The sequence below is a fragment of the Balaenoptera physalus genome (genome assembly GCF_965194825.1).
Source record: "Balaenoptera physalus genome assembly, chromosome: 4".
Lineage (NCBI taxonomy): Eukaryota > Metazoa > Chordata > Mammalia > Artiodactyla > Balaenopteridae > Balaenoptera > Balaenoptera physalus.
The window spans coordinates 58487363-58761343 of record NC_138891.1 but is presented as its reverse complement, the minus strand read 5'-3'; the positions used below and the strand labels follow the sequence as shown (position 1 = coordinate 58761343).

Here is a 273981-nt window from a genome sequence, read left to right as displayed (position 1 = left end):
ATTCTTTGAAGAGTGGTAGAGAGTTATAAAGTCCTGTTTATTCTAGCTTAAACAGCATTTGTCTAATGATGTTAGAGAACCATTTTTCTAAGCTATAAACAAGAAATTTAGATCAGAATTTTGTATTCTCAAACTTCAGTCATTCATGTTTCACCTGCTCAATTTTTTCCATGTCCATGTATTATTATTTACTTCATGTTTTTCCTTAACTGTTTGCTTTAAAAAAAAAAAAGTTCTGTCCTAAGTAAAAATATTCATGAATCAGATTTGATGTTACATCTTACAACATAAAATTTACAACCATGAAAATAAAACTATGTACTATATATAATTATTTTTATATGTTGTGCGCTTTATGAGTCTGGATTAGATGATTTGAGGTTCCTCTTAAACTAACATTCTGTCATTTTGTGTTAGTTTCTCTACTTCAGCAATTTAGTTGTTCACTAAAGAACACTGGATCAGTGCCACAAGGCACTTAACCGTAATCTTGTAACCATAAAGAAAGAAGTGCCATGAGGGAATTTCCTGGTGGTCCAGTGGTTAGGACTTGGTGCTTTTACTCCGTGGCCTGTGCTCCATCCCTGGTTGGGGAACTAAGATTCTGCAAGAGCTGTGCAGCCTCCTCCCTGCCCGCCCACCCCCCCCCAAAAAGTGCCATGATATTCTGCTTTTTAAAAATCCAAAATAGACACATTAAAATTTCTAAATTCAGCACTGCTGTTAGACAGGAATTTATAAAATATTTACAGGGTATAGAAGCGAGTGATGTGGTGGGTATATGGTATGAAAGGATTAAGTTATTTTAAACACAGTTTGGAGAATACAGAGAAGGAAGAATTAAAGAAAACAAATCCACTCTCACCTTGCTAATTGGGAAAATTTTAATCTTTTGAGACTTTCTGAAAATCCAAATGAGGTGAGGAAGAGTTGCACAGAGGAGGGTAATCAGTCATAGAATATAGTTCGAGCAACGTTTTTTTAAAAAACATAATGCTATAGCAGAGAAGTGGTAACCCTAAATAAAACGTGCAGGGTAGGCAAGAAAAGAGAATTCAATAATCTCAGATTTCAGCCAACTAAAATCCAAAACGTCACGGTAAATGGTCTTTAGGCAGAGGATCAAAAAACAAACAAAAAGGGGCTTCCCTGGTGGCGCAGTGGTTGAGAATCTGCCTGCCAATGCAGGGGACACGGGTTCACACCGTGATCTGGAAAGATCCCACATGCCGCGGAGCGGCTAGGCCCGTGAGCCACAACTACTGAGCCTGCGCGTCTGGAGCCTGTGCTCCGCAACAAGAGAGGCCGCGATAGTGAGAGGCCCGCGCACCGCGATGAAGACTGGCCCCCGATTGCCGCAACTAGAGAAAGCCCTAGCACAGAAAAGAAGACCCAACATAGCAATCAATCAATCAATCAATCTTTAAACAAAACAAAAACAAAAACAAACAAACAAAAAAAACCCACTACCCACCAGAAATTCCATTTCTGTGTTACTTTGGTATGATTCCAATTCCTAATCTCAGTTTATTCTGAAGAATAAGGGCAGAAGTGTCAATGATTTCAACTGTAATGTTTTTCAGTAGTGGACACTATCTGGATAAGATATTTAAAAACTAGAAAACATTGAGTTTTTATTCAAAACATACTTTTCATTAAATTTTTCAATGTGTAATTCATTCAGCTCAATATTTTTAGCAAGCAAAAAATTATCCAGGTTATATTCGTTTGCCTATTTAAAACTCAAAATAAACAACAACAAACTTAAAGGTTTTGACAACAAAAATTACCCTAAAAAAGTATCTAAATAGTCATCCCTTTTAAAGTGTGGGATTAAGACTAGTAGATGACACAATATTCCTATTAAGCAATGTGAGAAAATTGTTTCTTCCTACAATGAAGAAATTACTTTTCATAAATGTGATTTATTTTGGGTTCAGGTAGTTACCAGTTTAATACCAAGGTTACCAAGGAGAATGAACTTAATAAGGAAGTTGTGGTGATGCTTTAATATGGAAAAATCTTTATATAGAAAATTATTTTTCAAATCACTAGTATGAAGTAGACTCCAAGCAACTAATAGACTATTAATATTTTTAGTTTTTTAAACGTACAAATTGAGCATATAACTTCATGTAATAAACATGTAAATTACATGTGACAACTTTTAGCTTTGTGAATTTATATTTTACACCATAAATGTACATGCACATTTCTTCCTCTTAGATTTGACTGTTGTCTTAAGAGCTTAATTTATGGAAAGCTAAACCAATATATTTGTAAATCCATAAACTCAATGCCATGAATAATTCTTGTAGATACTCTATCTTCAGTCATCAGAACTTGAGTTACAAAGGAATATATATTCAAAAGTTCATTTTTAATTTATAGGAATGAGACTGTTAAATTGTAGGGTAAAACTGACTAGCCAGATTTGCTTCTCTGTTGGGATTTACAGTTAGTTAAACTATTTATTTTCAATTAAATAAAAAGTATTGATTTTTTTAAGTCAATCTGCTTCTCAAGAGGATTGTGGCTATTTGATATTTATTTTTTTTCTTTTGGCTGTGCCGCACGTCTTGGGGCGTCTTTGTTCCCAGACCAGGGATCTCACTCATGCCCCCTGCCGTGGAAGCATGGAGTCTTAACGATTGGACCGCCAGGGAATTCCCATGGCTATTTGATTTTTATTAGCTTTTTCAAATTTATGTCACTTACAGTGCTTTAAAGTCATGAAAATTCCATCAAAAATTAATCACAGTAGTTTGGGGAATATATTAACCAGCTTGCAAAAGGTAAGACTGGGAAAACAAGCTGAGTAAGATTAACTGTAAATTGCCAGGAATTAAGTAATTCAATGCTTTGAAAATCAGATTTAAAGACTAGGAATAGTGTTAGTTTATTGGGGAAAAACGAAACACTACTGGCTACACCTGCCAATAATTCAGCAATCACCTAACAGGCTACAGACCCTGTGAAACAGAGAAACTGGTTAATATGTGATGATACACACTCAGAGGAATAAGAAAGGTGATTTAAAATGGTAAAACTGGCAAATTCACGAGCAGGAAATTTACAAATTTACAAGCTTTTGAGTACCACACAATCATTTTCAAATAACATGAACTGCAAAGTGAAGATTAAAAAAAGAGATCCATCACTATTGTTCACTACTGCCAAGAATTCTATTGTAGTGCTAATAAACATCACCATCTGTTATGTATGCTCGAGTCACAAAAGAGTACAGTGGAAATGTCTGTCTTTGCGCAGAAAAAATCTAGAAGCAATTAGAAAATTTTCTTTTTAGGTAGGTTTGTTTTTCCAAAGAAGTTCATTTAGCTAAAAATATAGACTTGCTACCTCAGCAATTTATGGACACCCATAGGCTTATTTGAAAGCTGAGTCAAAGCAAAAAGGTTTTATTGGACAAACTGTCAGTGAGATGTGGCCTCAAGCTGCAGATTCAGCAAAAAAGCCCTAAATTATATGGTTCTAAAACTTGGATTTAATACCTCTGGAGTAGTTGCATTACAATCTCTAATTTGATTACTAACACCTGATCAAAAGTAAAGCTGTAAAATACACAATTAAAAAAAAACCCAGGCATTACTTATTTAAGGCTTGTTTTTCTGAAAATCAAATTCCTGAAGCTGGATGTATATTAAAAAAGTATAAAGACAGAATTACCAATAAAGTAGTTGAATGGCTAGGTTACATAGTTATGAAAAACATCCCAAGGACAAACCTTAGATTTTTATGTAACATGGTGTAATGGAAACATAACTACACTGGAAGCCAAATAACTTGGATTCCACTCCTGTCTGCTATAACTGGTTTTGGGACCCTGGCCTAATAATAACCTAAGTTTCTGTTTCTATAAGAAACTTAAGAAAACTAGAGGGTGTAGACCAGATGGTTTCTAATGTTTTCTTCCAATTTCATTATAATTTTAAATCTTCTAAGAAACATTTACATCAGACAGCTCTACCCAGAATGTGATAAGCAGATGGAATGGTAGTTTCTAGGAATACAGGTATGCACATATAACAACATGGTGGAAATAAAAATGATTGGTTTTGAAAAACTTGTTGCTGCCACCATTCTCAAAACAGACTGAACTCCCATGGGTCTTGAAGTAAAAAAAAACACTGTGGGTCATAAATCAGTCTTTTCAACTCTATCAGTATTTCTGAATGACAATATAGTTTGTCAGCAGCAGTGTTTATTATATTTGAGGTCAATGATGCACAAAATGCTATCTCCTTGATACTATAAAAAGCTGTTACTGAACTGTAGTTGTTGTGCCTCTCCCTCACTCACCTCAGTTCATATGTTGAAGTCCTGGGCCCCAGTACATCAAAATATGAACTTATTTGGGTATAGTGTCTTTATCAAGTTAAAATGAGGTTATCAGGGTGGGCCCTAATCCAATGACTGGTTGGTTCCTTGTAAAAGGGGCAAAGTTGGAAACAGACTTGCACTCAGGGAGAAGACCATGTGAACATGAAGACAGCCACGTACAAGCCAAGGAGAGTAGTGGGGAAGAGATCCTTCTCTCACAGCTCTCAGAAGCAATCAACTATGCTAATATTTCAATTTTGAATTTCTAGCCTCTAGAACTGTGAGGTAATAAATTTCTATTGTTTAAGCTACTCAGTTTGTGAAAATTTGTTATGGTAGCCACAGGAAACTAATATAGAAGATTGATTTACCACTATCGTAAGTAATCTATACATTTTCATACAGCAACCCCTATCTCCCACATCTTCCTATTTCTATTTTAATACTTCAGTGGGTTTTCTCAGAAAATGATTTGATATCATAAGTTCAGGCATGACTTTGCAGTTGCATAACTGAAAATGAAATGTGAACAGATTATAACTTGTTTATTCATTTATAAATGAGTTATGAAATGTTACTTTATTGTCGAACCCCTTACCAGTTCCTCCCCCTTTAAAATTATTTAGCACATAGATGGGGTTAAAGTAGAATAAGAATTAAAAAAAGACTGCCAAGAAAACCATATCTCTCCTTACCATAACACTGGCCTCCTAGTGTCACTGAAAGAATCACACAGATGGGGAGTTCATTGATTGTCTTGGGGATAATAATTGTTGGGGAATGCAAAAGGAGGGTCTGGATCTTATTAATGGGAGTATCAGTGGACTTAAGTGCGTATTATGTTGCACTTTAGTTCTGATAGTACAGTACTTCAATGACTTCATACATGAAAAACTGATTTTGTTTTTTTGAGTTTAAAGAAGAAAAAGTTTACAGCACCTATGTTTACGGAAGGAAAACTATAGTCTAATTTCTTCAGTACATCTGTTTCTTATCAATTTATGAAATCAGAGAACATGCAAGAAACATGATAGTCACCAAAAGTGGTTAAAACTACCAACTACAATACATTGAAAATACCACATTTAGGATACAATTATATACTGAAAAAGATAGCAATGCCAAGAAAAAAAATTTAAAAAGATCTTGTTAAAAACAGTTCTCATAAGTTGAGTTTAAAATCATCCATTTTAACATCTGCAAAAAAGTCAAATTTATTATTTTACATCAACATTATGGAAATTAAAGAGAACAATCAAGTTGTCTCATGGACCGGAAGGTGACTTATTAATTCCCTTTCATTTCCAAACCTCATTAAGCAATCACTACATTTATGAGGTAAATCAGCCGAATGCTTGAAATCTAGATGAATTTTAAGATCTTCAATCTGTCCTGTTGAATATTCACAATATTGACATAAATAAATCCCTTCAGATAAATGTGAATTTAAATGTTTGCAATATTCTAGCATACTTGAAAAGCCTTTCCCACAGTCATCACAAACATGAGGAAAAATTTTAGTATGTTCAATAGCAACATGCCTGTTAACATTTGTATGAAGTCTACTCCGAAACCCACATACTTGACATACAAAGAAGTTTTTACATTTGTCAAATGTAATTTTGCTTAAGAGGCTGTACTGTCCATGTTCTCCATTGTTATACTTATCACTTAACTCTATTAATTTACATGCATGCTCATTTACCACATGGCTATGCAAGTCTTCTGGATCATTCGTTTCATGTTCACAGAACTGACACAAGTACTGTTCATCACAGCTGTGCTCCTGGAAATGTAGGTAGAGTTCACTGCTTGAGGAGAACTGTACGTCACACTGCTCACACCAATAAAGGTGATCACTAAAATGGGTGTCTGCAATGTGCTGGCTGAGGTTCTCAAAAATTACTGTCTTATAATCACAGTATTTACAAATGTAGGGATCCTCCTCATGCAGTTTGGCATGTTCGATCAGGAGCATGTTGGTAGAGAAACTTTCTTTGCATACTCGACAGACATTTGAATCAGTACGCTTATGCTTCAAGATCATATGCTGCTTTAAATCAGAAAAATATTTGCTGTTGAACTCACAAAGTTCACATTTATAGAGGCCACTGCTATTAGCTCTCAGTAAAGGCCATTTCTGCTGGGCAGTCACATTAAAAGCTTGGCTCTTGTCAAGAATTTTGCAAAGTTTAGCTGGTGGCTCTTCATCAGTTTGGTCTTGGAGACTCTCAGAGGAATTGTTTTCTGTCTCTATATCATAATCTTCAGAAATTGCATGCACTTCCGCAGCAATTGGAACATCTTCAGCAGTGTGAACTTCTATAGGGCTCTCCTCTTGAGTTTGCTGGTTGACTGATTCAGGGGAGTCGCACTCTTCATCACAAATTTCAATATCAGTAGATTTTTCTAAAAAGTAAAACAAGCCTATTATTATTATTATTACTAAATAAGACCTACTAAATAAGTCATTGGCAAAAACAAATTTATTTTACTTATTATTTTTTCACTGATCTATATAAAATGTGCAAATTCTATTAATTACTTTCCCTTACCTGTAGAAAAGGCAGTGTGGTCTAGAATTCTAAGTACAGGACTGGGAACCAGGTAGTTTTGATTTCTGTTTCTGGCCTTGATTCCATCTGTAAATTTTGGCAAGTCATTTGATGTCTCTGTATCAGAATCATCATCTGTGAAAAGGGATTTGGAAAAATATTTATTATTTATATCAAAGCATTAAACATTATTATAAAACAAAGTACCAATGTTTTAAAATATAATTTAGAATTCCAACAGAACTAAGGACCTAGATTTAGCTATGAAAAGCTTTGTTATCTGTGTACCACAGATACATAGAAAATCTGTCCTAACAAGCAACTACTTTTGCTTCCATACCCTATTTGGACTAGAATACACTTTTTAAAGTTACTTGGGAATTTTAACTTGAAATTACTGAGTTTGAGTCAGTCTTTATTCCCTCAGCTCAGCCCCAATGTTTTATTTATTTATTTTTTAACATTTTTATTGGAGTACAATTGCTTTACAATGGTGTGTTAGTTTCTGCTTTATAACAAAGTGAATCAGTTATACATATACATATGTTCCCATATCTCTTCCCTCTTGCGCCTCCCTCCCTCCCACCCTCCCTATCCCACCCCTCTAGGTGGTCACAAAGCACCGAGCTGATCTCCCTGTGCTATGCAGCTGCTTCCCACTAGCTATATATTTTACATTTGGTAGTGTATATATGTCCATGCCACTCTCTTTGTCACAGCTTCCCCTTCCCCATATCCTCAAGTCCATTCTCTAGTAGGTCTGTGTCTTTATTCCCATCTTGCCCCTAGGTTCTTCATGACCATTTTTTTTTTCTTTTTAGATTCCATATATATCTGTTAGCATACGGTTTCATTTTTCTCTTTCTGACTTACTTCACTGTGTATTACAGACTCTTGGTCCATCCACCTCACTACAAATAACTCAACTTCGTTTCTTTTTATGGCTGAGTAATATTTCATTGTATGTATGTGCTGCATCTTCTTTATCCATTCATCTGTCGATGGACACTTAGGTTGCTTCCATGTCCTGGCTATTGTAAATAGAGCTGCAATGAACATTTTGGTACATGACTCTTTTTTTTTTAAATTTTATTTATTTATTTATTTGTTTATGGCTGTGTTGGGTTTTCGTTTCTGTGCGAGGGCTTTCTCTAGTTGCGGCAAGCGGGGGCCACTCTTCATCGCAGTGCGCGGGCCTCTCACTATCGCGGCCTCTCCTGTTGTGGAGCACAGGCTCCAGACGCGCAGGCTCAGTAGTTGTGGCTCACGGACCCAGCTGCTCCGCGGCATGTGGGATCTTCCCAGACCAGGGCTCAAACCCGTGTTCCCTGCATTGGCAGGCAGATTCTCAACCACTGTGCCACCAGGGAAGCCCCGTGACTCTTTTTGAATTATGGTTTTCTCAGGGTATATGCCCAGTAGTGGGACTGCTGGGTTGTATGATACTTCTATTTTTAGTTTTTTAAGGAACCTCCATACTGTTCTCCATAGTGCTTGTATCAATTTACATTCCCACCAACAGTGCAAGAGGGTTCCCTTTCCTCCACATCCTCTCCAGCATTTATTGTTTGTACATTTTTTGATGATGGCCATTCTGACCGGTGTGAGATGATATCACATTGTAGTTTTGATTTGCATTTCTCTAATGATTAATGATGTTGAACATTCTTTCATGTGTTTGTTGGCAATCTGTATATCTTCTTTGGAGAAATGTCTATTTAGGTCTTCTGCCCATTTTTGGATTGGGTTTTTTTTTGATATTGAGCTGCATGAGCTGCTTTTAAATTTTGGAGATTAATCCTTTGTCAGTTGTTTCATTTGCAAATATTTTCTCCCATTCTGAGGGTTGTCTTTTCAGCTTGTTTATGGTTTCCATTGCTGTGCAAAAACTTTTAAGTTTTATTAGGTCTCATTTGTTTATTTTTGTTTTTATTTCCATTTCTCTAGGAGGTGGGTCAAAAAGGATCTTGCTGTGATTTATGTCATAGTGTTCTGCCTATGTTTTCCTCTAAGAGTTTGACAGTGTCTGGCCTTACATTTAGGTCTTTAATCCATTTTGAGTTTATTTTTGTGTATGGTGTTAGGGAGTGTTCTAATTTCATTCTCTTACATGTAGCTGTCCAGTTTTCCCAGCACCACTTATTGAAGAGGCTGTCTTTTCTCCATTGTGTATTCTTGCCTCCTTTATCAAAGATACGGTGACCATATGTGCATGGGTTTATCTCTGGGCTTTCTATCCTGTTCCATTGATCTATATTTCTGTTTTGTGTACCATACTGTCTTGATTACTGTAGCTTGGTAGTATAGTCTGAAGTCTGGGAGCCTGATTCCTCCAGCTCTGTTTTTCTTTCTCAAGATTGCTTTGGCTATTCAGGGTCTTTTGTGTTTCCATACAAATTGTGAACTTTTTTGTTCTAGTTCTGTGAAAAATGCCATTGGTAGTTTGATAGGGATTGCATTGAATCTGTAGATTGCTTTGGGTAGTAGAGTCATTTTCACAATGTTGATTCTTCCAATCCAAGAATATGGTATCTCTCTCCACCTATTTGTATCATCTTTAATTTCTTTCATCAGTGTCTTATAATTTTCTGCATACAGGTCTTTTGTCTCCTTAGGTAGGTTTATTCCTAGGTATTTTATTCTATTTGTTGTAATGGTAAATGGAAGTGTTTTCTTAATTTCACTTTCAGATTTTTCATCATTAGTGTATAGGAATGCAAGAGATTTCTGTGCATTAATTTTGTATCCTGCTACTTCACCAAATTCATTGATTAGCTCTAGCAGTTTTCTGGTAGCATCTTTAGGATTCTCTATGTATAGTATGTCATCTGCAAACAGTGACAGCTTTACTTCTTTTTTTCCGATTTGGATTCCTTTTATTTCTTTTTCTTCTCTGATTGCTGTGGCTAAAACTTCCAAAACTATGTTGAATAATAGTGGTGAGAGTGGGCAGCCTTGTCTTGTTCCTGATCTTAGTGGAAATGGTTTCAGTTTTTCACCATTGAGGACGATGTTGGCTGTGGGTTTGTCATATATGGCCTTTATTATGTTGAGGAAAGTTCCCTCTATGCCTACTTTCTGGAGGGTTTTTATCATACATGGGTGTTGAATTTTGTCGAAAGCTTTCTCTGCATCTATTGAGATGATGATATGATTTTTCTCTTTCAATTTGTTAACGCCCCAATGTTTTAAAGTTAACATGGACAAGCTGAAATGCCAGTCAATAGAGAAAACTGCACTTCAACATCAGGTCTTTCTTAAACAGACTTTATGTTTTAGAAGTTTCAGATTTACAGAAAAAAAAAAAAAGACAGTACAGAGAATTCCCATATATCCTGCATTCAGTTTCTCCACTATTAACATCTTACATTAACATTTGTTACAATTAATGACCAATACTGGTAAGTTGTTATTAACTAAAGTCCATACTTCATCCAGATATCCTTGGTTTTTACATAACCTCCTTTTTCTGTTCCAGGCTCCCAACCAGGATACATACCATTTAGTTGTCATGTCTCTACGCTACTGTTAACTGTGGTAGTTTCTCAGACTTCCCTTGTTTTCGAAGACCATGACAATTTTGAGGAGACTGGTAAGGTATTTTGCAGGATGTCCCACTAATGAACTTTGTTTTTTTTTCATGATTAGACTGTGATTATGGATCATTGGGAAGGAAACACAGAGGCAAACTATAATTTTTATCGCATCATATCAAGAGTACATACTGTTAACGTGGTTTATCACTGCTGACGTTGAACTTGATAACTGGGGTATTTATCAGGTTTCTCCACTGTAAAGTCACTTTTTTACTTTCCATACTCTATGCTTGGAATTAAGTCACTAAGTGCAGTCCATACTTAAGGAGTGGAAAGTTATGCTCCACCTCCTTGAGTGAGGAGTATCTACATAAATAATTTGGAATTCTTCTGTACAGATTTGTTTCCTCTCCCTTAAATCAGCCATTTCTCCAAGAAGCCCTCGTTCCTTTTATTGGAAAATGGTATTAGAAACCAAGATCTGGGCACTGGATGTGCTCATTGTTACTGGGCTGTCATTTCTGTTAGGCCCCCTCAGCTAACAAAGCAAAAAATATGTGCATGTACACTACCATGTATATATAGATATACCCATAAATGTTTCTGTATGTAACCATTTGTGTGTATATTAAGCCAAACATGAGTTCATACTGATGTCTCTGACTCTGCATGTTCTTTTTTTAAAATTTATTTTTAAAAAGTATTTATTTATTTATTTATTTGGCTGCACTGGGTCTTAGTTGCAGTACGTGGGATCTTTTAGTTGCAGCATGCAGCCTCTTAGTTGTAGCATGTGGGATCTAGTTTCCTGACCAGGGATTGAACCCGGGCCCCCTGCACTGGGAGCACGGAGTCTTAACCACTAGAGCACCAGGGAAATCTCTGCATGTTCTTTAAATAATTTATGTTTCTGTGCCTATAATAGGAGCTCACGGGAACTGGGGGTTTTGATTATTTCAGAGGAAGAAGAGAGCAAATGCAAGTTACTATTCATCTAATGCTCTAGAAAAGAGGAGTCAATAGAAGATACAAGATTGAAAATGACCAAATCCTTCACCCTCTGTTCTTTCCTTCCATTAGCTCTCCAGACTGAAAGGTATAGCTGAGTGGAAGAACTGTGTGTAACAGTATTCTTCACCTTTCATCATAAATGGTCCAAACTCTGGGTCATTCCTGCTTTGCCACTGATTCCTAGCTGATTAAAATTGATTTAGGAGGACCTGTTTTTGATTTATATCTCTGAAATAATGTTAAAAATTAAAATTCACTTTCTTACACAAAACTCTTTTGTCTTCTTAAGTTTAAACACTTGCCCATTTTGAAATCATCACTTTCACCCACATTTTCAAAAAAGAAATGAAAAATTATAAAAGCAACTTAATGAAAAATATTTTGGAAAATTTAGATATACCTTTGTTGTCAAAATATTTTAAGTCTGGTTGTCTCATAGAACAAACACTGTAACAATGATCAGAAAAAATGCCATTGAATCCATCTGCAATTCTGCTTATTCCAGAGGAATCTGAAAACAAAATTTTAAAAATTTCAAGCATACTGAACATATATACATTTAATGACACCCATCTCTTTATCCAACATATATAAAATTTCATAGTATTTGTAACAAAGTATTAACATTTCCCTCAATTCTCAAGGCTTTTATAATTCAGATCTGACACTGACTTTGAGCTTTGAAAGAACCATAAATTATACAATTTAAAATATATACTTTGAAGAACACAAAGATACATTTGCCTTGGTCAGAATCCCACAAAATATAAATATGCAATATACGTGTTAATTGCAAAAAAAAAAAAAAAAAAAAAACCCAAAAAAACCCCAAAAAACAAAACAAACAAAAAAAATTACAAAAAAAAATCCCAAAAATAACAAACCAAAAAAAACATTGAATTAACTACCAAGAAGATCTGCCATGTACTGTAGGAAAAGCATAACACATAGGAGAAAGTTTGAGGACCAGTTAGGGCCCTGAATACAGTCATTTCAACTCTTGCCTGGGAAGTGCCAGTAAGCAGTAAACCAGGCTTAATTTCCTCAGATATGAAAAATGTGTAAGTTGGGTTGGTTAACAGGTATACCTGAGACTGCCCCAAGTATATGCATGTGGGTTGCATTTGTTACAGATGGCCAAAGACATCTTATTTGCTAAGACAGCAGAGCCAACCTCAAAGAAAGGATATAAAATTACACAATCAAAATGAAATTCATATTTCTGAAAATAATGTACAAGATAAAGTATTTTCCCAATGATGCAAAATATCTTCCACCAAGATTATTGCTGTGCCTTAAGCACAAGCTTGGGAATCACACAGGCAAATATCAATTATGCTGTATAAGTATGTAACCTCAGATACCTAATTTTAAATATCTATAAACCACGAAGTTGTGAGGATTAAACAATGTCTGCAAAGTTCTGATGTGTGCCTAGCACATGGCAGACATTGAGAAATATATTTTCAGACAATTTATTTAAAGTTTACTCTTACCTAAAAGTTGACCCAGATATTTAACTCTTATCAGATCATTTATGAGAAAATGATGGAAACACAACTGCATGGGAATACACGGCCTAACTTTTAAATAATTTAATCACACACTGACCTGAATAACGAGAAGGGTGTAAAGTCTTCCTTTTTCTTTTTTTAGGATATTCATTCATATCTTTTTAATCTAAAAATGGAAAAATTTAACAAATATATCACAACTGTTAATATTGTTGTAAAATTTTCTTCTAACCAAATAATTTATTGGCAATAGGAAGTATGAAAATCCACTTCATAAGAGAAATGTTAAACAATCCTTCTGCTTACATTTTGGATTTATTTTTCTGATCAAGTTTAAATGCAGGACACCAAGTTCTGTTTTCTTTCTTACTGAGGTCGAGAACTCCTTTTCAAATATGGATGCAATTGTAAAAACTGGATAATAACATAAGCCTTATGCTTAAATTATTTTTTATAGAAGACAAATTGTGCCTATGGCACCAAATTAAGAGTTTTACAGGTACATTTCTTACAGTTGGGAATATTTTGACACAGTTTTGAAGCCACAGGTAGATACATTCCCTCAAAAAAATACTGTCACAAATCTGTATTGATGCCCTGGCTTCAGGAAAAAAACCAAAAAAACACAAAACTCATTGTATAGAAGCTCAGAATATAATTTTCAAGAAAAAAATCCTTTTCTGACTTATGAGGTCACATTCAACATTCTGTCGAGAACAAAAGAGTATGGCAGCCACTGAATGATTAAATTCCAACAGACTGTTATAGAATTGACTAATTAGTTTTACTACATCCCACTTACTTGATATAATTCTTAATACTGGAGTGAGGAAAAATGAATTACAGGAAGTTTTCACAGATGGTAAAAAAAATGCCTGTAGAAAAAAACATGACAAAAGTCATAAGAGCAAAAATGTAGTTCATTTCTGAGACTCAAGAATACAATGGTGGACTTCCCTGGTGGCGCAGTGGTTAAGAATCTGCCTGCCAATGCAGGGCACATGGGTTTGAGCCCAGGTCCGGGAAGATCCCACATGCTGTGGAGCGACTAAGCCCATGTGCCACAACTACTGAGCCTGCGCTTAGAGCCCTTGAGCCACAACTACTGAGCCAGCGTGCCACAACGACTGAAGCCTGTGCGCCTAGAGCCCATGCTCCACAACAAGAGAAGCCACTGCAGTGAGAAGCCCGCACACTGCAACGAAGAGTAGCCCCCGCTCGCTGCAACTAGAGAAAGCCTGTGTGCAACAGCAAAGACCAAACGCAGCCTAAATAAATAAATAAATAAAATTAGTTAAAAAAAAAAAAAAGAATACAATGGTACCAGATCTTAGTCAACTAGAAAGCTATACAGAATTAACTCAAGTACAATATTCTTTTGAACATACTGTATTAAGTACTAAAACTTGTATAAATCCATAAATATGTGACTATATGTAAATATGTGTCACATTTTGTTGAAATGAATTTACCTTCTAAAGCTATAGTTGTATCTTAACACCAAAATAGGAATATAAATCTCATTAATTTATTCAGCCACAGTGAAAGCCAATATAATGCAGGCCAACTCCAAATTAGACTTTAAACTGTTTAAATCCTTATAGATTATTTAATAAAGAATAATAATCATTTGAGCACCAATTATGTACCATGCTGTGTACATTATTTTATTTAACCCTATGACTTGCAAAATCCACAACACTCTCAAAATCGCTATTCTTTACCCTTTGTTACTGATGAGGAAACTGAGGCATAAATTTAAGTCAGTGGAATACTTAATAAGTGACAGGGCTGGGATTTGAACAAAGATCTGATTTTGAAGACCATGCTTTCAATCCCTTTATTTTAGTTGTGGAAACAAATAGGGAGATAAAGTGATCACCCCAATTCAAGTAATAGATTAGTGTCAGAATCAGAACTGCCTACTCCATTTCAGATTAGTGTTCTTCCCACTGTAGCAGTGGGAAAGTAAGGAATGTCAAGAAAAAAAATGCATTGTGAAGTCTTCTCTACCAGCTTATAAACTGCTTTTCTTATCACCACAGTGATATACTATATAGCAGGTAGAACTTGGCATCATTACTAAGACCATCTCATTTCTAGTGGTAAGGAACTTGAGGTGAACATACTGTTTTTGCTGCTTCACTAAGTTCTGGGTATATCAGCACTACACGTGCTGTGATACTACACTTATAGTGCTGTTGAGTTTATTGCAAATTTTCCTTATTTTATTTGATCTTCACAACAATCCTGTGAAGTACATAGAAGGGCTACTGTCAAATCCACTCCAATTTTACTGATGAGGAAACAAACTCAGGGAAAGTCAAGTCAACAAAGTAGCAGAACCAGAGATGAAAAAGCATGTCTTCTGACTTCTGGGTTTTGAACAACTAACTGTGTGAGTAAATCGTCATTTCTAATCACTGCTACCAGAGAGTTACGTCTTGCTTCCAGTTCTTACTCAGCCACCAACTGGGAGGAGGGGAAGGGAATCACCCAAAGAAACTGACAACCATGATTTACAGAAATGGTATCAATATATATAATGCCTCACCTAACAACACAAATAGCATTCCTTGAGCCCACCCCCATCAAGTGCATTAAAAAAGAAAAAAAAGAAAAGCTGTTTTCATATTTATGTAATAAACTAAAATCTCAAGACTTATTCCTAATACCTTTTGTACACTTCCAGAATTTACACAGCTAAAACCTTTATACTTCATGTTCTAAATGTTCTACAAGTATCAGATAGAACACTGAACACTGTCAGCCGAGCATGTTAAATACTTCAAATTCTTTCAAAAAAGCAAGAAAAGGAAACGAAGCATGGCATTAGAATTAATGTTGCAAGCTGGCCTGGATTCAGACTGTCAGGTGGAAGGAATAAGATTACCTTGATCAGCAATTGTTTGACTCCTACTTAGGGCGAAACAATATCCAAATGCTCACCAGACCTCCTTTAAGCCAAGATGGTAAAATGCCCACTCAAGACCAAAAATGCTAACCATCCTTCATTTCAACAAATGTTTTTAAGTGTCTTTTGCATGTATAACTGCCCTGATGAAGAAGTTTGGCTTTTTTACTTAGGTATGTCACATACACATTTGCTCACCAGTCCTCCTTTCATTGGGAAGATTCTGAACATGCACCTTTTAACTCAACTCCCCTTCCTCACTTAAAAACAAACTACAGATGTAATATACGTCACTGCAGCAAAATTAGAAAAAAATTAAAATGAATTGAATCACTTAGAATCTAGTCATCCAGAAAAACCACTGTTAACATTTTGGTGCATACACACCTAGACATTTTTCTCCTGCTAAGGTATTCACAAATATTTTACGTTTACAAAAAGAAAATCACGCCATCCAAAACATATTTTTTTAAAAAGCAACTTACAAGACACTCGTCAGCATCTTTCCACCTGTCATTTTTTTTCAACAATAAAAACGTCTAAGTACAAAACACACTACAGATAATAGGCAGTCAGCACTTACATCAAAGGTTTCAACCTTTCTAAGGCCTTTCATGCAATGTAAAATATTCTCTTTCTAATTGGTATAAACGTAAGACAAGCATTTACAATAAAAAGCTACAGTTTTCTTCTAAAGAGTTTTAAAAGCACGTTCTTTTCCACCTTCATTTTGAAACAAGTATATATTTTCCAGATTTTAAAAGAAATGAAACACAAAAATGCCACAGGAAAACTTGAACTAGAACCCACACTGTATGTCCAATTTAGTGTCAGTCTTTGCTTTATCTCTTTGCTAAGAGATAAACTGCCTCAAATCACTCGTGTCCCTTGGTTGTACTGAAAAAAAGACCGAAAGGAGTTATAAGCACCCTAACAAGTGGCTTACGCTATACTGGCTGGAGACTTACAGCCGGGACCGAGGCTTGAAGGTTGAGGCTAGAGGCGCGGTCAAGGAACGCGCCGCCGGAGGGTCAAGATGTCACCCGCAGGGTCTGAGGGCCAGCGTGGCACCGACGGGTGTCCCGGGCCCAGACGCCCGGAGGAGCCCCGCAGGAGCCACCGGGACCCAGCCGCCCCCACCCCGGCGCCACGCACCGGCCCCACCCGGGCCCGGCGACTAGCGGAAACTCCCAAGCCCCGACCCCAGAGGCACCTTTCGGAAAAAAACAGCGGGGGGCCGAGGCGAGCCAGGGTGGAAGCGTCCTCCACAGGGGATGGAACTGCCTTCGGGATGGGGGAGGGGAGCGCCATCCTGCCTGAAAACGAAGGCAGGATTTCAGTTTAAAAGACGCCATCCGGTCTTCCCTGCCCTCTCCCGCAGGAAGCTGCGCCCGCACGCCCGCGGCCCCTGCAGCAGTGCAGCGCCCAGCCCGCTCCGCCCTCACACTCACCAGTCCTCGGGCCCCGCCCGGCCAGCCCAGGCGCAGCTCCGAGGCGGCGGACGAGGCACCCGAGCACGTTCGGAGGGGCCGCGCAGCCCTGCCCTCGGGCGCACGGCGGCGGGCGGCGCCGCTCTAGCCCTCACGCTCCCGGGGGCTCCGACGGGCCAGCCCCACTCCCTCCCCGCGCGCCCTATGCCCTGCCTGCCAGGCCCCCGGCCCAGGCTCGGCGGCCGCACTCACCGCTTCGCGCCGCGCCTGCGCCGCACGCCTCAGGGGCCCGCCGAGAGGGCGGGGAGGGGACTAGGTGAGAGTGGGGGCAGGGGAACGGGTGGCTTGGCCTCACAGCACACCCAGCCTGGGAGGGACCACCGGCCTCAAGCGCCGGGGGTGGCCCGGCGGCCCGCCCCCACCCCGGCAGGCACCTCCGCGCGGCGGCGGGTCCCTTCCGGGCGGGGGACCGCCCTTCCCGAAACGAGCGGGCGATTCCACCCTCTAGAATTGCTCCCGGCGAGGCTGCCGAGGGAACTTTCCCCCGCCCGCCCCCGGCCCTCCCTCCCGCACGGAAGAAGTGGGAGAAGCGACGCGCGCCAGGCGGCCTTTTCCCACTAAGCTCCGCCTGGGGACGTGCCAGAATGGTCTTGCTTGGGGTAGGCAAGGCATGTGGCGTTTCAAACCCCAAAGAGGGGCCGCAGCCTATTGGGGACGAAAAGGGCAGCTGTCCACAGGGCAGGAGCGTTAAGCTCTTAAAAGGTCGTGAATCATTGTTAGGCTTTAGCCGGATTCCCTGACTCAAAAAATCTTGGTGGAATGAGTGTGAAATTATAGCGGATTGGATTAGATGATTTAACTCCTTTTCCGACCTTGAGTTTCTAGGAGCAGAGGTAGAGAGGATTAAATTAAGCGTAAATAAACTTGTGAACAGGGTGTGGTCACATGTTTAATCTTTTTGACAAAGAGTTAAGGTTGTTAGTCCCAGTTTACAAATTAGTCAAGTGAGCTTGTGAGGGTCTAGAGACTAGGTTTTATTCATTTTTGTAGCCTCAGCACCCGGTCCAAATGGATGATGAAGCCCATATGGATCATGATGTGCCCAAGGTCACTCTAAAAGTCAGGACTGCAATCTGTCTTTTTATCCATACGTCTACTGTGCTTTTCTTGCTTACCACATACTAACCAACCAACCAACCACCGGATAGTTATCATAGACTTTACTCTGACCCCTTCAACTATCTCCCAGGAGATAAAGTCATATTTGAAAGAGACACTAGTGTGTGTCTCGATTTTTTACGATTTCATAACTTTTATGTGTGTGTTAAGCCCAAATAAACGACTATTTATGAATGCTGGCATGGCCTGAATAAAGTATGAAGAGATTTAGAGGCACCTTTTAATCCTAGTATAGTAAGTTATGGCACGGAATAGGGAATTGACACAGGTTTGTGAAATTTGTAAAGGACAGTATGTTTCATTCCCTCCTCTTGGGTAGTTGGGCTGTTTCTTGACCTGATGCGGTGGAAGCCACTAGGGGGTGTTATGGAACCATTCTGAAGGCTTCTCTTTGCCAGCAGTGGTGAAACCGTGCAGCGGGCCCGGGAAGGAGATCATTTTGACCGCCAGCGCCGGCGCCTTCATTCCACTAGCGTTGTGCCCTGACAGCGAGGAACTTTTGATTTGCGCTGGCAGCTGGACATCAGCTCTCTGTTGACTAAGACGACTCTTCTGAGAGCCAACTTATAGAAAAGGTACACCTCAACTAAATTTGGACTTTATTTCTTACACCTCCCGTCTGCCTGGAACGGTAGTGTAATTAATCTATCTTCGGTTTGGAGTATGTTATTTCTTTATTGGCTTGTTAAGCATCAGGTGATGCTGATGCTGCTGTCCCAGGATCACACTTTGCGAACCACTAGCCTAAGGCTTTCCCCACCCAACCTGACATTGGGTAAATAGTACAATGCTTCTCACTATTCCACAGATAGGCTCCAGCTCTTTCTCATCTGTGTGTTTCGGTATGTTTCTTCCACCTGCAATTCCTTTCCTTTGTTTCTGTCTGTAAGATCAAGCTCACAATTTATCTCTTCTGTGAAGTCTTTGATTTCCCCTAGCGGAGATCTCTGATCACTCTTCAGAGATTTTATAGTATTTGGTGCATTAGTCCACTTATCATCAAAGATGCATTTACTGTGGAGATAATGAAGCTTTAAGCTTCAAGTCCCCGCAAGTGCATGAACCTCTTCTAGGATAAGGTACTTAATTTTGCATTTATAATGTTATTTTTCTTAAATTGGTGCCCTCAGTTGGCATAAGCTTCTGTTCTCACAAAATTTGGCTCCACCCCTGTTTATCATATTGTCTGTCCACAGACTTTGAATTCTAGTTTTATTATATTCCAGTCTGTTCCATCTCCCTGCTTAGCACAGGCATAGAGCCTCAATACAATAGTCATTGCATATCTATCTTATGTCCAGCACTGTATTCGGTACTGGGGGTACAGTATGAGCAAGATGGACATGTTCCTTGCCATGCTGGTCCTTATAGTAGAGAAGATAGGCAATGAAACAGCACTGGAATGTAATGACTAAACATATATAAGGTAAGTAAAGAGTGTATGGGAGCTCATGACAGGTGCCTAGCTTGGTCTAAGGAGGATGGGGCAGGTAAAGAGTCTAGGGATTCAGCTTGTTGAATGAATTGATAAACTCTATCCAGGTTACCTAGCCTGATGACACTAGTGTAGACCTAACTGGGCGCCATAGTCCTGACTCAAACATGAGGCAACGGCATGCCGTAGTCTTGCATCAGGGACCTCACATTCCCAACAGAGAAAACTGGACTCCGTAATTCTGAGCCATTTACACGGCAGAGGTCTTCCAAGCAGCCAGCCTAGTGCATTCAAAACCAGCAAGCCCACATCTAGCCAGCCAGTCAGTCCACTCACTTTGCTTCCTTAAAGTAGGCAGAGATAGTCTTTTGGCTCTAAAAGTCTTACTCCATTTCTTCTTCTCTGAACCTCATCTCTGGGAGTCTACCTAGACTCTGTACTAGGTCAAGTTCTCTTCTTGGCAATAAAACTTTTTCACTCAGCGCTCAATTTTCAATTGCTATTAGTCTTTATTGTTTCTTTAACTGGATGAATCAATGAATGGATGCATAAAATCAGACTAGACTTCTTTTTTAATAAATTTTTATTTATTTATTTTTGGCTGTGTTGGGTCCTCGCTTCTGTGCGAGGGCTTTCTCCAGCCGCGGCGAGCAGGGGCCACTCTTCATCGCGGTGCACGGGCCTCTCACCGTCGCAGCCTCTCCCGTTGCGGAGCACAGGCTCCAGATGCGCAGGCTCAGCAGCTGTGGCTCACGGGCTTGGCCGCTCCGCGGCATGTGGGATCCTCCCAGACCAGGGCTCGAACCTGTGTCCCCTGCACCGGCAGGCAGACTCTCAACCACTGCGCCACCAGGGAAGCGCTAGACTTATTTATTAGAATATTAATTATACCTTCCACAGTGTTTGTGTGACACTTTTCATTTTCTAGAGTATTGACTTTATTTATAGCATCTGGGAAGGAAGGTCAAGTGTTGTATCCATTTGATAAATTTGAACTCAGACACTCATACCTGTGAGGATCTGAAGGCTAAACCATGTCAAGGGAAACTGAGGTTAATAGATGATGAAAAGAAATAAATAGGTATATTTGATATCCCTAGGAAGTAAATAGGTATATTTGATATCCCTAGGAAGTAAATAGGTATATTTGATATCCCTAGGAAGTAAATAGGTATATTTGATATCCCTAGGAAGTAAATAGGTATATTTGATATCCCTGGGAAGTAAATAGGTATATTTGATATCCCTAGGAAGTAAATAGGTATATTTGATATCCCTAGGAAGTAAATACATATGTTTGATATCCCTAGGAAGAAAACTCATTGACTGGTTAGGTCTGTGGTAGGCTTTACTACTGTTAAACAGTATCCAGTTTCTGGTGCTCTCTACTCTCAGCCATACAGGTGATTTTACTCCCTGTCCTGTTTGAAGTTGGGTAGAGCCACATGACTTGCTTTGGTCATTGAAATGTCAATAGAAGTGCTATGTGTCACTCTTAGGTGGAGGCAATTCATTCCGGTGCTTGCTTCTCTAGCCCTCCCTTCCTCTGTCTGGAGAGCTATCAGGACACAAAGCAGACATGACATGAGCAAGAAACACTTTTGTTGTGTTAAATTGATAAGCTTTTGGGATTGTTTGTTATTGAAGAATCACTCTCTGGGAGTTCCCTGGTGGCCTAGTGGTTAGGATTCGGTGCTTTCACCTGCGGAGGACCAGGTTGGGGGAACCATCTCACATGCTACTCGGCGCAGCCAAAATAAATAAAATAAATAAATAAATGAAACATAAAAAAAAAAAACCCCACTGTGATTAAAAAAAATCACTTTCCATCACTGACTAAGACAAAGGCTAAATTTATACATTCCTTCATCCAGGGTGTGAGGCTAAAGAACAGAGTCTATTAAAATCTATATTCCATTAGTGTGTCTTTGGATTTTAAATTCAATTATTTATTCATTTAACGAGCATTTATTAAAGCTTACTAGTTGCAAGATAACTGTGGTAGCCACTATGGAGGGGACAATACAAAAATATGTTTTTAGTTGCTTGTATAGCAGCCTTATCAGGCCACGCTGAAAATCTATGTAAATCTCTTAGAACTCTGATTTTCTTGGAGTATTTTCATGTAGCAGTTCTCATGTCTTATACCAAGTGGTGCCCCGTAGTAAATGGTAACAGGAGCTGCTTTTGATGATCAGGAATATCCAGAGTTTACCTGTTCCGAACTTTGACTAGTCTAAACTGAGTAGCATTGCTTTTCCTGTTGGCAGTCAAAAACCCGAAAGACATAATTATTTATAATGATCACTAATCACAGTGAAACACCACCTCCTGGAGGCAGTGGATGGGGACTCTCGGGGTCTCCCAAGTAGACTGCTTTGAGAAGGTAAGAAATCAGTCTGTCTTGCTGACTGCTAATCCCCAAAGCTTACCTAGCACAGTGCTGACAGAGTGACCACCTAATATTTATTGTATGAATGAAGCACAAAATGAAAGGATGCATGAAATCCTTACCACAGTGTAAATATTCGTACAAGGTTTAGTCCGTTTTGTGTGTTCAAAGTATGTTTAATGGCAAAAATTTACTTAGTAGGCATTCCTCTCATATTCAATTTTCCCCCCAAATATGTTTTGAAATATTAAATCTGTTTTGAAATAGGAAAATTGATATGGAGTCTTAAGGGGAAGGGTAACATCAGAACAGGCTTAGCTTGGGACTTCCCTGGTTGTCCGGTGGTTAAGACTCTGAGGTCCCAGTGCAGGGGGCATGGGTTCGATCCCTGGTTAGGGAACTAGATCCCACATGCCGCAACTAAGAGATCCCGCATGCTGCAACCAAAGATCCTGCATGCTGCAACTAAAACCTGATGCAGCCAAATAAATAAAATAAATATCAAAACAAAACAAAACAAAAAACCAAAAAAACAAGCTTAGCTTAGTTACCCTTAAAAAGCTACAAGATTTTCAGGTTCTTTGAAGCCATTAAGAAAAGAAAAAAGATTTGAGGAGGAACATCAAAAAGAATGTCGGTCATGATTTTATTGCCCTTCACAGGTGTAAAATCCTTTTAAGAATTTTTAAATGGATTATGTATCATTGATTTACTCATAAAAATGATGAGGTCCGGCATATTCAAAGGGTAGTTTACTTGGACAATAATCTCACTAAATTTATCATTTTCATTTTTAACCTGCGTGCGTTTTGGATATTTTCATGACTTTTATAAACTTTCCAAATGTATATAAGAATAGAGAGAATAATAAATGTACCCTCATATACCCATCATCCCATTTTCAATAATTACCAAACCATACTTGCCTTTTGTTTTTTTCCTTTTGCTCTCCCGCCTTCCCTCCCTCCTTCCTTTTCTTCTTTTTTCTCTTTTTCAAGCATTTTGAGAAAATCCCAGGTCATTTCACTCTTACACAATTCTCTATAAAATATGGATATTTTCTTACATAAACACACATAATTTTCATACCTAACAAAAAGAACATTAATTCCTTAATATCATCAAAGACACAAATTTCTCTGTCTTACACATGTCCTTTTTTCAGTTGATTTGTTTCAAAACAAGATCCAAGCAAGGTCTATAGTCAAACCTACTTGTTATGTTTCTTTAGTTGCAATTAAGCTGGCAAAACCCCCTTCCCACTTTTTTCATGTCATTGATTGTGGAAGATGAATTTACATTTTTTTACTTTCAATGTTTTAAATTTTATTACAAACAGAACTCTAAAGATTTGCACTTTAAGGAATTTTGCTTCTCTTAGTCTTTGCTAGCTTACAAAAAGAAGGCAGAAGTACAAAACAAAATAGCCAGGCTTCTGGGGTGGGGGAGAGAAATTACTCTGTTTTTGTTAATTTATTTGGCTCTGTTAATATTAAACAGATTCAGAGGTCTCATTTTCTGAGGAGAAACAAAACATTATTGAGTACAGCTAAATAATTCAGTCACATTTTCCAAGCTTATAACACTTCTTGCTTCTTTGGCTGTTTCATTTTTATTTCTGTAAGGACCTCTGAAAATTAAAGGTTAAAATCAAAATCATTGAGACTGAGACTTCCAGTTCTCTATCTCTATATATCTTCCTTATGAACAAAATCCTTACTTGAGACTGAAATGTGTCCAACTTAAAAACTGTGTTTTCCAGCCTCCCTTGAAGATAGAGGTGGTATTAAGACGCAGGTCTAACCAATGAGATGTAGGCAGAGGTAGTTGTGAGGGAACATGTGGAAAGCTTCTTTTTAAAAATGGAGACAAAACAGTTCACAGAGAAAGAAATAGAAGTGGCCCTTAAACATATGAAAAAAATACTCAAATTAATTCTTATTAATATAAATACAAATTAAAACTACCCTGGGACTTCCCTGATGCTCCAATGGTTAAGACTCCATGCTTCCACTGCAAGGGGTGCATGTTCGATCCCTGGTCAGGGAACTAAGCTTCCACATGCCACACAGCCCTGAGCTATCATTTCTAACTATCTGATTGGTGTAAATCCCAAAATTTGGCAACAAACTCTTGGAGAAGTTGCAGGGAAACCAGCGATTTCATGAATGCAAAATGGTACAACCCCTGAGGAAGATTTTGACAATATTAGCGAAATTACAGGTAAATTTACCATTCAATTGATAAATCCTACATCTAGAAATTTATGCTTAAAATACACCAGCGCAAATATGAAGTCACATTTGCACAAGCTTTGTGTGTATGTTTTAGCCTTTTCCTGAGTTTCTTTTTATAAATTTATTTATTTTATTTTATTTATTTTTGGCTTCATTGGGTCTTCGTTGCTGCACACGGGTTTTCTGTAGTTGCGGCGAGCGGGGGCTACTCTTCGTTGCGGTGCGCGGGCCTCTCATTGCGGTGGCTTCCCTTGTTGCAGAGCACGGGCTCTAGGCGCGCAGGCTTCGGTAGTTGTGGCACACGGGCTTAGTTGCTGCATGGCATATGGGATTCTCCCAGACCAGGGCTCAAACCCGTGTCCCCTGCATTGGCAGGTGGATTCCCAACCACTGCGCCACCAGGGAAGACCTCCTGAGTTTCTTAAATCATATTTGATTGTTGAAGCAAAAATTATAACATTATATAATGTGCTCATTGTATATAGAGGAAATGCATGAGATTATTATGTTTAAAAAGTGGAGGGGGTAAAGGGACCTAAGTAAAGTTAGGCTTCTACATTTCCCTTGAAGTGGTAAAACATTCATACCAGTAGGCTATGGTAAATTGCATTTGTGTATTCTAATAAGTAGAGCAAATACTAGGAAAACTATACAATGCAATGTACTAAAAAACACTTCAAATAAATAAAAATGGAATCCTAAGTGTCCAAAAATCCACAAGAAGGTAGGAAAAGAGAAGCATAGGAATGAGAAACAGGAAACAAACAGAAAACAAATAACAAAATGACCTACTTAAGCCCTAACTTATCAATACTTACTTTAAATGTAAGTGGTCTAAATACATCATTAAAAGACGGAGATTGGCAGTGTTGATTAAAAAATATTTGATCCAATGATAGCTGCTTACAAGAAACTTCAAATTCAATGGCATAGGTAGGTTGAAAATGAAAGAAGAAGTAAAATAGCCAAAATTGATATCTATTTGATTTCTTTGTAAGCGTTTACTAACATTTTTTATAGTGAGCAACATTTCTTACCAAATTTCTATGGAGAGCATAATTTCAAAATTATTTTTATTTTCTGCCGAAGCTCTTGATCCACTTTAAAAAGCTTTTATTTATTTATTTATTTCAGCTTTATTGAGATATAATTGACATATAACATTGTGTAAGCTTAAGGTGTACAATGTGGTGATTTGACATACACATATATCACAAAATGATTACCACAATAAGGTTAGTTAACACATATTGTTAACTATAGTCACCATGCTGTACATTAGATCCCCAGATTTATTCATCTTATAAATGGTAGTTTGTACCCTTTGACCACCTTCACCCATTTCCCTTACCAGTTCCCCACTGGCTCCTGGAAACCATCAATCTATTCTCTGTTTCTGTGAGTTCATTTTTTTTTAGATTCCACGTATAAGTGAGATCATACAGTATTTGTCTTTCTCTGACTTAATTTCACTTAGCATAACACACTCAAAATTCATCCATGTTATTGCAAATTGCAGGAGTTCTTTCTTTTTTAATGACTGAAATATATGCATATATATATATCACAAATATAAATATATATATATATTTATCACAATTTCTTTATCCATTTATCCATGGATGGACATTTAAGTTGTTTCCATGTCTTGACTATTGCAAATAATGCTGCAGTAAACATAGAGGTGCAGATATCTTTGATATAGTGATTTTACTTCTTTTGGATATATACCTAGAAGTGGAATTACTGGATCATATGGTAGTTTTATTTTTAATTTTTTTGAGGACCCTCCATACTGTTATCCAGAATGGCTGTAACAATTTACATTCCCACCAACTTTTCTCCACATCCTGGCCAGCACTTGTTATCTCTTATCTTTTTGATAATAACCATTCTAACAGATGTGAGGTGATATCTCATTGTAGTTTTGATTTACATTTCCCTAGTGATTAGTGATGTTGAGCATGTTTTCATGTACCTGTTAGCCATTTGTATATCTTATTTGGAAAAATACTTATTCAGGTCCTTTGCCCATTTAAAATTAGATTATTTGTTTCTTGCCATGAGATGTAGGAGTTCCTTATATATTTTGGATATTAACCCCTTTTTAGATAGATGGTTTGCACATATTTTCTCCCATTCCATAGATTGCCTTTTCACTTTGTTGATCATTTCTTTTGCTGCACAGAAGCTTTTTAGTTTGATGTAGTCCCGCTTGTTTATTTAAGCTTTTCTTGATTGTGCTTTTGGTGTCAGAGCTAAAAAAATCACTGCCAAGATCAATATCAAGGAGCTTTCCCTGTTTTCTTCTAGGGGTTTTATGACTTCAGGCCTTACATTTAAGTTTCAATCCATTTTAAGGTAGTTTTTCCAACTGTTGTAAGATAGGGGTCCAGTTTCATTCTTTTGAATGTAAATATCCAGTTTTCCCAACACCATTTAATGAAGAGACTATCTCTTCCCTAGTGAGTATTCTTCACTACCTGGTCAAATATAGGTTGGCTGTAAATGCATTGGTTTATTTCTGGGCTCTCAAGTATGTTCCATTGGTCTGTGTGTCTGTTTTTTGTTTGTTTATACTAGGTACTAAAAAATCTTTATTTAGTATTCAGAGCAAGTCCATAGGTGATTTTGCTTTCCTCATACTACAGATTAGGAAACTATGTGTCTGTTTTTATGCTGGTACCATACTGTTTTGATTACTATAGCTTTGTAATATACTTTGAAATAAGGAAGTGTAATGCCTCCAGCTTTGTTCTTCTCTCTGAAGATTGCTTTGGCTATTCTTTTGTGGTTCCATACAAATTTTAGGGTTTTTTTTTTCCATTTCTGTAAAAAAAAAAATGCCATTGGAATTTTGATAGGGATTGCATCGAATCTATAGATGGCTTTGGGCAGAATAGACATTTAACAGTATTAATTCTTCTTATCCATGAACATGGAGTATCTTTCCATTTATTTGTGTCTTCTTCAATTCCTTTAATCAATGCCTTAGCGTTTTCAGTGTACAGATCTTTCAAATTGGTTAAATTTATTCCTAAGTAGTTTATTATTTTTGATGCTATTGTAAATGGGATTGTTTTCTTTCTTTATTTTTTTTAGGTAGTTCATTGTTAGTATGTAGTCTAGTTAAAGGTTTGTCAATTTTGTTAATCTTTCCAAAGAATCAACTGTTAGTTTTGTTCATCTTTTGCATTGCTTTCCTATTCTCTATTTCATTTATTTCTGCTCTAATGTTTATTATTTCCTTCTGCTAAATTTAGGCTTAGTTTGTTCTTCTTCTTCTAGTTCCATGAGGTGTACTGTTCAGTTGTTCATTTGAGATCTTTCTTTTTTTCTTAAGGTAGGCATTAATAACTATAAACATTCCTCTTAGAACTGCTTTTGTTGCATCCCATAAGTTTTGATACATTGTGTTTCTATTTTGTTTGTCTCATGATTTTTTAAAATTTCTCATTTGATTTCTTCTTTAATCCATTGGTTGTTCAGGAATGTGTTGTTTAATTTCCATGTATTTGTGAATTTTTCAGATTTCCTTGTGTTATTGATTTCTAGTTTCATACCATTATGGTTGGAAAAGATACTTGATATAATTTCTATCTTGAATTTGTTGATACTTGTTTTGTGGCTTAACATATGATCTTATCCTAGAAAATGTTCCATGTGCACTTGGGAAGAATGTGTATTCTGCTGTTGTATGGAAAGTTCTGTATCTGTATATATTTTCTCTACAGTGTTGTTCAAACCTGCTGTTTCTTCATTGATTCTCTGTCAGGATTATCCACTGCTGAGAGTTAGGTATTAGAGTCCCCAACTATTACTGTATTGCTGTTTATTTCTATTTTAGTTCCGTTAGTATTTGCTTTATACATTTAGGTGCTCTGATGTTGGGTGCATAAATATTTAATATCGCTGTATCTCCTTGATGAATTGACCCTTTTATCTTTATATAATAACCATCTTTGTCTCTTTTGACCATTTTTAGCTTACAGCCTATTTTATCTAAAGTCTGTCCCTGCTTTTTTTTGGTTACCATTTGTTTAGAATATCTTTTTCTATCTCTTCACTCTTAGCCTATGTGTGTCCTTAAAGCTAAAGTGAAACTCTTGTGGCTCACGGGATCTCAGTTCCCCTACCAGGGATTGAACCTGGGCCACAGCAGTGAAAGCCTGGAATCCTAACCACTAGGCCACAAGGGAACTCCCATTCCATGTCTTTTGATTGGAGAATTTAATCCACTTATGTTGAAAGTAATTACTGATAGGTAAGAACTTACCATTTCCATTTTGTTAATTGTTTTCCGACTCTTTTGTAGATCCTTTGTTCCTTGAGCCCTCTCTTGCTGTCTTACATTGTGATTTGATAAATATTTATGGCAGTATGCTTTGACTCCTTTATCATAATCTTCTGTGTATCTACTACAGGTTTTTCCTTTCTGGTTACCATGAGGCTTATATAAAATATCATATAGTTATAACATCCTATTTTAAGTGATAACAATTATCTATAGGATGCATATTATGTGCCTGTGTTTATGCTACTCACTGGGAAATACAAAGTAGAATAAAAGAAAGCCCTTACCCATGAGAACCTGATAGTCTTCTGGGTTAAACAAATGTTACCTAAGCTGGGGAGTGCAGGGTAGGCAGGGCTTCTTGGAAGATAAGTAGGAATCAGCCATGTGACAAAGAAGGAGAAGTTTGTTGGCCAGAGGGATATACAAAGGAGATGAGAAACAACACGTTTGGTATTTCTGGAATAAAGCGTTAAATTTGAAGTTGAATGTGTTTTTAGACTAGAAAAATGGCAGGGACCAGATCTGGGAGGGTTTTGTTTATCTTGATAAGGAGCTTAGACTTTATCCTGCAGCCAGTAGGAAGCCACTGATAAGTGGTAGCATAAACATCAGATTTGCATTTTAATGGTGACTTCTAGCAACAACAGTATGGAATAAGGGTTGCTTCCCAGGAGGTAGAGAAAAGAGTTAGAAGCTGTATTATTCTAGGTGGCAGATGATAAAGACTTTGAAACAGGGCAGTAGTGTTAAGGACAGAGGAACTGGACAAATTCAAGAAGTATTCAGGAGGTGAATTTGTCAGAACCTGGTGATAATAGGATGTTTGGAGATGAAGAAAAGGAAATATTATAATATAATATAGAATGAATTTCTAGTGTCTGATTAAATGGTAGATTAACTGGCATAGGGAATGCAGGAGTGGGAGCAAGTGTGGTGGCAAAGGAGGATGAATTAGGTTTTGATATTGCTGAATTTGACAATACAGATGGAGTTTGGTAGGCAGATTAATGCTTTGTAGAAGGACTTGGTCTGGAGATACACTTATATGCTCAGGACTCAATGTTGTGGCTTGCATGCGTAGGGTGGGAGATGTTATCTCAGATTTATTCATTTGAGGATTTTCTGCCATTAACACTCTCAGGAACTTGCTGCAACTGATAGAAATCTAATTTAAACAATTTTAGGCACTAGGGTGTTGGCTCACAGCAAGCGGAAAAGGGGGATCCAACTTATGGCTGCCTCAGAGAGAGAGCACAACAATATTTAGAACCTGGAAATTAGATACACAAGACTTAACTAACTTAGCAGACCACAGAAAGCTGAATTCTGTCAATGTTCACCCACCAGAGATCATCAGGAACACACCTGGAGTTAAAGTTATGTTTGTTTAGTTTTCTGCAGCAAGGGAGAACACACCCCAGAGGAAAATTGGAGGCATCTCAGGAAGGGAGAATTGGGAAAGAATTCTTATAGGGTAGGGTTTTTGCTGCATGATTCTAAAGAGGGATTAGGGAAGTGAGGTGCCATCTTTGGATGGGATATGGTTGAGAAATGTGGGCCTTTCATCAATTGGATATCTCAGAAATCTTTTTTTCAGGAAACTGAAAGAAAAAAGCCAGACCAGGGATGTCATTGGTAACAATGCAGCAACCACTTAGAAGAAAAGATTGTTAGTCATTTTTGCAGCTGTGGTATCGCCTTGTATAGAAATGCTGTTTATGTGACCTTCTTCATGTCCCTTGGAAACATTGTTTAAGTTCTGGAGGAATATCACTGTCTGATTGCCAGCAGGGCTGTTTTTCATTTTCTCAAATCTAACTGCCTATAAGAGGGTAATTCCAAGGAGCAGGCCAGTTTTCACAGCAGTATCCTGGAAAGGCTCAAAATATACACAACAGGTATGGGTATGAGTGGGACTGAAAATATGAGAAAGTCTATATGAACATGAAAGTCTACATAAGAAAGCGGTTAAGGCCTTGTTATGAACTGAACATTTGTGTCCCTCACAAATTCATATGTTAAAATCCAAACCCCCAATATGATATTATGAGGAGGTGGGGGCTTGGGGAAGTGATTCGGTCATGAGGGTGGAGCCTTCATGTTTGGGGTTAGTGCCCAAAGGGAGCTCCCTTGTCTCTTCCACCATGTGAGGGCAGAGAAGACATAACCTATGAACCAGGAAGTAGGCTCTCACCAGACACCAAATCTGCTGGCATCTTTTCTTTCTTTTTTTTTTTTTTTTTTAAGGAGAACCACTTTATTTTGAGTAGTAAACAAAACTTCGTTTATAACATAATAAACAAACCTTCCATCAGTTTTTTAACAGTTAGTCCAAAGAACAAAACCTCTGACTTAGTTAGAATTTACATTTAACCTTAAATATTCTAAAATGCATCCATGTCAACTTCGGTATTTTAATTTTGCCTGATACTGTGAAATAGGGCAAACCTTTATCATGGTCAAATTCCTAATTTTTGCTGTTCAGCCGCTTTTCTTGATCTTGCTCTCTGATTCCGTACATTCCAGAGTGTTCAATGGATTTGTAATAAACTTCCAAGATGAAGGGGAATTTCTTCCTCATTGTTTGCCTGAAATCTTGGCTTGTGTTTATCTTTTTAAACAAAATATATGCTCCAAAAATGTCCACAAGTTCAGCTACTAAACCTCCTTTAAAGATCTTCTTTGCCAGTGGATCCATAGTGCCTCCATCCTGAGGTGTGTACTTGCAAGGGTCAGCTGGCATCTAGATCTTAGACTTCCCAGCCTCCAGAAATGTGAGAAATAAGGACTTCCTTGGTGGCGCAGTGGTTAAGAATACGCCTGCCATTGCAAGGGACACGGGATCAAGCCCTGGTCTGGGATAGATCCCACATGCCGTGGAGCAACTAAGCCCGTGCACCACAACTACTGAGCCTGAGCTCTAGAGCCCACGAGCCACAACTACTGAGCCCACGTGCCACAACTACTGAAGCCCACACGCCTAGAGCCCGTGCTCCTCAACAAAGACAAGCCACTCCTTGAGAAGCCCGCACACTGCAACGAAGAGTAGCCCCCACTCGCCGCAACTAGAGAAAGCCCATGTGCATCAACGAAGACCCAACGCAGCCAAAAATGAATAAATAAATAAATTAAAGAAAAAAAAAGAAATGTGAGAAATAAATGTTTGTTGTTTAAAGCGTTCAGTTTAGGGTATCTTTGTTATAGCAGCCTGAGTGGACTAAGACAAGCCTCTAGGATTGAAAGTTTACTCTTTAGAGAGGTTGACTCAGAGACTGGATTTGGAAATATGAGAAACAGCAAAGGGAAGGGAGGTCCAACTGAACTGAGAGTGGGAGCTGAGGGAAAGTTTGCAGAGTTAATGGTTAGACTCCAGCCTCTTTCCCTCACACAGCTGTCAGAAGACTGATTTTCAGGCTTAGAAATGGGATGGTTCTTCTCTTGGGAAACCAGTTAATCCAAGGAAAAAAACTTACAGATATTGGCAGTAGGGAAGGTGGGCACCCAGGGAAGCACCTGTGTCCCAGCCTGATCACAAGCCCACGCTTAGCTTCCAACTATCTTTTTCATGCCTTACGCTTAAATATGGACAGCACCCAAGGATCATGAGAGATTTGGGAAAAGCATTTAACATGAAAGAGAAAATAAAACAAACATTAAAAAAATTTACAAGAAAAGAGATAATCCAAGGAGCAAAAGATGATATTGAGTCTATGAAATGAGAAAAAAAATGCTCTAAAAATAAATATTCAGCAGTCAAGGAAGAGTTTTTGGAAATTAAAAAGGTATTAGTTAAACTAAAAATTAAATTTTTTATTGAAGTATAGTTGATTTACAATATTATTTTTAGAAGTACAACATAGTGATTCAATATTTTTATACGACTTTTTTTTTTTTTTTTTTTGGCTGCGCCATGCAGCATGTAGGATCTTAGTTCCCCAACCAGGGATCGAACCTGTGCCCCCTGCATTGGAGTCTTAACCACTGGACTGCCAGGGAAGTCCCCAATATTTTTATAGATTATGCTCCATTTAAAGTTATTATAAAATAATGGCTATATTTCCCTGTGCTGTACAAAAAAATAAATTAATAGAAGCTTTGGGAGATAAAGTTGAAGACATCATCAAAGTAGAAAAAAAGAGAACTGAATAAGAAGAGAAAACATAGAATCATTTGAGCAGGTCCAATATTCAAATAAAGGAGGTCCAAAAAGAACAGAAAAGAGAGGAAATAATCAAGGGAAAAAAAATAAAGATTTCTCAGAAGAGAAGTTCATGAGTCTCCAGATTGAAAGGGTTCATTGAGTGCCTAGTGAAATGAATGAAACAAACAAACAAAAAGCATTGTGAGGTTTTAGAATATTATCGTTAAAGAGAAGATTCTAAAACTCTAGGGTTGGGGAGGGGGAACAGATCACATTCAAAGGAGAGGAAAGCTGGAAATTTTGAAAGCAACGCCTTCAGAATTCCAAGGAAAACTGAAATCCAGTCTAGAATTCTATAGCTACCATACTACCAATCAAATGTGAGGGTAGAAGACAAGAAAGACTTCAGAATCCTTATGCCAATGTGCTCTTCTTCAGAAAGCTCTGGAGAATGTACTCCATTAAAATAAGGGAGTGAATCAAAGAAGGAATTTAAGGGCCTCAGTAAATAGGGAACACAACATAAGAGAAAGGTGTGAATTCCCAGGATGATGGGAAAAATAATTCCCAGAACACAGTATTGTAGCAGGCCTAGAATAAAAATAACCCAGATTAGAGCAGGAAAGTGGAGGATCCCAGACATGTCTACATTTAAAAATTAAGTAAGTAGGGACTTCCCTGGTGGCTCAGTGGTTAAGCATCCGCCTGCCAATGCAGGGGACATGGGTTCAATCCCTGATCCGGGAAGATCCCACATGCCGAGGAGCAACTAAGCCCTCAAACCACAACTACTGAGCTCACGCGGCACAACTCCTGAAGCCCTCACGCCTAGAGCCCATGCTCCTCAACAAGAGAAGTCACTGCAATGAGAAGCCCGCACACCGCAACGAAGAGTAGCCCCCGCTCGCCGCAACTAGAGAAAGCCTGTGTGCAGCAACGAAGACCCAGCACAGCCAAAAATCCATTTAAAATAAATTAATTAATTAAAAAAAATTAAGTAAGTAAATAGTTAATCCAGTAGAGTACCTGCTATTTTTTTAAAAGCAGTTATGGTATAGAACTTGAAAGGAATTAGAAAATTAAGCCAAAGAAAGCACTTATTAACTCCAGGGAAAATTAAAAGTGCATTGAGAAAGGAAATGGCTCAGGTGAGAGTAATAGTTATTTACGAAGTTGTTATATAAATACTAAATACTTGTTTAACCAAAAAAAACCCCAAAAAACAAAAACTGTGTAGGGAGGGAGTGTGTGTGTGTGTGTGTGTGTGTGTGTGTGTGTGTGTGTGTGTATGTGTGTGGTGGAGGGAAGTTGTTCCCTGGAAATAGATGGAGGTACAAGACATCTAGACACTTTTGATCAAGAGTAGAATGCCAATAAAAGATAACTGAATTTGAAAAATGAGGTTTCCCTATAATCATGCTGTTTAGAAATACATAGAAAACAAAAAAGAAGCTATAAAAAAGTAACTAGGAAAGCATCAGGACCAAAAGAGTTGGATTGCCTTGGGGGCCAGAAACTGGGTATGTGGAGGGCTAAAGCAAGAAGACTGCTGTTGTGTATGAGAAGCCTAATAAAACAATTCAACTTAAAAAAAAGTACATATATTACTTTCATCTAAGTAAAACATTATTTTAAAAATCATGATAACTGAGACAGGAAGATGGATAGGTGGAAATGACTAGAACAATTACACAATTTCTCAATTTCTCTCCCTCCTGTTTCTCTCTGTGCATCTGACTCATTTCCCTCACTGTGGATCAGAGTTATGGGTGTGGAGTGAGGGGCAGGGGAATGGAGCGATTAGGGAGGGGTGTGGCTACTAGCAGACACATGTTAGCTAGAGACAGCTCCTAGCAGTTCTCATTATTCTCATAGCTTGGCTGATTTAGAGCAAAGGATTCTTCCTCCCACCTCCCGTTAGTATAAGGATGACTTACACTTTTCTCTCCATGGCTCCCTTCTGTGTCTCTGAAGGCTAGTTTAGTGTCTTTAGGACCCTTCCTCCCAGTGCAGATATACTTGGGGATTATGGAAATACTTGTAAAAGATTTTATTTGCTTGTATTTGCAAATGTATTTCATTTTTCAGAACAACTTGGAACCTCATAATGCTTTCCAATGGTAGTTGCTATTACTATTTTGGTGAGGAGATAAAAGAAAACAAGTAGATTAATGACGAGTTTTCTTATACATATTAACAAAAGCATCTGCTTATGTGGTACTACATCATTTCAGTGTAGCGGTGCTCCCTTCTTGACAGTAGTTGTTCTTTGCTACTCACCTGACATCGTGTTATAAATGCAGAATCTCAGGCCCCAGAATCTGACAATCATTGTGTCAGAATCTAATTTAGTTAGTTTGGAGCCTGGGCTTTAAAAAAAAAAAAAATTAGCTCCCCAGGTGACTAGATTGTTAACTAACAATTTGAGCAAATCATAATTCTATTCCCCTTCATTTAATATTTCTGACTGAGTTAGCAAAAAGGGTTAGTATTTCCAAAAATGTGTATGCATATAAATCACCTGGAGGTCTTATTTTTTTAAAACTATTTTGAAATACAGATTCACAGGAAAGTTGCAAACATAGTATAGAGAGGTCCTGTGTACCCTTTACTCAGTATCTCCCAGTGGTTACATTTTTGGTTAAATTTAGTACAATATCCAAATCAGGAAATTGATACAATGTGTTTGTATAGCCCTATGACATTTTATCACCAATGGACATTCCTACCACCATAACTGCAATCAAAATACAGAACTATTCCATAACCATAAAGATCCCCCATATGCTACCTTCCTAAAATCACATGTACCCCTTTCCCCCCCCCCCACTTAACATTTAGCCTCTGAAAACCACTAGTCTGTGTTGCATCTCTATATTTTTGTCATTTTGAGAATTTAAAAATTATTTATTTATTTATTTATTTGGTTCTGCCGGGTCTTAGTTGCAGTTCTAGGGCTCCTTAGTTGCGGCATGCAGATTCCTTAGTTGTGGCCTGTGAACTCTTAGTTGCAGCATGCATGTGTGATCTAGTTCCCTGACCAGGGATTGAACGTGGGCCCCCTGCATTGGGAGCACAGAGTCTTAACCACTGTGCCACCAGGGAAGTCCCTTGAGAATTTTATATACATGGACTCATACAATATGTGGTCTTTGAGATTGTTTTCCTCATTCTGCATAATGCCCTTAAGATCTATCCAAGTTGTTGCGTGCAAAAGAGTTTTTGGTTTTTTTTACTTCTTATTTTGAAATAGTTATAAATTCACAGGATATGGCAAAAGCAGTACAGAGAAACCCTGTGTACCTTTCACCCTGTTTTCCCCATGGTACCATCTTAGATAATTATAGTATAATATCAAAAGGTGCTATCCACAGACCTTATTCAGATTTTGTCAGTTTTATTTACACTCCTTTGTGCATGCTTGTGCCTGTGTGTAGTTCTATGCAATATTTTTCCCTCTTGAAATTTTATTTTATTTTTTAAGGTTATACTCCATTTGAATTTATTATAAAGTATTGGCTATATTCCCTGTGCTATACAATATATCCTTGTAGCTTGTACATAATAGTTTGTGTCTCTTAATCCCCTGCCCCAATAATGCCTCTTCCCCCTTCCCTCTTTCCACTGATAACTGCTAGTTTGTTTTGAGTCTATTTGTTTTGTTATATTCATTCGTTTTATTTTTTTAGATTCTACATATAAGTGATATCATACAGTATTTGTCTTTCTCTGTCTGACTTATTTCACTAAGCATAATACCCTCCAGGTCCATCCATGTTGTTGCAAATGGCAAAATTTCATTCTTTTTTATGGCTGAGTAATATTCCATTATATACATATATATATATATGTATATATATCACATTTTCATTATCCATTCATCTGTTGGTAGACACTTAGGTCCATATCTTGGCAAATGTAAACAATGCTGCTGTGACACTGGGGTGTGTGTATCTTTTCAAATTAGTGTTTTTGTTTTCTTCGGCTATGTACCCAGGAGTGGAATTGCTGGATCATGTGGTAGTTCTATTTTAGTTTTTTGAGGAACCTCCATACTGTTTTCCACAGTTACTGCACCAATTTACATTCCCACCAACAGTGTACAAGAGTTCCCTTTTTTCCACACCTTCTCCAGCATATATTGTTTGTAGACTTTTTGATGGTAGCCATTCTGACTGGTGTGAGGTGATACCTCCTTGTGGTTTTGATTTGCATTTCTCTAATAATTAGTGATGTTGAGCATCTTTTCATGTGCCTGTTGGTCATCTGTGTGTCATCTTTGGAGAAATGTCTATTTAGGTCTTCTGCCCATTTTTTGATTGGGTGGTTGTTTTTTTGTTATTGAGTTGTATGAATTTTTTGTATATTTTGGGTATTAACCCCTTATCAGTCACATCATTTGCAAATATTGTCTCCCATTCCATAGGTTGTTTTTTGTTTTGTTGATGGTTTCCTTTGCTGTGCGAAAGCTTTTAAGTTTGATTAGGTTTCATTTGTTTATTTTTACTTCTTTTGCTTTGGGAGACTGATCTAAGAAGATATTGCTAAGATTTATGTCAAAGAATGTTTTGCCTATATTTTATTCTAGGAGTTTTATGGTGTCATGTCTTCCACTTTGGTCTTTAATCCATTCTGAGCTTATTTTTGTATGTGGTGTGAGAAAATGTTCTACTTTCATTCCTTTACATGTAGCTGTCCAGGCTTCTCAACGCCACTTGTTGAAGAGATTGTCTTTTCTCCATTGTATATTCTTGTGTCCTTTGTCGTAGATTGACTGTAGGTGTGTGGGTTTATTTTTGGACTCTTTATTCTGTTCCATTGATTTATATGTCTGTATGCCAATACCACAGTGTTTTGATTACTGTCACTTTGTAGTATAGTCTGAAGTTTGGAAGGGTTATACCTCCAGCTTTGTTCTTTTTTCTCAGGATTGCTTTGGCAATTCTGGGTCTTTTGTGGTTCCATATAAATTTTAGGATTATTTGTTCTAGTTCTCTGAAAAATGTCACGGGTATTTTGATATGGATTGCACTAAATCTGTAGATTACCTTGGGGAGTACTGTATAGTTATTTTGAGTAGTATAGTAACCTTCTGAGATTGGCTTTGTTTCACTCAGCATAATGTTCTTGAGGTCCATTCAAGTTGCTGCATGTTAACAGTAGATTGTTCCTTTTTATTGCTGAGTGGTGTTCCATGTTATGGAGATACCACAGTTTGTGTAACCACTCATGCATTGCTAGTTGCTTGTTTCCAGTTTTGGCTATCAGAAAGGAATCTACTGTGAATAATCATGTGCATAAATTGGGTAAAAATTTTTAAAAAGGCCCAGGCTCCAGACTAAGTAAATCGATCTCCAGGGTGAAGCCCAGGCATCAACAACTTTTAAAAGTTTCCCAGATAATTCTCATGTACATCAAGGATTTCTAAAATTGCAAATTCTGGGACTTCCCTGGTGGTCCAGTAGTTAAGACTCCATGTTCCCAATGCAGGGGGCATGGGTTCAATCCCTGGTCAGGGAGCTAAGATCCCACATGCTGCACGGTGCAGCCTAAAAATAAATAAATAAATAAATAAATAAATAAATAAAATAGAATTGCAAATTCTGCAAAAATCATTTATTTTTAACAGTTATCATTATTATGCACCTACCAAATGCTAGACATTGTACTCTTCTAAGCCTCTTAATAACCCTGTGAGATATATATTATTATTCTCTCTTTACATATGAGAAGATTGAAGGGTGGGTGGAATAGTAAAGGTGGTAAAAAGGTATAAATTTCATGTTATAAAAGAAATAAGTCCTGGGGACTTAAATGACTATAGTTAATAATACTGTACTGTATATTTGAAAGTTGCTAAGAGAGTAGATCTTTTTTTTTTTTTTTGGCTGCATTGGGTGTTCGTTGCTGGGTGTGGGCTTTCTCTAGTTGCAGCGAGCAGGGGCCACTCTTTGTTGCGGTGCATGGGCTTTTCATTGTGGTGGCTTCTCTTGTTGTGGAGCACGGGCTCTAGGTGCTCGGGCTTCAGTAGTTGCAGCACGTGATCTCAGTAGTTGTGGCACATGGGCTCTAGAGCGCACAGGCTTCAGTAGTTGTGGCTTACGGGCTCTAGAGCGCAGGCTCAGTAGTTGTGGCTCACGGGCTTAGTTGCTCCACGGCATGTGGGATCTTCCCGGACCAGGGATCAAACCCGTGTCCCCTGCATTGGCAGGCAGATTCTTAACCACTGAGCTGCCAGGGAAGTCCCACGAAGAGGGTAGATCTTAAAAGTTTCTATCATAAGAAAAAATTTGTCGCTATGTCTTGTGATGGATTTTTTTGTTTTTTTTTTGGCGCACCGTGCAGCATGTGGGATCTTAGTTCCCTGACCAGGGATCAAACCTGTGCCCCCTGCCGTGGAAGCACAGAGTCTTAACTGCTGGACCACCAGGGAAGTCCCGTGATGGATTTTAACTAGACTTATTGTGGTAATCATTTTGCAATATTTACATATTTTGAATCATTATGTGTACACCTGAAACTAATATAGAATTATTATATGTCAATTTTATCTCAGTAAAAAATCTTTTCCTTAGAGATATTGTTAAACATTTTGTATCTTAAATTGTGTCTCAAGAGAGAAAATTGTATTTGAAGTTTTTCTTTTTTTTTTTTAACTCAAGAAAGCATTTTAGGATAAGAGTCTTACAGGGAAAAAATCCCACAACTCATGGATTGTAAAGAAAAAAGAGTTTTGTCTTTAAAACAGTATCTTATGCAATTGGGAGCCAAGGGAACCATGTGAATAATTCAGAGAGGCAAATTAACTGCAACAGGAAAATTTTCGGTCTATTGTGGCCCTCTCTATCCATGCAACTCAAATCATATGTGAAAAAGAAAATCTCTGTCTGGGGACAGCCATATTCACTGACCAAGCTACCTTACTAAAGTCTGTGGCCCAGAAGAAACTGAGGGAGATAGACTCAGAAATCTTTGAGTAGATTTTCTGAGGAGGTTGTTCCTGTGCTTGACAATATCGGATGGTAGGGAGTATGGAATGTCCATGGACTGACTTGATTATTGGCCCATTGTCAGATGGCTTGAGAAAGAGAGAGGGGACTTCCTTGGCCGTCCAGCTGTTAAGACTCTGTGCTTCCACTGCAGGGGGCGCAGGTTTGATCCCTGGTCAGGGAAAATAAGATCCCGCATGCCACATGGTGTGGCCAAAAAATTAAAAAAGTAAATAAAATTAAAAGAAAGAGAGAGAACATAATGCCTTCACTTGTGTCTATGAAGTTCGAAGTGTGAGCCTGCCAGTTCTTCCCTTCCTGACTGCCTGTCCCATGGATTTTGGACTTGCTTAGGCAGCCTTCATAGTCAAATAAGCTAATTCCTTGTCATAAATCACACACACACGTACATACTGAAATGGAAAGGATTAGTGGGAGCAACAATTTGGGGAGGGCAAATCAGGAGTTCTCTTTTGGACGTGTTCAGTTTGAGATAGTTTAGACCTCCAAATGGAGAGGTCAGGTAGGCACTTAGCTAATAGACACAAGGGCTAGAGATGTAAATTTTGGGAGTCATGACTACAGAGATGCTTATGTTAAATCATAGATCTCATGAAATTGGATGGGATTGCCAAGGGAGAGAGTGTATATAGAGAAAACAAGGGGAACCATGACCGAGCCCTGGATGGTCCAACATTTAAAGCCCCAACAGTGCGGGGGAAACCAGAAAACAACATGGAAGAGGAGCAGTCCCTGAGGTGAGAGAACCAGGGGAGTGTCATGTCAGAGAAGCCATGAGAAGACAGTGTTTCAAAAAGGGAGAGGCCAAATGAGTCTAACACTGGTAAACTGTTGAGTAAAATAAGGTGACCATTGAATTTGATAATAACAATAACTCATTGTTTATATGACACATTTTTGGAGCACTTTTTAAAAAAAAAATTTATTTGGCTGTGCTGGGTCTTAGTTGCGGCACGTGGAATCTTCTTGGCATTGCGCGAGATCTTTAGTTGCGGCATGCAGGATCTTTAGTTGCAGCATGAGGACTTTTAGTTGTGGCATGTGGGATCTAGTTCCTGACCAGGGATCAAACCTGGGCCCCCTGCACTGGGAGCTCAGAGTCTTAGCCCCTGGACCACCAGGGAAGTCCCTGGAGCACTTTTATAAAATTTGGAATGTCAGGTTTTTTTCTCTACATGAGATATTGGGAGGTAGTTATAGTCATTACTATCCCCCTTTTCTTACCGAGGAACAGAGGCTCAGGTAGATTTCAGGAAATTGCTCAAGATTAAAGTAGCAAGTTATGGCAGACCTGGTTAGGAGCAGATTTCTTCATTCCGACTCAAGTCTCTGATTCTAAATCCTAGTTGGCATAGGAATCACTTATCATGCTTTCTAAAAGTACAAACATGTGCCCCACCTCAAATATGTTTCATCAAAGAATTCTCAGATAAGGGCTAGGGAATGAGCATTTAAAATAAAATAAACCATTGACATGGAATGGATAAAGAAGATGTGATACATATATACAATGAAATATTACTCAGCCATAAAAAGGAACGAAATAGTGCCATTTGCAGAGACATGGGTGGACCTAGAGATTGTCATACAGAGTGAAGTAAGTCAGAAAGAGAAAAACAAATATCTTATAATATTGCTTATATGTGGAATTTGGAAACATGGTACAGATGAACGTAATGGCAAAGCAGAAATAGAGACACAGACGTAGAGAACAAACTTACGGTTACCAAGGGGGGAAGGAGGGGGATGGGACAAATTGGGAGATTGGGATTGACATATACACACTACTATGTATAAAACAGATAACTAATGAGAACCTACTGTTTAGCACGGGGAGCCCTCCTCAGTGATCTGTGGTGACCTAAATGGGAAGGAAATCTAAAAAAGAGTGGATATATGTATACATATAACTGATTCACTTTGCTGTACAGCAGAAACTAACACAACATTGTAAAGCAACTATACTCCAATAAAATTAATTTAAAAAATAATAAAATAAAATAAATACATACAACTCAACAAATAGTTCTAAATGAGAGACCAGGGTTCAGGGTCACTCAATTAGTCTACAATGTATTCTAAGCAACCTTTAAATTAGACTTTGTAGGATTAAAGTCTATGCAGAGTTGGTTAACCAAGTTTGCAAAGGTCAGCTGAAACTACTTTGAGCTTCCTCAGGGTGGAAATGCTAATTTACCCAATATGTTAATGCCTCAGTTTAATCTGCTAAAGTGTTTTCTTACAATTAGTTTCCTGTTTCTGAATGGAGAAAGCATTTCCCAAAAGACAGTTCTTTCCTTTGTGACTGAACTTCCTAATCAAACTTCATCATCTCATCAGGTGAATTTCCATGACTAGTTCCCCCAAGTTGAAAACCACTTAGTGTAGTGAGAGAAGCATCTGATGGGAATGTGTGGCGATAGTCAGCTGCTTGTTTATGAAATAAGGATGATGTCCAACGCATGAGCGCTTCTCACCTATTACAAAAGAGAAAATTGTGCTTTACAGGTAATTTAAAGCAGGGACTCAACTTTATTAAAGTCTGAGGTGCTTTTTCTAAAATTTCAGCAGAGTATGCTCACTCACTGATGGGCATTTCCAGCCCTTCTCTAAGAGGTCCTGCTGCACCTCTTCTTTTCCCAGGAGTGTAGTCGGTCCAGACCAGAGTGACCCCAGGACTAACCTTGCTTAGACACAGCCACTTAGAAGGACCCTCGTGCACTTGTCTATCATTCATTGTTCTCCAATATATTTTCCTACCTCTTCCTTTAAGAGCTGACTGCTCATCTGTGAGCTTTAAAAAAAAAAAATTGATGCTTAGGCCCCTACTTCAGGTCTTTAATTTATGCTGCTTTTATTACCATGTATTTGGACTTCTCCAGTAGCCTCCCCACCTTTAGTCTCCTACCAAACTAATCCATTCTACATATTCCTGACAGGTTGCTCTGTCTAAAACCCATCTTGATGAATTTAAAAGATTAAAGATAAAAAATGACCTGCCTCTTCATACCATGAGCAAAAATTAACTCAAAATGGATCAAAGATGGGAATTCCCTGGCGGTCCAGTGGTTAGGACTCTGTGCTTTCACTACTGAGAGGGAGGGTTCAATCCCTGGTTGGGGAATTAAGATCCCGGAAGTCGTGCAGCGCAGCCAAAAAAAAAGAAAGATCAAAGACTTACATGTAAGAGCTAAAACTATAAAGTTCTTAGAGGAAAACATAGGTGTAAACTTTGTGACTTTGGATTAGACAATGGTTTCTTAGATAAAAGTACAAGAAATAAAAGAAGAACTAGATAAATTGGGCATCATTAAAGTTAAAAACTTTTGTGCCTCGAAGACATCCCGTTTATCACAGATTGGAAGAAAACTTTTTCAAATATACAACTGATAAGAGACTAGTATCTAGAATATAAAAAGAGCTATTACAACTTAATAAGAAAAAGACAAATAGCCCAGTTTAAAACAGGCAAAGAAGAGGCATTTCTCCAAAGGAGATACACCATACTCAATAAGCACATGAAAAGATGCTCAACATCATTAGTCGTCAGGGAAACGCAAATCAAAACCACAATGAAATATCACTTTATACCTACTAGGATGGTTATAATAATAATAAAAAGATAAGTGTTGGTGAGGATATGGAGAAACTGGAACCCTTATACATTGTTGGTGGGAATGTAAAATAGTGAAATAGCTTTGGGACATGTTCTGGCAGTTTCTCAAAAAGAAACATGGAGCTATATGACCCAGCAATTCTACTCCTAGGTATACATACTCAAGAGAATTGAAAAACTGCACCTACACAAAAACTTGTATCCCAGTGTTCAGAGCAGCATTATTCACAATAGCCAAAATGTGGAAACAATCCAAATGTCCATCAACTGATGAATGGATAAATAGAATTTGGTGTATGCACACAATGGAGTGTTATTCATCAATAAAAAGAAATGACGTACTGATACATGCTACAACATGGATGAACTTTGAAAACATTGTGCTAAGTGAAAGAAGACAGTTCCAAATGACCATATATTGTATGATTCCGTTTATATGAAATGTTCAAAATAGGCAAATCTGTAGTCAGACAGTAGATTAGTGGTCATCTAAGGCTGGAGGGGGAAGGAGTATTGAGGAGGTAATGGTTAGGGATGTGGGTTTCTTTTTAGGGTAATGAAAATGTTCTAAAATTAATTGTTGTTATGGATGCCCAACTTTGTAAATGTACTAAAAGCCACTAGATTGTGCACTTCTAAAAAATGACTTTCTGAGTTCTTTTGAGTGCCTTAGGCTGGTTTTCAGTATCTACCATTAGGGCTCCTCCTCTGTTCAGACTTTAGTTTTATTTCCGTTTATTCTCCCCCCTGTACTAGGTCACAGCCAAACTGGACTTTTCAAGGTTTCTCAAACAGGCCTTGTACTTTCCTTTCTTGTTGTAATGCCCCCATGCCCCCTCCTGCCTGCCATGCCCAGTCTTCAAAAGTCCAAGTGAAACGCCTCGTCCTTCCATCTCTACCTCCTCAATTCCCATAATATTTTTGCTCAATCTTCTAAGTGCTCAATTATGATAGAATATGGGGAAGACCTTGCCTCTCCTCCCCCCATCTTCTTATTTTTCAGGTTGCCTCCTTTTAATTGTTTTCACCCTCTCTTCTTAATTACTGAAAAATATGTGCGAAATATAGTCAAAATGACTTTTTTTTGGTGGGGGAAAGAGTTGAGAGAACACTTGTATGTTTTGTTTTACTTAAGCTGTTTGTGGGAATGTTCGTATGTTGGATAGTGTGCTTCTAGAATCTGACCATCAAGGTCAGGCTGGACCAACGAGACATGGCGAGAGAAAGCCAGGGGTGAGTGGACAAGATTCTAGATGTCAGCTGTACAAGCTCCCCTTTTTTGGAGTGATTGGGACAGCAGGCACACAGAGACCGTTCCTGGGCCGTGAGTCCTCCCACACTGTCAGCTGCCAGCCTCAGGCTGTGCCACTTGCGCCTGGTGGGAGGAGGCTGCGGGTCCCTCCCGGACCAGAGAGAGGTCCGGACTGCCAAGTCCAAGGTGGCAGGAGGACTGCCCCTTGGATTGCGTGGCCTAGAGTCTCCTTTTCCTTCACGCAGGCTTCAAGGGCACTTTGCAGGTGGTGGTAATAAAGCAAAAGAGGGACCTAATTATTTGTCCTTAATCACATGTGTTAGTTTTAATTTTTTTTTTTTAAGAATTTTTTTTTTTAACGCATTGTTTACTTTGTTTATTTATTTATTTTTGGCTGTGTTGGGTCTTCGTTTCTGTTCGAGGGCTTTCTCTAGTTGTGGCAAGAGGGGGCCACTCTTCATCGCGGTGCACGGGCCTCTCACTATCGCGGCCTCTCTTGTTGTGGAGCACAGGCTCCAGACGCGCAGGCTCAGTAATTGTGGCTCTTGGGCCTAGTTGCTCCGTGGCATGTGGGATCTTCCCAGACCAGGGCTCGAACCCGTGTCCCCTGCATTGGCAGGCAGATTCTCAACCACTGCGCCACCAGGGAAGCCCCACATGTGTTAGTTTTAAAATTTGAGAACTCCAACAGGGGAAGCAGGAATACAAAACCCTACTCAGGAATCAGAAAGAAAATTTGAAGTATGTCAAGTGTGCAATTTTTAAAAAATTGAAGTATAGTTAATTTACAATGTTGTGTTAGTTTCTGGTGTACAGCAAAGTGATTCAGTTATATATAAATATACATGCATTCTTTTTCATATTCTTTTTCATTGTAGGTTATTACAAGATATCGAGTATAGTTCCCTGTGCTATATACAGTAGGATCTTGTCGTTTATCTATTTTATATATAGTAGTTTGTATCTGCTAATCCCAAACTGCTAATTTATCCCCCTTTCCGCCCCTGTTTGCCTCTTTGGTAACCATTTATTTGTTTTCTACGTCTGTGAGTCTGTTTCTGTTTTGTAAATAAGTTCACTTGTATCATTTTTCTAGATTCCATGTATAAGTGATATATGGTATTAGTCTTTCTCTGTTTGACTTACTTCACTTAGTGTGATGATAATCTCTTGGTGAGAGTGTGCAATCGTAGCATCCCAAATTTTATCTTTTACAAAAACTTGACGATTCAAGAATTGTTTTATTTGAATTTATCTCCCCACTATAAATGTTCCTAAATTAAGATTTTGGAAAATTATGTCTCAGGTTAAGGTAGTCAAAACTGAAGTTGGACCGATGTCCCAAAGCATTACAATTTTTTTTCATTAAAAATTACTTAAGTAATACATGCTGTAGTAACAAATTTCAGCACTGAGGAAGCAAATATCCTTCAATATCTGGTTTGTATGTTACAGCATTTAGCTTCTTCTCTCTTGTGTTCTGTATGGAGAAGCAGTATACCCTGTGTAGTGCATGAGCTTTGGGGTCGGATAGACAAGCCCAGATTCTAGCCTACAGGGTGTTTTCCCTGGGGTAAATTTATTAATTTCTCTGTGTCTGTTTCCACATCTGCAATACTCATGAAAGAACTGATATGAGGATTAAATGAGATAACAATGATTTGGCATTTAGTGTTTGGCACTTGGTTAAGTTTCAACAGTTGAGAGCTAAGTAGAGAAGTGTGTGCAGATGTTCTCTTCTGTACTCAATTATAAGCCCTTTCAGAACAGCAGCCTTGTCTAACTCAGTTCCCACAATGCCTAACAGTAGCAGAGGCTCAATAAATGTTATTAAATGAATGAACGAATGAATGAATGAGTGATGGTTTATTTGAGTCCCTGATATAAATGAGTAATACATTTTTTGACAGTGACAAAGACATTTTGTGTCTTTTTTTTCTATATAGTTTCCTTTTTTTGTGAAGTCATTTTGTTTTCAGACAAGATTTGAATGAAGCTGTACATGCTCTGGATGCCTTACTTGCATGTGTTCCCTCCCCACCTAGGTGAGGTAAGGCAGTTACTTATCTTCCCTTATGGCCAGTGATGGAGACTCAGAGAACATAAGTATGTATTACGTCATAGACTTTGCAGTGAAATGAGCATTAGAATGTTTAGGCTGCACAATAATAGAATTAATTCTTTTTTTTATTCTGCTAAGCTCTCTTTCTTTCTGCTTTCCTCTAAATGTATAGGAAATCTATTAGATAAAAATCACTTCTAAAGTTCTTATTTCTTGTCAAAGACAGCACTCCCCAGATAAGAAATGGTATTCTAAGTAATAAACATCAAAATAAATAAACGATCCGGGTGGGAAGTTGAGGGAGACGATCAGTGGTGTTATTTAGCTTGCCACTCCTCCCAACCTTTTAAAACAGTTTTATTTTTATTTTTTTTATTTTTAAGTTTTTTTATAAATTTATTTATTTTTGGCTCCATTGGGTCTTCGTTGCTGTGGGCGGGCTTTCTCTAGTTACGGCGAGAGGGCGTTACCCTTCGTTGAGGTGCGCAGGCTTCTCATTTCAGTGGCTTCTCTTGTTGCAGAGCATGGGCTCTAGGTGCACAGGCTTCAGTAGTTGTGGCACACGGACTTAGTTGCTCCACGGTATGTGGGATCTTCCCGGACCAGGGCTTGGACCCGTGTCCCCTGCATTGGCAGGCAGATTCTTAACCACTGCACCACCAGGGAAGTCCCTAAAACAGTATTATTGTAAAAGATAGCACATTTTTTCAGAAATATACATCAGCTTATTGGCACAGTTTAACAAGTATTTACTATAAAGCAAATACCCATGTAACTGGTACTAAGGTTAAGAAATTAAACATCATGAGCACTTCATCCCAATCCGTGTATCAATTTCTGATCCCAGCTCCTCTCCTCTCCCAAAACGTAACTGTTACCTTTCTTTTACTTTTCTTTTTGTTTTCTTGCTTTTCTTTATAGCTATACCATATATGTGTGCGGTATCTTTAAACAACGTTGTGTTGTGTTTGCCTGTTTTAGAACTTTATATAAATCAGACTGTATATATTCTTTTGTATCTTGCTTTTTTCTTTTTTATTCAACATTACATTGTAAGTCAATCATATTATTGCATGTAGTTGAAATTCATTAATTTTGTTGTTGAGTGATATTCCTGTATGAATATACACTGTACTTTTATCCATTCTATTGAAAATAGATTGCTTCCTATGGACATTTTCATATACATATTCTGGTTTGTATGTATACACATTTCTCTAGGATATATGTCCAGGAATATAATTGCTACATCACTGGGTATGTATATCTTCAACTTTACTAGATACTATCAAGTTGTTTTCCAAAGCGGTTATACTGATTTACAACTTCACGAGCAGTGTATGAGCATTCCAGTTGTTCTGCATCTCTGTCAACATTTGGTATTTTCTTTCTCCTTTTTCCTTTCTTTTCTTTTCCTTTCCTTTCCTTCCTCCTCCCTCCCTCCCTTCCTTCTTTCCTTTCTATTCCAGTACCAGTATAGTATATATCCTTGTGGTTGAAATTTGCACTTTCATGATGACTAAAGAGATTTAGTACTTTTTCATTGGCAATTAGGATTTCCTGTTTTGTGAAGCAACTACTGAAGTCTTTTTTTTTTTTTGAATTGAATTGTGTGCCTTTTTCTCAATAGATTTGGCTTGTCTTTCCTTTCATGAGTAATATAGGTGGATGTTGATAGAGAGTGGAGTTACGTGGTCATATCCTACCTTTTAGAAAACTGCCAAATGGAGTTTAAGTTATTGTGTGTGTGTGTGTGTGTGTGCGTGCATACGCAGGAGGTTTATTGAGTCAGTTCTTCTTTTCAGATGTTACCTCCAGGCATTTCGTGAGTTTTCTGCCCTGGAGTCTGGGCAAGAGATGCTTGGTAAGATTTGAGTAAGCGCCATCAAGGGAGGGCACAGGAATACGCCCTACCCCCCACCCCAATCAGGAGATCACTTAATAGAGGACATCAGAGGATGTCCATTGCTTGGGGAAGGTCTCCAGTTAATCATTACCTAGAAGTAGAGAGCAGAACATGGTCTGGTCAATCCCCTGAACTGGTCAGTCCCCTTTAATCAGTGCTTTGAAGACCTTTAAATTCCTGTTAGGCCCATTAGTTCATCTGGAAACTAATGTTTACTTGGAAATGAGACAAATAAGAAGGGGATTCTCTGAAACAATCCTCTAGAGGAATGTGTCTTCACTACCCTTAAGTAAAGATAAAGTGAAGAAAGTAGGAGAAAGTTACTTGCAACTTCTGATAAATAAGCTGCTGGAGCATTGCTGCATGTCTTTAAACATAATTTTTTTTTAATTTAATTTTATTTATTTTTTTATACAGCAGGTTCTTATTAGTCATCCATTATATACACATCAGTGTATACATGTCAATCCCAATCTCCCAATTCATCACACCACCACCACCACCTGCCGCTGCTTTCCCCCCTTGGTGTCCATACATTTGTTCTCTACATCTGTGTCTCAATTCTGCCCTGCAAACTGGTTCATCTGTACCATTTTTCTAGGTTCCACATATATGCGTTAATATGCGATATTTGTTTTTCTCTTTCTGACTTACTTCACTCTGTATGATGGTCTCTAGATTCATCCACGTCTCTACAAATGACCCAATTTCGTTACTTGTTATGGCTGAGTAATATTCCATTGTATATATGTACCACAACTTCTTTATCCATTCGTCTGTTGATGGGCATTTAGGTTGCTTCCATGACCTGGCTATTGAAAATAGTGCTGCAATGAACATTGGGATGCATGAGTCTTTTTGAATTATGGTTTTCTCTGGGTATATGCCCAGTAGTGGGATTGCTGGGTCATATGGTAATTCTATTTTTAGTTTTTTAAGGAACCTCCATACTGTTCTCCATAGTGGCCGTATCAATTTACATTCCCACCAACAGTGCAAGAGGGTTCCCTTTTCTCCACACCATCTCCAGCGTTTGTTGTTTGTAGATTTTCTGATGATGCCCATTCTAACTGGTGTGAGGTGATACCTCATTGTAGTTTTGATTTGCATTTCTCTAATAATTAGTGATGTTGAGCAGCTTTTCATGTGCTTCTTGGCCATCTGTCCTCTTTGGAGAAATGTCTGTTCAGGTCTTCTGCCCATTTTTGGATTGGGTTGTTTGTTTTTTTAATATTGAGCCACATGAGCTGTTTATATATTTTGGAGATTAATCCTTTGTCCGTTGATTCGTTCGCAAATATTTTTTCCCATTCTGAAGGTTGTCTTTTCGTCTTCTTTGTAGTTTCCTTTGCTTTGCAAAAGCTTTTAAGTTTCATTAGGTCCCATTTGTTTATTTTTGTTTTTATTTCCATTACTCTAGGAGGTGGATCAAAAAAGATCTTGCTGTGATTTATGTCAAAGAGTGTTCTTCCTGTGTTTTCCTCTAAGAGTTTTATGGTGTCTGGTCTTAACATTTAGGTCTCTAATCCATTTTGAGTTCATTTTTGTGTATGGTGTTAGGGAGTGTTCTGATTTCATTCTTTTACATGTAGCTGTCCAGTTTTCCCAGCACCACTTATTGAAGAGACTGTCTTTTCTCCATTGTATATCCTTGCCTCCTTTGTCACGGATTAGTTGACCATAGGTGCGTGGGTTTATCTCTGGGCGTTCTATCCTGTTTCATTGATCTATATTTCTGTTTTTGTGTCAGTACCATATTGTCTTGATTACTGTAGCTTTGTAGTATAGTCTAAAGTCCAGGCGCATGATTCCTCCAGCTCCATTTTTTCCCTCAAGACTGCTTTGGCTATTCGGGGTCTTTTGTGTTTCCACACAAATTTTAAGATTTTTTTGTTCTAGTTGTGTAAAAAATGCCATTGGTAATTTGATAGGGATTGCATTGAATCTGTAGATTGCTTTGGGTAGTATAGTCATTTTCACAATATTGATTCTTCCAATCCAAGAACATGGTATATCTCTCCATCTGTTGGTATCATCTTTAATTTCTTTCAACAGTGTCTTATAGTTTTCTGCATACAGGTCTTTTGTCTCCCTAGGTAGGTTTATTCCTAGGTATTTCATTCTTTTTGTTGCAATGGTAAATGAGTGTTTCCTTAATTTCTCTTTCAGATTTTTCATCATTAGTGTATAGAAATGCAAGAGATTTCTGTGCATTAATTTTGTATCCTGCTACTTTACCAAATTCATTGATTAGCTCTCGTAGTTTTCTGGTGGCATCTTTAGGATTCTCTATGTATACTATCATGTCATCTGCAAACAGTGACAGTTTTACTTCTTCTTTTCCAATTTGTATTCCTTTTATTCTTTTTCTTCTCTGACTGCCGTGGCTAGGACTTCCAAAACTATGTTGAATAATAGTGGTGAGAGTGGACATGCTTGTCTTGTTCCTGATCTTAGAGGAAATGCTTTCAGTTTTTCACCATTGAGAATGATGTTTGCTGTGGCTTTGTCATATATGGCCTTTATTATGTTGAGGTAAGTTCCCTCTATGCCCACTTTCTGGAGAGTTTTTGTCATAAATGGGTGTTGAATTTTGTCAAAAGCTTTTTCTGCATCTATTGAGATGATCATATGGTTTTTCTTCTTCAATTTGTTAATATGGTGTATCACATTGATTGATTTGCATATATTGAAGAATCCTTGCATCCCTGGAATAAATCCCACTTGATCATGGTGTATGATCCTTTTAATGTGTTGTTGGATTCTGTCTGCTAGTATTTTGTTGAGGATTTTTGCATCTATATTCAGTGATATTGGTCTGCAATTTTCTTTTTTTGTAGTATCTTTGTCTGGTTTTGGTATCAGGGTAATGGTGGCCTCATAGAATGAGTTTGGGAGTGTTCCTTCCTCTGCAATTTTTTGGAAGAGTTTGAGAAGGATGGGTGTTAGTTCTTCTCTAAATATTTGATAGAATTCATCTGTGAAGCCATCTGGTCCTGGGCTTTTGTTTCTTGGAAGTTTTTTAATCACAGTTTCAATTTCATTACTTGTGATTGGTCTGTTCATATTTTCTGTTTCTTCCTGATTCAGTCTTGAAAGGTTATACCTTTCTATGAATTTGTCCATTTCTTCCAGGTTGTCCATTTTATTGGCATAGAGTTGCTTGTAGTAGTCTCTTAGGATGCTTTGTATTTCTGCGGTGTCTGTTGTAACTTCTTTTCATTTTTAATTTTATTGATTTGAGTCCTCTCCCTCTTTTTCGTGATGAGTCTGGCTAATGGTTTATCAATTTTGTTTATCTTCTCAAAGAACCAGCTTTTAGTTTTATTGATCTTTGTTATTGTTTTCTTTGTTTCTATTTCATTTATTTCTGCTCTGATCTTTATGATTTCTTTCCTTCTGCTAACTTTGGGTTTTGTTTGTTCTTCTTTCTCTAGTTCCTTTAGGTGTAAAGGTGTTGTTTATTTGACATTTTTCTTGTTTCTTGAGGTAGGCTTGTATAGCTATAAACTTCCCTCTTAGAACTGCTTTTGCTGCATCCCATAGGTTTGGATCGTCGTGTTTTCATTATCATTTGTCTCTAGGTATTTTTTGATTTTCTCTTTGATTTCTTCAGTGGTCTCTTGGTTATTTAGTAACGTATTGTTTAGCCTCCTTGTGTTTGTGTTTTTTTAATGTTTTTTTCCCTGTAATTGATTTCTAATCTTATAGCATTGTGGTCAGAAAAGATGCTTGGTATGATTTCAATTTTCTAAAATTTACTGAAGCTTGATTTGTGACCCAAGATGTGATCTATCCTGGAGAATGTTCCGTGTGCACTTGAGAAGAAAGTGTAATCTGCTGTTTTTGGATGGAATGCCCTATAAATATCAATTAAATCTATCTGGTCTGTTGTGTCATTTAAAGCGTGTGTTTCCGTATTAATTTTTTGTTTGGATGATCTGTCCATTGGTGTAAGTGAAGTGTCAAAGTCCCCCACTATTATTGTGATTTCCTCTTTTATAGCTGTTAGCAGTTGCCTTATGTATTGAGGTGCTCCTATGTTGGGTGCATATATATTTATAATTGTTATATCTTCTTCTTGGATTGATCCCTTGATCATTATGTAGAGTCCTTCCTTTTCTCTTGTAACATTCTTTATTTTAAAGTCTATTTTATCTGATATGAGTATTGCTACTCCAGCTTTCTTTTGATTTCCATTTGCATGGAATATCTTTTTCCATCCCCTCACTTTCAGTCTGAATGTGTCCCTAGGTCTGAAGTGGCTCTCTTGTAGACAGCATATATATGGGTCTTGTTTTTGTATCCATTCAGCGAGCCTGTGTCTTTTGGTTGGAGCATTTAATCCATTCACGTTTAAGGTAATTATCAATATGTATGTTCCTATTACCATTTTCTTAATTGTTTTGGGTTTGTTTTTGTAGGCCCTTTTCTTCTCTTGTGTTTCCCACTTAGAGAAGTTCCTTTAGCATTTGTTGTAGAGCTGGTTTGGTGGTGCTGAATTCTCTTAGCTTTTGCTTGTCTGTAAAGCTTTTGATTTCTCCATCGAATCTGAATGATCCTTGCCACGTAGAGTAATTTGGCTGTAGTCTTCCCTTTCATCACTTTAAATATATCATGGCACTCCCTTCTGGCTTGTAGAGTGTCTGCTGAGAAATCAGCTGTTAACCTTATGGGAGTTCCCTTGTATGTTATTTGTCGTTTTTCCCTTGCTGCTTTCAATAATTTTTCTTTGTGTTTAATATTTGCCAATTTGATTACTATGTGTCTCAGCATGTTTCCCCTGCGTTTATCCTGTATGGGACTCTCCGCACTTCCTGGACTTGGGTGGCTATTTCCTTTCCCATGTTAGGGAAGTTTTCGACTATAATCTCTTCAAATATTTTTTCGGGTTCTTTCTCCCACTGTTCTCCTTCTGGGACCCCTATAATGTGAATGTTGTTGCGTTTACTGTTGTCCCGGAGGTCTCTTAGGCTGTCATCATTTCTTTTCATTCTTTTTTTGTTTATTCTGTACCGCAGCAGTGAATTCCACCATTCTGTCTTCCAGGTCACTTATCCATTCTTCTGCCTCAGTTATTCTGCTATTGATTCCTTCTAGTGTATTTTTCATTTCAGTTATTGTATTGTTCATCTCTGTTTGTTTGTTCTTTAATTCTTCTAGATCTTTGTTAAACATTTCTTGCATCTTCTCGATCTTTGCCTCCATTGTTTTTCCGAGGTCCTGGATCATCTTCACTATCATTATTCTGAATTCTTTTTCTGGAAGGTTTTCTATCTCCACTTCCTTTAGTTGTTTTTCTGGGGTTTTATCTTGTTTCTTCATCTGGTACATAGCCCTCTGCCTTTTCATCTTGTCTATCTTTCTGTGAATGTGGTTTTTGTTCCACAGGCTGCAGGATTGTAGTTCTTCTTGCTTCTGCTGTCTGCCCTCTAAACGTAATTTTAATAGAGCTGATGCACTGTCCCTGCAATATAATGACTGATAATTTCTACATTTGAACATTTTTCCTACCCAGAGGATTAACTTATTGAGAATTTTATTAAAATAATACTTGGGCTGGTTGTAATTTTGCAAGGCATTATTTCTTAAATATAAAATGTAATTGTAGCTTTTGCTAAGCTCCACAGGGGCAGAGATTTGGGTCTGTTGTATTCACCATTGTTTTTTCCAGAGGCTAAAGCAGTGCCTGTTACATGGCAGGCCCTCAAATATTCATTGAATAAATGGATGAATAGGTGATGGATGTTGAAAGCTGATAGCCTAATAACAGAAGGAAACAAAGATGATGCTTATTATTATGTGAACACACTCACTACTTTAGTTTGACTATATTTATGACTTTACAGGGAAAAAGATGCAAAATTTCTGCCCTTTGGAAGATAATGCATATAAATAACTAACGAGCATGAGAATAGTCGTAAAACACAACCAATAAACTTAAAGGTAAGGTCTTAGTTTTTGAGGGCAAAAACTGTTTTTCTCCTCTTTTATTTCTTAAGGATCTTCTGACTTAGAAATGCCTAATATAGGCTCTGTACACAGAAGGTTCTCAAATAAGTATGCAAAGGGTAAATATTGTTTCAACACAGTTTACCTGGAATTAGAATTTAATTCATTGCAAATCAACACATTCTTTGCAGCATTTTTGCTTGTTGGAAATAAGCTCTGAATCAGGAAGTGTATGGGTGGGGCAGCAGCATATTTGTCTTGGTGTTCTCAGTGCATGTCACCTGGGATAGGACTTGGTCATGTTGCATGAATAAATCCTGTGAAGAAGAGTTGAGGGCATTAAGAATGACTAACTTGGAGATGGAGAAGTCTTTGGGGAGCTGGCAAGATTGCTGTCTTTGGATATTGGAAGGCCTAACCTGTAGCAGAAGGAGAGCCAAATGAATACACTATGTGGGTGCTTCCAATAGGCAGATTTTTATTTGTCACATGTCAGCAGAGGAACAACACCATCTTAAAACCAAAACCTGGAAGAGAAAAAAGTTGCATTCCTTTTCTGGTTTTATTTTTTTCCAGGGCATCTTTATGGTATACCTCCTTCCCCCCTATTATTTATTCCCTTATTTTCTCCAAGGTTCACTGTATGAGTTCCCTGATTCAGCAGGATCAGAAAACTCCAGGTTTCTATCAGCATATCTACTTTCTGGGGAATGATGATTCTCTCTGGGCCATTACATGCATAATTCAAGGCTTAGGATTCCATGGCTGCAGTCAGTTAAGAGCAATATGTGGTTCTACCTTTGCCCATAAAAATGAGATCTAAGACCTGAGGTAAAGCATAAATCAATTTTGGGACTACCTAAACCTCCACAGCATTGCTCCTGATGAGTGTCATATTGCTAAGGACTCCTCACAAATCAGCATGAAAAATTAGTCTCTATAGACAGTGCTGTGTCTGTTGCCCTTGGTATTATTTGTGTATTACCTTATTGTTAACATGCATGGTATCTTGGATTAAATATATTAGTTTTACCTGGATTTTTGTTTGGATGATAAAATCTCAGTTATTGGGCTATTACACATCAATCTTTTCTCTTTTAAATTTAGACCTCATCCCTTGTTTGGAAAATGCAAGTAGTTTAAGAGAAGTGTTATGACTTAGAGAGACAGACCCAGAACAGGAATAGAAAGTGTCCCAACCTGAAGTCTGCTTCAGAATCCTTATATAATCTTAGGTAAATTGCCCAACTTCTTAGTATCTCATTTTTCTACCCATAAAATAATGTTAACAAGGGAAATTTACCATATTCTTCCTGTTGAAGAATGAGGTATGCTTAAAGATTCTTGGCATGTAAATATTAAATTGTCCCTGAAAAGAAATAGTGTAAAGGTGACTAACTTTGAGTCACTGTCATATTGTTTTTCATTTTTGTTTTAAATCTTTATTCATACTTCTAGCTTTCTTTACAAATAGGGCTGTGTGGGACCTGGCTTTGGGGCACTCAGTGGCTGATGTTTACAGAGTGAATCATGGTGAGGAAGCAGGAGTCACCATGGTGAACTTGTCCAAGAAGGGAGAGAGCTGGGATGGACATGTGTTAGTTTGAGGGGTGACCCCCCAAAATGCCAGCAAATCAGCTACAGCAGCCCATCAGTTCAACAGTGCCTCACTACCTTGGTGTGGTAGAAAGGTCAGTGTTGAGAAGCTTGGGTTCATTCTGGCTCAACTACTAACTGGCAATAACCCTGAACAAGTCACTTACCCTTTCTGAGCTTCAGTTTCTTTGTAAGTCCAGGGGGATTGGGCTAGATCTATACTGTCCAAAAACAGTAGCTGACAGCCACATGGGGCTATTGAGCACTTGAAATGTGGCTAATGCAATTGATGAGGAGCTGACATTTTAATTTAATTTAAATGAATTTGAATTTAAATTTAAAAACGGGAGCAGTGTAAAATATTTTTCTCTTAAACACAACATTATAACTTTGGTAGGACTGCATTTCACTTAAATGGTTGAAAATGTAGCGTCCTTACTGGGATATGATGCAAATGTAAACTACATCATATTTCAAAGACAATATGAAAAAGAGTGTAAAATATCTCATGAATAGTTTTCTGTATTGGTTACATGCTGAAATGATAATATTTTTAATATATTAGGTTAAATAAAATATCTTACTTTAAAAATTTCACCTGTCTCTTTTTTACTTTTTATAATGTGACTACTAGAAAACTTTGAATTACATATAAAGCTCACTTTTGGACAGCTAGATGATCTCAATTACATCTTCCAACAATAAAGCCTATTGTTCTAGGTAGCTATTGTGAAATTTCAGCTCTGAGGGGCTTTGAGCACGAATTTTAAAGTAGAGAGTGTGAATTATAAGGCCACTTGATAGCTGTGTGATTTTGGACAAGTTATTTAACCTCATTGGGCCTCAGTTTCTTCATCTGAGGAACAGAGATAAACACATCTACCTCACAGAGTTGATGAAAGGGTTAAATGAAATAGTCTATGCAAGGTGCCAGGCAAAATGCCTGTGACCATGTTGAAATAAATTCTCTCTGATCTTGTCTCTTTGATTGTAATTTTTAATACCCATGAGGACCAAAAGAGGAAACCAGGAAATTGACTCAGAGAAGTTAGAAAAATTTCCAATAATACACAGTGGTATCAGGACTAACATTCAAATCCAGGTTTTTTCTGACCCCAGAGCTTATTCTCCTCATCACTATGAATGATCAATAATCAAACTAAAACTTGTGATGAATAAATATTGATCAAATAAAACTATTGTATGCCATACATTTGTATCCTTGACACTTGGGATTGCCCCATTTCCTAAAGCAAGTTTTCTATAGACCTTGCCCTTTTTATGTTTCATCGTCCTGTCTGGGGACCTTTCTTGGGAGTTAGGGTGATGGGGTGGATATGAGGAGCCCATACCAAGTAAGACAACATTGACACCTGCTACGAAGTGTTTTTTCTCACCTGCGTCCTAGAAACGTCCATGGTCCACAGTGATACCCAGGAAGGGAGGGGGACATGTCTTCTTTCCCAAACAGTCTGAATTATGTCTTCCAACATACCTACTTCCTGAGAGCAGGAAGCTTCAAAAGCCGGGAATATATCTAATTAGAAAGACTGTGAGGGCAGAAGGGGAAGAGAAAAATGAGACATAAGCATGTCTGGCTAGAAAGTGGGACAGTGGATCACATCAAGGATCAGACCTGAACATGGCTGATTCATGGTAACAAAGCTACATGTTTCCCATGACCGCCTAGACCTCTGCTCACTTTGGGTCTTAATAAGACTGGTGCTTGTGCTAAAACCCTCATGTCCCGGTTTCCTCTTTTGGTCCTCATGGGTATTAAAAGTTACAATCAAAGAGACAAGAAGATCGGAGAGAATTTATTTCAACGTGGTCACAGGCACTTTGCCTGGCACCTTGCATAGACTATTTCATTTAACCCTTTCATCAACTCTGTGAGGTAGATGTGTTTATCTCTGTTCCTCAGATGAGGAAACTGAGGCCCAATGAGGTTAAATAACTTGTCCAAAATCACACAGCTATCAAGTGGCCTTATAATTCACACTCTCTACTTTAAAATTCGTGCTCAAAGCCCCTCAGAGCTGAAATTTCACAATAGCTACCTAGAACAATAGGCTTTATTGTTGGAAGATGTAATTGAGATCATCTAGCCAAGCACTATCCAAAAGTGAGCTTTATATGTAATTCAAAGTTTTCTAGTAGTCACATTATAAAAAGTAAAAAAGAGACAGGTGAAATTTTTAAAGTAAGATATTTTATTTAACCTAATATATTAAAAATATTATCATTTCAGCATGTAACCAATACAGAAAACCATTCATGAGATATTTTACACTCTTTTTCATATTGTCTTTGAAATATGATGTAGTTTACATTTGCATCATATCCCAGTAAGGATGCTACATTTTCAACCATTTAAGTGAAATGTAGTCCTACCAAAGTTAGGTGGATAGAGCCACCTCATTACTTGGCCAGGTTCCCATGGCCCCTCGCCCCTACCTTTATTCCTGCACCTGTCACACATAGTTATTCCTTTATAGCACTGTCACTGATGGGAATATGAATGCCTCTGGCAGAGTGGTAAACTCCCAGGGACCCCATTCACACAGTAGCTGGTGTGAATGGCACTGCCTAGAGGTGTGCCACATCTAGCCTGAGCAGCCCCTCCGTAGCGCAGGGGCTCTGCCTGGGGATGGGGTGGAGTGGGTAGTTAGCAAATTGGCCCTGTACATTTCTTTCCTGGCATCTGGTACATGGTAGGTACTCAACAAATATTTTTTGAATGAATGACACTGGTCTTACAATTTATTTTAAGTTGAGTTGATCCATTTTCCTAATACGTGGATCTTTTCATCTAGACAATTATCTTATTATTATGAGATTCCTGCCCCCTCCGTCTAGGAAAATGCTTCAGCTTTAAAGGATTGATGTTATTGATGTTTCTTGTGCATCCAGCAGAACTTCTAGAGAGGTGAGCTCACTGTGGAGGAGCTGGGTGTGTTCAGGCTGCTTGGTGCCGCTGGGGTCTTGACTGCTGGGGTGACTGGGCCTGCAGGGCCCATTTGGTCCATGCTCCACCCACTTTCAATGCTGAGGAACAACTCAGTGACCTTCTGGCCTCATTTTCAATGTCACAGATATGGCTCTGGAGAAGAAACTGAGTTTATATTTTCAGCATATAATAGCATTGAGTTTGGGTCACAGCTGCAGCAAAATCAACCAGAAACAGATAAACAATACGTAAACAAAGTGGGGATGAATTTGATCCATTTTCCTAATTTGGAGTGTGGAGCTGGTTGGCGGGGGTGGGGGGTGCGGAGATTGTGGGTGGATTATCTGTCTTGGATTCTTCTGATTGCTTGAATTCATACTTCAGTGAGGAGACATTTAGCCCAGAATGCTAACAGTACCAGGATGGAAAAGCCTCTCCAGTTCAGGTGGATAAACAGTCACGGGGCACTCACTGTGTGTCAGGCCTGGGGTGGCCGGGACAGTTACTTCCCCCCAGGTCCTTTCATTGCGCACTGCCAGCATCGTATCCTAGGGGAGAAGAAAACATATCCTTTTTATGGTTTTGAAGAAACGGAGCTGCCCAGACCTGAGTTCACCTGATTTGCTTCTTCTTTTTTTAAAAATACATTTATTTATTTTTGGCTGCATTGGGTCTTCGGTGCTGCACACGGGCTTTCTCTAGTTGCGGCGAGCAGGGGCTACTCTTCGTTGCAGTGCACAGGCTTCTCATTGTGGTGGCTTCTCTTGTTGCAGAGCACAGGCTCTAGGCACACGGGCTTCAGTAGTTGTGGCATGCGGGTTCAGTAGTTGTGGCTCACGGGCTCTAGAGAGCAGGCTCAGTAGTTGTGGCGCACAGGCTTAGTTGCTCTGCGGCATGTGGGATCTTCCCAGACTAGGGCTCAAACCCGTGTCCCCTGCATTGGCCGGCAGATTCTTAACCACTGCACCACCAGGGAAGTCCCTGATCTACTTCTTGATTGTTAAAAAGGAACATAAAGACATGTAGGAAACCCATTTTTCCTGACCAAGCCTGCTTTTCAAAATCTGTTGTGCTGCTGCAGACCCCAAAGTCACATTTTTGGGTGTCAGGAACTGAATATGGAGTCTTCTTCTCTTGACATTCCTGCTGGTAAAATCCTATCCCCTTCTCTCTGCCCAGGTACCCCAGAGAGTTGTATGTCTCTGCCTGACTAGAGAGAAGATCACACACATGGAGATGCAAAACAGGAAAATCCATTAATACATTTTAAAAATGCTTCCTGTGATAACAGAATTCATGTTGAGACAAGAAGCTTCACAAATCCTCAGCTTCCCAGAGGACAGAAAATATTTCATGCAGAAAATGGAAAGAAACCCAGTACCAAGTGTTAGGACATGAGGATATGGTTTTCTCTCAAATTTCCCAGGCAGTTTGTGCTGTTGTCTTACATGTGACCCCTCACTCTACCCATTTCACTTACTTCCCGACAATGGAAGCATAGCAGGGCACATACCAGGTTTGTGAAATCAAGCTTCTATAATTCTCTTTGTGAGGAGCAAATGGAAATAAATCAAGCTAATTAATATAAGGGTTTGTAAGAACTGACAAGCCATGCTATAAAACACAATTTGGAAAAGGGGAAACAAATCTTTGCATTTGGTGCTTAGGATCCAGTCCAGGATTGTGACATGGGGTTTCCTCTTCAGCTTTCTTCTTTCTTCTTTTTAACTTGGCAGGGAAATGTGGCCTAGATATTTCAGCGTGGATGAACCAGATGGGGTGATCCATGGAGTTGCTGATCGTTTTTGCTCCACGTGGCTGCAAAGCCAGGCACCTAATTGTGTGCTCTGGAAATAATCATGGTGTAACACGTCCTTTTAAAAGGGAGGTTGGTTTCCTTGCTGCCAAAATGACGGATGGCTGGTAATTTAACTTTGCCAATATTGGTAGATAGTTATTGGCTTTAATTTATGATTAATAATTGGCACAAAGAGAAAATTTGATTTTCTAGCCTATTTGCTCCTTCATAGATCCTTAGGCATTTAAAGTGGGTGAGTTGATGTGTACTGCTGTCTTCATCATCTTTCCACGTTTCCACGTTTTCTATCAAGGAGAGCAGAGAATAGGAATACTTACTTTAATATTCTGGTGAAACTTTTTCCTTTTACTGAATGGCTTAGAAATTGACTCTTTTTTTTCAGAGACAGATGACAGAAACTCAACTCCATCTACCTTGAGCAAAAAAGTGAATTTATTGACTCATATAACAGGAAAATGCAGCCAGCAGTGGATTAGCTTCAGGCACAGCTAGATCTAGGGGTTCAAACATTATCATCCAGGCCACTTCCCTCTCTCTACCTTTTTGTCTGTCCTTGTCTGTTCTTTAGGCAGGTTCCCTTCATGTGGTAGGCAAGGTGGGTGACAGTAGCCCTAGGCCCATACTCTCCCGCTTAGCAACCCTGAGTGAAAATAGAACGTGTCTCTTCCATCGTCCTGACATTGCCCTCAGAGAAAGTGCTCATTTGCTGTGCTTGGGCCATGAGTTCATCTTTGAACTAGTCCTTGTGACCGGGGGTAGGTACACGTGAACTGGAGAGTCTGTCCAAGTGCTCATCCCTGTGGTGGAAATGGCAGGTCCTAACCCCAGAAAAAGTTCCTTTATGTCTAATTGGCTGTAATTCAGTCACATGGCCAACCCTGAATCACACACCTGACCAAGGGGATGTGGTGCTCTGATTGGCCAGGCCTGAGTCACCTGTGTCAACTCTGGAGACAGAGACATAGGACAAGAACTGAGAGTGAAGGGGGGAGGGGGTGCCCCAAGGAAATTGGGGCACTGGCACAGGGGGAGCAGAGGTTGGCTAGCTGAAACAAAAACTATGAAGAGACTTCAATAACAGCTTGCACTTACTGTCTAAACCTTTGGAGGTTGGATTTGTTTTTTATGTGACACTATATTGAAACCTAAGGAAACATATGTTTACCCTGGTTACAAATCCCTATATTTAGAGAGTGTTTTTGATTTTACAGAGTTCTTCCCCCAATCCTAATAACAACCCCATGGAGTTTGTAACTATTCCCATGCTACAGGTGAGGAAACTAAGGTACCGAGAAGTTAACTAACCCCACACTACACAACTAGCAACCAGAGGAGCCAGTGCTCAAACCCAGGCTGACCCTACAGCCCTTGCATTTTCCACCCTGCCCTGTGAGAGAGAAAGACAGCTCACGGAAAGCCATTCCAGTGTGAATAGGAGCAGGGCACAGATTCAACAGACAGTTCAGAGGAGCTGTTAGCAGTAGACTCTGGTGACTCACTGATGGTAGGTGGAGGCGGAGGTGGAGGTGAAGGAGAGGAGGTGACTCAGCCTGCAGCTTGGGTGGCGGGTGGGGTGATGCTGCTGCCATTAATTCAGACAGAGCTCACAGGCTGAGATGCCATTAATTCAGATAGAGCTCACAGGCTGAGATGCCATTAATTCAGATAGAGCTCACAGGCTGAGATGATCCCCAGCTTCTCAGACGCAGCCCCCCTCCCCACTTCATTTCTCGAGCCATTCCTGATGACACCCAAGAGATGACCACCTCCCTTTTCCCTATGCCCTCCCCTATCTGGTGGGGCTCCTTCTTCTAGGCCTGGGATCCAGTGGTCTGGCTAGATTTGGCTTTTACGGTGGTCTAGTGGTCTGGCCTGTATGTCTTCTCTCAGAGTTCTCCAGGACTCAGGCTCCGTTGCTGCCAAAGGGACCTTGAGAGTGAATCCTGGTGATTGGGTGGCCTGAGTTTCAGCACACAATAAGCTTCCTAAGTTTCCCCTCCTTAGTCTTAGCACTCCAGCGCTGCTTGAGGACCTGTCCAGTGGCTGAGCCTTGGTGTCCTACTCATCTCTTGCAATCCCCTTCTGTCTGATTTCCTGGCATGTTGGTTACGGCCATACCTCACATGGACAAATATCCCTCAGGGATGATCTGTCATCCTGACTCCTGAATATTGGCCACAGTGTGGATGTCCCAGAGCACTGCTCTGCTGGACTATCTACCTGGCCGGGGGCCACTGGGCTTACCTCTTCCAAGAGTCTGAGATGCTGCTTCCCCATGTTGGGGTCCCTGCCAGAGGTATTAGGTCTATTCCTGTTCCCTTTGCTGATCAGACTCTTCCCACCTTGGAGCTTTTGCCCTGGCTGCCCCACTGTCGGCAGTGCTCTGCTCCCTAGTCTGGTCAGCTTTTCCTTGCCATTCAGATTGAGCTTAAACGTCATGTTCCTATTCAATGTTGCCTGCCCTCTTCCCATCTCTTTCTAGATCCTCACGCCATTTCTTGTTCCTCATCACACTATATATTTGGAATTCTTTTATTTGGGTCTTTGCTTCTTATCTGTTTCCTCATTAGAATCAAAGCTCCTGGAAGGCAGGGATCTCCCCTCTTATGCTCACTGTTATATTGGAAGACCTGGAACAGGCCCTGTGATACAGGAGGTGCTCAAGGAACTACTTATGGAATGTTACTGAATGATTCTTGACTGCTGAGCTTATATCATGTCTGGTCTATACCAGTGGGAGAAGATGCGATGGATTTTGTGCAGGCCGAATTGGAGGACTGTCCACTTGGAGCTGTCTAATGCTCTCTGCCGGGAACTGTCCACCTGGTCTGTCAGGCAGACTCCTAGATTCAGCTTGGAATTGCCCTCTCACAAACCTTCCCTTGCCCTGACTCCCAAAGCAGCACTAGGCACCTCTTCTTCCTTGCTCTGGGAGCACCTCTTTCCAACCTTTAATTATCCACCTGTTGCACAGCATTGTATACTTGTTTGCTTAACTGTATTCCTCCCCAGTTAGACTGTGACCTTTTCGCCAGCAGGAATTCTGTGGGGTTTGTCTTTGGACCTGGTGTCTCATATAGAGTTACAATTCAATTCCACAGTTATTTGTGTGGGAATATATAAGTTGGTGAGTGGGTTAATAAACTGGATGTATGAATCTGATATGCAAGAGATAAGTCAGGGTTAGTCATGCAATAATAAAATCAAGTAATTAACAGCCATTTATCCAAAAACAATGTCACTGAAAAACCTTTGAAACTTTGGCCAGTCATGTGCAGAAGAGCTCAGGTCATCATCATTGTGTCAAATTAAGTCCATCTGAGCCATTCTCCAATCACATGCTCCTATTCATAAGCCTAGAATAGAAATTCAGAATCGTGTCCTGACCCACTGGAGGTAACTCCAGAGTCATGTCTGTGACGTTCTCAGCTCTTGAACAGCTCTATTTTCATCTAACCTGAGTTGTAGTCACTAGCTCTTGAGAGTCTCAGCCTCATTAATCATAAAAGCGTCTGTGCAGGGGAGGCGCCTACCTCATCCTGCCCACGTGTAGATTAATGACGCACAACATGAGGGTTAGCTCAGGCTCGTTCTTTTCACTTTTGATTCATTGATGGGTTTACTCCGTACTTGGCTCACTGTGTTATCACAGATTTAAGACCTAAAGACATAATTCATTTGGTAATTTTATGTAATGTCACCCCTGAGATGAAATTTTCATTGTGAAAGAAAATTAGTTGTTTATTCACCAACCATTCTTAAGTTGCGTGTTGCATTGCAGGCATTGTGCTAGGGTTTGAGGACAAGGATGAGTATGATGTGTCCTTGTCTTTGAGGAGCAGATAGTCTAAAGGGTGATGCAAGACAAGAGGGCAGATGCTTTCAGTCTCATTTGGTGAGGGCCACGGTAGGGTAAAGTCTTGGGGGATGAGTACAAGCAGGTCAGATAAAGGATAGAGAGCAGGGAGGGAATAGCAAGAACAAAAACCAGGAAAGCGTGGACTGGGAGTGGCATGAGACCAAACCAGAGCCGTCTCTGGACCCCGTAAGGCACTTGAATTTTACCCTGTAGACCAGTGTTTTTCAAAACGTATTTGAAGGAATACTTGTTCTGTGTGATGATAATTGCTCTTGCATGGTAAAAGGGTTTCCTGGTTAACCAAATTTGGGGAAAACGGATTTAAAGGACAGTATTAATACTGTTCAGTTGGTTCCTGTTTTTCTCGAGTGCTGTGCACCATCCTGTGACAGGCGAGGGGGACAGAGGGGAACAATATATGCGGTCCCGTGCTCGTGGGGCTTGTAGGCCAATGAGGAAGACAGGAATTAGGCAAATGGCTACAAATGATTTCTTACATCTATACAAGTAGGAACATCCCAGAAAGGAGTTTGTGTTATAGGATATAAGCTAAGAGGTTAATAAGAACAAGAATTAACATTCTTTTAGCCCATGCTATTAGCCAGACATTGGGCTAAGGGCTTCACAATCATTATTACGTTTAAACAAAGCTAATTGGGGCAGTATGCTGGGTGCTTTTTGCATTTCCTGATGTTGGACATAGTCATAGGGCATTTCCTAAATGGGTTTGACCACAGGACCGTTTTTTCACAGATCACTCATTCACTCGTTTTAGCGTGGGGAACCATTGAAGGGTTCTCAACTGAGGAGAGATATGGTCAAGTTTAATTTTCCAAATGGCAGGAAACGTACTTTGTCATCCTGGTGACTCAAAAATGGTCAGAAGCTTTAGAAAGAGTTTAGGGATCTTCAGCCTTACCAGTGCATAAGACTTACCTGGGCTTCCCCGGTGGTGCAGTGGTTAAGAATCTGCCTGCCAATGCAGGGGACACAGGTTCGAGCCCTGGTCCAGGAAGATCCCACATGCCACTGAGCAACTAAGCCCGTGCGCCACAACTACTGAGCCTGCGCTCTAGAGCCCGCGAGCCACAACTACTGAAGTCTGCGTGCCTAGAGCCCGTGCTTCGCAACAAGAGAAGCCATAGTAATGAGGAGCCCACGTACCGCAACAAAGAGTAGCCCCTGCTCGTCGCAACTAGAGAAAGCCCACGTGCAGCAACGAAGACCCAATGCAGCCAAAAAAAAAAAAAAGACTTACCTTTGTTTTCCAAAATACTGACCTATTAAATCTGAGTTTCCTGGAGGGCAGTCTGTAGCTCGTGGATACATAGGAAACTGGTAATATTGTCTACCTCTGGGGCGAGGTCCTGGGTGACTCTGTGACAGAGACAGGAGGAAGGCTCTTCACTGTAAAGTGGTGAACCGTGGTTACACATTACTTATTACAAAATAAATGTGGAAATTTAAAAAATCTCCATGGATGATCCAGATGTAGCAAGGATTGAGAACCACTAGTAGAGTTAATTAGTGAATTAAAAACAAAATAGTGTGAAACAAGTAATTAAGATTTTCTATTATAAATAAGATGTGCTAGAATAGATTTGAGCATTAGGAGGATATTAGCCATAAAGAAAGCAACTTTCTAGTGATGGCACAGAGAAGTCAGACCACGAAGGGTTAAGAGGACAGAAAAACGGGGAGTGGAGGCCAAAGACTAGAAGCTGTTTTCTGGGAGAACTCTGACCCCTCTACTCACTAGCTGATTAACTGTGGGACTTGGGAAAGTTTCTGAGTCCCCTGGATTCCTAACTGTAAGGCAAGAATAATATTAGCTGCCTTAGAGGTTGGTTAGGAAAATCAAATGAAACAATGAGTGAAGGTTTTACACATACACACGCATGCACACGCACACAGCACTTAGCATAGTGCCTCATGCAATGTGAGCAGATAGGGTAGATCTGAACATTTTGGTTGGGAGGGCAGAAGGCTGAAATTACAAAAGTGGAGATAGATCAAGATCCTGTAGAAAATACAAGGGGACGGGGGCAGCAAAAGCATCAGCTGAAAGTGTTTCTTGGAAAGGAGGAGGACCCCTTTCCTCTGGTGGGGAGGGGAAGGAAGGAGAGGCTGAGCCAGTATAGAGGTGATTTGGCAACAGAGACATTTTGAGAGGGAGGAGAGAAGCTGAAGGAGACAAGGGTAAGGACCCTCACTCCTCTTCTCTGCAAAGAAAGAGGCAAGGTGAGAATTGCATAAAATGTTTTAAGTGCCAACAGCATTTGATGCACAAAAGCCACATTTTTGGTTAAAATAAATTGGTACCAGTCATCCTATCTGAATAAAAAATATAGGCAGCCTCCTTACTGTGTCACCTCCCTGCTTCTCCTCTTTTTTTTTACTGCATTACCTCTGGCACAGATACTTTCAAGGGTCATTTATTCATTCAGACCTTTTATTTTGAGCCTACTGTGTGGCAGGTCCCAGACCAGGGAGGTCCTCATGCTGAGGGTGGTACGGGGCAGTGGGGGTGTGGAGGGATGAGGGAGAAAAGCACAGTTCACTTCTTCTTGTGCATGGTGTGTGAACTTAGCAACTCAGAGAAGGCTGGGTGTTTCCAGGGCAGGAATCGTGTGGGTTTCTATTTGCATGGGTGTGTTGACACCTGCTTATTTCCCCAAATGAGCTGATTGAGATGGGACTATGAATCTACCTGAGTAGACATGTCCCATTTGGCCCAAGAAAGATACTGGCACACTGTATCAAAAAGCCTGGAAAAGAATATGTTGGGGGGAAAAAAAAAAGAATATGTTGAGTCAAGTTTTAAAAAAATTCCTGAAACATAATTATCCAATTTCTTTTTTTTTTTTTTAATTAATTAAGTTATATTTTGGCTGCGTTGGGTCTTAGTTGCTGTGCGCAGGCTTTCTCCAGTTGCATCAAGCGGGGGCTACTCTTTGTTGCGGTGCGCAGACTTCTCATCGCAGTGGCTCTTGTTGCAGAGCTCGGACTCTAGGTGCACGGGCTTCCGTAGTGGCTCACGGGCTCTAGGCGTGTGGGCTCAGTAGTTGTGGATCATGGGCTCTAGAGCGCAGGCCCAGTAGTTGTGGCGCACAGGCTTAGTTGCTCCATGGCATGTGGGATCTTCCCGGACCAGAGCTTGAACCCGTGTCCCCTGCATTGGCAGGCGGATTCTTAACCACTGCACCACCAGGGAAGTCCCTCCACTTTCTTAACAAGGAGGACAGTAGTGTTCAATCCTTTCAGACCCAATGTCCTCTTCATAGCAAATATCAATACTTTACTATTCTGAAATGAGATCCATAGATGATATAACCTACCTACACATGTTTAAAAAATATACTACCCTAACTGTGTTATATAGAAGAAATAAAAGTTGAGTAAATTCCCATTTAGTATGTAATTCTCCATGCGAATTCTTAGGCATGGCCACATCAGTGGTACAGTGAAGTACACATGCTGACATTTATGTGGATAGTCACGTTGGATGTGACAGCTGAAAACATAGGCTGATTTGGGTTTTATTATATTGGTAACTCAGATACCACGTGCAGCTTTGCTGATGGTGATATACGTTTCCAAAATGGTGAAGAACTTTTGATAAAGTTCTGAACAAAACAAATACACATTTCTCTCAATTTTCACAGTGGGTGCATTTTGGAAAATTCAACAAATATTGAAAAATGCAAAAGCCAGTCAAACACAAGATATTTTGTGTTCGTATGTAAAACGGTGTTTGATTTTAGCTCAGATCATTATTAACAGACTTTTCATCTACATGAATGTCCAGCGGGAACGTGGAAAGTTCCATGGCACTCAGGGCAATTGTTTGTTGTGTGGGACTTTCCTGCAAACTGCAGGACATCTGCCACATCTGGCTGTCCACTCCAATCATGGTGACAACCAAGAAACACCCGACAGGTTTCCAAAATGTCCACCAGGGGGTGGCCCCGTCCCCTTTGAGAATCACTGCTGTGTAATATGTGACTATAATTGAACTCTACACTAAGAGAAGCTCACTAAATGCTTGTTGGATAGAATGACTAAGAATCTTGCAGATCCTCACAACCATCATTTTGAACTTTAAGTCACACCATGGAAAGGCTGTAGATATAAATGGAAGATGTAGACAGGAATAGCCAAATGCTTCAATCTTGCAAGCCTATCCCAACTGGTTGGAAGTGGTTGCCTTTAACACCATCCACAGAATAATTTCTGAGGTAGTGTCCAGCTTGTTCAGTCATTCAGGAACTATATCCCGGGCATCTGTGCTAGGCACTGTTCTAGGAGCTGGTGGTACAGTAATGAATAAAACAGACAGACTCAGACCCTCATGGAGCTAAATTTTTCAGCTCACGGGGAATGGACATTAAAGGTGTCTGCAGTGGGATCAGGAGTCCACTAGCCAAAAATTACCTGAACAAGGAGAGTGATCTGTATCTCTACTAACCTAGGAACTCTCCTGGAATTTTAAAAAATTAAGTGTCTCATATAAGTTCATTTTCATATACTTCGTTGTCTTCTCCTTGGAAAGAGAAACAGGAAACAAAACAAAACAACTTTTAGTTAATTGAGAATTCTGATTGAGTTTTTGTTAACAGAGTTATTCTATCATTTTAAAGGATGCATTAGAATTAATGACCACATATCACTTGACAAGAAATGAGGGCTTGGTCAAATCAGAAACAAGAATTTATCTAAAACTGACTAAGACACCCGGACCTATCAAAACTTATGAACATCCTGTCTCTGTGAAGACCTGGCCACCAACATTCCTGGGCAAACCTTGAGAATAAGGCACATGTCCCAAGCCACTGAGTGAGAAGGCAGACTGTTAGTAAAAGCTGGGCTTTGAATCTGATCTCTTCTGGAGTCCTGGACCTGCCCCTTCTTGCTGTGGCTTTGTGATTTGGGTCTCTGTGTCCTCATCTGCAAAATGAGTGAATGCCTACCTCCTTGGGTTATGTGACTAAGGGAAATAATGTTCCCAAGGCACTGAGCACAATACCCGGCGCAGGGTCGCTCAGGGTGCCTAAATTGTTATTACTTCTCTAGGAGAAGTAGATTGAGGGCGGTTGGTTGGGTTCCCTTTTTTCTAGGTGAGCACTGTCACTCAGCAGCTGAGGTGGGCTGTTCTTGCATTATTGTCACTCCAGGAGAGGAGATAACTTTTCCTTGCAAACTAACTTATGGTTTCATATACTTTATTGGATCTTAAAGATGGAAAGTACATTAAACATCTGTTCCAACCCCCTCATTGCATAGAGGAATAAGCTGAGTTCCAGAGAGGTCTAGTGATCTGGGACTAGAAACAGTGTTTAGGAGCCCAAGGACCAGGCCTCCAAGACCTATTAAACCCATAACATGACCCAGGGTTTTCCAATGTATGAAGGTAGGACCACCTGTATTAGGATCACATGAGGAGCTTTTCAAAATGCATGTTCCTGGGTGCTACACCCCAACTATTTGATCAGAATCTCTAAAGATGGGGCCTGGGAATCTGTATTGAATAGGTCACACTTGGAATCAAGTACCATTCAAGCAGTGGTCAGTTACCTTGACTTACGTTATTATATAATATGTCTGTGCCCAGTGCCACCTGTTGAAGACTTGGTCACAGTGGATTTCAAACGGGACCATAAATCAAGGACTCTTGAACTATCTAACAATTTCAGCTATTGTTTCTATTAGTTTCTGCTTCAATTATCCAATGAGCTTTTTCTATGCCAGGTTGGACCAGTTCTGTGGCTCCTGTGAGGTTTTGTAACTCAGTGTAGCTCTCTGCTCTTAAAAATGCCCAAGGAACAGTCAGCTCTACCCACCACCAGAGCCTCCCATCAAGCCTCTTAGATAACCTCAACCACCAGAAAGCAGACAGCAGAAGCAAGAAAAATTACAATCCTGCAGCCTGTGGAACAAAAACCACATTCACAGAAAGATAGACAAGATGAAAAGGCAGACGGCTATACACCAGATGAAGGAACAAGATAAAACCCCAGAAAAACAACTAAATGAAGTGGAGATAGGCAACCTTCCAGAAAAAGAATTCAGAATAATGATAGTGAAGATGATTCAGGACCTTGGAATAAGAATGGAGGCAAAGATCAAGAAGATGCAAGAAATGTTTAACAAAGACCTAGAAGAATTAAAGAACAAACAAACAGAGATGAACAATACAATAACTGAAATGAAAACTACACTAGAAGGCACCAATAGCAGAATAACTGAGGCAGAAGAATGGATAAGTGACCTGGAAGACAGAATGGTGGAATTCACTGCTGCAGAACAGACTAAAGACAAAAGAATGAAAAGAAATGAAGACAGCCTAAGAGACCTCTGGGACAACATTAAACCCAACAACATTCACATTATAGGGGTCCCAGAAGGAGAAGAGAGAGAGAAAGGACCGGAGAAAATATTTGAAGAGATTATAGTTGAAAACTTCCCTAACATGGGAAAGGAAATAGCCACCCAAGTCCAGGAAGCGCAGAGAGTCCCATACAGGATAAACCCAAGGAGAAACACGCCGAGACACATATTAATCAAATTGGCAAAAATTAAAGACAAAGAAAAATTATTGAAAGCAGCAAGGGAAAAACGACAAATAACATACAAGGGAACTCCCATAAGGTTAACAGCTGATTTCTCAGCAGAAACTCTACAAGCCAGAAGGGAGTGGCATGATATACTTACAGTGATGAAAGGGAAGACTCTACAGCCAAGATTACGCTACCTGGCAAGGATCTCATTCAGATTTGATGGAGAAATCAAAAGCTTTACAGACAAGCAAAAGTTAAGAGAATTCAGCACCACCAAACCAGCTCTACAACAAATGCTAAAGGAACTTCTCTAAGTGGGAAACACAAGAGAAGAAAAGGAACTACAAAAACAAACCCAAAACAATTAAGAAAATGGTAATAGGAACATACATATCGATAATTACTTAAACATGAATGGATTAAATGCTCCAACCAAAAGACACAGGCTCGCTGAATGGATACAAAAACAAGACCCATATATATGCTGTCTACAAGAGACCCACTTCAGACCGAGGGACACATTCAGACTGAAAGTGAGGGGATGGAAAAAGATATTCCATGCAAATGGAAATCAAAAGAAAGGTGGAGTAGCTATACTCATATCAGATAAAATAGACTTTAAAATAAAGAATGTTACAAGAGACAAGGAAGGACACTACATAATGATCAAGGGATCAATCCAAGAAGAAGATATAACAATTATAAATATATATGCACCCAACATAGGAGCACCTCAATACCTAAGGCAACTGCTAACAGCTATAAAAGAGGAAATTGACAGTAACACAATAATAGTGGGGGACTTTAACACCTCACTTACACGAATGGACAGGTCATCCAAAATGAAAATAAATAAGGAAACACAAGATTTAAATGACACAATAGACCAGATAGATTTAATTGATATTTATAGGGCATTCCATCCAAAAACAGCAGATTACACTTTCTTCTCAAGTGCGCATGGAACATTCTCCAGGATAGATCACATCTTGGGTCACAAATCAAGCCTCAGTAAATTTAAGAAAATTGAAATCATATCAAGCATATTTTCTGACCACAATGCTATGGGATTAGAAATGAAATACAGGGAAAAAAGCATAAAAAACACAAACACATGGAGGCTGAACAATACGTTACTAAATAACCAAGAGATCACTGAAGAAATCAAACAGGAAATCAAAAAATACCTAGAGACAAATGACAATGAAAACACGACGATCCAAAACCTATGGGATGCAGCAAAAGCAGTTCTAAGAGGGAAGTTTATAGCTATGCAAGCCTACCTCAAGAAACAAGAAAAATGTCAAATGAACAATCTAACCTTACACCTAAAGGAACTAGAGAAAGAAGAACAAACAAAACCCAAAGTTAGCAGAAGGAAAGAACTCATAAAGATCAGAGTGGAAATAAATGAAATAGAAACAAAGAAAACAATAGCAAAGATCAATAAAACTAAAAGCTGGTTCTTTGAAAAGATAAACAAAATTGATAAGCCATTAGCCAAACTCATCAAGAAAAAGAGGGAGAGGACTCAAATCAATAAAATTAGAAATGAAAAAGGAGAAGTTACAACAGACACCGCAGAAATACAAAGCATCCTAAGAGACTACTACAAGCAACTCTATGCCAATAAAATGGACAACCTGGAAGAAATGGACAAATTCTTAGAAAGGTATAACCTTCCAAGACTGAACCAGGAAGAAACAGAAAATATGAACAGACCAATCACAAGTTATGAAATTGAAACTGTGATTAAAAATCTTCCAACAAACAAAAGTCCAGGACCAGATGGCTTCACAGGTGAATTCTATCAAACATTTAGAGAAGAGCTAACACCCATCCTTCTCAAACTCTTCCAAAATATTGTAGAGGAATGAACACTCCCAAACTCATTCTATGAGGCCACCATCACCCTGATACCAAAACCAGACAAAGATACTACAAAAAAAGAAAATTACAGACCAATATCACTGATGAATATAGATGCAAAAATCCTCAACCAAATACTAACAAACAGAATCCAACAACACATTAAAAGGATCATACACCACGATCAAGTGGGATTTATCCCAGGGATGCAAGGATTCTTCAATATATGCAAATCAATCCATGTGATACACCATATTAACAAATTGAAGAATAAAAACCACATGATCATCTCAATAGATGCAGAAAAAGCTTTTGCCAAAATTCAGCACCCTTTTATGATAAAAACTCTCCAGAAGTGGGCATAGAGGGAACCTACCTCAACATAATAAAGGCCATATACGACAATCCCACAGCAAACATCATTCTCAACAGTGAAAAACTGAAAGCATTTCCTCTAAGATCAGGCACGAGACAAGGATGTCCACTCTCACCACTATTATTCAACATAGTTTTGGAAATCCTAGCCATGGCAATCAGAGAAGAAAAAGAAATAAAAGGAATACAAATTGGAAAAGAAGTTAAACTGTCACTGTTTGCAGATGACATGATACTATACATAGAGAATCGTAAAAATGACACCAGAAAACTACTAGAGCTAATCAATGAATTTGGTAAAGTTGCAGGATACAAAATTAATGCACAGAAATCTCTTGCATTTCTATACACTAATGATGAAAAATCTGAAAGAGAAATTATGGAAACACTCCCATTTACCATTGTAACAAAAAGAATAAAATACCTAAGAATAAACCTACCTAGGGAAACAAAAGACCTGTATGCAGAAAACTATAAGACACTGATGAAAGAAATTAAAGATGATACCAACAGATGGAGAGATATACCATGTTCTTGGATTGGAAGAATCAATATTGTGAAAATGACTATACTACCCAAAGCAATCTACAGATTCAATGCAATCCCTATCAAATTACTGATGGCATTTTTTATGGAACTGGAACAAATCATCTTAAAATTTGTATGGAGACACAAAAGACCCCGAATAGCCAAAGCAATCTTGAGGGAAAAAAACGGAGCTGGAGGAATCAGACTCCCTGACTTCAGACTATACTACAAAGGTACAGTAATCAAGACAATATGATACTGGCACAAAAACAAACATAGATCAATGGAACAAGATAGAAAGCCCAGAGATAAACCCATGCACCTATGGAGAAAAAAAAGGAAAGAAAAGAAAATAAAATGCCCAAGAAGTGAATTAATGCATGTAAAGCCTTAGAACCATGCCTGGCTCATAGTAAGTACTCAGTAAACGTTAGTCATTAGTATTGTCACTCATCAGAGCAGGGAGACCATCTGCAGAGAGGTGACACTGGTTTCTCTGACATGAGCCTAGGTCATATAGGGTCAGTGTCCATTTGATTAGCAAAGATGTCTGGAGTTAGTCATTATGATAAAAGAAAAGGAAGATACCATCTAAGACTCTGTAAACGTGTAGCACAAATCATACTCCCTTATTGTTTGTTTTTCCTGCAAAGAGAGTGTAAGATCACGTATTACTCTACTTTTGACAGTTTAAATTGCTGCTTGCACCAGCAAAAACTACTCATACCAGGATGATTGTTCAGTTAGAGGTTTATTTATTCTCCTACAAATAACAGAGACAGACAAAGAACATAAGCTGTTGTATACTTTTTAGGTTGTTGTATATGATTTGTTCATCTCCAAATTTGAAGAGAGATACAGTTCTCATGAACATGGAGAATTTCAGCTACCAAAGAATTCGTAGCTCTAATAAGTAGTATGTAATTGAGAGAATATGAAAATGAGTGAGGAAGTGGTTTCTCTAGCCTGGTGAAAGGGAGAGATGGTTCTTTTTTCCCTTGAGTAAAGCATCTGTTCAGTGCCAAAGAAAATGTGGAGCCAAGAATCCATGATGCCAGCATTTTACAGTAACATCCCCTTTCATCTTCAGATCTCACAACAGTTTATGGGCACTAATCACACTCACTACATCACACTCACACAACTCACACTGAATTTTATTTACTTTCTTTTTGCTAAGGAAAACCAGGGCAGGGAATGTATAAAGTGTTACCTGAAGTTACAAACCTGAGATTTGAACCCAGTACCCAAATCCTCTGGCCCAGAGAGGGAGGGGGCCCAAATGGTGGGCTTGATGGTTGACTCATGGCTTTTGTGGAGTAGGAAGTGATTTCCAGCAGCTCTGAGAGGAAAGAGTAAGCTGGGGACTCAGGGACGGTCTGAGGGACCAAGGGTGGGGATCAGAGATCCTGATGTACAGTGAAGGTCCGTGCACCTGGCGTCTCTTACCACCACACTCCTTCTGGCTTAGCTTGTGTGTTCCTGAATGGATGCATTGGGATTGCAATTCATAGCAACCACTCTAGGTTCTTCTTGAGAGGTAGGCTCTGAGCCTTGAGTGGAGTGTGTGTGTGTCGGGCACTTGTTGTTAGGGTGAGAGGGGAGTGGTCTGCTATTGGTGGTCAGAGAGGCCAGTCAGTTACCAAGTGAAGGGGCACCAGGAAGAAAATCAAAGGGTAACAGGTTAAGTTACTCCTTCCCACTTACCATGATGACCCTCTGTAAAAAGGAAGAAAAAACCAAGTGTAGACTGGGTCTGAGGTCAATCTCAGATGGCCAACTGTGCCAGCTACTTCTAAGACATACCAGACCCAGACTTGTCCAGGACCCAAAATAAATCTGTCTGGATCTATCAGAACTTTTGAATTGGGACTAAAAGTAATTTAAAATAACTCACTTTCTTTGTTCACACCTTCTTAAAATGAATTTTTAAAGATTCTGCATGACTATTTTCACTTAGGTGGAACTAGAATTATGAAATGGGAAGCCCCAGTAAAGGCGAGTGCAAATTCAAGTAGGGGGTCTTAGGGGCTCAGAAAGTACCCTGTTTCTGAGGTTGAATCAAATACATAAAAATAACAGAAAACCACTAATTTCTTCAAAGAGAGTTTACATACCAAATTGCAGGGGAATTTATTAGCACATCTAAATCTGAAAAAGAAGATTTATTATATATTTATAAGGCTGTTACAAGTAGGAAGCAGAAGGAAAAAATTCTAGTTGGTATCATTTTTTATTCCAAATTGCATCAGTTCATTAAAAACAAATAATTTACAAAGGAACTGGTCCATAACTCTAATAGAAAATTAATACAAATCATAAGTATATAAGTATATTTTTTTCGTTAAGTGATATTAATACAGCTGCAAGTAACAGTTAATAAATATGGCTGTATATATATGATGTTTATAGATGAGATTATGCTTACCTTCTTGCTAACACCAATGTTTTGGAAAATGTTAAGATAATATTACCTTTACTAAAAAACATGCAGCAAAAGTAGTCTACCTAACATTCTATCATCATTTCGGTAAGCTACAATATAATAGTAATTTATGTTCATGATTTTGTGGTATCGAAAGATCCCCCAAATGTCTTTTAGTTATCAAAGAAAGATAAAATATCATTTGATACAGTTTTTTTAAACTTTGTTAGAGTTTTAATGGTGAGTTATTTTATGATCCTTTGAGTCTTGAAAATTTGGGAGATCACATATGGTATAGAAACGAATTCTCTTTTTTAAAAAAAATTAATTAATTAATTAATTTATGGCTGTGTTGGGTCTTCGTTTCTGTGCGAGGGCTTTCTCCAGTTGCGGCAAGCGGGGGCCACTCTTCATCGTGGTGCGCGGGCCTCTCACTATTGCGGCCTCTCTTGTTGCGGAGCACAGGCTCCAGACGCACAGGCTCAGTAATTGTGGCTCACGGGCCCAGTTGCTCCGCGGCATGTGGGATCCTCCCAGACCAGGGCTCGAACCCGTGTCCCCTGCATTGGCAGGCAGATTCTCAACCACTGCGCCACCAGGGAAGCCCAGAAACGAATTCTCTTAATCAGAACATGCAATTAACCAGAAAAAATCCATCCTCTGAGCTTGCACTCTAACAGAAAATTTATGAAAAAGGAAACGTGGCCAGGGCAAAACATTTCCTCTTTTTATAAACCTTGAACTGCGTATGTCCTTCGCAAATTATACAGGGTCCCTTGGGCCTCAGAACTTTCCACAAGCGTGTAGGTCTCTATGGCGATGCACCGGCTGCTGAAGCAGAACCCAGGTGATAAGGCGGCGGCAGGCATTGGGCGACCATGGGGAGAAGGTCGGGCTGCAGAAAACCACTTAGGGCCTTGAGTCTTTTGGACGGACCGCCCTGCCAGGAATCTGCAGAACCCCCAGACAGGCCTGCCCTAACCCCCCACCTCCCCAGGAGAGTGGGCACCGCACACCACCAGGTGGCAGCTCTGGAGGCGCACGTGCTTCCGATGGCTGCCTGCGCCGGGGACTGGTGGCTCCCCTGGGACCCCACTTCTGTTGCTGTTTAAACTTCACCCTTCTGGAGCCCTCAGAGGCTATGGCTCAGGTGGGAGGAGTCCATTTTGCCCAGCCCCCTGGTCTCATGCAGCTGTTCAGCATCCCCGTGCAAATTACACTCCAGGGCGGCTGGAGACGCCAGGGGAGGTACGTCACCACCGGAATCTCTCAGCTTTCATGGGCGTCTCGCTGAACAAGTGGCTAGAAGAGCGGCCGTAAGGAGTTTGGGGGTTGAGTTTGGTCTTCATCCTCTGAGGGTGTCCACTTGTCATGCCTCCCAGGGGACCCTGGAGGCTTCCGCAGCAGCACTGCTATCCAGGGGTTGCATCCTTTCTTGTTGGCTTCCTCATCTAGGCTGCAAGGTTTTGGAGGTTAGGGATCTTTTTAAACTCCTCTCTGGCTCCCCAGCGGTAGAACATGGCCCAGCACATAGTTGGTGCTCAACCAATGTCTGTTGGTTAAATGAAATTACTACCAGCATTTGTCGCGTTGGTGAAATCTGCTTGGGTCTTGGAGTCACAGCCTGGGTTCAAATCCAGCTCCATCACTTAAATAGCTGTATGACTGTGGGCAAGTCACTTAGCCTCTCTCTGCCCCATCCCCTTGTCTGCTGATGGAGATAGTAATGGTCTCTGCATGCCTTAGCATACTCTCTATGTACTACTTTCTATACTATTCCATTTCACATTTTAGCTGTGGTTATTAACCACCAGCCTCTACTATTTAATGGGGAAGTGAGACAGGTTATCTCGAGGAGCAGGGGAATGCAAAGCAGAGGGGCTGTACTTCTGCCTGCCCCCAGGCGTGGGGCAGTGGGGCACTGAGACGTGGGCACCAACATGGAGAGAAGAGCAATGCCTGAGGGTGTTTGAAGAATGAGATATTAAAACTTGCCAGCTTACTCCTGGGAGGGTACGTTTTCACCGCTAAGTTCACTCACTCTATCTGGAAACCTGGATGGTTTGTTAGTGGCTCAAGTGGAGCTGGGAGCTGAGAAAGTGGAAACAGTAAAGATCATAATGGTCATCACATTGCCCACTCCCATTGTTCTTTAACTACACTCATGGGTCTTTATGTATTTGAGAGAAAGAATGCAGGAGAGTGAGAGGTAGGGGTTTGGATGGAGGTTGGGGCTGGAGGAGGAAGGAACAAACCGAAGAAAGAGATAGAGGCAAAAACATTTCTCTCCTACAAGTGAACTAATGCTTTTGTGAGAAGACAATCAAAGTGAGCCATTGTATGGCAGAAGATCAAATGACAAACATGCAAGGGAACACTTTTTAATGCCCCATTCGTAACATAATTAACTAGCTATCAGAGCAGTTGTGTTCTCCCCAAAGCAATACAGCATGCCATTTTCACTTCTGAAATGCACAGTTGGATCACCCATCTTACCTCTTGCTGAACTTCATGAACCATGTCGACTTTTCTCAACCTCCTTTGCTGTTTCAAAAGAAGTTGTTAAATAATTTTGTAATTAAAAAATAGAAGGGTAAAAATAATTACCCAAATACCTGCAACACAAACAAATTACAGGGAAATATTTATTTAACATACCCAGCACTTAGAAATTACATACACATGTGAAATGAATGTCAGCTGAATTATCAAGCTTTGATCAACTGCATCATCCTTCTAAGGAACACTCTGCCCAAGTTACAGTGTTGGAGGGAGAGGCTGCGGGCTTCCGCAGGGATCACACCCAGATGAACGTGTTCAAGCTCTTTGAAATTGAGTTTGCCTCATGCTAAGCCAGAAGGCACCTGTAGCGACTGCAGTAGTCAGGGCTGGTGGGAAAGTCAGTTCTGTCTGCAGGGGAGCAACAGGAAGGGGTGGGTCATGCCTCCAGGTAACACATTGGTTAGAAGTGAAGATTATTGCTGGCAAAGAGGAATGAAAGTGTTATTCACTCATCTCACTGGCTGGAGAACAAAATTAGATCACTCTTAAGCACTTTGAGGTCCTTTGATGAAAGGTGCTTGTAAATACCACAAACTTAATTACAGGACTGTTTATGGCCTCAGAAAACTGGAAAAAACCTAATATTCAACTATAAGGAAATGGTTAAGGAAATTATGGTATATCCAATTCATGGAATATTATGTAGCCAACAGAAGGGTTACAGAGAATTGCTACCAACATGGGAAAGTGGTTATTATGTTAACTGAAAAATACAAGCTTAAAAAATATATATATATATATCCAGTGTGATCTCATTCTATTTAAAACAATATAGACGAGGGGAATAACCCAGTAAGTGAATAATAATTCTCTCTGAGTGGTAGAACTGTAGGCGATTTTTATTCTCTTCTCTAGACTTACCCATATTTTCAAAGTTTCATAAAATGAGCATACAAAATAAGTTCATTACTGTTACAAATCCTTTGACATTTATTGATGCTTTCTTTATGGCTTAGTTTGTGGTTAGGTCTCAAATATTTCATGTATGTTTGAGAAGAATATATATTCTGTAGGGGACAATATTCTACCTTTATCATTTAGAAAAAGCTTGTTAATTGCTTTGCTCAAATCTATTTCCTTACTGATTTGTCTGGTTGAGCTATCAATTACTGGGGGAGTATGTAAAAATATGTCAGTCTGATAGTGGATTTTGTCTATTCCTATCGTTCTGTCAGTGAGGCAATGCTATCAGGTACATATAAATTAGTATCATTATATCTTCCAGGTGAATTGAACCTTAAATCAATGTCATTACCTTCTTTACTTCTAATAAAGCTTTTTAACCTTAACGTTCACATCACCTTGCTTTTCATTAGACTTTGCCTAACAAATTTCAACCTTTCTGTATATCAGTGTGTTTTATTTATTTTTTTAACATCTTTATTGGAGTATAATTGCTTCACATTGTTGTGTTAGTTGCTGCTGTATAACAAAGTGAATCAGCTATACATATACATATATCCCCATATCTCCTCCCTCTTGCGTCTCCCTCCCTCCCACCCTCCCTGTCCTACCCCTCTAGGTGTTCACAAAGCACCGAGCTGATCTCCCTGTGCTATGCGGCTGCTTCCCACTAGCTATATATTTTACATTTGGTAGTGTATATAAGTCCATGCCACTCTCTCACTTCCTCCCAGCTTACCCTTCCCCCACCCCTTGTCCGCAAGTCCATTCTCTATGCTCGCGTCTTTATTCCTGTCCTGCCCCTAGGTTTTTCAGAGCCATTATTTTTTTTAGATTCTATATATATGTGTTAGCATACGGTATTTGTTTTTCTCTTTCTGACTTACTTCACTCTGTATGACAGACTCTAGGTCCATCCACCTCACTACAGATAACTCAGTTTCGCTTCTTTTTATGGCTGAGTAATATTCCATTGTATATAAGCCACATCTTCTTTATCCATTCATCTGTCGATGGACACTTAGGTTGCTTCCATGTCCTGGCTATTGTAAATAGTGCTGCAATGAACATTGTGGTACGTGACTCTTTTTGAATTATGGTTTTCTCTGGGTATATGCCCAGTAGTGGGATTGCTGGGTCATATGGTAATTCTATTTTTAGTTTTTTAAGGAACCTCCATACTGTTCTCCATAGTGGCTGTATCAATTTACATTCCCACCAACAGTGCAAGAGGGTTCCCTTTTCTCCACACCCTCTCCAGCATTTGTTGTTTGTAGATTTTCTGATGATGCCCATTCTAACTGGTGTGAGGTGATACCTCATTGTAGTTTTGATTTGCATTGCTCTAATAATTAGTGATGTTGAGTATCCTTTCATGTGTGTGTTGGCAATCTGTATATCTTCTTTGGAGAAATGTCTATTTAGGTCTTCTGCCCATTTTTGGATTGGGTTGTTTGTTTTTTTTGATATTGAGCTGCATGAGCTGCTTGTATATTTTGGAGATCAATCCTTTGTCAGTTGCTTCGTTTGCAGATATTTTCTCCCATTCTGAGGGTTGTTTTTTCGTCTTCTTTATGGTTTCCTGTGCTGTGCCAAAGCTTTTAAGTTTCATTAGGTCCCATTTGTTTATTTGTGTTTTTATTTCCCTTTCTCTGGGAGGTGGGTCAAAAAGGATCTTGTTGTGATTTATGTCATAGTGTGTTCTGCCTATGTTTTCATCTAAGAGTTTGATAGTGTCTGGCCTTACATTTAGGTCTTTAATCCATTTTGAGTTTATTTTTGTATATGGTGTTAGGGAGTGTTCTGATTTCATTCTTTTACATGTAGCTGTCCAGTTTTCCCAGCACCACTTATTGAAGAGGCTGTCTTTTCTCCATCGTATATTTTTGCCTCCTTTATCAAAGATAAGGTGACCATATGTGTGTGGGTTTATCTCTGAGCTTTCTATCCTGTTCCATTGTTCTATATTTCTGTTTTTATGCCAGTACCATACTGTCTTGATTACTGTAGCTTTGTAGTATAGTCTGAAGTCTGGGAGCCTGATTCCTCCAGCTCCGTTTTTCTTTCTCAAGATTGTTTTGGTTATTTGGGGTCTTTTGTGTTTCCATACAAATTGTGAACTTTTTTGTTCTAGTTCTGTGAAAAATGTCATTGGTAGTTTGATATGGATTGCATTGAATCTGTAGATTGCTTTGGGTAGTATAGTCATTTTCACAAAGTTGATTCTTCCAATCCAAGAGTATGGTATATCTCTTCATCTGTTTGTGTCATCTTTAATTTCTTTCAACAGTGTCTTATAGTTTTCTGCATATAGATCTTCTGTCTCCTTAGGTAGGTTTATTCCTAGGTATTTTATTCTTTTTATTGCAATGGTAAATGAGAGTGTTTCCTTAATTTTTCTTTCAGATTTTTCATCATTAGTGTATAGGAATACAAGAGATTTCTGTGCATTAATTTTGTATCCTGCTACTTTACCAAATTCATTGATTAGTCCTAGTAGTTTTCTGGTGGCATCTTTAGGATTCTGTATGTATAGTATCATGTCATCTGCAAACAGTGACAGTTTTACTTCTTCTTTTCTGATTTGGATTCCTTTTATTTCTTTTTCTTCTCTGATTGCTGTGGCTAAAACTTCCAAAACTATGTTGAATAATAGTGGTGAGAGTGGGCAACCTTGTCCTGTTCCTGATCTTGGTAGAAATGGTTTCAGTTTTTCACCATTGAGAACAATGTTGGCTGTGGGTTTGTCATATATGGCCTTTATTATGTTGAGGTAAGTTCCCTCTATGCCTACTTTCTGGAGGGTTTTTATCATAAATCGGTGTTGAGTTTTGTCAAAAGCTTTGTCTGCATCTGTTGAGATTATCATATGGTTTTTATCCTCCAATTTGTTAATATGGTGTATCACATTAATTGATTTGCATATATTGAAGAATCCTTTCATTCCTGGGATAAACCCCACTTGATCATGGTGTATGATCCTTTTAATGTGTTGTTGGATTCTGTTTGCTAGTGTTTTGTTGAGGATTTTTGCATCTGTGTTCATCAGTGATATTGGCCTGTAGTTTTCTTTCTTTGTGACATGTTTGTCTGGTTTTGGTATGAGGGTGATGGTGACCTCATAGAATGAGTTTGGGAGTGTTCCTCCCTCTGCTATATTTTGGAAGATTTTGAGAAGGATAGGTGTTAGCTCTTCTCTAAATGATTGATAGTATTCGCCTGTGAAGCCATCTGGTCCTGGGCTTTTGTTTGTTGGAAGAGTTTTAATCACTGTTTCAATTTCAGTGCTTGTGATTGGTCTGTTCATATTTTCTGTTTCTTCCTGGTTCAGTCTCAGAAGATTGTGCTTTTCTAAGAATCTGTCCATTTCTTCCAGGTTGTCCATTTTATTGGGATATAATTGCTTGTAGTAATCTCTTATGATTCTTTGTATTTCTGCAGTGTCAGTTGTTACTTCTCCTTTTTCATTTCTAATTCTGTTGATTTGAGTCTTCCCCCCTTTTTTCTTAATGAGTCTGGCTACTGGTTTATCAATTTTGTTTATCTTCTCAAAGACCCAGCTTTTGGTTTTATTGATCTTTGCTATTGTTTCCTTCATTTCTTTTTCATTTATTTCTGATCTGATCTTTATGATTTCTTTCCTTCTGCTAACTTCGGGGTTTTTTTGTTCTTCTGCGGTAGTTATTTCCACTATTTTATCTTCCAGGTCACTTCTCTGTTCTTCTGTGTCAGTTATTCTGCTATTGATTCCTTCTAGAGAATTTTTAATTTCATTTATTGTGTTGTTCATCATTGTTTGTTTGCTCTTTAGTTCTTCTAGGCCCTTGTTAAACATTTCTTGGATTTTCTCCATTGTATTTCCAAGTTTTTGGATCATCTTTACTATCATTACTCTGAATTCTTTTTCAGGTAGACTGCCTATTTCCTCTTCATTTGTTTGGCCTGGTGGGTTCTTACCTTGCTCCTTCATCTGCTGTGTATTTCTGTCATCTCATTTTTTTTAACTTACTGTGTTTGGGGTCTCCTTTTCGCAGGCTGCAGGTTAGTATTTCCCGTTGTTTTTGTTGTCTGCCCCCAGTGGCTAAGGTTGGTTCAGTGGGTTGTGTAGGCTTTCTGGTGGAGGGGACTGGTGCCTGTGTTCTGGTGGATAAGGCTGGATCTTGTCTTTCTGATGGGCAGGACCGCGTCCGGTGGTGTGCTTTGGGGTGTCTTATTATGATTTTAGGCAACCTCTCTGCTAATGGGTGGAGTTGTGTTCCTGTCTTGCTAGTTGTTTGGCATGCGGTGTCCAGCACTGGAGCTTGCTGGTCGTTGTGTGGAGCTGGGTCTTAGCGTTGAGACGGAGATCTCTGGGAGAGCTTTCACTGTTTGATATTACATGGAGCCAGGAGGTCTCTGGTGGTCCAGTGTCCTGAACTCGGCTCTCCCACCTCAGAGGCTCAGGGCTGACACCCAGCAAGAGCACGAAAACCCTGTCAGCCACACATCCAGATATGTGGGGAGTTTCTTGCCTTTTGGGAAGTCTGAGGTCTTCTGCCAGTGTTCAGTAGGTATTCTGTAGGAGTTGTTCCACATGTAGATGTATTTTTGATGTATTTGTGGAGAGGAAGGTGATCTCCATGTCTTACTCCTCCGCCATCTTGAAGATCCTCCCCATCTGTGTGTTTTAGATGTAAAAACATATATTTAAATCTAGTCGGACAACCTTTATCTTTTAACTGGATCATTTAATCCATTTTGATTTATTGTAATTACTGGTGTACTTAGATTTATTTTATCATGTTTTTGTGCTTTCTATCTGTCTTGTCTTTTCCATGAGTTTTTCTTTTTCCCCTTCTTCCTTGCTTTCTTTTGGATTGATTTTTTCCCCCTTTCATTCTTTCTCGCTCTACTGGTTTGGAAGTTATATCACCTATTTGTACTCTTTTAGTGGATACTCCAGCAATTTTAGCATGCAGACTTGAACTTAAAAAGTGAAATCAATATCTTTATCATCTCCTCAAAAAATATTAGTAATTTAGAACACAGTAACACTGTCACCTCCTATAAGGTACGTGCTCTTATAATGTATTTGTCTTTTAACCCTGCAAGATGACATCATCACCATTATCATCATCATTTTAATTAAAAAAATTTAAAATTTAAATATTTAACTATTGAAGTTTTATTATTATTGTTATTTTGTAAGGTTTGTATCTTTACTTACCTATTTACTGCTGTAATTGCTCTTCATTTTTGACTAAATCTCAGCTCTTCTACCTGGATTGTTCTCCCTCTGCGTGAAGTAAATACTTGACCTTTTTCTTTAGTGAGGGTCTGTTGATGGCAAACTCAGCCTTGTGTGTGTCTGAAATGCCTTTATTTCATACTTATTCTTGAGAGGTTTTTGCTGAGTATAGAGTTCTGTTTTCTCTCAGCATATTGACAATATTCCTGTCTTCTGGCTTCTTTTCTTGTTATAGAGAAGTAAGCTTTCAGCCTAATTGTCATTCCTTTGAACTTAATCTGTCTTTTTCTCTGGCTGCTTTTAAGAATTTCTCTTGTCTTGGTGTCTGTGCAATATCTCTGTGATGTATATAGGTGTGGGTTTCATTTTATTTTATCCCACTTGGCTTCTGGAATCTGTGGACTGGGTCTTCATCAATTCTGTAATTTTATTATTTTTTTAAAAATATTGCTTGGCTTTCTTCTCTTCTTTTTCTGGAATTCTGAACAGACTTTATGTTAGACCCTTTCTATCTATCTTCCATGCTTCTTAACCTTTCTTCAATATTTTCCATTAAAGAAATCTCTGTATTATACTTTAGCTAAAGTATATTTAGCAATATACTTTATTTATTTTGCAGTTCCATCTATTTACTAATTATCTTTTCAGATGTATCTAATCTAACTGTTAAATCCGTCCATTGATTTTTTTATTGAAGTATAATTGATTTACAATGTTTTAGGTGTACAGCAAAGTGATTCACATATATATAATATATATATTATATGTATATATTCTTTTTCAAATTCTTTTCCATTATAAGTTATTACAAGATATTGAATATAGTTTCCTGTGCTCTACAGTAGGTCCTTGGTGTCCATTGAGCTTTTTATGTCAATTATTTTATTTTTTATTTCTAGAAATTCTGTTTGGTTCTTTTAAATATTGCCTTGGTCATGTTTTAGAGTCTTTTGCTCTTTCTGATATCCAATCCCTCCTTTATTTCTTCAAGCATATTGTAGATATATTTTTATATATTGTCCAATATCGGAAGTTTGTCTTTGGATCTGATTCTGTTGCTACTTTTTCTCACTCCAATGTCCTTATTGTGTGCTTTATGACTTTAGAATGAGAGTACATACTCCTTGAAACTTTATAGGATTCCTTCGAGACCTAGGTTGAAGGTGATCTCCTCCAGAGAATTTATGTCTTTGCTTCTGCTAGCTGCCCGAAGGCACTAACTACTTGAGATAAGATTAAGTGAAATTCTTAGCTTGAGGGTTTTAGATTTCCCAGGTAGTGTGAATTCTGGCTATAAACTCTCTTAAGGATCACCTTAAGGTTATGAAATCTCAGGGGAGATTATAGTTTTCCTCCTGTACTCAGTGTCAGGTTAGAGTAAGGCATTTTCCTTGCAGTCTCCTAGGGAGTTGTGTGTGGGAGGGAGGTGGCTACTTCCAATTCAGCCTTACACTGAGTACGAGGTCTTATGGGTCCCAGCTCTCGTTGAGAGCATTACCTCCCACACCTTTGATAGGCCCTGGGCATTGTCTTCTGTCCCTGTGTCTCCCCCAACCCCGAAACTGTGAGACTGAAGCTCAAGGTCACCAAGTTCTGCAGATGTCCTCAAGGTTAAAATTTGCTCCAGTCTACTTTCCCTTCTGGGTTCCTACTTTCACATAGTTTTTGTCCTTTGAGTATTTTAAACTCGTTTTTTAAGCTTTGACCAGAATTTTTATTGTTTACAGTTAAAGTGCGTATCTAGTCCATTTTGCTGGAGAAATAGAAGACTATTATTATTACAACAATGAAAGTATAGCTGTGTGGGCTTCCCTGGTGGCGCAGTGGTTAAGAATCCGCCTGCCAATGCAGGGGACATGCGTTCGATCCCTGGTCTGGGAAGATCCCACATGCCGCAGAGCAACTAAGCCCGTGCGCCACAACTACTGAGCCCGCGTGCTTAGAGCCCGTGCTCTGCATCAAGAGAAGCCACCGCAATGAGAAGCCCATGCACCGCAACGAACAGTAGCCCCTGCTCGCCGCAACTAGACTGCGTGCAGCAACGAAGACCCAACACAACCAAAAATAAATAAATAAATTTATTTTTTAAAAAAAGTAGAAATAAGCATTTTTGTGAGAAATTTCATGATTTTTAAAGTGTTAGCAACGAATCCCACATTAAAAAAAAAAACAAACCACACACACAGAAAAGGCCAAACAGAACACATCTGTGGGCTGGATACTGTCCATGGGTCACCAGTTGGCAACCTTTGTTTTGGACTTTGATCCCTGGACGCCCCCTTCTGAAAGAATTTATCACCTCCTTTGCTAGAGCAGAACAGAGAGAGGGAGAGAAGAGGCGTAGGGCCACTTGAGTGGAGCTGTATGAGGACAGAGGAGAGGTGGGCGAGGGAGACACCAGCAGCGAGGCCCTCACTGTTCTGAACGGACTGGGCCCTGGGCCAGAAAGCCATGTGGTGGATGTGCTGCCTTCTCAACAGCTGGATATGAAAGAACAAGTCAGATCCTACTTCAGGATGCTGTTAATTCCAAATGTGAGCTTGCGGAGTCATTCTTTCCATATGGAATTCATAAAAGAATGTAAAAAATATTTTCAGGGGAAATATGCAATTTCCCTGGAAGATAAGTAAGTTTATAACACTATTTACATAAAATGAATGAAAGCTACTTATAGGTAATTCTTTCCTAGTCATTGATTAAACAGATCTCTAAAGACTTAACCCAGGCAACACTCCTTAGTTTTGTTACATGAAAAAAAAAATTTATAACACATCATTTTAGCTTGTTTAGATGGACTTTTAACCATGCTCTGAATATAAGATCTCATTGTGTTGCATCAAGCCTGCTTACAACCCTCAGGTGGGCGGCAAGCGGGATCATCCCTCCATCCCCCATGGGTTGGTAAATGTTCCCATTTTTTTTTTAACATTTGTCAAAAAACGCTTTATGACTGAAATACAACAAATGGCACATATTTAAAGTGTGCCATTTGGTAAGTTTTGACATATGTGTATACCAGTGAAACCATCACACAATCAAGATAAAAAACATATCCATCACCTACTACCATGAAAGTTTCCTTTTGCATCCTCTTCCAACCCCCAGGTAACCGCTAATCTGCTTTCTGTCACTAAAGATAAGTTTGCATTTTCTAGAATTTTGTAGGAATGGAATCATACAGTGTGGCCTCTTTTGTTTGGCTTTTTTCACTCAGCATAATTATTTTGAGGTTCATCATGGGTACTGTGTTTATCAGTTCTCTTGCTGAGTATTATTCCATTGTATGAATGTAAGAGTTTATACTTGTCGATAAAAATTTGGGTTGTTTTCAGTTTTGGGCTCCTTACAAATGGGGTGCCATGAACATCGGTGTACAAGTCTTTGTATGATCATACGCTTTCATTTTGCTTGGTAAATAAATACGTAGGAATGGAACACCTGGGTCATAGGGTCCCATATATGTTTAACTTTTTTAGGAAATACCAACTGTTTTCCAAGGTGGTTATACTGTTTTATATGCCCATCAGTAGTGTAGGAGAGTTCCAGTTCCTTCACATCATCTCCAACACTTGGTATTGTCTGTCTTTTTGGTTAAACCCATTCTAGTGGGGGTGATATGGTATCTCCGTGTGGTTTTAATGTAGAAGTTACTAATGAGCCTCTTTTTATGTGCTTACTTGCTCTTTATGTAACTTCTTTGAAGTGGCTGTTGAAATCGTTAACTGGATTGTGTGGCATTACTGAGTTTGAGAGTTCTTTATGTGTTCTGGATTCAAGTCCTTTATCAGATAAATGATTTGCCAATATTTTCTTCCTGTCTGGGCTTGTTTTTCATTCTTTTAACAGTGTCTTTTGAAGAGCAGAAATTTTAAATTTTGATGAAGTCCAATTTACCAGTTTGTTCTCTTTCAGATTGTGCTTGTGTGTTGTATCTAAGAAATATTTGCCTAAACCAAGATCATAAAGGATTTGTTTTCTTCTAGAAATGTTAGAATTTAAACTTAGGCTTTTAAAAACAAATAGTTTATTTGCTTAATTTTTAAAATTGAAGTATAATTGACCTACAACACTATGCTAGTTCCAGGTGCACAACATAGTGATTCAATATTTCTATATTCTACAGAATAATCACCACTGTTCCCAATTCTTTATGAGCTTACTGAAATATCTCCTTCCCTCTTCCCACAAAGGACAGCCTTTTCTACCTCAGGGAGGAAGAGAAACATAGACCACAATGACGGAGACCCGCCAGATGTGCACAGGAAGCTGCCATCCAGTGGTGCAGAGGACCGAGCCATGCTGCTAGGGTTTGCAATGATAGGCTTCTCTGTCCTAATGTTCTTCTTGCTTGGAATAACCATTCTAAAGCCCTTCATGCTCAGGTAAGAAACAGAGAGAGACCTAGAATTTCCAGTTCAAATCAGGTGCAAGCACAGTGGTAGAGGAGGGGAGGGGAGGCTGGCTTTGGTTTCTCCAGAATCCCTGTTCCTCTCTCAGTGCTGAGTGTGGAGGAAGAGGTGGTAGGAAAGCGGAAGATACTCCTTTGCCGCTCCCCTCCTCCAATCTCAAAATTCTTTCAACAATGGTCCACATATTAGATATTTCTGTAGGTAGTAAAGTCTTTCTTTAACATGTAGATATCACAGGGAAGGGGATGAGCATGAGCTTTTGCATGAGCATAACAGAAGTTTTTTGAGTTTGATAATATCTACCTGGCACATAGTAGTTGCTCAATAAATATTAGTTTTCTTCCTTTTAAGTAGTTTCCTTAGTAAATACATGTAATAAGTTACCATTTATTAAATACATATTATATGTCAAATATATATTATATTTTATCCTATTTAAACCTATAGCAAGTCCATGATGGAAGCGTTATTTTATTACTTAACTTTCATTTTATGAATGAGAAAGCTGAGGCTCAGAAAGGCCAAGTAGAATACCCAAGGTCATATAGCCAGTAAAGAATCTGCCTATTCATTCTGATATAAGGCTGCTTGCCTCCTGATACTTAACTGAAGTTTGCTGCAGTGAGGAGGATGGGAGTGTTGATTAGGGCTGTAGAGGAGCTGTTTAATTTTGGAGACTGGCTCACACAACATGGGGTACTTTGGAGGAGGGTGGCACTGGGTAGGGGGTAAGCAAGGTATACCTCCCCTTTGGCTAGCCAAAGAGCAACAGAAGGCCCTGGGATACGGGAAGAGGGAGGCCTAGGAGTTCAGTGAAGAAAAAGGGTCATAGAAAAGGAACTGTGTGGCCTGCTTTTGTTATTCTGATATCAGATTCATCTCCCACCACTCCTGGGTTACCATTGTTAGGGCAATAATATGGAGGTTATCCTCCACTATAGCACCCAGTGCCACCATTAGAAGGATTCCAGGGAATTGTCTCTCTGATATTAGCAGCAGGAGAATCTGTTCTGCTGCTGATCAACCAGTTTGCTTTTATTCAGTGGACACCAGGAATCTTTTATCTGGTTGTGTTTCCTTCATTGCTTTGGCTGCTAGGAAGCTCAGAGCCAAATTTGTGGCCTAGCTTTTATAACTATAGGGGATCTTATGGTCTGGAGGCTACATGTTTGTACCTCACTCTTGCCTTCATTCTAGCTTTCTACCTTCCTTTTCCTGTTACTCCATTTTCCATCTATATATCTATATCTGCATTATATACATCTACATAAGTTCAGTAAATGTGTGAGTGTGTGCATGTGTGTGCAGGTCAGATTATGTTTTTTAAATGTGATATGTGATATATTTGGGAGATGGTTTGAAGTTACCTTCTGTAAGCTAGTACCAAACTGTTACTCATATTTAAAACTTACTTTTCTACGCATTTCTGGAAATAGTTTGCTGGAAGTAATTAAGGGAATGTTTAAGAGTGGTGAGTTCTCATCTCTCTTGCCTTGTGATCTTGTGCCACCAGAGAATAGTTTTGCTTCATAAAAGATGAAAGTTTTGCTTCATAAAAGTTGAGAGGCTTGGGTAGCTCATACCTATCCCCACTCCCTTATACCCTCATTTCTCAGTCAAACGATGGAATTTGTCTATTTGTAGACAAATAGACGCACAATACTATTGAAAGAACATGCTGAATGTTTCAGCCTTAAATACATTCCTGGTTCTACCTGAAAGCCTCTGGCCTGGCCCTTGTACATAGGAAAGAATATCCCACTCTCTATATTGGAGCTTCCTGAAATCTTCAAGGAAGGTTCAAATCAAACTCTGTTTGGCACTTGGTTAGGATTTAGAGAGTTTTAAGTTCTAACACAGAAAGGCAGACAGCTCTAAATACTTTAAGATGCCTGGTCTCAATAAGTAGAGAAATTAATTTTGTGAAAATCAGGTCAGTGCTAAACCTGTGAAAGGACCTTATTTTCCATTTTTGTATTTTCACTTGCGCAGTATTTTATCCTTCTAAGGCCATATCTAGTGATTTTTTTTTTATGCCCTGGGCCTTGAGATCATGTTAAAATGCACTGTGTGTCACGGGTTTGTTATGTTAATAAAGAAAAATGATTACATACAGTCCAAGATCTTAATGAGAGTGCAGTCTGAACCTAGCTAAACAATGCTTTTCAAACATTCTGGCTTTAGAATTTGCTAATCTAACTTCTTGGGTTTAAGGCACAGGGAAATAAACACAAAGACTCACCTAGATGTGAGTGTGAGGATACATGAGGGGGTGGACCTGTGCATTCAATCAGAGCCTTTCCTCTCACTCTCGTTTACTTTATCTTGGACCTGTTCTCTAACTATTTTATACACAAGTGTCCTTTCTCTTCAACACCACCGCAAAGTCTTCATGGGCAGGAATTTTGTCTACCCCGTCTCACTGCCCCTGTGACATCCTGTATATGCAGTGCACGTGCAAATTCTCAAGGAATGTTTTCCAAGTAAAATTTAATTCAGTACAACACGTATTGAGCCTCTACTGTGTGAGAGGCATTGTGCTTTATGCTTTGAGGAACATAAAGACGAATAGGATATAGTTCTTGACCTTAAGGAAATTACTAATAGTAAAAACATGGCAAGTTTTCTAATGAGAGATTCCCCATATGATTTGCATTTGCCTCTTTGGAAGTAGAGTGGAATTGTACCTTGTTACCACAGCTTTCGGAGGCTATGTTGTCTAAGAGCCCTGTGGTTGGACTCCTTCCAAAGGCACGTTTTCACCAGGACAAGCCAGTGGGTGCATCTTGAGATGATGAGGCAGGAGAGATAAGATTTCTGAGTGTGAATCTTTGTGGTTATGGTATTTAGGATAATATTGCTCAAAGTGTGGTTCTCCAAATACCTGCAACTTAAATACTATTAAATATACAGATTCCTGGGCCTCAACTTGGATCAACTGAACCCGAATCCCTGGGAGTGAAGTCATAGAACCCACGTTTTAACAAATTCTTCGTTCTAAGAAACCCACTCAGGTGATTCTGAAGTTTGAAAACCATTGATCTATAGTGAGAAATATGCAAGGAGGGTCATAATTGAGATGGAACTTGGCACTTTGCTGCTGTTTGTCCCATTGCAAGGTTCTCCATGCGCCCAAATCATTAGATGCCTTCTGTAATCATCCTACGTTGCTTTGAAATAGATGCCTTGGGTTACCACATTAGAAATATAGGACTAAATTTTCTAGGGGTGAAAATCATTTATTTTTTTCCAAATTGAAGCACCCAGAGAGAAGACTCTAACTGCACTATCATCCACACGCACATCTTGGACGACTGGATGGACTGTCTTTCACCTGTGGTGTGGACTGCCGATGTCAGGGCAAGTACCCGTGTCTGCAGGTGTTTGTGAACCTCACCCCTTCAGGTCAGAAAGTGCTCCTACATTATAATGAAGAGGCTGTCCAGATAAATTCCAAGGTAGCGTAAAGTTCATGCAATGAAACAGTTCTAATTATGGCAGCTTTTCCATGGCAGACTGTCCCTAGCAAGGTGCAGTAGCCATCTCTAGATAAATCTGTTTTCTTCCAGTGAACATTGTGACAATGACCCAATCAGGATAAATGAAGCTAAAAGCATTCTTGGAGGAAAAATGGGGTATATAGAAAAGAGAGGTCACATTGGTGTCTGGAATTTAAAGACTGGGCCAATGAACAGAGTTATTTATAATTCTTATTTTTGGAGGTCCCATTCCCCATCATATCGAAAAGGTTAAAATGTACTTACAGTCCACCTTAAACAAGTAATTTTTCTTATCAAAGAAATTAAAAGATTATCCTTTAAAGGGTACTGAACAGGTTCATATGATTTAAAGGATACATTTTCACATAACTATAAAAGTTGAGTTGTATTAGATTAGTTGACATTTTACAGTGTTGTGTTTACTTAAGCACTAATTTCAATCTGATGAGTTTGGTTTTCTATTTTGGATGCAATAATCTTTAAGGTCTCAAACAGTTTTGTGGGCCCTTGGCACAGTGTCGTGAGTGCTTAGTGGATATGGCGATAAACCTCAATGTCTTTATTCCCACATCCTGTTTAGTGCTCAGAAATGGCCATTTCACTATTTGCCCTCCTGGCAACCCTTCCCCATGAGCTATGTAATAGGTTTCGTCACCTTCTGAGATTAAAACTCCTCACAGCTTCAGTCTAAAGCGATTTCAGAATTTAAACTTTTGTTTAAGCGCTTGTTTTCGGAGACAATGCCCTCACCTTTCTCCCTCCTCCATATTCCTAGTGCTTCTGTACACCTAAGTGCTACTGGGATAGAAATGATTTGCTCGACAGTGCTGTGAACATAGAGGAATTCTTTGATCACAAAATGGGACCCCCTTTTCATGCTTCCACACTCCAGACAGCCAATCCGAAGACGTCATTCTCATAAAAAACATGACCAAATGGTTATCTTCCACTGTTTATTTTGGCCTTCATGACTGATAGATGGTGCCCTGACAGTTGGCATGGTGAGATTAACACAATACCCGTCCCTCTGATGTGAAGAATATAGCACTGTGCTCAGAGACGAGGAAAGTGACAAAGTTCCTTACATGGCACCGCATCAATTCAAACTGTGGAGTGCTGGGAGGAGCAAAGGAAGGAGCAGAGAAATCTTAAGCTGGTGGCCAAATTAAAGTCCGGGCCTTCAGATACCTGCAATTTCTGCACTTGAGGACCTAATTATTCCTGCTTGCAAACTAACCATGTAGAAGCAAGGTATGACATTTCATGTGGGAAAGACAAATCTCATTAAGAAGTCTCGTTATGTATTTATTTATTCTATAAATACATATAAATTCACCATTTTTTTTACTCCAAATCTCTCCACGTCAGCCAGGGAAGCACTCTTTCTTTCCACAGGGCAAACTGAGCTAGCGGTCACTGTGCTTCCTCTAGTATCAGCTCTAGCTAGAACTCGTCATCGTGGAAATAAACGATGAGGGTTTCTAACCTACTGAGCACTGAACAGCCAGTCTAGTTCTATGCAACATAGTTCACATTAAAACATTTCTCAAAGAAGTCTTAGTGAAGAGCAGTTCATTCACTGTAGAAAGATAATAATCTGATAATTTCAGAAAATGTGGACCTACTGTTTTACCTCACCATCCATGAGAAAGGAGGAAAGCTGCTGCCTAGGAAATTCACTAAGCTTAGCCTTATTTGTACTTAACCTTGCCGTGTACCATGTGATTTTTCTTTGAGCGACAAGTTTTTCTAATTATGCTTTCCGTAAGCGCATTTTGTTCCTCGTGTACATTCTGGAGGGAGTGGGAGAGATAGCTAGAAATGTTTTATGAAGTAGGGAGAAGCTGTACTGGATGGAATTTAACATTCACCTCAGGTAATCCGCATCACAGAAAAGTCCCACATGGATAGTCAACAATTGTCCGTACTTTAATTAATGAATCAACCATGGTTATTAAATACTGTCACAAGACTCTCCCAACAAGTGCTTTCCAGGTTAAGCTGAATATGAGTTGAAAACAGAGTTCGTTCTGAAACCAGTGTTCCTCAAAGTATCTTTACAATTTTACTAAAAAAATTGTACATCATGGACAATAGAAAGAATGACTTTTGAAACAACTTTTATACGTAGATGTAATCAAAACAGAAACTTTGACTCTAAGCCAATTTAATTCCTTTTAGCAAATAAGTGCAAGTCACACATTATTAAATAAACTGAATAATAGAGCACTATTGACTTCACCAGCAGTGAACAATTTTGGTGTTTTCTCCTCTTTCTAGTGTGGAATAGTGGAGAGAACATGTATCTCAGAGTACAATTTTTTGGCATTTGTAGGCCATAATTACAACTTTTCAGATATGTATCCTTGGGCAATTCAGCTGAACAGTTTGAGCCACTCTTATCTATAAAATGGGGATGATCTCTTCTTTCATGAGGTTATTTTTAGGGAAGAAACAAGGAAGAGTATGTAAAACACCTAGCTTAGTTTCTGGTACATAGTAGAGGTGCTCAAAAATGTTAGTAGATAACAAAACTTTTGATAAGTTTCAGTTTTCAGTCAGCCTTATCCCTCTTCTGGGTATATACCCAAAGGAAATGAAATCAGTACCTCCAAGAAATATCTGCATTCCCATGTTCACTGCAGCTCTATTCACAACAGCCAAGATATGGAAACAACCTAAGTGTCCATCAACAGATGAATAAATTGTGATATATATATATATATATATATATATATATATATATATATAATGTGTGTATAAATACATGCAATGGAATATTTTTCAGCCTTAAAAAAAAGGAGATCCTGCCATTTGCAACAACATGGATGAACCTGGAGAGCATTGTGCTAAGTAAAATAATTCAGACACAGAAAGGAAAAAACTGCATTTCACTTATATGTAGAATCTAAAAAAGTCAAATACATAGAAAGCAGAGAGCAGAATGCTGGTTACCAGGGGTGGGGAGGTGGGGGAAACTGGGGAGATGTTGGTTAAAGGGTACAAACTTTGTTACAAGGTGAATAAATCTCGAGATCTAATTTACAGCATGATGACTATAGTTAATAATACTGTATTGAATACTGGAAATTTGCTAAGAGAATAGAGTTTAGGTGCTCTCATCACACACACACACAAAAGGTAACTATGTGAGGAGATGATACGTTAATTGGCTTGACTGTAGCAATCATTTCACTATGTATACGTATATCAAATCATCATATTGTAAACCTTAAGTATACACAATTCTTGTTAAAAATAAATTCATTCGGTCTTGGTACCTTTTGTTGGACAGCTGGGTATAGGGGCTGGGGTAGGGAGCTGCAGGAAAGGATTCCTCCCCACCTTCTCTTGGCTAAATATCATATGCATTTAAGGTCCAGAACATGCTGTTTAAAAGGTCGTAATAAATTATTTTGTATGCCAAAGACTTCCCCGTAATAAAATGTATGTATGCGTACACACTTTAAATCATTCTGTAAATTGAGATTCTCTAGATTTCTTAAATTAAGGGCACATATCTATTCCATTTCTTAGTAAGTTTGACACCCATCTAACAATATGCAGTTCTTTGGATTTTTCTTCTAAAAAATTCAAAACAGTCTGAAACCTGAAGTGTATGAAAGTGTGAAACCTAAAGTGTTTCAAATACTACAATTTTCCATTTATATAGTGGCTACTTGGTTCATCTCAGGAAAGAGGGACATTATGCTTGAAGAACAAAGTCAGTTTACAACAATGTTAACTCAGTCACTCTAACCATATGGCAGATAAACAAAATTTTAGCAATTATTTGCTGTGAATTGCTTAGAAGTACTAAATATCAATGCCCATGTGCATTACTGGTCCAAGAAAAGCCCAAACTTACCTTTTGCAAGGTTTATGATAGCTGAATGCAAAACCAGTTTGCTTCTAGCCGAACTTCACTTTTAGGTTCTAGTCATCAACTGACTTGGGAAAAAGTCTGTCCACACATACAAACACATTCATACATGTATGTGTACACATATATTTCTGCTTAAAATACAAGCACATAATTCTTCATGCTTAAAGGAAGTCAGTTAATATTTAAACAGGTATTTCTCTAATATTCATCACTTTACTGGGACAGAAAAATTGGCTTTTAAGGCATAATAGTTTCAGGTTTTTAGTCAACTATACTTAGTCATTAGTGACAAGAACTCAAATTCAGCTAAATTTTGATTATTAGCAACACTGGTTTGCTGTTAAGTATTAAAAAGAAGTGGCAAAACATAATTATCACAGTTTTTTGTTTAACATATAGTACACTAAGGATTGTTTGGACACAAGTCAAAGTAATATTTTTTTTTAATAAACAGCGTGACGTTACAGACTGCAAAGTTAAAGTAAAGCAGACATTGACAGTTTCTGATGAGCACAAACAGTTAAGTGCAGTCACAGGCCAAACTTCTTGCCAGGAACAGCAAGACTGGGGAGAGGTCTTAAATTTAGTGACACTGTATTATTCTATATTCTCAGTACAATAACACATGCACTTGCTGTGCCAAATACTTTTTGGGCCATCATTAAAAGAACATTTAAAAACATTTCCCTCCTAACTAATGCAGTATACCACAGGACTCCAACTCATTGAATGACAAAATATAGTGAAATAGATTTGCTACAATAAATCGGGCTAAAGAGGGTGATGGGAACTCCTTTTTGAAGCTTCCAAAGTCAACATTTGATGTATCAGTAGTCTAATTTTGGTAGTGCCACATTCCCAAGATGTTAAAGTGTTACGTTCTAAAAGCATACATTCTTTTAGATTTTATTCAATCCAATAAAGTCTGAGGACTGAGTCACATTGAAACCATTAACTGCATTTGAAACTTTGGTTCCATAGCCAAAAACATTTCTACAAATCAGATGAAGGCCAAGCTGTCCAAAACTCTTAGGAACATAAATCTGGTAAGAGGATTTTTCTTATGAAATCAATGGATAGTGACCACATTTGGAAATTTATACTAGAATTAAGTTTAGTCTTATTAAAGATATTCTGAGAAAATAATAAAACATTGAAGGTTTTCTGCCTCCTTGCTATCCTAGAAGGATTAACAAAAGTAAGAATCACCTAAAAGTATACATGGCTCTTAGCATAACCACAAAATTATTGTAGTGAGAGATTAAATAATGTTTTAGATAGATTCATAAACTTAATTTAATGCTTACAAAATGCATTACCCTCCCCATACTTACCAACATGAGGACTGGAGTCTACTGTTGGTAGTGAAAATCAGCTACCAAACTACACTAATATGTACAGTGGACTGATTTTACTTTTTTCTTCCCTGCTAAAACTCTTAAGTGTAGTTGTGTAAAAATTAAGTCGTAAGATTTTCTTATGGCTCGTAACTATCACTTTATGCTAACTAGCATGGCTGAAATATGAACATATCTAAAACCAAGCAAAAGGAATGGTGCTGCATTGATAAAAAGTGCAAAACCTTACTCAAGTGGAGTACTTGAAGGAAATAAGCTTGTTTAAAAACTAACATCCCAACTTGGGAAACTCCTAATCAATTTTAAACTCTTCTGAATTTTAGAACCTTGATGTTTACACCTTTTATAAAAGATGCCTCTTGACTAGGGCTAGCAAGCACTGTGTATACAAATAGAAATGTCTGCAAATATACACACACCAATTTCACTAATAATAAAGAAAACAAAACTAATTTCAAATGCCGAATTCAAGAACCTAGTACCATGAACCTCCTGGCACTACTGCCTTTTCCTAATGGTTGGAGCAATGATTAAATTTTAACACAAATTTTTTCTTAATGTCTCCAATGCCATTAAAAACAAGGCATGCCAACTCTGACTTGATAAATCTAAAATACAGTGCCCTGCAAATTTCTGTCGTATCAGAGCCGGAAGTACTGGATTTTTGACTCATCTATTTTTTTTCCTTATTAACCTTCTGAGGTAGAGTTACCCATCCAATTTTATCAGGACCATAGTTATCTTGAGCTAAACACTATATTCTTTTCAGAAAGTGAAAATAACTTTTAAGAGAAAAGAAAAAAGGCTTCCCAGGCCATGGCACATAAGATACATTTACAATTTTTAATGTAATAATTAAAAAATAAAAATGGTTTGTCTTTATATTTTAAAAAACAGCCCAGCTGTATTATTCTCTGTCACCAAGAATTATTGATATTGTCTGAGGATTCTATCAGTGCTAAATTATATAGTGCAGCCTTCACAATCCCATCCTTGATGAAGAGTTAATTCCCTCATGGTATGCACAATACACTCTCGCAACTTCCAGCCATCTCTTAGTGCCCGACCTGAGCAGGATGGATATGAAGGATGTAATTCATTCAAGCAACTCCTCCCTGTCCTGCCCCCTCCCTCCACATTCCCCTCTTCTCAAAAACATCTGAAGTATGAAAGTTGTTTTTAAATAGTAGAAGCACCACAGTCCATAACACCACATACGGTCTTTAAGCTGAAGTCCTTTGGGGACGCCCTGGACATCAAAGTCAGTTTTTAAGGTGGATTTTGAATGTGTGGGTCCAGCCCAGGTCTGCAGTTTGTGCAGATATGGAAACAAAAGGAACTTACAACATTCAGAAAATGTTAACTTGCTGATTTTAAAATAATGCTGGAAATTAAATTTCTTCAAAAGTTGGCAAGCGTGAGCTATTGGTCATGATATGAATTAAATGGATTTACAAATCATTAAGAAACCCAAGTTTATGTACTGTGAAATTTCCATGGTGCCTTTAAAATAGGCTGCTCATAATTTTTTTAATAAATGCCAAATCACTCGATTTTTGATGGAAAAAAAAAATACAGATGGACTGTGTTTTACCTATTTGAAAATCACCAATCCATTTAAGATAAAATCCAAGAGGGTATATACATTCTAATCAAGTAATTGATTATTTTCCTAATTAATAAGAACTACACTTTACACAAAATACTTTATCAGCAGCTGTTTTCTTCAAAAAACCAATAGTCATAGTTTCACAGTTGAAAAAGTTACACATTAAAATATTTTACAATTCATTGTATATTCACCAGGTTCCCATTTCCTAAAGGGCTTGTAATATAAAGCAGATTAGAAGGGAAAACCTCAAAGTTGATTACTTTGACACTAAGTTTTACAGAGGACACTAAGAACCAACAAAAAGCTTAGGTTCTATCGTAAAATAGTGACCAAATTCCATTCTTCTTTAAAAAACCCAATTAGAAACATCTTTTTAAAAAACCAAATTCCACAATATGAGTAACAGACTTTAAATTAACAGCATTCTAAAAATCTTCAAAATAAATGATTTTATATAGCTGAGAATGATAAAAAGTTAAAGCATGATTTTCAAATAGTTGATTATTTCTTGCTAGAATGTGTTTAAATTAGGTTTTATTTTCTTTAAACCTGCTTTTCTTCTTTTCTCCAAAATAGTCATTGAAGGAAATATTGCTCAAGTGACCAGATGAAATTGTTGAGCCAATACTCAGTTATACCACATTCAATGACAAGGATGGTCAGCCACAGGAACTGACCAACTGGAACTGATCTCTGATACTGAAGTACCTGGAAGTAGCTATATTATCACTGACTTGAAACATATCCTAGTCACCCCCTGTAGCATTTAATTCAATTTCTGGTTCCTTGCCTTCTGAGTACTACCTACCCCTTTTCCCTTATTTTTAAGGTTGTTTACATAGACTCTGCTTGGATTTGTTTGAAATGTACTTTGCATTTAGCTAGTTCATTTAATGTATATTCTTTATAGAATTTGTCTACATTTCTTCAAATGGAATTAATTTGGTTGTAATAACTTAAAAATAAACGTAAATGATAAAATAAGTTATGTGGCTTGTGTTTTAATGGTGGAGAGGTCCTAGGGCAAGGGGGACTATCTGGACTGATGTGAAAAATGCAAAAATTGTATAAACTTTGTGCAAGGAAGCTCAAAGCTTTTTTGGCACTCAGTAAAACACAGTTCTCTGTTAAAAACTTCAGTTTCCACCATCAAAGCTTCAGATTTGTACCATTTCACTGAGTTTTCCTGTAATTAATCCCTGATATAGAAAATACTGGGATGTTAGTATGTATTAACTGAATAAATCTAAAAGACACAAATTGTTAATCATGAAATTTTAACGTTATGAAATCTATATCTGCAAAAGAATCTATCTGGTCTCCTGCTTAAAACAAAGTTTAAATTCTTCTTAACTATTCTAAGACAGTTTAGGGAAGTTCCCTAAATAAGTTCCCAAATTTATTTTTCTTGTTGGCAATATTATGTACATGCTTTAGTGAGGTACCTAAATCTCCAATAATTATGCCCTTTAAGGGTTCTAAAATAGTCAAATATTAAGAGTATTTGTATTAGAGTCCCGTTCACTATTCAAGACTTCTACTATAGGTAACTGATTTCATAAATGAATGTTTTTTAAGTGATGCTGTATAAAATGTGCACTCTTCATAAAGTTGTACTCCAATAATATGCCTAGTCTAGAAAACTGTCAGTAAATTATTGCACTTTTTCTGGTGTGGCACCTGGACATTTGCTAAAGCTATGTCCTAGGGCATTAATCATTCATTTCAATTACTGAGTAAAATATCAAATTGTAGAGTGATAACTAGCCTTAGCCCCTACATCTTGGGTTAATGTTTTTCAAAATGTTTAAGAATGTATTCTGTGCTCAAATGCAATTTAATAAAGTTGGAGAGTGAGCCCTGACAACTCGGAAATGGGACATGATCTTAAAATGGTTTAAGGCCCTAATTTTATTATGGAGATATTGAATAAATAGCCTAAAAAGGTAAAAAGTTCAGGGTTTCTATTCCCCCTATTATAAAGTATTATTCATGAACATACCTTGGTAGAGGGGTTAAGCAATCAGGAAGATAGTCTAAATTGTGTTAATTTTGGTAACCAATTTCATATGGTTGAGGCAGTCTCAACTATAAAAGAGGATGGAAGATGGGGGATTCAAGTGAAAACAGAAGAAAATAAAAGGAAAGAGGAGGAACTTTCATCTGTTTTCCTTAAGTAGTTATACACTAGTCATTGGTATAAATGGGATAGTGCCTGAGCCTCACCCACAGATCAAGAGAAAAGCTGACCATGCTGCTACAAACGATAAAAAATTTGGGGTGCAAAACAATGCATGACTATGGGACAGATCATGTAAATAAAGAATATATATTAATGATAGTTTCTATAATATAAATAGCCTTTAATAAAAAAAATAATCTTTTTAATAACATTAATACTCACTTCTATTTTCTGGAACACATGCATGAAAAATGTATTCAATTCATTGCAAAAGGAGAAAAAAAATCAATCTAAGGTGAATACTGTACAATTCTGGAGCAAGAATTATTCCTGCTCGTTCTTTCTCTATGATGATTATTTACTTTGTGGGAGCCCAGAATTTCCCTGGGAAATAAGAATCAGATTCTTGTAAATACTGTCCAGAAGAAAAACCCCAAAACACCACCTTATAACAGGTCTCATTTGTGACTGCTTCCCAAACTTTGCAGATAAGACCCCAAATCATCAAAAGGTTTGATTTATTAAAAAGGAAAAGTCTCTGATGAAATCTCAAGAGTCCCTTACACCCCAAGCATTTTTCTTCATCAAACAAGGAGTCAAAAACCCACTTCAAACTATAAGTTGAACAGCAATGGAAAAATAAAAATTTTCATTATTTTCCAATCTCAGTGTAATTTAACATCAAACTCCAGTTTACTTGGACCTAATGCAATAATAGATTTTGTTGTGTCCACATTTCAAAACATAAAACATTTGCAAGACAAAAAAAGAACATCATTCTTTTTCCTTCTCCATCATTTCTATATATTTTGGGTTTTTTTTTGTTTTGTTTTGTTTTTTAAAAAAAGATACAAACAATCTTTAAAGTTTACCTTTTTTGGACTTAAGGCATAACATGAAATTGCGCATTATTCTAAAGCTTAATTTTGAAATGAACTACTTTAGTGCTATCGAACCCTGTTTGCGTTTACATTATTTAAATTATATAGTATTTTATTTCTGTTCCTGTTGTAAATTCTAATGCTGTTCATGGATTGTGCAATTCCTATGCAATCAGTCTTTGCCTGTTGACAGTTATTAACAGTGCAGTATAGAATCCAGATACTGAGCTCTCAGTTTCTTAATCATTTCAGTTCAAAGCATGCTGCTTAATTGTGTGGAAGATCCAATCCATTTTTGTCGTCCAGCCACCATGGTGTGCATCATTCATTTGTTTCATGAAATATTCCAAAGCCTCCTGCTCAGTTTTATCTAAAGCTAGGGTCTTTCGAATGTATGCAATATCATCAAAAGATTGTAGTTCTGGCATTCCAGAGCCAAGCATCATTGAGAAAAGATTTATGAAGAGATTGGCATGCTGCCGAATAGCTAGATAAGCCTTGTAACACATCTCCTGAAACCTACAAGTAATAAGAACAGTTTGGTTAGTGTGGAGTAAATCGTGTTAATACCTTCAGGTCTCTGCTCAAATGTCACAAAGTTAGAGAGGCCTTCTTGGACAAAACTATAAAATACAGCATTCTTCTCCCTACTCCTCTTACCAACACTTTCTATTCCCTTTACCTGACACCAGAATGTGAACTCTGTGAGTCCATAAGGACTTTGTTGACTGCTCTATCACCAGCCCCTAAAAGAATGCCTGGCACATTAGCAATTTAATAAGGATTTATTAAATGTATGAACTGGTCCATACTAAAGCCTCTAGGGATTAGGTTAGGGCCAGGACTGAGTTATAGATAAAAGAGAATTTTATAAAAGGTTTTTAAAAGTACTTTAAGGTTTGAGATAGACTAATGATACCCCCTATGGTGGTAAGAAAAATTATGAATAAACATGGTATTAATGGTTGACTGAATTCCTCAGATTGTATGACTAAAAAGTGTTGTTTGAAGCACTATACATGATTTGTTAATAAAGAGAAGGTGGAATCCAATTTTTAAACGGCAGTGAATAAAAACTTTTAATGTACTATGAAGTTTAAGGATCACTTCCTTTTTAGGCCTTAACTAACTCAATAAATTAAACTGGTTTTTCTTTCCATTTCCTTCACAGCATTACACAATAAATAAATAAAAATAAACACATTAAAATATCCAGTTTATGCTACGATGTTAATAAAACATTTATTTTTAAATTGCTTGAAAAATATCGATTGCTTTGGTAGAGCAGCAAGAATTCTTTATTTTGTGCTTTTGATTTCTTGAACTTACCTCTCAAATTCTCTTGTCTTTGTGCATTCTTGGGCTCCTTTACTAATCACTATTAAGAAATCTTGTGTCAAAACAAATGGCACACGCTCTCGTTTATAACCAAATTTTTTCTTCTTGTGATCCAAAAAGTGTCCAAAATCTATATGAAACAGCTTTCAAAAATAAGAAATTATGTTATAGTTTGACAAATGCAGAAATACAATGTCCTGAATTAGTAAATTTAAGAATGTCGAGGGACTTCCCTGGTGGTCCAGTGGCTAAGATTCCATACTCCTAATGCAGGGGACCCGGGTTCGATCCCTGGTCAGGGAACTAGATCCCACATGCCACAACTAAAAGATCCCTCATGCCGCAACTAAAGATCCTGCATGCCACAACTAAAGGATCCCACATGCCGCAACTGAAGATCCTGCATGCCGCAACTAAAAGATCCCACGTGCCACAACGAAGATCCCGCATGCCACAACTAAGACCCAGTGCAGCCAAATAAATAAGTAAAAAAAAAAAAAAAATTAAAAAAAAAGAATGTTGACACATTTAAAAGAGGAAGCTATTACTTGTCCATCATCTTTAACCATGATGTTACTATTGTGACGATCTCCAATTCCCAAAATGAAGGTAGCAACACAATATCCAGCACATGAACGTGTAAATAGATCGATGGCTGCATCATATCTACAAAGAAGAAATAAACAACTTTGAGTTAGTATGGAAATACAGAATGATCCAGTCCAAACTGGAAAAAGATGGTCAAAGTCTTTTAGTAAAGTCTGTATTAAAACAATGAAAACAATCACTGACATTAGAGGGAGGAAGTAATTATGTTTGAAGATCTGAGGAACTTTGGGATTCTGAAGTGTTCAAAGGTTTCTAAGAAAATTTCTAGATATTCTCTGACCAAAGCATAATTCTTATTATAGTGAAAAAATACTTATGTCATTAAAATAAATTTTTTCTAATCATTTTAACAATGAATTAGGAGTAAAATTTTTAATTTTAATTTTTATTAATTTAACCATAACTTAAAAAAAAGAATAAGCATTAAGAAAAATACATTTTAGATTCTTAAGGTGAATGTACAGGATTTCACCAAATTATAAGCAATTCTGATCATTTAAACTCAATAATCTCAAATATTTCAAAGGTTGAACATATCTTTTTCCAAATTAAATACAGTTTTTTTTTTTTCTTTTCTGGTCTAACTCAAAGAAATATACACAACCATTAAAAATCTTGTCTATCAGATACAAACTTCTACTAGCATAGAAAGAAAAGAATAATAAACTCACATTTCTCCCTTGTTCTTGTCTTTGAGCCACTGATGTAGTGTGTGGCTGTTGAACTGCAGGGCACCTTTCAGGCCTCCTTTACACTGAATTTGCATAATAGTGTGAGAATTTCTCACCACCTCAATAAGTCCCACACAGTCACCAATGGACAGACAACCATAAGGTAACATTCTGAAAAAGGAACAAGACATCTGCAGTTAAATGATGGGATTTTAAAACAGCAAATATTTTATCTTTTATTAAATGTGAAGATCTAATTGGTTTTATTAGGAGATTCATGAATCGAGCATCATTCCATCTAGCAAGTCGAAGGGCGCTCCCTAAAATAGCAAGTATTTTAACAGGCTAATACAGGAATATTCTATTTGCAAATTTTTCATGCATGACCTTTACTCCTTTAATCTAGTTTTACTTTTATTACAACATGACAAACATACCTAGAAAAATCATCAAATTATCTGCCATCGTTTATTATAACCTTCAACTGTGAAAGCATTTAACTGTACATGAGAAAAGCATGAAGAAAATTATTGTGGCAATTCAAAGTTTATAAACATTTATGACTTTAAAAATAATGGGTGAATTTAAAGATGTTTAACTGACATCTAAACAATACCTTAGGGTAGCAGTTCTCAAGTTTTTGGTTTCAGAACTCCTTTAAACTCTTAAAAATTATCAAGGATACCAAAGAGCTTTTATTTATGTGGGTTAGATCTATTGACATTAGAAATTAAAATGGAGAAAATTTTAAAATTAAAATATTTATTAATTCATTTAAAGTAATATTAATACTCATTTATATAAAAAATACTGTCTTTTACAAAACAAAAACCCTAAAAACAAACAAACAAAAACTTAGAAGAGTGACATTGTTTCCCATTTTTTCAAATTTCTTTAATGTCTGGCTTAATAGTATGGAGCTGGCTTCTCATGAATGCTTTTGTATTCAATCTAATGCAATGTTTTGACTGAAGCATATGAAGAAAATCTGGCCTCGCACAGATATGTATTTGGAAAAGGGAGTAATAGCCTTTTCAGATAATTGTACATATTTTTCTTTCCTACTGTTCCAAAACTTGACAAGAGATAGTTTCTTAAGTTGCAATATGGAATGTGAAACCATAACAGTAAACTTTTCATACACTGTTACATGAAGACCCATTTGTTTATCTTGCCTCTGAATGGAATTTCTACCCATATATGACTTTATAATATCCTATATTGGTCATTTGGAAGATATTAGTTCACTGAGTTATGGAGATCTTCCAAATGTTGATACTTTTCATTATACCAACTAAAAAAAATCACAATTGTTAACATTATCACTGATCTCATCAGAAAAGTCTTTAATTTGGGGGAAGCTCATAGCAGTAGATACAAGGTTTTCAAAATTCTAATTTTTACTTGAAAGCTTAAATTTGATTTTTGACAACAAATAACTGTCAGTTGTTCTCCCTGAAGAGTCTCATATTGTTCATTTTCAAGAAAATGTCTACCAAATATCCATGTCTGAATAATCATAGCTTGTCTGTTAGTTATTCTTTAAGTAAAAATGATGTTCCATGATAAAAGCAGTTAGTTTAGCCCACAACTCAAATAACCCACCAATGCTTTTTCCTTGATACAACCATACTTTGGTGTGCAGTCGAAGTGCTTTATGGGTATTTCCCATTCATCACATGTAATATTAAAAAGGACATGTAGTCAAGGGTAGAGATGTGAGGATTTAAAGAGACAATGAAAAAAAAGCACCTAATACGCCCATTGGCACATAAGTACTGAAGTATGGTTTTTCTTGCTCTCTTGTTCTCATATGCTACTGTCCATTCTTTCCACCTTTCCTTTACTTCCTAAATTCCTAAAAGAGTAACAGTCTAAACTTATTTTTATTTTCTCACTTAATTCCTTGTAGCTTAATTTCTATCACTCTACTGACTCAACTCTTCTTAAAGCTAACCATGAATCATCAAATCCAAGGCCTTTTTCATAGTCCTCATGCTCTTAAACTCCTGAAGCACCTGATACTGTAAACTGTTTGTGAATCTCTCCCCTCTTCTGGGTTCTGTGAATCACTTACTCTGGTCTTCCTACCCTTTTGACCATTTTTCTTGTGGAATCTTTTCTTCTATCTGCTCTGGTAAATACAGGAATTTCTTAAGGTGGTACTCCCAAGCATTTTCTCTTAATTTTATAACTGTTGAACATGCTCATAGTTTAAAGCGTTACATAGTCCTACAGGCTTATTATTAAAAAAATTAAACTTTAAATAAAATTTTAATTTAAATTTACTTAAGTTAAAAAAGTGTAACAACTCTCCAAAGATCCAACTTACTTTCCAACGATCTAGCTCGTTTAACTTTAGATGCTTTTTTGCATAGCCACTAATTTACAATTAAATATTGTAATTACCAGAGTTACAGACAAAAGTATTTTTGAAGAGGGTGGGCTTTGCCTGAATAACTCTGAATTTGCAAAGGGACAAGTAAGAGAAGGATAAAATATTAGACAGAAAAATGACTAGGAGAAGATGTGACAGGATAGAAAACTTGGAGATGATGCTGATAACTGGGAAGGTTGGGCAGAAACCAACAAAATGGCAAAAATTTTAAGATTAGTTGCTTTCATAAATTTTGCTGAAAAATTGACTCAAGATTAGAGAATTTATAAAGTTTTAGAATTAGAAAACTTATATAATGAAAGAAACCTTCTTTTAAACTCTTAACTTGTAAATGAAAAATGGGGCCTTTTGTGTCTCGTGTCTCCTATGTCCTGTTCCTAAATACAGTTGGCCCTCTATAACTGAGGGTTCTGGATACTCGGATTCAACCAACTGTAGATGGAAAATATTTGGGGAAAAAAATCGAGAAAGTTCCAAAAAGCAAAATTTGAATTTGCTGTGCACTGGTAACTATTTACATAGGCTTTACATTGCACTAGGTATTATAAGTAACCTACAGATGACAAAGTATACAGGAGGATGTGCATAGCTTATATGCAAATACTATGCCATTTTATATAAGGGACTTCAGCATCCATGGACTCTGGTATTGGCGGGGGTCCTGGAACCAATCCCCTGCAGATACCAAAGGAAGATTGTTAGTGACCAGTTGCAGAGTCTTCACCAGCTTATTGGAGATAGCTCTTCTTACCTAGCTGAATCTCATTAGCTATTCTAAGCCAAGGAAGAAGAGGACAAATAGAAAGTACCACAGTGTAATCAACTAATGTTAATTATTACTCCATACATTTATTTATAGATATATGCCTCTATATTGTTTATAATTAATATATTTTACAATTTATATTTACTAATGGTTTACTTTTTCAGGATAACTTTCAGCATACATGTTGTCTTATTGGTTACCTACCGAAGATCAAGACCTTGATTTTGCCAGATGTTTTCCATAATGCGAATAATCTGAAGTGTTAGCATATCTTGCCGTAAATCTGAAATTCAAAGAATATGTATACCAACACTTAATGCCACAAGCACAAATTTGAGTATCACATCATCATAATGTTTTCAAACAGAAAATATACAGAACTATGTTTGCTCTTCAAAATAATCTGTAAGGCAGCAATAATCTTAGTCTTTAACCCATTTCTAAAGTATCTGCATAAACACATCTGTATAACAATGTAGGATAAGGTGGCATGTATTTCACAAAAAAATTAAATTAAAATATTTAAATTACTTATTTTTCTGAATCCTTAAACTTGAACATGTTTATATTAAAATATTTGGATTAACAGAATTCAGTGCTGAAAGGTCATTTCCTAATGAAAACCCATCAATGATACATTTGTTTAGTATATAAAAATGTATTCCCCCACAGCCTGTTCTCCAAATAAATTAGGACCTTCTTTTATGATTCCTTAGCAGACTACACTTTTCCTTTGTACCAGGGTTGTAATTTTGCTTTTGTAGTTATTTGTTTAATGTCTCTTTTCCCTGCTAGACTGTAAACTCTAAGAGGGCAGGGATTCTGTTTTGTGTACTCTTACAACTTCAGGGCCTAGCATGTCAAATATTGATGGAGTGAATGGATACACAGCTGAACAAAATGATTTTCAGGCCTTCTGACTCTAAACCTAGTACTTCTTTCCTTTTCAATAATTATAAATACATATTCTAAAGGTTAAGACATTTGCTTAATATTATATATTTTACCACATGCATATTCCTTAAATGGCTTTCAATAATCTTCATGGTTCATAAATATCCTGTGTATAAAAATATAACTAAATTCATGCATCATAAGTCCATTAATATTCTTCCTTACCATCCCCATTTTTAAAGATGATCTCATTGTTCTGAAAGAGTAATTCTGACATGATGTCTGGGTTCTCCCAATTCAACCACAGTGGCCTTTTTGCAGAGGACATAATTCGACACTCTTCAAGCCTTTAAAATAGTTGAAAAATTTACTAGGCACCTTGGCTGTTATTCTTTGTAGCCTCAATTTATTTTAAAATACATATACTGTACAACTTTTTGAAGTGTTATAACAATTTTAAACTTTCTCCTCAGTTTATTTATGAATTAATTTCTGAGGTAGTATAAAGAAAAAATACATATTAAGCTTAAAAATTTCTTATAAATGGAATATGAATTTTCCACAAATACAGGGACATCTCATTTGTTTTACAGATATTGCATTCCATTTCTTATCCAATGATACCAGAAATTCTGGCCATAAAAAGTTTTAAATTCTATTATTAAAGTAGTAAAAACTCATTCTGAATAAATGCAGCTCTGAACTTAAGAAAATTTTACTACTCTTATTTTGCAGGGTAGGAAAAGGGGAGAGAGAAGCATATATTATTGAACACAATGACATTCTGACTTTTTCAAGATTTTCTCCAGAGAAAGTACTTGTTTAAATGTATCAATAAAACTTCCAATAAAGTACCTTACCTGAGATTTCCCAGCTGATGAGCAGGGTTTAGAGGCGATAGAAAGCCCTGTAGAGCATCCATGAAATCTGGTCGCCGCATTTGCTCAACTAAAAATTTCATCTGTACCTGATAAATGAGCATAATCATGGTTAGAAGTTGATTTGATAAAGGTAAAACTAATTGCTAATCTCTTTTATACACTGGAACCTCATTACTGTGTAGTCTTTGAATCCATATCCTGGATTGGCTGCATTCTGATTAGAAGGGTTTCTATAACACAGAGCTGCACAACTCAGACAGAGATTGGCAGTACTGTGTACCTTCCTGTGAGAAAAGCTCTGCATGCTGACAGAGGCAGTGTTCTGGCTCTAGAGCAGGGCTTGGTCAACTATGGTTTGTAAGTCAGTTGCCAGTTTTTGTAAGTCAAATTGCCTTGGAATATAGTCATGCCCATTCACTTAGATATTGGTGCTTTCACACTAGAATAGTAGAGCTGAGTAGTTACAACAAACTGCATGGCCTACCAAGTCTAAAATATTTACTATCTAGCTTTTTAAGAAAAAGTTTGCTGACCTTTGTTCTAGAGGAAAAACTTTGGAGACATCACGTTAGCTTAATAACGTTACTTTTAAGCTTTTCAGAAAACACCATATTCTCTGTTCAATAAAAAAGGTCTAGTGAGTCTAAAAGAAATGGTTGGGGAAAGTCTCATACTATACTCAAGGTTCTAGTACATAAGTGGAAAGAAACATCCTTTTTTAATCACTTTTTAATCCACTGTATCACAGCCAATCTGTGATATGAAAACTTCACTTTAGAAGAAATGCTTATATTTACAAATTTAACTAATATCTAATTTATTTTTTCTTACCTTAGTTACAATAGAATAAATTTTATTATTTCAAAGCAGTCTAATTTCCTCTTGCTCACAATTCCAGCAGCAGAAACAATACCATTATTTTCTAATAACCTGTATTTGAACTTACATACCACAATTTCAATAAAATCAACTCAATCACATACTGTATGACATTTAGATTAATACAGTAACTTTCTTTTAAAGTTGTTTTTTTCTTCAAGCAATATTAATGAAAATGTTGAAAAAATGTATTCAGTACTACTAATTTACATTGTCTGTCCTTTGGGGACTCACTAATAAACTGGGATTTTCTTTTTTCATTTCACTAGAGGTGAGGAATGATCTCACTTTTTACTGTAGGGTGTGTTGGACTGAATAAAGGATAAGGAGTAGGAAAAGGTCATGAAAACCTTTACATTTCATGTTCCTCAGGTACACTAAGCAAGACTGCAGGTGACTCAAGTGTGTGATATATTTACTGTGTGACTAAGAGTCCATTTTAAACTTAGAAATACAGAAACTAATTTCTTTCCACTCATTTTCAGGGTCATTACTAAAAGAAAAGAAAAGACACAGAGTAAGGAAAAATCATTTTTAAGACTTAGGGCCGGGACTTCCCTGGTGGTGCAGTGGTTAAGAATCTGCCTGCCAATGCAAGGGACACGGATTCGAGCCCTGGTCCGGAAAGATCCCACATGCCGTGGTGCAACTAAGCCCATGTGCCACAACTACTGAGCCTGCACTCTAGAGCTCACGAGCCACAACTACTGAGCCTGCGTGCCTAAAGCCCATGCTCCGCAACAAGAGAAGCCACTGCAATGAGAAGCCCACACACCACAACGAAGAGTAGCCCCTGCTCGCCGCAACTAGAGAAAGCCCGTACGCAGCAACGAAGACCCAACACAGCCAAAAAAAAAGACTTAGAGCTAAACAAGGTCCTAATGTATAGCACGGAAACTTTATTCAATATCCTGTGATAAACCATAATGGAAAAGAATATAAAAAAAGAATGTATATATGTATATAACTGAGTCACTTTGCTATACAGCAGAGATTAGCACAATACTGTAAATCAACTATACTTCAATAAAAAAAATTTTTTTTTAAAAAGACTTAGGGCTATATAAAAGAGAAAGGAAGGGAAAGAGGAGGGAACTAACATTTGCTGGGCACCTCCTATGTTCTAGGGACTATGAGAGGTGCTTTGCATATCTTGTATGATTTAATTCTCACATCAATCCTATGAGGAAAGTTATTATTCCCATTTTACAGATGAGGAAAATGAATCTCAAGAGACTAAATAATGTGTCTAACATTACATTGCTTGGATCCAAATCTTAATCTGCCTAATTCTAAGGCCCATGATCTGCATATATACTGGGCTCTCAAATAACCCTGCCCCACTGCAATGAAGGAGTCTGAAAAACAAACTGAAGAGTCACATACCTTTTGTGTTTCATCCTTCTTCTCTTGTTTGAGAATGTCAGTTAAGTTAATGAGCTTTTCCATAGCCTCAACCTGCCTATTCAGGTGCTTCAAATACATCCCACATGCACGGCAATAGGACTCCAAAAGCAGGCCAAACCTCTGACTAACTGTTTTATTGTGCATCTCAGATCTAAAAGGTCAGTGGGAGGGAGGGAGGGAGGGAGGGAGAGAGAGAGAGAGAGAGAAAGAGAGAGAGAGAGAGGGAGATTCAAATGAGTAGTATACACATAACCTTTTTTAAGAAACCCATTTTCTAAATTCAAAAAATGTTATAATCATGTAACTAATACTAACTAATACAATCATACTAACGAATGATAGGCTTTAAATCATTTAAAACCTATCATTTAGAAGCAAAACAATTAAGAGTTTCAGGTAGTTCCTGGAAATATAAATTTAAAAAAAACTAGATTTTAGGTTTATTTCAACTACTTTTCATTTACTAATCTTAGCACAAAATACATAAACATGAAAAAAGGAAATTAGGCACAAAAATAATACAATGAATAGAGAGGGAGTGAAGAGCTCAGTGAACACTATTTGACTCTTCTGGCATACATGTCCCTTTTCTGTACTGTGTCTGAATTTAAGTTATTCTTAAATTTATTTTTTGCTACATTGGTTCTTTGTTGCTGTGCACGGGCTTTCTCTAGCTGTGGAGAGTGGGGGCTACTCTTCATTGCAGTAGGCAAGCTTCTCATTGCGGTGGCTTCTGCAGAGCATGGGCTCTAGATGCGTGGGTTTCAGTAGCTGTGGCACGAGGGCTCAGTAGTTGTGGCTCTCGGGCTCTAGAGCGCAGGCTCAATAGTTGTGGCACACGGGCTTAGTTGCTCCATGGTATGAGGGATCTTCTCAGACCAGGGATCGAACTCGTGTTCCCTGCATTGGCAGGTGGATTCTTAACCACTGTGCCACCAGGGAAGTCCCTGAATTTAAGTTATTTCAAACCTAGCTTCTAGATTCTATTTTAAATTTATTTTAACATTTAAAAAATCATGTTAATTACAAATCTGTTTCTAAATTTATAAAAAAGTGCATGGTTTATGATCTCTAACTTTGTGTATTAGATATAGCATATTCTGCAAAATATTTTTTATTCTTAATTAGCTTATTTTCTAGTAAGAAACTTGGGGTTTTGTCATTATTGTTCTGAATTCCAAGGCAAGATTTTTTGGGGGTGGGGGGATATCTTAATCCACACATACGGTGAAATCAATTGCAACATTAATCTGGACCTAGCAAATTTTACTTTGCTTAAAGTAGAATCAAAATCTTTAAAAATATTTCAGCTCTCATTCCTGTATAAAATTTAGTTTTAATTTTACTGCTTACTTAATGTTAAAGAGAAAAAGCTGAGGGAAGTTCATCACTGGTACAATATACTTTCAGTATGGAAAACTCTTCTAGACAAACAAAAACAACAGTATATAAGTAATACATATTTATACATCAACTGAGAATACAAGTAATATATATATAAAGAATTAAATGGGAAAATAATTTGACTTACTTTAAATGCCAAAAGAAAAAGTGCCCAATCCTTTGATTAGTCAATGCTTTTTTGAGTAAAAACCTCACAAGTAGGTTATCCAAATACTGTTCATATTTTAGGACCTATGTGATTAAAAACAAACAAACAAACAAAAATAAAAACAACTCTACATCAATCAAGGTCAGTTTCTGCATGGTTGGATTTAAAGAAAAATTTTTTAGGAAGAAAATAGATACTACTGGTAATAAAACTGACTTTTAAAAATGCATAAAACCAGCTAGTACAGTAGGTGTTGGAAGGTGCATGGATTTAGAATAAAACATTATTTTTCTATTTTACCTGTACTAGCTGAATTAGGTACTGAGAAAGTTTGTCATCTGTTAAATATTTTTCTAAGCATCGAACAGCAAAACCTCGAACCATAGGATCTGGGTAATTGCAGTCCAGAAGCTCCATAGCCTGTTCAGGTTTGATTGGAGGCCAGTCTTTTACCAAGCAGTACATCTGTGTATGAGGGAGATAATAGATCATATTTAAAAACCAAAGATAGTTGTGAATGAACCCTCTTAAGACATTATCTTAATTTCTTATTTCAAAATTAGACAAAAGCCCCCTTATGAATTCAGTGCTTAAAATGTTTAGTTCTAATTAATCAGTGGAAGTTATGTAAACAGTATTTTTCTCTACTATACAGATCTTCCTCGACTTACAATGGGCTTATGTCTTGATAAGCCTATCATAAGTTGAAAATATCTCAAGTCAAAAATGCACTTAATACACATAATCTACTGAACATCATAGCTTAGCCTAGACTACCTTGAACATACTCAGAACACTTACTTTAGCCCACAGCTGGGCAAAATCATTTAACACAAAGCCTATTTTATAATAAAGTGTTGAATATCTCATGCAATTTGTTGAACACTGTACTGAAAGTGAAAAGGAGAATGGCTGTATGGGTACAGAATAGCTGTAAGGATACTGTTTGTTTACCCTCACGATCATCCGGCTGACTGGGAGCTGTGGCTCGCTACTGCTGCCCAGTATCAGGAGAGACTATTTTACCACATATTGCTAGCCTGAGAAAAGATCAAAATTCGAAATGTGAAGTATAGTTTCTACCTAATGCATCTCACCTTCTCACCATTGTAAAGTAATAATATCTTAAGCTGAACCATGGTAAGTCGAGGACCATCTGTATTATCATTATTAATTAATTTAAAACATAGTCTATTTCATTTCTTATACTTATGCAGACTTTCTGAGAAAAAACAATTTGAATGACATACTAAATTTGTGCAACAGTTATTGAGTAATCTCAAACATGCATTTACCTGAGCTACTTCATCTCTAGAATTCCATTTAACAGACAGAAGCAATTTGGGTAGAATTTCAGGGATAGTTACACAATAGTGTCTGTGTGGAAAAGACAAAACAAAACAAAAAAAACATTCTTACATATTATTCAAAAGGCCTAGATGTCTAAATTTGTGACTATGCAATCTTTAAGAAGTTCCAAACACTTTTAAAACTTCTTACCATTACTAGCCTTCTTTAAAATCAAAACAAACCTGTGTTTAACACTATAGCTGCACATATATGTACATAGATACAGTTATAATGGCATGGAAGACTAAAGGAAAATCCAAATGGAGGACAGGTACTTAGGAAAAATTATGAATTTATGTTATAGCACTCTTTATATAGCTCCTATTATTCATCTACTTATTCGGCATGAACGATGAGAAGAGTTACCACTTCTACTGTGGTCACTGGACAAAATTTATGTTTAAATGAACTTGCTGCAGAAATGCACTGCAACTGCCTTATTTAAATAAACCAGGGTACACTTACTAAGTTGCAGGATAATTTCTTCAGAAGTGAAAATAAGGCATTACAGTATTACTTTAAGGAAGTGTAAGAAAAAATGAAAAATGGAAGGAACTCCTAAAAATGAAAATATCTAGACCAATTAAATCACAGCTAAACTGATCTAAAACTAAGGTTTTGTTTTTTGTTTTTGGATCTTAAATTTTATTTGAAAACAAACCAAAAAACCAAATCCTAAAAAATGTCATGTCAAGGATTCAGAATTTTAAAAAAGCCTTCAATCTGCAAGGTTATTACCAATGCAGCATGATTTTCTAGAAATACTGATCTATACCCACAGTTCAAAAAAGGATAATGTTTGTAATTTAAAATCATGTAAATTACGCTTTATTTACTCTAATAGGTAATGGCAGAAGCATGGCAAGATCAGCCAAAGTCAGTTCTTTCTTCTGAAATGGAAGGAACAGAGACTCTCTATCTTAACACTTACCTGTGGCTCCACAGAAAATCTTTCTCTTGCTCAGTGATTTCAGATAGAGGATCTCGTGTACAAATTGCTCGGAGCTGTTCTTTATCATTTTCTCTTAATTCATTATCTCTAGCTAGTCTGTTACTCTGTAAAATAAAGTAATATCTTATATAATTTTCTTTGCCATACCCCCCCCCGATTCATGACTGATCTGCAAAAAAAGAAAATTAATTTTCAATAAACTTTACATTGCTTATTAACTGTTAAAAAACAGTTTATTCTCATTGCAAGACTTTATTTTCAGGGATGGGGAGAACACACTTAAGACAGTTATTTGTGGAACAAATCCAATAATTTACTTGGTTAACATTACCACCAACCAAAGAACAGTTAAGTGCCAAAATTAGTCAGGGATAAGGCTAGATTTGGATACTAGGGGGTGGTAGTGAACAATTTACTTCTCTTCCTGATGAGGACCCTTCCTAGTATCCTATTAACTAATCTGCTAATGTTTCTGGAATAAGAGAGAAAATTAAAAAGTAAAATAATAAAATAAAAATATAAATTCTTTCATAATCCTTCCCTGAAAATATCCTTATAATCACTTGCAAGGCTTTCTAATTTTAAAAGTAAAAATAAGGGAAAAAAGGAGAAAAAAAACTCATCCACATTAAAACACTGCACAGTGAATGTTTGGAAACTAAAAAGAAAATATCATAACTTTTGGTGTAATTCCAAGATTACAAGTAATATATTTATTCCCTTTAAATACAAATATATTAACCACATAGTGAATAATTATGAACGCATATTAATGTATCATGCAAAACACACTCCCCTTAGGATGAATTACACATATTCCTATTGGCTAAAAATGAAAGCAGACATCCATGCTACTTGGTTTTTATACATTTAAATATTGTTAATTTATCCAACAGCATAAAGAAATATTACTGGCATATATTCACTCAACAAATCTTTATTAATACATGTACTGTGTACCTTGTCCTGTTCTTACTGTTGGGCTCAGAAAATAGTAAAACACCCTGTATTAACAGAGCCTCTATTACAGTGGGAAATTAAATGAACAAATAAAAATACTGGAGTAGATATAGATAAGATACTCTGGGTGCTGTGACAGAGAAGGACTGAGTGGCTACTTTAGACTGGGTGTTCAGGAATGGCCTTTGAGAAGGTAATATTAATTTGTGATCCAAATGACAAGAAAGAACCATCCACACTAAGACCAGGGAAAGACTACTGCAGATGAAGGAAACAGTGAAAGTGCCCCAAGGAAAGAATGAGTTTGGTGTGAAGGAGGAACAGGAAGAAGACCAGGGCATCTGAAGTCCAGTAGATGAGGGAGAGGAGTGACAGGAGGTCATGTTCAGATCATGTAAAATTTGCAGGTCAGGGTAAAACGTCTGGATTTTACTTTTAGCGAAAGCTGTTTAAAGGATGAATACTATTACTTGATTTATCTTTTATAAGTATTATTCTGGTTGCTTTGGGGAAAGCAGGAGACCAGTTAGGAGGCTACTGCAATAGTCCAGGTAAGAGAATACTTAACCCTCAACTCATCAGAAAAAGTAGTCATTAAAACTTATCATCTGGGTTCCAATGGACTCTGAGTTCTTTTACTTACTGATTTTTGTTTATATTTTTAATACAAAATAATTTAAAGAATAAAGTGATGGTGAAAAACAATTTTATTAGACATCTTAATAAGAATATAAACACAGTAAAACCAAATTTATAATCCAAAATGGGCAACATATGTTGAATGCAACAAACTTGCTCATCAGCTGTCATGTGTGAGCCTGAATATATCCATCTTGTGAATACTGATTCCAGATTTCAAATACATATCTAGTAAGTTCTAGTTTATCATTACTTCTGGTTTTTCTTCTCACACTTGCATTGTCAAAATACTTTTGAAAACTCTGATAACCCATAATTTTGTTGAAGAAAGGACAGCCATCTTCTTTGCTTCAGAACTGCAAAACATTTCTATTTTTTATACTTACAGATATCAATCAGAATAATCAATCCAAGGATTTAAAAAATTTCTACATCACCTTTTTCCTTCCAGTCATTTTTATACATAACTGCCTGCAGCATTTATCTACTTACTAAGTAAATTCTGATGCACAACATCATAAAAGATGGAAAGAATACTGCAAAAGATGAGGTGTGGGCTGGGTTCTTGTTAAGAAATACTGTGTGATAAAGTCATTCCTGCAGAATGACTAACTGATGTTAGTCATTTTTTGTCCTTGGAGATACACTGTTCACTCATCGTTTCCTGAGTTTGAGAAAAATTCATCTAGGATATTGTCATCTGATATTTCACTTACATGATCAATTTTAACATCATCATTCAAGCCTGGAATAGTGGTTCTCAACTGGGGTGCTTCTGCCCCTTCTAAGAGGAACCTTTGATACTGTTTGGACACATTTTTGATCGTCACAGCTTGTGGCAGTGGTGGTGCTGGCACCTAGAGGGTGGAGGCCAGGGACACTGCTAAACATCCTGTAATGCACACAACAGCCCCTACAACAAAGGAGTTTTTGGCCCAAAATGTCAGCAATGTCGAGGCTGAGAAACTTTGCTTTAAAGTGCTATTATCTGTCTCTTTGTATTCATACTCTGATTTGCTAATAATTGTGAAATATTTTCCTCTGTCAATTTTCTTCTCTTTGGCATTATCAGTGGAAAGGGAAAAATTCTGAATTATTAACAGTGTTCAATTAAAGCCTAAAAAATAACAACAACAAAACACTACAAAGATGGTGTTTGCAGACTTCCTTTATACATCTGGAAATATGATGCAAAACACTGGGCTATGCAATGAGAAGACTGAAGGATGATGTAATAGTGATGATTTATCTCACTACTGTATCATCCTTCTAGGCTATTTTATCCTTTTATATTTTTATATTATTTTAGTCTTTTTTTTTTTTTAGCATAGTTGGAATTAATTCATGAATAATGATGAAATAGTAAAATGTTTTAAGATACAGGAAAACTAAGATCCTATTATTATTTCTAAGAGTTATAAAAGTTTTCAATAGATCCAAAGGTAATTGAAAGATAGAGTCAGTTTTATTCTATTATAAAAATAAACAGGGACTTCCCTGGCGGTGCAGTGGCTATGAATCTGCCTGCCAATGCAGGGGACACGGGTTCGAGCCCTGGTCCGGGAAGATCCCACATGCTGCGGAGCAACTAAGCCCGTGTGCCCAAACTACTGAGCCCGCGCACCACATCTACTGAAGCCCACATGCCTAGAGCCCGTGCTCCACAAGAGAAGCCACCGCAATGAGAAGCCCACGCACCACAACGAAGAGTAGCCCCCGCTCACCGCAACTAGAGAAAGCCAGCACGCAGCAACAAAGACCCAACGCAGCCTAAATATAAATAAAATTAAAAAAAAAAAAAAGGATAAGGGTTCCAATTTCTCCACATCCTCACCAACACTTGTTATTAAAAAAAAAAAAAAGTTTTTTTCTTTTTGAAATAAAAAAAATTCTTCTAAGGAAGAAAAAGTCATAAAATATCAATCCTTACAGAGTTAGAACTGCTCAAAAAGGAAACTCAAAAGCTAAAATTTGCTCCAACAAGCCAATGATGTTGGATGTTTGATGGCAAACTGAGTTCAATGGCTGAATTTATGAATAAAATAGGAAATAAATGAGTTTCCAAGTATGTGACTTGACTCTTGTAATTCAGTTAGTTTAAAGGTGTAACTAATTGGATAGGGTTATGGACATTTTATGGAAATGCTCATCAGTATTTTACCCCCAATTTCAAAAGTAAGGAATTCCTGTCTAGTTAGAATGGTTAAGAGTAAAAGACTTCATACTAATTAAACAGTGACACTGGATAACTTATTTCAACTCCTTAAGCCTTTTCCTTACTGGTAAAATACGAATTATAATAGCACCTACCCTCATAGAGACTGCTTTTAAGATTAAATGAGGTAATACATGAAAAGTAATTGGTATGGCATTTGGTATATGGTAAGCACTTAATAAATGTTAGGTATATTCAAAGAACTAAACTTACAGAGTAGGGTTTTTCAAGAAAGAGAATCCCTTTTTAATGTCAAAAAAGCTAATTGTACCTTCAGTAAATGACAGAATTCAGTAATGATTTTAAATTAATTTCTACTTAACAAAATATCTTCTACATAGTTCTGCAAGTAAACAGGTAGGAAGATTATTATTACTATTATTATTATTCTGTTTACAAAAGGGATTGGTAAACTCCTTACTGAGAATACAACTAATAAAGTTAAACTAATAAAGTTCCTAAGCATAGGATTCCAGGCTACCCCAGGGTGCTAATATTACTGTTACTGGGGGTAGGCTTATCTCAGGAACCACATTCATTGAATGGTCTATCTATAACCTTCAATTAGGCCAAAGAAAATGGTGATAAATTAGAAAACTGGGGAAAGAGACAGCAAAGAACAAAATTACCCTCTTCTCTCAGTACTGACACTTTTGCCCTTGAGAAATAAGGGAGAGTTTATGATCTTATTTATTTTTTTAACATCTTTATTGGAGTAGCATTGCTTTACAATGGTGTGTTAGTTTCTGCTGTATAACAAAGTGAATCAGCTATACATAAACATATATCCCCATATCTCCTCCCTCTTGTGTCTCCCTCCCACCCTCCCTATCCCACCCCTCTAGGTGGACACAAAGCACCGAGGAGAGTTTATGATCTTTGAACGCAGTTATACTGTGGTTCAAAAGTTACAGCCAAGATCAGACAAATAGATCAATATTTAAACTCCATTTTATATATATTCTTTTCTAGCATCTCTGGACTATACTGGTATGCTATTTCCTCTGCTTCCTTGCTCAACTAACAACATACTTATATCTTGGTTTCAAGTTCAAGGTTATTATCCCAGAGAGGTCTTTCCTGAACCCAAAATACATTAGCCTTTCTCCCCAAAACCCTATGTTAGTCATTCTTGACACACTATTGTTTCCTTCATGGCACTCACCATGATTTATGATCTTATATTTCTGCTTTTACCAGTTTCAGGCCTATTTTCACCATTAGACTGTAAATCAGTGGAGGTCTCTTTAGGTCACAACTTTATTACCTGGTACCTATTGTATAATAAATATATACATATAGTCAGTATTCAATAAATATTTGTTAAATGAGGCAGGCTAAACTAAGAAGAGGCAGAGATGCAGTAAAAATATTAGCATACAGAATTTTATTATATTGCAATACTGTTCTAGAGCCTGAAGTTATCTATGCCAGTGTGACTAAAACACATGAAACCTTTTCTATACAAAGAGTAACAGTATGTAGCCAAAGGCACTGATTATGACTGATACTTAAGGAAGACTCAGTGATTTGCCTTACCAGTCCTGCATGGGAATAACTAAATCCTGCTTCTCGGGATACAGACCAATTGGCATGCTCTTCAATCACTGACATATCTGGAAACTTTACCACACTGCTGAACCAGTCAAACTCCAACTCTAAACATGGAGTTTCCTAAGAGATGGAATAAAAGTTATTATACATATTACACTTGACTGTTACACATACACAAAAGAAAAAAAATCTAATTTATGATAATAAAAAGCTTACTTTATTTGGATTTGATCCAGTAACACCAATAGGGTTCAGCAAATCTTCTAGTCCATGAGGTACTGGCCAAAGATTCAAAGCCATTTTTCCAGATACTAGAGTATCTGTGTAATCAAACAAGTTTATATTTCCCCAGGCCAATGGACAGTGTTCCTTAAAAAACAGAAAAATGTTCACTACTCTGTAGATTAAATTATAAAACGCATTTCAAAATACTGATACTTTTCTTTCCCAGAAAGGAGAAATCAACAACTGTCTTTTTCATGGTATCTATAACAAGTCACATTAATTTTTTCAAAGTATAAATAGTTTCTTTCCTTTTTCCCATTTGAAATTACATGTATTTTTAAATTATAAATAGGAAATATGAACCAAAGCAAGCAAGACAGACATTTGTATGTAGTCATTCTGCAAGTTTAAAAATTTTATCAGTATGAACTCAGGACATATTCATCATAAAATAAATTCTGGAAGCTCTACCAAGCTATTCTTCTCTAAATAAATATATTATTTTAAAATGTTTATTAAGTTATTAAACAAAGAAAAAATAATATCCATTTCTTGAAAAAATTCAATCAGCAGTATAATTAGGAGTTTTTAGAGGTAAATGATTGTTCCTTTTGAAATACTTTACCTCTTTAGCACCCTTTCGGCCTTTAACAGAACAAATAGAAAGGCAAAGTCGAGCAGCACGAGGAAGATCAGGAATGTATATATCGTAATTCAGCCATTCATTCCACCTATGAAAAGTTAAGAAAAATATAATTTACCAAAAAAGACTTTATCTAGAGTATATAAATGACTCCCATAAATCATCAAGAAAAAGATAAATCAAATGAAAACCAAGCCAGAGACTGACTGGAACAAAGAGTTCACAAGGTCATATTTAAATGGCTAATACACATGAAAAAGTAGCCAATATCAGGACCTCCCTGGTAGTCCAGTGGTAAAGAATCTGCCTTACAATGCAGGGGACGTGGGTCCGAACCTGGTCAGGGAACTAAGATCCCACATGCCGCAGGGCAACTAAGCCCGCCGCCACAACTACTGAGCTTGCGTGCCCTGGAGCCTGCGCGCCACAACTAGAGAAGAGAAAACCCTCACGACACAACTAGAGAGAAGCCTGAGCGCTACAACTAAGACCTGACGCAGCCAAAAATAAATAAATAAATCTTAAAAAAAAGAAAGTAGTCAATATCATGTCATTCAAAAAATGCAAAATAAAAGATATCACTATAAAAGAGAATGGCTAAAACTATAAAGACTGATGATACTAAGGGGTGGTAAGGAGGTACAGTAACAGGAAATCTCATACATGCTAGGGGAGGTGTAGTTTGTACAACCAATTTGGAAAGCATAATCTATTAAAACTGAACCATGACTCAGCTCCACCTCTAGGTATAAAACCACAGAAATGTATGCATTTTTGCACAGAATGTTAATAGAATTATTTACAGTATCCCCAAACTTCAAAAAATTCAAATGACCAACAGTAGAATAAATGGTAGTATATTCATATAATGGCATACTATATATCAACAGAAATGAACACCAGTTATTTACAATATGGATGAAATCTTACAAACATAATATTGAGTGTAAGAAGCTAGACACAAAAGAATATCTACTCCTTCAGTCCATTTATATAAAATTCAGGAACAACCAGAACTAACCAATAGTGTTAGAAATCAAGATAGTAGTTATCTTTGGGGAGGAGAGAAGATTAATGGATTGGGAAGGAGTGTGAGGAGGGGTTTTTGGAATGCTGGTAAATGTTCTAATTCTTGACCAGCACAGTGGCTATATAGGTATTCACCTTGTGATAATTCACTGAACTGTGCAATTATAATTCATGCATTTGTGCTATATTTCAGTAAAAATAAAAAACAAATTAGCTTACAGAAGAGGCAAAGAGAAAAGGGAAACTAAATAAGATAAAATTAGATTTCCTATTATGATTAAAATTATATTTAATTACTTTTATATATGATGTAGTTTCATTCAGAAGGGCCTATTAATTTAAATAAGTCAGTATGTAAATAAAATAAAGGATATGTAAGGAGAAAGTACGTAAATTTTAGAGTAACTAACTACTTCACAAGAGGTAATAAAACTTGACATTCATAATAAGGAAAGCATAAGAAGCTACTACAACAAGTGATGACAAAAATTATCAAATTTTTATGATAAATTCCCTTCAATTTATTGGATGTTACATGCGAAATTATGTCTATATTTGGTAAACATACTTGTAAAGAGCCAAGTATAATAAGTAGTAGTTTTTTTTTTTTAATTAAAAAACATTATAGTAATGGCTAAAAGTTTGGACTCAGAAGTCAGACTACCTGGAGTAAAATCTTGTTTCTACTATTTTACTATATGTGTAACCCTCGCTTTGTCTGTTTTTTCATCTGTGAAATGGGACTAATAATAGTACCTACTCTCAGAAAGTTGTTTTGAAGATTAAATGAGATAACATAAGTAAAGCACTTAGAACAGTAACTGGTCCATGTTAAAAGCTCAAGTGCTAGATATTAACTTTGAAAACTTTTCAAATGGCTTCTTTATAATTCTGTTCTGTTTTCTGATTATAAATAAAGCAAGACTTAATTAGCAAAACAGTATAAGAATTCTACTTTTAATTAGTCAGACTAAGGTATAAAACCATCAGTAAAATAAGTTCTATTTATTCTAGTATCTTTGCTTGAGTGTGGGCAAAGATAAAAAGAAATATATTGTCCTTTTATACAGAGAAGACTTACATTTAAAATGGGGGAACTTAGCTAGAAGGAAATCGAAAGGGAAAGGAGACAACAAATGCAGGGAAAAGAAATACTGTGAGATTTGATAAGTCCACAGTAATTCAAGAAAAATTAGAAGCTGTATCTCAAATGTACCTAGTACTGTTTACTACTCTGAAATTTTTAGAAGTGCTCATAATTAGTGAGAAATTTTCTACACACTTTCTAAGAGAACTGTGTCTTATTAATGTAGTTCAGTATTATGCTAACCGAATAAAGCATGTTCCTTTCACACACACACCCACCCATACCCAATTAAGTTCTTTATTTTGGCAATGGTTTTATATATATATTCCAAATTGATTTTGACATTGGGAAATAACTGGTAACATTTATAAGGAAATCATAAAGTATCTAATTTATTTAGCATATAGAAAGAACAGATTTAGAACAATCACTTAATCTCAGTAAGAATTTTTAAGATTCTATCTTTCTAATAACTTCATACACTTTTACCTCTGATTTTTTTTGTAAATGCAGAAAAGTTTTAAAATTTACTTAAATCTTTACACTACTACCACAGGGATTTTACCTTACAGATATTCTTAAAGGAAAGACAATAAAATATAAGTCCTTTATGAATAGCTACTTTAAGATATTAAAATTTTGACATTTTAATCTTATATTATTAAATAAATTTACCTTTTACTTTTCCAAAGCCTGTTTATTCTTGGTACTTGAAAGAACTAGGATAAATCTATCCAACATTATTTTGGGGCCTTTGCTTGGGGATTGTTGAACTCCTTAGATTGTTGGTTTTATAGTTTTCACCAAATTTGGAAAATTCTGGCTATTATTTCCTCAAATATTGTTTTTCTGCTCCTTGCACAACCACCCACCTAACCTGTGACAGATATGCTGTGTGAGTGGGAAATAAACATTTGTTGTTCTAACAAAAAATTTAGAAGATTCTGGTGTGGTCTGTTGCCACAGCATAACTTCTAACCAGAACGATGTATTGATACTTTCTGACCTATGATGGTTCAGACAGGGTGGGGAACTATTTCCCTTCCTCCTGGTAGAGAAGGCTACCATCTCTTTGAACTTTACATAGGCTCTCTCACCTCTATCAATCTAATTACAACACCAGAACTTTTTCTTGACTCTCCTAGAACTCAGTCTGAATTGATTATGAAATTTACTTCTGGAAGATCCACTAGTTAGCTCTATTGCTAGTCTAAAAAGTCCATCTTTAACATTTAATTCCAATTTGAGTTCTCTTAAAATATTACTATTAATTTCAAGAATAAACTCTTATCCCCAAATGATTCTATACAGAGAAGCAAAGAAAGGGCAGGATGTCAAGCTGTTGAATTACACTACCTTTTATTTTTTCATTTTATCTAGGCAGTAATCATTTAAAAATGTTCCCAATAACACCCCCTCCCATTAAGAAACTGGTTTGTTCCCCAAGATTCTTTATTTGAATGTCATAAATATGTATTCTTGGGAGTACTGTAAAGGAAACTGACTCAGAGTAGTCCAGCTCTAAAGTTGTTTGCCAACTCTCACTTATTAATGGAAATGCAAATGGAGATAAAAAAGGAATAAAATGCTAGGTTTATGGATCTAATGTAAGGAATCATCAGCACAAAACTATAACCACATTCTGTTCTCTCCTTGACACAATGAGAAGAGAGGATCAGAAAAACCCTTCCGATAACATTTTAGGGAGAATCAATAAAGTGATCCTGTGACTGATACTCATTAGACGGAATGTCCTCATGTTCTATATGTAAATGTCTGGTAATTATATATGACTTGTATCAAACTAATGATGTAAACTATACTACTTTTATTTATTATACTGCTAAACACTAATATGACTTTTGGAAATATAAACTCATATATACTTCCTTACCTGGGATTGGAACAAGGTACTCTTTGAGTGTTCACATTATCACATAAGGGTTCTCCTCCATGGTAGATACCTGTTCGAACATAGATCTAAGGAAAATAAAAAGTTATGTGTATACACATACATATATATATATATATACACACACACATGCACACATACATACTAGACCAGACCAATATTAAACATTATCAAAACAATGTAACTGATATGAATGACAGAATCAATTAAAGTTTCTGTTCAGATGTAGCTTTTCTGGTCTCTTTTTCTTCACATGTGTAGTAAATTAATATTGATGCAGATTCTTCACCAAAATGTACTGCTGCCTTCAGGTAGACATTACACTATTAAAAATCAAGATAGGCCCACAATCCCTTTAGGCCAGGTATGTAATTCAGAGTTTTTCATATTTTAGAAAGATAAATTGGTACATATACTAAATATTACTTAGTACTCTTAGCAGTTAAAGCAGCACTCCATAAAGAAATTAATATTTCTGCAACAAAACATATGGATATTTACACTAAATGGGATAAATAAAGACTGTAAAAAACCTCGCTTCAGGTTAGGTCAGGTTTTCCTGCCAAATGAATTCTGTAAAAGTTTGGTTTTAAGAGCTTGGAATTATGGGTATTAGAATTATTAGAACTAGGGATATTAGAATTACAGAAAATGACTGTAAGCTGAGGTAGATGTTTTCTAGCCAACTGAAAACATACTGCAGGCCAACAGATCATTATACACTTCAATAAAAAAGATTTATATAAAATAATTTATATACAATAATAAACATCAACACTTGACCTTACCTTGTCAATGTCTCGAATATTTACATTTACATAGGTTGCACAAAGAATTTTTATTCTAAGTGCACTATTTATAACCCAAAGGGATTTTGTAGATGTTTCTCCATTCATATATGGTGTAGCTGTGGAGATGCGTCTGGAATAAGATGGCATTGTAAAACAGTCCATTGGCAGTTGAGAGTAGAGGCTTTCTTTAGCCATTAGCATCAAATTGGGCATCCTCCCAAGCATTATACAGCTTCTTATATACTGTAAGAGATTAAGGTGGGAGGAGAGAAGCCATTTCTTGTAAGGTTTTTCATTTTAAAGGCAACATATAAGAGCACTATGAGAATTTACATACTAATCTGCAAAAGTAATTAAAAAATCAAACATTATAGACACATTTCTTAGCAGTTGCTATATTTATAACATTTAAAAAACTAACATTTGGGAGTTAGGCTATAGCACAGATAAAAACCAAACACATCTTGAAATATAAATTGTATAAAAGAAAAACAAAGGTCAGCTTTTTAGACTGTAGCTCTACTTTTAACTGGAAGGAAAACGAAAGAAAAGAAAAATGGAATTAAAAATAAGGATAAGAAGATACTCATTATGAAAACACTAGATATTAGAATTACAGAAAAGGACTATAAGCTGAGGTAGATGTTTTCTAGCCAAGTGAAAACATAACGCAGGTGCTTGTTAAAGGAAAAGCAACATCATTTAGAAAGCCTCTGCCATTCAATCTATTAAGTCATACTGATGTCAAATCCAAGAGTTGCTGCCCACTTGTTCTTCTGTCCCAACATTTCTTGAGAAATATTTGTTTTGTTAAAAAAAAAACAGAACAAAAACACCCAAAAGCCACAAAGAGAGGAGACTAATAAAATTATGGAATATGTTTTAAAAAATATTAAAATGCATTGGTTTGAACTCTGAAATGGTAGTTAGGATAGAGATTTTTAAGCAACTGTACACATATTACAAAAACCTATTTTCTTACCCATAAGCCCTACTATACTGTAAGCAACCTAAAAGCCAGAACCATGTCTTGCTTGGTATTGTAAATCAGTACTTGACATATGCTTGGTACAAATACAGTTGCTTCTTATAGGTATTTATTTAATGAATAGAAATAGAGAGTAGGGAAGTATTTATAGTATACCTTAATTAACTATAGATCATGGATTTTTTGAAATGTTTATTTTAATTCCTTCTAGTGCCACTGCTTGGGGGGGGATAAAAATCATTAAATACCCCATATTTGGGGATTAGTATAACTGCGAACTTTTTTTTTTTTTTTGACAAAGAACACATTTACCTTATTGCTTACACTGCCTATTCAAATGAATACAACAAACACTTTTTTAAAAAAGTAAGGCACATGAAAAGTCTTTTGGGCAAGTTCCATGTTATTTAAAATTCCTATTGGCTATAAAAGTATTCCCACTATAGAACTGGACCTATCCAGAAAAGCACACGATGCATTTTTTGCATGTAGAATACCTGAAACATTATTATATCTTACCTCATGGCACAATTAAACAGTCACCAAATCAAATGTTTGTATCTGAATAATGATATAACTATTGTTACAACTGTAAAACATTAATCAGTTTACCCATATATGTAGTCAGGTCCCCAAATATTAATTATATAAAATCTAAAAGAATAGCATCAGTTGTCTCAAATTCATCAGTCTCTCAAATTAAATATAGTGTAAAAAATAAACTTATTAATGCTATTTACTAATATTAATTATTTAATTTTGGGAATTCCCTGGCAGTCCAGCGGTTAGGACTTGGCGCTTTCACTGCTGGAGCACGGGTTCAATCCCTGATGGGGGAACTAAGATCCCGTAAGCTGTGCAGCATGGCCAAAAAAAAATTTTTTTGATTTTCAAAAACTATGTCCTAAATACAGATACCAGTTCCCAATGTGATTTACCTTTTAAATTTAAAATTAAGATCTTTGAAGTTTGTTACTCACCTTATACTGACTCAGAGGATATTTTTCTAGGAAGTATTCGTCACATCCACACACTTTTAAAATATACTTGCCCTGATATTCTAAAACACAGAGTTTTAGTTGTTCAGATGATAGCAACATACTTCGAGTTTTTTTCCTGATTGCTTCAGCAATTACTTGTTCTGGCACACAGTCATGGTTGATTTTCAGAGTATACTTCTGCTTGTCATTATTTGGAGAAACTATTACCCAAATCACCACTATTATTTGCCCTATAATAGGAAAATAATATTAGATGCAGTCACCACATATATTTCATTCTTCAAGAGACAAATTTCAAAAAGTATGCACTAACCATAATGACTTATAATCAACCTTAATTAAATACAGGTAAATATCAGGTAGAACGACCAAATCTTCAAATCTGATAGGGCTGCCAAACCATGCCCAAATCTCATGTTGTAAGGCAAGCACACAAAACTGTGACTACTGTGTGTCTCAATTACCTGAGAGCAAGCTAACTTCCATTCTAAACTACATGACATACTTCATAGATACAACCCCTGTGAAGAATGACTCATGATGGCATCAAAGGTTCAATATTCAATAGTACCCTAAGTAGAAGAGTTTCTGGGAACTGTGGGAAAGAATCATGGAGACTTAAAGAAAGATGCTGAATCAGAATGAGAGAAAAGATGGGGGAGGAAGGGGGAAAAAATAAATTTTCTATTTTTTTTCCTTTTAAGAAGAATAATTAAGCTATAAGCTGGGGGACCAAAAAAAAAAAAATAATGAAAATGAAAAGATTAAAACTATGTTAGAGTGGTGTAGGTATCCATAGTAAAATTCTTTCAAATTTTCTATATGTTGGAAATAGTTCATAAAGAGTAGTGGGGAAAAATAAAAAGAGCATTCCATTTTAAAAAGTATGCTAAAGTAGAAATGAATTTTTTAAAATTTATTTTATTTATTTATTTTTGACTGCGTTGGGTCTTTGCTCTGTGCACGGGCTTTCTCTAGTTGCAGCGAGCGGGGACCACTCTTCCTTGTGGTGCGCAGGCCTCTCACTGCAGTGGCCCCTCTCGTGGAGCACAGGCTCCAGGCACACAGGCTTCAGCACTTGCAGCACGTGGGGCTCAGCAGTTGTGGCCTGCGGGCTCCAGAGCGCAGGCTCAGCAGTTGTGGCACACGGGCCCAGCCGCTCCACAGCATGTGGGATCTTCCCGGGCCAGGGCTTGAACCCATGTCCCCTGCATTGGCAGGCGGATTCTCAACCACTGCACCACCAGGGAAGCCCAGAAATGAACTTTTAATGAAGACCTTATGCTATATAAGCATTAAACTACTTTGAAAAATATGGCTAAAATAGTAATAAGATGTCTTAATTTATTCTACTGAGTGAATATTATATTTAATAGTGTATTAAGTTAACTTATTCTATAACTTTCAATTAAAAACTTCACTTTGTTATCCTGAAAAATATAAACATTTATCTGACACAATGATATTTTCATTTCTAAAACAATTAGTTTATATATTCTCATGTACACTTAATTCTAGAAATTGATATATTATCAAAAGTCAACTTATATATTATCACTCACTATGATCAGAGTTAAATACTGCATCTAACATTAAGATTAGGAAATTTACTTTTTCGTTGTATATAGTAAGAATGTGTGACGCTTCCCCAAAATTTCATAAAATATTTCTATTTCTATTTATTTTTATTTGTAAAAAGATAATCAGCTATAATTCTGTAACAGTGAATTTCAAACTCAATGTTGTTTTTTTTTTCAGTTTTATTCTGAGATAAACAATTCACCAAGGGATCAGCACCATATGCACACATTCATTCAATCAATCACTACTTACTGCACACAAGTTGTGTACCTGGAAAAAAAGACAACCCTCAGAATGGGAGAAAATACTTGCAAACAAATCAATGGACAAAGGATTAATCTCCAAAATATACAAACAGCTCATGCAGCTCAATATCAAAAAAGCAAACAACCCAATCCAAAAATGGGCAGAAGACCTAAATAGACATTTCACCAAAGAAGACATACAGGTGGCCAAGAGGCACATGAAAAGATGCTCAACATCACTAATTATTAGAGAAATGCAAATCAAAACTACAATGAGGTATCACCTCACACTGGTTAGAATGGGCATCATCAGAAAATCAACAAACAATAAATGCTGGAGAGGGTGCAGAGAAAAGGGAATCCTCTTGCACTGTTGGTAGGAATGTAAATTGATACAGCCACTATGGAGAACAGTATGGAGGTTCCTTAAAAAACTAAAGAAAGAATTACCATATGACCCAGCAATCCCACTACTGGGCATATACCCAGAGAAAACCATAATTCAAAAAGACACACGTGCCCCAATGTTCATAGCAGCACTATTTACAATAGCCAGGTCATGGAAGCAACCTAAATGTCCATTGACAGACGAATGGATAAAGAAGATGTGGTATATATATACAATGGACTATTACTCAGCCATAAAAAGGAATGAAATTGGGTCATCTGTAGAGACCTGGATGGACCTAGAGACTGTCATACAGGGTGAAGTAAGTCAGAAAGAGAAAAACAAATATTGTATATTAACGCATATATGCAGAATCTAGAAAAATGGTACCGAAGAACCAGTTTGCAAGGCAGAAATAGAGACACAGATGTAGAGAACAAATGTATGGATGCCAAGGGGGGAAAGTGGGGGATGAGGGTGGGATGAACTGGGAGATTATGATTGACATATATACACTAATATGTATAAAATAGATAACTAATAAGAACTTGCTGTATAGCACAGGAAACTCTACTTCACTTTGCTGTACAGCAGAAACTAACACAACGTTGTAAAACAACTATACCCCAATAAAAAATAAGTAAGTAAATAAATTCAATTATAAAGAAAATACAGCACACAAAGTATTACACATTTCATGAGGACACACACAAATAAAATAATTCAAGATTTAAAAAAAAAAAGTTGTGTACTTGGCACTCAACTATATCTTGTCAGTAAAGCATTCCCTGCCTTCAAGAAGCTTATCATCTAGCTAGGATAAAAAGACTGTACAAAGATATACGCACAGATAGAAGTTTTCACTACAGCGACCAATTATGGTAGATTTACAATTTTCTTACCTTTATCCAATTTATTATATATGTGCTTTGGCAGTTCTGGTGAAGATTCTACATTTGGAGGATAGACATACATTGCTCTACTATGCGGTGAATTGAGATCCCTAAGATCCACAGCTTCTTTACAAACATTGAGAATATTTCTTCGGAAGTCCTGTACTTCTGGATCTTTAACCATATCGAATTCACACACTGGCATGCCGATAGCAAAACCTTAAAAAAATTATATAGAGAATATAACATTCTGTTAAACACACAGTAAGACCATGTTTATTGTAAATAGGGAACTTGGTAGATATGGAAGATCACAATAAAGAAGCTTCTCTTTGTTAATAAAATTTTTGATGAATACATATAGTAAGAATTGACAAGATCTCAAATATTTTTAATATATAAAATATGATCTGTTCGGCAATTTGGAGCAAAGGTAGCAAACATTATTCATATCAATTATTTTTTAAAAGACAAAACAAAACTGGGATATCACAAATATAAATCATCCCTACAAATGATACTTCTTTAAGAAAACTTTACAGAATAATACCAAGGTGTTAAAAATAGTTCTTCAGCCTAACAGTCAAAAAAACTTTAGATTTGTAATGATTTTTATTTTGAAATCTATTTATTTAAGATTACAAAGGTAATTAACCAGTTCAGACAAAATATTTTACTAATGAGAAAATAGTTAAGCTTCAAAGTTATTTGCATTTAGAATGGGATGACAAGGCCATTTCAAAATTTTATCATACCAATTTCTCGATTGAGGATCTTTTCTTCACGGTTGCCTACTGGTTCAATTACTTTTAAAAAGGGTTGAAAAAGCCGAAGGTCACAAAGTCGTCTTGTTTCATCAAAAAATTCTTCCCTTTCTGCTTCTTGGGTAACACTTACGAAAATGTAAGAAGATTCATCTTGAAGAAGTTGATGGAGAGGGTATTTTCTCGCTTCTTTAAATAGTTCATGCTTTATAGTTATTAATGTAGCCTCACGGAGGCATTCTAAAGTCACTATCATCCCATTTGGTAGTAAACATTCTACTAGGATTCTTGGGGGCATCAAGTGGATGCCCCACAGTTCACCTGATGATGGTCTTGGAGGCATTGTTCTGATCCTTTACAAGTTTTACATATAAAAGTACTTTAAGGAATTAGATGCGTGGCTGTCCCAAAGCAGAAATCTAAACCAAAGAAAGAAAACATATGTTAAAAGAGAAACAACCATCGAAGAATACATTTATGGCATTACTAAATGCAAAAATTCATTTTCTGTAGTTTGAATGATTAGGGTAAGTAATTACAATTCATCTTAGATTGTTGCTCCTAATTAGGCTAAAAGAATTGGTTCCAAAGCAGAAATTAGAAAAAAAAAAACTTGTATTTAATAAATTCATTCAATAAAAAAAGTTTTATTTGAATGGATTTTTAAAGTCAGTTCTTATCAAGACAGAGCTGGGGCTATGGAGAGAATAAATAGTAAGTTGCAACTGAAACCAAAATTCCCATAATATATCATTCTTTTCTATTTTATGGAGCAACAGAATTTGGGCTGGAAAGGCTCTTTTAGATCATGGGTCCATTGTTTTTATTTTAAAGATGAGTAAAGTAAAGGCTAGAGAAGTCAAATCCTTTTCCTTTTACACCCCTACCTCCACCCTGTGGTAACTAGAATTTACATAGCTTAGTCTTTTTTTCTTTCTTAAGAAAAGAAAGAAAAATCGTTGTAATTTCCTTTTTTGTATTGATTATTGTCTAAGTGATATCTTAGACCATATCTAAGTATTTTAAGTATAATTAAATTTACTTAAGTATAAAGCTTAAGTATAATAAGCTTTTAAGTATAATTTAGTGTCATCAATGCATTTTCCTTGAGATATGATGATGAATTTGCAATGATCCATCCCTTTTATCAAATAACCCAGTGCTAATACTTCTGATTGAAATGAACTGATCTACACATCCAATTACTCTTTTTGTCAGTATAATGTTCCAACAAACTGTGTTAAGCACTTATAATATTTTGAAAAATATTAAGTATTATTACAATCTGAAGCCCTCACTTATTTTAGATGTCAACAACCTTAGGGGTTCCTTTGGAAGATACTGTCAAAACCCACAAAGCAAAATTTTATTTCTTGCTGTTTATATTTTCTTTTATTCAGTAAGCTAAACTGTAAAGATATAAGAAAAAATAAGGTCTGAGATATTAAGAAAATAAAAAAGAAATAAAAGTTAAGCAAGAGGAATGAATCAAAAAAGAGCCCAGATAACTTACGTATTCAATTACTCTATCAGGCACTGTAGACAATAGCTATAAATAACACTTCGTTTATTCACCAAAAATGTATTGGTGTTGTCCCCAGGACCATGTTAGGTGCTGGGAATATGATGATAAGTAAGACAGGCATGGCCCTTGCCCTCACAAGACAAAGTCAAGAGTGTGAAGGTTATGTGTATATGGGTGTTGGGTAATAAATTCACAGGTACAAAACAGAAAAAAAATGTTCTCATGAAGTGCCAGGTGCTATAAAAGCACATAGAGTGGTCACCTAACTTAATGGAAGTTGGAGTGGGAAAGTTTTCCATAGGAGGTAACATATAAACTAAATTCTTTAGAGATAAGCAGAAGTTGAACAAACACAGTGAGAAAGAGGTGAGGAGCATGATATATCTAATCCAGAAACCTATCTCTGACTCCTTTATGTCATACTCGCCAACATCTAATCCATCAACAAATTCCGTTAATTCCATATCCTGAATCTCTTAGTACCTTGGGTCAGGCCACTACTATTTCTTGTCTGGACCACTGCAAAGGCCTAAATGGTCTTACTACATCTACATTTGCCCCCTACAATCCATCTTTCTCCTCACAGCCAGTGCAACCTAGAGAGAACAATAGGACCTATTTTGATCACACATTTCTGCTGTACCCATTCTCAGTTGCAAACAAGTGTTTATGGTATGCTTCAGAGTTATAACATAGTAAGGAGGTGAGGAGTAGAAATAGGAGAAATTTCAAGCCCTCTCCCTACCTCTGGAAATACAGAAATCAATTGAAAAACAATAAGGAATAAAAAGTTATTTTTTTTTTTTTTTTTTTTTTTAATATATATAAAGAAGATTTTACTTGGTCCGAGGGTCATCATCAAAGACTTCCTAGGGAACATATGTTTGAGCTAAAATATGAAGGATACATAGGGCATAAATCAACTGAAGGGAAGTGGGAGGGAGGTAGTAGTGAATTCAAAATTCCAAGCAGATGGAAAAGTACAAGGACAGTCTTAAAGAAAGCAGATATAATGGAGGGTTCTGGTAATTAAACATCAATGATCAGACTCATACATGTTTCATTTTATCAATGAAGATTATTAACTTTAAAATGAATAAGTTTACATACACCAAATATAGTGTAGATTATAGCAGAAAGTAAAAATCGGCACCTGGAGAAGCTCTCCTAACCTTCTCTATGTTGACACACCCAGATTTCAGCAGGTAAAACAAGTTAGGTTTACTGCAATCCAATGAGCTGGATTTACTCAACTCTTCCTTACAAACAAAACAGAGCTGATAATTATTTTAAATCATGATATAATTATGAAACTTAAAATATATACCTGGAGAAAACAGCCCTATAGATTTATATAGATTCAAGGATACATATAGATTCAAGATGAATATCAACATATTGGAATAGTCTTGTATAAAGTTGGAAGAGGGAATGAAGCACGAGAAGAAAGGCCTTGAAGAACTAATGAAGATGCATGCTATAAAATGATGGGCATGATTAATTCAATCTCTGCACCTGAGGTACACCAAATAAGATGACATTTAAAGTGTCATACTTAATAGAATATGGATGAATGTGACATAATTGTGAAACTTGTTTGTAACTTGGATGATTGCCCTTGAGGTATTTATATTGTCTTGTATGTGAACCTCTACTATAGAGAAAGTGTAGCACTAAAAGGAGGTCAATTTTGCTTAAATATAGATGGCAATTGTCAAGATAAAGCTGTAGATGGAGAAGAAAGTCAAATCATACAAGTTCTTAAAATTTATGTTAATGATGTTGATGTTTATTCTAAGATCCCTGAAAAAATATTACAGCACTTTAGGGAAAAGTATTTACATTTTAGTGGATGCCAGGAGAAGTGGTAGAAGGCAGTAGTTCTGCAGAGAGACGATTGTAGATTTGAAAGGGTGATGACTATGGAGAGAGAGAAATGTCAGTGGATTCCAAAAATGTTTTCAAAGTTCTTTTCACCCTTCCCTCTGATCATCAGATCTCTGCAGATAGCATATTTAGACATTAATGTTAGCAAGGAACATAGCGGTAATATATTTAACAGAATACAGCCCAGGCATAACTTCCTCATTCTAAGAACTATGGCTGGAGGCATTGAGAACATCAAGTTTTTAACGAAACTTCTAAGCTTCACTAGCATGATGTAAATTGAACACCTTGGCATTGCTATATTCTAGTGCAACATTTTTAACAGTTAGGTAAGGAAAGAATGGGAGAAATCACTTTCAGTGTAAATGATTATTACTTAATTTACAAAGAAATTAGTGCTAAGAAATCTTTAGAAGTTAATAGAATATCATTACTTGGCTAAGTCACACAGCATAAAACCTGTAATGCAGAAAGCCATGCATAAAAAGTTATTTTTTAATACTTGAAAATATTTTCTTCAAATTTATAAAAGGGACTCACTGAAGTTATAGGATTTAAAATATAATTATCCTATTTTCTATATTTTTAAAAGAAAATTCATTGGCTAGCAAAAAGACCAGATGGATCAATCTGAGTGCATAATTATAAAGTGACTTAAGCTAAGCTTTTTAAAAACATACAAAAAAATTTGAAGAATGCAAGGGAAAATGCCAAATGACTACTTTTAAATGATGATCTGCCTGCACAAAAAAGTTCAAACAAAAACAAAACCAAACCACAAACCACACTAAAACAGCAGCTGTGTTTATAGTTTTCTTTGTTGAATGGCACTAACTGATCTATGTTACGGAATCATGTAGGCAACTATTTTATATATAATAAATAACAACCCCCAGAGTCCCATATGTTTCCTAAGAATTAGCAAAAGAGAAGTCTAGTACAACAGGAGATCACTGATTCTAATCCTTATTCTACTATAGTATATTTATGGGCAATTAACAACTAGTAAATACTCAAGACATGCCCTTCTCATTAAGAGAATAAATTCAATCACAGCTATAAGACACCTGGCGATCCTGGAAGGCAGGCACTGGTCGACAATCTGGTAGTACTATACAGAAGAAAGAGGAAGCTAACTATTTGTCTTCTTCTGCCAGGCCTTATTCTGTTCAAACCATTCCCTCAGAGCTCACAAGAACAGAAGTGTAGAAGAGGCAAATGGAGCTAACACTTAGTATTTAGTATATATCTTGCACTTATGCAGGCAATAACCCTTTTGGTGTAGGTAATAACCATTTTACATATGAGAAAACCGAAGGTCAGAGAAGTAATTTGCCACCAGTAAATGTTAGATATGGATTTTGAATCCAGGTCTAGATGATTTCAAAGTGTACATTATAACCATGCTGCTATTTGGACTTCAGTTATGGCAGGAATATTCACTGGTGGTAAATAAGAGAATGGGCTCTGAAGTTATACTGGATTCACATTCTGTCTGCCTTAGTTAACAGTTGTATGGCCTTGAGCAGTTTAATTCATCTCACAGCACCTTATATCACTCCCCACCCCTGCCGCCCCCTGCCCCAATTTGTTAAGTTGGGATAATGGCATATACTTCATCAGACTGTGGTATTAGATGAGGTAATATATGAAAAACATGTAAGCAAAAAGACTGGCACACTGTAAGCACTCAAAAATGTTAAATATTATTAACAAACCTGTTAAGTATACCCATATTATCTTTTCAAGCTATTATGAATTATTCAGGACTGGCATCAGTTAGGGATGGGAAAAAGGGGCTTGGGTTCTTTTACAGAGGGAGGCAAGTAAATAAGGAGCTTCAGCTTCATAAAGCAGCGCCAGTGTCAAGTGCTGAAACGTGAAGGTAGCACTGGTATTGCAAGGCTCACAGATGAGTTCAGAATGTGGCTCAGATGCTGGTACTTTTGCAGGTGCTTCTAGTCCCCCAAACCCCTAGTATCCCTATTTAATTGGTGCAGCTATTTACGGCTTAGGTGTGAGGAATCCTCCTTTTTGGAGAAATACTTGCTTGTGCCAGGTTCTAGGTTAAGTAGTATGAAAACAATGGTAAATAGATGCTTTCTCTTTGGTTGTTGAGTTTACTGGGGAAAGACAAGACACAGGAACAAATTTAACAATGGAAAATTGTTATAAGACAGAATATGAACTTTGGAAAAGTCACAGGAAATCTCCAACTGACTGAGGAGGCTAGCTAGGTAAGGCATCACAGAGGTGAAGTCTGAGTATTACAGATTAGTAGGGATTTTGCAGAGAAGAGGTGGCTTGGACATGGGAGAGCTAGATGAGAAGGGTGTTTTAGACTGCCACAAGGGTATGTGTGCAAAGTCACAGACCATGAAAGAATGCACCTTTTACCAGCAATACAAGTTGTTTTTATTACTTGAAGTGCATGAGAATAGGTAGGATACGTGATAAAGAAGGAGGGGTGAGAGGTAGGCAGGGGCCAGAAAGGTGGGCAGACTCCATTTTAAGGAGTTTGAATTTTATGTAGTACGCTCTAAGTAAAAGGGAGTCTCTGAAGTATTTTGAACATGAGAATGACATGACATATTTTTCATGATTTTTAAATTCAGATTTCTTAAAAAATTTGTTTTTAAGTATAGGATATAATCAAATTAACATTAAACCAAGGTGTAAAAACTTAATCTTCTCAATTTCCCAAATTTGGAGGAAAATCCCTAAAGTTAAGAAATCAGAGTATATAACGTTTTAAATAAACTGCCTTTACACTATAGAAAAAATTAAATGTTGATAAAGAAGGTGGAATTATCCAAACTTAAGGGCATAACCTATTTACAAAGAAAAACTTATTTGAAAAGCAGTAGAGGGGGATAAATCACTCTAAGATTAATATTTAAAATATGAATCTATGCAATTTGGAGGTCTGAGGCGACAAAAATGTATTTGCTAAAAAGAAAACACTTTAAGAGTCAAGGAACTACTCTATTGGGCTTTTGAGTTCAGAATGCCAGGACTAAATAGTCACATACTGACAAATCACAATTATTCAGAACTGTTAGGAAATAAATTGGTTTTGCTTATCCTAATTTTTAAATATATCTAATAAGTTATTTCAACTGGGGCAGTTCTGTTTTCCTAAAAGAGTATATATAAATATATTTCACAACTTACCCTTTTCTTGATGAATTACAGTCCTCATTATAAAATGAATTGCTGTGCTATACTAAAACACAAGATAGCAAAGCTTTTCAGTATTACTGAGGAGTCTGAGGGTATTTCTGACCCCAAAACCAATGACCCCAGGTTGGAGACTGTGATTTAAAAACGCTCTCACCCCGTGGTTTTCTAGCAGTTTTCTAGTGGTCACTTCTCAGCTGTGGCCAGACTGCCTTATGAGAGTAGCCTCCTGTTCTTCTGTTATTTATTTCTAGTCAGCATGCACATTTGACCATCATTTTCTAACAGCCTATTAGCTAAAGGCCAACAGACCAAATGATATGAGAACCTCTGCTTTTATGAGGTTAGAACAAAACATGTAACAGATACCTTGCTGATCAGAGACTTCTGTTTACTTCCTTGTTCTGGTATTAAAATTACTGTCAAAAATTACTGTGCTTAGGCAGGAGGCACTGAAAGTCTTTTTTGTTCTTAGAAGGCCTGAACCTGCATTTATGTCTTGGTAGGAGTTGGGTCTGTCTGCATTAGCAGTCCATGCGGGATGGATGATATTGCTCAGCAGGAGTAAACGCACCTTTAAGGACAAAATATGCAGCAGAAATGAACAGTAGAAAATAGTCTCAGACTCTCCACTGTCACTTGACTTTTATAGTGAAAGGTTTCTTACTTCAATGGGCAATTCAGTATTTTGAACACTTAGTGTGCACTCTTTCAGCCCAAAAAGACAATGACATTTTGACAATTTGTTTTTAACTCCTAAATTGAAAGCCTTTCTCCATTTATATTAGAATGTTATTTCCCGATTTCATCATTTAAGGCAAGGGTTGTCAAACTATGGCCCACAGGCCAAATCCAACTCACCACCTGCTTTTGTAAATAAAGTTTAATTGGAACACAGCCAATAAACCGTGTTTACGTATTGTCAACGATGCTTTTGCACTACAACAGTAGAGTTGAGCAGGTGCTACAGAGACCATGTGGCCTGCAAAACCTAAAATATTTACTATCTGGCTTTTTACAGAAAAAGTTTGCTACCTCTGAAAAGGTATCAGAATTACTTGATAGCAACTGGAGAATTTTCTAAATGCACACTGGCTAATAAGTCATCCCAACCCTGCCTTTTCAACCACAACCCTATACTTTCAATCTAAGTACTCTGAAAACAAAAACAAAGACATTAATTTTAAGCCAGTGAAGTTAAAATCTTGAAATGCTCAAGTACCTCATAAGTCACTTAAATATTTTCAGTGTTAGGAGTTCACTATCTGATGTAGAAGTTTTTGTGAAGCACTTCTAAAGTTATTCCTAAAGGTTGTTATTCCTAAACTTCTTTATTCCAACAGTTCTGCCTTCTCTATCTCTTCACACATTGACAGAGATTAGAATTTTCCCTAGGTTTTTTAACCCCAATTCCTTTAACCATAATTCAGGTGAGATAGTTTGTTGTCATCTTCTTTGCCATCACTGGATGTGTTCTTTTGCTAATAATATTCATCTCAAAATGCAGCAGCCAAAATCTAGTACAATACTCTAGAGTCAATATCACCAAGGCAGAGTACAGAAAACTATTAGTTGACCGTGGATTATGAGTCTCTATAAACATAGGCTAAGACAGCAGAGTCTTTTTCTAACTTGATTACTTTAAAATATACATAAAGCATATCTTATATATTTTTAATTCAGATTTTAATTTCAGAAGTATATTATGTTTAAAATAGTTATTTGTTTCTAAAATATCAATATTACATCTGCATCAGAAAGTCATTAAAAATAAGAAAGCTATTTTTAAGTGTACACTTGCAAATTTAGGGGATATCTATACTGACTCGATTGCAGCTTAATCACCCCAAACAGCCACAATTTGCTAAAATAAGCACCTTGTATTTTCTAGATATATGTCCCACAAACATAGAAGCTGCATACATGTTTGTTGAATGACCAAAGGTTTTACAAACACCATTTTTTTATTTAACTGATATATTTAACAAACGTTATCTGATTTCACTGACACATTTACAAATGTATATATATTTAGACATATGTTGACAAGATATTTTCTACCCTCATTCTCAGATAGGTCAACAGGAAAACATTAAAGTAGTTTTGTGGCTAACTCAGTTGCCACCATTGCATCTCAGCTGCATCTATTTGCTCATTAACTAGAAAATAAACTTTTCTGTTTTTTTAAAAAATTACAAAGAATCTTTAGTTTATTTAGAACAAGAGAACAAAAACTTGCCTCTACACTTACTACAGAAATAACATGATTTAAATCTCAATAATTCTGATTAATCTCTTTAATATTTATTTCCAGAGTTCATTACTTCCTTTCTTAATGTTACCCCGCCTCTTATATGTATTTCTATAATTGTACCTCAATACGTTATTATTATATTATCTACATCCATGTTTGACTTCCTGATAGACTGTGAACTTTTCCAGGATAGGGTCTTTATTTGGGTCACTATAATCCTACAGCATAAATGAGTAAGTAAAAAAACTAATTTGTTGAAATTATCCCAGGGAAAATGTAACAAGGCCCTGAACAAAAGAGTGGTAGCAACAGTAATAAGCAAGAAAAGAGATAGACAAAGATACCTTGTAAAGGAAAATGAAAAGCACTGAGAGACCTATTGGATTTAAGGGATAAGAAACCATTTTAAACAAATTTCACTGCAGTGATTATGCATGGGAAGCAAGTGTCTTTCAGTACAATTATTCTGAGCCCCAGTTAGGGCCTCTAAAATTCTCTTCCTCTAAGAGTCACTGAGCTGTTGTTGGAGTGAGTCCAAACAGACAGCTGTAATATACACGAGCTCTGGAAGGATGCATATTATCCATTTCTTTCAAAGTGCTGTCCTTCACTAACCTTTACAAGCATATCATGAGAAAACAGATTTAACTCATTCTTTTAGTGATTCAGACAGACCTTAACAACTTCGGGTTGGAAAATCAAGTTCTCATGACCCGTATATAGAAAATTTAAATTCCTTTAGAAGGTGATGCAATTCATTTTCACTATTAAATTTGTAGTGCTATAAAAAAGGTGTTATGAAAATACATTTCAGAGATTTAATGCATTATATAATATAAGCGTTCCCTAACATGAGGTCCATAGATGGGCTTAGGAAGGGTCTTGCTAATGGATTTTTAAAATAATGACAATTAAGGTCTAGGTCAGCAATGTTTATACTGATTTTTTTAAAAAATAAATTTATTTATTTATTTATTTTTGGCTGTGTTGGGTCTTTGTTGCTCCACGTGGGCTTTCTCTAGTTGCAAAGAGCGGGGGTACTCTTTGTTGCGGTGCATGGGCTTCTCTTGTGGCGGAGCATGGGCTTTAGGCATGCGGGCTTCAGTAGTTGTGGGACACAGCCTCAGTAATTGTGGCTCTTGGGCTCAGCAGTTGTGGCACTCAGGCTCAGCAGTTGTGGCTCGCGGGCTTTAGAGTTCAGGCTCAGTAGTTGTGGCGCATGGGCTTAGTTGCTCCGCGGCATGTGGGATCTTCCCGGACCAGGGCTCAAACTCGTGTCCCCTGCATTGGCAGGCGGATTCTTAACCACTGCACCACCAGGGAAGTCCCTCTACTGACAGATTTTTGATTATCAATAAATGTGAACAAATGTGCAGCAGAATCAAATGTGGTAAACAGGGACTTCCCTAGTGGTCCAACAGTTAAGAATCCACCTTCCAATGCAGGGGACACGGGTTCGATCCCTGGTTGGGGAACTAAGATCCCACATGCCATGGGGCAACTAAGTCCGCGCTGCAACTACTGAGCCCATGCACTCTAGAGCCTGCGTGCCACAACCAGAAGAGAAGCCTGAGCGCCGCAACGAAGAGCGCACGTGCCGCAACTAAGACCCGCCGCAGCCAAATAAATGAATTAATAAAAACTAAAAAAAAAATGTGGTAAACAAACATAAGTCATTAATAAGGTGAAATATAGATGAATAAATATTTGATCTTAGATTATTAAATTATAAATTTAACTTTCATATTTTATATAGATACATAAAGAAAACATACCAAATCTCAAAATATAGTCACTAATTTTCCCAATTTGAACTTATAAAAATTCAAATTTTACTGTGTGATAGGATAAATTAAAATTTCTTAAAATTTAAGCTCAAAGGGGCCTAAATATTAATAGAGGTGAAAATTGGAAGGACAGGATTATGAAGTAAATATAGTTAATGTGGAAAATACAATAAGAGATATTTCATAGTATCACACAATTTAACAGGACAAATGATTCCACACTGACATAGTTTTCCAGAAAATATTTTTCTCATCTTTGTGAGGGAGTCAAGACAGATTATCACAGCTTCATATAAATCAGGCAGCAGGCAGTCAGAAGTAAACTGTAAATCAGGTAACTCTAGAATTCCCATTTACTTTTTCAGATCAAGATGGCAGTATTTGGTAAATTATGATTTCAAAATACAGGACTAAAAGAATGACTAATACTTCAAATAAAAAATACATTAATAGTTTGCCTTGTTTTTCTATTTGTAGAAAAGTGTAGTAAATTCCAATTCTTCGATTCCTCTGTTTTAACCAGGCCACCTTGTGACTAATAGCAAGCATTGGTAACACAGGTGGACACGGTTAAGGGTGCCTCTTTCTGCCCAAAGAAACGAACAAAGCTAACCATTCCATAAAGAGAATCTAACCAGTGACTTAAGCTTTAACATCTTAACACCTGTAACAAATGAATAACCAAGGAACCTGAAAACGTTTTAGAAACCTCTACGTTTTTTCAATTACGGTATTATTCAGTATTTAGTAGCATATATGAAAACAGTCTTATTTTAATGGCAGAGCAGAAATGGTCTAACCTGAGGGTTTTGCTTTGGTTCACATCACTGCTTGCTCCATCACCCTCAGCTCTGCTGACTCTATGAAGAACTCTGCAATTATTAAGACTTCCCCAGGAGAGGAAATTTCAGGCAGTTTCCTTATTTGCACAAAGTGAAAAAAAAAGTTACTACCTCATAGTGATGGTATAAGAATTAAATGAGATAATACATGTAAAGAAATCCTTAGTATAGTGCTTGGAGCATAAAAATTCAATAAAGGTTCCCTCTCTCTTATCTATTGGATCAATGCTATCTAGATCCACGTGTTCAGAAAGGGACAGAACTTTATTGTTTCAGGCCTATTGTAAGGAGATGAAAGATATTTTAAAAAATGATTTAAAAAATATTTCTGATGCAGAATATTTTATTGACATATTTGATATCTGTACAGATGTCTCTGTCCTCATCTTTGTATTTGTCTCTGTATTCTTACTGAAACATGAAATTCCTAAAGGATGAGGCCTGTGTCTAACTCAGCCCGTACATTCTCAGCAGAGCATAAGCATCAAGTGGTCATCTAACATATTTCAATAATGATAAAACACAAGAGACATAAGACAAAAACAGACGGAAATACAAAAATTCTTATTTTAGAATTATGCTATACATAATTTGTAAAATCTACTTCTTTAAGTTTACACATGAGATTCTATTGGTTTTTCTCATCTAAAGAAAAAGGGGGAAAATTGCAATGAATAATAGAAATAAAAATGCAAAGTCATGGTAACAAGTATTTTTGGCTCTTTGGACTGAAAAAAAAAAATAACGACCAGTGAGGAAAAGCAAGAAGTAAAGGGGAATGAAATAGACCATACTACCAACTTTCTCCTCATGTTAAAATAAATGCCTTTTAATCATATCTGGATTGACTGGAAATAAGCAGTGATGATCGATGATCTTTTTGGGCTAAAAACCAACAACATAGCTAATGTACATTTAGTAAGATACTATTTAGTTCACAGAAGCAATACTTAAAGGAAATTTGGTATAATGTAAAGGGTAATTTTTTAATGAGAAAAAAGATACTTTCCTTGAAAAATGGTTACAAAGTAGTATCTTTTATATAAAGAGAGAAACAACTCTATGATATTTAAGTTTGGCAGCTGTATTTACATTTAAGGGTCAAGAGTATACTTCAACACAACAGTGAAAACAGAAGCCTAATTATGCACCTGATTGCCTCCGTGAAAATTTAACCAATGTGAGATCAATGAAGGGAACAGCCCAGTAAGGAAGCATGGCCTACTACAAAGAAATGCAAAATATGGAGCAGTTCTTGAAATGTTACTCCAATTTCCTGCTACGCAAAAATTTTAGCTCCCATGGAAGATGAAGAGAAAAGGTCCTGAAAGCTTAATCTCTTACAAGTCAAAGTTTATAACCAAACTTATTACTGATGATAACCAAAAAATAGGGCTCACAGTCCTTTCTAATTCCCCTTTACAAATGAGACTCATGTCCCATATATTTCAGAAATAAAGTCTGTTTATTACTTGGAGTTATATAGATGATGCTAACTACACACTGTTCCTTTCTTGATTGATGGGTTCATTTTTTTTTTTTAAAGATAGTAGTCATCTTTTCTTTTTTAAATTTATTTATTTATTTTTGGCTGTGTTGGGTCTTCATTTCTGTGCGAGGGCTTTCTCTAGTTGCAGCAAGCGGGGGCCACTCTTCATCGCGGTGCACGGGCCTCTCACTATCGCGGCCTCTCTTGTTGCGGAGCACAGGCTCCAGACGCGCAGGCTCAGTAGTTGTGGCGCACGGGCTTAGTTGCTCCGCGGCATGTGGGATCTTCCCAGACCAGGGCTCGAACCCGTGTCCCCTGCCTCGGCAGGCAGATTCTCAACCACTGCGCCACCAGGGAAGCCCCAAGGTAGTCTTTTTTATGGCTGAATAATATTCCATTGTGTGTATGTATGTGTGTGTGTGTGTATGTATCTCACATTTTCTTATCCTTTCATCTGTCAACAGATACTTAGGTTGTTTCCATATCTTGATTATTGTAAATAATGCTGCAGTGAACATGGGGGTGCATATATCTTTTTGAGTTAGGGTTTTTTTTTTTTTTTAATTTATTTATTTATTATTTATGGCTGTGTTGGGTCTTCGTTTCTGTGCGAGGGCTTTCTCTAGTTGTGGCAAGCGGGGGCCACTCTTCATCGCGGTGCGCGGGCCTCTATCGCGGCCTCTCTTGTTGCGGAGCACAGGCTCCAGATGCGCAGGCTCAGTAATTGTGGCTCACGGGCCTAGTTGCTCCACGGCATGTGGGATCTTCCCAGACCAGGGCTCGAACCCGTGTCCCCTGCATTGGCAGGCGGATTCTCAACCACTGCACCACCAGGGAAGCCCGATGGGTTCATTTTAAAAAGTATAAACGGGATCTACTTTCCAACTTAAAGTCAGTATTAAAATTAATTCTCCCCTCTTTTTCTTCCAAAAGCCTGGGGGCTTCACAAAACATAACTTCACTCTTTCTTACGCTAATGAAGCTAACACCTATCTGGGACTTGGATGTACTCTTTTGAAGAGACAAAAGAGTACATCATCCAGGGCCCATCTAGATAAATTCATTAAAGAGTTTAAGAATATCTAGAGTAAACATCTTAATTAAAACATCTAGAAAAAGGTAACACTAGCAATGTGTTTTCTAGCTCACTTGACTTGATTCTTTTAAAGACCTGTAATAAGCTGAAGGCAAGACGTTTCCGAAAGTCATCAGGAATGAGAACTTCTCTTCCTGAAGTTTACAAATGGCTTTTCCTCTTTTATTTTTGTTTCTTTCTGGTTTAGCATAATGCCCTCATAAGCCTTTCCATGGCTTTGAATATCTCAACAGTCATCTTTCAAGTTCTCCTGCTACTATGGGTGAGGGCAGATGAACTTTTGGAAAACATTTGCTTCACACTGTTCTTTGTCTTTTCTTCTCTTTATCAAGAATGAACAGCCACCTTATTTCCTTATGTCATAGGATGAAGACAATTTGGTCACTATTGGGACTTCTAGTCAATTACTATTCCTTCTGGTGGTACCTCTCTAGTGTCAAGATGTATTGAAACTTGTCTGCACCCCACTGATTAACCTTATGGTCTTTCCTGACAATGAGGAAAAGATGAGTCCTGCATAACAAGTCTTATGCTATCATGATAAACAAAGTAAAACTTGTGTCAGCTACAGATTTCTCAGTAGAATGAGTTGCTCTATCCTCCTTGTACAGAACAAGTAGTTAGTATCCATAGAGAAAGGAAAAAAACAACCTAAATACCAAATAGTAAACTCTAGTTTGAGCCAATAAAGTTGGAGCTAGCAACTTTGACTAGGGGTAGTAGCAGATATAATATATTCACCTAATTGCATCCAGATATATTTCATAGAAAGTCTCTTTACTTTGGTAGTATTATTTTCATTTTTGACCAACTTAACATTCCAAATTTTATAGATTGTACTATCTGCCACAAGGCCAAACTTATCTAGGAGAGAGGATGAGGGGCCAATCATAAAGCTTCATTATGGTCTACAGTTTCCAATGGATTTCTCTACTTCCTGAGTTTTATGCAGTGTCATTAAACTTAAGCTATGGTGTCTGTAACTACTATTACATACTACCACACACAAATAATGAACAAAGCATATATTTATATATCATTGCTGTAACTGGCTGCTGCAAGGACAATATTTTCAAAATTGAATGACAAGGTCTGGAATGTGCTGCAATGATCATGGTGGTGATTCTGGGAATACTCACAGGCTAAGGAGAAAGTACAACTGGACTCCACCAATTTCCTTTATGGCAGGAAAACAGCCTGCTGGTGAGTCAAATAAAAACATTAACTTAAAAATATGGAGTACTTCTTGAATGTGTGTATCAGCCTTACATAGGGACCATGCTAGTCTGCTGTCATTCTAATTTTAGTATATTTTCTGTGGAAACAGGTACTATCCAATGAACTTTTACTAAAAATACTAGAAGGGTCTTACCTTTAGTTTCATTCATCCTAAGGCATAGTCCCCAATGGCTGTATTACAAAATTAGGCATCAGTATAATACAGTGTCATGAAAATATATTTTAGTTTTTAATTTAGATTAGACTGGGGAAATCTGGCCGAAGATGTACTGCACAACCTTGGTTATCATATCAACACATAGGTCCCTGACATTTTTGTCTAGTTATTTATCTACCCTTGCTATTATCCTTCTGTCTCAATACCACAATCTCACCCTTTTCCTTGAACTGGTTACCCTTCTTAGAGGCCATTATAGTAATCTCTTCAAGTATTCTTTCTTTTATGTCATATCTATTGATATATTACTGGCATTCTACAAATAGATACAAAGCATAGAATGCATAGGGCACTCACATTTTTCTTCATTAAATTTCACTTAAGATGATCATATAATGTCTATTTTTAATCTGCTTATTTCACATGCCAAATTTATTGGCCAAAACAAGCAGTCCCTAGTTTTACTGAACTTAATCAAATAAACCTATAGAGAGTTAATTGAAAATGTTCCATTTTCTTCAAACTATACTCTAATAAATGTAGGATACTGTATTATTTGTTCAATGAGTGCCACCCAAGTCTATCTACAGGTAACAATACAGTTCAAGAGGGATGCTACAACACTGGATGAAAGACATGAAATACAGTAGAAACTTGATTTAAAAATTTTGCTTTTTCAATGATAAAGACCAAACAGTAATATTATATTCTGATGTAACTCCTTGCCATCTGCTCCATTTTCTGGCAATAACAGAATACTTTAGTATTATACTAGTAATGGTGAAAAACTCCCCTGCAAGCAATTATTGACCAAATTTAATAGTGATTTATCATACTTCAGTATTTGATATCTGGTAAAACGGGCTACTTCACTAAAGCAAAATTTGGAGTAATACAGGATAGCTGTCTGGCAAGCAAAGGAATGCAGATCTCCCAGAAGCGCAATCACAGAGAGGGTAGCTTAACTGCAGCACAAGCACCACCTAGTCAAGATGTGAAGAGAAGCAGTCCTACGAATGATAACAACAACAATGTGGAGTCATGTAAGCATAGATATTTTTTTAAAAACTCAATTTTTTAGCCAACACAATATGGGTAATACTTTAGAATCCATTTAATGATGGAAGAGAAATATTAGTAGATGGGTTTCACTTTGCCTTTTCAAACACTTACTATTCATGTATACTTGATACAGTACAATGTACCAAGTATCTGGGAAATCATGGTTACTATACCTTAACATGAGAGAGCAATGAGAATGACAAACTGAAATGGGTGTAACTGTGTATAAACAGCAAAATAAGTGATCAGTAAGTAGAATATTTCCATTTTATCCATTGCTGCTTAATATGTCATCAGTTGACCACCTAAGGCATAAAGTTAAACAATAAATTACCTTATAATTCAATAAGTTAAAGCGCTTCTTTAATATGTATCAACTGACAAAAACTTTAAAACTGGTTATTGAATGTAAGTCATTAAATTATTATCCCAACAACTGCTTCACACATTATGATTCATTAGTTAATTTTGCTGAAATTAAAATAAATGCACAGAGGGAGCCATAAGAAAGTTTGAAAAAGGGAACTTAAAGAGCTAAAATTCTAAACCTTCACTAGGGAGTAGTATCTCAAGAAAGAGAATGATTGCAAAGATTAAAGTGAAGAGATACGGGAAAGTTCCTAGGTTGAAAAGAGACACTGTGGAGGATATTAACAGAGACTTTTGTGTATGTGCTCAATAATGGTTATTACAGGAATGGACACATTGGAGAATCCTGATGTGGTGAAAATTCAGCATGAGAGCTTCTATTATGGCACATAAAGAGCACATTAAACCTCTATTTCTTAAATTGCAAGATTAAGGTTAAACTAAAACTGGAACATAAACTTTTAAGTTATCTAGTCAATACTAATAATCTCTATTATTTGATAGTTACTTTATGGTCTATGTGATTATAATTTGATACTCTCATACCAATTTTGAGTGATATAAGAAAAAAATGCACAGAAGAAAATAAAGTATCTCTACTGTCACTACTGGAAGTCAGAAATTTACCTTCTGTCACAAAGTCTTTAAAACAATGAAGTATTTTTTTAAAAAAAGATAAAAGTATATCCTATTTTTATAGCATAATCTACAAAATCATGATAACTAGCTTATTAGTTTTTATTTTTTTTATTTTTATTTTTTATTTTTTTAAATTTTATTTATTTATTTATTTATTTTTGGCTGTGTTAGGTCCTCGCCTCTGTGCGAGGGCCCTCCCCAGCTGCGGCAAGCGGGGGCCACTCTTCATCGCAGTGCGCGGGCCCCCCACCATCGCGGCCTCTCTTGTTGTGGAGCATGGGCTCCAGACGCGCAGGCTCAGCAATTGTGGCTCACGGGCCCATTCGCTCCGCGGCATGTGGGATCTTCCCAGACCAGGGCTCGAACCCACGTCCCCTGCATTAGCAGGCAGACTCTCAACCACTGCGCCACCAGGGAAGCCCTTAGTTTTTATTTTTAATCGACTTTTACATCTCTAGGAATCAGCTAATTAAAGCCTGTGCTTGGTTCCTTTGTTACAACTGGCCTTACAATACTAGTGTTCTTACCCATCACTAGTCTACTCACAATAGTATCATTAACACTAAGATCCAAATAACAGTGCTGTATTTATGACTGCACTTTAGTTTCCACAAAAGCAAAACTCTGAGAAGAGCATGAGTCATTATCCCCAGGGTAAAAAAAAATGTTTCTTTGGTCAGAATATGAAACTTATTACTGAAACTAGTAATTTAGCCTAGAAATTCATTTTCTGAATAAAAGGAACAGAATGTTTCTTTTCTCTATTAGAACACTCCAAAACTAGCACAGCTGTCCATCTGTCTGCTTTTACCACTCTCCATATCTGCTGTGTGGTGACAGAAAAACCACCTTTACTCTAGCTATTTTCAATACTGTTCTTTTGTTCTTCTGTCCTGTCAGGATGTCATTTTCCCAGGACAAAATACAGACACATACACACATGTGTCACTCACACATTCTCTACTTCTCTCTCGCTATTTGAGCATCTATTACAAAGTCACTACAATACAGTATACATAGAGAACATTCTAAAAGTGGATATTTCTACAGTGGTAAATGTCAAAAAGTTCTCAGGTTCATATGTTATGTCTCAAGTTAAAATACCTTCAAAATTAAAAAATTAAAATTACAAAGGTAAGGAACTATTAATATTATAAATGATTTAAAGTTTTTCCCCAAAGTTTCCTCAATAAAAAGTCAAAATAATCTTTCTGTGATATTTTTCTGGCCTCCTTTAATTGCTTCTTTTGTTGGTACCTCTTACTCTGCTTACTACTCAAATGTGGGGATTTTTCATGACATCACCACTCTCTCAATCTCCAAGGTTAGAACCTTTGGAATTCTCAACTCCTCTTGCATGATGTCACTTCCACCCACTAAACTGCCCTCAAATTCATCTTTTTTTTTTTTTTGGCCATCTTCTCTATCACTATTAGGTCCCATACAATTTTTCAACTTTATCTTATTAGCATTATGTATTACCCTGAATTGATTTTTGTAAGTTAAACCAGTCTTTCATTGTTGGGATAAATCCCACATGGCCATGATGTATTATCCTTTTCACATATTGCTAGATTTAATATGCTAATATTTTGTTAAGGATTTCTGTGTCTATGTTCATGAGGAATATTCGCTGCTAGTTTTCTTTTCTTGCAATGTCTTTCTTTGGCTTTGGTATCCAGGTAATACTGGCCTCATAAAATGAGTTGTGATGTTCTCCTTACACCTGTATTTTCTGAAAATCTGGATAGGAATTATATTTTTTCTTTCTTCAGTGTTTGACAGAATTACCAATTATGCCACTGGCCTGAATTTTTTTGGAAGGTTTTTAATTACTAACTGAATTTCCTTATTCTATATAGGTCTATTTAGATTTTCTATTTCTTCTTGAGTCAGTTTTTGGTCATTTGTATTTTTCAGGGAATTTGTCCATTTCACCTAAGTTGTCAAACTGGTTGGTGTAAAGTTGTTCATAATATTCTTTTATTATCTTGTTAAGTATCTATGTATCTGTAATAACATCTCATTCCTAATACTATTAATTTACATTTTTTTCTTAATTATTCTAGTTAAAGGTTTATCAATTTTACTGATCTTGATTGAGATTTTCATCTCATTGGTTTTCTCTGTTTTCTACTTACCTGAGTTCCGCTCTGATCTTTATTATTTCCTTTCTTCTACTTACTTTGGGCTTAACTTACTATTTCTTTTCTAGCTTTTTAAGGCAGGAGCTTAGATAACTGATTTTACACCTTTCTTCTTTTCTAGTATATAAGCATTTAAAGCTATAAATTAATTTCTTAGCACTGCTTTAGCTACATACCAAATATTTTGATATGCTGTATTTTTATTTTCATTCAGCTTAAAATATTTTCTTCATTCAGTTAAAAATATTTTCTGGGCTTCCCTGGTGGCGCAGTGGTTGAAAGTCTGCCTGCTAATGCAGGGGACACGGGTTTGAGCCCTGGTCTGGGAGGATCCCACATGCCGCGGAGCAACTAGGCCCGTGAGCCACAACTACTGAGTCTGCGCGTCTGGAGCCTGTGCTCCGCAACAAGAGAGGCCGCGATAGTGAGAGGCCCGTGCACCGCGATGAGGAGTGGCCCCCGGTTGCCGCCAACTAGGGGAAGCCCTCGCACAGAAACGAAGACCCAACACAGCCAGAAATAAATAAATAAATAATTTAAAAAATTTTTTTTCTAACTTCCCCTGTGAATTCTTCTTTCACCCATAGGTTACTTAGAAACACATAATTCAATTTCCCCATATTTGGGAATTTTCCTTATTTCTTTCTGTATTGACTTTTAATTCCCTTAATTTAATTCACACTGCATAATTTCAACACACTGTAATTTCAATCCTTTCATATTTACCAACAAATTTTATGTTTGTGGGCCATTATATGGCTCATCCTGATGAATGTTTCTAATGCACTTTGAATGTGTTGGTGGGTGTGGTATTCTGTAGATGTCAGTTACGTAAAATTGGTTGATTGCCTTATTCAAGTCTTCTATATATCCTGTTTTTCTGCCTACTTAATCTACCAATTGTTGAGACAAGAGCACTGAAATCTGCAACTCTAAATGTTTAATTGCCTATTTCTATTTTTGATTCTGACAGTTTTTATTTCATGGATTTTGTGCCTCTGTTGTCAAGTGCACATATATTTAGAATTTCATATTTTTCTGCTGTGTTCATTTTATAATTTATCTCTAGTATTACTCTTTGTTTTAAAATATATTGGCTGATATTAATATAGTTACTCCAGCATTCTTATACTTATTTTCTACGAAGGGGAATCACCCAACCTCTTCACACTGTCATTACTGGAAGATACATTTATTTTGATGATGAAAATTAAAAACTTAAAAGGGGAATACAGGGCTTCCCTGGTGGGGCAGTGGTTAAGAATCCGCCTGCCAAGGCAGGGGACACGCGTTCAAGCCCTGGTCCGGGAAGATCCCACATGTGCGGAGCAACTAAGCCCATGCGCCACAACTACTGAGCCTGTGCTCTAGAGCCTGAGAGCCACAACTACTGAAGCTTGAGCATCTAGAGCCCATGCTCCGCAACAAGAGAAGCCACTGCAATGAGAAGCCCACACACCACAACGAAGAGTAGCCCTCACTCGCCGCAACTAGAGAAAGCCTGCACGCAGCGATGAAGACCCAACACAGCCTAAAATAAAATAAATAAAAATAAATAAATAAATAAAAGGGGAATACAACGACAGACTCAGAAGATATTTGAAAAAAAATGTTGATTATAATTGTATACTAATAAAACTAAAAACCTGGATTAAAAAGTATTTTACATAAATATATATTCCTATATCCCCTCCCATGTTCCCCCCTAAAATTAACCACATGTTATTAACATTGGCTACACTTTGAGGACAGGATATGACTGGGCAGTGAGGACAGACAGAAATGAATAAAGTAAAATTTGCAAATAATAATTTGTCTTCTCCTTTCATTATACTTGTTTTCTTTCCCTCATTTAACTGTACTAGTATTGTACACCAACACAAAAAAAGGTGAGAAAATAGCTGATTGTTCCTTATGTTATTCATAACATGAATGGAATGTGAATCTTTCATTATTGAGCTTGAGCAAAGCTTCTGGCTTGGGACCGCTATTATTTAATACATCAAGGAACAGCTTTCTATTACTACTTTACTAAGGTTGTGTGTGTGTGTGTGTGTGTGTGTGTGTGTGTGTGTGACAGAGAGAGAGAGAGAGAAAGAGAGAGAGGGAGGGAGAGAAAAGGAAAGAATATGTGTGTTTATAAGTGCTACAGATTTCCTAACATTAAAATGACCCCTGTATTTCTAGAATAAATGCCATTTGATTGTGGGGTGTGCGTGCATATGTACATGTATGTGTATGTTTTAACAAACTTTGAATCTGTTAGCTAATACTTTATTTAGAATAAATACTTGAAATGAGAATGGTCTGTAATTTTCTTTGTGTGTGTGTGTGGCTCCAAAACACTTTAACAAATTTTACTATAGCTTTTAATATACTGAATATTTGAAAGAAGAATAACGAGAAGAGACTAGCCTTACTAGACATCAAAGCCTCAGTAACAAAAATAGTATATATAGTATTGGCCTATGTAGACCCAAGGAACAGAACTGAGTTCAGAAATGAACCCAAGTCATTGCTGCAATTTTGTATAGGAAAGAACTCAGAATCTCTAGTTAGGGTACTAGGATGAATTACTTAATAAATGGTCCTGGTAGAAGTGACCAGCCACTTGGAAGGAAAAAAAAAGTTGAATTTTTACTGCCTTACTTTAAGATATATAAAGAAAACTTTAAAATGTTCCTGAGAAACATAAAAGACTTGAAGAAATGGAAAAAAATACCACATACTTAGTAAAGAAGACTCAAATTCATAAAGATGTCAATTGTCGCTTAAATAATCTGTACACTGAACATGATACCAATAAAGGATCAATATGATTCATATGTATACAATTAATCATGCTGACTATAATGTAAAAAAAAATAAAAATAGCAGGAAACCCAGGAAAAATTTGGGGATGGGAAAAATCAGGGGGAGAGAAGGGTCTAGCCCTACCAGACGTTAAAACATACAATAAAACTACAATAATTAAAATGGTAAGATACAGCTCATGAACAGTCAGATTAACAGAATAGAACAGAAGGGACTTCCCTGGTGGTGCACTGGTTAAGAATCCACCTGCCAATGCAGGAGACCCAGGTTCAATCCCTGGTCCAGGAAGATCCCACATGCCACAAAGCAACTAAGCCTGTGTGCCACAACTACTGAGCCTGTGCTCTAGAGCCTGAGAGCCACAACTACTGAGCCAGCACTCCACAACTACTGAAGCCTGCACGCCTAGAGCCCGTGCTCCGGCAACAAGAGAAGCCACCGCAAGGAGAAGCCCGCGCACCGCAACAAAGATTAGCCCCTGCTTGCCACAACTAGAGAAAGCCCGCGTGCAGCAACGAAGACCCAACCCAGCCAAAAATAAATAAAATTAAAAACCAAAGAACAGAAAATTTAAAAATAGACAAAGAATGTATTATATGATAAAGGTGTCACTTCAAATTAATAGGGAAAAGACAATTTGGAACAAGTATCTGGAAACTTGAAAAAAAGTAAGAGTGGGTTCCCAATTTACAACTTACATTAAATAAATTCTACTTAGAATAACAAACATAATGTAAAAATAAAACCATAAAAGTACAAGAAAATATAAGATGATCGTTTTTAATTAGTGTAAGTTTTTTCTCAGTAAAATACAGATGCCATAAAAAGAAAAGACTGATAAATACAACTATATAAGAAATAAAAATTCCTGTATGTAGGAAAAAAATATCAGAGGGAAAGACAAAAGAAAAAGTAGTAAAAACTATCTGCTATTCATATAACTGACAGAGGGAGAAATCCCTACTGTATAAATAAAAACAATTCAATATAAAATGGACAAAAGATATGAACTGAGAGTTCATAGAAAAAGAAACACAAATAGTTAATAAACTTATGAAAATTACTCATCTTTATTCATAATAAAATGCAAATTAAATGATAAAACACTGGAATTTCAAAATTAAAAAAAAACTGCTAGTACAGCGAAAAGACATACATTGAAAACAAGGGGCGGTGGGAGGGGGAAGACATGAGATGTCCAATAACCAAATACTTCTTATTTTAGAATAAGAGAAAAATGGAAGAAAGGAAATTAAAGAAATAAAAGAAAAATATTTCTGAGCTGGAGAGACTTACATATTCAGATTAAAAGGGACCACTGAGCAGAATAGGTGTAAAAAAAAAAAACTATACTGGACAATAAAAGATAAAGATAAGAGCCTAAAGGCTTTCAGAGGGGGGGAAAATAGGTAATATGGAAATGAACGATTATCTGACTGACAACTCTTCTAATCAACAACAATAGGAGTGAAAAACTAGGCAGTAATTAGAATCTGTTGGAAAGTGTTTTGACCAGGAATTTTATACCCAGCAAATTATCATATGTAAAGAAAATATAAAGTATTTCTATGGGTTTTACCTCCCATGAACCAATTCTAAGGCATGTGAGTTATTACTCAAGCCAACCAAAAATGGAGGTCAAGAAAGAGGAAGATATATGCTAGAGATGGTAGAACTGACTCAGAGGCCAAATCACATAAATAAATAAATCTTATTTATTATAAGAAAAAGCAATCCTAGGAAAAGTTTTACATCAATCATAGAAAGTAATAAGCCCAAACCAGAATGAAATCTGTGTGGCCAAAGTAAAAAGTATTCAGAAAAAAGAATACAACAGCTTCTAAGCAGCAGATAAAGGAACTGAGGAGTCACGAAGTATTAATGGCATGCTGAAGAATGTACATGCTTATTTTCACAACAGGAAAAAAAATATGCAATTTGAAACTTTAGGGGAAAAAACAACAAAAATGTATAATAAAATCATGCTCAAAATATGAAGCAAAACAGCACAATTTTCAGCAACTTGTGGAGTGTATAAAAAGAGTAACCATGTGATCTAAATGCTAAGAATATTCTCTGTGTGGTTCATGATGCTGAACATATAAAGAAATCTAATCTTAGCACTCTACATGGTCATGGAGTGAAACATTTTTAAATAATCATATTAATGTAAATACTACTAGCGTAAGCTATTAAAATCCTCCTATAGTCAAAACAGAAGAGGATTTAAGTATGGTCATACTGATAGAATAGAATGTAAAAGTTACCATTACTTGACAATATAAGTAACTGTATATATAACGTGCTGTGGAAGAGTGGGACAAAACTTGAAAGGAAAATAGGGTACTATTACCACTGTCTAACGGTGGGATATCAGGAATATTAAAAGTTGATGTGATAGAAAATGGACATTCGAGTATATTAAAAGCAGAAAGTAACAACAAAAACTAAAGAAAGAGAGAATGGAAGGATAGTGAGATGCTGATTAAACAGGTAACAAAATTAACAGTAGCAGGAAATTTTAAAAATGAAATTAAAATGCTCAAATTTACTTTAATAATCTTCATGTCCAGTGACTATTAAGAAAGGCAATTCTTCAACTTCTCAAATGCTATTATTTACTAAATGTATTGTATTTCAGCTTAATCTTGGAGGTTATTATACATTCTTCCTTTCTATAAAATGTTTTGAGACACTGAGGAACTCGGAAATCTTTATAAGATATAACCGTTTTTCAAGTGTTTAGTGTATTTCAAAGTGTGGTACCCTAATTTCCATTTTCTTGATTTCAGTTCCAGAAATATTGGCAGAAAAAGTAAAAAGCTGACAGCTGGGTGTAAGGATATTACAAGATGACTCTAATTATCTAAAATGTTTCTTTTAAAAGAACAGTTGCTACTAAATATTTCATTGCTAACATTTGGTTTAAGCCATAGCTAGATGTATTCTATGGCATACTGGATCTGAACTTTGCAGCTGGTCGTTGATTTCCATCAACACATCAAGACTGAAATCTATAGCAAGGCTAAACACAACTAAACTTTGAAAATTGAACTTTAAAAAATACAACGCAAACCCACTTGAATACTTATCTATGTATTATATATGTGTGTATGTATTTATTCATATATATAGATTTTTGTCTTAATTACTGCAGAATAAAATGCTAACTACATAAATGTCAGCTGCATTTAATTAAACAAGTATTTGTGGATACCCCATTAGGTACTATAATATGGTTTCTGAAAGGGATACAAAGCATCAAAAAGCAGAGGATAGGAGATTGGACGTGACACTGAGAGACAACAGCTTAATATCCAGTAATCAGTTCTTGCCCTAGAGGAATAGATATTATTTATAAATTGTGACATATGATGAAAAAGTTTATTAAAACGCCTTCTCCCCCTAACGTGATAAAAGATCAACTAATACATAAGCAGGAAAAAATGCTTAAAAGGCTGTGTGTGTGTGTGTGTGTGTGTGTGTGTGTGTGTGTGTGTGTGTATAATTTTACAGTGACAGTCTAACTTTCCTGTAAAGACTAAAACCAGAAAAGCAGCCAAATATCTTGGGGGCAAATCTCAAGTCTATAGTACTAACAAGCTAGGTAACTGTAAGCAAATATTTAACTTTTTAAGACCTCATTTTTCTCACTGAAAAGTGAGACTAATCAATCCTCCCCTGACTTCTTTACTGGACTGTTATTCACATGACAAACATTTATTAAGCAATTATGTACCAGGCTTATGATAGAGGTACAAGATAAATAAAACGACATCCCTTTGGGACTTCCCTGGTGGCGCAGTGGTTAAGAATCCGCCTGCCAATGCACGGGACACGGGTTCGATCCCTGGTCTGGGAAGATCCCACATGCCGCAGAGCAACTTAGCCTGTGTGCCACAATTACTGAGCCTGAGCTCTAGAGCCCACGAGCCATAACTATTGAGCCCATGCACCACAACTACTGAAGCCCATGCGCCCTAGAGCCTGAGCGCCGCAACTACTGAGCCCATGTACTGCAACTACTGAAGCCTGCATGCCTAGAGCCCGTGCTCCACAGCAAGAAAAGCCACTGCAATGAGAAGCCCGTGCACCACAACGAAGAGTAGCCCCTGCTCGCCGCAACTAGAGAAAGCCCACGCGCAGCAATGAAGACCCAATGCAGCCAAAAAAAAATGACATCTCTGACCTCAAGAGGTGCATAGTCTATTGAGGAAGACAGATATGTAAATAAATAAGCATAACTTAGTATGTGTGTGTTGCAATGAGTAGAGGCTATGGAAGTACAAAGGAGGGAGAGGTCTACTCTGCCTAGGAGTGTTGAGCCCAGGAATACTTTACACAGAAGCCGAAGAGAGTGTGCCAGGTCAACAAGTTATTGGGTAGAAGCAACCATAGCAAAAGGAGCTCTGAGCAGGAGGAACAGCATGAGCACAAGCACAGGAGTCCAGAAAGGCCTAGGTGACTCTGAGGCAGTTCCACATGGCTAGATTGCAAGATGTTCACGAGGGACAGTGTAGAAAATGTGTATGAAAAGTGGGATGGTGCCAAATTGTGAGAATTACAGTAGATGAATGAGACTGCACTTTATTTTGAGGTCAGCGTTCCTTAAAATCTTGTCTTGGGATCACATGCAGGAGGCTCAAGAGCAGAAAGGCTTGTTAAAATGCATGTTCCCAGGCCCACAGATCCACCCAATCAGAATTTCTAGGCTTTGGGTAACTCATATTTTAACAAGTTCCCCCTGGTGATTCTAATACACCTAAAGCTTGAGAAGCAGCAACGTAGGTCACAAAGATTACTAAGCTTTAAGCAGATCAATTTTGTATTTTAGGGTGATATTTTGGCAGTGTCAATCTCTCCCCTGCTTTCTTCCATAAAACCTATTTATTATAGCACATACACGAAATTCTGCTGATTATTTACATGTCTGATAATTCTGGCGGCAGTGTGGAAAGTAAAACAGAGAGGAGTAGAAAAGTGAAGAGACTTGTTGGGATACTTCAGTGACACAGGAAAGGACTAAACTAAGGCAGTGACTATGAGAACAGATAGAGATGAAATCAAGAGGCATTTCAAAGAAAAATATCCAAGATTTGGTGATCAGTTGGATTTGACAGGTCAGAGTCCAAAGTTAACAGAAATTTCTAACTTAGGCAAGTAGTGATGTTATTAACAGAAAAGGATCACATAAAATAGAACCAGGTTCCTTTTTAGAACACTTCCCACACTCTCCTTAACTTAGATGTGGATTGTATTCATATTTCTTTCAAAGTAAAAGTAACTCACGCTTATTATAGAAGTTCATTCACTTAAATACTGACTGAAGTGTCTAGTAAGAACCTGGGACTGCACTCTGTACCTACTCGAACTACAGGGGTACATGAACAAATGAGGAAAACAAAACAGTGAAAAATGTACCTAAGACAACTATTATTACCATTTTTCGATGTAGTCTCTTACAGATTTTTAATATGCATATTTTTAGTTTACTTCATTGGTTTATATAGTTGTGCTCATATGATTTTGTATCTTGCTTTTTTCACTTCAAAAAATTTCCTCAAATTTTTGTAAATTCTTCATAAACAATAGCCTTCTGACTGCCCATTTCTATGAAAGATATAGCACAGTTTACTTGTACACTTCAGCTGTTTTAAAATTTACATTACTAAGAGACCTTCAAGATGGCAGAGGAGTAAGACCTGGATATCACCTTCCTCCCCACGAATACACCAGAAATACATCTACACGTGGAACAACTCCTACAGAACACCTACTGAACGCAGGCAGAAGACCTCAGACTTCTCAAAAGGCAAGAAACTCCCCACGTACCTGGGTAGGGCAAAAGAAAAAAGGAAAAACAGAGACAAAAGAATATGCATGGGACCTGCACTTCTGGGAGGGAGCCGTGAAGGAGGAAAAGTATCCACACACTAGGAAGCCCCTTCACTGGCGGAGACAGCAGGTGGCAGGGGGGGAAAGCTCTGCAGTCACGAAGGAGAGGGCGGTAACAGGGGTACAGAGGGCAAAGCAGAGAGATGCCCCCACAGAGGATCAGGGCCGACCAGCACTAACCAGCCTGAGAGGCTTGTCTGCTCACCCGCGGGGACGGGTGGGGGCTGGGAGCTGAGGCTCTGGCTTTGGAGGTCAGATCCCAGGGAGAGGACAGGGGTTGGCTGCATGAACACAGCCTGAAGGGGGCTAGTGCACCACAGCTAGCCGGGAGGGAGTCCGGGAAAAAGTCTGGACCTGCCTAAGAAGCAAGAGACCATGGTTTAGGGGTGCACAAGGAGAGAGGATTCAGAGCACTGCCTAAACGAGTTCCAAAGATGGGCGGGAGCCACAGCTATCAGTGTGGACACCAGAGACGGGCATGAAACGCTAAGGCTGATGGTGCAGCCACCAAGAAGCCTGTGTGTGAGCACAGGTCACTATCCATACCTCCCCTCCCGGGAGGCTGTGCGGCCCGCCACCGCCAGGGTCCTGTGATCCAGGGACAACTTCCCCAGCAGAACACATGGCGCGCCTCGGGCTGTTGCAACGTCATGCCGGCCTCGGTTGCCACAGGCTCGCCCCGCATTCCGTACCCCTCGCTCCCCCCAGCCTTAGTGAGCCAGAGCCCCCTAATCAGCTGCTACTTTAACCCCATCCTGTCTGAGCGGGAACAGACACCCGCAGGCGACCTACATGCAGAGGCGGGGCCAAATCCAAAGCTGAACCCCAGGAGCTGTGCAAACAAAGAAGAGAAAGGGAAATCTCTCCCAGCAGCCTCAGGAGCAGCAGATTAAATCTAGACAATCAACTTGATGTACCCTGCATCTGTGGAATACCTGAATAGACAACGAATCATCCCAAAATTGAGGCAGGGGACATTGTGTGATTTTGTCTGTATAGCTTTGCTTTTATCATTTGTGCTATGGTTCTGTCTGTTTTCTTAGTATAGTTTTTAGCACTCGTTACCATTGGTGGATTTGTTTTTTGGTCTCGTTGCTCTCTTCTTTCTTTTTTTCTTTTTATTTTATTACTTTCTAATGTTTTTTTACTTTTAATAATATTTTAACTTCTTATCTTAGTAACTTTCTTTTCTTTTCTTTCTTTTTTTCCTTCCTTCCTTCCTTCCATTCTTTCTTCCTTTTCTTCTGAGCCGTGTGGCTGACAGTCTTGGTGCTCCGGCCAGGTGTCAGGCCTGTGCTTCTGAGGTGGGAGAGCCAAGTTCAGGACATTGGTCCACTAGGGACCTCGTGGCTCCATGTAATATCAAATGGCAAAAGTCCTCCCAGAGATCTCCATCTGAACGCTAAGAGCCAGCTCCACTCAACGACCAGCAAGCTACAGTGCTGGACACCCCATGCCAAGCAACTAGCAAGAAAAGAACACAACCCCACCCATTAGCATAGAGGCTGCCTAAAATCATAATAAGGTCACAGACACCCCAAAACACACCAGCGGACGTGGTCCTGCCCACCAGAAAGACAAGATCCAGCCTCATCCACCAGACACAGGAAACAGTCCCGTCCACCAGGAAGCCTACACAACCCCCTGAAACACACAACCTTAGCCACTGGGGGCAGACACGAAAAACAATGGGAATTACGAAACCGCAGGCTGTGAAAAGGAGACCCCAAACACAGTAAGTTAAGCAAAATGAGAAGACAGAGAAACACAGAGCAGATGAAGGAGTAAGGTAAAAACCCAACAGACCAAACAAATGAAGAGGAAATAGACAGTCTACCTGAAAAAGAATTCAGAGTAATGATACTAAAGATGATCCAAAATCGTGAAAACAGACTGGAGAAAATAGAAAAAACGTTTAACAAGAACCTTGAAGAACTAAACAGCAAACAAACAATGATGAACACCACAAAAAATGAAATTAAAAATGCTCTAGAAGGAATCAATAGCAGAATACCTGAAGCAGAAGAATGGAAGAGTAACCGGGAAGATAAAATAGTGGAAATAACTACAGCAAAGCAGAATATAGAAGAAAGAATGAAAAGAATTGAGGACAGTCTCAGAGACCTCTGGGACAACATTTAACGCACCAACATTGGAATTATAGGGGTCCCAGAAAAAGAAGAGAAAAAGAAACGGACAGAGAAAATATTTGAAGAGATTATCGTTGAAAACTTCCTTAATATGGGAAAGGAAATAGTAAATCAAGTCGAGGAAGCGCAGAGAGTCCCATACAGGAAAAAATCCAAGGAGAAACACATCAAGACAAATATTAATCAAACTATCAAAAATTAAATACAAAGAAAAAATACTAAAAGCCGCACAGGGAAAACAACAAATAACATACAAGGGAATCCCCATAAGATTAACAGCTGATCTTTCAGCAGAAACTCTGCAAGCCAGAAGGGAGTGGCAGGACATATTTAAAGTGATGAAAGTGAAAAACCTACAACCAAGATTACTCTACCCAGCAAGGATCTCATTCAGATTCGACAGAGAAATTAAAACCTTTACAGACAAGCAAAAGCTAAGATAATTCAGCACCACTAAACCAGCTTTACAACAAATGCTAAAGGAACTTCTCTAGGCAGGAAACACAAGAGAAGGAAAAGACCTACAATAACAATCCCAAAACAGTTAAGAAAATGGTAATAGGATGATACACGTCGATAACTACCTTAAATGTAAATGGATTACATGCTCCAACCAAAAGACGTACACTGGCTGAATGCATACAAAAACAAGACCCTTATATATGCTGTCTACAAGAGACCCATTTCAGACCTAGGGACACATACAGACTGAAAGTGAGGGGATGGAAAAACATATTCCATACAAATGGAATTCAAAAGAAAGCTGGAGTAGCAATTCTCCTATCAGACAAAATAGACTTTAAAATAAAGACTACTATAAGAGGCAAAGAAGGACACTACATAATGAGCAAGAGATCACTCCAAGATATAACAATTGTAAATATTTATGCACCCAACATAGGAGCACCTCAATACATAAGGCACATACTAATGACCATAAAAGGGTAGATAGACAGTAACACAGTCATAGTAGGGGACTTGAACACCCCACTTTCACCAATGGACAGATCATCCAAAATGAAAATAAATAAGGAAACACAAGCTTTAAATGACACATTCAACAAGATGGACTTAATTGATATTTATAGGACAGTCCATCCAAAAACAACAGAATGCACATTCTTCTCAAGTGCTCATGGAATATTCTCCAGGATAGATCATATCTTGGGTCATAAATCAAGCCTTGGTAAATTTAAGAAAACTGAAATCATATCAAGTATCGTTTCCGACCACAACGCTATGAGACAAGATATCAATTAAAGGAAAAAATCTGTAAAAGATACAAACACATGGAGGCTAAACAATATACTACTAAATAACCAAGAGATCACTGAAGAAATTAAAGAGGAAATCAAAAAATACCTAGAAACAAATGACAATGAAAACATGATGAACCAAAACCTATGGGATGCAGCAAAAGCAGTTCTAAGAGGGAAGTTTATAGCAATACAATCCTACCTCAAGAAACAAGAAACATCTCAAATAAACAAGCCAACCTTACACCTAAAGCAATTAGAGAAAGAAGAACAAAAAAACCCCCCAAAGTTAGCAGAAGGAAAGAAATCATGAAAATCAGACCAGAAATAAATGAAAAAGAAATGAAGGAAATGATAGCAAAAATCAATAAAAGTAAAAGCTGGCTCTTTGAGAAGATAAACAAAATTGATAAACCATTAGCCAGACTCATCAAGAAAAATAGGGAGAAGAATCAAATCAACAGAATTAGAAATGAAAAAGGAGAAGTAACAACTGACACTGCAGAAAGACAAAGGATCATGAGAGATTACTACAAGCAACTATATGCCAATAAAATGGACAACCTGGAAGAAATGGACAAATTCTTAGAAAAGAATTTGAAATAGAAAATATAAACAGACCAATCACAAGCACTGAAATTGAGACTGTGATTAAAAATCTTCCAACAAACAAAAGCCCAGGACCACATGGCTTCACAGGTGAATTCTATCAAACATTTACAGAAGACCTAACACCTATCCTTCTCAAACTCTTCCACAATATAGCAGAGGGAGGAACATTCCCAAACTTATTCTATGAGGCCACCATCACCCTGATACCAAAATCAGAAGAAGATGTCACAAAGAAGTAAAACTACAGGCCAACATAACTGATGAACATAGATGCAAAAATCCTCAACAAAATACTAGCAAACAGAATCCAAAAGCATATTAAGAAGATCATACACCATGATCAAGTGGGATTCATCCCAGGAATGCAAGGATTCTTCAATATACACAAATCAATCAATGTGATAAAACATATTAACAAACTGAAGGAGAAAAACCCTATATGATCATCTCAATAGATGCAGAAAAACCTTTTGACAAAATTCAACACCCACTGATGACAAAAACCCTCCAGAAAGTAGGCACAGAGGGAACTTACCTCACATAATAAAGGCCATATATGACAAACCAACAGACAACATTGCTCTCAATGGTGAAAGACTGAAACCATTTTCTCTAAGATCAGGAACAAGACAAGGCAGTCCACTCTTACCACTATTATTCAACATACTTCTGGAAGTTCTAGCCACAGAAATCAGAGAAGAAAAAGAAATAAAAGGAATCCAAATTGGAAAAGAAGAAGTAAAGCTGTCGCTGCAGATAATATGACACTATACATAGAGAATCCTAAAAATGCTACCAGAAAACTACTAGAGCTAATCAATGAATTTGGTAAAGTAGCAGGACACAAAATTAATGCACAAAAATTTCTTGCATTCCTATACAGAAACAACGAAAAATCTGAAAGAGAATTTAAGGAAACACTCCCATTTACCCTTGCAAGAAAAAGGATAAAATACCTAGGAATAAAACTACCTAAGTAGTCCAAAGACCTGTATGCAGAAAACTATAAGACACTGATGAAAGAAGTTAAAGATGATACAAACAGATGAAGAGATATACCATGTTCTTGGACTGGAAGAATCAACATTGTGAAAATGACTATACTACCCAAGGTAATCTTCAGATTCAATGCAATCCCTATCAAACTACCAGTGGCATTTTTCACAGAACTAAAACAAAAAATTTCACAATTTGTATGGAAACACAGAAGACCCCGAATAGCCAAAGCAATCTTGAAAAAGAAAAGTGGAGCTGGAGGAATCAGGCTCCTGGACTTCAGACTATACTACAAAGCTACAGTAATCAAGACAGTATGCTACTGGCACAAAAAACATAGAAATATAGATCAATGGAACAGGATAGAAAGCCCAGAGATAAACCCATGCACATATGGTCACCTTATTTTTGATAAAGGAGCCAAGAATATACAATGGAGAAAAACAACCTCTTCAATAAATGGTGCTGGCAAAACTGGACAGCTACATGTAAAAGAGTGAAATTAGAACACTCCCTAACACCATACACATAAATAAACTCAAAATGGATTAAAGACCTAAATGTAAGGCCAGACACCATCAAACTCTTAGAGGAAAACATAGGCAGAACACTCTATGACATAAATCACAGCAAGATCCTTTTTGACCCACCTCCTAGAGAAATGGAAATAAAACCAAATATAAACAAATGGGACCTAATGAAACTTCAAAGCTTTTGCACAGTAAAGGAAACCATAAACAAGACAAAAAGACAACCCTCAGAACGGGAGAAAATATTTGCAAATGAAGCAACTGACAAAGGATTAATCTCAAAAATACACGAGCAGCTCATGCAGCTCAATATAAAAAAATCAAACAACCCAATCCAAAAATGGGCAGAAGACCTAAATAGACATTTCTCCAAAGAAGATATACAGATTGACAACAAACACATGAAAGGATGCTCAACATCACTAATCACTAGAGAGATGCAAATCAAAGGTACAATGAGGTATCACCTCACACCAGTCAGAATGGCCATCATCAAATATCTACAAACAATAAATGCTGGAGAGGGTGTGGAGAAAAGCAAACCCTCCTGCACTGTTGGTGGGAATGTAAATTGATACAGCCACTATGGAGAACAGTATGGAGGTTCCTTAAAAAACTAAAAATAGAACTACCATACGACCCAGCAATCCCACTCCTGGGCATATAACCTGAGAAAACCATAATTCAAAAAGAGTCATGTACCACAATGTTCATTGCAGCTCTATTTACAATAGCCAGGATATGGAAGCAACCTAAGTGTCCATCGACAGATGAATGGATGAAGAAGATGTGGCTTATATATACAATGGAATATTTCTCAGCCATAAAAAGAAACGAAAGTGAGTTATTTGTAGTGAGGTGGATGGACCTAGAGTCTGTCATACAGAGTGAAGTTAAGTCAGAAAGACAAAAACAAATACTGTATGCTAACAAATATATATGGAATGTAAAAAAAAAAAAAAAAAGGTTCTGAAGAACCTAGGGGAAGGACAGGAATAAAGATGCAGACGTAGAGAATGGACTTGAGGACACGGGGAGGGGGAAGGGGAAGCTGGATGAAGTGAGAGAGTGGCATGGACATATATACACTACCAAATGTAAAATAGCTAGCTAGTGGGAAGCAGCCACATAGCACAGGGAGATCAGCTGGGTCCTTTTGACCACCTAGAGGGGTGGGATAGGGAGGGTGGGAGGGAGACACAAGAGGGAGGAGATATGGGGATATATGTATATGTATAGGTAATTCACTCTGTTATAAAGCAGAAACTAACGCACCATTGTAAAGCAATTACACTCCAATAAAGTTGTTCAAAAAAATAAATTAAAAAAATTAAAATAAAAATAAAATTTACATTATTATTTTAATGCCACAAATGGAATTAAGAGATCAAAAGGTATGTTAATTTTAATGGAAAAAAAAATCTTTGACTTGCTTTCCAGAAGGGTTGAATCAATTAAGACTGCCAATAGAAATACACAAGCAAGGACATTTCACAGCACCTTTACCAGCAACAACGTGAGAAAAAATTTCTTGCTAACTCAAAAAGTAAAAATATATCACTGTATCTTACAGTTTCACTTCTTTATCTTTCTGGGAAAAACATTTTCCCATATGCTTTTGTTTTTTCTTTAGTAAACGAACCTGTTTTTTCAAGTTCTTTGCTCATTCTTTTACATGGATCATGGTTTTTTTAGAAGTATTTGTATGAACATCTTAAAACTTAAACATCTGTATATTACATTTTTGCAAATTTATAATCCTGGTTTGCACATCTTTTAGTTTGTTCACTTGTATTGGGAAGGGGAGTAGGAGGGGAGGTGGGAGAAGTAGACAGAATGAATGCCAATGTTTTATTTGAGAGTCAAATGTAATAAACTTTCCCCTTCCAATTCTTTTATGTTTGGAAGTTATTTCCCCATCCAGACAAATATATTTCTTAAATGAGATTAGCATAAGAATATTTACTGTATTCCACTTAACTCTTCAATTTATCCAGAATTTATTTTGGTACAGAAGATGAGCTAAATATCAAATTGATTTTGTTTTTGTAACTATTTAATGCTCTCAAAAACATTTATTGAATGTCTTCCTTTTTCTACTGATTTTTCAACTCCTTTTTTATATTTAGAATGTCTGTTTCTGGGATCTCTATTCCCTTTTACCGACTTTCCTATCTATGCTTATACCAGTATCCAACTCCTTGATTTACTATAATTTTATAGTATGTTTTGATATCTGATAGGGTTAGCTCTCTGTCACTGTTCTTGATTTTTCACTTAAAAGTTATCCCATTTTACCTGTTTAGTCTCTTGGACAAAATCAAGAATTATCCTGTTAATTTCTCAAACACGTTTTTTAAAAGTTAGGACTATGTTAAATCTGTAAGTTAACTTGAGAAAAACTGGTATTTGTAATAGTTGGACTTCCCTCATAGGAACATGACATGGTCCTCATTACACCCGTACTCTGTCCATATCCTAATAGTTTTTAGGTTTCTTCACATGGGTTCACACATTTCTTATGAACATAATTTAACCTTTTTCTGTATACTGTTAAAAATGATTTCTTTTCTATTATATTTGCTAAACAATTATTGCTACCATAAAGAACTAGTGATTTTAAACTATTTGTCTTAAATCTAGTTACTCTATATTCTTATTAATTCTAGTAATTTCTCAGTTGGTTTTCCTATGAATGCAATTATGTAACACTGAAAATGGGACTGTGCATCTTCTTTTTCAGTATTTATTCCTCTTCTTTCTAATTCATGTCTTATTTTATCGGTCAGAACTTCCAGAACAATGCTATGTAATAATATAGTGATAATGGGTTTCCAAATTTTAAAAAATGGTTACTTTTTTACCATTAACCATTATTTTAGCTTTCAGCTTGATATACTTTTCAAGAAAATTCTCTTTGTTCCTGGTTTTAAAGAGACAAAAGGCAATTATTAATTTCTTTTCCATATTTACTGATATGATCTTTATTTCCCTTATTGGATTTATTGCTCTATGTACTATAAAATTTCATATTAAGCCATCTTTGCATTCTTAGAATAGTTCCTACTTGGTAATCATAAAATAGACTTAATATACTGTTGAATTACTCTTGCTCCTATTTTATTTAGAGTTGCTATTTTATTTGAATTCTACATTCTTATTTGAGTTCTACATTCTTAAAGTTTGTTTGCATAAGCTCATTTCTGGAACACAGTACCCTGGAAACATCTCTTTCAGTCACTAGCCATCCAGTATCAACTTTTCAGGCTTATAAAACATAAGTGGCTCATTCAGTGTCACGTAGTTAGCAGGCAGGTTAGATATTCTGGTTCTGATCTAGAATTATAAGCAAATGACCTGTTTCACTGCATCAAACCTTTCCTCCCCCACCACATGGCAGCTCAGCTCTTTCCAGGGACCTAGGGGAAGTTCTCTTTCCCTACACAAATCAGATGGGAATTCAAAAAATATTTGTACAAAGGGAATAAATATTACATAAGGAGGCGAGAATAACATGTAGATTTGTCACCTTATTTACATTTTCTATTCTTCAGTCTTTCCAGTTCTTTAGGTGAAAGAGCAGAAACCCATTCAGAGTTTTCATAAAATAAATTTTGCCTAGTATAATTGTATTTCCTTTAGCAAATCCATATACATATAAAAGAACAGATAGGAGAAAGGAAAGAAACATAAATAACAGTAAGTCAAGTGGTCACATTAGGACCAAATGTGAGATAGTTGTTATTTCTAATATTCTATTTTCTGCATTGTTCTAATATGACTTAAGATTAATCCATCTGGGGAATAAAGCAGATTTTTCAAAAGTGCCTTCAAAATCTGGGCTTAGAAAATGTGATCACCATATGTATATTTGTATTTAAAAAAAAATATGTAGCTGAATGATTAAACTTTTTTTGCCCATTTATTCAATAAACCTTGTGCTTGGTTACATGCTAGACTCTGGGTATATAGTGGCAAACAACACATACATAGTCTGCAGATTTACAGTCAACATTTTCCTAGAAAAAAATCTCTTAAATCCCCCCAAAATTACAATGTACATTTTTTGTATACCACCTTGTATAGGAATATATTTTGTGTAAAGATATAATATATATACAGCAATCTAGAATACAATAAATTTATATATGGAATATATAAAATATATGTGGTATTTAAAATGGTGTGGATTTATGCAGGTGCAGGTATGTACCAGAGAGAATGCACATGCATAGATTCTTGTGGGCACAACTGCAAGGCCACCTTGGAAATCACCACAATTGCTCAAACAGTCTAAAACAGCAGTTTTTCTTCCAACACTGGAACAAACTGCTGTTTCTTTAGTTCAGCACTAGAGAATTGGTATTGGAGGCCATGTTGTATGAACATTACATATGTCTGAATAACAGAATCATACTCAACACAGTGAGTTCATACTTACACACTGAGACCTGTTGAGGTGACGGCAAATTCACATCTTTAATCTCACATCTACTTTAAAGCAAATGCTCAGTAGTGGGATGTGATTGCTTGCTTGCTTGCTTGCTTGCTTGCTTGCTTGCTTGCTTGCTTTATTTATTTATTTATTTATTTATTTATTTATTTACTTATTTATTTCTGTGTTGGGTCTTCGTTTCTGTGCTAGGGCTTTCTCTAGTTGCGGCAAGCGGGGGCCACTCTTCATCGCGGTGCGCGGGCCTCTCACTATTGCGGCCTCTCTTGTTGCAGAGCACAGGCTCCAGACGCGCAAGCTCAGTAATTGTGGCTCACGGGGCCCGGCTGCTCCGCGGCATGTGGGATCTTCCCAGACCAGGGCTTGAACCCGTGTCCCCTGCATTGGCAGGCAGACTCTCAACCACTGCGCCACCAGGGAAGCCCTGATTGCAATATTTAAATGATTACTTTTGCCACGTTTTTACTTTTGGCTGGGTATATGTAACTGAATTCTTGTAAATTAAATGTGACGGGACTCCACTGTACTGAATACATGTGGAACTTCAATTTCCTAATCTGTGAGACAGAGAGGTGATGTGTATTGAAGTGTTACTGTGAAGGTTAAGGGATATAACATATACAAAGTCCGTAACATTCCCCTTTCCCAGATTCATGAGATTTAAAGTTTGGTTTGCGGTAACTCAAAAAAAAAAAAAAAATATATATACACACACACAAACACACACTAACAGGTACAGTTAGAAAATAGAGGAAATTTTCTCCCACATTCTGTCAATAAATTCTTTGTCAGTTCAAGGGCAGTCCACTGTTGTGTTGGTTTTTTTTCATTATGGATATCATCCCCCTCCCAAAAGATACAAAATTCTATACAGTTTTACATGCATAAGAAATGTTTGGGGGCTTCCCTGGTGGCGCAGTGGTTGAGAATCCGCCTGCCAATGCAGGGGACACGGGTTCGATCCCTGGTCCGGGAAGATCCCACATGCTGCAGAGCAGCTAAGTCCGTGCGCCACAACTACTGAGCCTGCACTCTAGAGTCTGCAAGCCACAACTACTGAGCCTGTGTGCCACACCTACTGAAGCCCACGTGCCCTAGAGCCCACGCTCCGCAACAAGAGAAGCCACCGCAATGAGAAGCCCGTGTACCTCAACGAAGAGTAGCCCCCGCCCTCCGCAACTAGAGAAAGCCTGCGTGCAGCAACGAAGACTCAATGCAGCCAAAAATTAAAATAATTAATTTTAAAAAATGTTTTGCCATAATTCAAAAAGAGACATGTACCGCAACGTTCACTGCAGTACTATTCATAATAACCAGGACATGAAACCAACCTAATGTCTAATGACAGATGAATGGATAAAGAAGATGTGGCACATATATACAATGGAATATTACTCAGCCATAAAAAGAAACGAAATTGAGTTATTTGTAGTGAGATGGATGGACCTAGAGTCTGTCATACAGAGTGAAGTAAGTCAGAAAGAGAAAAACAAATACCATATGCTAACACTCAGCAGCAGCATAGCACAGGGAGATCAGCTGGGTGCTTTGCGATGACCTAGAGATGTGAGATAGGGAGGGTGGGAGGGAGGCTCAAGAGGGAAGGGATATGGGGATATAGGTATGCATATGGTTGATTCACTTTGTTGTACACAGAAACTAACACAGTTTTGTGATGCAATTATACTCCGATGAAGATCTATTAACAAAAATGTTTGGGAGTATGATAACAATTCTTTAAAAGCAAGTAAAAATGAAAAATGTTGAACAATTATACCAAAAATTAGATACTTTCTAAAGCAATCTCCATGAAAATTAATTACAATAATATATGTATTTAAAAGTGTGTGGGGGAGAGGAGCTTCAAGATGCCGGAAGAGTAAGACGGGGAGATCACCTTCCTCCCCATAAATACATCAGAAATACATCTACATGTGGAACAACTCTTACAGAACACCTACTGAACACTGGCAGAAGACCTCAGACCTCCCAAAAGGCAAGAAACTCCCCACGTACCTGGCCGTATGGAGGACAGCCTCTTGGTGCTCCAGCCAGGCGTCAGGGCTGTGCCACTGAGGTGGGAGAGCCAAGGTCAGGACACTGGTGCAAAAGAGACCTCCCAGTTCCAAGTAATATCAAACGGCAAAAATCTCTGAGAGATCTCCACCTCAACACCAAGACGCAGCTGCATTCAACGATCAGCAAGCTACAGTGCAGGACACGCTATGCTAAACAACTAGCAAGACAGGAACACAACTCCATCCATTAGCACAGAGGCTGCCTGAAATCGTAAGGCCAGAGACACCCCAAAACACACCACCAGATGTGGACCTACCCACCAGAAAGACAAGATCCAGCCTCATCCACCAGAACACAGGCACTAGTCCCCTCCACCAGGAAGCCTACACAACCCACTGAACCAACCTTAGCCACTGGGGACAGACACCAAAAACAACGGAAACTACGAACCTGCAGCCTGCGAAGAGGAGACCCCAAACACAGTAAGTTAAGCAAAATGAGAAGACAGAGAAAAACACAGCAGATGAAGGAGCAAGGCAAAAACCCACCAGACCTAACAAATGAAGAGGAAATAGGCAGTCTACCTGAAAAAGAATTCAAAATGATAGTAAAAATGATCCAAAACCTTCAAAATAGAATGGAGAAAATACAAGAAATGCTTAACAAGGACCTAGAAGAACTAAAGAGCAAAAAAAAAAAAAAACAGTGATGAACAACACAATAAATGAAATTAAAAATTCTCTAGAAGGGATCAATAGCAGAATAACTGAGGCAGAAGAACGGAATAAGTGACCTGGAAGATAAAATAGCAGAAATAACTACTGCAGAGCAGAATAAAGAAAAAAGAATGAAAAGAAGTGAGGACAGTCTCACAGACCTCTGGGAGAATATTAAACGCACCAACATTCGAATTATAGGGGTCCCAGAAGAAGAAGAGAAAAAGAAAGGGACAGAGAAAATATTTGAAGAGATTATAGTTGAAAACTTCCCTAATATGGGAAAGGAAATAGTTAATCAAGTCCAGGAAGCACAGAGAGTCCCATATAGGATAAATCCAAGGAGAAACACGCCAAGACACATATTAATCAAATTATCAAAAATTAAATACATAGAACAAATATTAAAAGCAGCAAGGGAAAAACAACAAATAACATACAAAGGAATCCCCATAAGATTAACAGCTGATCTTTCAGCAGAAACTCTGCAAGCCAGAAGGGAGTGGCAGGACATATTTAAAGTGATGAAAGTGAAAAACCTACAACCAAGATAGCTCTACCCAGCAAGGATCTCATTCACATTCGACAGAGAAATTAAAACCTTTACAGACAAGCAAAAGCTAAGAGAATTCAGCACCACTAAACCAGCTTTACAACAAATGCTAAAGGAACTTCTCTAGGCAGGAAACACAAGAGAAGAAAAAGACCTACAATAACAATCCCAAAACAGTTAAGAAAATGGTAATAGGATGATACATGTTGATAACTACCTTAAATGTAAATGGATTACATGCTCCAACCAAAAGACATACACTGGCTGAATGCATACAAAAACAAGACCCTTATATATGCTGTCTACAAGAGACCCATTTCAGACCTAGGGACACATACAGACTGAAAGTGAGGGGATGGAAAAACATATTCCATACAAATGGAATTCAAAAGAAAGCTGGAGTAGCAATTCTCCTATCAGACAAAATAGACTTTAAAATAAAGACTACTACAAGAGGCAAAGAAGGACACTACATAATGAGCAAGAGATCACTCCAAGAAGAAGATATAACAATTGTAAATATTTATGCACCCAACATAGGAGCACCTCAATACATAAGGCACATACTAATGACCATAAAAGGGTAGATCGACAGTAACACAATCATAGTAGGGGACTTGAACACCCCACTTTCACCAATGGACAGATCATCCAAAATGAAAATAAATAAGGAAACACAAGCGTTAAATGACACATTCAACAAGATGGACTTAATTGATATTTATAGGACAGTCCATCCAAAAACAACAGAATGCACATTCTTCTCAAGTGCCCATGGAACATTCTCCAGGATAGATCATATCTTAGGTCACAAATCAAGCCTTGGTAAATTTAAGAAAATTGAAATCGTATCAAGTATCTTTTCTGACCACACGCTATGAGACTAGATATCAATTACAGGAAAAAATCTGTAAGAAATACAAACATATAGAGGCTAAACAATACACTACTAAATAACCAAGAGATCACTGAAGAAATCAAAGAGGAAATCAAAAAATACCTAGAAAAAAATGACAATGAAAACACAACGACCCAAAACCTATGGGATGCAGCAAAAGCAGTTCTAAGAGGGAAGTTACATAGCAATACAATCCTACCTTAAGAAACAAGAAACATCTCAAATAAACAACCTAAACTTACATCTAAAGCAATTAGAGAAAGAACAAAAAAACCCCCAAAGTTAGCAGAAGGAAAGAAATCATAAAGATCAGATCAGAAATAAACGAAAAAGAAATGAAGGAAACGACAGCAAGGATCTAAAAGCTGGTTCTTTGAGAAGATAAACAAAATTGATAAACCATTAGCCACACTTATCAAGAAAAAAAGGGAGAAAACTCAAATCAATAGAATTAGAAATGAAAAAGGAGAAGTAACAACTGACACTGCAAAAGTACAAAGGATCATGAGAGATTACTACAAGCAACTATATGCCAATAAAATGGACAACCTGGAAGAAATGAACAAATTCTTAGAAAAGCACAACCTTCTGAGACTGAACCATGAAGAAATAGAAAATATGAACAGACCAATCACAAGCACTGAAATTGAGACTGTGATCAAAAATCTTCCAACAAACAAAAGCCCAGGACCTGATGGCTTCACAGGTGAATTCTGTCAAACATTTAGAGAAGAGCTAACACCTATCCTTCTCAAACTCTTCCAAAATATAGCAGAGGGAGGAACACTCCCAAACTCATTCTACGAGGCCACCATCACTCTGATACCAAAACCAGACAAAGTTGTCACAAAGAAAGAAAACTACAGGCCAATATCACTAATGAACATAGATGCAAAGATCCTCAACAAAATACTAGCAAACAGAATCCAACAGCACATTAAAAGGATCATACACTATGATCAAGTGGGGTTTAGCCCAGGAATGCAAGGATTCTTCAATATACACAAATCAATCAACATGATACACCATATTAACAAATTGAAGGAGAAAAACCATATGATCATCTCAATAGATGCAGAGAAAGCTTTTGAAAAATTCAACACCCATTTATGATAAAAACCGTCCAGATAGTAGGCAAAGAGGGAACTTTCCTTAACATAATAAAGGCCATATATGACAAACCCACAGCCAACATTGTCCTCAATGGTGAAAAACTGAAACCATTTCCACTAAGATCAGGAACAAGACAAGGTTGCCCCCTCTCACCACTATTATTCAACATACTTTTGGAAGTTTTAGCCACAGCAGTCAGAGAAGAAAATGAAATAAAAGCAATCCAAATTAGAAAAGAAGAAGTAAAGCTGTCACTGTTTGCAGATAACATGATACTATACATAGAGAATCCTAAAGATGCTACCAGAAAACTACTAGAGCTAATCAATGAATTTGGTAAAGTAGCAGGATACAAAATTAATGCACAGAAATCTCTTGCATTCCTATACACTAATGATGAAAAATCTGAAAGTGAAATTAAGAAAATACTCCCATTTACCATTGCAACAAAAAGAATAAAATATCTAGGAATAAACCTACCTAAAGAGACAAAAGACCTGTATGCAGAAAATTATAAGACACTGATGAAAGAAATTAAAGGTGATACAAATATATGGAGAGCTATACCATGTTTTTGGATTGGAAGAATCAACATTGTGAAAATGACTCTACTCCCCAAAGCAATCTACAGATTCAATGCAATCCCTATCAAACTACCACTGGCATTTTTCACAGAAGTAGAACAAAAAATTTCACAATTTGTATGGAAACATGAAAGACACCGAATAGTCAAAACAATCTTGAGAAAGAAAAACGGAGCTGGAGGAATCAGGCTCCCTGACTTCAGACTATACTACAAAGCTACAGTAATCAAGACAGTATGCTACTGGCACAAAAACAGAAATATAGATCAATGGAACAGGATAGAAAGCCCAGAGATAAACACACGCACATATGGTCACCTTATCTTTGATAAAGGAGGCAAGCATATACAGTGGAGAAAAGACAGCCTCTTCAATAAGTGGTGCTGGGAAAACTGGACAGCTACATGTAAAAGAATAAAAGTAGAACACTCCCTAACACCATACACATAAATAAACTCAAAATGGATTAAAGACCTAAATGTAAGGCCAGACACCATCAAACTCTTAGAGGAAAACATAGGCAGAACACTCTATGACATAAATCACAGCAAGATCCTTTTTGACCCACCTCCTAGAGAAATGGAAATAAAACCAAATATAAACAAATGGGACCTAATGAAACTTCAAAGCTTTTGCACAGTAAAGGAAACCATAAACAAGACAAAAAGACAACCCTCAGAATGGGAGAAAATATTTGCAAATGAAGCAACTGACAAAGGATTAATCTCCAAAACATACAAGCAACTCATGCAGCTCAATATCAAAAAAACAAACAACCCAATGCAAAAATGGGCAGGAGACCCAAATAGACATTTCTCCAAAGAACATATACAGATTGCCAACAAACACATGAAAGGATGCTCAACATCATTAATCATTAGAGAAATGCAAATCAAAACTACAATGAGATATCATCCCACACAGGTCAGAATGGCCATCATCAAAAAATCTACAAACAATAAATGCTGGAGAGGGTGTGGAGAAAAGGGAACCGTCTTGCACTGTTGGTGGGAATGTAAATTGATACAGCCACTATGGAGAGCAGTATGGAGGTTCCTTAAAAAAACTAAAAATAGAACTACCATACGACCCAGCAATCCCACTACTGGGCATATACCCTGAGAAAACCATAATTCAAAAAGAGTCATGTACCAAAATGTTCATTGCAGCGCTATTTACAATAGCTAGGACATGGAAGCAACCTAAGTGTCCATCAACAGATGAATGAATAAAGAAGATGTGGCACATATATACAATGGACTATTCCTCAGCCACAAAAAGGAACGAAACTGAGTCATTTGTAGTGAGGTGGATGGACCTAGAGACTGTCATACAGAGTGAAGTAAGTCAGAAACAGAAAAACAAATATCGCATGCTAACCCATATATATGGAATCTAAAAAAAAAAAAGAAAAAACAATGTCAGAAGAACCTGGGGGCAAGACGCAAATAAAGATGCAGACCTACTAGAGAATGGACTTGAGGATACGGGGAGGGGGAAGGGTAAGCTGGGACTAAGTGAGAGAGTGGCATGGACATATATACACTACCAAACGTAAAATAGATAGCTAGTGGGAAGGAGCCACATAGCACAGGGAGATCAGCTCGTTGCTTTGTGACCACCTAGAGGGGTGGGATAGGGAGGGTGGGAGGGAGGGAGATGCAAGAGGGAAGAGATATGGGGAATATGTATATGTATAACTGATTCAATTTGTTTTAATGCAGAAACTAACACACCATTGTAAAGCAATTATACTCCAATAAAGATGTTAAAAAAACAAAAACAAAAGAAGTGTGTGGGGTTTATTGTTATTATTAACCTGGTACATGAGAGGTATAGACTATGGGATCATCAGCGTGAGAAAAATAAGTTACCTTGTATGACCATCAAGAGCAGTCTGGTGAAAACTGTTACAAGGTAAGAGGTAAGAAAACATAAATTCACATATAGTTACCAAAAACTTAAATATGAACTAATAGTCTCATTTATATAAGGTGCCAACCACAGTACTGAAACCAGGTACGGTAAGTCCCTTATATACAAACGAGTTCCATTGCAAGAGTAAGTCCAACAAAGTCAGCCTAGGTACCCAACTAACACAATCGGCTATATAGTATCGTACCGTATTAGGTTTATAATACTTTTCACACAAATAATATGTAAAAAACAAACAAAAAATGAAGAAAACATTTTTAATCTTACAGTACAGTACCTTGAAAAGTACAGTATAGTACCAGCTACATCACTGCTGCTTTTACGCTTGCTTCCGGAAATCCTGGGCTTGAAATAAAGATACTGTACTACTGTACTCTATACAGTACTGTAAAGTACAGAAAAGCACAACCACACGCACATGACAATGTATGCCAGACACGTGAACTAACCTATGTGATTGGACATGTGAATGCACGTTCTCACGTTTGAAAGTTTGCAACTTGAAGGTTCGTGTGTAGGGGACTTACTGTAGATGATGCCATAGAAACTTGCATCAGTGATGCCAGGTAGCATCATTAGTGATTAAGGCAAAGACTTAAGAGACTGAACTGATGAAAATATTCAGCATACATGGCTGCTTTCCTTATTTGCACCTAAATGACTTGTAAGGTTTACACAATGCCCAGTCAGTGTAAACTAGATAACAAACAGAATAATAACAAAAGAGTTAAATCTGTATTCATTAAGACTTCATAGCAAGTATAATAGAGAAGTGAAAGACAAGTAGCTTTAAAACATGACATGAGAATTCTACAAAAGCCATGTAACATAGCAACTATGTGACAATATGACACAATTACCACTTAGTGCATAGACAAAGACAGGGAAAGGAAATACCTAGTACATGAAACAAGTACTGCTTCAATGGCAGAGTGCTATTAAGACAGCTGCTGGAGGCAAACAGAAGTCCAGGACCAGAGGGCTTCACAGAGGAATTCTACCAAACATATAAAGGAGAGCTAACACCCATCCTTCTCAGACTATTCCAAAAAATTGAAGAGGACAGAAAACCCTCAAATTCATTCTATGAGGCCACCATTACCCTGATACTAAAATCAGACAAAGATACTACAAAAACGAAAATTACAGGCCAGTATCTCTGATGAATATAGATGCAAAAATCCTTGACAAAATATTAGCAAACAGAATTTATCAATATATAAAAAGGATCATATACCATGATCAAGTGGGATTTATTCCAGGGATGCAAAGATGATTCAGTATCTGCAAATCAATGTGAAACACCACATTAACAAAAGGAAGGATAAAAACTACATGATCATCTCAATAGATGCAGAAAAAGCATTTGACAAAATTTGACATCCATTCATGATAAAAACCCTCAGTAAAGCTGGTATAGAGGGAACATATCTCAACATAATAAAGGCCATTTATGACAAACCCACAGCTAATATCATACTCAATGGTGAAATGCTGAAAGCTTTTCCTCTAAAACCAGGAACAAGACAAGGATGCCCACTCTTGCCACTTCTATTTAACACAGTACTGGAAATCCTAGCCACAGAAATCAGACAAGAGAAAGAAATAAAAGGCATCCAAATTAGAAGGGAAAAAGTAAAACTGTCACTATTTGCAGATGATGTGATACTGTATATAGAAAACCCTAAAGTCTCCACACCAAAACTATTAGAACTAATAAATGAATTCAGGAAAGTTGCAGGATACAAGATTAGTTTACAGGAATCTGCTGCTTTTTTAATACACTAATAATGAACTACCAGAAAGAGAAAGTAAGAAAACAATCCCATTTAAAATCACATCAAAAAGAATAAAATACCTAGGAATACACTTAACCAAGGAGGTGAAAGACCTACACTCTGAAAACTCTAAAACACTGATGAAGAACACTGAAGATGACACAAAGAAATGGAAAGATATCTTGTGTTCATGGACTAGAAGAATTAATGTTGTTAAAATGTCCATACTACCCAAAGCAATCTACAGATTTAAGGCAATCCCTACCAAAATACCCATGACATCTTCCACAGAACTAGAACAAACAATCCTAAAATTTATATGGAACCACAAAAGACCTCGAATAGCCAAAACAATCTTGAGAAAAAAGAACAAAGCTGGAAGTATCACATTCCCTGACTTCAGACTACACTACAAAGCTACAGTTATCAAAACACTATGGCATTGGCACAAAAACAGACAGATCCTTGGACAGAATAGAGAGCCCAGAAATAAACCCTTGCGCCTATGGTCAATTATTAATCTACGACAAAGGAGGCAAGAATATACAATGGAGAAAAGACAGTCTCTTCAACAAGCGGTGCTGGGAAAACTGGACAGTTGCATGTAAAAGACTGGAATTAGAACATTTTCTCATACCGTATACAAAAATAAGCTCAAAATAAATTAAAGACCTAACTAAGACTGGAAAACATAAAACTCCTAGAAGAAAACATAGGCAGAACACTCTCTGACATAAATCTTAGCAATGTTTTTTTGGCTCTGTCTCCTAAGGCAAAGGAAACAAAAGCAAAAATAAACAAGTGAGACCTAATTAAACTTAAAAGCTTTTACAAAGCAAAGGAAACCATCAACAAAATGAAAAGACAACCTAAAGAATGGGAGAAAATATCGGCAAATGATATGACTGATAAGGAGTAATATCCAAAATATATAAAGAGGTCACACAACTCAACACCAAAAAAACAAACAACCCAATTGAGAAGTGTGCATTAGACTAAATAGACACTTTCCCAAAGAAGACATACAGAGCCAACAGGCACACAAAAAGATGCTCAAGCTTGTTAATCACCAGAGAAATGCGAATTAAAACCACAATGAGATACCACCTCACAACTGTCAGAATGGCCATCAACAAAAAGACCATAAATAACAAATGTTGGTGAGGATGTGGAGTAAAGGGAACCCCTGTACACTGTTGGTGGGAATGTTAACTGGTGCAGCCACTGTGGAAAACAGTATGGAGGTTCCTCAAAAAACTAAAAATAGAATTACCATATGATCCAGCAATTCCACTCCTAGATATATAGCCAAAGAAAATGAAAACACTAGTTCAAAAAGATACAAGCACCCTAATGTTCATAGCAGCATTATTTACAATTGCCAAGATATGGAAGCAACCTAAGTGTCCACCAACAGATAAACAGATAAAGAAGATGTGGTATATATGTATACAATGGAATATTACTCAGCCATAAAAAAGGAATGAAATTTTGCCATCTGCAACAAAATTGATGAACCTCAAGAGTCTTATGCTTAGTGAAATAAGTCAGACAGAGAAAGACAAATACCGTATGTTATCACTTACATGTGGAATCTAAAAAATAAATGAGTGAATATAACAGAACAAAAACACTCACAAATATTGAGAACAAACTAGTGGTTACCAGCGGGGAGAGGGAAGTGGAGGGAAAATATAGAGGTAGGAGATTAAGAGGTACAAATTAATAAGTATAAAATAAATAGGCTACAAGGATATGTTGTACAGCACACGGGAGATAGCCAATATTTTATAATAACTTTAAATGGAGTATAGTCTAGAAAAATACTGAATCACTAGGTTGTACACCTGAAACTAATTTAATATTATAAATCAACCATACTTCAATAAAAAAGAAAAAGAAAAAGGACATCTGCTGAGGATTCTGAGATTCCAGGAATGGACAGGGGAAAACAATCCATAGGAAGCTCAGACTAGGTGTGAAAAATGTATGTCCATTTACTTAATTCCTTTCTGTCCACTACACCTTCATTCCGATCATGCTAAATCTCTATATGCTAACTTCTCTTAAGACTAGGTATGAAATAGAATTCAAATTCCCAGAGTAAGAATGAAACTTTAAAAAGTTATAATAGAACAAAAAGCAAGCAGTAATGTCAAGAAGCTTGTTAGAAAGGAACCTTACTGTTCACTCTCCAGAGAAAGGATTCATTAGTAAATCCTCAAAATGGACAGGATTCAATTCACTACAAAATGTTAAAGCCCCCAAATAAATCGATGAATATGACATGGTTAGTGCTCTCAAGTAGCATACAGATATTTATTAAGTGCTTACAACGTACTAGGCACTGTTCTAAACGCTTTCATGTATTCGGCATTTAACCTTCATTGTAATATTATGATGTAGTATTGCTATTATCCCTTTTCTACAAATGAGAAAATACGTATTAACACAGAGAATATTTAACCCAGACAGGTTAAATAATTTGCCCTCAATTACAAAACTAGAAATTTTGACAGTCTGGCTTCGGAGCACATGCTCTTAGCCATTGTGACATATATTTAGGAAAAGAAAAATTAAAGAAGCCTACATACACTGACCATATTTTGTGGATTTTCTAAGACTGTTCTGACTTCAAATATTCTGTACCATTGTCAGATTACTTGATCCCATTTTGGCTGGGGAAAAAAATTATTTGCAGGAGGAATGTACATAACAAATTTATATATCTGATATTTAAACTCAACAAAACACCATTGCATGATACGTTTAGCTGTGCTTTAGTCGTTGTTCATTAGTAGATCATTTAGCTTGTATTAGTAGTGTCTGTGAACAACACATGGCTGCAAAAAGAGCCATTTCACTTCATAGAAATAGTCAAAATTATTCACAGTGATTCTGAGGAAATCTTAAGTCCTACAATATCACTAAGAAATCTGAAAGTTGGTCACTTCTAGTGAAAACAAACTACCAGTCTCTGAACCATAAAATCACTAATATTATAAATTGCTTTGAATTTTACTACCATTGTAATTATCAAGACTAGTACAGAAACTGCTTTGATAAAGTCATGTTCAACTTTTACAACTGGTATATAGTTAGAGAAAAAGAGTACAAATATCACTTTCATAAATACTTTAAGATGCTGCCTATCAAGGCCTCAATTGCAAATAATAGCCATTAGATTTTAAGGAAATCTTTATAGGAAAAATAACTTTAAAATGATGTTACTACTAATGTTTACAATAAATATAAAAATGACAGTGTGAAAATATAATTTTTCCTTTCTTTGCTGTCATATATGATTTGATTTCAGATTGACTTTATAGTTGTGCCTAATTTCAATCTTTTTCCCGACAAATTTTCCCATTAATGCTGCTTTACTTTTGATAACATGCCCCATAAATCTATATTCCAGAAAAGCAGCTTATTTAGCAGAAAACTCCAAGGTTTTTGTACTTGTCAAGAAGTTAACCTCCTAAGGAAAAACCCAAAACACACACACACAATTCACTTGCTTTTAGGCTAAAGGCAGCCAATTGTTTCAAAATGCAATAGTACTTTCAGGTCTAGACCTGCAGTTAGTCCATCAGAAAAGTACTTGGAAAAGCATGATCTGTCAAAGAAAAGCCACAGAAATCTGCTTAGCTTGTTGAAAAATGAGTACATACTCAAAATAACTCTAAATAATATCTCATTACCTGAACAGTTTGCTGGTTAAAAACTATTCAAAAGTTGAAGGTAATTTGAATATTCATAGAAACAACAAATCAATAGCATACACACCATTGCTTTCTGACAAGGACAATTATTTTTGTCATCTTTTCATATATTTGTCTGCACAACAGAGGATACATCTAGAAAAAAGAGGGTTACTATGCCTCTGGAATTATGTTTCTAAGATTAGAACATATTTTCTGAAAACCATCTAGTGGGATGGGTTACAAAAGGAAAGTATGGAACATATTTTCCTAGAAGTCTTTAACTAAAGTAAAGATGGTTGCCAATGGCTATTAAGGGTGCTGTGACAGGTTTTTTGGCCTTCTTAACCCTGGCAACTGGTGTGCAATGGATGATCTACTCTCAATGCCTGTCAGTCGCTTACTGGCAATGCCTTTGCCAGTAACCAAAATGGCCATGCCTGTACAACTTTGATCCTCCAAAGTCACTGAAGGTTTCAGAAAGAAAGAAAGAAAATCTTTCCAGTCCATTCTTTTCTGATGGCAGCTTTTCTCTGTCACAGAATTTCACAAAGGGCCTTCAAATATATGTGAATTTATAAAAAGGCAGAAAAAAAGATTTTTGCTTCTGAAGATACAACAAACTGAGATAGGACCATCTTCCCTCTAGGGAGTGGCTTAACTTACTCTTCCCTGAAATCAGAAATAGGCTTTAGGACTTCCCTGGTGGCACAGTGGTTAAGAATCCGCCTGCCAATGCAGGGGACACGGGCTCAATCCCTGGTCCGGGAAGATCCCACATGCCGCGGAGCACCTAAGCCCCTGTGCCACATCTACTGAGCCTGCGCTCTAGAGCCCGCGATCCACAACTACTGAGCCCTTGTGCCGCAACTACTGAAGCCTGTGCACCTAGGGCCTGTGCTCCACAACAAAAGAAGCCACTGCAATGAGAAGCCCGTGCACCGCAACGAAGAGTAGCCCCCGCTTGCCGCAACTAGAGAAAGCCCACGTGCAGCAACAAAGACCCAACACAGCCAAAAAAATAAATTAAAAAATTAAAAAAAAAAAAAGGAACAGACTTTAAAATGCTAGGAATCTCATAGAATTTTGGAATTGTAAAGAACCTTAGAAATTTTGCAGGTAAAGAAAAGTGCTAAAAGGTCAAGATCTAACGCCAAAGAGCTAGTTAATAGTTCAATATAGAACCTAGATTTTCAGACTCTTGACCCAATGTTCTTTTAGGACACAGCTCCTCCTAATCTATCAATCTTTGTTAAAAATGTCTACAAACATCAGTAGAAATATGCACTAGTTAACAACTTATAGAAATGTGTTTCCTACCTACTTCAAATCTATACTCAGTAAATGATCAACTACGACTGGCACAGCAATTTATATACTTTTCAGATAGTTTAAAATATATAGCTACTAACTGATAGAAAGATAAGAAAAGTGTTTTGATTCCCAATTATGATTCTACTGCAAAAATATCACTTACTGATCACCTACTTTTGGGTACTATGCTATGTGCTGAGGATATAAGAATGAACACAAACATGGTCTCCTCCTGTTAAAAAATTTATGCTTAAAATTATCTTCATAATATTGCTTTAAATCTCTACAGTACTTTATAAGATGTATCTCTCCACTGAATCTTACTAACTCTTGGTGAGTTTGGCAAGAGAGTTATGATCAGAACAGAATGATTCTATCCTTATGTAGCTTTTTTCACATCACAACACTGACTTCTTTGGCTTCCACTACACAAATATTTAAAATCTGAAGTGTAGCAGATAAGTATGGCCTGTAAAAATTCTTACTTTTTTTTTTTTTTTTTTAAATCCCACACTTATTTCAAATGACAATGCTGGCCCTGATACAGAGACTCCTTTGTAACAATTCCAATTATATACTAAAAGTTACTAAAACTTAACCTCTTATAAATGAGTGCAATTCAGATAAACTATCAAGCTAACTAGCAAAATGATACAGAAGAAATGAGTGTTTAATTGTCAGACCAAATATGAAACATGTTATTCTTGTACTAGGTATAAATTTAAAATAATGATTAATATGTATACATTTTCCCATGAATAATTTTATGCAATTTGGATCATTTGAATTACCTCAATTATATGAATTATTAGCAAGCAACATATTATAATTCCTATTGTATCATTGCAGAAAGAGAGGCAAAGATGTGATATAGTCTGTCTCCTCTCCCCCTTACACAAATACAAAGTAGCAGTTTGGGATTGGAATTTAGTCTTTCAGCCATCCAGACCACAGCACCATAATCCATACTAAAAACAGTTTCACTGTAAGAAATATTAAACTTGAAGAAAAAACTCTAAGCCACCACTTTTACTACAAGTTTATAAACTTTTTATTGAAGCATTTTAACTTTAAACTCCCCAAACTGTATAGCTGAGGAGAGGGATAGAGAACATCTAAAAATTCCTTAACCAGCATCAATTGATTCATGTTAATAAAGGATTAAATGTGAATAATATAAATGTCTATAAAACATTATCAATATATCTAAGGTTGAATAACCTTTCTGAATGATGGAAATCTCCAGCCGTTAAGTCAAATCCTCAGACTCCACTGTGTGTTGCCTCATGCTTCTTTTTTTACACCCTTAAAACTTCAGTTTCTCCTACCCGCTATTCTTAATTTTTATTACAGTACTTTTTCTAAAAAGATAATAAATTTCTCTTTAAACATAAACTTAAGGGAGAACTCAGACAAGTCAATTTGCTTTATACAAAAATAAGACTGGTATCCAGAAACTTCAGCAGAGATACTACTACATTGTGTGTAAGGTAACTCTCTATTACCAAATAAATGAAGGTTAAAATAACCATATAAAATTAAGATACATGGCTCCCAAATAGAGAAAGATATCAATAACTTTAGTCTGCTAACTGATCTGTAACCACATCTGATATTGAGAACAATATTCTGAAATTGGTCCTGAGCAGAGGTATACTCCCTGTATCTCCTAGAAATTACTAAATAAATGTTCCTGAATTTTAAGGTCTGGCAAACAGAGATTTCACCAAAATCTCTGGGTCTTCTTTTGTAAATCATCCTTAGTTTTAATCTGTCCATTCTTTTGGAATGGTCAAGTCTGATTTTACTTATCTTTGGAGATGGCATAAGGTCATCAGTTTAGATTCTCCCTTCCTCCATATTATGTATTATGGATGTATAGATAGCTTGACACTTGCTATCCCGTCGTGGTTCAAACTTCTAGGCATAATTCTTTCCCAAGCAGGATGACTAACACCTGGATGTTTGACAGTGGAATAAGGTTCTAAGAAAATGAAACTAAAAGCCACCGTGGTGTTTGGTCCCTAGTCACACCTGTAAAGCTAGCAGTCAGCAAAGTGGAAAACAGGATTTATTACATAAACTGTGTCTTTTTTCTTATCTCAGATAAGTCCAATCATGAGATCTAACACCTTTTAAGGGGAAAGGAAATGAACATGTATTAAACATCTGATCCAGGACAAAAACTTTCTTGGATCTATATTATCTCATTTAATTCAACAACAACAACAACAACTCTGCTGAGTAGTAATTACTCCCATTATACACATTAGGAAATCTGTCCAAAGTAATCCTGCCAGTAAGTATAGAAGCCAGGTTTTGATCCAAGCAGGTTCCGATTTTCCAAAGTCAATATTTTTAGTACTCATAGGATTTTAAGGCAAGATCACTGAGTACCATGTAGAACATTCAGTACAATTCCTCTATGTTACAGATAAGGAAACTGAGGTCCAAAAAGATTGAGACTTGCCCAAGGTCACACACTTGTGATGAGGCTGGGATTTGAATTCAGATCTCCTGATTTCCAGCACAGTTCTGTGTATAATTATTTGTGTGTGTGTGTGTGTGTTTGGGGTTGAGTATCACTCTTGATATAATTTATATTTAATTTAGAACATCTCAACTGTCTCCAAATAAAATTCATATGTGTGGCAGGTGCAGGGATGTATATTTTTAGTGACCAAAAATAATAAATGTGTTTGGCAAGAATAAAAGCTTAATTGGCATTTATAAATTATTACATGTTGTAAAGAAGCCTGTTGTCAATATATTTATTTATTCAGTGAATAACTGCCTATTATGTACTGGCTACTGTGCTTGGCAATGAGAATACAACTGTATATAAGATAGAGCCCCTATCCTTCTCATGATTTACATCTTGGTGGAGGATACCAACAAATAAATTGGCAATTACCAATGCAGTGAGTCAATGCTATGACAGAGGAGTACAAGATATTATAGGAACAGGAAGCAAGGGCACCTAACCCAGACTAGACTATTCAAAGGAGTTGATATGAAAGATGAGTAGGAGTCAGCCAGTTAAGGAAAGGGTATGAAATATGCAAATGTTTCAGGAAAAGCAAACAGCATTTGCACATCAAGCAGGAAAAGGCCAAGGGAGCCGGAGGAGGAGGAGGAAGAGATGAACCTAGAGAGAGAAGCAAGAAACAAATCATATAGGTCTTCGAAAGCAAGGGCTTTACAATCGTGTCTATTAGAATTACCTGGGGAACTTAAAAATAAATAAACAGATGTTTGGGCTCCCTCTTAGACCAATTAAATCAGAATCTCTAGGAATGAGACCCCGGCACTGATATTTTTAAAAAGCTAACTAGATGATTCTAATATGTGGCCAGGATCAAAAACCACTGTTTAAGCTATATGGGGAATTAAACATATACATTTATTACTGCAAATAAGGGAAAAGGTGATCTTAGTATCTCTGGGCCCTAGTTTCTTTACCTATTAAAAAGCAGGCTGGAGCAGGTTAGAGGTAGCATGATAAAATGAAAGGAGTCACAAAGCATTAGTTTTGTCAATGAGTTGTCACCTGACACCTGTCTGACCTTAGATTAAAATGTCATTTCTCAGAGACAGTAATACTGCCTTCTCTACAGGGCTGTTGTGTAGCTCAAGATAAATATATTTAATAAAACAGCTCAATAACTATGCTAATAAAATATAAACCATGGTTTTCCAAGATTTATGCTTCTAAAGTTGCACAATTTTAAAGATTATAAATATTTTCACCAGAGATAAAATCTTTTATGATGCTTAAGAAACACATTTCATTTAAAGAATCACCCCTACCTTGAAGTTCAAGATATTTAAATAATAAAATAGAGAACTGATCCTTTTAATACTATTTTAGTTTCTAAAGAGATCAAACGGGATTAAGTTAGCCCTTTTCAAATAAACAGATCAACAGAGCAAATGCCCTTTAAATGGTAATAGCTAATGTTAAAAATTCTTTATTCAGTAAAGGGCACTAATAAGGAAAGCTATACACAAAGTAAACTGTTTTAGGAAATGTATGATCTACCTTATCATATATGTATTTAATTTATAAATTTACTTTTTTTTTTTTTAAGGGAATACTTATTTGGGATGGAGAGGATCTTCCCCTGACAGGAAGTAAGCTCTGCCTCAAGAAGGGCTGTTCCATCCAGAGCTAGGCAAAGCCACTGCTCTTTTATAGTCTCCCTTTCACATATATCTTGCCCATGAGAATATACACTTTCATTCAGTAATTTTTGGGTGTAAGTACAGCATTTGTATTTAGTGATATCTCTTTAATGCTCTACCCAATTTACTTAAAATTGAAAACAAAAAACTTTAGACATACAAAAACACTGTTCTGCATTTATATGTGGTTCATTTCTAACTCTTCAACTGAAACTGAAAGGAATGCCTTTCAAACTTTATATTCATAGTCAATGATAAACTATTAAGTTAATAATCATTCACTTTCATTTCATGATGCTATTACTATTACGATGTGCTATCACTTCTTTCAATGACCTATTTTGTGATTTTAATAGGAAAGCACTCTATTTTACAATGATGAAAAACCCACAAGAAACTTTTGAAAAAAGTCATGGATGAAATTTAATTTTATCCAAAAACGTGAAATGAGAAAACTTAGAAAACCAAACAAAACACCAACACACACACACTTGGCCCTCTTCAGATAATTTTGGCTGATGACACTGCAGAACAGTTAATCTGATAATTAAAATTTTCCAGAACATGTGATGTTTAGATAGAGATCTATGCTGTCAACCAGAATTCAATGCTTCAGTTAAAAAATGTTGAAACTTGAATACACAGATATATTAACAAATTCTTACACTGCAATTGCTTCTGGAGTCCATTAATAAAGACGTGTTCTGATTTATACAAATTAAATTAGCAACATGGTACCTTAAGTATTTTGCAGGTCTTTCCTTAACAACACGCAATCCAGTAAATAAATTTTGTACGGTGCAATGTAAGCAAATACCTAGAGAACCCATCTTCTGATCAGGAAAACATGCGATCAGTACTGCCCACAGTGGTTCAAATGTGGCCGCAGTAACTACCGACGACTTGAGTTACCAGGAGTTCACCTACCCAAGTTTTCTAGGGGTTCTCCCAGGCCTCACAAACTACGATTCAAAACATCGTCTCGCAAACCCATGTCCTGCATGTGCACAAAGGCGCAGTGCTGGAATGAGGAAGCTTCACCAAACAAAATCACAACTCTACTTCACTAAAGAATATGTAGGTTGTTTTTACAGAGGCCCCTCTTGTTGCGCTCCCCTTACCCTTTATATAACTACGTAAACAGCTCCCCAATTACTGACATCCAAGAAAAGAGCTTTCGATTCCTAAGTCTGGTAACTAGCCACCATCACCACTATTCCTTTTGCATCCTAAAATAAACCCCTCAAGCCGCGATCAAAACACACTGTCCGAACGTCTGGTGTTTACACAGCCCAATCCTGGGCGCTACCCTACCTTTCCGAGCCACTTAGGAGCTATGAAGCAGGCACCACATAACAGAATTAGTAAAGGCACAAATCACGAGACAACGTCTCAGGTCTATGAATGAAAGATCCAATACGTTTGACTGTCTCGGTTAAGACGAAAAAAACAACTTCGAGAGGAAGGGTGGGAGGAGAACTGCGGGGTGGGGGGAGGTTTTCCTTCCAAGCCCCAGCCGGGCGATTTAAACCCAGTATGAGGAAAACGCAGGGTCGCCGGGCTGGCGGGGCCGGAGTCCTCGGGCGTGACAGCCCCTCAGGAACAGCTCGCAGCTCGGCGCCGGGATCCCTCACGCCGCGGTGCTCGCGGGCCGGGTGGATGTGCAAGGGCGCGGGGGACCGAGCCACCGCGGCCGGGGCGGCGGCCCTGGGCGCACTTCCTCAGTCCTAGCCGCCCCATCCCCAAAAATGGGAGAGGAAGGAAACGAGGAGCGAGGTGGCGGCCAGAGGGAGAAAAGAGGGAGCGGCGAACCCTCGCCTCTACATCTGGGTGAGGCCAGCAGCAGGCGGGGGAGAGGGAGCAGCGATCGCAGGCGAACTCCGATGCGGGCCGACGCTGGGAGAAACGACCGGCAGGCAGCCCCAGCCCAAGACGAGCACCCACCCGGCCCCATCCCGACCGCGCCCGCTCCCGGCCAGTCCGCGTTCTACTCACGCTTGGGGCTCCTCGAGGCTCCGCGGCTCTAACCGCATCGGGTCCCAGCCCCGCGGGCGGCGGCGGCGGCGGCGGCGGCGCCGAGGGAGAGGAGAGCGGGCGGCACAGCCCCCGCCTCCCGGCCCCTCTCCCCCGCCGCTCCGGAGCTGCCCGGCCGGGCCCGAGCCCTGCCTCGCCGGCGGCCCCAGCCCCAGCGGCCCGGCGGCAGCAGCCCGAGACCTCAGCGGCCGCAGCGGCGGCACCGGAACTGCCGCTTTCTCCTTCTCGTTGCCTCTCCTCGCTAGCCCCAGCCACACGCCCCCGCCCCCGTCTCCTTTCTCTGTCACCCCTGTTTTTTTCCTTTTGTTTCCAGAATAAACTTTATTGGTCTCTTTTTCCGCTCACATCGTGTAAACAAACAACGAACTCTTCCCCACCCCCTCGACTCCCCCCTCCTCGGGTAGAGGAGGGTAAGAGCTGAGGAGGGGCCGAGCCTACTATGCCCCGGAAGCAGATGTGCAAATGAGGGGAAGTGAAACTGCGGAGACCAGGAGTGGGAAGTGGGCAAATCGGGTAACAGTGTGTCAGTGCGCTTGCGCTTTGGTGTTGTGCCTGAAGTTGGGGTGGCGTTATGGGTGCTTTTCTGGCGCGCTGGTATTTAATGCTGTTGTCTTTTGCAGTAGTGAGGCTGTTTCGTCATCCTATGGCGGCATATGTGTCGTACATCTGTTTGTACGAGCGAGAGATACAGAAAGGAGGATTGGGAGGAAGCGGGTCCGTTCACTTTTACGCCCGTAGAGGAAATGAGATTTCCTCTCGTTTAGGGGCGAGGGAAGGGGATGTGGTGGCTAACCGCCTCTGTCAGTGGCTAACCAGAATTGGATATCAATACTAGAAACAAGGCCTTTTACAAAACGTTGCTACGCGTCCTTCTGCCAACGTAAGGTTAAGTTATAGCCCATCCGGAAAGAGGAATGCACTGCCACATCCCACCGCAATTATTTGACTCACTCGGGGAGACCTTTTGAAATGTCCTTTTTTTCAGATTTGAGTCAGCTTGTAGGATTCATTTCTGACTATTCAGAATACGTGCTTTTTTCGCGTAGTGCCCACGGAGACTTCAGAAAAACCATTTCGGTTGCAGATTAGATGCAAGGTGTTTTGGTTCTGCGTACCATAGAAACCTCTCTGAGAGTAATAGGATCTGTTGCCTTTTGAGATCACTGCTGATAAGGATGCGCTTTTCTGCGTGTTTCTCCCCCTAGTGGCCTTTCATTGTATTGAAAAGGCGTAGGAACGGTGATTAGTAGAAATCTGTGATACAAGTCCTCAAACTAGGGCTCTCCCTTGAATTTTAAGGAGCAGAGGACTTGGAAGTGACCCACTCTAGAGATGTTACAGTCCAACTTGTCATCCAGAGCAAAAAGCTAACCAATAACCAGTTTTTGCTGGAGCACACATCCATACCCAATCTTAAATAAGATCCATTCCTATATGTGGTCATAGTTTCATTTGACTGTATTTCTGTTTCTGTATTTCCTGTGCTTTCTCTCTTTTCTTAAGCTCTGGTTTTTATCTCACATTTCAGGGGTCTAAGTTTATAAATATTTTTCTTGAACCAGTGTTTTTCAGCATTTTCAGAACACTGTGTTACTCAAAAGCAGGTAATTTAAAAAAAAAAAAGCAAGCTTAAGGCAGCGTTTCCCATATTGTGTTTCCAGGCCCAGAGTTTAGTGAGATATTAATAGATAGTCCTTAGTGGGGAAAAATTATGCTAGGTATATAATTTTTCTAAAATTAATTTTAATAGAAAAATGCTAATTACACTATATGATTTTTGTTATGTGATAATCTGCCTTTAAGAAACCATGTGTCACAGCAGAAAGTGCCATAACTGGTACTTGAATGTATGATTACTCAGAGGTGCAGGATTAGCATTTACTGCCCAATTCACGACTGATGTATTTGGTTTATTTGGTGACCATTGATCTGTCATGTGTTTTATCTTGCTTCCGAAGGTGTTTGCACTGTAATTCAGTGTTTAGAATATGTTAGGCATCTGTATCAGCAGTCCCCAACCTTTTTGGCACCAGGGACGGGTTTCATGGAAGACAATTTTTCCATGGACCGGGGTGGGGGGGGGATGGTTTCAGGGTGATTCAAGCGCATAACATTTACTGTACACTTTCTTTCTATTATTATTACATTGCAATATATAATGAAATAATTATACAACTCACCATAATGCAGAATCAGTGGGAGGCCCTGAGCTTGTTTTCTTGCAACTAGATGGTCCCATCTGGGGGTGATGGGAGACAGTGACACCCGAAGTGTGTTGCTTATGTCCAGTCAACTCCATAATCTCGTTTTGGTTGCTGTCACTGCAGAAAACCCTGCTTCACAAAGATAGGATGTTGGAAATGGAAGCAGGCTTTTCAGGCAGTCTCAGGCTATTCTGCCTTGACTTTAATCCAGAAAGTATGGAAGTTTGAAGTTGTCTCAAACATACTTTTTTTTTTTTTAACATCTTTATTGGAGTATAATTGCTTTACAATGGTGTGTTAGTTTCTGCTGTATAGCAAAGTGAATCAGCTATACATATACATATACCCCAATATCCCCTCCCTCTTGTGTCTCCCTTCCACCCTCCCTATCCCACCCCTCTAGGTGGTCACAAAGCACCCAGCTGATCTCCCTGTGCTATGCGGCTGCTTCCCATTAGCTATCTGTTTTACATTTGGTAGTGTATATAAGTCCATACCACTCTCTCACTTCGTCCCAGCTTACCCTTCCCCCTCCCCGTGTCCTCAAGTGCATTCTCTATGTCTGCATCTTTATTCCTGTCCTTACCCTACGTTCTTCAGAACCTTTTTTTTTTTTTTTTTAGATTCCATATATATGGGTTAGCATACAGTATTAGTTTTTCTCTTTCTGACTTACTTCACTCTATATGACAGTCTCTGGGTCCATCCACCTCGCTACAAATAACTCAATTTCATTTCTTTTTATGGCTGAGTAATATCCCATTGTATATATGTGCTGCATCTTCTTTATCCATTCATCTGTCGTTGGACACTTAGGTTGCTTCCATGTCCTGGCTATTGTAAATAGAGCTGCAATGAACATTGTGGTGCATGACTCCTTTTGGAGGAGTCATGTACCACAATTATGGTTTTCTCAGGGTATATGCCCAGTAGTGGGATTGCTGGGTCATATGGTAGTTCTATTTTTAGTTTTTAAAGGAACCTCCATACTGTTCTCCATAGTGGCTGTATCAATTTACATTCCCACCAACAGTGCAAGAGGGTTCCCTTTTCTCCACACCCTCTCCAGCATTTGTTGTTTGTAGATTTTTTGATGATGGCCATTCTGACTGGTGTGAGGTGATACCTCATTGTAGTTTTGATTTGCATTTCTCTAATGATTAGTGATGTTGAGCATCCTTTCATGTGTTTGTTGGCAATCTGTATATCTTCTTTGGAGAAATGTCTATTTAGATCTTCTGCCCTTTTTTGGATTGGGTTTTTTTTTTTTTTTTGATATTGAACTGCATGAGCTGCTTGTATATTTTGGAGATCAATCCTTTGTCAGTTGCTTCATTTGCAAATATTTTCTCCCATTCTGAGGGTTGTCCTTTCGTCTTGTTTATAGTTTCCTTTGCTGTGCCAAAGCTTTTAAGTTTCATTAGGTCCCATTTGTTTAGTTTTGTTTTTATTTCCATTTCTCTAGGAGGTGGGTCACAAAGGATCTTGCTGTGATTTATGTCATAGAGTGTTCTGCCTATGTTTTCCTCTAAGAGTTTTATAGTGTCTGGCCTTACATTTAGGTCTTTCATCCATTTTGAGTTTATTTCTGTGTATGGTGTTTGAAATGTTCTAATTTCATTCTTTTCCATGTAGCTCTCCAGTTTTCCCAGCACCACTTATTGAAGAGGTTGTCTTTTCTCCATTGTATATTCTTGCCTCTTTTATCAAAGATAAGGTGACCATATGTGTGTGGGTTTATTTCTGGGATTTCTGTCCTGTTCCATTGATTTGTATTTCTGTTTTTATGCCAGTACTATATTGTCTTGATTGCTGTAGCTTTGTAGTATAGTCTGAAGTCAGGGAGCCTGTCCTCCAGCTCCGTTTTTCTTTCTCAGGGTTGTGTTGGCTATTTGGAGTCTTTTGTGTTTCCATAGAAATTGTGAAATTTTTTGTTCTAGGTCTGTGAAAAATGCCATTGGTAGTTTGATAGGGATTGCGTTGAATCTGAAGATTGCTTTGGGTAGTATAGTCATTTTCACAATGTTGATTCTTCCAATCCAAGAACATGGTATATCTCTCCATCTGTTGGTATCATCTTTAATTTCTTTCATCAGTGTCTTATAGTTTTCTGCATACAGATCTTTTGTCTCCTTAGGTAGGTTTATTCCTAGGTATTTTATTCTATTTGTTACAATGGTAAGTGGGAGTGTTTCCTTAATTTCTCTTTCAGATTTTTCATCGTTAGTGTATAGGAATGCAAGAGATTTCTGTGCATTAATTTTGTATCCTGCTAGTTTACCAAATTCATTGATTAGCTCTAGTAGTTTTCTGGTAGCATCTTTAGGATTCTCTATGTGTAGTATCATGGCATCTGCAAACAGTGACAGTTTTACTTCTTCTTTTCCGATTTGCATTCCTTTTATTTCTTTTTCTTCTCTGATTGCTGTGGCTAAAACTTCCAGAACTATGTTGAATAATAGGGGTGAGAGTGGACATCCTTTTCTTGTTCCTGATTTTAGAGGAAATGTTTTCAGTTTTTCACCATTGGCAATGATGTTGTCTGTGGGTTTGTCATATATGGCCTTCATTATGTTGAGGTAAGTTCCCTCTATGCCTACTTTCTGGAGAGTTTTTATCATAAATGGGTGTTGAATTTTGTCAAAAGCTTTTTCTGGTGGGAGGGAGATGCAAGAGGGAGGCGATATGGGGATATATGTATATGTATAGCTGATTCACTTTGTTATAATGCAGAAACTAACACACCATTGTAAAGCAGTTATACTCCAATAAAGATGTTTTAAAAAAAAAGCTTTTTCTGCATCTATTGAGATGATCATATGGTTTTTCTCTTTCAATTTGTTAATATGGTTTATCACATTGATTGATTTGCATATATTTAAGAATCCTTGCATTCCTGGGATAAACCCCACTTGATCATGTTTTATGATCCTTTTAATGTGCTGGTGGATTCTGTTTGCTAGTATTTTGTTGAGGATTTTTGCATCTATGTTCTTCAGTGATGTTGGTCTGTAGTTTTCTTTTTTTGTGACATCTTTGTCTGGTTTTGGTATCAGGGTGATGCTGGCCTCGTAGAATGAGTTTGGGAGTGTTCTTCCCTCTGCTATATTTTGGAAGAGTTTGAGAAGGATAGGTGTTAACTCTTCTCTAAATGTTTGATAGAATTCATGGCAGACAGATTCTTAACCACTGTGCCACCAGGGAAGTCCCAGAAAATATACTTTTAAGTTTTCAGTTGTTTTCCATTTGTTAAGGTTTATTTTGCCCCAGAATATCTTGGTAAATGTCCTATGTGCCCCTATAATAGAACATTTCATGTGTGTTATTGGGTGGAATGTTCTATGTTAATCATATCAAGTTGGTTGATAATGTTAGATCTTCTATATCCTTACTGGTTTTCTCCTGTAGTTCTATCGATTTCTGGGAGAGGAGCATTGATGTCTCCAACTATAATTGTGGACTTGTCTATATTTCCTTTCGTTCCTGTGTATTTTTGCTTTACGTATCTTGAAGCTCTCTTGTTAGCTGTAAACACATTTAGAGTTATGTGTTTTTGATGAATTGCCTCTTTTTATCATTATGTACTGTCTTTGTCCCTTGTGATATCCCTGTTCTGAAATCTATTTTTTCTAATATTAATGTAGTTACTCCACCTTTCTTTAATTAGTATTTGTATGATATATATTTTCCTATCTTTTTATTTATCTATCTATATTGTTATATTTAAAATGGGTTACTTGTAGACAATACATAGGTCTCTGTTTTTTATTTTTTTATATTTAAATGTTTATTTACTTATTTATTTATTTTTGGCTGCATCAGGTCTTAGTTGTGGCGCATAGGCTCTTCATTGCGGCATGTGGGCTTCTCTATAGTTGTGGTGTGCAGACTCAGTAGTTGCAGCACGCGGGCTCGGTTGCCCTGCTGCATGTGGGATCTTAGTTCCCCGACCAGGGATCGAACCCACGTCCCCTGCATTGGAAGGCGAATTCTTAACCACTGGACCACCAGGGAAGTCTGAGGTCTCTCTTTTTTAATCCAATATGATGTTCTCTTTTTTTAATCACTGTGTTTAGATTATTTACATTTAATGTAGTTATTGATATGATTGCCTTTAGGCCTACTATTTTATTATTTATTTTCTGTTGGTTCCTCATGTTTTTAAAAAAAATTTTTTTTGTTCCTACTTTCCTGCCTTCTTGCAGATTATTTGAGTATTTTAATATTACATTTTAATTAATTTATGTATTATCTTTTTGGTTATATCTTCATATTTTTTTATAGTTGCTCTATGGCTTACAATATATATACATAAACTTTCACAGTCTACTGAGTGTATTACATCACTTCAAGTAAAATGTGGAAAGACACCTTGCAGCCATATAGGTCCCTCTCCCTACCACTCACTGACCTTTATGGTATAGTTGGTATTTGTATTATATTGATATATATGGAAACCCCATTAGACAATTTTATAATTTTTGCTTTCAACAGTTATACAGGCATACCTTATTTTATCATGTTTCACTTTATTGCACTTTGCAGACATTTCATTTTTTTTGCAAATTGAAGGTTTGTGACAACCCTGAGTCAAACACGTATATTGGTGCCATTTTTACAACAACATTTGCTTACTTCATGTCTCTGTGTCACATTTTGGTAATTCTCATGATATTTCAAACTTTTTCAATATTATTATATTTGCTCTGTTGATCTGTGATAAGTGATCTTTCTTGTTACTACTATGACTTGTTGAAGGCTCAGATAATGGTTAGCATTTTTTAGCAATAAAGTATTTTAAAATTAAGTTATTTACATTTTTTGACATAATGCTATTGCACATTTAATAGACTACAATATAGTGTAAACATAACTTTTATATGCACTGGGAAACCAAAAAAATTATTTGACTTGCTTTATTGTGATATTTGCTTTATTGAGGTGGTCTGGAACTGAATCTGCAATATCTCTAAGGTATTCCTGTACATATTTTAGAGAACCTAAGTGGAAAAAACTAATCTTTTAAGTTTACACATCCATTTTCCATTTCCATTTGTCTTCTTTCATACCTGAAAACCCATGTTTCCTTCTGGTATCATTTCCTTTTAGCCTAAGGAATTTCAATTAGTATTTCTTTTAGAGCAAGTCTGCTGTTGACACAGTCTCTTAGTTTTCCTTCATTCGAGAATATTTTTATTTTGTTTTTATTCCTAAGGGATATATTCACTGGTCATAGAATTCTGAGTTAACAGGATTTTTCCCCTATGGCTTTAAAGATGTTGTTCTACTCTCTTCCCTATCTATGATCATTCAAATAGTTTTTTCCCTGTATGTAATTTGTCTTGAAAATTCTCTCTAGATTATTTCAAGTTTTGACATTTTTTGTTCCAATGGTTTGATTATGTGTTGAGGGTTTTTTGTTTGTTTGTTTGTTTGTTTTGTTTTTCTTTGAGTTTATTCTGTTTGGGTTTGCTGAGGGCCTGAATTTGAAAATTTATATAATTCACTAAATTTGGGAAGTTTTCAGCAGTTGTTTCTTCATGTATTTTCCTGCCCAATTTCCTTCTCCGTTTCTGGGAATCCAATGACGAGAATGTTAAGACATTTTGATATTGTCCTCCATCTCTCTAAGGCTCTGTTCATTGTTTCAGTCTTTTTTCTGTCTCTTGTTTGTATTGGATAATTTCTATTGATCTGTCTTCCAGTGCACTTACTTTTATCTTTTATATCCATTTCTGCTTTTGAGCCCACCAAGGGAATTTTAAAATTTCAGATATTGTATTTTCCAATTTTTAATTTTCTAATTGGCTCTTTTTTATGATTTCTATTTCTCTGCTAAGAACCTGTATTTTCCCATTCATTTCAAATCTTTGTCTTTACCTCAGGGAGCATAGCTACTAATATACCTTGCAGGTATTTTTATGACGTTCAATTGGGAGAAACAGCTCTTAAAGGAAAAATAATCAGTTTTACTGCATTTTAAAAAATTCAACATTGTTAAAAAATTTTTGCATGTAGACCACAAGAAAGAACAATTTTCTTATACTCAATAGCTATGGTTAAAACTAATTCTGTGGTTGCCAAATATATTTTCAGTGCCATTGTATAGTCTAAGGATTTACATACTATTTTGTTAAAATATTTCTGCCTAAGAAACAACAGGAATATTTGTGTTTGGAACCCCTTATATTAGTTAAATATCAGGGTGTTAGAAGGGTAGGGTCATGAGGTTCTAATAGAAGGGACATTTCAATGTTGGGTAAAATAAATCTTTTAATATAGCTAAGTGATTTTCAGTGCACCCTAACTCAGGGATACCTGAATGTTGAAAAATGTGCAGTTCATTTTCTTCTTCACTTTGGTGTACGATTCTCATGTGAAACAAAAATTTTACATTGTGCTGCAATAAAAACAAATTGTAGAAAGAGATTTGATTTTGTAGTAAGAGTATCCATTTCAATGACATCATCCTAATAGTTAGTGGGTGTTATATGATAATAAGGCAAAAACCACTGTTCTCATTTAAATGTTGGCAAATGTAATTTTATAAAAGCTGCTTCACTCAAAAGTTATTTTTACTCTTTAAAAATAATACATGACAATAGGACTTCCCTGGCGGTCCAGTGGTTAAGACACTGTGCTTCCACTGCAGGGGGCACGGGTTTGATCCCTGGTCTGGGAACTAAGATCCCACATGCCTGCCATGCAGCATGGTCAAAAAACAAATAAACAAACAAACAAAAATAACATTAAAGAAATGTTTAAAGGAAAAAAATTAAGTCTCCCAAAAGGTAAAAATGGTTATTTTTACTTTGGTATACATCTTCTAGTCTTTTTTCCCTGATATATATATACACAAAAATTATTTTACAAAATAGCCAAAAATTACAACTACCTTAGATGTCCTTCAATAAATGAATAGTTAAAGAAACTGGTACACCCATGACATGTAATACTACTCAGCAGTAAAAAAGAACAAACTGCTGATACACACAACTTGGATGAAGATTGAGATTCATCTTCTTTAGTAAATGACTTATTCTACCTCTTTGCCATTTTTCTAGTCTTTTCACTTACTTGAAATGCCATATTTATCATGTAATAAATTCCTGTATACCTCTGAATCTATTTCTGAACTTTACTCGGTTCCATTAATCTCTCTGACTATGCTAGCATGGCAGTATTTGAATCATGGTAGCTTTATTATTCATTTTGATATCTGATAGATCAATTTTGCTCTCATTATTCTCTTCAGAAATGTATTGGCTAGCGACTTCCCCGGTGTCACAGTGGTTAAGACTCCATGCTCCCAGTGCAGGGGGCTGGGGTTCGATCCCTGTTCAGGGAACTATATCCCACATGCATGCCCCAACTAAGGAGCCCACCTGCCGCAACTAAGACCTGGTGCAACCAAATAAATAAATAAATAATTTTTAAAAATGTATCGGCTAATCTTTTTGAGAAATTTTAAATTCAGAAAAATACAAAAAATTATATAACACCCATTTTCCTTCTACCCAGAATTAACAATTATCTAACAGTCTGTTATGTCTGAGTGAAATTTATTGTTTCACATCAAATAAATAAAATATTGCAGTAAAGCTAAGTATTATCTGACCCCATACCCAAGCTGCCTTCTAATCCTTTCTTTCCCAGAACGAACCACTATTTTTAATTTGGTATTTTTCCTTCTTAGTTTTATTCTAAAGTTCTGCATTTTCATACTTTACCTACCTATATCTAGGAACAAGAAATAGTATTATTATTATAAAATTATTTTTAAAAATAGTGTTTTGGTACATTTTTAGCCTTTTTGTACTCAACTTTATCTTTTTGAGATCTATCTATGTTGGTATATGTTGATCTAGTTTATTTATTTTAAAGGCCTGGCACACTCTTCTCTCCACTCCCAACTCCTGTATTCACTTGGCTTGCTTGCTTACTTCTTTCAAGTCTTTATTCAAATGTCAGTATGGATTTCCCTGACCATCCTTTTAAAAATCACACACACACACTCTCTCCCAGGGCTCCTGTTAGCCCTTCCCAGCTTTGTTTTTCTCCATAGCTCCTATTACCATCAAACATATTATGTACTTCTTTGTTTGTTTATTATATATCTCCTTCTACAAGAATGTAAACTACATGAAGGCAAGGATTTTTGTGTGTATTAGTAACTGCTATGTTTCCAGTTGTCAGAACAGTGCTTGGCACATAGCAGCCACTCAATAAATATTTATTGAATGAACCAATGCATTTTAGTGATATGCCAATCAATGGTCAGGTTATTTCCAATTTTTCCAAATTACAAGCAATACTGTATTGGATATCCTTGTATGGCTCATGCATGAATGTGAATTTCTAGGTAGTAGTGTGCCCATGTTTTCAATTTTGTTGAACTGCTAAATTGCTTTCCCCAGTTGCTATTCCAATTTACCATCCTACCAGTTGTGAATTCCCCCTTATCTTTTGTAGCAATTTATCATGTAAGAATTTTTAACTTTTCTAATCTGTTGAGTAAAAACTGACATTCCATTATCAATTTATTTTCTTTTAACATTATTATTCATGAGCTTCCTTTTGCTCTTTTTTTAAAAATTTTAACACAGTTAATACATGCACATAGTTAAAAAATATAATACTGAAAAGATTATATAGGAAACAGTAGTTCCCCATTCCTTCTATCCTATAATTTGTATTAAAGGTCTATTTTGCAATTTCTTGATTTAGCTCTTTTACATAGACACATATACACCCTTGCTTCCCCTCCTTTTATAGACTCAGTGTAATTATAATTTTCAGTTAAGGATCAGTATTTACATTATGACTACATTAATATTGTTAACTTCATAGCCAAGTAGTGTGTGCTTTTCTGTCTTGAAAAGCTTTTAATTTTCCTTAAGAAAATAATTGCATCATGTATCAAATGTGTATTTTTCTATGTACCTATTCTTACTATTTTTTCCAATTACATATCAATTCTGTCATGTGCCTAATACTAGTTCTCTTCATCCAATGCTCAGAAATATCAGCTAGTCTATTAATTCCACTTGTTTTTTCTCAGAGACCCTCATCCTGGAGCCCTTCATCCTCCTGTTCCAGTCCAGAATGGTTACTTCCTAGGCTCCTGCAGTCTGTCGTCTGGGACATCCCTCTGCTATTCCCTATTTTAGAGTCATTTTCTGGATCCTGTGCTTTCCTCTTCCTTGATTACCTCCTCATTTCACAGGAGTGCTCCTCCAGTAGCTTCCTGAGAAAGGGTGAATGGGAAGTAGATTCTTTGAGATCTCGTATATCTGAAAAGGTTTTCATTGTATTCTAGTGGTTTTCAACCCTGATTGCATATTGGAATTACATGGGAGAGGCTTAAAAGCAAAATCTTCTCAGACCCTGCCTCAAACCAACGAAATGAGAATTCTGATACTAGGATTTAATAGTTCTCCAGGAGATTCAAATGTGATGCTGGGGTTGAAAACCAGATTTTCGCAAACTCGAAATGAAGGTTTAGCTGGATGTGGCAGGCCAAATTCTAACATGGTCCTCAAGATTTCCTTTCCCTGATGCATAATACACTTCTATTGAGTGTGGATGGTACTAGTACATATGATGGGGTATTAGTCCATGAATAACTTACTAATAAGTTGACTCTGAGTTAATAAAAAGAGGGATTATCCTGACTGGCTCTTACGTTATTAGGTGAATCCTTAAAGAGAAGGTAAAGCATCAGAGAGATGTTCTCCTGTTGGCCTTGAAGACGAAGCAAATTGCTATGTTGGGAGAGGAGGGAGCCATATGGCAATGACATGAGGGGAAGCCATTAGCAGCTGAGAACAGTCCCAGGCTGACAGCAAGAAAACAAGGTCTTCTGTAATACAGCTTCAAGGAACTGACTTCTGCCAACAACTCAGATGAGATTGGAAGAGGACTTTAAGTTCCAGATGACAGCACATCTTTAGCTGACACTGCAGCTTTGTAAGACCCTGAACAAGAAACCCAACTACTCTGCTCAGACTTCTAACCCACAGAAACTATGAGATAATAAATGGGTGACTGAGATTACGGTAATTTGCTCTATAGCAATAGAAAACTGATAATACAGCTGAGTGTAGTATTCTGGGAGGGAAATCATGTTCCCTATGAATTTTAGGAGCATTGCTCCATTGGCTTGTAACTATGTTGCTATCATGAAATTAGATACCATTCTAATCCCCATCTTTTTGGAGCCATTTGTGAGTAAATTTCACAGAACACATCCCTTTACCATTAAATATTCAAGTGTGTATTTCATAAGAACAAAGACATTCACTTAAATAACAATAGTGAAATTATAAAAATCTGGAAATTTAACTTTGTTATAATACTTTTATCCACAGATTTTATTAAAAGTTCACCATTTATCCTAATAATGTCCTTTGTAACATTTAAAAAATGACCAGGATCCAATCCAGGGTCATGCACTGCATTCAGTTTCCAAGTTTTTATGTCTCTGTAATATTGAACAGTTCCTCAGACTTTCTTTGTCTTTTATGACATTGACGTTTTTGAAAAAAACAGGCCAGTTATTTTGTAGAATGTCCCTCAATTTGGGGTTGTCTGATGTTTTGTCATGCTTAGATTCAGGTTATACATTTTTGGCAGAAATACTGCATAAATGTTGTTGTGTTCTTTTCAGTACATTTTATCAGGAGGTACATGATGTCAATTTGCCCTATTATTTGTGATATTAACTTTTTTTATTGAAGTATAGTTGTTCTACAATGTTGTGTTAATTACTGCTGAACAGCAGTGATTCAGTTATACATACATACAGATATATATATATACACATTCTTTTTTTATATTCTTCTCCATTATGGTTTATCATAGGATATTGAGTATAGTTCTCTGTGCTATACAGTAGGACCTTGTTGTTTATCCATTCTCTATATAAAAGCTCACATCTGCTAACCCCAGCCTCCCACTCCATCCCTCCCCCAACCCCTGCTTCCCCTTGGCAACCACCATGTAATACTAACTTTGATCACTTGGTTAAAATGGTATCTGTCAAATTGCTCCACTATAACTTACTATTTTTCTTTTTATAATTAATAAATAAAGTATGTGGAAATTCTTGACTATATAATTATTCTGTTCTCAAATTACTTCACCTACCAGTTTTAGAATTTTTGTCGATTCTTGCCTGACTCAGTTGTCACCATTTTAAAATGATCTAAATTAATTGTTGCATTTACTTTTTAAAAATTAATTAATTAATTGACTTTCGGCTACGTTGGGACTTTGTTGCTGCGCGCGGGGTTTCTCCAGTTGCGGAGAGTGGGGGCTACTCTGTTGCAGTGCGCGGGCTTCTCATTGCGGTGGCTTCTCTTGTTGTGGAGCATGGGCTCTAGGCACGTGGGCTTCAGTAGTTGTGGCACATAGGCTTAGTTGCTCCACGGCATGTGGGATCTTCCCGGACCAGGGCTCGAACCCGTGTCCCCTGCATTGGCAGGCGGATTCTTAAACACTGCACCACTAGGGAAGTCCGCATTTACTTTTAAGTGATCTGTTTTTCTCTCTGAGAGTTCTAAACTCTCTATTCTAAGTGTACCATAATTTTATGATTTTTGGTACTAGGGTTTAATGATACTGGTGTAGTTTTTCTTTATTCATATTCCTAGGTACTCAGTAGATTCTTTTAATCCGGGAATTCTTGTCCTTTGGAAAAACTTATTTTGATTGTTTTCTTTCTTCCATTTTCTTCTTTTGGAATTCTTTTTAGTCATATATTTATACCTCCTGTATCATTCTTCTTTTGGTTTTTGTTAATATTATCTGCACTATAGTCTGTCTCTTTAACCTTTCCTTTGCTGTACCATCTGGAACATATCAATCTGATCCCTCTATTGAATTTTTAGTTTTTATGATTATGTTCCAAAATTTCCAGAGCTATTTCTTATTCTCTGATTGTTACTTAAAATAAAATCCTGTCCTTTAGAAAAATGTTTTCCCTGTACCCAGCCAATGAGCATAACAAAATGTCTGGATGTTTTCATTTGTATATTTTCTTGCTTCTGGATTGGGGTTCCTTCCCCCTCACTCACTCTCCCCCCCTGTTTTGTTTGTTTCAGTATTACATGTTAGAGACTTTCCTCAAATGTTTGGTGACCCAGACTGTCCATTTGTATTTTAGAATGAGGTACTAAAAAGGCTGAGTGGTAGGCTTCACGGTAGGGTGATTCAGCTGTTAGAATCCCTAGACATTAGTATTAGATGCTAGTAAGTAATTGTCCCAGAGCCGCTCAGTTTCTTTTTAAAAAAAGATCTTCTAGTCTTCTGCTTGTGAGATATGTGTCTGATCATTGGGATTCCTAGGATGAAGGAAGGATCCTGGCTCCTCACCACTCAGAATTCAGGTTTTTACAACGTACTTCTCTCCTACTCTTTGCTGTGCCTGTTTTGTCTAAGCACAGAGACTTTCTGATTTCAGTTTCTTCAGAGAGGATAGTGATTTGGCTGTGCTGAATTGAGGAGAGAACCTGTTATTCCAGTCATTCTGCATACAAACTTTTGACGAATTTCTCTGTTTTCATCCCTGCCTCTCATCCTCACAACTAGGGTTTGACTCATCCATATTTTGAGCTTGTCAGGGATTCAGTGAGGTAAATCAACATGCTTCTCTTTGATAGGCATCTTACCTTATTGCATCCTCTTCTTTTCTGTTATCATTTCTATTTGTTTTCCATCTTCCCAAAATTTGCTGATATCGTTTGCCATGGTCCTCCTTTTCTCTGGGAGTTTATTTATCTTTTTCAAGAATCCATTTAATGTCATTTTTAGGTGGGACTGGAAGAAGAGGAACTAAACATCTATGATCAATGTGCCATCCATTTCTGTCCATTTTAATGTATTTATTCTTCCTGATGAACTTACAATCAGTTTCCATGTTATACTAACTCACCTACCCGTCCACACACGGAAATTTATATAAAATTACATTGAATCTATAGGTTAATTTGAGAGGAACTGATATTTCTACAATACTGAATCTTCCATTCTCCATTTATTCAAGGGTTCTTTGATATGTTTCAGTAAATTACTCTCAGGTTCTTCTTATAAAGCTTGTATGTGTCCTGTTTCCTGTAATTGTACTGATAGATATTTCATCTTTTTGATTGCTCTGTGGGATAACCCCCTACTCCAACTACCCCCATTACATTTCTAATTGATTATAGAACAGATTTGTATCTTGTACTGATCACTTTGATGAACTGCAAGTTCTGAAAAAGTATAGTTGATATTTTTATGTAAGTGTGTATAAATGTAATTAATAAATGTGTATCATTTTATAACAAGAATATGAAATGAAAGCTGTTTTATTAAGCTTGGTAAATTTTGTTAATAATTATTACTTTTTATTTTCTTGTAGCAGTTAATCTGTGAGACTTTTTTTCTGTTTTCTTTTTATGCAAATAAGAATTATATGTTAGAAGTTCCTTTTGATGGAGACCTATTCACAAACTTTCATTTGAGAAGTATTCCATGATCAAATAAATTTGAAAATGCTGTCTTAAAATACCCACCAACACCTAGCACAGTGCCAGACACTTAGCAGTAGTTCAACAAGAACTTACTGAGTAAACAAATATATTTAATCTTCCCAACCATCTTCTTTCCTTCAGGCTTATTCTCTAAACTCAGACTGATGGGAAACATTTTCTAAAAACTCTCCAAGGTGAATATTTCATAACATCCCTAGAAACCCATGTTAGTGTTTGACAAATCTCAATGTCAGGAAACTTCCTTACCCTAAGGCTATTTTGCTGTAGTTTAAGTCATTTCCTTTTATTCTTTCTTTAATGCTATTAGAAAATAGGTTTCCATTCCTTGTGTATAAATCTGAGAAGGTTACATGGAACTAAAATTTAGTTTAAGGTGTGCTTTAGAAATTCTTTTTTCCTCTTTCCACTATGATTCTATAAAATGAGGATAATTCTGCCACCCACAAAAAGAAGTGGATTTATTTATTTTGTTTATTTATTTATTTATTTTTGGCTGCGTTGGGTCTTCGTTGCTGCGTGCGGGCTTTCTCTAGTTGCGGTGAGCGGGGCTATTCTTCATTGTGGTGCATGGGCTTCTCATTGCAGTGGTTTCTCTTGTGGAGCACAGGCTCTAGGCTTGCGGGCTTCAGTAGTTGTGGCACATGGGCTCAGTAGTTGTGGCTTACGGGCTCTAGAGTGCAGGCTCAGTAGTTGTGGTGCACGGGCTTAGTTGCTCTGCGGCATGTGGGACCTTCCCGGACCAGGGCTCAAACCCGTGTCCCCTGCATTGGCAGGTGGATTCTTAACCACTGCACCCCAAAAAAGTGGATTTATTTATAGCAGAATATTGGAAAAATATGTCCAACAATTTTAGAAAAGTGATACTTCAATATGAAAATGTTTACCTCGCTCTCCTCAGAACTCTTTAAACCAATGGTTTCCAAACCTGACTAATTTTTATTTTTTTATTTTTTATAAATTTATTTATTTTATTTATTTATTTTTGGCTGCTTTGGGTCTTCATTGCTGCATGTGGGCTTTCTCTAGTTGCGGCGAGTGGGGGCTACTGTTTGTTGCGGTGCGTGGGCTTCTCATTGCGGTGGCTTCTCTTGTTGTAGAGCATGGGCTCTAGGCACGGGGCTTCAGTAGTTGTGGCTCACGGGCTTCAGTAGTTGTGGCTCGCAGGCTCTAGAGCACAGGCTCAGTAGCTATGGTGCACAGGTTTAGTTGCCCCGTGGCATGTAGGATCTTCCTGGATCAGGGCTCAAACCCGTGTCCCCTGAATTGGCAGGCAGATTCTCAACCACTATGCCACCAGGGAAGTCCTTTGACTAATTTTTAAAAACACTTGGGGAACTAAATAGATATAAAGATTTTTGGTCCCATGCAAATGTATTGAATTTGATTACCAGAAGGGTAGTGCTTGGAAACTTGTAATTAAAAAAAAAAAATCCACTCTGGAAGCTTTTAGGATCTCCTTTTTATTTCTAGTGTTATCATGTTTTGGTTTGGGTCATTTTTCACGCTTTGTGCTAGGCAGTGGGGAAGTTCTTTTAAGAAGTTAGAGATGTGTCTTTCAATTCGGGGAAAATTTTTAATTTAATTATTCCCCCTTTTATTTTCTTTGTTTTCTCTTCCTGAAATTCCAATTATTTGGGAATTTGAGCATCTGGATTAAAACTGTGTTTTTCTTACCATTTTTCTGAGAGTAACCATCTCTGACTTTTTGTCAACTTTTCTTAACTTTACCTTTTAATGTGCCTACTAAATTTTTATTTTGATGGTCATGCTTTGATCATATTTATAATTTCCTAGAGCTATTTTTCTTCTTGTGTGGTGGGTTAAAGTATTTCCACAAATTCTTTGATGCACCCATCTAAAAGTAAAGCCTAATTATCCTCCCTTTGAGTATGAGCTAGACTTAGTGACTTGCTTCTAATGATTATAAAAAAAAGTGCAAGTGAGAGTGTGTGATTTTTGCATACCAGGTCATAAAGGGCAATGTGGCTTTCTTATTGCTCTTTCTTTGGATTACTTGCTCTGGGGGAAGCCAGTTGCCATGTTGTGAGAACACACAATAGTGTTACAGAGAGTTCCATGTAGTGAGAAACTAAGGTCTCCTGCCAACAGCTATGTAATGAGTCATGTGAAGGAAGATCTTCCAGCCCCTGTCAAGTCTTCAGAAAACTGCAGCCCCAGCTGACAGCTTGACTGAAATCTCATGAGAGACTCTGAGCCAGACCATGCTGCTAATTTCCTCCCAGATTCATGACCCACAGAAACTGTGTAAGATAGTAAATGTTTGTTGTAAGTTGCTTAGTTTGGGGATAATTTGTCATGCAGCAGTAGATAACTAACATATCTTGCCTCTGAATGTTTCTTTTTATAGCATCCTGTTCTTGTTTCAGATGCCCTATCTTCTGTCATTTCATAGGATGTTAGTAATCTTTATTTGCTTATTTTAAGTTTTCTTTTCCTTACTACATTGTCTCTAATTCCTTTGAATTTCTTTTTTTGGGATTCAGGATAGTTGACAAAAAAACCAAAGAGTTGGAAGGGGGTACAGATTCGGGACATGGGGTCACAGGAGAGGAGGCAAACAAACAGCTAACATCTGCTACAGGAATCAAGAAAAACAAAGTAAAAGGAAAAACTTAAATAGCCTGTAAGAGAAAGAGATGTATGAATGTATTTTAGAGGTGTTTGTTTGTTTTGCTCATGATATCATCAACTATCATCAGTACTCAGATTCCTTAATCCACAGCATCTTTGGCAAAGATTTCTAATATAGTGTAGGTTAGAAGTACACAGTGGTGCCTCTTTACTGTTTTGCTTGAATTGAATTCTTCTATTCCTAAAGCTGTATGATAGATAAACCAAGGTGTTATAAGGCTGTGTTAAGAAAACCTACATATTGTTTGTATAACTAGTGGATTGAGTGTTGAGTTAGTCTGATGGTAGGTTTCAGACAAAACTAAAGGTCAATGGAATCATTGTAGACTCCATCACCTACTGTCTGTCACCTTGAGTATGTTTTTCATATGTTAAGAGCCTCTTTTGTCAAATGAGAATAATAATAGACCCTACATTGGGGTATTATAAAGATTTAATGAGATAAGTTGCTTAGAAGAGCACCTGGCACCCTGTTCCCTTTTTTCCTCTTATTCTCCATCTGCTTCCCCTTCTTCTCTCCTTTCTTCTCTTCTCATTCTTTTCTTCCTTTTCTGCTTCTCTTTCTCCACCTCATATTTCTCCTTATTACAGGCATATATCATTTTATTGCACTTTGCAGACATTGCATTTTTTACAAATTGAAGGTTTGTGACAACTCTGTGTCAAGCAATTCTATTGGCGCTATTTTTCCAATAGCATTGGCTCACTCCGTGTCTCTGTGTCACATTTTGGTAATTTTCACAATATTTCAAAATTTATTATTATTATTATATTTGTTGTGGTGATCTGTGATCAGTGATCTTCGATGATACTACTGTAATTGTTTTGGGGCACCACGAACCATGCCCATATAAGACGGCAAACTTAATGGATAAATGTTGTATGTATTCTGACTGTTCCATGGACTGGCCATTCCCTAGTCTCTCTCCCTCTCCTCAGGCCTCTCTATTCCCTAAGACACAATAATATTGAAATTAGGCCAATTAATAACCCTACAATGGCCTCTAAGTGCTCAAGTGAAAGGAAGAGTTGCATGTTTCTCACTCTATATCAAAAGCTAGAAATGATTAAGCTTAGTGAGAGAGGCATGTTGATAGTCAGGATAGGCCAAAAGCTAGGCCTCTTGTGCCAGTTAGCCAAGTTGTGAAAAAGTTCTTGAAGGAAATTAAAAGTGCTACTACGGTGAACACATGCATGATAAGAAAGTAAAATAGTCTTATTGTTCATATGTGGAAAGTTTTAGCAGTCTGGATAGAAGATCAAACCAGCCACAACACTCCCTTAAGCCAAAGCTTAATCCAGAGCAAGGCCCTAACTCTCTTCAATTCTATGAAGGCTGAGAGAGGTAAGGAAGCTGCAAAGGAAAAGTTTGAATCTAGAAGAGGTTTAAGGGTCCACCTCCATAACATAAAAGTGCAAGGTGAAGCCTCAAGTGCTGATGCAGAAGCTGTAGCAAGTTATCCAGAAGATCCATGAAGGTGGCTATTCTAAACAGATTTTCAATGTAGATAAAACAGCTTTATATTGGAAGACTATGCCATTTAGGATTTTCATAGCTTGAGAGGAGAAGTCAATGCCTGGCTTCAAAGCTTCCAAGAACACAGTGATTCTCTTGTTAGAGGCTATGCAGCTGGTAACTTTAAGTTGAAGCCAGTGCTCATTTACCATTCCCCAAATCCTAGGGCCCTTAAGAATTATGATAAATATACTCTGCCTGTGCTCTATATATGGAACAACAAAGCGTGGATGACAGCACATCTGTTTACAACATGATTTACTGAATATTTTAAGACCACTGTTGTAACCTGCTCTTCAGAAAAAAAGATTTCTTTCAAAATAATACTGCTCATTGACAATGCACCTGATTACCCAAGAGCTCCAATGGAGATGTGCAACAGAGTAATGTTTCCATGTCTGATAACACAGCATCCATTCTGCAGCCCATGGATTAAGGAGTAATTTCAGCTTTTAAGTCTTATTATTATTATTGTTTTATAAATTTATGTATATATTTTTGGCTGTGTTGGATCTCCGATGCTGTGCGCGGGCTTTCTTTAGTTGCGGCCAGCAGGGGCTACTCTTTGTTGTGGTGCGCAGCTTCTCACTGCAGTGGCTTCTCTTGTTGTGGAGCATGGGCTCTAGGTGCGTGGGCTTTAGTAGTTGTGGTGTGCAGGCTTCAGTAGTTGTGGCTCGCAGGCTCTAGAGCTCAGGATCAGTAGTTGTGGTGCACGGGCTTAGTTGCTCTGCGGCATGTAGTATCTTCCCAGACCAGGGCTTGAACCCGTGTTCCCTGCATTGGCAGGCGGATTCTTAACCACTGTGCCACCAGGGAAGCGCCCAAGTCTTATTATTTAAGAAATATATTTTTCAGGGACTTCCCTGGTGACACAGTGGTTAAGAATCTGCTTGCTAATGCAGGGGACACTGGTTTGATCCCTGGTCCAGGAAGATCCCACATGTCATGAGCAACTAAGCCCGTGCACCACAACTACTGAGCCTGCACTCTAGAGCCTGCAAGCCACAACTACTGAGCCCACCCACCGCAATTACTGAAGCCCGTGGGCTCAAGGGCCCACATGCCTCAACTACTGAGCCTGTGTGCTGCAACTACTGAAACCCGCACCTAGAGCCCGTGCTCCACAATAAGAGAAGCCACCGCAATAAGAAGCCCGCGCACCGCCAATGAAGAGTAGCCCCCACTTGCCACAACTAGAGGAAGCCCGCGTGCAGAAATGAAGACCCAACACAGCCAAAAATAAATAAATAAAATAAATAATTTTTTTAAAAAAGAAATATATTTTTTAAAGGCTATAACTGCCATAGATAGTGATTCCTCTGATGAATCTGAGCAAAGTAAATAGAAAATCTTCTGGAAAGGATTTATCATTCTAGATACCATTAAGAACATTTGAGATTCATCGGAAGAGGTCAACATATCAACATTAGTAGGAGTTCGGAAGAAGTTGATTCCGATCCTTATGGACGACTTTGAGGGGTTCAATACGTTAGAGGAGGATTTAATTGCAGATGTGGTGAAAATAGTGAGAAAACTAGAATTAGAAGTGGAGCCTAATAATGTGACTGCATTGCTGCAATGTCATGATAAAACTATAAGCATGAGGAGCTGCCTTTTATGGATAAGCAAAGAAAGTGGTTTCTTGTGATGGAGTCTACTCCGGGTGAAAATACTGTGAAGATTGTTGAAATGACAACAAAGAATTTAGAATATTATGTAAATTTAGTTGATAAAGCAGTGGCAGGCTTTGAAAGGATTGTCCAATTTTGAAAGAAGCTCTACTGTGGGTAAAATGCTATCAAACAGCACTTCATGCTACAGAGAAATCATTTGTGAAAGGAAGAGTCAATAGACGTGGCACACTTCACTGTTGTCTTATTTTAAGAAATTGCCCCAGCCACCCCAAACTTCAGCGATCACCACCCTGATCAGTCAGCAGCCATCAGAACATCAAGGCAAGACCCTCCACCAGCACAAAGATCACTACTCACTGAAGGCTCAGATGATGCTTACCAATTTTTAGCAATAAAGTATTTTTAAATTAAGATATATACGCTTTTTTAGACATAATGCTATTGCACTCGTAATATAGCATTACATGTAAACTAAACTTTTATATGTACTGGGAAACCAAGAAGTTCATGTGACTCACTTTATTGTGATACTCGCTTTATTGAGATGGTCTAGAACCGAACGTGCAATATCTTGGACATGTGCCTGTATTAGTATTATGTAACAATGTGTCATCATGAACCTTGAATCTGTTTTGGAGGGAATTCTGGTCTACTGACCACTTTTACAAGTCTTATCCTTATGGTACCACAACAAATTATAAGATATTGGCACTTACATTTGTTAGTCATAAGCAGACCTCTAACACAGAAGCTTGATTTCCTGTAACACAGCTAAATCACTCAACAACATTTTACAGAAGTCCTCCTCTGTAAGAGAAGCTGTGCTGGGTGGTGACTATATAAAAATGTGACACACTGCTCATAGTCTAGTGGAGAAGACAGTCAAATATAACACAGAACTCCCCACTATTGTAGGCATTCTCAGGATGCTGTGGGAACTTAGAAGAGTGAGTTCTGATATGCTTATGATAGTCACTGAAGGCCAGGCAAAGAGAAAGCACTTGAAAGGGGTGGTGTGTGTGTGTGTGTGTGTGTGTGTGTGTGTGTGTGTGTGGTGGCGAGTTGGGCATAATTCCAGATATAGAGAACAACATACGAAAAACTACAGAGGTATGAGAGTGCATGTTGTGACTGGAAACTAGTAAGTAACTGAATGTAAAATCTGAGAACCCACTATGTATCAAAGTTATACAGTAAATGGGGAGTCCTCAAACACCAAAACATAGCTCTTTGAACAAGAGCAACAAAGTAAGTCCTCGTGTGGTATCTAAGAATTATAGAATCAGCATAGAGGAAGTACTCCCATAGTACTTTGTAGTAGTCTAAATTTTTGTTTAATAATTTGTTAATGTTTGTTGAATGAAAGAATAAATAAATGATAAATCTTAAAGAATGTTTATGAGTCAGCCAGGTTTTGTTTTTCTTTCTCAAATATTACCATTCTGTCTCTACTCACTCCAGTGCTTCAATATTTATGTGATACTCAAATGTTTTATTTGGCCCTTCTAATTATTTGCTGCCATCTAGTGTAATAAAGTTGATGTAATTTTTCCCCCAGTTTTATTGAAAACTAATTGACATACATCAGTGTGTAAGTTTAAGGCATACAGCATGATGGTTTAATCTAAAATATTGTGAAATAATTACCACAATAAGTTCAGCTAACATCCATCTTTCCATATAAATACAATAAAAAGGAAAGAAAGAAGAAAAGAAAAAAATCTGCTGTGATGAGAACTCTTAGGATTTATTGTCTAAACAACAATCCTATAAATTGAACAGCAGTGTTAGCTATAGTCATCCTGTTGTATATTACATCACTAGTACTTATTTATCTTATAACTGGAAGTTTGTACATTTTGACCACCTTCCTCCAATTCCCCTTCCCCATACCCTCCACCTATGGTTATCAAAGTCTGATCTCTTTTTCTAGGAGTTTGGGTTTTTTGTTTGTTTGTTTCTTGAAGATACCACATATAAGTGAGATCGTACAGTATTTGTCTTTCTCTCTCTGACTTTTTTCACTTAGTATAATGCCTTCATGGTCCATGCATGTTGTCACAAATTGTAGGATTTCCTCGTTACATATCTCACAACTTCTTTATCCATTCATCCATCAGTGGACACTTAGGCTGTTTCCACGTCTTGGCTGTTGTAAATAATGCTGCTATGAATGTGGAGGGGCAGGTATCTTTTTGAATTAGTGTCGTTTGTTTCCTTTGGATATACTCCCAGGAGTGGAATTGCTGGATCATATGGTAGTTCTATTTTTAATTTTTTGAAGGTCCTCCATACTGTTTTGCATAGTGGCTGTCTCAATTTACAATACCACCAACAGTGGGATTAAAGCTAAGTCAGTGAAAGAACCTGATATAAAATTCAAGGAATTGTGGGTACAAAAGGTAACTCATATAATTTTTAAAATTAACACTAGGAGGTAGTGCAGTGGATGTAGTGCAATTTGGAATACCCTCTGTCCAATGTTGCTCTCTACTGGGTTCATGTACTCCATCTGCTAAAAGTTCATTAATGTTTTCCTTTTGATGATTTTTAATGTTTAAAATGATGTGTATCTTATCATTTCTTGATAATTAAAAAAACCCTAAGTAAATTAAGGTCAGAAAATGCCATTTAATTTATTCACTGGCTTTAATTTGTCATATGCCTATCACAGTGTCATTCTCTCTTTCTCCCTCCACCCCATCCCCTTTCTTTTTTATTCTGTGCAGAGGAAAATACTGCTTTGGTTTTTATTTCATTTTTAGAAAACCTGTGGTCCTGAAGGAGAGTTGGCTGGGTAGGTCAGCCATGACATCATCACGACTTTCAAGGCAAATGTAAAATTAAGTTGTTTTTGAAGCCAGTACTTGCTGTGATGGAAGAGACTCCGGAAGGAGGACATCCTGCCTTTCCAGGCTTAGGGGCCCTTGAAGTTTCCTCTGAGAAGTACCAAATTAGAATTGGAATGATTTATTAGAATATTTTATCTTTCTCCTTTTCCCCAATTCTCTATCCAGTTGTACCATCAACACCATGAATTCCTAAATAGAAGAAACTCTAAGCCGATGCCAGGAGACCTGAATTCTAATTCTGGCTCCTGTTGGAAGTGGTGGTGTGACATGAATCAAGACACATGGGCCTTACTTTCCTCTGTTATAAATTCAAGCCTTGAGTTTAGATTTTTGTTTTGTTTTTATCTTTCAGTCTCTAAGATGCAGTGATTTTTCTTGCTATTTACTTTGCTGAGCTTTATTTATTCTCCAGTTTTGAGGGGAATGCAAACCTTGATTAGAAAACCATTCCTGAAGGGTGGGGGATTATAGTGAAAGAATTTTTGGAGCAATAAGGAAAGTTAACTGGTTGCCATTCTTCTCTTAATTCCATCTGCTAAAAGGTAGCAGAATTGTTTCAGACATATCCTCATCCTCTCACAATTAAAAAAAATCCAGAAGATTAAGTCTGAACATGTTTCTATTATTAAAAGGATTCAATATCCAGTATTGGGAAAGATGTATGTTTACAATATGCAGTTATCACAAAGAAACCTAAAGCTGAGGGGAGAGAAAATGGAATGGAAGGTACAGTAAGTACTGGAAGCATGTTTAAATATTCAAAACACATAGGAGATGCAGAATATCTTGACTCCTCTATGACAAGTTGCAGGCTGTAGCCATCTGCTTATATTACTTGTGGAAACTAGAGCTCTTTTTCATGAAGAAATTACTGATTTTCTAGGGTGGTTTATGGAATTGGTCTTATTATTATCTCATAAATAGGATATTAGCCTTGAACACATTCTTCAGATAATCTGAAAAAAGAAAGAATTTCACCTTTTTTTAAAAGTGAGGCAATTTTACTTCATTTGGGGATAGCAGCAAGGAATCACTTAACCTTATGAAAAAAATAAAAAGTTATGTGTCAGATTGAGAGTTTATCACTGTTAAGAACTTTTCCCAGGAGCTTGTATTATGGGAAAGAAGATTCAAGCACTTCTTTCTTTTCTATATTCTGCTTTCAAGCCCCTCTAACCTATTCAAAAACATTTGTTTAGCACCAGTTTCCCACTATTGCAAGGGCCCCTTGTTAAAAACATTAAAAAATTTATGATGCCCATCTCATTGAAATTATATTTTTGTATCTAGTAATTAGAAGATGACACATATATAAAAACCTGCCATAAATTTAGACCACTTTTAATAGAATTTGATTAGTTGTGCCTAGCAGTTCTATGCGTTTGAAACATAGTACAAGTCCCCTACAAGTTGCAAACTTTCAAAGATGCGAACGTGCCTTTTCACATCCAATCACATAAGTTAGTTCACATGTCTGGCGTACATTGTCACGTGCATGCATCCTCTGCAAGTGGTTGTGCTTTTGTGTACTTACGTTGTGCAGCTTACTAATGAAGACCTGATGGAATTGGAGGCCCAGAGAAAGGACAAAGAGAGACAAGAGGAAGAAGTAACTGAAGAACCGAACAGATTCATGATGCAGGAAATGGCAAGGGGATTTTCTTTATCAGAGGAGGCACTGTTAGTTTTTGAGGCACAGGACCCAAGCATAGAACACTATACAAAGTTTGCAGCAGTCGTTCAGAATACAATCCAGTGCTACCATGTCATCTACAACGAGAAAAAGAGCTACTACCCAGACATCACTGGATCGTTTTTCAAGAGGGATAGAATTGAATCCAGCAAGGAGCCAGAACCTGTGCCATCAACATCAGGCATGAGTGAAATTGCAGCTTGCCCTCCGTCTCCTATTGCTGACGATCCTTCAGCTCTACCATCTCCCACCTCCTCTCCCTCCTCCAGTCAGTAACTCTTCTTGCCTGCTCACTCAATGCCAGCCCCATATGCCAGCTGTTGTACTGCACTACTGTACTTTTCAAGGTACTGTACTGTAAGATTAAAAATGTTTTCTTTAGTTTTGTGTGTTTTTTTTATGTGTTATTTGTGTGAAAAGCACTGTAAGCCTATTACAGTACAGTACTATATAGCTGATTGTGTTAGTTGGGTACCTAGGCTAACTTTGTTGGACTTACATCAAATTGGACTTACAAATGTGCTCTTGGAATGGAACTCATTCATATGTAGGGGACTTACTGTACACATATTATCTGGAGACATTCTTCAGACTGTAGGTAATGTTAAGTGAGCAAAAGTGTTGTATAATCTCTTGTGTTATCTCCACAGGCCAAGGGGCAAAAGTAGGAAGCTGTCTATCTACTGCTCTGGAACACTGAAGCTCAACCAGGTTGGGGTGGGGGGAGGGCCTGAGGTGCACGTTGGTTGAGCTTTTTTGTCTGGAGTTCGTGTTATGAAAACAAAGTGTATACTGAAAGTATGTATGTTTTTCTCCCTCAAACATGGCCTTGCCTTGAGACCTGTGCACTGCCCTGCCGCCTCCACCACCATCCCTCAATACTCCTCTAGGAGCAGTGGTTTCTGCACTTAGTGGTTTCATGCACAGGGAACATTTAATAAGATACAACGAAACAAAAACACATAAATATTAGGAGAAATGGGGAAGTTGTGTGATTAAGAACATTTAAAAAAACCCACAATACACTATCATTACCATATTCTAAAAGAAGATACATCAAGATTAGAAAGAACATAATCTCAATATAAACAGCCGAATTTAAGTTAAATAAATTTAATTTAATGGAAAATTGACTGCATTGCCCTTATTTTTATTTTCTAGCAGACTGGTGAAATTATCTTTGTGGAGTAGTGGTTCAGAATCCCTACTCAGAGGATAAAAGCATAACCTTCATTTCAAATAGCTTATACTTCTGTTGAATATTTTTATTTTTTCCTATCTAGAACTTACATTCAAATCCTTCAAGAAAGCCTCAGATAATAGCTTTGTTTCTTCCATGTTGAAGAAAGCTTTAAACTTAGGTCTAGCATGGAATAGTAACTTCTTTACTTATATCTCGTTATCCTCCTCTGGTTATTTTTCCTCATTTTGTCATAAAAAATACTTTGCCTTATTCCCATAAAAACTATTTGAGGTGGCTTTAGCATATATTGTAATAAAAGTATATAACTAGAAGAGGAAATTGAGATAAGGGAAAAATAAAAATAAGGAAATAATGTTAGAACACAAACATACATGCTGAGAGTCCTGTATAAATTTTAGAGGTGAGTCTCATATTTGAATCTAGGATTCCTAACAGTCAAAAGAAAGAGGGAAGCAGATTGATAAATGATCTATTACTGTATAACAAATTACCTCAAAACCTAGCTGTTTAAAATAGCAAACATTTATTATCTCTGAGGGTCAGGAATCTAGGAGGGGTGTAGCTGGCTGCTTTTGGCTCAAGGTCTCTCCTAAGACTGAAGTTAAGATGTCAGCTGGGGCTGCAGGATCCATTTCCAAGATAGTTCATCACATGGCTGTTGGCTCAGGCTGATGGTCTTGGTTCTTGGCTGGCTGTTGGCAGAAGGCGTTGATTTTTCACCATGCCTCTCCACAGGGCTGCCTGGGTGTCCTTATGATATGACAGCTGGATTTCCCAGAGTGACTGATTTAAGCGAGAAGGCAAGAGAGGAAGCCATATTGCCTTCTGTGATCTAGTTTTGGAAATGACATACCATTACTTCTGTAGTATTTTGTTGGTCACACAGACCAGCCTTATTACATTGTGAGATGCAACTACTCAAGAATGTAATCATTGGGGATCACTGGGGGCCGTCTTGGCAAACGGCTTCACCACAATCCAATTAAAAGATTCAGCATTATTAATTTAAAAAACGAAGCAGTTTTGTGGGAAAAAGAAAATTGTTTCCCATCCCCCCCTCCAGACTGAGATATGAAAGAAATTTAATTTATTTCATGGAACTGCATAAAGAGAACATTATATGAAATCATAGAAAATGCTCTCAACGATATATCTAAAAGAGCTCTAGTATGAGTTACATATGAATATCTTTTTTATGTTCCAAATTTTATCATATATATGTTATATGATATTGGGAAGTGAGGCTTTGGGGAGGTAATTAAATTTAGATGAGGTCATGAGGTCATGGGGGGCGGGGTCCTCACCGTGGGAATTTTGTGTCCTCATAGGAAGAGACCTAAGAGCGTTCGCTTTCTCTCCTCTTCTCTCTCTCCCTCTCTCTCTCTCTTTCTGCCACGTGATGGTACAGCAAGAAGATGGCCATATGCCAATCAGGAAGAGAGTGCTTTCACCAGACACTGAATATGCCAGCACTTCGATCTTGGATTTCCCAGCCTCCAGAAATGCGAGAAATAAATTTCTGTTGTTTAATCTACCCAGGCTATGATATTCTATTGTAGCAACCTGAACTGTCTGGTACCCCTTAATGTAAACTGGTGGCATAGAAACAAAATATCACTAAGTGAAAGCACTGATATGAAAAATCTACACACTCAAAATTGAAAGTGTTCAGATGTACTTGCGTAATACAAGGATAATCTTTAGGGAAATTGGAGTGATGTTTCTCAAATTGAGGTAATTCTGTCCCTGGGATTATATATATCAGCGTACTGGGGATACTTAAAACCAAAGAATTAACATGTCCCATCTTTCTGAAGCATTAAATTTATGTGAAGATTTTGGGGGAAAGTTGTGAATATTTTTTATTAAAACATTTTGTCACATAAGTCCACAAGAAAAATCAGTAGCTATCTTGTGTTTTTATGTCTTTTTACCAGTTTTATGTTTTACATTTGTTCAATTTTTATACGTTTTAATATTTTTATATACCGGGAATTACTGGGAAATTTGGACTTTTGTATCATTAAGGAAACCTCGTTTATTTGCCCCTTTGCCCCCTCCCAATTGGGTACATTTTTGCTGTGAACCCACTTCCACTCTATTATTCATCCTCTGCCCCCGAGATCTAGACCATGTGATTTTTCAGTCACCCTGCGGAGGCTCACACGTTTAGTATTTTGAAAAGGTAGCCTCTTTTCAAACCCCTGCATACATTTGTTTGTGTATTTGTTTATATATGATTTAGATTGTAGAAAATAATTTTCTCACAAATCAGCTCAACTTCCTAACATAATTTCCCATAATTAAATCTTTTGTTTATAAATATGAAACTTTACTTAGTTTTACTTTCCTTGGCGGTGAGTTCCCTTGTAATACAAATATACCTGAAATTCTGCTTTAAAAATTACTGTAATGCCTCTCTTTTTCCTCTTAAAAATGTAATATTATACATTTAAAATTGTATTTTCAACTAGGGCCACCCATGGCTAGTGGCAAATGAAAATTTTGATGTACAATATAAGCTTAAAACTTATGAATATGTAAATTATTCATACTTGAATAAAGAAAATAACTGAAATGATCAAAGGTTGTGAGTGGCATTTTACCTGAAGACTACCTCACTGGCAGAAAATAAAAGAATTAGCATTACTCCAATCACAGTAGGGAGAGTCAGCAGTAATCAAAAATTGTAGAATGTACTCAGATGCTAGGTTATGCTAGGTTAACAAATTAACCTCAAAATCTTAGTGGCTTAATAGTACAGTGGCTATTTTTCACTTGACCAGTCAATTGTGGGTCCAGTTGCTCTGCAGGGCAGTTCTGTTCCAAACAGGGACTCAAGAATCTAGTTTGCTTCCATATTGTGACTGTTATCTCAAAACCTGGCTTCCAGATTGGAAGATCACATACTGGCTCTTAAAAGCTTTGAGTTAGAAATGACACACATTATTTTCTTTCCCAACACAAAGCTAGTCACACAGGCTTATCTAACTGCAAGTGTCTAAGGAAATGTGGAGTAGCACATGTATATTTGGTGAGGAGTACAGGACTCTACCATTGGTGCTTCTTCAAGCATGAGTCTTATTATTATGGAGGTGCAAAATAGCTTGAACCTTAGCGTGACTTATGGGGATAAAGTCAGAGTACCTACATAAAATGACCCATCTTTCAGTGGTTTTTAAAAACCAACCACACAAATTATGAAGAAAATCGCTAAAAATTTTAAACAAAAATGAAATAATTAAAGCTGCCTTTGAAATTATTTTCAGAATTCTTGTGGCCAATGATGCTAGTGAATGGGAGAAAGTCTGGAGAAGATTTGGTACTGTAGATTTAGCTAAAATATGTTTTGCCTCAAAAATTGGTATCCAAGCTGAAACAATTGACCTTTCTGAACTATACTGTTGAAGGGCACATTTTTATATGCTCAAAACATGTGTGCAAACATGTTGATGACAAACATTATTGATCTAGCTTCTCATTGATTTTTGTTTACTATTGTTTACAATGAGAATATTTGTGAATTCATGTTTATTTGCAAAGTACAAACGAAAATATTTTCAACAAGATGATGAGTTTTTAGTGAACAGAATAGAAACTGAAAAAATTAATAAATGTGGTGAAATCTATCACATATAAAGTTGGGAGGTGCTTATCTCCTGAATTTATTAGCTAATACTGTAGAATTTGTTGAGAACATTTCACAGGATGATAAAAATGATAAATTGTGAATGTTTTTACTTAAAACAATAGTGTTGCTTCAATGAAAAATGAACTTTGAGGGTAGATCTTGAGGACTGAAGAAGAAGGTTGATCTTGAGGATCATGAACCATTTGAGACTGTTAAATATACATGTGATTGAAAATTATAGCTTTAATGGTAAAAATCTCACTTTCTTCATTGAAAATGTCTTTTGACAAGTAATCCCCAAATTGTAAAATATACTGACCCTGGATTAAGGAGCCTATCAGTCTTTCTTATGTTACTAGTGACTTGTTCTTACAGAATGTCTAACATTAGCCTGATGTTTCTGCTTGCACCCACTTATCTTAGTAGCTACATTCTGAGTGCCTCCTCTTGATGATTTCCCTTCATAGCTCGAAATGTAGTAAAAACAAACACATACAAACAAACCTCTTGTTATCTCTACCTACACATTTATGGGGTTCTGGGTCTCCAAAATATTGTTATCTCAAGAGAATAGAGAAAATTGACAAGAAATTGAAAATATGTTTGGTAGGAGCTTGCTTGAATCCAATTTTTCAAACTGGTGTTCACTGTTACAGAATTTTGTCAATTTACCACAAGACATGCTTTTACTAAAATTTTCCCTAGCAGTGACTAATTCAAAACATTGTTTCTATATTCAAACAAACATATAAAGTAGGATACAAGAGTTCTAATAGACTTTTTTTATTCTGGAGATCCCCACTGGGTATGCCAAGACTGTCAGATCTACATTGTTTTTTTTTTTTTATTAATTAATTTATTAGTTATATTTGGTTGCATTGGGTCTTCGTTGCTGCGCGCGGGCTTTCTCTAGTTGCGGTGAGCGGGGGCCACTCTTCGTTGCGGTGCGTAGGCTTCCCATTGCGGTGACTTCTCCCGTTGCGGAGCACGGGCTCCGGGCCGTGCGGGCTTCAGCAGCTGCAGCACGTGGGCTCAGCAGCTGTGGCTCGCAGGATCCAGAGCGCAGGCTCAGCAGCTGTGGCGCACGGGCTTAGTTGCTCCATGGCATGTGGGATCTTCCCGGACCAGGGCCCGAACCCGTGTTCCCTGCATTGGCAGGCAGGTTCCTAACCACTGCGCCACCAGGGAAGCCCCTCTACATTGGTTTTTGATGACTTTTCCTGCCTAGTCCTGCTTTATTCCCTCTAACTTTGATAGATCTCACCCTCCAATAAAACTCTTGCACTCCTAATACTACCTTAGTGTCTGCTTACTCAAGGACCTGAAGCGATGCAGTAAGGCACCAGCAGTGAAGATTATGAACTGGATCATTCACCATTTGGCTGGCATCCCAAGTGGTATGTGCGGCAAAGATAGTTTCTAGCACAAGATGGCAGCCAAGTTGTTTACACTTTCACCAATGATGATTTGGGAAAATGTTCTGGTGGAGAATGCCTTGACTGGTACAATAATTCAAGCTTTTGAAAAGTGCCAGGGTGGTAGTGGGTGAACAATGAAAACAATGACATGAAATTTGCTGACTGATAGTAAGTAAGTTGCATTGATGCTTTACAGGGGGCTAAAGAAATGTTGAGGGCATTTAACAAACCCTTGAAAACTAAGTGTGAAGGTCGTAAGACCTCCTTGGTAATTACAAAAGGCCTTTATCTCCTGCAATGAGAGAACAGAAATTGCTGAAAACCATACTCAGTACTTAGTTTGAGTCACCGGTCTTCAAAGACAATTGACTTCTTAGCTAAGGCAGGACTTCTATGTCAAGGTGAGGGCTTTGGTTGGAAAACTTGGGTCCCTGATGTATGGGATGAGGATATTTGTGTGGATAACCTCAAAGATTTTGAATCCCCAGATTCCTCTGAACCGTCAGAGCCTGCAGAGATATCCTGCCCCTCCGTATTAAGAGCTAGTACTCCTATCTTCTGTTCCCCATGGGGAAAGACACTACAGAGGACTCTCTTCTGCAAAGCAATGGAGACTCCCTCAAGATCTGTCCTTGCTTCCTCTTCTGGCTTCCAGGCCAATAACTAAGATTAAGTCACAACATAACCCATCCAAGGACATGCTGGACTTGACATGGAAAGAAAGTGACCATACCCCAAAGGAGCTGCAAAAATGAGTCAGCATGTACTGACAGGAGCCAGGGAAGGTTCTTGATCAAAGTGACTAAAATTTAAGACTGGATAAGGAAGAGGTTATTGACTTGGGGCCACTTTCTTAGGATAGGAGATTTAACATCCTGACAGGGATGCCAGAGGATGGTGCAAACTCAGAGCTAGGATGACTCTCAGAAGCTTGGAGAAAGTAATGGCCCAGGCTGAATGAAATTTAAATGCCTGAACTACCATGACTGATGATGGAGGAAGGGATTAAAAGGCTTAGGGATTGGGCATGCCAAAATTTTTATATTATGCACCACCAGCAAACCCACCAGGGAATTATAGCCCAAGACCCAGAGGACATATCATTACCAAGACCATCATGAGTGCATAAGTGAGAGGGGAATAACTAACAAGGTCAGTGGTGGCTCTCCTTTGTAGGTTATAACTGATGGAAGGAGAAGTTGTCACAGAGCTTGGCTCATGATAGCAATGGGAACAATGGGACCCCAAAGTTATAGAGGCCAGAGGGTGATGCTTATCTGTCAGAAGCCAGGGGGTTGCAATTATTGTAATGTCCAGAGGGGCTGGAATGGCAGCTGTCTTAGTCAGTTTGGGCTGTTATAACAAATACCATACATTCGGTGGCTTACGCAGCAGAAATTTATTTCTCACAGGTCTGGAGGCTGAAAGTCAGAGATCAAGGTGCCAGCACGTGTGGTGGTTTCTGGTGAGGGCCCTCGCCCTGGTTTATAAACAGCAGCCTTCTTGCTGTATCCTCACATGGTAGAGAGAAGAAGCTCTGGTCCCCACCTCTTCTTACAAGGATGCTAATCTCATCATGGAGGTACTACCATCATGATCTCATCTGAATTTAGTTACTCCCCAAAGGCTCCACCTCCAAATATCATCACATTGGGGATTAAGCTTTAAATGTATGGCTTTTGTGGGGACACAAACATTCGGTTCATAGAGGCAGGCTTGAACCACATAGCATTGTGAAGATGGTTAACAGAGCATGGCATCCCTAGAGACAAAAGAGATGAGCAGGCAATGAGGGTGCTGTTTAGTACATATAATCAAAAGAAAGTGGCAATGGATAAGCAGGAAACTGAGGGTTATCTTCCATTAAAAAGTAAAGATTAAAGGTGACATATTATATGATTCTATTTATATGAAATGTCTAGAATAGGCAAATCCATAGAGATAGAAAGTAGATTAGTAGTTGTCAGGGGCTGGTGGGGGGTTGGTGAGATAGAGAATAGTGACAACTATGTAATAGGTACAGATTTTCTTTTTAGAGGTAATAAAATGTTTTGGAATTAGATAGGGGTGATAATTGTACAACATTGTGAATGTACTAAAAATCACTAAATTGTACACTCTAAAGTGGTTAAAATGATGAATTTTGTGCTATGTAAATTTTACCTTAATTTGAAAAGAGATGATCCCTTGCCCAGACCAGAGTCAGTGCTCAGGTTCAGAACCTGCTACATGAAGAGGTAGCTAGATTCCCAAGAGGAAGTTCTCTGAAATACCACAGGAAGTACATGCCCTGATGGTAGCCTCAGTCTTTGCCCTAAGGGACCTATGGCCATTTATTCAGGTGACAGTTCTGTTCACTGAGGAAAGGGAACTGTCCAGACATGTTGAAGACTATTAGATGCTTCAGGAAATAAGTTGACATTGATAACAGAAACCCAAAGTGTCATAATGCCCCCTATATTAGTCTGCTTGGGTTGCCATAACAAAATACTACAGACTGGATGGATTAAACAACAGAAATTTATTTCTCACAGTTCTGGAGGTTCGGGAAGTCCAAGATCAACGTGATGTCAAGGTAGGTTTTATTCTGAGGCCTCTTCTCTTCACTTGTAGGTGGTCACCATCTCCCTGTATGCTCACATGACCTCTTCTATGTGCACATGTGAAGAGAGAAAGAATGAACTCTCTGTTGTCTCTTCTTATAAGGGCACCAATCCTATTGGATCAAGTCCCCACCCTTATGATCTCGCTTAACCTTAATTACTTAATTACTTATGTCTTTACAAGACTCATTTCCAAATACAGCTACACTGGAGGCTAGGTCTTCAATATATGAATTTTTAAGGGACACCAACATTCAGTCCATAATATGCCCTATTAGTTTGGAAGCACATGGTGGGGCAGGTAATGAATAGAGTCCTGATCAAAGTGTGAGTTCCCATTGGTCCATTAGACTGCAGACCCACCTGGTGTTCATTTTCATGTTGCTAAATTGGGAATGATATTCTTGGTTATGTCAAGCATGTCATAGCCCCATAATGGGTCTTGGTTTGTGAGGTAAGAAATACCATACCAGGGAAAACTAAGTGGAAGCCTTTGAAACTTCTCACCCTCACCCCTAGCCAAAATAGTAAATCAAAAACAATGTTGCATCCCAGAGAAGACAGTGGAGTGCATCCCTTAAATATCTAAAAGATGCAAAGATGATAATCTCGATTTAATCCACTGCACTGGCCTCTGCAGAAGCCATATAGATCCTGCAGAATAACTGTAGACTACCTCAAGTAATAGCCTCACTGCAGTAGTCATGCTGGGTGTAGTATTTTTGTTAGAACAGATGAATGTGGCTTCAGGTACATTATTTGTGGTCACTGATTTTGGTAAATAAACTCTTTTCCATGCCAGTGAGGAAAGAGGATCATGAACATTTGCATTCACATGAAGTGGATAACAAAACCTTACACCTAATGGAACTAGAAAAAGAAGAACAAACAAAACCAAAAGTTAGTAGAAGGAAAGAAATAATATAGATCAGAACAGAAGTAAATGAAATAGAGACTTAAAAAACAGAAAAGATCAATTTAACTAAGAGCTTATTTTTGAAAAGATAAAACATTTTTTTAAAATTTATTTATTTATTTTTGGCTGCATTGGGTCTTCGTTGCTGCGCATGGGCTTTCTCTAGTTGCGGCGAGTGGGGGCTACTCTTTGTTGCGGTGCCCAGACTTCTTGTTGTGGTGGCTTCTCTTGGTGTGGAGCATGGGCTCTAGGCATGTGGGCTTCAGTAGTTGTGGCACGTGGGCTCAGTAGTTGTGGCTCACAGGCTCTAGAGCGCAGGCTCAGTAGTTGTGACACATGGGCTTAGTTGCTCCGTGGCATGTGGGATCTTCTCGAACCAGGGATCAAACCCGTGTCCCCTGCATTGGCAGGCGGATTCTTAACCACTGCGCCACCAGAGAAGTCCCGAAAAGATAAACAAAATTGATAATGCTTTTGCCAGACTCATCAAGAAAACAATTAAAAATTAAATAAATAAAATCATAAATGAAAGAGGTTACAACTAACACCACAGAATTACATAAAAGATCACTACAAACAAATACATGCCAATAAAATGGACAATGTAGAAAGAATGGATAAATTCCTAGAAATGCACAATTTCCAAAGACTGAATCAGGAAGAAATAGAAAATATGAACAGACCAATTACCAGTAATGAAATTAAATTAGTAATCTAAAAAACTCCAAACAAAAAAAGTCCAGGACTAGACAGCTTCACAGATGAATTCTGCCAAACATTTAAAGAAATTCTGTCCTTTTCAGACTATTCCAAAAAATTGAAGAGGAAGGAATGCTTCTGAACTTACTCTACAAAGTCAGCTTCACGCTGATACTAAAATCAGTCAAGGACACTGCAAGAAAAGAAAATTATAGGCCAATATCACAGAATGTAGATGCAAAAATCCTCAACAAAATATTAGCAAACGAAATTCAGCAATATGTTAAAAGTATCATGTACCTTGATATAGTGGGATTTATCCTAGGGATGCAAGGATGGTTCAGTATTTGTAAATCAATCAACATGATACACCACATTAACAAAAGGGAGGATAAAAATCACATGATCACCCCACAGATGCAGAAAAAGCATTTGACAAAATTCAATATCCATTTATGATAAAAAACTCTCAACAAAGTGGGTACAGAGGGCATATACCTCAATATAATAAGGGCCATATATGACAAACCTATAGCCAACATCATACTCAATGGTGAAAAGCTGAAAGCATTTCCTCTAAGATCAGGAACAAGACAAGAATGTCCACTCTTGCCACTTTTATTCAACATAGTACTGGAAACCCTAGCCACAGCCATCAGAGAAGAAAAGGAAATAAAAGGAATCCAAATTGGAAAGGAAGAAGTAAAACTGTCACTGTTTGCAGATGACACAATACTATACATAGAAAATCCTAAAGATGCCACCAAAGAACTATTGGAACTCATCAATGAATTTGGTAAAGTTGCAGGATACAAAATTATTATACAGGAATCTGTTGCAATTTTATACACTAACAACAAACTATCAGAAAGAGAAATTAAGGAAACGATTCCATTTACCATAATATCAAAAAGGATAAAATGCCTAGGAATAAACCTACCTAATGAGGTAAAAGACCTGTACTCAGAAAACTATGACACTGATGAAAGAAATTGAAGATGACACAGACAGATGGAAAGATATACTGTGTTCATGGATTGGAAGAATCAGTATTGTTAAAATGACAATAATACCCCTGGCAACCTACAGATTTAATGCAATCCCTATCAAAATACCAATGGCATTTTCACAAACTAGAACAAATAATTCTAAATTTGTATGGAAACACAAAGACCCTGAGCAGCCAAAACAATCTTGAGAAAGAAGAACAGAGCTGCAGGTATCATGCTCCCTGTCTTCAGACTATACTACAAAACTACAGTAATCAAAGCAGCATGGTACTGGCAAAAAAACAGACAGATCAATGGAACAGGATAGAGACCCCAGAAATAAACTCATACTTATATAGTCAATTAATCGATGACAAAAGAGGCAAGAATATACAATGCGGAAAAGACAGCCTCTTCAATAAATGGTGTTGGGGAAACTGGACAGTTTCATATGGAAGAATCAAACCAGATTACTTAAAAACAATGTGGCCATTTAAAAACTTGACATATAAAGTATGTATATACAAACAGAAAATTAGTTCAGAAAAACAATTTGTTTTCTACCTAAGCATGATGGATTACTCTCCCCAAATGGCCTGTGTACACTAGTTGTGGGTGTGATTGCTAAACAGTCAATGTATTTATTAAGTCATTTCTAGAAAACAGTCAGTTTGGTGTGTTGGTGGTAGCATTGGATGGTGTGTTTCAACCAAAGAAACAGCTTTAATTTCCTGCAGTAGTTTGCCTACTACTAGGGCACATCTTTCTATAAGTAGGTCTCCTTGACATTTTAATTAATGATTAAAAAATAAGTACACAACGTTGTGAATGTACTTAATGGCACTGAACTGAACACTTAAAATGGTGAAAATGGTAAATTTATGTTATGCATAGTTTACATGCCTCCCCCCCCCCCGAAATATTCCTATGGGATAATTTACAAGTTAACAGAACTGTAGAGCTGGAATTTTCTCAGCTCATCTCTCAATGTCAACCCTGAAAGTGTGGAGGTTGACTATGAGAGGATGTGACATTTTGGCCTTAGCCAGTCTCTTCCTAGCCTTTCCTGTTTTGCAGGCGAGGCTGGTGTGTGTGTGTGTGTGCGTCTGTGTGTGCGTGCGTGTGTGTGTGTGCGCGCGCGCGCGCGCGCAAGAGAAGGTCTTGTCTATCCCTTGCCCACTTTGATGCTGGGGAGAGGGCAAGTCTGTCTGCCTGTCTGTGTCTGTCTCTCTCTCTCTCCCTCTGCCTCCGTGTTTTCTTGTGTGATTGGAGACCACTGAGTAGGCAGCCGCACTAGTCTTCCTCCTTCCTGGGGAAAGGTGCAATTTAAAGGTTCTGTCGCAGCAGGTTAAAAGATCCTGGATATTTTGGCCACTCCACTCTGCCGCCTTAGCCGGCAATCAGCGGACTGAGGGTGGGGCTGGAATGAAAAAGGTTTGGATCTCAATGACAGCAGATGAAAGTTGCAAAAACTCTGCCCAGGTTTCTGCTCTGGATCAACTTTCCAGGTTATATGATGAACAGGTCTTAGGACTCGCGGTGGTGCATCCCCCCTCTGACTCGTGCCTTGGTTCGCCGCTCCTGCTCAGCGCCCCTGCGCTCACAGTCCCCGCACCTGCCGGGCGCGCGCCCCACCAGCCCGGGGCTGGAGCCTCCGCCGCCGCTGTAGTTGCCGCCGCCACGGGGCCTGCTCCACCAGGCACATGCGCACTGGCGACGCCGGGCCGGCGCCTTCAGTCTCCTCCTCCGCCGCCTCCCGGTTCCGCAGTCACTTCCTGCAGCTGTTTCCCTGTGGGTCCGGTTGGACTGACTTTTGACAGTCAGCCTTTAGCTGCGGAGGGGGCTCGGCGGGACCAGCGAGAAAGTTGCGGGGAGGGAGCCGGAGTTGAACCGGGCCGAGCGGGGTGCGTAGGACAGACGGCGGCGGGCGTCCCGAGCAGACGCGGCGCCCAGACTCCCGGCGCGTTCCGGGGGTTCCGGTAAGTGCGGGCGATCGCGAGCCTTGGGGCATTTAGGAAGAGCACAGGAGCGACGGGACAAGGAGTTCCTTTCCGGTGCGGTCGTTCCACCTGCCCTCCACGTGACAGGCTTGCGCTGCTTTTATTTATCTGTTTGTTTATAAGCATTTCACGTGTACTGTTTGGATCATTTTAGGCGTGCAGCTGCCTTGGCCCTCGCGCTTGCCCCCGCCCCGTGGGAGACCGGGGATTCCATCTTTCGTGATGGCATCCTTACGGGATTGAGGTGCGTGTGTATGTGTATGTATGTGCGTGCGCGCTCGTGTGTATGCATGCACATTTTAAGAATGTAAGGTATATGTGGGCGATGCTGAAGTATATGTAGCTTTGATTAAAATAACGTGAAAGGTTCTCTAGGATTAGGAACCGTCATAGCTGAGCCTAGAAAACATTCGTCAATCCACCAAGGCCTCTTCTCCCCCCAGATTCTTCCGTTCTTTTGGGTCTTCCTTATGTGATATACCTTACCTCAACTGATTATTTTTCTATTTTCCTCTCTCTCATTCCTTCTCGCTGCGTTCTGATGACCTTTGAATAATGCTCACCGTCTTTCCCTCGTTCCCAGAATTCCCAATTACAGACTTCCCTAGTTTGCTGAGGTGCCAGTAACCTGTTCCTTTATTGTGTTCCCTTTCCTAAGAAGATTTCTCCAAATGAGAAAGTGGTTGTCTTTAATACAGTAAGTGAAGAGTAGGCCCCAGTCCAATCATGAAAACTATGCTATATGATCATTCGTTGTCTTTAAATAGGGTACACTGAGGCTTTGATTTTCTTTATTGTCCCCTCAACCCCTTCCCAACCGGGATATTAACCACCATAAATCCTTCATTTATGCCACTTCAAGCATCAAATTGAATGGCTTTTATGATCCGAGGAATATTTTATTTACATCAGCTATCAAGTTAGTTTCTTTTAATCTAATGCGGTAGTTGAGCAGATCTGAGTCGCAAGTGCTTTGAGTCTCTTTATATTCCACCATTCCTGCTTTCACTGAAGGCTTCGTTTTAGTATTTCTTTTAGATTTTTATTTTACGCTAGTTTTTTTTTTTTTTTTTTTGCAAGTATAGAAATACCTGATGTAATTGTCATGCACAGATGCTTTTGGGGGGAGTTGACATTGTTTCGATTGTTAAATATTACAAGAAAGAATTTTGGACTATCTAGCTGTTCTTTAAACATTATAAAGGTAAGATGCAATGATGGGTAAGTCTGTACTTGGTGAGAATTTTTTCTTCAATTCAGGGGATTTTATCAGGCCTTTATTTTGATGGAAACCTGTAGACAACACTGGGGGAGACACATGATGGTATTTCCTCAAGTGGGAGTAAACTTTCATAAAACAAGTCCAGACATGTCTAGGCATTTGGTAGCATTTGATTTTCTGTTTATATTGCTGATTTCCTTTATCCAGATGTTTTGACACCCTCCTCCACCATTTCTCTTCTGAACTGGCAGCTTGTCGTTGGCACTTTGGTATCAGTATGTCTCTGTACAGGTGGTATGTGTAGTTTTTTAATATTATGAATTATTATAATTAGGTAGTTGAACTTAAAAAAAGTGGTCTTTGTCTCCTTAGTTTCCCTTTTCAAAATATCCATGTCTGCCTTTGCTTTCTGAATGTCTTTGATTTAATTGAGAGAAATAATATGGTTATAGAGACCCTGACTTTTTAAATGTTCTAAATCTGTATTGCTTTTTAAAAAAATATTCTCAGAGACATGGACAGCATACTTCTGCTTGAGAATAAAATAATATTGTTGTTTTTCTAAATATCATGTTTAATGAGAAGTATTGTTAAGTACTATGACTAATAATTTATGTACTTTGTCCTTTACTATATTATTTTCCCATTGCACTGATGTCCTTTGCTGCCCCAAGACCCTGAATTTAGTATAAAAGCTGTTACTTGGTTGCAATTTCCATGTGTATGTACTTATTAAATGTGGTAAGAGAGACTTTTAACTTTTCATAATGTTCTTGGTTAATTTTAGTAAATCTATTATTGTCATAAAATGTACACATTTCTATTGCAGGTGGAAAATTTCAGCAGCTTAAAATAGCCATATTCTATTGACCAAGAAAAGAGGTTTTAATAGTATTGAGAGTGAAAAGAATAGAGGATTTTGAAATAAGGATTTTAATTTGGGTTAATTAGAATCGTGGGAACTCAAAGTGCATACTGTGGTTCATTTTGAGATACTCAGGGTTAGAAGTTGCCATCTGGGTGGGAGGCCGGAGAAATCGTATCGATAAAATTGAAGTGGGATTGGAACATACTGGGTCTTTTCTGAGGGAAACAGAATAGAGACTATCAGTTATTTAATAAGAAGGGGAAAGCAAGTAGTCGAAAGACTGAGGAACTAGAATTATATTGGGGCTGTGGTAGTGTGATTCAGTACACCATTGGACATTTACTTGATACACTATTTCATGTAGGTAATTTACCTCTAGAGGGAGAGAAAATACTCTGATTTTATAGTGGACTCATGAATACCGTCTAAGGCTATATGAGGTGGGGTCTTAAACTGAAGCCTACGGGGAGCAGGCAAGTAATGAATATAGGCAGCAGGCTGAGTGGGGACTGAGGTGGCCTAGAGAATGCAAGCTTGGCTACCCCAGGACAGTGCCTCTCAGCACTAACTAGCTAATTATTGCCCATGTAGGACCATGGGCCAAGTGTTGCCAGATCACCCTTTTATCAAGAGGAGCCACAAATCTTTTGATTTTTAAATGTTGACTTTAATTCAATTTAAAAATGAAAGCAAAACAAAACACTGTATATTCCAAACAGAGCACATCTGTGACTGCATGTGGCGTATAGGTTGTCTGCTTGCAGCCTCTGCTCTGAGGAGTCATTGGCTCAATTATTTAAATATTACTAGTTGATCAGAAGCTACACTTTTATTTATTTTTGTCACATGGTAACTCAGATTTTTTCCCAGAGTTCCTTGATATTTTAGCTAGTTCTAGAAGTGCTTGCAGTAATCTGAGCAGTGACACTCTTTATTTCATTCTTTTTGATACCATTTGGATACAAAGACTAGTTTGCACGGAAAGGAGATATTTGCTAAGGTTCTTTGCTGGTGGTGTTTTTTTTTTTTGTCTATGCTTTATTATCATCAGGAGTGTTTAAGTGTGCCTGAGGGAAGGGGTCTGGACTGGGTGACCTTTGATGTCCATTTCAGCCATGTGATTTTTAGATTTAATTAGCCACGGATGCAATACTGTTAGTAATGTTCCTGGGCCAGAGGGACTGCATTTGGAGCTGTGCCAAGCAAAATCAAGCCAGATCTATAAAGCTGTTCTCAGTGGAAGAGCACTGTGTCAGTGTGGATTAACACACAGGGGCAGTCTGCTGGATGAGGTAAAAGGAAAGGAGTCCTAAAGATGGTTTGGAGAAGTAGAGGAAGGGGCAGATGGTGTGGTCATTTACACGTCATATTGCAGAGGACACATTTTCAAGTATTTTTTTGCTGTTGATTCAGATCTGAAGACCCGACTTCTCGTCACCCACTGGATTATGCCCAAGTCTTTCCTACCCAATGATCCTCTTGCAACACGCCGGGCTTCCTCTGCCTAAGCGGCCCTCATCCTCTCCTCCTATGTCAGTGGCCGCCAGGTCTACAGGAACCTTGCCGCTTCCGCCGCAGAAGCCTTTTGGGCAGGAGGCTTCCTTGCCTCTGGCAGGGGAAGAAGAGTTACCTAAGGGAGGGGAACAAGACACTGCCCTGGAGGAGCTATGTAAGCCCCTGTACTGCAAGCTCTGCAATGTCACCTTGAACTCAGCACAGCAAGCCCAGGCTCATTATCAGGTAAGGGAAGAAAAGAAAAATCAGGCATTTAGTGGGAGAACATTTCAGGGCTCTGCCCAATTCAGAGTTGTCTCTGAAATGACCAGTTGTGCCTGGAATTATAAGATGGCTAAGTATTTGTTTGGCTAAAAGCACAATGTTCCTACTTTAAAAGAAAGCATCACTTTTCATAGAATGGCGTCTCTCTCAACCTCCTACACTTAGCTGTGTGGCATTTGATTGCTTACCAGTTGTTAAATGTAAATCGTCTATGCGCGTTTGAACCTGTGATCCTAAGGAGAACAGCTGTTTGAAACATGGTGTACCAAACTCAATCCAGTGTCAAAATTGTTTAGAAGAATTAGTTTTATAAATATTCTCTTCTAGCTAATACAGTTTGTATCAGTTCAGGGTATTCTCTGTCTATGAATCTTATGCTTTTCCTGTTGGCCTCTGTCACTGCTAAGGAAAACACAGGTATCTTTCTGTAGTGAGAATAAGATGACATTGCAGTATTGAGCCCTGTTCTTCATTTTTAATAATCATACTCTGACTCCTTTTAGCCTTTAGTATGAGCTGTTACTTATTTCTAAGATGTAAAGCTTCCACCTCCATGTAGAATAACTAGTGGAAAAGACAATTTTAAAGGATGTTATTACCTAAGAACAAATGGAAAATTAAATTTTGGCTAGAAAGAGTACAGTATTTCTTTTTATTCTAGATTGTTTTCTGTATATAAAATTATATCCTTTTTTTGAGAAAAGAGCTCAAAGAAGCAATTGAGGCCAAGCTATTGAATGAAAGTGTATCTTCTGGGTCATCATTGATTTGACTATCTATTCTCTGCATGAATATCTAAAATAATAAGACAGTATGGTAGAAAGATGACTGTTACAAAGATGTTTCTTCTATTGTGCCTCTATAACTTTCTCCAACTTAAAGTTTTTATTTACTCTGGGTGTAAGTCTTTTTTGTTTTGTTTTGATCTTGAAGACTGATAATTGTGTCACTTTGTGATTGTACATCAGAAACATTTTGGTGGTGAATTGTTTTCTCTGAGATTTAGGGGAAAACACGATATGTTACTTCTCTGGAGTTCCCGTTGTTTGGGTTTGTTTTGCCCTCTGGTGCAAAAAGTTGAGTTGATTATCGCCCAAATCTTGGCACGTGTCATTATTGGTTCATAAAGGCCTCTTCTGGTTTTAGTTTACATTTTTTTCCTTTTCCCCAACCCCTACTCTTATTGTCTCTGTGTACCACTCCCCTCGACGATGGTTTTATACAGGGTCTTCCTTTGCCTGTTTTGCCATTCAGTTGGAGTCTGTTAGGATGGATGATCTATCAAAAATCCAAGACACAGTGCTAGTTTCTGTCTTCATTTGTTCCTGTGGAATATTCGGTTTTATGGCCTACGACTCACTATGAAAAATCAAGCCTGTGTTCTAAAGTTTTGATTTTTAGCTGTGTAAAGCCCCTAGTAAACCATTAACTTGGGAGCAAACCCACTTGTGTGTCATACAAACATATAATTACTCTTTACAGAAGAGTTGTTTACTTTTAGGAGGGAAAACTCTCGGGCAATGTGTAATTCTAATATGTGTGCATGGATTGTGCATAAACCTCCTGCCTTTTTTTCTCCTAATATCACTTTGTGACTTTATAGACAGTGATGGATGCCTCTGGTTATGCATAGAGAGAATTCAGTTTGAGCAGGGTTATTGGATTCTAAGGCTTAAACTAGATAAGAAAGAGAATCAACATTTATTTAGGTTTTTTTTTTTCTTCTACATTTGTGTGTGTGTGCGCTCTGAACTTTTTAGCTGACGAGTAATATATACTTAATTTCAGCTCCCTCAGTGATACAGTGAATATATAAATAAGAAAATAGAAGAAAATGGAAGTAAGTTTTAGATAAATTTCTCAATAATCAGAATTTTTAAGTGGAAAAGTTGGAGGAAAAGGACAGACTGTCATAGAAACAATTTAAGCAGCCAAAAACTAAGGAGGGTTAGAGTAGAGAAGAAGCAAGCAGGTATCAAGAGAGTGGAACCTAATGGAAAATGAAAAGTTTGGGTGTAATAAAAGCCGGTTCCTAAGAGCTTAGAAGCAAAGATTTTAATGAAACCAATGTCACTGGTAATTCTTAAAGAAGAAGAAGTTTTCTGCAGAGAAACAAAGCAAAGTAGTTGATGTATACAAGTACAGAGCAATTTCATTAGTATAGCATAGACGAAAGCTAATTTAGATGTGAAATCTGGATTTCAACGAGATAGAAATGTCAGGATGAGAGAGTGGGGATCAAAGAGTAAATCAGAATAATAAACAATCAGAACATGAACACAACCTAGAGGTGGGTGAACCAACATAGAAGGAAAGCATAGAAATGTTGGCCTGAAAGATGCATCAAAGACTACACCAAGGGTACATGAATAGGCTGTGATTTTAAAAGGCTGCTAAAGACAAGAGTAAGACTAATGAGTAAGTCTTATTGCGAACCAGAAATAGGCAGAATGGCAATGATTGTAGACTAATAAAGCTAATGGCTGATGAGATGGTGGGAGTAAAGTTTTATTTCGACTCTAAAAACTTGCTTTGTAATTTTTAATACAGAGTGATACCAAGACTACAAATTCATTATTTCAATTATGTGTGAGATAAAAGGGGTCAGTGGTAGCTTATTTATAAGCTAGAAACACATTCATGTGAGGTAATAAATCACAGTTGATTACATTACTCAAAATGTTTTAGTTAGTTGATGCCATTGTTGAAATCTCAGAGTTTCAAATTGCCCAGGGTATTGTAAACAACCTCTAGTCTGGTTTGAGTGGTGTTACACTAGAGTCTGACCATATCATGTTCCAGTAATCCAGGACACACAATGGAAACCACTCAATAAATACTTCCCTTTAAGCTCACTGCGATCTTTCCCTGCCATCCTTGTGTTCTTAAGTTGGGGCTGCCTTAGCAATGACCCATGAGTATCAGTGGTCATCACAGATTTAGTTTTATTCCCAGGACTTTTTAACCCAGTCAGCTTGCTTCAAGATACCCTTAGCTGTTGTTTTATTTTTAATGAGGGTACATATTTTTGTGGTCTCAAAATTATGGCTTTAGTTATAATTTAAAGTAAAATCTTTGGAGGAAAAACATGTCTTCATTTTATTAAAATTTGTCTGCAGGCTTCAGATTACTTAGGGTAAGCCTGGCATGGAGTAACATAACACTGTTTCAGCAGCATAAATGCCCAGAGGAAGAACCACTTTAGGATGGAAGGTCATTAACAGAAATTTAGAAAGCAAAAAGCATGGATAAATTTTGCTAAAGCATCTACATTTTAAAATACAGTCAACCATTTTTTTTTTCTGTTAATTCCTGTACTCTTTTGAAAAAGAACTAGTTACTCAAGGTAAATTTTTAAAATCTGTCATAAACATAGATTTCTATTTGTAATATTTAGTAGCCAAATAATAACCTATCATAGTAATCAGGTTAATTTGAAAGAGAGACAGGGACTTCCCTGGTGGTGCAGTAGTTAGGAATCCGCCTGCCAATGCAGGGGACACAGGGTCGAGCCCTGGTCCTGGAAGATCCCACATTGCTGTGGAGCAACTAAGCCCGTGTGCCACAACTACTGAGCCTGTGCTCTAGAGCCCACAAGTCACAACTGCTGAGCCCGTGTGCCACAACTACTGAAGCCCGCGTGCCTAGAGCCTGTGTTCTGCAACAAAGACAAGCCACCGCAATGAGAAGCCTGCGCACCTCAATGAAGAGTAGCCCCTGCTCGCCACAACTAGAGAAAGCCCGCACACAGCAACGAAGACCCAATGCAGCCAAAAAATAAAAAAAAAAAAAAAAGAAAGAGAGAGAGATAGAACACGGGGAAAAAGTAGCTCTAGAATTGTAATACTGAAGGTAGTGATCTTAATTCATAATAAAGAGAATGCAACTGATGTTATCCCCAAATTTAAAGTACTGATTTTGGCACATACATTTTCACATTGATCACCCAGCTTTGGATAGCATAATCTCTAATTTCAGCTAATTTTTATGTTTTCAAAAATTTCCCATCTGATTGTTTTTCATAGGAACTTGCAGTGTACTGAGAATGGTCAAAATATACTTCATTCGTGGATAGAAGCTCTTCGTGATCCTGTTAGCTGGATCTCACCACCTTTCTGCCTCCCAAACTGAATCCATCCCTACCTCATTTCTTTGTATTTCAGAAGAATAGATATCCCTTCTTCTGTACAAGGCTGATTCCTCATCCTGTACTCTGGATTTCATCACCTGTCATCTCTTCTTTACCTTAGTCAAATTAAAAACATGCTCAGGTTTTTTCCCCATGTAAATAAAAATAGCAACAACAACCTTCCCTTTCTTTTTAATTCTTCTTGTTAGCAACCTTTCTTTTCTTCTCTCCTGTCCTTAGAGTTCTGCTGGGTATACTTGTCCTCTTCAGGTCTTCATTTCCCAGCCCACCGTACTCTGGTTTCCATTCCAATATTCTAGAGAAATGGTCTTTTCAAGATCATCCGTGATTTAACAGGCCAAATCTAGCTCTTTCTCACTTGACCTCTTTGTAGCATTTGCACTGGTAACAGCTTTCTCCTTAAAACATTAAAAGATATTTTTCGCAAAATAATGCCTATAGAACAAAGTACTTGTAATGAAAAGCAGTAATCACCGGTTCTCCCTTCCTTATCCATCCCCTACCTTTTCTTTCTTCTCCATTCTTCTTTCTACCTCCCATCTTGGGTTGGCTGTAGTTTTATTTTGACACTATCAAGGTTTATCACATTTTTGTTTATAATCAAATTAAGTTTCCCATGCTTCATATTTGCAGGTTGATTCCGACTGTTGAAAATTGATATTCAGCTTTTGCATTATTAACAGTAGGGAAATATTCACTGCAAAGCTGTTTCTTTCTCCTTGTTTCCAATGTCATGATTCCATGCTACTTAAAAGAGGTGTTCAGATGGGTAGCCCTTTCTTTTAAGTCACCAGTTACGCAGAATCATGTCCATTTTAGTTTGCTTCATATGTGGATTATAACTTTGAAATAGCTTTTTGTTTTTCTTTGCGTTTCTCACACTTTAAAAAAATATACAGCGAAGACTCTTATGCCTTAAAAAAATCTACTAGTTTCTTAATCTTTCCGTTTATTGTTTACAGTCCATTTCACTTATCTTCATGAAACCCACTGATTTCCTGTTCTAATTTGGACTAGATATTTTACATTTGGATCATGACTTCATTTTGTAGATTTTTGTATTCCCTGTAGTTTTTCATTGCTTTTCTTTTCTCCTTTTCTTTTCTTACATAATGTATTTTTATCATATCCTCATTTTCCCCTCCAACCCGTGATCACTCTGTCTATTGTGTGGGATCCTGCCTGCCCCACCCCCCCCCCCGCCCCGCCTTCCAGATCCCTCTATCTTCTTGCTCCAGTCTCAACTGGTTGCCCTCTGGCTTTGCTGCACAGCTGTTAATTTTGAACTTCTCTTCATTACTCTATGGCTTAGGCTACTATTTCTAAATATACATGTTTTCTTTTTTTTTTTTAATCTTGTTTGTTGGAGTACATCTTCACCTTACTTGAAGGAAGAAAGGATAAATATAAATTTATATTACAACACATCTCTCTCTTTAAAGTGAGGGAGGGACTTCCCTGGAGGTCCACTGGTTAAGACTTCACCTTCCAATGCAGGGGGTGCGGGTTTGATCCCTGGTCGGGGAGCTAAGATCCCACATGCCTTGCAGCCAAAAAACCAAAACATAAAACAGAAACAATACTGTAACAAGTTCAATAAAGACTTTAAAAATGGTCCACATCAAAAAATGAAAATAAAAAAGTGATGGAGTAATGAATGGGAAATAAATTTTTCTGAGCCTTTGTGTTTCTAAAAATGTCTGTATTATATCTTCATATTTGACAGTTCAGTTCCAGGCTGAAAATTATTTTCCTAAGAATGTTAAAGGCTATACTGCATTTTTTTGTGTTTGTGTATGTGTGTGTATTGTTTTGATTTGTTTTGTTTTTTTGTCTTCCTAGTGTTGCTGAAGAGAAATCTTATTCAGGTTCTTATTCTCTTGTGGGTGACCCACTTTAATTTGGAGTTTTTTTTTTCTGGAAGTTTTTAGGCTTTCCTTTTTATCCTTGGTATCTGAAATTTCACAATGATGGATGTGTCTAGGTCTGGGTCTTTATTCATTTGTCCCTGTCAGCACTAGTGGATCCTTTCAGTTTGCATACTCCTGTTTCTCTTGAACTCTGGGGAATTTTCTTTGGTATTATTTCCTTGATAATATTCTTCTCTATATTTTCTCTCTTTTTTTTTCCCCAGTAATTCTGTTAGCCCTATCTTGGATTAGCTGGATTGATTCTTCATACTTCTTATCTCTTCTCTCTTATTTCTTTAATTTCTGAGAGATATTCTTAAATTCTAATGCTATGTTGATTTTTTTTAATTTTGACAATCATATCTTTAATTTTTAAGGATCTCTTGATTTCTTATTGTTTTCTTTTCTAGCATCTGTTTTATAGGATATTAGTTAAGAACATGAAATCATGAACTTTGGGGTTAGACTAGTGTTCAAGTTGTAGTCTTACTACTTACTAGATGTATGATATTGGAAATATTTCCTCATTTCTGTATGCCTCATGAAGATGATGATGATAATGATGATACTTATAATACCTGCAAGTTAGTATGTTTAAGACATTTAGGACAGTTCCTGGTACCTGAGTTAGTCTTTAATTGTGTTTAGTTGTCCTAAGGTGCAGTGGAGCATGTTGGTATGGGGTCTGGAACAAGAGTGTTCCCAGCTCTGGCATTTACTTGTGGCTTTGGGCAAGTTTTATTTTATTTTATTAACTTTTTAATTTGAGTAACTTTTAACTTACAAAACGCTTCTAAAAAATTTCTGCATGCACCTCATCAGATTCTCCAAATTTAATATTTTATATAACTGCAGTGCAATTAGCAAAATCAGGAAATCAACACTGATAACAACAATATTATCTAATCCACAGACTGTTTACATTTCACCAATTGTCTACTAATGTACTTTTTCTGATTCCAGGATCCAATCCAGGATAAAATTTTGCATGTAGTTGTTATGTATTCTTTAATCTGGTTGGCTTAAGTTTTTCTATGCCTTTTACCATCTTGCAATTTTTGAAGAGTTGTTTTGTAGAATGTCCCATTTTGGGTTTGTTTGTTGTTTTCTCATGATTAAATTCAGGCTATGTGGTTTTTTGGACAGGAATACCACAGAACCAAGGTTGTGTCCTTCCCAGTTCCTCATATTGGGAAGGACATGATGTGAATATTTTGCATCACTGGTGCTGTTAACTTTGATCACTGGTTAATGTGGTGCCTGCCAGGGTTCTCCTTTGTAAAGTTATTATTTTTCTTCTCATGTTTAATAAGTATCATATGGGGGGATACTTTGAGGCTACGTGAATATTTCTCATTATATTTTTACTCAGTGATTTTAGCATCTATTGAGGATTCTTCCCTGCAACGATTATTACTGTGGTGTTTGCCGAATGGTGATTTTTCTGTTTTAATCATTCTTTCTACATTTATAGTTAGAATTTTACTTTAAAGAAAGACTTTTTTCTTCTTAATTAGTTAATTAATTAATTAATTAATTAATATCACTATGGATTATTATTTTATTCCAGGGATATGAACACTTACTATAATTTATTTTGATGTTTTAACTGTCTCACATTTGACCAGTGTGTGTCCCTTCGGGCTGCTGCTTATGTTCTTTTGATATGTCTCCATAATTTTTTGCATAGTTCCTTACTTTCTGACAATGCAAAATATTCCAGGATTTTGTTGTACCTTCCCCATGCCAACCATTTCTTCAAGGAGGTTTCTTTTATTGGAGAATGGTATTTAGAAACCAAAATCTAAGTGTTAGGTGTGCCCTTTGGTACTGGAGTGTCATTGCTTCTAGATCTTCTCATGATAGAGCTAGTAATATATATGTATGTATACATACATTTGTATTTATCTATATGTACACATATTGAAAACTGAGTTCAGGCTGATGCTTAAAATTTCAATACAACATGACAGTGTTCATTCCAGCTTTCCATCTTATCTTAATGTTTAACTCCTTTGATAGTGAGAAACCTGGACTTTCATTATTCACAACACAGACACACACTCACTCACAATACACATAAAGTAGTTCAGGGATTGATAATCTATGTCCTTTTGAAAAACAAGCCTACTAATGAGAAGGAAATATTTGTGCATTGTTCTTTTTGTCTTTAGCATTACAGTGTGTAGTTAAAGTACTGTTTTACAAAGTTACTTAGTTTATAAAGGTGCTACCTGCTAGGTTTGTCCTTTGTAAAGTTACTATTTTTCTTTTTGTGCTTAATAAGTATCATGGGGGAGATACTTTGAGACTATGTGAATATGTGAATAGTTTTTTTCTTCACTCCGCCTTCAGTGTGGTTATGTTATTTATTTTTTCATATAGTTAGGCTTATTTCTGTTTGTATGTATTTCATTTTGGGTCTTCCCCAATTCTTGTTGGCTTTGATTCTTTTTCTAAGTCTGTAAAATGTTAACATAGTTCTAAAAGTCAGAATCATACATAAAGGTATATTTAGAAAAGTGTCACACCATACCATCCTTTGTAGTCCATTTTCATTCTCTTATTGTTTATACTATTTAAAATGATTGTACCAGCCTGTTTGGTTATTTAATGTTTTACTGTCTGGTTTGTCAGTTTTTAATGGTATCCCAACAGTTGCCTATTGCAGAATCAATAGCTTATTCTACTTTCCTCTTTCCTTTTTCTTCCCATTTTTTTTGCCTTATTTCCATTGTATCATAATGTATAATATTTGAACATTGATCTTTCACCCTCATCTTCACCTTTTATTTAGTCTTTGATACAATGAGACATATGAAAATACTTACCATCAGCCCTTTTGCTGAAGTTTTCCCAGTCATTTCTTTGTTGAATGAAGCTCTAATAGATTTCTCAAGAGTGATTTTAAGTATTGAATTCCTAAGGTCTTATATATTTAAAAATGTTTTTCTATAGTCTTGACACTTGATACAGGAAGAGTTGGCTGGACATAAAATCCTTGTTTCACACTTTATTTCTTTAAAAATGCTGCTCCATTATTGTCTTGTTTTGCATATTGTGGATGCCATTCTAATTCTTTGTAAGTTATTTGATCTTTTTGCCTGGAGAACTTGAGGACTTTTTTCTTTTTCTTTGAAGTCTCATACCTTTTAAAAGATCTACCCCAGATTTGATTGTTCAGATACCTGGTATGCCTTTTCAGTATGTAGATTCAGATCTTCATTTACTTTTGGACAATTTTAGACAATTTTGGACAATTATAGTTTCAAATACTAGTTTTTCTTTTTTTTTTTTGGCCATGCTGAGTGGCATGTGGGACCTCAGTTCACCACCCAGGGATTGAACCTGCACCCCCGGCACTGGAAGTGCGGAGTCTTAACTACTGGACCACCAGGGAAGTCCCTCAAATATTAGTTCTGTTTGATTGTTTTGCTTTTCTTCTGCAGGGACTCCAGTTTTACATAAGTTATTCCTTCTTTTACTTGTCTTCACTTCCATTGCTTCCTCTCTGACCCATTAAAATTTTTTCTTTGTATCATTTTTATTTTCTTGACTGCTTTTCTGTCTTTCTTCAATGCCTCTTATTACATTTTCATTTGAGTCTATTCTTCTTTGACACTTGTATTTACTCCGCATTTTTGACATAATTATATTTTTCTTTCCTGAGTTTAATTTTCCTTCTTTTCATTTCTCATTACGTTTTGCCCGTTTTTCTTTGTACATTTTGAATTCCTGATTCAAGGTGATTTTTTATATCCTCAAAGTTTTGTTTGAATACTATATTTAATTCAGTTTGGAGTGTTGTTTTCTTCTTTTTTTTTTTTTTTTTTTGAGGGGTGGTTCATTTGCTGAGATGTATTGATTTTTTTGGTAGTAACTTTGTATAGGATTGATTTGTTTTTGTCTATTCATTATGTGGATTTTGGGTAGTTTATGAGATTCTTAATTCAATGGCAACCTCTTCTATCACTGTATCAAAGTCCAGTTCTTTAATAATTTGTGAGTTTTTTTTTTTTTTTTTTACAGTGGTCAGGAGAGTGTTTGCATGTCCTCTGATTTTTGCTTTGTTCTGTTTTGGCCTGAAGGACGCTAACTTTTCCTGTTTTGCTTCTTTTCCCCTTCACCTGCCAGTTGCCAAAGGGTGCCTCTCCCTTCCTTTTTGCCTTTTTTCTACTCTAGAAGCCACTTTGAAGATACCCACTTCAGATCATGTGTACATTTAAGTCCCTCTCCAGCAGTCAGTGACTGGATCATGTTTTAGTATTTATAAAATTAAGGGATTTACTTTTTCTGGTAGTGGTTATAAAGCAATTTTAGGCCTACTGCTAGCTCCCTCTTTTCTCTGTCCTTCAGTTTTTGTTGGACTGCTCTTGCTTATTGTGAAGGCTTATGGCAGGAGCATGAGTGATTACTACCTGGGATTTGATGTTTTTTCTTTTTCACTTACAGTTATTTTGGAGTCTGGGCATTCTGTGGCTTCTAGTTGTATGGAGGACATGGTTTTTGTGCAGTTTTATTTGTTTTTCTTATTGTTCTATATTGTTCATAGAGGATATATGTAGAAATGAAAATCTGGGCAGCCTCTACCTAGCTATCTGAAAGCTCTTGGGCAAATTTTTAACTCTCTGAACTTAGTTTCCTCATATGTAAAATAGGGATAATAATTATACCTACTTGATAGGGATTTTGTGAAGGTTAAATGAGATAATATTTATGAAGTGTTTATATACTGCCTGTCACATAAGTGCTCAAAATTGTTAATTGCCATTATTGTCGTTATGTATGGATGCAATATCTGCTCGAATACTACTGTGGATACTGCTTTGGAAATAAAATGCTTGACACTATCTGAAGTTGATCCCTCCCATAGTCCTGTGCACCTCATCTTCTTCTGCCTTTTTATGGACTATGCTTCTATAGCTATGCTGTAGCTCCTGCATCATCTGTTCTTTTGTTTTTATTGACTTCCTCCTGTTGTCATGCAAACAAGCCTAAGCCATCTTAAGGAAAATCTTCTGTTGACCCATTTCCCCTTCTAACTCTGTACCCTATTTCTCTGCTTCCTGTCATGGTAGAACTCTTCTGTATAGCTGCCTATATTGGTTGTCTCCATTTTCACATCTCCCATTCTCTCTCTAAGCCACTTCATATGACCTTTTATCCCCTGCTACTCTACTGAAGTGGTTCTTACCAAAGTTATTCTTGACCTGTGTCTTTTCAAATCCAAGTATTACTTCTCTGTCCTGACCTGGTGAACCACTCCTTTTTTTGTTATTGGTGTTTTAAAATCATTTTGAAGCCCCTCATACATAGAAAGTATTTAAAATAATATAATGAACATGTGTATTTGCCATCTAGCTTCAAGAGTGAAAATTATCAATTCAATTGAAGCTGTGTCCTTTCCCAACAGTAGCTGCTCCTATGCTCCCAGATGTAGCCACTATACTAAGTTGGTATTTATTGTCCCCGCCCCACACTTTTTTGTACTTTTGCTACATATGTATCTTCCTATAAAAAATGTAGTGGTTTTCATATTTTAACCCCCAGATTAAAGTGATTATTCTTACATATCTTCTTTTCCAACATGTTCTTTTTATTCAGCATTTTGTTATGAGAATCATTTATGTTGACACGCACGGCCTAGGATGTGTACTTTCACTACAGTATAGTGTTACATTGTATGAACAGTTTATCCATTATCCTGTAGTAAGTGTTACATTGTATGAACAGTTTATCCATTATCCTGTAGTTGGACACTTAAGTTGTTTCCACTTTTCAGTGGTTACAAACCGTCCTTCTGGGAACATTTATTATAGGTACCTCCTTATATGTGTGTTTCTGTTTTGTGATATCTGGAAGTAAAAGTTCCTGGGTTAATAATGTATATACCTAGACTCTTCTTTGGAAACACCTTGTTCTAGACTTCCATAATGCCACACTTCTCTGGTTTTCATTTTACTTCATAAACCAGGCATTCTCAATCTCATTTTTCTGGATCCTCATTCTCTACTGCACTATATTGTATCATCCTAGGGCTTTGTCTTTGGCTCTCTTCTCTGTCTTCACATTTCCTATGATCTTTATCAAATGCAATCCAGTCATGTAACTGCTTTGCTTAAAGTCGTTCAGAGGGCCCCCTACTGCCTCTGAAGTCTGAGTTCTGTATCATGGACAAAGCCATGAATAATTAGCTTCCTGTGTATATCAACTCCTATCTCTTTTCCAAAGGATCCTGAAGACCATCTCTCCAGCAGACTGGGCCTTTGCTCACACTATTTCCTCTTTCCCAATTTTCTTTCCCCTCACTCCCTACCTGCCTAGTAAACTTGCTTATTTTAAAAGATAACTCACATGTCCCCTTTTCAGGGAAGCTTTCCCTGACACACTCAGGCAGAAGTAAGCCATTCCTTCTCTGTGTTCTCCTAGCAGTTTGTTCCTTATCTCCACTATAATAGTGATTCATTTATCCAACAAGTATTGATTGATTGCCTGCTATATGTTAGAAACTGTTCTAGAAATTGGGGCTATACAAGACAGACAAGGCCCTTATTTTCAAGGAGTCTACATTCCAGAGGGTAGGAAAGAGACAAATATAAGCAAACATTATTTCGGATAGTGATGAGTAGCACTATGATAAAGTGAAAGCAGACAGTGTGGCGGTGTGACGGAGAGTGTGTGTGGGGAGTGGGGTTTGGGCGATGGGGGTGACACCTCAGGTTGAGTGAGATGCTGTTTGAGTTGGGACCTGAAAGATAAGAAGGAACCAGCCATGCAGAGATTGGAAAGAAGAACATTCTAAGCAGAAGGAATAGCGAGTACAAAGGCCCTAGAGTCCATGTGTTTGGCATGTTTAAGGAACAGCGTGACGGGCCGTGGGGCAGGAACGTGATGAGGAGGAAGGGGTGCTGTGTGAAATCAAATCCGAGAAGAGACAGGACCAGATCAAATAGGACCTACAGGTAAGAGCTGTGGATTTTAGTTTATGTGTAGTGGGAGGCCATTGGAAGATTTTAAGTGAGAGGTGACAAGATGTGATTTATGTCTAGAGTTGTCAGTATGGCTTATATGAGGAGAATGCTTGGGGGATGAGAGTGTAGAGCAGAGACCATTGGGAGGTGCTGCCCACTACAAGTGAAAAAAGTTGGTAGCTTGGATTACTGTGGCATTTGAGTGTCCATGGAAAGAAATGGAATGACTTAAGAAATATATTTTGGAGGTAGGCTGACAAGACTTGCCGATGGATTGCATGTGTTGGCTTTAAGGAGGGATGGACTCAAGAAAAGGACCCCTCGGCTTTTCTTGAGTAACTGGGTGGAGAGTAGTGCCATTTACTGACATGTGGATGAATAGTGGTGGTGGCACTGATGAGAAAGTTCTTTGGTGGGGAGGGAACCCAAATTTATGTTTTAGATGTTTTAAGTTGGATATGCCTCTTAAGAATGCAATGTGTGATCGCACGAAGGCAGTTGGGTATATGGCTCTGAAGCTCAGGGATTGTCTTAGTCTGTTGGGGCTGCTGTAAAATTACATAGACTGGGTGACTTAAACAACAAACGTTTATTTCTCACAGTTCTAAAGGCTGGAAGTCTGAGATCGGAGAGCTAGCATGCGTGGGTTCTGGCGAAGTCCTCTTCCAGATTGCAGACAGCCTTATATCCTTATATGTAAGGATATCTCCTTATATCCTTACATGGTGAAAAGAGGGCCGGGGAGCTCTCTGGCCTCTTCTTTAAAGGGCACTAATTAGGCTTTACCCTCATGACCTAATTACCTCCCAAAGGTCCCACCTCCAGATACCATCCCATTGGGATTAGATTTCAAAATAGGAATTTTGGAGGGACACAAGCAATCAGCCCATAACAGGGATGGAGATAGGTAATTTTGGGAGTCACCAACTTATTGATTATATTTTAAAGCTGTGAGACTGGGTAAAACAACCTAGAGTTTGCGTATAGATGGAGATAAAAGAGGGCTGAGGGTAGTGCATTGGACGCTGCAGCATTTAGAGAATGAGAGGTAGGGAGGTAAGAGGTAGTCATAGAAGACAGTAGAAGGAGGGAGTATGAATAGTATGGTGCTTCTTAGAGCATAATGACGGCACAGATGTGACTGTTGTATTTGACTCCTGGAGATCACTGTGACCACGGTAAAAGCACCTTTACAGCATTCCAGTGGCCAAAAAGTGGAACTTAGCTCATTCCTTTAACTGCTTACATATCTGTCTCCTCCTCTAGACCATATGCTAGTCCTATTTATTTCTAGGGCTTAGCATGTAGTAGATGGTGAATAAATATTTGTCTATAGGTTTGGATTTTACAGTGCAGTTTAAAGAATAATATATGGTTTTACCCTCATTTAGAATGCTTTTAGACCACTGACCCTTCCCACCAGTTTGTATCAGCTCAGCCATAAACTTGTGAATAATAAATTAAATGAAACATGATGAGGGAGGAAAGCCATTTTAATAGAGGTTCACAGTGTATCCTGAAGCCATCATGCTGTACTGAAAAAGGGCCTTGCTTTCGATTCAGAAGGCCTGCCTCAAGCTCCGGCCCCATTGCTAGGCCTCCCGAAGGTGTTGGGGGCAAGTTCCCCACACTCTCTGGATTGCAGTTTCTCAGCTGTCATATGTGGATAACATTAACAAATTCCTCTTACAGGATTTTTGTGAGTGGCAAATGAGCTAATGCATATGAGAGTTCTTTGTAAGTAAAAAGATGCTCTGTAAGTGCTATTTTTGTAAAAGTAATTGGATTATCCATTTCATTACTGACTTATAAAGTAGATTAGATCAGAGTGTCATAAAATTCATATTTAGGCGGTGGCATATGAATGGCAACAAGTTGGGAGAGGATACAGATCTGGAAAGTATGGTGCTTTTCCAGAAATATATAGGAAATTAATGTCTTTTGGCTTTGTTCTCTTATCGTTCCCAGATAAATTTAATCATTCTGTTAAATACAGTATGCTAACACATATATATGGAACCTAAGGAAAAAAAAAAAAAAAGAGCATGAAGAACCTAGTGGCAAGACGGGAATAAAGACACAGACCTACTAGAGAAGGGACTTGAGGATATGGGGAGGGAGAAGGGTAAGATGTGACAAAGTGAGAGAGTAGCATGGACATATATACACTACCAAATGTAAAATAGATAGCTAGTGGGAAGCAGCCGCATAGCACAGGGAGATCAGCTCGGTGCTTTGTGACCACCTAGAGGGGTGGGATAGGGAGGGTGGGAGGGAGGGATATGCAAGAGGGAAGAGATATGGGAACATATGTATATGTATAACTGATTCACTTTGTTATAAAGCAGAAACTAACACACCATTGTAAAGCAATTATACTTCAATAAAGATGTTAAAAAAAATCATTCTGTTAGAATCAAAGAGTAGACTCTTCTGCTTTAAGGTGTAATAATCAAATCTAGCTAGTGGTCTGTTTATCCCACTGTTGCATATCTCTGAAAGAATAAAATTTATTTATTTATTTATTTTTTAGTGAATACATTAACTCAATTTGACAAATTTTCCTCACAGTGATTTCTCATTTCATTTTACATCTAGGGTAAAAATCATGGTAAGAAACTCCGAAATTACTATGCAGCAAACAGCTGTCCTCCTCCTGCCAGAATGAGCAACGCAGTGGAACCTGTGGCTACTCCAGCTGTTCCAGTCCCTCCGCAGGTGAGACACGTGCGTCAAGGTGGGAGCTGTCCTATGCACAGATGGTCATGGATAAAATTTGTTGTCTATGTGCCCATCAAGGTACAGTTGAGCAAATATTCCTAAAAGGTCCTACTTAGTGCTTTTAACTCCTTGAACTCCGTGGTGCTGGATTTAATGCATGCAAAAATCCATGAATCCCAAGATTTCTCATTGGCTTTGGTTACGGTGCATGAAATGATGAAACAAAATTATTTCATGAGTCTTTCTCTATGCATTTCTCAAAATTCTGGGTTAAATGGCCCTGAATGTCTAGGCGAAGCCCTGAATGAGAGATTTTTAAACATTTATATCTCTATTGCAGTTAATTCCATTGACTTTATATTTTGCCTTCCAGCAAGATCAGTTTCTTGAGGCTGCCCTTTTCTTACCTCTATGCAGAGAGCCTGTATAAACTCTTTCTGGACTTTGGTATCATGACACACACTTGAGAGCCAAGTTCCTTTCACTCTTTGGGAGATAGATCAGGTGCTTTGAGGCAGGATATTCCTGTACTTTAATAGCCTCTGAAATATGGATGCTACTCTGTCTTTGAAGTATTATTTTTCTATAGGTCATAAATAATAATAAATAATAATCACTTTAATTGAGTACTTACTATGCCAGGTACTCTGCTAAGCGCTTTTCATGCATTACTTCATTCAGAGCTGGGCCTAGGATGAGATGAGGGATGCAGTTGACTTAGGCACAGAATTTAAGAGGGAGCCAAAATACTCAGTAATCAAGATAAATAATGTGATATTTTAAAAATTCAAAATTAACGTGAAAAAGTCAATGGTGAACAAAATGTCAAAAACTTAAAGACAGGATAAGTATTATTAATTTTCCTTTTGCCTTAAGCAGCAATGTGGCTTGACATGGCACTGTTGCTGATCCTGTCTTTTTTTTTAAATTTTGATATTTTGTTCCTCATTGATTTTTTTTGCAGTAAGTTTGATTGGTAAAAATATTCCATTAAGTATTTTTTTTATTCTATTTATTTATTTTTTTAAATTTCTATTTATTAATTTTGGGTCTTCGTTGCCACACGCGGGCTTTCTCTAGTTGGGGTGAGCAGGGGCTACTCTTCGTTGCGGTGTGCAGGCTTCTCATTGCGGTGGCCTCTCTTGTTGCGGAGCAAGGGCTCTAGGCACGCGGGCTTCAGTAGCTGTGGCTCGTGGGCTCAGTAGTTGTGGCTCGCTGGCTCTAGAGCTCAGGCTCAGTAGTTGTGGTGCTCAGGCTTAGCTGCTCCACGGTATGTGGGATCTTCCCCGACTAGGGCTCGAACCCGTGTCCCCTGCAGTGGCAGGTGGATTCTTAACTGCTGTGCCACAAGGGAAGCCCCCCATTAAGTATTTTTAATCCTGATTGCTGAGTTTTTTGATGCTCCCTTAAATTGTGTGCCCATGGCAAGTGCCTCCCTTGCCTCATTCTTGGCCTGGGTCCTGACTTCATTTAATGCTTGCAACAACTCAGAGGTATTGACCTTATTTCTCAAACTATGATCCATGGGCCAGCAGCATTGGTTTCACCCGGAAGTTTATTAAAAGCCCAGGTAAACTAAGTAACTTGTCCATCGTGTTACAAATTTTATAAAGTGGTGGAGCAATGATTTCTCTTGACCTCAGACCTTTACTCCTAAACACCATGGTATAATTTTACTTTTCTGAGTGTCAGTTTTTCAGTACTTACAGTGTGGATAGCAATATCAGCTGTTCCTCTGTCCTCATGAATTTGTGGGGAAAATGAGATATGTTAAAAACAGAATCAGAGGACAGGAAAATACCCAGAGAGATCTTCAGGCTGAGTAGTTGTCACAGTGCTAATACCTGAAGGCTGCTCTAAAAATGGACAGCTGCTTCCTGTTAGGGACTGTTTTCAGCTGGCTCCACCCTCCTGGGCAAACAGCCTTAGGCTTCTTTCATAGCATAGCCCTTTGTGATTTTTGAAAACGGTTATCCTGTCCCCAGAAAAATCTTCCCTTCCAGGTGAAACAGTGCTATTTCCTTCAGCTGGTCCTGATATGATATGCTTTCCAGATTCTTTATTGTATATTTTATTCTCCTTTAGCCAAAATCTAATGTGTCATGTTTTGTTAACCCAGCAATACTTACTGAGTTCATACTATTTTCCAGGCACTGTGTTAGGTTTCCCTTAACTCACTGTTTCCGAACCTGAATAGAATTGTCTGGATCTGCTGGTTATTTCCCCCCTAATTATATTATATCTGTAGCTAATTTATAGACTCTGAGGACAGGGGCTCATTTTTTAAGTACATGTCTGTATATCACTTCTGCATTAGGTAACAAGCCCTATAAACAGTAGGCATTCAGTAAATACTTGTTGATGGATTCTGGGAGGACTTTGTTCTTTCTGGTAATGTGATTTTAGGCCTTACCTGTACTGCCCTAAATCTTCCATATTGGATTTTTAAACTTCTTTTTTAAAATTTCTTCAATGGAGATAGCAATGAGGCAGTCATCAGTTTGGTACACAGGTGATTGTAATGCAAAACAATGATTGTCTCCCAGCCATTTTTTCTTTTTTCTTTTTCTTTCTGGAATGAATTTTTTCCTGTCCTTATAAAGCTGAGTGTTCGTGGTCATGCCATAACGTTCGGTTATTTTTCAACTCTTAGAAGGAAGGAACTTTGAGGAGAAGAAGAGAATAAAGTGCACATTTTAAAACCTTGTTTCTCGTATCTTTGCTGTCAGATGAGCTCCTTTAAGCCAGGAGGCAGAGTGATTCTGGCCACAGAGAATGATTACTGTAAGCTCTGTGATGCCTCCTTCAGTTCTCCGGCTGTGGCCCAGGCTCACTATCAAGGGAAGAATCATGCCAAGAGGCTGCGGCTGGCGGAAGCTCAGAGTAACTCATTCTCGTAGGTATTGCTGTTTTCTCTTAGGCCAGCGTGTTATGTGAGAATGTCTCTAGAGAGAAAAGAGTTGAAAGGGATCCTTGTTTAGAAGTCTCACTCTTTTAAAATTTCTCTTCTCCAGAGAATCCTCAGAGGTTGGTCAACGGCGGACCCGGAAAGAAGGGAATGAATATAAGATGATGCCTAATAGGAGAAATATGTATGCAGTACAGAATAATTCAGGTATTCTGTGGATTTCCACATACCTTCACTATGCTCTGCAAATGGTCTTCTCTATTTTTATTTCCTTTAATGGTAATAGATAGCCCTGAGAATTTGGGGTTAGCTGTTGTTTTGTGGAATTGGTCTAGTGGTTTTTCAAGCTGGTGTTTATTTCAGGTCTTATTTATTTATTTATTTATTTCCTATTTAGTGTATTATTTATTTTGATTTTAAACCAAGTCTATGTTTTAAGTTCTCTTATCACAGTACCTTTATGTTTCTTCTGGTATTTGTCAGCTGAGACATTTAAATGCATTATAAAAATGGGCTATTTGGTTTAAAGTTGCACCATATTAAATCCCCATTTATTGGGAAAAATAAAAATTATAGCAGTGGTGTTTAACCAGGGTAGTGACTCAGATTATCTGGGGAGTTTTTGTAAAATACACATGGCTGAACCATGACTTAGAGGTTTTCAATCAGTAAATTTAGAGTGGTACTCAGACATATGTGTGTTTTGAAAATGCTTCAGCAGTGATTCTGATATATACCTTCAGTTCAGAATTACTAGTTTATAGGAATATTTACTGCATTTTCTGATTACCTTCAGTAGGGAGAGTAGGACTGAGCAGTCCCTCATCCTTTCCCTACCCCAGCCTCCAATGCATACACATATGAGCAGAGGTCACTCATATGAACAGTAAAACAAACAACAACAACAAAAAGCTAATTGGAAAGGCAAGAGAAGCATAGAAAAAAGGGACATATAGAAAGCACAATATAATAAGATTAATGAAAATCTAAACATATATCAGTAATTGCAATAAATGTAAACTTACTAAAGTCCCAGTTAAAAGACAAAGATTTTAAGATTAGGTAAAAAATATTCAGCTGAAATGAAGGAAGCTCAGATAGCTATCTTAATATTAGATAAAAAAAACTTTAGGGTAGAAGGTGGTTTAGACTTATGTTCTCTGATCAGAGTACAATTAAATGAGATGTCAATAATAAAAATATAAAAAAGCAAACAAAATTTTTATGTGTTTGGAAGTTTTTAAACATTTCTAAATAACTCATGGGCCAAAGAAGAAATCATACTGGTGATGGAGAATTCTTAGACCCAGATAGTAATAAAAATACATCAATATTTGTAGCATGCAGTTAAAGTAACATTTTGAGAAAAGCCTTAAATGTTTATTATTATAGTAGAAAGGAAAAGCAGAAAATTATTGAGCTAATGGTCCAACTCTAGAAGTCAGTTACATAAAGAAAAAAATTATCAATAATTCCACTATTTTTGTATATGTCATTCCAATTCTTTGTGTATGTTACTTCTGTAAAATGGAAATGTAATCATATTTTGTGATATTCTTATTTTACTTAATAGCATATTATAATCAAATATTGTTACTGAAGAGTTTTCTATAACATTGTTTTTAGTGACTGTATAGTTTTTCATTGTATTCATTACCATGATTTTTCGAGTTATATTTTTGGATCTTTCCTTTCCCCTCACCCTCCCAAAAAAGCTTTTATAAACTCTGATGAAATAAATGTCCTTGCTCATAAATCTCTATGCAAAAATTCTCAACATTTTCTTAGTATAATTCTTAGGAGTAGAATTTTTGGATTAAAGAATTAGCATAATTATACAGATTTTGATATAATGCTTGGAAATGAAAGTATTTTTTAAATTATATTTACTTTTTAGAGACATTGCCATTTAGAGTTTGGGTCTGGCTCTACAGTAACATTTCTGACGATAGTTGGAGGAATCATTTTAGCCTTTTAGATTGAACCTGTATAAAATTGTAATTTAAAAAACCCATTAACTTTACATTCTTTTAAAGCTAGGAATCTGTGAATTTTATACTTTGAGCTTAGAATTACAAATTACAGTGATAATTGGTCAGACCACCATTCACTTAGTATGTTGAAGTGAATACATTACTTTTGCCTCTTGCTTTAGCAGGTCCTTACTTCAATCCCCGCTCTCGGCAGAGAATTCCACGTGATCTGGCCATGTGTGTTACTCCAAGTGGCCAGTTTTACTGCTCCATGTGTAATGTTGGGGCCGGCGAAGAAATGGAATTCCGGCAGCATTTAGAGAGCAAGCAACATAAAAGCAAGGTGTCTGAACAGCGGTACAGGAATGAGATGGAGAATCTGGGATATGTATAGTGATTGTCATATTCAGATAGAGCAGCTTGTCCTGCCTGTTGTTTGCCTTCTGTCAACATGTTCTGCTTTGTGGTTCTTTTGATATGAGTACATTCCTCTGCTTAATGTTAATACACGTAACCTGCAGTGGTACCACGAGGTGTCAAAACTGGGGAAGGAAGAGAACGTGCTTAAGTCATGATACTTTTTCAGGTCAGTTGTGTTGAGCTGCTTAAAGCCTGTGACCTACCTACCCCATGAGAAATAACTTTTTATCTTGACCAAGTTCTGGTCAACTAGTAGCCTGACCACTTAGAGCTTTAACTATTTAAAAGCTTCATCTTTTTTTGCAGTTTTAGTGTTACGTACTGCTAAATAAATAATTTTATTGAGTTCTTGCTTCAGATCATAGTAAAAACAGGTAAGCAAAGATTTTAGTTTCCCAAGGCTTCTTTGGAATCACCACCTCAACTCAATGCATTGTCAGTAGGATATACTATGTAAAACTGCATTAGAGTCCTTCCCAGGACAGTTTTTCTCTTTATCATGTCCTCCAATTATTGAAATGCAGGTTTTCTTGGATTCAGACAGTTCTAATGTGCTTGTGTACTTCCAAACAGTGAAACTTCATTTCCGTTTGTGAATTTCACAAATTTAAATTCACCTTCTTCCCACCTCTTTTTTTCCACCAGTTGAATTAGCTTATCCAATAAGCTCATTTTCATGCCCCAGCTATGTTGTGGGTTTTCCAAGCCCCACATTTGAATATCCAATGAGTTTAGAATAGATGTGATTTAAAAAAAAAAAGTACATTTTTTTCAGTTGGTTTTAGGAAATGAAATGTGTTTGATATTTCAATTTAGAGTTACTTGATGATAATAACATGTACTTATATGATGGTCTCAACTGTAAGTTCAGATCCCTTGATGTTTGTTTTGGTAGACTTTTTAGGTAAACAGATCCTTACGTTTTACTTACATTCTTCTTTGTCTTGCTACTTTGTTGACTGTCCTGAAAAATACCACACCTTTACTATTTCTGAGATGGAGAAGAATTTTTTTAAAAAGTTAATCAAATTTTAGTATCATCATTTCCAATAGAAAAATACCTGAACTTCGGCATTATTCTTTATAATCTAGCTTCCTTGAAGATAATAAAAATATATTATAGATTACTTTCATATCTGATAATTTCAACAGTATTATTATTTTTGTTCTTTGTTTTTAAAATGAGAAGCTCTAGTGTTATATCTAGATTAAATAATGGAGGATTCTATGAACTTTCATTAACCATATTTCACCTATTTACTATATTTACATGCATAAGACTGGTGCTCATCCATACTTCTTTTGAAAGGCATGTTCACCAGGTAGTTTGTATTGAGCAGTATCTTTGCACTATGGTAAATTCACTTTTGATTGCTTATATTATTAATTAAAAATAAAACTCCTATTTTTCCGTGAAAATTCTGTAGGCAAAGAGATGAGGAGAAGGAAAATTATCATCATTCCTCTCCTTTAGTACTTCTGAACAATTTTTAAATGCTAGAGCCATATTTAAAATTAAATTTTGTGATTAACCTCTGGTACACCACCAAGTTGCCCTTCTGTTGAAGTGGTGGTTTTTTGAAAAGTAAAATTGCTTAGTAATTTTATTTTCTTCCAGAAACAGAAGAATGGAATAATATTCTGTTGAGGTTCTGTCTAGACCTGTGACTCTTAGTATAATAACCCTTTTTGTAGTAATCTATAAAGTATAATGGATTATTTTAGGGCAATTTAGAGCTTATCTTATTGGTCAGTAGGTTACTCATTTTGCTGCTAAGTATAATTTTTTGGTAGATTTTAATATGACAGTTCTGGCCACATGATTCTGTGATTATTTAAAAGTCTCATTTTTTCCCCCTCTCTGTATGTGTGACTATATATATGTATACACATGTATAGGTATGTGTGTGTATATATATATATATATTTATATATATACACACACACATATATGTATAAAACTATGTACATATAGCTTTATGTGATACCATAGAGAAGATTTCATTGAATCCTTAGATAACAGTAAAAGATTGTGGATAAGAATTTACATTTTATAAAAGTGGCATGCATCCACTTTCGGTTTTTCCTTTGCAAATAAAATTAAAGGAAGGATTCCCTCTACTCTCCCCACATAACAATTTCATTATATATATATAACAGCAGTGGACTTAAGGCCTTAATGTTTTTCCTGGCCTTGCATATTCAGGTTTCTCATCTCTCAGTGCCCTTAATGGATGTTATGAATCCATAAACGCATTTTCTTTTAAAGAAAAAAGTTAGATTTATAGTGTTAATTCTTACTTGTTATATTTCTTTGCACTAAAAAAGAGTGATGTGTTTGTTTTATATGACACTTTAGATACCATATTGCCTACAATAGCTGGGTTTGCTCCTTAATTTCCAAACTCTAGGAAGTTGATAAGTAACTTCTTTGATCATTTATAAAGGTTACAGACACGTCCAAAAAAAATCACACATCTCTGTGACAGTGGGTTATGTTTGGAGCTTGTTACCTTGCAGTATTCTCCTGTGTTCCATAGGTGAAACAAAGGGTGACAGAGGTGTCAGAAAGGAAATGCCTAAATAAATACATCTCTTCATGGTACAATTTCTCATACTCATGCATTCCTTACAGACAGTGTTTTTTTTTCCCCTGTCAAAGAAGGCTGTTGTTACTACTGCAGTCAGTGATACTCATTTGGTTTCATTTAGTGAAATCGAGCCCTGCTCTTTATTGTGCTTTAGAATTTGCACCCTGTGCTCCCCAGGAATCATGTTAGTATCTTTTTATATTCTGTACATAAGGACGGACAGAGCCCTAACCAATGGAAAACCTTTAGTCAAATAAGTAGATTCCAGTAATCATCTGCAAGAAGAACTCAGAGCATCAAAGTCTCTTTTCTCTGTGAATATCTTTGTGTAAGTTGTCATTCAAAAATCAGTGTTCGAAGATAACAATTAGAAACTCTTCTAAGATATTGAGGGCAAGAAGTTGTGAAGGAAAAATTTTGGTGTTCCAATTAAAAGGTTGGATTGCTTATGCCTTCGAAGTGTTTTTTCAAAAATGTTCAGCTACAGAACCAAGTGTGCCATGTAATCCTTTGGACCCCACATTGAAAACACTTTGTTGGTCTTGTCTTTGTATATCACGTACTACAACTTGTAAATATGTGCATGTTGTTTATGACGTTTGTCTGCTTGTCTCTTATTGCACTGAATTCTGCAAGGTGAATACTTGTTTTATACCATTCATTTAGAAAAAGTTCCGCCTCCAACTCCTCCTCCCTATTGCCCCTTTTCATTCGTTGGTAAACTTAGAAAACCATTTAGAGTTTTTGAAACCCTGAGGTTGAATGAAGAATCATGGCTATCAGAGATCATCCCCATGTCCCTCTTACTTAAACAGCTAAAAGTAAAGCATGAGATCTTCCACTTTATTTTACAGAGCTGTTCTCCAGTACTGGTGTGCTTGCTTGTAGCTACACTATCTACACTTTGAAAAAGGATAAAAGGATATATGTATATATCTATATCTGGTTAAATCTTCCTCTGTAGATAGACTCGAAGGATTAGTGGTGGGATTAATGATTCCTTCACTCCTGAATTGACTGGGATTATGAGCAACGACCGTTTGAGGCCTATCCAGTGACCCATGTGAAACGAGTCTTGCTCGTGTCAAGGGAGACAGGTAACTGTTCTGCATAATATCCTCTACAGAGAGGCCTAGGAGTGATGGATTTGGAACCTAATCTGTTTTGTTTCCTCAGTGTCAGGACATAGGCTGGAAGTACCTTCTAAAAAAACTTGGTGGGACATGTACTAAAGACAACAGAGCTGCTTTAGAGATAGAGAAATGTTTTGTCAGTATAGGCAAAAGTTTAATGCAGGCTTTTGAACAGATATTTTAAAAATACTCCACCTTACCAACTTTTTTTTTTTTTTTTTTTTTTAACCAGCCAAATCACCCTTCAGGAGCTTCAGGCATAATAAAGAATGTTTTGTTGTTGCTTTAGTTTTTTGGTGGTGGACCCCTGCCATTGTGAGCTATTACTATCAATCTAACTGAATGGACAAATAGCTGTGTAAATAGCTTCTCATATGACATTTCTACTGATAGCTGTTTGACTTTGCCTTCTTGTTATGAATGGGAGGATCATTTATCAACTCCCTTTCTGGGTAGCTACCAAAAAAAATACTGGCTTATGGTACCATGTGACCCTGTCTTTGATAAGCCCAGAATATGAGTGCCTTTAGCAAGTTTTAGCATTTCACAGAGAGGAGAGATGATAGAATTATTGCCATTAATCACGATTCATAAAACAGGAGCTTGGAATAACAAAGCTTTATGTGCATTCTGTGTTCTACATCTTTTTTTTTTTCTTTATGCAATCTCAATTTGATATTGAGTAAGACTGTATCATTATTGATCAGGAACCATACATGCTGAAAATGAATCCAGTTGTCCCAGGCTGGCAACAGTCATTGATCTTTTTTTGTCGCCTTGATCTGTGTTACATTTATATTTAGTGAATAGTAGTGTGGTGGATTGGGAGAGTTTGATATTGAAGTCTGGAAAAACTTTATTCCAGTGTCTTTTTCAAACTTATCTAATACTGTAGAGAGGATAGAATTATGTATTTGCAAATGAAGTGTGTGGAGAGACTGTCTTCACAATACTTATTAATTGTGCTAGTTCATCTCTACATTAAAAACAGGCATCTTCACAAATCAGATTCAAGGTATTTTAAAGCAAAATTTTCCTTACTTCAATTAATTTAAAATTTTAAATTGCCTGAGTACTTTGAGTCTTTAAAACACACTGCTAAATTAATTTTGTTATAGAAATATTAACATTTTTCTTGACATTATGAAAAATTTTAAACATAGAGTTGAAGAATTTTACAATACACTACCACTAGATTCTACCATCAACATTTTCCAGTACTTGTATTACTGCATATCTGTCTATCCCTCTATTTATCCATCAAACAATGGACTTTTAAAAAATACACATTTTAATGTAAATTTCAGACAGTTCCCTTAAACACTTCGGCATAGGTGGCATTAACTGTAGTTTAATATTTGTCTGCATATTAACATCTTTTAAAAAGCTGTGTATGAAGTTGAAAACCTGAGCCAATTAACATATGTCCTTTTCTCCTGTGGACTTTAGCCTTCCCCTTTCAGTTTCTGTACGTGCTTAGAGTGAGGGAAGACAACTCCTTTTCAAACTGAAGTTTTCTGGTGTTGGTCATTTTAAATGCTAATTGTCATACATTTTAAAGCTTCATGACAAGAGTTTTTTCTTTACCCCTCCTCTTATGATGTATTTTTGCTGAACTATGCAGCTTCTTTAGAAAACTGTAAATTACTGATTGGGGTTTATTAAATCAGCTTATACCTCATTTCAATCTACTGCTGCTTTTCTCCATGGTATCACTTCTTTTACTACTTTCACATGTTCTACCAGAAAGTAGAGAGGAGTAAAGAGTCAACCCCATAGACTATTAGCTGTTTTAATCAACTCTACAGGAACAGATTGAGTAGTTTAGAAAGTAGAAACCACTAATTTATCTAAAGCCTTTGACTTCCCTGAGAATTGTAACTGCCCATGCTTTCTCTTAGCCATAATTAGCAGGATTAAAAATGACTGTACTGTACGATGAGTTGTTGAAATTGTGAGCCTTAGTAACCATCTTCAGCTTTACTCTAGTACTGTTTAGGGAAAAGTTTTGACATACGCCTTTATTTTTACGCCAATTTTTTTGTGGACCAAATCGGAAGAATTTAAGTGACTTATTGCAGGTCATGAAGATTCAGCGGGTAAGTCAGAACTGAAACGTCAGTACTCCTGATGCATGTGCTGTGCTTGCTTGATAAAATTCATGGCTTTCAAAGTAACACTTCCTTTGGGGCCCTTAAAATGAAAATATGTATTTTTACTAATTAGACTTTCATTTTTAGACATTTCACAATTCTTTGAACGTCAAGATTTTTCCATGGTCAGTTCCTCATTAAGTCAATGCAACTGCTAAAAATCTCACTAACAATACAGGTTTTATCAGATTTCCTTTTGCATTATATAACCTTCTTGATTCATTCATAACTCTTTCTATGTAAGTGCTTAAGTGACCCCCTCACTAGTGAAAATAAATGTTCTATATCGCTGATTATATGTATATTCTCTACATGATATATTTTTTTAAGGAAAAGTAACCCCATGTGTCTGGATGAACGATATTACCCTAGGGCAAAGCACATATAAAGCAGTTTATTTCTACTCTGAAAAATCTGGCATTTATGGGAACAAAACTCTTTCAGAGTGGCTGGTCATTGTTTTGCCTTCTTTTGGTAACTGAGCACCTTTCTGTGGTTTTGTAAATTAGTGTGTCATTCTGTAAGAATTTCATGTTATTCTGTATTAATTGGTGTTCACCTTGTGGTATCCTCGGCTGCCGTAATAATTTACTTTGAGTATGGTGTGTCTGCTTTGAAATGCCTTACTAGAGTATGTCAGACTCTGCTCTAAAGCATTTCATGTATCTGCTAGGACAATAAGTTGCCTCTCTTGGATGTATGCTCTAGATCCAGAAGCAAAACTGATTTTGCTTTCACTGTTAATGTTGCATTTTAGCGCAGTCATTGTTTTAAAATAGAGAATAAAATCGTGGAAAACCAACGGAGACTTTAGAACCCTTCATTTAATGGCATGGCAAACTTTTAAAACTGCTTTTACTATTTCACTAGGACAATGTCTCTGGTAAAGGATATAGCTAAAAAATGCCAGCCAAAACTGTATGAAATTGGGATTGTTTCCTACAATTTTCCCTAAATGTCATACAGGGGTTTAACATCTGTATATGCTGTATATGCTATGTGCCAGTCACCACTTTGGAAATCTGTTTGTGTTCTGAGGCTACATAAATGACAAAAGTGTCATGGGATTAAAACCACTCAACTGTGAATTGTGAAACTGAAATTGCTCTTTTGGTTTTATTTTCTTCAGCATATTGGATAGAGAAATCTGAAAGTTATTTAAAATTTACACTGCTTATGTTGATGGCTCATTTTGGCTGTGTATCCTCACTTATGTATTGATTTCTGATAAAGGCTTGACATTATTATAACAGTCATTTTGTGTTCAATTTAATAAAAGAGTTTCTGAGTCTTGTCTGCAGATCATTTGCTTATGAGTTGGAGATCAAGGAAAGAAGGTACATGGTCAGCACTGAGGTGCTGAGGTGTTATTTTTGATGCAGATGGTTGATGGCTGTGGATTCGCCATTCATCAGTCTGCACGTACTCTGCCACCTGCTTCTTGAACTCATGCAGAGTATTGTCAGCTACTTAGGCTTGCAGTAGAATTGACCCAGCTGCCCACACTACCTACCCCTTTCCCCATCACTGGAGTTCGCCTGGGACTGGAGCGAGTTCTCAGTTTTGTTGATATATTTTAAAGTTTATCTTTCCTTCAAATTCTGAGAAAAGTTGCTTAGTGGGACCATACCTGCTGCTTCTGGAAATAAACACATATTAAAAGGCATATATGCCCGCTAATCTTTTGTGTATTTCACATGTAAAATACTCTTGCAAATATAATCAGCTTATATAAACAATATATTATTGGGGTATGGTCTTTTAAGCACTCTGGTTAACTGTATGCAATGTGCTTTTGAATTTGAATGCTTATTTTAAAAAGAAGATTATAGGCCTGGAAGGTGCTGTTGTGGTTTTTTAAATTGGGATGCAAGACACATACGCTTACTGTCGTGGGAAAAATTCTTGTGTCTGCACAGAAAAAATGTTTCTGAATGAAGTGAACAGATTGCATTGAATCTGTCTGTGTGTTGTAAAATACTCAAGGCATCGGCACATTTTATTAAATCATCTTCAAGAGATTTTTAGCTTAAAAGAAAGCCACGATAATGGGCATAAAAATAGAGTTTTAAACCACTTGAGCTTGTCAGATTTTCTTTCTTCAGGCATTTCTGAGGCTTATGTGTTTGCTGAAAATCTATTCAAGGTCAAGCATGGGGTGTTATCTTTTAAAATTGCCTGTATGGAAAAGACTAACACTGAACTTTCCCAGTCTGTTGTAAATTGATACAAGATTGTTAAGATCAGAAATAGATCTTTTTGTGATAAGTTTTAAGATTTTTATCATCTGAGTTGAAACTTAACCCACCAAGTCTTATTCCTATTTGTGAGACATTCATAAACTGTTGAAAATTGGGAACTTAGAAAAAGATAAAGACAGGTAACTATTTTGAAGTATAAATATTATTTAATAGAAATGTGATTATGTGTTCTTACCCTGTATCAGAAAACAAAAGTCACCTGAAAATACACTCCATAGTGTGTGTGTGTGTGTGTGTGTGTGTGTGTGTGTGTGTGTGTGTATGTGAGAGAGAGAGAGAGAGATGTGTGTATTGGGGGAAGTAGATGGAAAGATGGAAATATGTTTAAGATGATCAAATACTTGTAATGAAGTATGTCCAAAGGAACAGATGGAAATTTGCCGCTGGAAGAAATATGCTCCACCACGGGCAGTCTATAACTTCTGCTTGGCATTTTGGATAAGTTTTTAAGTATGTAATTGGAGCTTCAAATGTGTTTTGGCTGGCAGCCATCCCTCCAGACAGGAACAAGATATCTTTCATATTAGCCTCAATTTTTTAATCTTTGCTGATGCTAGAGGCTCTTCTCTATCCTTGTTTTCTGGAAGCAGCTTACCAGGTTATGGACTTTGACCAAAGGTATCTAGTGCCACCCTGTGGACTCTCTAAATCTTGCAGTTAGCAGTTTGAATGTGGTTGGTACATTACCTTTGAAGCAGGATCTTTGGCTAAAAAACACCTAGTGGTGGAAAGGACTTTTTATCTGTAAATAAAACAGAGGCAGATACGTCTTTGGGAGATACTGAGGAGTGTATTCTTTTACAGCTTTAGCTGCTAAAGTGTGCAGAGTGGGAAAAGTGGCAGATCTGGATTCAGGATACATATGTATGTATATGTCTGTATATATATGCCTATGTGTCTATGATTTTTTTATGATGTTTTAAAAATGTCTATTTTGCTTTAAAGAATCCATTATCCATACATTTTTGGGTATGTGAACAACAAGCATGGAAACTACATTAAAATGATGGTCAACAAAAGTCCCAAACTAGAAGGAAAGGACTAGAAAAATCTGTCATCAAAGAAGATTGTTGAAAAATTTTAAAATTATATACAGGGACAAATGTTAACAGACGTGTAAATCATGCTGACAATATACAAACTAAACTAGATAATACTGAGGTTTTCTCAAACATAATTTATTTTGGAGAACATACTGTTTTCTGCCTCAGTAAGCTAGCAGTACATAAAGAGACATATTTTTAAGTCTTTTATTAAATATTTCAAACGTTTAGAAAAAGTACATACTAAGATAACTGGTTCCAGTTCTGTCACCTGTGTGCTCTTGGGCATGTCACTTAACCTCTCTAAAATTCAGTTACTCAGAATTAGGGTATTAGGTGTGAATTCCAGTTATTTATTTTCATCCCTCTTAGTAGTATGGATAATTTAGAGAATTGATCATTTAAAAATCAGTTGAGTTTTTTGAATAGATAAGTCTTGATCTCACCCCTGAACTCATGCTTCCCTGTTTCCTTCCCCAGAGGCAATCACAGTTACCAGTTTCTTAGCTATTTTCCCAGAGATATTCTATGCAATATGAATGGTGGCATTTCATACACTTTTTCCAGTGACCAATGTGCCTTGGCAGTCATTCTATACCAACACATGTGGATCTCATTCTTTTTGACAGTGTGGTGTTCCCTCCTTGTATAATTTCCAAAATTTCTTTTATTGGTCCTCTACTGATGGATGTATATATTCTTGTGATTTGTTTAAGTTTAAAAACCTTTAAAAATCATAGTAAAATATACATAACAAAATGTATCATTTTAACCATTCTTAAGTCTACAGTTCAGTGGCATTAAGTATATTCACATTGTTATGCAACTATCACCACCCTCCAACTCCAGAACTGTTTTCTTCTTCCTAAACTGAAACTCTTTAACTCATTAAAAAACACTCTTTCCCACCCCCCACCCCACCCCGAGTATGGCAATCACCATTCTACTCTCTGTCTTTATGAATTTGACTATTCTTGGTACCACATGTAAGTGGAATCATACAGTATTTGTCTTCTTGTGACTGTCTTATTTCATTTAGCATAATGTCCTCAAGGTTCGTCCATGTTGTAGCATGTGTCAGAATTCCTTTCCTTTATAGGCCAAATAATATTTCATTGTATGTATATACTGCATTTGGTTTATCCATTCATCTGTTGATGGACATTTGGGCTGCTTCTACCTTTTGGCTATTGTGAATAATGCTGCTATGAACATGGGTGTACAAAAATTTTAAACTTTTAAAATTATGAATTATTTCATATATGCAATATAGAGGAAAACCAAACAGACGTACATATACTCATCACAAAGCTTGCCAGCACTATCAAATCCTAACATTTTGCCATATTTTATTCTGATATTTTGAAGTACAGATTCAGCTGAAGCCCACTGTGCACCTTTTCCCAATTCTAATCTCATCTCTCCCCAGATAAACCCACATCTTGAACTTGGTATTTATTATTCCATGTACATTACTATATTAATATCATATGTACCATAAACAATATATAGTATTGTTTATGCTTTCAAAATTAATATAAATGGCATCACAATATGCAGATATCTCTATTTTTCTTTTTTTCTCATCATTGTTTTTGAGATTTGTCAATATACATTTAGCTATAATTCATTCATTTTAAATACTATATAGTGTCCCACTGTCTGAATTCATCCTTTTGCTGATGAACATCTAGGTGGTTTTTCAATATTTCCTTTTCAGAAACAATACTGCAGTGGATTTTAAAAATTTATCTCCATAGACTCTAGAAACTGGATCCTTGCTTCATCACCTCAGAACTTGTTACAAATGCAGCATCCCAGACTCCACTCCAGACCTACTGAATTAGAACCTATCTTTTTTTTTTTTTTTTAATTTATTTATTTATTTATTTATGGCTGTGTTGGGTCTTCGTTTCTGTGCGAGGCCTTTCTCTAGTTGTGGCAAGCGGGGGCCACTCTTCATCGCGGTGCGCGGGCCTCTCACTATCGCGGCCTCTCTTGTTGCGGAGCACAGGCTCCAGACGCGCAGGCTCAGTAATTGTGGCTCAGGGGCCCAGCTGCTCTGCGGCATGTGGGATCTTCCCAGACCAGGGCTCGAACCCGTGTCCCCTGCATTAGCAGGCAGATTCTCAACCACTGCGCCACCAGGGAAGCCCATAGAACCTATCTTTATGCAAGATCCCCAGGGGATTTGTAGGCATATTAAAGTTTGAGCAGTTGTCCTCAAACTTAGTCCCACAGTTGAATCCCCTGGGGAGTTAAAGCCAACAGCAATAACAATAACAGCAAACTTATGCCTGGGTCATGCCCCAAAGATTTTGATTTAATTGATTTAATTGCTCTAGGATGTGCCTGAGTCTCCAGGGACTTCTAAAGCTTCTTAGGTGATTCTAATATGTAGCCAAGATTTAGAATGACTGCTTGGACCAAAACAGCCATGGCTGCATTGTGTGTGTCGCTTAGCTTTTACTGGGATGCCTCTTTAGAAAGGGCAGTTTTACCAACAAGGGGCTAGAGCAGACAGGTAGATATTATGATGGAACTTCTAATGCAGGAAATTTTCAAAACACTTGAGCAAATGCTTTGTCCTATTTTAAGTACAATTAGTTCTTAGTCCATAGAGTTTAATTTGCTTAACTCACACTTGTAAGGCACTATCTATATATCAGATAATCTTCTAAAGAGCACTTTATTAATGTTATCTCTCTTAAAATTTGTTGCAAAATTTCCTTTCCACTTAAGAAAACTTTGAAATTTTGAGTGAAAAAGTGCAGTTTGACAGAAAGTCAGAATACGTTAGTCCTAAGAAAGAACGCACTGCAGGACGCGGAGGCTCTGTGCTTTGTGCTCAGCGGGCTGTGAAGCACTCCACTTTCAGCATCCAGTCTGGGGCTCTTCCTGGGGGAAGCTGCCACCCACTTCCTGGACAGAGCATAGGATTTGAGTGCATAAAAACTGCTGCTTCCCAAAGAAAGAGAACTTGGGACATTGTCCCCTTAGTGATGTGGGCTTTTCCGCCCAACACTAAAATTGGAAAAATTTCTCACCTTCAGTGGAGTCTTGGGAATAATTATTCACCTATCCAGTTACGCTGCATTTTTGCAAATAAGTTGTAGAACAGAGCATTAAATCACAACTCGATCAGCTATTTTGAAGTGTATTTATGTGACCTGAAGGAACTTTCTCAGAAACTTGTTTTTTCCCATTACTTAAGTTCATGTTTAATCACGTAAGTAGACCTACAAACATTTTCACTGTCAAATATTCGAACACTTTTGAAAAAGGAAAATGCTCCTTAAAACCCCCATTTCCCCAACCCCACTTTTCCCTTCCTAGAGGTAACTCGTACTACTAGCATAATGTGCATCCTTCCAACCTATTTCACTGTATCTCTAAGTATGTAGCTTTTATGTTTTACTGGAGAAGTTTTCTAAGCCCTTTACTTTTAGTATCTGTTATAGTGCTTCTTATTTAACCATATGTTCTCATCTCTATCCCAGATTTGCTAAATTCTTCCATGTGTTACACTAGATATGAATTTATTCACCCCCGTTACAGCTTAAAAGTACACTCTAGAGAATTAAAACAAGTGACCAAAGCTCAAGAGTTCACTGCTGTAGCAGAATTGTGTTTTAAAAGGCAAGCAGCAACACCTTAGTTATATGTTTCCTGTTTTGGACGGATAAAACTATATAAGGCAAAGCCTTTCCCTGGGATGAGAACCGTGCCTCTATTTCTGCATGAGGACTCACTATCGCTTTCCTCTGGTGCCAGTGGCTCGCAGTCAGCAGCCTGGGGGATTTTCATTTGCTGAGTATGGTGCTGTTTTTCCTCTGTTCCCTTCCTCCACCTGTGCAGGAGGATGATGAAATTTGTTCCTTAGGAATTCTCTTTGATTGCTGGCAGCACAGTATCCCCCCAATGGGTTCCTAAGCAAAGGCCTTAGGAAATGCTCATTGTGTTCTGCAGATGGGCACTCTCAGAATGGCTGTTGCCTGATGCCGCCATATACTTCATCCACATGCCCTCCTGCCAAGTCCTTCTTAGTGGACCGAGGAAAGAGAATGAACAGCTTCATGTTTATTTGCGTGTGATCACCATTTGATCACTTGGTAGCTGGCGAGGAAAACAGGAATTCATCTTTGGGTTCAAGGACTCTACAGAGTCACTACCAGTTAGGAAAACTGTGGATTTCAAGAGACATTTATGTGCTACCTTGTAATTGCCCTATCACAGGTGGTTGCCGCTTTTGGAATTCATAGACTGATGCCCTGAAGAGTAAAAGCCAAGCATCTGAGGAAGGAGCCTAAGTCAAATCTGGCCGTGTCATTCTTTGCCTTTAAAACCTTCACTGCTTCCCTATTGTCATAGAATTAAAGTCTTCTTAAAGCAGAGCTCACAAACCAGCAGCCTAAGGCTGAATTTGTCTTGCAGATATATTTTCTCTGGCCCCACAGTGTTTTAGAAAAATTAGAATTAGTTCCCAAGAGACTAAAGCCAATGGATTTACCATAAAAATTTGGATTTCTGGCCATATTGGGCAGCATTTCTGTACAAGTCAGATGATGACGTGTGACCTGTGGCTACACTTTTTGGATGGGGCATGAGCTCTCCACTTTGCAAAAACAGCCGGCCCTCCGCCCTTTATTGGACTCCTCTGGGGCTTCTGGAACTACAAGCCTGCTCTCTGCCCCGCAGCTCCTCTGCTGCTGCAGGATGGAAAGCAGGAAGGAACTCTAACCTTTCTGTTACAGGTGCAAACCTGTAAGCATCAAGGTGTTAATAACCTATGTGGCAGCCCTTTGGTGACGAGGATCAAGAGCCAGCTGATAAATACGCCCTATTTTTATGTCTTGGGGGAATAATTGCAAGCTGTGTTCCATGTAGTAATTCTCCATAGCTCCTGGAGAGTCCCCAGTGGAACAGGGCTGCAGTTTTCCACCGCAGTAACCAGATCACCTTCACCCTTGGATTGGTTTTCTCTCCTCGTTTTCACTCTTTCCAGTCCCTCACTCTCATTCTTTGGGAAGACCTCCTTAAGATAAACTGCTTGTACTTAAGCCCCTGTCGCAGGCTCTGCTTGGTGGGCACCGAGGCTAAGACCTCCTCCATTCCCAATTTTCTTAACCAGCCCACTTGACTCGTTCAGTTTACCTTCCTGGTTCTGCAGGCCTTTGCAGTTGTGACCCTGTCCTAGAGACTCTCCTTTAGCGACTCACTCCAGGTATTCTCCGCCATGACCACCCAGAGCAAGTCCTCAGGCACTCCAATGCAACACCAAAGCCCTTTGCTAGTGCTGTTTCCTTTGCTTAAAACCCCACTCCTGCAGCCCTATGCCGAGTCCCTGCTCCCCTCCTTCCATCAGCAAATTCCTACTCAGCCTTCAAGGCCAGCTTCAGTTTAGATTCCTCTGTGGACCCTTACCTAACTCCTCCACACTCGAGCATCTTTAAAGGCTGAGGAGAAAGAGCTAGGAGAGAGGGAGAGATTGCAGATAGAGGAAGAAGACACTGATGGAGCCCGCTGTTGTTGGAGATGATGGGAAGGGCATCAGGGGTGCAGATGCAGGTGCTCACCTCTAAAAGGTGAAGGATTCTTCATTCTCTGAGATAGGAGTAATGACAGCCAAAAAACTATCTACTATGTGCCTGGCACGTTCTGAGTGTTTTCAAAGTATTTAACAAGTGTAAGCCTTTCTTCCTCACGAGGACTCTTGTATCCTGTGAGGTATGTATTATTATTATCCCCATTTTACAGATTAGAAAATTGAGGCACAGAAAGGTTAAGTAACTACCCAAGGTCACACAGCTGGTACGTAGTCAGATTGCTAGGTAGTCTGGTTTCAAAGTTCATGCTCGTTACCACTATGTCTTATGGTTTCTTAAGGGAAGCTAATGTAGAAAATACATACTTAGGGAAAAGAAAGCTGAGATGGGTGATGTTAATTGACCTAAATTTTCTCAATGGAGCAGGAGACAAAGCCAGCCAGTGTGATTGTAGGAGGTGGTGACCCTGTTTGAATTTGATTAGAAAGTGAGAAAAAGAAGGAAGAGTAAATTGGTCTTGGTCTTGTTTTTCAAAAGCTCCTAAAATATGAGTAACACTGTGCCTGCCTCTTAGAACATTGTCAAGTTCTTGGCAACTAAACTTCCACTTTTGCCAAATGGCACCATTCCTCTGTTGTTGGTTTTCCTTGTGGCACTTCCAGAAACCACAGTGCTTGAGGCTCTGACATATTTTGGAAATGATACAGGAATGGACCTCAGACTGTCCAGAACATGGGGGAACATGCTTCTGGAAAAAGTACCTTTGCTTTCCCCAGCATTGCTGTAAACACCTAAGAAGGATTTGGGGGTGTTTTGTAGTCTGTCATAGTCTGGGTGGTTTCCAGAACAGAGGGGCACCAGTCTCCATGAGAATGGAAAAGATGTCTCCTGCCTAGCAAATTCTCATGCCCAGAAGGGTGGTTTATCTACAGCCGTGCATCTCCCTGTGGAATGTGGGGGGACCTGGGAAGTTTTGCTTCTATTTGTGTTGTTGCCTGCTTTACACAACCATCTTCAAAGTTTTCACATCCTTGCCATTAAATAAACGTTACATGCTTGATGTCTGTGGGAATCTTTCCATTATCTCATAACCATCCTGTGAAGACATGCACAACTGATTCACCACGACACAGGCAGGAATATAGCTGCATGGAGTGATGGAAGGATGATATGCCTGATTCAGGGATGTAACACTCAACTTAACTACATTTAACACATTTAGTCAGGAGCCTAAATCGAAGTAAACAAAGCAAACAACCAAAAGTGTGGATGCATATATGGGTAAAGTAATGGGAAAAATAATGTGGGAAAGGGAAATTGCATTTTCCCATTGAGGCTGGTTTTTCCATATTTAGTTTTGTGAAAATCTTGTTTGCATCATCATCTTTGCTTTATGCAGCAAGGCTAAAAGCCCTTTAGTTGTGGCAATTATTTTTCACTCATGGGATGGTAACAAAAGATAGAACAAGAATGAAGAATAAAAGGTAACATTCTGAAAACAATCAGGCTGTTTTCACCTCAGGGCTTCTTGAGGTGAGGCTGGAGTTCTCAAGCTTCAGTGTGCACTAGAATCCCTGGGGTGCTGGTTCTTTAGCCCCACCTTCAGCGGTCTGGATTAAGTAAACCTGGGCTTGAACCCAGAAATCTGCATTTTGAACAAGTACCTATGGTGAACCTGATTGGGGGG

General features: G+C 37.4%; 5 protein-coding genes, 1 long non-coding RNA gene and 1 pseudogene across 24 annotated transcripts; 3 read left to right on the top strand and 4 right to left on the bottom strand.

The window, feature by feature from the left end:
• Positions 1-4901: 4901 nt before the first annotated feature.
• On the bottom strand, positions 4902-17868 carry ZNF639 (zinc finger protein 639). 12 transcript variants are annotated; one of them, XM_082459003.1, is made up of 8 exons: positions 17554-17866; positions 17085-17187; positions 16682-16768; positions 13760-13832; positions 13055-13123; positions 11844-11954; positions 6897-7031; positions 4902-6750 (listed from the first exon to the last, which is right to left on the bottom strand). In XM_082459003.1, exons 5-8 carry the CDS (start codon positions 13110-13112, stop codon positions 5597-5599), a joined length of 1458 nt encoding a protein of 485 aa, XP_082315129.1. In that variant the 5' UTR covers positions 13113-13123; positions 13760-13832; positions 16682-16768; positions 17085-17187; positions 17554-17866; the 3' UTR covers positions 4902-5596. The 12 variants fall into 12 exon arrangements, with proteins under 12 accessions (XP_082315129.1, XP_082315127.1, XP_082315126.1 ...); XM_082459001.1 differs by lacking the exon at positions 17554-17866 and adding an exon at positions 17323-17495; XM_082459000.1 differs by lacking the exon at positions 16682-16768.
• On the top strand, positions 16908-21107 carry LOC309659609 (uncharacterized protein; the record flags this gene model as incomplete). Its single annotated transcript, XM_082459467.1, has 3 exons — positions 16908-17113; positions 17253-17617; positions 18882-21107. The coding sequence occupies 3 exons, from the start codon at positions 16908-16910 to the stop codon at positions 19016-19018; spliced, it is 708 nt and encodes a 235-aa protein (XP_082315593.1). The 3' UTR covers positions 19019-21107.
• A 1126-nt stretch (positions 21108-22233) lies between these two features.
• LOC309659370 (protein CEBPZOS pseudogene) lies at positions 22234-33206 on the bottom strand (annotated as a pseudogene). Its single transcript has one exon. The product of its transcript is annotated as a protein CEBPZOS pseudogene (transcript).
• Positions 33207-77611: 44405 nt separating this feature from the next.
• Positions 77612-98769, top strand: KCNMB3 (potassium calcium-activated channel subfamily M regulatory beta subunit 3). Its single transcript, XM_082459086.1, is given in 5 exon segments — positions 77612-78006; positions 89641-89832; positions 93120-93184; positions 93187-93317; positions 97700-98769. Coding segments are annotated over 5 exon segments (663 nt in total). The 5' UTR covers positions 77612-77899; the 3' UTR covers positions 97868-98769.
• Positions 98770-100306: 1537 nt separating this feature from the next.
• On the bottom strand, positions 100307-193199 carry PIK3CA (phosphatidylinositol-4,5-bisphosphate 3-kinase catalytic subunit alpha). 2 transcript variants are annotated; one of them, XM_082458931.1, is made up of 22 exons: positions 193061-193194; positions 145324-145442; positions 133882-134309; positions 133136-133345; positions 129999-130249; positions 128028-128273; positions 127222-127307; positions 123194-123299; positions 122560-122712; positions 122329-122463; positions 116955-117079; positions 115969-116050; positions 114974-115138; positions 114653-114756; positions 113101-113272; positions 110815-110921; positions 110180-110301; positions 109265-109343; positions 105897-106067; positions 105165-105282; positions 104608-104759; positions 100307-103797 (listed from the first exon to the last, which is right to left on the bottom strand). In XM_082458931.1, exons 3-22 carry the CDS (start codon positions 134231-134233, stop codon positions 103527-103529), a joined length of 3207 nt encoding a protein of 1068 aa, XP_082315057.1. In that variant the 5' UTR covers positions 134234-134309; positions 145324-145442; positions 193061-193194; the 3' UTR covers positions 100307-103526. The 2 variants fall into 2 exon arrangements, with proteins under 2 accessions (XP_082315057.1, XP_082315056.1); XM_082458930.1 differs by lacking the exon at positions 145324-145442 and having other exon boundaries at positions 193061-193199.
• A 9768-nt stretch (positions 193200-202967) lies between these two features.
• On the top strand, positions 202968-264744 carry ZMAT3 (zinc finger matrin-type 3). 6 transcript variants are annotated; one of them, XM_082459045.1, is made up of 8 exons: positions 232609-232624; positions 232800-232889; positions 234075-234161; positions 236149-236475; positions 252144-252263; positions 254996-255162; positions 255281-255381; positions 257330-264744. In XM_082459045.1, exons 4-8 carry the CDS (start codon positions 236206-236208, stop codon positions 257539-257541), a joined length of 870 nt encoding a protein of 289 aa, XP_082315171.1. In that variant the 5' UTR covers positions 232609-232624; positions 232800-232889; positions 234075-234161; positions 236149-236205; the 3' UTR covers positions 257542-264744. The 6 variants fall into 6 exon arrangements, with proteins under 6 accessions (XP_082315173.1, XP_082315174.1, XP_082315172.1 ...); XM_082459046.1 differs by lacking the exons at positions 232800-232889; positions 234075-234161 and having other exon boundaries at positions 232461-232624; positions 257333-264744; XM_082459043.1 differs by lacking the exons at positions 232800-232889; positions 234075-234161 and having other exon boundaries at positions 232484-232624.
• LOC309659392 lies at positions 261438-272979 on the bottom strand. Its single transcript, XR_014262775.1, has 2 exons — positions 268912-272979; positions 261438-268598 (listed from the first exon to the last, which is right to left on the bottom strand). It is a non-coding gene; the product is annotated as an uncharacterized lncRNA (long non-coding RNA).
• Positions 272980-273981: the final 1002 nt, after the last annotated feature.

What these genes read in the sequence shown, in the direction of transcription:
- ZMAT3 (XM_082459043.1), top strand. Translation starts at nt 236,206, where the DNA reads ATGATCCTCTTGCAACACGCCGGGCTTCCTCTGCCTAAGCGGCCCTCA. An exon ending in AAGCCCAGGCTCATTATCAG is followed by an intron (nt 236,476 to 252,143) that starts GTAAGGGAAGAA and finishes TTTTACATCTAG; the next exon opens with GGTAAAAATCATGGTAAGAA. An exon ending in TGCAGTACAGAATAATTCAG is followed by an intron (nt 255,382 to 257,329) that starts GTATTCTGTGGA and finishes CTCTTGCTTTAG; the next exon opens with CAGGTCCTTACTTCAATCCC.
- PIK3CA (XM_082458930.1), bottom strand. Translation starts at nt 134,233, where the DNA reads ATGCCTCCAAGACCATCATCAGGTGAACTGTGGGGCATCCACTTGATG. An exon ending in AATCAAGGTCTTGATCTTCG is followed by an intron (nt 106,068 to 109,264) that starts GTAGGTAACCAA and finishes TTCCTTTTTCAG; the next exon opens with AATGTTACCTTATGGTTGTC. An exon ending in AAGACAAGAGAATTTGAGAG is followed by an intron (nt 103,798 to 104,607) that starts GTAAGTTCAAGA and finishes TATTACTTGTAG; the next exon opens with GTTTCAGGAGATGTGTTACA.
- ZNF639 (XM_082458997.1), bottom strand. Translation starts at nt 13,112, where the DNA reads ATGAATGAATATCCTAAAAAAAGAAAAAGGAAGACTTTACACCCTTCT. An exon ending in AAAATATTTTGACAACAAAG is followed by an intron (nt 7,032 to 11,843) that starts GTATATCTAAAT and finishes CCCTTTTCACAG; the next exon opens with ATGATGATTCTGATACAGAG. An exon ending in CCACACTGCCTTTTCTACAG is followed by an intron (nt 6,751 to 6,896) that starts GTAAGGGAAAGT and finishes TTTACTTTTTAG; the next exon opens with AAAAATCTACTGATATTGAA.